Raw genomic sequence first — 229,779 nt, 5'->3', positions numbered from 1 at the left:
TTCAATGTTCTATGTTTATAACTTATAGTCCTTTTATTTTAATGATGAAGATTTTTATATAGAGCATCCTAGGATGAGACCCGATTGTGTAGTGAGTTATATTGGCCAAGTAAGGCGCGGACTGCCAGATGGAATAAATTATTTGACACAAAAAAATTTATTTAAGTGAGTCGAAAAAGTACAAGTGAAGTAGTTAGGCGAGCAAAACCCAACCCGAGAGCATCCATTTAGTATTAAGCATCACTACCCGTTGGAACTCAAACTCTACTACGAAACAACCCGCACCAGGACGACACATGACTTGAAGAGGGGAAGTCTGTTTTCTTGTGACCAATAGTCCATATAGTCCTTTGCTTTATGTATTTATTTTATGTATGTTGAGTCTTTGGTTTATGATTTAGTATTCACTTATTATGAAGCACCCTCCAATTCAGTCTTAAGTGTATGTAATGAAATTGTTTGTTTTGGGTGGTCGACAAAAATCTTGTAAGTGGCTTCGACCAACCCTATGTAAACAAATTAAGATTATTCTTCTTTCTTATATTCTTCGTCATATAAAAGTTTTTCAAGAGAAATATATTACGAGTTTTTTTTATTCACACTTTGGTTTTCAAATGATATCTGCGCCCTTTCTATAGTTTGAAGACCGATGACATAAGTTGTTTGCTATCCTGCACGAACTGGAAACATCGCTTGATCAACATTCTTTTCCATGGCCATGTGTGAACCTTTTACAAGGACAAAGAGAGAGAGAGATTTACATATATGGAGTTTAACATTGTCATCCAAATACTCCTTAGAGTTTTACATATATGGAATTTGATTTTTATTTAACTTCAATGCTTAGAGGATTTGGATTTTACCGGAACAATTAAACTGCTAAGATGTCAGCCAATTGCCGAATATTTTATAAGTCATAAATATTCTCCATTTACACATTTAATTAGTTACACTAGGAACATCATTTTAATTTAAAAATATGAATGCTAGTATCAATATACATATTGACTTTAATGTCTTAATATTGAATGTGCACAAAAAACATTTATACCATTGTCGTTAATTTATATTTTTATCGTTATCTCATACGGTGTATGAAAGGTATGAAAAATGACATTCTTTTATGAAATAAGAGGTAGGAGATAACAACATATGTGTAAAACGAAGATAATATATATGAAATAATAGTAAGAGAACAACACGAATAAGACATTGATATGAGCAACAACAAAATGATGAACACATTTTTTTACCCCTCAACTTATTCGATTACTCATAACGATCTTCGTTTACAGACTCACCAACGAGCTCCATCGAATTTCAAAACATTATATTTTTTTTTTGAATTTTTTATTCATGCAAAAAGTGTTTTTTTTTTAATTAACGACAGGCATTTTTCGTCGTCGTGGCACATATATTGCACAGAGTCTGTACGTTGCGGCAACGAAACCAATGGAAAGTCCACAACTCCAAACAACACGAAGGAGACGACGGACAGACGAGGAACCCGGCGGCCAGAATCCGGCGGCCAGAATCCGGCAAGAGCCTGCAATGCTAAGCTGATCAGTAGGGTCAGCGCGTGCCATCAAGGCCTCCGGAGTCGCGCTGCCGGGCTTCTTTAACTACATCAGTCGAGAAGAAAAAACTCAAAAACATTACCATGATGAGCAGGATCCCTCTCTCACTGCGCTAAACCTGGAAAAGAGAAACATATACGGTCGGTACCTGGAGGGGCCGGAGGAGGGTACGCCGCCGCCGCTGCTTGTTCAGGATACTGATACTTCGGATAAGAAGGAGGCGGACAACTGGAGGGACATCCGTGGTGGTTGAAGTTGTAAGTTTGGCCCCACCCGCAGCCGGATCGATGGCAACCCATGGACCAGCCATGGCAAGGTCCGCGCCAATGGCACCCTCCCATATTGATGAATCGCAGAAGGAAGGACCTGATCTCTCTCTCTCTCTCTCTATTGCGATCTTCCCACGTTGAGAATGCTCGTCGGTTCCGTCACTTTATAGAGAGACTTTGGGCCGCAGGTGTAGCGTCGAGATCGTGGTGGTGCTGCGGTAAGCCGTGACGGCAGACGCCGGAAGGACTTGCTCGGTTGCCTTCACGGCGGCAGCTCTAGAATATGGACACTTTTAAAGATGGCCATCTGTCACGATAACGTTGGGTCTCGCCGCTTTCTGAGTGCCACTAATCCGGTATTGTATGGAAACTGCTACCTTAAGGATAGTTTATTGGGATACCAATATTAGATTCTCCATCCCCATGTCTATCCTTGGCCTTGGAGTTTTTCAAAATATTCATCCTTCTCGCTTATACAGTTGTAAACTGTTAAAAGTGAACCAGCTCAGGTTAAAGCTCAAATGTTTGGGTTCCCGTGTACAACCATTAAGAACAGAGGGAGAATATATAATTAGACAGAGGAAGGCTTAATCTAGATAATAGCTTTAACAAGATGAAAGCTATATATTATGAAGATTCCTCAACAAAATCAGCTCTAAACGTCTTACGGATCCCTTTGTGTAAAGAATAAAAACTAAGTTGGCAAGTGAAGACGGAGAAGGAATCAGACTTGGTCGGACAAAGTTACAGCGTCAAGCCCCACCTGACGCCCTTCGTTGCTTCCTCGACAGCTACTCAAAGAGAGGAAGGGGTAAGGGGAAAAAATGATGGAGAACCCTATCAAGCCAACGCCTCTGCGGTAGACGTAGGAAAAAGGGAAAAGTGGGATAAAAAATGAGAGGACATTGGGTTTCTTACTTGTTATTCTTTTGATTTTTACATATTTTTCTTTATTTCTGCTTTCAAAATATGTTACTCAAATTTACTGAATCATTTGTTTGAGGGATTGACATTTTAGATGGGGTTTAGATCACTACAAAGAAAAGAGAAGACAAAAGATAAAAAGGGTGTCACGTCGAAGCAGTAAAAAATGCAATCTCGAACTTGAATTTGAAGGATGGAGACAAGGGCGGAGGTTTTGGACTTATTATTTGTCGAACCGATTGCGAAAGGCCTTGGTGACATTGTTTTGTTGGTTTGCTGCTATGATCAAGTATGTTCTTCTTGTTAAATTTATCAAAAGCAGATTTTGTTGGAAACAAACAAGAGATGTCAGCGAACAAAGAACGGAAGATATGAAGAAAAGAACATTTCATATTTTTATTTTTCAAGTTCAAACTTTGTATTCTCGACTACACTACGAGCGCAAGATCGCGCGGACACACATACATACGCAGAGGCGTACAGGGCAGGAGAGCTGTTCATGTAAGAGTCACGATACGCATGAACACCGGTAGTGCTACGTGTGCCTTGCAGCAAGGCATTCCTAACAAAGAAGAGAAACACAGAAGATGGAGTCGCCAGAATCCGGCAAGAACACCGGCGCCGTCATCGCTATAGTCTGCTACGCCAAGCACGTCAGAGAATCACTTGCCGCCATCGGCTTCGGCAGGCGCGGCAGCGTTTCCCTCCACATCTTCGGCGGCTTCACAAGGAAGGAACGAAAAAAATAAAATAAAAAATTAACCTCTTTCATTTGAATTGGGAAAAAAAAGATGACAAGCAGGAATATGAAGAGAGAAAAAGATGAGCTTCATATTAAGGACGTATGGCTCCAACCTGACGGCAATGCCCGCTGCCGGAAGCGGCGGCGACAGGCATGATTCCAGCCGGGAGGCCACGATGCCGGAACCGCAGCGGCGGTCTGCGCTGCATCCTGCGCTTGTGGTGGTGGCTCCTGGAAAGCCCAGTGTTGCATCGGACGGAAAGCAGGAGACCAGCCGCAGGGGTAGCCGGCATCGCACCGGCGGAACTGCCATGGCGGCGAACACTGGTGCTCCGGCGGCTGTACGCTGGTCTCCCCCTTGTTGGCACCCGAAACTGCAGCGTTGTTTGCAGGTAAAGGCTGGTTGGTGCGGCACTGGCGTCCGAGGCGACGACGGAGACGGAGAGGTTGGCACTTCCCACTAGCCGTGACACAACCCGGGGACTCTTTCTCCACTGCAGGTCCCCAGAATCCACGGCAAGGCCGGAGCCAGACGGTTTGGCACCTCCCCATGGTCGACGACATGCAGATTCCTCTCTCTTTTCCTTTCCTCTGTTCTCACTCTGTGGCTCTTTCTTTGTTATCTGCCTTTCTTGCTCTTTCGTTTTTTATAGATGAAATTTCTTCAGTTAGACTCGACCATGTCCAGGGGATGGCGACACCATGGCGGTCGCCTTTACCAGAGTTCATGGCCGCTGATCTAAGCCGTGACGCCACCATCAAAGCGTGCAGAGGTCGAGGCTCCCAAGCTTGGAAAACTAGGAGCTTCTCTGTAAAACTGTGTCCTTACTGGCTAAGGAGGGACATAAACCGTCTCGGATTCGGGTCGTATTCGTTAAAGTTGAAATAACGCTCTGGTTTGAACTAAAATAGGATTCGTTTCCCAGATTTGCACCAAAACATTTGTAAGAGTTTTCTTTTAGATATTTGGATCTGAATCAGATACATGTCACTCTTTATATGCTGTCTTTGTCGCTGAAAAACAGTGTCGGGTGTAATCCAGATCAGAAAAATATTTGGCTCCGAATCGAATTCCATATGAAAGAAAATGATACCATCACAAACTAAGTCCTACCCATTTGCAATCTAAAATAAAGTTGTTTCCCTTCCAATCAGGAGAGAATAACTTAACAGAGTCACATAAAATTTGTTTTTATATGACATGACTTCAGTTTGGTACATTATGGTAAGTTGCTAACTATGGCTAAAGAAACCCAAGGATAGGTTTATGCCCAAAGTGCTGAATTTGCCAATCATGCATGGTTTGAACCTACTATTGTGAATCATGGATTTGAAGTATTAATTTATCCTTATTGTGTATCATTAGGGCTACACACGAGCTGAGTCGAACCTAAGCTGAGCCAGCCGAAGCTCGGCTCAGCTCAATAAACTCGAGCTTGAGCTCGACTACACAAAATTGAGATCGAACTAGACTAGTTTAACTCATTTAACTTGTTTATGTGTTAACTCATGTAAGCATTAACTCGTTGAACTTGTGTAAGCATTAGTTCGTTTAGCTCATGTAACTCGTTTAACTCGTGTAAGCGTTAACTTGTGAAAATTTGTTTTTACCCTCAAAATTAAAACTGATTACTTGGTGAACTGGTTTTTGGCAATATTATATAAAAGACTGGTGCAAGTCGAGTCGAGTATAAATAAGTCAAGTTCTTGAAACTCGAACTCGACTTGTTCGCATATTTGTAAGCTCAAACTCGTCTAATTTGTAAATGAGTGAAGCAGAAGCCCAGTTTTTTGAAATGAGTTCAAGTATTTTAGTTCTTTTGTTATGTTATGGAGGTGGTAGGATAAAACAAAAAAACAAATATAAAAATAGTTAAACATGAACTTGGTACCGTTGACACTAAGTTTCATATCTGTTTGCACTATCATGCTACACAAATACAAAGGAAAGTAAATCATTTTCAATTTACGTATGTCAATTAAAAAGAAAAAGAGAGGGAAACAAGTGAGAGGGTAGAGTGAAAGCTCTCTCATCAATTTGCGTCAGTGGATGCGATTTTAAGATACGAGTGTTCGCTTTTTTGCAGGTCCCAAAGCAATCTGAGCCTCTTCTCATACGGGTTGCCACTCAAAAGCTCTTAATAATAATAAGAACTGTGTTTTGGGATACGTTAAACCGTTTAAAAAAAAAAAAGAAAAAATGGTGCAACTTTAATAATATACATATGGTAATTTTTTCGGATGATATTTTGAAAGGCCGTTTTTTTATTAAACTAAAAACAAGTATGTATAGTGTAGGCAGCTGGTGGAGAGTGGAGTGGGATGATGATGGTTACAGGCTTTTACTGGAGGACTGAAGCTACCCATTTGAAGATTGTCATTACTGTGAAGGAGGAGGAGGAGGAGGAGGAAGAGAGAGAGAAGGGGAAGAGACAATGGGGACGATGGAATTGGTGGTGCAGGCGGGAGTGGTGGTCTTGGCGCTCTTGTTGGTGGCCTTCATGAACCGTCTGCCGGGGCGGGGACTTGCCTCGATCTTGAGGAGCAGGAGCCGGACGAGGGTGCAGGCCAAGCGCCACTTCGTCCAGGGCGCCCAGCACCTTGCCCGAGCCCGCGCCGCCCCCGCGCACTCGTCGACGGCGCGCTCTCTCGCCCGCGACGCCATCGACGAGGCCGACCGCGCCATCGCCCTCGACCCCCGCGACGCCGCCTCCCACATCCTCAAGGCCCTTGCCCTTGATATCCAGGGTCACCGCTCCGCCGCCCTCCGCTCGCTTGATGCCGCCCTCCTCCCCCCGGCCGTACGGTCCCTTTCCGCACAGGAGAAGGGCGATGCCTTCTACAAGAGGGCAGACCTCCTCCTGAGCTCCTCGTCATCGCCTCCACCATCATCGTCATCATCTTCAACTCAGGGAATTCGCCGGAGGAAGATTGATTCGGCAGTTTCCGATCTGCAGGAGGCCGTAAAGCTTAGCCCGAAGAACGTCAGGGCGTTCTGCCTGTTGGGATCTTGCTATGAAAGGAAAGGAATGGTGGACGAGGCCAGGCAGGCTTTTGAGGACGCGCTACAGGTTGATCCGTTATTTGCCGAGGCAAAAGAAGGCATTGAGCGGCTCTCTGAAAAGGCCGCCTAGATGCTGGTATGTTAATTCCCCCCCTTTTCCCTGAGATTCTTTTCACCCAATCGTTCCAGAAAAACGTGGACAAATTGGAATCCTTTAGGTGCAGTAGTTAATGGGTATTTCTGGATAAATGGGCGCATCCAAGTACCCATTTAAAGGCTCATTCTTAATCAGTTAGGTGATAGTAGTATGCTAGCAATAACTTTTACATGGTAGAAGTGATTGGTGTTCAAAATTTCAGGTTAATTTTCTACTATTTCTTGGTTTGAGTTTGAATCAGCTGCAGGTCTGATACAAGTAACAATGCGCACATGGCCTTCGCATTTTGTAGACGATGTACTAGTTCTTGTGCCATTAGTAATTCACCTGTCCTGGAAAAACTTTATTTAAGGCACTTAAGAATAAATTGGACATTTTGTTTATTGTATCTTGAGAAGTTTGATAGGACTAGAATATCCAGAAGGGTTAACAATTATAAGTTTGAAAAACTCTGTTTCAAGTTATGGATTCAAAGAAGCATGTTTACTGTTGGCTGATAGTATGATGGAAAATATGTGTATAAAGGACGTCAGGTATGGTGGTTGTAGAGGACCAGGATGTAGATGCATATCTGAGAGATGCAGTGCGAGGCGGGATAGGTTTAATAGGTGAACAGTCAGCATGCTTCAAGTAATTAAATGGCATAATTGATGTTATATTGTTAGCTCAGTTGGTGCAACATCATTCACTTTTGATTTGTAGGACTTCAGTTCGATTGTATGGAAGGATGATCTCTGTGGCTGAGGGGAAGAGAAGATTCATGAATTGGATTCAGGTTGCTTGTGATATTTTCAGGAAAGACACTTGAAATGCATAGGTAATAGGCATGCGAGCTAAGAGCACGTTGTTGCTAACGGCTAACGCTCAAACAGAGAGTATACGATGGTGATGATGTACATGCATAAAAATATATGCAAGCATACAGACGCATACGTGCAAACACGACTACAGAATTGTTGAATGCAATGATACTAGTGGTTGGATATGTCCTAGAAATTCTGAATGATTTACTACATTTTTTTCCTCTAAGGCTAGTGAATGGGATTCCTGATTCACATTGCCACTAGCAGAGTGAGTACACATCTCGTTGGGTCTTTTAACTATCTTTGATACTCTTTACTCAAATTTTTCATTTCAGTGGACCACAAAATATTATCTGCAATTTGTGTCATTGTCCTGGCTTTGGCACCACTGGTCTCGCATTAGAAATTGAGAAGCTAATTTATTTGGTCTTTTGCTTCAGGATTGACTGTTGTTATTTATGGAGAGGCACCAATAAAAGTCAGTGAGGAAACTTTTGATTTTTCTGAGAATGGTTTCATGGAACATCGATAACAATATGAATTTAGTTATAGCAATCACTGGGCGCATGGTTCCCAAGCGATCTATCCATTAAACATTCTAAAACACCTTTAATAGTGGGGAAACAAGGCCTTATGTGTGTGTGTGTGTGTTTTTTTTTTAAATCTAGGCCTACACTTATGTCTATCATTGTTTAGTTAACATTTGCCTTTGTTAGGTTTATCTGCAAAATTTGGTCTTCTCTAGTTTAGTATTTGGTGACAGAGCCATCATCTGTCAATGCTTTTGGAAAAGTGTCTCCATCTAAAGCATGTTTTCTACCATGTGAACTATAGAACTCTAGTGTCCTGCACTTGACACTTTTGGAAAAGATGGTTTGACTTTCATGTCCTTGCTGAACCCACACCTATAAATATGTATGAAATTTCTTGCTCATTATCCTGTCTTCGGGGCAAATCAATGGAATGGGGAGGTTACATTTCATCAAGCTTTTCTGTAATTTTGATGAGGGGAGGTATCCTTGAAATTATTCAAGGCCGCTAAACTTTTCTCTCCTTGCCTAGGAGAGACTTGATCTCTTTCTTGCCTTGTATTTGTTTTTCTCTGTCACACTGGTGCACTACTTGTTGCAAGTTTTACTTGTTCCAGGCTTTCAGTTTCTAATTGGATGGCGTTGATTCAATGGCTTTTGCTTTTTTTTGCTTTTCCACTTCGTGAGTTGACAGAAACACAAAGAGCTGTTATCTTCATTCTAATTGTTTTTAGTTGTATATGGCTGCTCTTTGCTCTGGTGTCTGTCAATCTGATATCATTAAGGAACGTCTTTCTCAGAATATTTTTCGCTTCTCACTTTCGCATCTTTCTATGAAAGGCAGGAACTAGACGAGGTAGGCCACCTCATGTGAGGGAAACGGCAAGCTGCATTGCTGAATGGTACCAGTTCAAAGAATGGTTGCTGTTGCCAAGAGTGATGCGGCATGCCGCGAGTCTGCTGGATTATTATAACCCGAGAAAGCATACACTTCAGTGCCGGACGTGCTGAGCATGACACGTTGTTTCCACACTAAGGTTAGTCCTCCCAGTTCCAATTTGATTCTCATGATAGAAGGATTCAGATAATCTGACTTGATGGTGGATCCTGGATGTGCGATCCTGAAAAAGTGAAAACTAATTAATGTTTAAGGTTTACTTGCTGAGTTGTATTATAATTCTCAAACTGATAGGGAACGGGAAATGAGGATAATCATTTGTATCTACACTGTAAACAGTCTGAAAATTGTGTTGTTTGCAAGTTTTCACTGGCATAAATCAACTGATATCTGTCTATCTCCTTCGTTCAACCAAGATGGCTCGTATACCAAGAAGCACTGTATTTTCAGGTTCTGTTGGAACTTGATGTTGATGTTATACTGGAAGCAAATAGAAGACACACGAGTAGTTCTGTCTGCCTTCTGCCATAATTTTAATGTTTTTTCACCAGCCCTATGGACTTTAGCATTTAAGGGTTGCGAGTTTGTTGGGACAATTGGCAGGTGCTGCAGATTCTGCAACTTCTCAAAGTGGAAGGAAACCAAAAGTTCATAGGTTCTGTCAAAATAGTCTTACTATTGGCCTCGCCTTTTCCATCCATAGAATTTGTACCTTCATCTATTTTAGATGAGCACAGTGATATAGCCGGTGTTTGGCGCTTTCCGGATCTCCTGTGATAACAACCGTTGCAAACAGTGAAGAAAACACAATTGAATACTGACAGCAATTAAGCATTTCCTTCAGCACATTGTTGCACTCAGCCTCATATTATCCAAATCGATGCTGTCTGACATTCTTCCTGAAATTGAATATCACGATCTTATCTTCGATTTGATTGTTACCAGAACGCACATGCATGCAATGAAGTAGTGAACCTTTGATGATTAGTAATGGATCTGCTACAGATGTGCCCCTTTCTGAGTCATCAGCGCTAATGAATCTGCTTTTCTTTTAATTTCTGTGTACTTTTCGAATCTTACTTTTTGATTGGCAATCTGGGCCTGAGCAGATGCCCATCAAACAATGCCAGAGATGCATCTCCGACGTTTAACTCTTGACGTTGCTTTGCTTAAAAATTAACATCTTCTGTTTATAAGTGTTCAGCTCTTCGAAACTCTTGATGGTTATTTGGTGCACCCTGTTAAACTGCACTTTCTTTCCTTTATACAAATACCCTCGTTTTCAGGCTTTCCTTTCTGGTGTGCTATCATTTATATATATTGATTGACTGCTTAGCCAATATTATCCATAACTTTTTTCTTTGCTGTTTGATTTGCAAGGCTAAGTTATCCAGAAAAAAGATCAAGTTAGAATGCTACACCAACTTAAACTCAAAATTTTAACTGTTCTTTAACAGCCATGACATGCTACAGCAACTAGGAATGTAAATGGATTGGTATATATCAGATTACTGATACAGTTCGAATCCATTTTATAAATTTAGTAAAGCAATTAAGTTCCAATTACCAATCAGACCCAAAGTTGATATTCAGTTTCATAGACAAGTATGAATCTCAGTCAGATCTATTCAAATGGTATTTGATAAAGATCTGATTGACGTTAAGTTGCATTATAAATATCAAAACTTGTGATGGTAAAGTCAAAATTCAGTTTCTGGAAAAAGTTTTAAGTCTTATTGTAAATCTGAATCTGGTTGTGTAAGGTCCAATTAAGTTGAATTTGGTTATGAGTTAGTTAACCTAAACCCAAACCATTCATTTTAATGTTTACTTAGAGGAAAACCACCTTTAGCATAAAAGTTTCAAGGTCATATTCCTTTATGCGTTCAAACTTCTACCTTGCTTAAAAACTTGTACAGTATGTCCTTCAACTTAGGTATCATGTTTGCCATTGTTTGTAGCCAATAAGATTAACACATTGAAACATGACAACATCATAGGATTTGAACCTTTGGATCTCTTGAGTGTGAGCCACCTTGCTGCCCAGTTACAGTACACCTCTTGATGTAAACCCTGGCCATTTACATCAAGAATGCAACCCTTGCGGTTGTGACCAATTATCTGCCATTTTTAAAATAAGACAGGTTGAATATCTTGAGTTCCAAAATATTATCTAAAAGAAAAGAACAATCTGCGGAATGAAGAAGGACCAAACGTGGAAGAAATATTACTACTAATTGGAAAATCATGGTATGTGTTTGGATCTCATCATTTAAACAGATTTAGTATAATCCGGTTTGGATCAAAACTTTTTCTGGAATTTAGAACTTCGTGTAAAAAGTTGCAAGGAAATGCTCAGTTCTGCATGTCCAAAGTGGACACATCTGAAGCATACACTCTTTCCTGATAAAGCTTATGATTATGTATAAAGCAAAACACTTTGGATCCCAAAGCACCAGGGGCGGAGGCGGGTGGGGTCTTATCCAGCCCACTCTTTGAAACCTTAATTCAATGTTGAAACTTGGATGAACTTGGGTTCAGTTATATAGGTAACTCCATGAGATCCAAGTCACTGCTACATGGTCAATTAAAAATTTGTTAACCATATATTTAGTGCCCAACAAAAAAAAAAATCTGACTACTTGAGCAAAATCCAAAGATGAGTGATATTTTTAGTTTGTTTTAAGAAAGAGCATCATAGAACATGGAAGATCTGGTTCCAATCCGGAAAAGGAAACAAGATCCAAATCATCAGGGTACTAGAGTTTTGACAAACCTTTGTCCAACTTGGATACTATCTGGTTCACCCCATGGTACTGATAAACGCCAACAAACGAGACTTCCTAGCTTTCAGTTTTTCTTTACATTTCACTTTTTTTTTGCCAACTTTTTATTTGTCTATTTGTTAATTCACGAATCCTTTTCTTTTTAACGATTGTTGTCACGAGATTTGTTCATATGCTTTGAGTTTCATGACTATCTTGTCGAGATAATTTGGTCATGATAATTAAAAAATATGCCCTTATAATTATATCGTGCTAATCTTTCTTCGCCCTAAGTTTGGTTCCCTTTGGTATGTCCAGCCAAAACTATATTATTTATTTTCCTCAAACATAATTCCCTATTAAAATATATAGAAAACAATTTTAAATGGTTCTGATATACGCTATATACTTATGTCTGGATCCATCCAGATCGGGTCCAACCTTTCCTAACTCCAGTCAACCCCAGTATGGGTCTATGAGTCGCCTCACCCGATCACGGATACAGTTCAACGTGCCACACGGGACAAGTTTAAATTTCTGACTGCACAATGTAACATTAAAAAATATTCCAGATAACGATTTTCCCAATTCAACATAAAAAATAAGTTTTTTGTTAAAAGTTAACAACACATAATCATTTTTTTAAGATTATAAACAAATAAGTTAGCCCAAGAATGAAATTTTCCTTTTTTATTTAATCACACTAATGGGTGATTGGGTCGTGTTTGGTTTCCATTATTACATTAGCAACAGAGGAATTCTTCAATCAGTGATATAAAATCCTAGGATGTAAGATCTCCCGACTTCTTATCAAACTATGTCACAGTGGTACGCCCATTTGGTGGCGTACCACGTACCGGTACGCCGTACAGCCCGGTACGTTTGGATCTGGTTCGGGTCAGATCCAAATCCAAACTACATTATAACTAAAAAAATGAAAAAAAAATGACTTGTCCTTTACTTTTTGTTTTTTGTTTTTTACTTTAACATGAAAAGTCTCGTTAACAAGATGAAACATTGATAATTTATTCATTAGGAGTTTCTTTTTGTTGGAATTTTTGTTACAACTTGTGGTTTAATTATATATAATAATTATTTTTTTGAATTAATTATATATAATAGTCGCCGTTCCCATACCAAGATTTTAACAAATGTCGTACCCGTACCCGAACCCGTACCATTGTGACATAGGTGGAAAATGGACGGACTTTCTTTATCTGCGTTTGAAATCTCCTGTTTCAAAGCTAGGAAATCTTCTCTGCGGGACCGGCACCGGATCCAAACTCGAAACTCGTGTACCCAAGATCTCATATGCAGCCAATTGCCAAGGTACCGTTTGTCTGTTTCCCATGTAATTTGTATTTTCTGCAGTTTTACTGGTGCGGATGTTTATGGACCCGATACCAGATTCATTTAGTCGAATCCAATAAACAAAAGGGTTACTGATCCTTCGGCTCAGTATGAATTCAAACCTCATTCATTTATGAGCAATTTGACAATGTGAAGGCAGCACGCCAAGCCTGCATCTCATTGAATAGATGTCTTTGTAAACAACTGACATGCAGTACAGACATGCACATGCCAGTGCCCCTTGATCTCATCTTCATCTCTTCTCATATGAATCCACATGATCACTCTGACCAACTGTTCCAACTTCTCAGATGTGGATGTTCGATTGTTCATAGTATGACTAATACAAAGATTGATGATGTCTTCCACGTCTCAGTATGAACATGGAGATCTTAAGACCTTGTGGTGTACTTTACGACTTGGTCTTCCTCATCATTCGTCCATAGGTGCATGCAAGTGCAAACATTAGCAATAGTGATGATATGACCGCCATACTTTTTTTGTCAAACTTTTTTGTCTTTTGAGAACATGGGTACCACCATGTTTACTTCCTTCGCTGGCTCCAGTGAAGAAGCCTCCAGATGCACCTTCCTCATCTGCCGGAAAGTTTCTCCGGTTGCTGCTTCCAGACGGCCATGCCCGCCAGGTGTTAGCTCTCCATAGGTATTAAACTCTAGATCTTGATCAACTTGAAGGCTTTACCTGGTCCACGTAGCTACTTTGATGGAGCTGACATGACTTGAAAGCTTGTTGCACTCCTAAAGTGCGAACAGCAATAAAGTCAGCTACGTAGATGGGAAAAAAGCAACATTATTAGAATGAGAACTTGAATTTCATTTAGTTGGTCGTTTGCATTATCAGAAATGAGAACTTGAATTTCATTTAGTTGGTCGTTTACATTATCAGAAACTCTTTTTCCTTTTCCTGTGACGACCATTATTATAAGAAGGCTCAGATAATAGAATGGCAGGATAAAGGCGTAGATTTATGTTTGATGGCTTCTAATTTGAGATCCAAGACTCTCACAAACTCAAGAGAATATTAAAACTATGGATCTATGGTCCAACCCATCAGGGCCATTTGACAACAGTAACAAACTGTTCATGTTTTATGAGCCTATCTTACAAGCTTAGCAGATTCATAAAACATTCGTACACAGTATTCCATGAACTTGCTCCAATTTTTGGACAGGTTTATAAGTAACAATTTGTTAAGATTGCCAAATGAGTCCATTATGTCACACATCCATGGTTTTTATAACTTAATGCTAATCACAAATCCGCAGTTATGAAATCCCTTGTTCGCTTCAACAATTGATTTCACCTTACTCAAACCTGTTATCAGCCTCAGATTTCATGGAGGAGGCTATCAGTCAGAGGCTTATAGATGTAGGGGCAACAACTTGACATGCTTCATATTTCTTTCTTTTAACAAAGTGGATCCTTTAGATTATTGTTAGCATAAAGAAAATCGAATAACTCTGAACATAGGATAGATGTCAATGATTCAGATGCCAGTTTCTGCATCAGATCTGATTTCCTATAGGAAAAAACAATGAAATCAGAGAAAGGATAGGAAGATAAGGATGACAACATCTGGCGTGCATTTCTAAGGAGTATTCTAGGGGTTCAGATATCAAAGGCCTGAGATGGCATGGAACGGCCCGTGAGGAATTTATGCAGGTCCAGTTCTGAATTTGTTCATATATGAAGTAAAAGGCAATAAAGAAACAGGCTTTATGCGTTTGGATCCTCTGTGTATCTGATCGGATTCTGCTCTGTCTGGATCCTGCCTATTTTTGTCAGTGGTTCAGCTAAAAGCCCAAAAGATATCACCAACTACCCAAATTCAAAATCACTATTTATTATAAATTCATCCCTGTGCCTTGGAAAACGGCATTCATATCTTGTTTCATGAGTTGGATGTGAAGGATCTGGTTCTCAAAGGAATGTAAATCCAAATCTAGTTTAATGCTGGTGGTGTATCGGATATTGTTATGATTCAAATCAGATTTACGGTCCTATACATAGATGGTTGTAGTGTACAATCACATGAACTACCAAGATTATGGTTGTTCATTTGGATCATTCATTTGGACATCCGGGTCCATGAGAAAAGACATGAAAGTTAAACAGAAACTATGATCTGGTCCGTTTTAGTACTTTGGTCATGACGACAAAAGCTTAATTTATATGCTTTAATGGCCATGCCGCATCAACTTTTGTCAAGGTTTTTTTTTTTTATGATATATATCAAACACTATCTGAAGAACTTGATAATTGATTTCCACCTAAAAGTGGTTCATGCTAAAGCTGATTTGGAGCAATAATTAATCCGACATTTGGGTCCATGGAAGAAAAAACGGGCAACTACTTTAACAGATGTCATATGGTCTGGTTTAGCACTTAATCATGGTGACAAGGTTTAATACTTATATTACCTTGGTGCCCACTGGCAATCACACTTGAAAGGCTGCCTGACTGTAGGGGTACTGTACAGAGCCAAGCTGCGATTGAGCTCAGCTCGTGACTTAGAATGTGATAAGTTCGGGCTCAGCTCAAGCTCGAGTCGAGTCAGCTAGGCTAAGCTCAATAACTCTTGGGGTTGAATCAGTTAATAAGCTCAAACAGAACTAAGTACAAAAGTTTCAATAGAATTTCTAAGAAAGAGCATTAAGCCAAAGCGTTTTGTAAGCAACAAGGTGACTTGACTACGAAAGTTAGCTTTTGTGTTGAAATGTTAAAACCCATCTTATATATGTATATATGGAACTTTTGTCATCTAAGCCTGTATCGTTTGAGCTTTACTTGTTTAAATAACGGGTTAAACCTCCGGCTCGAACTCAGGACGGTATCCAGACCACGTCGACAGAAACTAACCTGGTTTTTGCTAAGATATTTATGCTAAAGCTAAGAGCATATCATCTTAAGCTTTTATCAAACTTGCAGCCGGAAATCATGTACTTTTATAAAAGAATCATGTGCTTTTTTAAAAGCTGAATATCACTTATTGTTCCAACATGAAGTTACAAACTGTTGATGTTAAAAACATACTTCCAGCTTACGTTTTGTTAGGGAAAAAAAAACACACTTTAAATTTGCGTCAAAGCAACACTGTATGCTTTCGTTTTGTTCGGCAACTGAAGGGTTCAAGAAATAATAGACTGGATGGATAGTTCTCATGTACTTTTTGTCTAGTCACTTCACGTTTTCACATGATTTGTCTCTCATGCTTCATAAGCATTTCTCTGCTCATTCTTCACATGTTGAACAAGGTAGGCCTTGGCTTGAGGTACAGTACCTACATCGTTTCTCCAGTCCCATATCAAATCATCATAGTGATCAAACTATAAAACTACAAAATCAATCATGTTCAAGAGGGATGCTAGCTAGCTAGGTGCGAATCAAGGAAAACTTCACATTAAGTTTCCTTCGTAGCAATCAGCACGTTTGATCAATATCTCATAATTTTTTTGCACGACGCGACGCCATGTGACTTTCCTTTCTATTCCTCCTTATCTGAAACGCATTAATTGAAGGAAGTTAATCATACGAAGCAAGTACCAGCAGGAACATGCATATGTCCAGCGATCCATGTGATCTTGAGATCTGTGGATTACAATTATTTACAAACTCATGTGCTCCGATTAGTAGTACTTGCGTTAATGAAAACGCTTTGACGAGTTATAACTTACCGTTACCGGCAGATCAGACCGTAGGTCGCCGGCCAGTAACATGCATTGACAGTCATGTGATACGGCAATACTTTATTAAGCTGCCAAGTATTGTACCTTCCAGGGGAGTGAGAGGTTCATCCTTCTCACCTAGAATGAGGTGTGAAGGCCGATTCATTTTCTCCGCCTTGATGAGTTGCATCGGTTTTAGTGATAGCAGTAGTGCAAATCCCACCATTTTAAGATGCCAAGTGTTTTAGCACGTTGATGTAAAACACCACCAAGAATGTTTCGTATGAAACAGAAGGTGGCTGATCTCAACCCCAGGCCCAGGGAAGTGAATGAATCTTTTACTTTTTCCTGCGGTGCATCCATGGGCACGATTAAATGTAGGAGAAGTTCTACTTAAAAAGTTTGAGAAATTTCTCCAGTGAAAATTTCATCGGTGAAATTACTCCAACTCCCTCATGACCGTGAGCCAGGAGCATCTTTTCTAAAACCTCCGGTTTTATTGTATTCGGTTGGCCTTTTTAAAAATTTACCGGGAAAAATTTTGCCAGTGTTTTGCATGTGAGTGTGGGCCCGCACAGTTTCGGGGAGAAAACTTTTCCGAGGAAGATTTCCTTGTGTAATATTATAACGCACTCCGTAGATGCCAACCCACCAGTAGGAGACTGTAAATCATGCAGAAACCTGGGAAAGCGAATGAACCCCAGAAGTTTCTTTCAATTATCACAGAGCTTGTCTGCTTCTTATGAAGAAACTATAAGAAATTTCACCAAATTTGTTCTCTGCAGATTGGACATGAAAGAAGAAAGAATCATAAGCTCTCTCCCTCTCTCTTTCTCTCATCAAGTGCAATCATATTAATGAAGGGTACTGTTCTGATTGGTATTGAGAAGTATTTGATTTAGGTTGAAAATTGATGCGAGCGGCTCTTTCTCTCTCTCTCTCAAATAACTCATATTAGACGCATGAATTCGAGATTGATCGTTGATCTACATAATAAAGTGTCAAATTCATTCATAAACTCATCTCATTTTTTACAAAGTTCCTCAACAGACCTACCAATATACATCGACAAGTAGAAAAAACAAATCTCTCTCTCTCTCTCTCTCTCTCTCTCTCTCTCTCTCTCTCTCTCTCTCAAGTTTGTCACAATTTACGCGCATTTCTGCTACGAGCACCTAACCATGTCCTCAGCTTCTTCCAGGACCAGCGTCCCCTAACGACTCCCTTCCTGCTCTTCCTCGCAGCACATGATCTCCTCTGGCCGTTGGCATCAAATCTTGGGGCTGCATACGTCCTTATCAATGGCCACCTAATCGTGGCAAAGAACCTGTGCTTCTTCACATCGGCTGCACCCCTGATGCTTCCCAACCTCCCCTTTGGATCCTTTACCAGCAGCCTCTTTATCAGATCGTTGGCGGCCGCCAGCTCAGGCCGGTCGCCGGACCCGGCCGGAAACCGAAGCGGCTTGGTCGTGATGTTCCACAAAGTCTCCCCTTTGCTTCCACCTTTGAACGGTGTATACCCGTACAACATCTCATACAACAACACGCCAAAGGCCCACCAGTCTACGGCATTGCCGTGTCCCTTGCCGGAAATTATCTCCGGCGCCAGGTACTCGTGAGTCCCGACGGACGCTTTCGACGACGCCGATGTGGGTTCCGCTACAAACTCCGGCATTCCGCTAGGCTGAGGCCGCCGGTGCCTGAAACATCCGAAACCAACAGCACCACCGTCGTGCCTATCATCCATGACATGGCGTTCGAGCTTGGGGTCGACTTCGGAAAGAAAGCATAAGTCGAAATCCGACAGCATAACGTGTCCGTCCTCCTTTCTCAAGATGTTCTCCGGTTTGATATCTCTGTAAACTATGCCTTTAGAATGGAGGTACTCCAGAGCGACCAGCACTTCGGCAGCGAAGAACCTTACGTCGCAGGGCTCGAACCTGTTGCCCGGTTGCCTCCTCAGGAGGGCATGGAGGTCGCCGCCTGAGCAGTAATCAATGAGGAAGCAAGTGTAGCGGCCAAAGTCGAATTTGGAGTAGAGAGTAGGAAGGAAAGGATGGTCGAAGGTGGAAAGAAGATGAGATTCGATCTGAACATGGGGAACCTTGTGTTTGTTTCGTACCGATAACGCCTCCCGATCGATCACCTTCAGCGCATATTTGGCACGCTCGAACCCCTTGAGATTACAGAGGAATACCCTTCCGACGTCGCCGCTGCCAAGCTCCCGTATTAAATTCAGGTGGCGTATGTCCACGCCGCCGTCTTGGAAGCGAATAGACTGAATGGGAGACCACAGGGGGTCGTCGCAGCGGTGGCGTTGCCGGGGTCCAGCGGCCGAATGGCGGATTTCTGATTGACTGATGCTGCTCCGGGCACTCGAAATGCCGGTCCGGTCGGTATCAGAAGTTGATGTGCAGCTAGTGAAGCTCAAATCAAGGTCTGACTCCGATCGAAATGCAAAATCCATGGCGACCAAGAGAAAAACTTAGAACCGAATGAAAGACAAGGGATGCAAGAGGTCATTGCCATCCTTTTAAAGGAGGAAGCTGAGGGCAGGGCGTGCACGAAGGTGTGGTGGTGCATTGAAATGTGGGCCTCCCGGAGAATTTAAAAAAAAGGAAGAAGAAAAGGAATGGTGGTGAAAAATCATGGGGAGCTCATGTGATGCTGGCAGTGTGAAAGTGGGGTTACTGAACAAGTCATTGATTATGACATATAAGTACATAAATGTTAGTTTAAAGAATTAATTATTTACTTTGATGATTGTGCTGAGCATGTTCAGATGGTATCCAAACAAGGAACATTGGATGCCATTCTGTCTTAATCTTGTATACCATTAAGTTGCTTGAGGATAAATGCATGTTGGTGGTTGTGGAACTACTAAGCCCCTCTTGGCTCCTGCATTGAAAATGCAAATACAGATGCATGGCAATGTGGTTGATCCTTGACAATTACTGCTATTCACACAGGTTGAGAAAGAAGGGAGCACAAATTAGATGAAGGTTTGACCGGATAGAATGCAGGTTTAGCGATCAAGAAACATGCAATTACATCGTCACCAACCATTTTGCCTCTCTCTTTGATCGCTTATCTTATGAAAGGATACATATAAATTTGCTGTTGTCCAAATTCAAAGCTTTGGGACTTGTGGATCCTTCAGTCATACATCTTCATTTCAGTTAACGTTGCATGAAATTTTAGACATCAAGGCGGTAAGTGGATGGAAATGGTTCAAATCCAGGTACCCTTGACAACAGACCCAGTCTGAATCTTCTTAATGAGGTTTTTGTAGCCAAAGTGGTACACTGAACTAAATGTAATTGCACTTAAATGCATGCTGCAGAAGTAATGGGTTCACATTTCCTTTCAATTTACCATGGTTTGGGAGAGAGCCAATTAGCGCAGATTCTGTAATGCTTAAGCTCCACCCATGTCCATTATGTTACATGAATCCATGGAGGTACCCATGTCTGCTTCTTTATATTTTGGAACTTGGTTAGAACTTGCTGTTGCCTTTGACAACTGAATTTCTCAAACCACTGGTTTTGTAAGAAGTTATTATTCATTAACTATTCATTTTAGTAGAGTCAACTTATATATAACTAATATGTTTTCCCCAAGGACCCAGTTGCTAACTACCCTGGATTCCTATATATATATATAGTTAGTTAGTTGTACAAAACAAACTCCCAGCTAATATCCTTCATAGGGATACTAGAGTATGGCATCTATATATGTGGGACATCTTTAGCTCCATTCAACTACTCGGTCTTCAACAAGTTGTGCAGTTGGTCAGTGACGAGGTGCCGATGGTCATCAATTCCATGACTTTGGCTTCGTGGTAGGCACAAACATTGATTGAATTTTTGGTCCTTTGACGCTGTCAAATTTCATGCACTCGACCGGGGAATACTGTGTATTGACTTGACTGTTGAAGGGGGGTTTAGCTTTTTATACAGTGAACCATTTATGGAGAAAATACTGTTCACCAATCATCTACCACAAATTGAATGGGCGTCGTGGTGTGGCTGAAACTGTTGGTCATTTACACATGAAATGACCTCTTGAAAAGAGACAAATAAACAAATACTTAAATAAGGTGTTGGAGAAGAGAAAAATGATTGAGGAAGAGAGACGCAGAGATTCTGATCGCAGCAGAAGTGGACAAGGTAAATCTTGCAGAACATCATCTTTGACCATGGGGGCCGTTGGTCCAAACTCCTTAGAGTTCACACGGAAAGTGTTAGATCTGTGGATTTTTTTACCAATAAAATGATTGTAGTTTTATCTTGTTCCATGATTAATCAGCTTAGCTTGATTAAAATATGTTCAGGGCCGGCCATGGTTGAGCAGAGCGAACCATACTCTTACGGTTCTTCAATCGAGACATTGAAGATCGAAAATGGGTTGATTAAACAAAGTGAACCTCAAGAAATTTATCAGCCAGAGGCATACCAATCTGTTCATCGACGACCCTTTTCCTAAAATTAACCAAAGAAAAGTTGCTTGTTTGTTATTATCAATGTAATCAACCAGAATCTCTTGAGTTCCATCATGGCTGAACCTGGACAGTTTTACCATGTCTAAGGGTATATTTTAAAGTCCCAGTTACTTTGCTTATATTAAATTTTCTTTAATCTCACATGGGTATGGCATAGTTAAGAGGAATCTTATTCCTCAATCCTCTAAGTATTATTCTAATAACTTTTCTAATGTGTTCCTTCTGCTGCTTCCATAATTACCTTCTTCGAATAAGTCAAATGTGACAGAACCAATACAGCCAATGCCCAAGATCTTTCTTGTAACTAGAGATTTTCCATACAGGGTATCCAACCTTCAAAGAGAACCCCCAATGATCACAAACAGTAAATACAGGAAAACCTTTGAAGAGAACAAGGCAAAACTTTTTTCATCAACAAGTGCACAAATCATTTTTCTCCGAACAGACAAAAAAATTGTTGGCTGCATAACTGTATCATGAAACGACAACAAGAGAAAATAAAAGAATACATCTACCTGATAGTCAATGGACATTATATTAGGTAAGGTTCTGCAAACATTATTTGCAGTAATTGGCCCGAAGCGAGGAGGTCACCAAACTCCATTCTCTTCTCTCATTTGCTTCTGCAAAATTTCACTAGAACAGCAATAGAATAATGTCAATAATCAATAGAAAAGAAATGGGGGATAAATGATGCCAAATAAACATGCATGATTGAAGAGAAGTTAGACGTTGGAAGGGGAAGGACCCCCATGTGATGGGGCCTGATGAGGTGGGGCCCTTCTGACGAGAGGGTGGGCCCTGCTGGTGGATGCTGTCTGCCACGTGGTATACATCTTCCCTTTTTTGTCGCTTGCTAAGGGATCATTTATTTAATGAAATTAGTATAGGAAAAAATTGCAGAGCAGATCGTGAAATATTCTAGATGAGGGTGAAATTCTCGTTGCTTAAAGAATACCACAGATATTGAACAATGGCTGCTCTGCTTCTAGCAGTTCTCACTTCCCACCGACTAAAACAGCAAAATGCATCAGCACAGTTTCTAGAGCCCTACCCTTTTCAATGGAAAGTGAAGACCTTCAATGGAAATCATCAAAAGAAAAAGAGAAACAATCTGTGTTTCGTTCTATCTTTTTTCTTTCTGTGGAAAATTGTTCATCTTTGAGAGGGATAACACATGTTAGATCAAGAACATATGTGCATAGCTGACAGAGATAATGTTTTCCAACCATCTAATTAAAACGATGAATTTATCAAAAACTAAAAAAGATTTTTGGGTTATGTAAAGGATTAGTCTCACCATCCAAGGGAGAGCCGATGTCTCTACCTCCCCCTTCCCCTCATTTCCGCAATTGTTCTTAGAATCTAGAGCTGTGTCGGTACCATGGGGTGAAATTTTCACGTGCCTCAACTTTTACATAAGAACTCACCCCTTGTAACATAGCCCGTCAAGGGTGGAACTAGAATAGTGTCTCATGATTTTGAAATGTAATATGTCCAATAAGGCAAGGACTATAAACTCTTCTATTGGATCTGAAAAGCAAAGCATTGCGGGAACATTTACATACGCCAAAAGAAAAAGGAGGGCATTTTGAAGTATTTGAAAAACAATGTTTTTTCACTTTTTTATTTCTTTTTTGTCTTCACAAAAAACTGTGAAAACTTTTCCTTTTCCATTAACTAAGGATATTTTTATGATTAACTATATTGATGCACCAAAAATTCGTACACCAGCATGGAGTGCAGAACCAGCTTCGGGAGCATTTTACACTTTTAAAACATTGTGAACCTTCTTCTGAGTTCGTACATATCCACATTTATGTCCATGTGACATTTTTCTTGTCTTGCTTTCCTTTTTCCTATTTGTTTTTTGTTTCTTTGTTACTTAGTGTGCCGTGTTTTAAAGGGTCGCCTGCCTGGTTAATGTGAAGGTGCCGTATTCCACTGGTAGAACCAGGAATTTTTTAGTTGGAGGTTATATATATATATAACAATCAAATATTTCAAACAACAATAAAAAATAAACACACTTTGTGAAACTGGGCAGGTGTGGCTCCGCCACTGCTGCATTCTGAACCACAGGTTTTTTTACTTTAAAAAATGAGCATTTTCATCATTTTGTAAAAAAAAAAGTAGACTTTTTCTTTGCAGCATAGCATTCTATCGGAGGCTCTAACCAGGGGTGGAGGTCGGTGTATGCCTCACGAAGCTCAATTTAAAAACCTTTTTTTAATGATTGGATCCTGGTAGATTTGAGTCCAATTATGTAGATCAGTCCCTTAGACCCGAGTCATTGTCATAAAGCCAATTGAAAATTTGTTAATTATATATTTAGTGTCTCATAAACATCAATTTTTCTCTTGGCCCCTATCTCTAACATGCTACTAGGTAATTGCAGAACGTATGACCTCCTCCGGATCCTATATATGTTCCTCGGCCATCCCGACCAGTGATAACTTATCTCAGTTCAAGCTGCAGGCACATAAATGAAGGGAGACTAGGCATCAGTTTTAGCCCTAACTCTAACTGTAACCCATTTGTTCTTTTGACCCCAAACTGTTCATTTTCTATGCAGCATTAGATGGTATAAAGTTGTCCCTGCTTAACAAACACGTATGCTTCTGCCAAATCCCACGAAGGGGAAGGAGTGGAGAGGGACGGAGAACATAAACTTGATGGTTCAGAAGGTCTTGAAGCTCAATCTGTGTGGAAATGTTACTGTGGTAGCCTGACTTCAAAGTCAGGTCGGAAAAACAAAAGGTTGGTATTGCATGTTATAGCTTTAGCAAGAACCGTCCCATTTTGCCGACAACTGCTCCTTCCACCTGGTGAGAGGTTGGGGTTAGGCCCTTCAAATTAAATTCATCCAAGTCAACTTCAATGCATACACACCAAAGGGCGGAGCTACTTCGTGGGGCATAGTATAGTTGGCCGCACTGTTAATGTACATGTGGGGATTACTTATCTGCATTATAAACAATGGCATGTGCGACACTCGAGTTAAGGGTGTATAATATGACCACTCAGATCCTAAAGCAACTCTTCGCATTCTCTCAGCCAAGAGGCTTGCCAGATCACTTCATTTTTCTGCATGAGAAATCAATAACTATGGTGCTTCAGTAAAAGAAGGACATTCACCTTCCGCTGATGTTATATTTTCATGAGGAATTGAAGATGATGGCCCGTCGGTTGCTCCGAATCAGCTTTTCTTTGGCGTGGTTTTATAATTGAAGTTGTGCAATTTTCCTCTCGGTCCACTATTTTCCATATGCAGTGCATTTGTGTCTTCTTCCTCTTCATCTAGACATTCTCAAACTCTTCATTATTGAATCCCATCCTTCATTGCACCCATAATAGATTACACAAACACGTGTACCCCTGATTATCTCCAACGAATATATTATATATATATATATATATATATATATATATATATATATATATATATATATATATATATATATATATATATTAAATTTTTATATATAATGACCCACATGCATGATGTGCATGTTGCAGCCATATGATCGTGTTCCTAGTTGTTTTACTAAATGTGAGAGTTCTGGAACATCTTTAAGACCTATCTAACTATATTCCTGGTGGGTTCGGCTGGACTCATCCTGTAACAATAATGCACGTCTCTCTCTCTCTTTCTCTCTTTTGAAACTTGAAGTTCATAGAGTGTCAGCTTGCCCACAAATTTGAGTTTGAATAAAAAACTTCAGTTGATAGGTGCAAGTCAAGCACCAAGTTTAGAAAACAAGTCAATCCCACCGTTTACGGATATAGGAGTTCTTCAAACAATATTCAAATTATTACACATGAATAGAATAAATGGTTCGATTAATCATGATTAGTCAAAGATTTGTTTATTTAGAAATAACAAGTCAGAAGGGAATTACGTGAAGGGCGTGAAGTTAAGGACTCTCGCTAGATGAAGACACAACCTGATCATTGATCTGTTGTTTGAGTTTTTCCATGGTGCCCATAGCTTGTGTTCCAAAAGTAAAAACTGGACTTATCTAAAACCATGTATTTAAAACTAATTAATTTAGTGAGAGGCTTTCATGTCTGTTTATCATCAAGCATCTGCTAAGGGGATTGGCGCATCGGGCAGGATGGAGGTTCATAGGGGGCTAGTCCCTTTTTCGAATCTCCGATGTGCCAACTCGTTGTGCTGCAAAAAAGGGACACCGATATGCTGAAGCATAGTGGAGGCAACTTTCCGTGACATCAAAAGCAGGCCTACACCCTACATGGACGGAGAAGGGTGAAGGCTTCGGCCCTCTCTTGAATGATAAGATGAATTACTCCTGCTATCTCAACCCTATAACAATAAGAACAATTGATTTCTCAATTGCTTAATTTAAACACAAAATATATGTATAGTCATATAAGCACACTATTCAAAACGAATCAATTTATTGGGAGTTTTTCAAGTTTGTGAAATCTCAACCTTTTGGTACAATAAAAGCAAGTGATTAAGTTCTCAATTGCTTTGCACATGAAATATACACATATATGTGTATATAATACTTATAGGACGGGTTCGTTCAAGACATAACAACATTTTAATTAGAAGTGCTTTGATATATATATATATATATATATATATATAGAGAGAGAGAGAGAGAATATGCGTGGTGCCCCCAATTAATTAGCCTCTTGGAGACAAAGCACATGCAACGGAACCCTACAAATTTGTGGGGCATAAACTCCTCACCTCAAGTATCTTTTTAAGGAAAAACGGAAAACGAATGGCAATAATGGAGCAACTACTAAAGGTTCGATTTTGTAATTTTTTAACTTGTGTTTACTCTTTGTCATGGACGCGTCTCTTTCCATTAAAGTTTCCTCCTCTGCAAGGAAGGAAGCGTCTAAGAACATGGAGCCCATGCCATGCGAGGGCCCGACGCCTGCACAATGTTGTCCCGCAGTTGCTTCGTGCAGCATTCAATAGATCGGTAACTGTATATATTACAACCACTGAGATGTGACTGACCAAATATGAGAACCAAATTTTTGTAGAATTATTCATCTTTTTTGGCAAATCTAAAAGTAGAGAGTAGAATCACATTTAAAGGTTAATCAATGTTCCATTCTAGAATGCACACTCTCGATCGTGATTCATGAGCAATTTAATTTGCCTCAGACATACATATTCACCTTATTTGACTATATATATATATATGAGAGAGAGAGAGAGAGAGAGAGAGAGAGTAAGGTAAGGGAAGGGAGGGAATTTTGAAATGTATATATATATATATATATATATATATATATATATATATATATATATATATATATGAGAGAGAGAGAATGAGAGAGAGGGAGAGTAAGGGAAGGGAAGGGGGGAAATTTTGAAATGTACCATCTGCCGGATGTGGCTGGATATCTAAATATTTTAAAGACATGTCTAAATGCGCCATAAACCATCCTTATGCCATAAATTGTTGCCAGTGTTTGGTGTTTTAAAAGATGGTTTTTATATATTTTATCATCCAGCAGCTGGCTGATTACAATTTCTCCACGTAGATGTACACACCAATTAAACCTAATGCACACCAAAACTAATTAAATAAATTTGTTCAACTCTGAAATTATTCAAACGTATATATGTACACGCATCTTAATTGAGCAGAATGGGATTTTTACAAAATAAATATTCAAGTAGATGAGACCCAGTATAAGCTAATTTGACAAAAATAAAAAAATAAAAATAAAAAGATGTAATTAGTTTGGAGGTATGTTTATGAGACACTCACAAAGTGTCTCTACTACCAAATGACCCCTATGGACTAATCCCTAATCACCAGTAGGCATTCGCTTTAACCTTATGTTCATAAATTAAAACCCTTGAATCCCCCTTCTTTACTGAATAAATTTGTATGATGTAAATGGGTTAATAAGATCCAAACGCTGACACAAAGCAGGATCCATTTAAGTCAGATCTGGTAACCTTTTTGTGGTAAACGATGAAGCCATTGATGCAACTGAGCAAAACACACAAGGCCACAGCTGGTTGGAAAAGAGTTTGCAGATAGTGTCAAGGTTAATGAGCTTGTTTTCCTGTGAAAACTGAGCGCAGATCAAGTATGTTTTCCTGCCAAATCATAATGAATAGATGTTTTATTGTCTGGAATTATAAGGTTGCAGATGTATTGGATATGTGCACAATCAGATCCACAAAAATAGAAGCACAAAATCCTCAAACTCAATCCTTCTTATTTGCAACCCTTATATGGATTGTATATCTGCCTCAACATGGAATAAAGGAGGCCAATGGATCGTATTCGAGTACGATATACCCTTAATCTTATCTGCTTCTTTGGGTGTTCACATATTCAGATTCAAATACAAACAAAGAAAAATCTTATTTGAATCTAATTGTTACATTTGTATCTGAATCCAAATTTGAATCTTTGAATCCGAATAATCAGATAGTTGGGTATATCGGAATTTGAATATGATCAGATATCATTTATAATTCCAATTCCAATCCTAATCCGATTTCTTAATTGTTATTAAAAATTTTCCATATCTGATTTTTCTTTTTTTTTAATGATTCTGTCAGATACCAGATCCTCGATCCCTACCATGGAAATTAACAAGACAGAAAGTGCAAATGAAATCATAGTTAGAGGTTTAGGCTGCCACCAGCTTCACTTTCTTGTATCACTTAATTAGGAGCTCTTCATTTGAGTTGGCAGTGTACTCTCATCAGTATATCACAACTTTAAAATGGCAGTTGTATATTCCAAGTTGTTTTGACAACAAACGCGTTCAAGTCCCTTTGGATGATTGGCAGTATGGAGTCAAGGAGCTCTTTTCCTGTGCTCCAGAACAGTTCATATAGCTTGAGATATTACACACACAGGCTTCAGCCTTAGAGGTCGTTTGATTGCGCAAGAATGCACTACAACGGGCAGATTGTGTTCCGTTTTTGAGAAGTTGATGCAAAGGTCGGACACAAAACAATTGGAACAGCCCGGACAGCGAACAGACTTCCTTTAATCTTGAGGCTTCAACTTACCTACCTCTTTGCTCACCAGCAGGTATAGAAAAGTTAGCATTGGATAAGCTCTCAAGAACCATCTTCGCTTTGTAGTCGATTAATGAAATCACTTTTCTTCTTCTCAAACCTTTTCTCAAGGAAGTTCCAACCGGCGACGAAGAGAATGATTATACATGTGAAAAAGGAAGCTATCTTGTTAGAATCATCTTGAACATGGCCTACGGTTTCCCTCTGAAAGCAGAGAGTCCAGTAGCGGAGCTATGAGCTATCATCTGACTGGTGCCGGCCACTGCCCATGCAGCCCTTGTGATGGAGCTGGAATTGGGTCCAGCTATATGGTGCCCACACCAGACCCAGGTCGGTGCCTGCAGGCACCCACTGCTGCCCATCAGCCAAAATTTTCTGGCTCCACCTTTAAAACAGTCTAGATCCAGCCAGATAAGTGTGGATGCAGAAACCTCTTCTTAGATGATACCTTCTTGATCTTCCGCCTTTTCTTCACTAACACTGCTTAGTTGTTACAGTTGGCATTTCTGCTTCCTCTATTGCTTTCCACATGACAATGGCGACGAAATCTGTAACAGCTGTTGCTGTTGATCGTCTAGATGGAAGGTGATTATGTGAAATACATGAAGTACAACCAACCACTTCTGGCATGTTACTTCATCTGCTCCTTGTGCACCGACCTTGTAGCTTTACAGGCAGGGGCGGAGGCAAGGGGGGCCGGCGGAGGCAAGAGGAGCCGGCAGGGGCAGGGGCCATGGCCCCTACCCTTCCCCCAGACTGTTAGAAATAAAAACTTTACTTGTAAATTTTAAAACTTTTAGTTTAACCTATATAAACATTTTGAAAAAATATATTTTAACTCTTATTAAACTTTTGAATATATAACTTAGCCTCTGCAACAACAAAAAATCCCTAATCCTTTCTTATTTACAGGAATATATATTATATTTTGGCCCGTGTATATCAAACGTTTCCCATATCAAGTGGAAACCAATAAATTTATTGGATGAGAACCACCAAGTTTACTGGATGCGTAGGTCAACAGAATCAGGAGGTGCAAGTTCGCCATGAACTTTACACTACTATATATATAAGGGCAGCTCATATATACCATAATCGATCGGCCATTTAATACATTTCTCGAATTGGTTGCATAGAGTGCACCATGAACTGCTTCTGCTAAGTTCTTTTGGCATGCCCAACACACAATCACCAGTAAATGAAAAGGGTTCAAGATTTTTTAAACTTATTACTTTAGCATAGCCGATGAGAGGCAGGGAAGTAGCACTGTGAGAAGGGATGGGAATTAACGTTGCGTCGACTGATGTGATTTGAGATCCTAGAGTCATGGATTTAAGATTTACAATCTGACCAGCATCCTCCCCCGACCTTAAATCCATGGTTTTTAATAATGCTACAATCCATGCCACCTTTTTATGCAGCCTCACATCTATCAAATGCAACCTAAGGGAAAGAGATGCTGGTTTTCCCATCGCTTATCTCCACTTATAAGTGAAAGAGATTAGTTTGAGACTTGGCTCTTCCTGTTTGAAACTAAGTTACACTAGTAGTTCAGTAAGGTCCACATACCTATGTCGCCGTATCAGTATATAAAGTGGGTATTTGGACACAATTAGCTAGAAGCTGATCTACTTAATTTTACTTCATTGATTTTTTTCTAACTCAGTTTTCATTCTCTTTTTCAGAGTTATTGTTCATTAACTTATAATATTGTTCATTAACTTATAACATACATTTATATATATACATACACAAGGTCGACATTAAACTTTTCTTGTTTGAGTATATTCTTAGAATGGGGGTTTACATAAGCTCGTTGAATATATGCATGGCTGACATGATTTATATATATATATATATATATATATATATATCATCGTTAGAAAGAAGAGATTCACTTTTCTATGTTCGTGCATAAAAATACAGAAAGACTTTCTCAAAAAGCTAATGTTTGCCATGGGATTCCAAATTCCAAAGCGAATAAGGTCTTGGATAATGGCATGGAACATGAATCCAAGAAAATCACCGTGTAAGTTGTTCTGCTAATCGAAAGATCTTCCTCTGCCTGGTCGGAGACTGTTGGATTTTCAAGCTGCAGGTTCGTCATTTGGCCTCGCAAGAGTTTTTCCCAACCGGAGCTTGCCAATCTAGAACTCTACAACTATACGCCAAGTATACATTTCCTTTGCTAACTCAACAAGTCCCCAGATGCCATTTTCTTAGAAGTTCTACGTTGTGATATTAGATTCCAATAGTATTTTCTTTGTAACTTTTGATCGAAAGTTAGAGATAAGAAGAAGACATTAGATTGTAATACAAATGCCTTCTACAAATTTTCTCATACAGTCAACTTAGTCCTTAAACATGTTCTATGAATATCATTAAATTGATCTCAAATTGTTTGTTTCTCAATGCTACATGCAGTTCTCTTTGATGAGTCAGATCAAAGAAGATTCCTGTTTTTTTTTTTTTGACCTTTTCCTTGTTCGAGCAAAGTGGAAAACAAGCGGACACCATAAGAACATTACATCCTCATGAATCCACACTTAATATAGTGTTAAAATCATGCAGCCTTGTCTGGTTCATAATTACTCTAAAAAGCAAAAACTATACCATCATGTTCGAATATTGGCGGCCCAGAGTTTGGGTCGGCCTCATTAGATCCACATCCATAGCCAATCCAAACCCTCTTTAGATCCACGTCCATAGCCAATCCAAACCCTCTTTAGATCCACATCCATAGCCAATCCAAACCCTCTTTAGATCCACATCCATAGCCATCCCAAGCTTAGATCCAAATCCATATCTAGAAATAGCTGGATTCAGATCGACATATTATGTGAAAAAACCGGACTTCTGCATTGTCCGGTTAAGGGAGAGATGGAAGAAGCAGAGAAACGGAAGGAGAGGCTGCAGGCCATGAGGGCGGAGGCTGCCTCCGCCTCAATGCCCGGCCCGGACGCCGCCGGCCACCACCTCCTCCCCTCCCCCTTTTCCTCCACTGATCCTTCCTCCTCAGCTGCCTCTCCTTCATTCTCCCTCCCTCCGCGCTTCGATTACTACACCGATCCGCTGGGCTCCTTCTCCTCCGCCACCAACAAGAGAAAGCCCCCCAGAGGAGACTCCGTCCTCCAATCTCCGCACGGCTTCTCTTACGATGCAACCCCGCCGGCAGCAGGCAAGCATCAAGCCACGCGATTTTACCTTCCTTCAAGGCTTTTTTGATGCTTCCATCGACTGTGTTGATCATTTTTCTCTTTTTTCTTCTTTCTCGAATTGTGCAGGTCATGGAGTTTTGGGAAACTCTCCTCGGATGCAAGCACATGGGCAGTGGAGAAGCCCTATGAGAATGAATCCCCCATTCGAAACAAACCCTAATCATGCTTCTCCCTCCTTCCGTTCCCCCAACTATACTGATGGTTTTCACCACCAACCGAGAGGGATTAGCTTTATCCCTAGTCCTAACCCTAACTCTACGCCTAATTTTGTTTCGGGAATGGGAAGTGGAATGGCTGGTTTTAGCCCCAACTCCAATTCTAGCCCTAGAGGAATGGGAAGCGGATATGGTAGTTTTAGTCCTAACCATAACTCTAATCTTAATTTGGGGAGAGGGAGAGGTGGTTTCAGCCCCATCCATAACCCTAGTTTCGGCTCCGGGAAAGAAAGCGGTAGAGGTGGATTTAGCCCTAATCAGACCCCCAATTTTAGTTCGGGAAGGGGCGGCGGACGATATCATGGCGGCAGTCCTAGGTCTGTTTCTGGTCGAAATGGCGGAAGGGGGCGAGGGTTTGTTTCCGCCCAGGAATGCCCATGGAGGTTTTACCATAAGTCCATGGTGGAAGACCCTTGGAAGGGATTGGTACCGATTGTCGGAAGGCTGCTGGAAGCTGAACCTCATTTGGGTAGGGAGACTCCAGATTCATTGAGATCATGGCTTCCCAAATCGATCGCTTCGAAGAAGGCGAAGGTTGCAACCGACACTGTTCAGCTAAATCCTCAGTCAAGCATTGCTGAATGCTTGGCTCTGTCGTTTGAGGACGCTGTGACCGACCTGCCTGATCACTGATCAGTTAAAGGCTGGGGTTAATGGGAGCGACTCCGAGGTCGTCGGCTAGGCATTGGAGGCTTGGCCACGTGAACGTTCGTTCTGGGCAGTGGGAAGTGATTTGATTCCTCATTGCATGTTAACTGATTCGCTTTAGTTGCATTCAGCCATTTCATGATGCCTATGTGGTATCCTGTGTAGTATACTGTAGATTACGTTGAGGCTACTGATTGTAATCATGGGAAGCATTTTATTAAGTTTATTTACGATAAGAAATTTAGATTAGTGTTCAAGTTTTGGGACTTATTCTGAGGCTTGTTCCACATAAGTTATTGTTTGTTCACAGAGGGCCATCAATTAACAGTAAGAAAGCCTAGTTAGCTTTTCACAAGCTTGTTTTCTTAACTTTACAAGCCTCCGATCGAACATAACTCATGTCGCTTTCTATCTATTTGCCAGAAGAAATTGCATTGTGCTTGCTGTTATGTCTGTTCGCAGCCTGGTCAGCTATGCATTATTTGTTAAAAATTTTGGGATCGTTATATCTTTTCCATGATACGTTTTAATGTCGTGAATGTTTGCGTTCATAAATGTGTGTGTACTTTATTTTGATTGCGCTTAACTTGCTTACCGTTGGAGCTCTATGAGGTAGTGTTCCTCTAAGCTTGTCATAGAACACGTCGGAAGGTAAAATGTGCTTCCGCTCTCATGTTGATGCCAGTGAATTGTAATCCTGGCCTTTGTGATTCTTAAGTCTCTTTTCAGCATCTTCGTTGTTCCCGAAGTGATCTCATTGAACAGCGCCACCATGTGAATTATGTTCTGCCATTGGCTGGCCGTCTTGATTGCTGTGAGATAGGCAGCTGTGTGATAAAAATGTAAAAGATGGGTATCTTGGTCCCATATATATTTGTGTGCGTGTATCTGGCTGTGGATGTGGATGTGCAACGACGTTGTTAGCTTCCATTTTCTCTTGAGGTTTTGTAGTTCACAATTGGTGATATTCATTGGGGGATTCTTTCTGTTGTTGCTACGTATGAAACTCATAGTTATTAAAATTAGTCGTGTTTCAACAAAGTATGTGTGATAAGTTAGTAGCAGTAAATGAACAGTTCCCTTTGTTGTTATTGAGAAGCTGTTGACTCCAACTCATAGCTCAGGTGACCATAAGTATGGTTTGTTATTTCCTGTTGATCACAGAAGGTGTTGAATCACGAAAAACATCTAGATTGTGATGGGCAAGCATCTAGATTGTGATGTGCTGATGAATCTTTCAGTGAATGTTAGACTACCTGGAAATATTTGGCAACTGTTAATCTATTGCAAGCTTCATGCTGGCTGAAAGATATCTCACTGAAATGGCTGGTTAAAGATGTTTCTGAACAGCATCTCTCTCTCTCTCTCTCTCTCTCTCTCTCTCTCTCTCTCTCTCTCTCTCTCCCCTTGAACTTAGACGTTGAGTCTGCCCTTTTGGGGATGCTTTGTAGGACCATTTGCTGTTAGAGATTTCATTGTTGTTGCAGTGGAAGAAGCACAAGTCCAATACGTTAAAAGGGATACCGATGTTTTGGTCCCTTGTGATTGACTATGCACTATTTATCAACATCCTTTTCGCCAACAATAAACATTAAAGAGTCTAAGCCGAAGCTTTTTGACTGGCTCTTTATGAAGAGATTGAGATGCTCTGGCGACTGTCATCGGTTTTAAACACTAAATGTCACGCTCTTTGTAGACCTGCGAAGTCATTTAACTATTCACAGCAAAGTCGATCTGATCAGAAATTGGGAATCATGATAAGGCTAAAGAAAGCTGCGCATCGGTTGTTTTTCCTCCCAACAACAGGAATATTGTCCTCTGTGCAAGAGAGCAAAATTTCTGCTTGCTTTTCATTCCAAAAAAGAAAAAGAGAAATAATCTATTTAGATTGAAGGATTGGGTTTTAAGACCTTCCAGTGGAATGAGACACGAAAGTAATAGTCAAAGTTTGGCATGGTTTCAGGAGGATCGAACAACGCCCGTGTCTGCAAACTTACGCCGTAACAGTGGTCATTAGCAGCATGGACGGGTCGCCAATTTCTACCTTAAAAGTGCATATACACAGTCGGATTTAACCCGAAGAAACCAGACATCAATCATAAGCGGGACACCTTTGTTTTATATTGACCTCGACGACACAATTGGAGTCGTGAAATTTTGGTAGATGTATCTATCGATTTTTCCAAGCTGCTTGACAAAACAAATTCTTTCCCCTGAAAATGAGCCCACTCGTGGTTCCCTCACAAAAACTGAGTCACAACTGTATCCCGGCTTTAGAATAATCCATGACGAATTTTTACCGGTCACAAATGGCTGCTCCTGTTCTGAACAATGTTATCAATATGAGTACACATCAGGCCCGCGACGGCAGGTTGCTGATGTGATGTGAGGGCTGACATTGGCCAATTGTGCCACATTTGTTAAAAAAATAGTAAAAAAGAATTTAAAATTTTAAGCTAATCTTTTAATTTTTATAATCCATACGCACCGATAAATGTCGCAATCAGTGAGACAGAAACCGAAATTACAACGTTGGTTCTATCATTCGGCTAGTTTACCAGGCCTAGGCAGGCACGCTAAAAGTAACCAGTATAAAGGTGTTCACAATGTAGCCTGTCGGTCGGCCTCAATATCATTTGACAGATGTATCCTTCTTTGGGCATCCGGAGGCTACAGTAGAAACAGTGGTAACAGAATTATCATAAATATAAGAAACAGTTTTACATCGAAATATGTGGCCTTCTATTACTGTTTGTTTGCTTTATCTGCAAACCATAGAGGGATAAAACGAATTACATTTAGGACTGAATAATAATGACATAATTGAGAGAGAGAGATGGCACAATTTTTTCCAGATCACGAGGGCAGTTGAACTTCAGCTTAATGCCAGAGTCTGGTGCAGAAGCCATTCATAATGGGTGGTAGCTTTTTGCTGCAAATCCTATCTAAAAATGCATCAATCAGCTGCCCGGCTAAACTTGCTGGATCATCAATCAATGTATCTACAAAAACACTCACTACCCTTCTCTCCTGCATTGTGGCCTTCAAGCTGAACCAAGTTAGGAACTTGACCCGGAACTCCTTGTCCACATGCCCTTCGCATTCTAGCCACCTGATCACCTTGACACAATGCTCATATTGCCCTTCTGTGTCCTGTTTGTCAGATTTTGGCAGCTCTTTAGCCATGTCTGGTTTGCATGGAGTATCAGGCAGTGCCGAATTTGAGCATGTCAAAGGTACAATCTCCATTGCCATCAGCATATCGCACTCATTGTTGTTACTGATTTCATCCAATGGTCGAACCTTGGAATGGTTTTCATGGCCAATTTTAGGTCGTTTTGGAGCTCGATTGTGATCACTGGAATTGGTAGAGTCCCTCTGAGATTCTGCCTGGATGACAGAAGCATGTTCACCAGTCACATTTTCCTCTTCCAGAGTAGAGCCGGAGTCCACTTTATCGACCCTCTCGGCACTCTGACTGGTTGACATGTTATTATCTCCCATGGGCATTTCTCCGGTTTTCCACCTGGCTTCAGATTCCCCAAGCTCTCTACTACCAATAAACGGGACAACCTTGAAAACGTATTCTGTTGAAGGGTCCAAACCAGATACCATGAATTTTGTCTCCTTGTCCAGGAAAATATACATGGGTTCTTCTGGATATTCACCAACAGAGATACTTCGGTGCCACAATCTGCAGCCCGTAATATCATCTGATGACTTCTTGTCTTCAAGTTGTAGGATCACCATAACTGTTGTTGATGAGACATCTTCAAAATGGACAGAAAAAGAAGGGATCGCTGTTTTTGCTGGGAAAAACACCAGAAAACAGGATGTGGTTTCACAGACCAAAAGAGAGCAACCATCAAATAAATAAATATTCTCAAAAGAGATGCAAAACCCCACGTACTTGATAGGCTTGGTTCGGTAGATGGTTTCTCTGGATCTGCTTGCAGCATGGAATCAACAGCCTCTATTGCAAAAGAACAAAGTTTCTGAACCTCAGCACCACAAGAAAGCCTGTTGACTATTCCTCGGGCCATCTTCAAAGACACTTGACGAAGCGGTCCAACCTCTTCCTTCAATTTCTTTGCAGCCACGTTGACGATTTCATTAAGACCCTTATATCTCTCTGTCCCCCTCAGAATCCTCTGGCATAGAGATATTCGATAACATAGGATATCAACCCTTCGAGCATCTTTTGCAATTGACAGTTGTTTACGCCAACATCTGCAGAAAATGTGGTCAAATGAAGATCATTACGTATTGAATGATCCTTCTACATTATCCAAAAAGAAAACCGACATGCTTAATAACCTTTCCACAAAATTGCAATTTCATTGTTTCCCTTTGTTTATCCTTACTTAATGTAATTATTAGAAAGAACTGAAGGAAAAAATGTCTTCCTATTGTAAGAAAATCCAGCATAGCTTTTACCTTCAAGGGGAAACAAACTTTCTTAGACTTAACATCTTGAAAGCATGAAAATAGCATCTGGCTCTTTTCCACCTTTCGATCATAGGTAATGCAGATGAAGAACAAGCTTTTAATATGTATAAATATATAATTACACTTCTCCACTTTAATATGCTTTCGTATAAATCTAGCAGTTTTCCAAGCAAGTGATTGACCTACCATCCTGACATGATATCTATAACACTACAAGGTTGATTCATAGATCCACTACATTCAGACGATTCTACAGGAAGAAAATAAAAGAATCAAGTACAGTTCATAACTGGGAGCAAGTTCTGCAACATCTTGACCTCTATGGATAATGAAAAAGAAAGAATCAAGAAATAGAAAGATGCATCTTTCTATACAAATACTTGGATGTTTGGACGGAGTGGATATAGGTTATGGTGCATCAGTCGAGCATTTATGATGATGAAGCTCCTTGGCTTAATGGACATAAATATAGTAGTAACCAGATCTTATTTTGCAAGGCAACTGTCGAGTTTGTAAATATAATTAATCAAAAGTACAGAGTCTACAGACTGCCTAAAGGAAGGCCCCTAAAGCTCAGGAAGAAACAGTACGGCCTTAACCTATTTAAGGTAATTTGCGTTCAAAGTTGTTTCAAAATCAAAACTAGCAATTGATTGATCATTGAATCACGAAGCAGAGTGTAGTAGATAACTAGACATCATCCAAAAAGAGCAATCAAAGGAGCAGGCGCCATTTCAAAGGGGAAGTAACAAACAGTAGCTTCCATTTCTGATCAAGTGAATATTGAAACTTGCAGAAATATGCTATAGCAACAAGTGTTCCAACAGAAAGCTAGAGCTTTGCATGAGTATCATAGTTTAACAACGTTGGCCAGAAAATTTCTCGGTAAGGCTTTTGCTGGATACTGAAATATGGCTCCTCTGGAGGAAATCACAGGAAAAAGTTGAAATTTCTAAAGGTTAAAGAAGAAAGGGCAGAGAATAGTAGCAAAATTACAAAACAATAGTAGTTTTTGTTTCTTACAAAGTATAAAGAAATACACGTCCTTTTTAAAAATAAAAATACATCTAAAATCTCAAGGAACTTGCAATAGAAAACATATTGCCAATACCAATAGCTTGAAAAATTTTGCTGAAATAATTCCAATGTTTTCAAAATAGTGTCGATCAGTGACCATGGAATAAGCAACTCCCTCCATTTTCTTTTAGAGGAAATAAAGGGAAAAGAGATCAGTAATATTACCCAAGGAGGCCATTCACTTTTCCACATGATACACAATAGAAGCTTCCATCCAGTCTTGGGTACCGCCCATTTTTAGAGATGCCAGCCTTCTCATGTTTGAATGCACATTCAAGATGATAAGACATTCCACAAGAATCATCCGCGTTTGGAGAATCAGAACCACAAACCAGCCAAAGACTAGGATCCTTGTTATCATCATAACGATAACAAATAGAACAAGAACATCTCTTGCAGAAAGCATCCTCTGGCTTCATAGTCGCCCTGCACACTAAGTTCTGGCATAGGATAACGTCTCTGTTCTCTGGTTCATTATTACTTACCGTCACATTACTTGAATCAACAGAGAGTCGCAGTGGATTATCCTTTTTCCTCTGCCTTTTAGAGCTACTGGGATTGGAATCTGGTGTGGCTGGGGTGGTGGACAATTGATCAGCAGTGCCCTTTCCTGCCTTCTTCTCAGACACGAGTCTGAGAAGATGTTCAATCATTTTAGTCTTTGTTATGCCTGTGTACTTTCTCTCCTTGCCCATTTCTGCACAGATGAGCTGCAGAAGATCTCGGCGACTCCAAGACTGAAGAAGGTCGGGTGCACTGTCTGACCATTGTGAGATCTCATACACTAGCTGCCGCTTCTCCTCCAAACTCATCTCACTGCATTTTGCAGGATCAAGTGTGTAACCTGGATAATCAAACAGAGTTACAAGTCTTCGAAGGAATAAACAAGCAAATGAGGATTTATTAGATCTCTTGACTTCCTTAGCAAATCATCAATTTGACTTTACAGATGATGAACTGAAATTCTTATTGCACTTCACAAGCAAACAGATAGAAACTCCAAGTAACAAGATCATCATCTGCCATTGTCTTCTCATATCAGTACCTAAGAAAAGAAGCACCAATACGAAGCCCAAAGAAGGCAAACGATTAATGAGAGCCACACGTTCACATTTTTAAATGGCAATTAGTAAACGGATCGCACGCTGGCCAAGGAAGATGGCCATATTCGGGAGCAGCGGGAGCGTCATCCACGACATGATACTGCACAGGTTAAACCTTACCTCTAGGGTCTAACCAATGATGGAAGGATGACGCGATCGGAAACCTTGTGACGACACAAAAAAAAATCCAGGACTCGCTCAAGTAAAAGTATATGAGAGAAGTGTGGGAAACTTCTCCCGGTATTGAAAGCAACGAATAATTCTTCGCAATTTCAGACAACAGGAAAAAGGAATCCATACCTTGGTGCTGAAGTTCATGACCAAGGGCATGAAAAAAGCGTCAAAGCAAGTGAAGATAACTATCCTTTTAGATCTCCAAATATCAGAAAGAAGGACAGCTGATTTTGACCAAGATGTATGGCTCAGAAATGAAGATTTTGGAGATTAATTTTCTCAGGCTATGCAAATAAAGCCCAAGTATTCAACTTCCAGCAAAAAGGAAAAAAGGAAAAGCATCCTTTATCGGTCTAGCAAAAGCAGATCTTAGTTATGCTGAAGCCCATGAATGCTCCAACGTAGATAAAGGAGAAATCACAGTCTGCAAACGTGTACAAACTCAAAAACGAGAACCGTCTCTACTAAATTAACAGGTGAATCTACCAACCTCAGCATACCACAATGGCCAACGATTTCAACCATTTCATTCAGAAGAGTCATCACCACAACCCCAAATCATTCAAAAGCAAAATGTCAAACCGTTTTCCAGCAACACACACGCCTCAAACTTCCAGCCCATGCACAAGCAATCCACCCCCATTAAAAGGAAAAAGGAGAACATATAATTTCTCATCCACCATGAGACCAAGAACATCGTCTAACCTGTGACGCCCGGTTCCATGCTTCTCAATGTCAACGCCCCCTTCTTCCTCATCAACCAACACTGCAAACTCAAACAACAAATAGAAGAACAACCCTTTCTGGGTAACTTAAAAATGGCCTGGAAGCACCCATGGTGAAAACTACAGGATGAACTATGAGAACAGGCAGGAGCCAAATCCGTAAGAAAAAGGACTCTCAGCCTTGCCCGTTCAACTTTTTCTGTAGCTGGGTTTTTCTCCTTTTTTAACCATTATACAACAGCAAGGATCAAGCGATGAAGTTTTAGGTAGGTGTAGGGAGACAACTTTTTCTATTATTCTATTTGCAACAAATTGCATTATTTAGAATGACAAAAGCGAGATAAGATCATAAGAAGCAAATAGATCGGCCCAGTGGTCCATGAAGCTCCATGAGCCTGCTGATTGTGAAGGGCGGAGAGAGAAAGACGGGGAATTGATGTGAATTCACACGAAGGAAAAGTTTTCCCTCCACAGTTTTAATCGAGAAGAGAGGACAAATGGTGAAAAGGAGATCTTACGTGGTTGTCTCTTTTTATATACTGCGAATATGAGCATCCTGCCAAGCTCGTCCAGCTTTTAGCATCATGACCAGAATACCCTTGTTTTCTTCCTATTTAATTTGACCCATCAGTATTTAGTTTTGAGAAACAGATCGACCATAGGTCAGTGAAAATTTGAATGTTACTTCTTCGAGTCATTGTAAACAATGAATGTGTGACATTTTAGTAACTGAAACATATTTCAATTTGAATTGGACTTCTGGATTCGATAAGAAAATTCACATCTTGAAATCGGATAAATACGTGTACTGGGTCTTGCTTGTTGGAGATATATAAATTATTATTAATATTATTATACTATATGTATAGATATATACAAACAATAATAGTAGTATTAATATTAGTTGCCATTATTATTGCATTTGAATCATCTATGGCACACCATTGATATTTTCAAAAACTTTGCCAACATTAGAAATCTATATACTCAAAACAGTGGGCACAGAAACCAGCTGAATACAGCAAAAGTTGGGCCAGAAATTGATTTTTCATAAAACCCAAAGCCTTACTAACAGTTGCAACCTAACTTCCCAACAATTTTTATTCAGCACCACAAATGCAGTGATGTCACGCTGCTTTAACAAGATTATTCAAATTTAAAAGATCTTCTTTGTTTCGTATTTTAGATGAGTGAGCGGAATGAGTGAGCGGAAGCTACCTGAAAAAGAGCCGAAACCTTCTTCCTTCCCTTGCCCTCAAGGTATTTTCTTTTGTTCTTTATAAGTTCCAAAAGAAACTTGGCCATGAACCTTCCTCAAATCACTGTGGCTTGGCCACATTGTGATTGGTGTTGGCAGTTGCTCACACCAGTCTCTTAAAAGTTTTTTACTTTTAAATGTGAATCTTAAATATTTATCCTTATATATATATATATTTAAACAAGTGCTCTTCCACTAATTTTTTCTGTCAAATTTATTTTAATGTAAAAAATATGGATTTGAAATCGTATTGGGGGAACGGAAGGTCAAACTTGAAAACTGTGGATCTCAAATTCGGGATGATCTCATATCAAATCCAAAGTAATCAAACGCAACATAAAGGTGCTTTGATTTTGATAACATACAATGCTAAAAAAAATAATCACATTTAACATAGTTCATTTAACTGTTCATAATAAATTCTAGCTCGAGCATTTTTTTTTTTTTTTGCTGTACAACAAAAGTTGAGTATGTAGAAAGATTCTTTTGAAAATATTGTCTTCTTTAAGGACCATACATTTTCTTATTATCTTTTCTGCTTATTATATCAATCGCGTTAAATGCGCAGCACAAACTGTTGCGTGTAACATTAAAGATAGAGTCGCTTCGGTCACGGGTGTCTATTGCAAGACCCATATTTCACTCCCATCAATAGATTTGGATCTGTACTAATTGGATATAATCGGGTTCGACTTAACTCAGTTCCAAATTAGATGTGATTTTTCTAAACTGAATCTAGGCCTTCTAAATTTAAGATCCCTGGATTTCAGATCCTATGTAATTGGGTTTGGACTTGGGCTCCGGATCTTATTTTCTTTGTCAAAGGCTTCTAGAAGGGTTTGAAATTGGATGAACATATCCAACCCGCCGAAATTGCCAGTCCAACATGCTGAATGGGTACGGCATGTGGTTTTAATTGGACTTTCAATCCAAACTTGTCAACTTTGGATTTTCTATCATTTTTGAAGATGGTTTTAAGTTAAGTTTTTTTTTTTTGGTTTTCCAAACGTTTTGGGGTCGCGCTTCACAAACGAAATCAGAAACTCTCATCTCTTTTTTTTCTCAAAGTTAAGGACTACATCAATGTCTGGTGTTGAGTCTTTTATTATACTTCAACTAGTATATTCAAGGATGAAGCCAAGTGGGAGCCGCCAGGGCCCTGCGCGGCTGCAACCCCACCAAACACTCCTCCTAAAAAAAAAATTACATGTAAAATTTAAAAAAATGATATTTTGATCCTTATTAAAATTTTGAAACTATAATTCGGCTCCTCTCATAAAAAATTTCTAGCTTTCAATATATTGATTGTACTACACGACATAATCCTCATTGATTGTACTACACGACATAATCCTCAAATGCTTTCGCAAGCATTTAGTACATAGAAAACAACATTTCTGCCAGCAATAGGGAAATGATAATGGGTTTCTTTCATTTCTTTGATTGTATCTGGACGCCTATCATATCATTAATTGAATTGAAGTGAAGCGATGTTGAATATGCATATGAACCAAATTTTTCTCTTAAATGCCTGATTGCATTCGATCTTATCCCGGACATAATGTCACATCATCGTTCAACGCGACTACAGCTAAGCTATGTAAGGAAATGACATCTATATTACCCATAAAGATACTATTTCAGGCTAATTGCTAGAAAAATGCAAATCATATCAAATGATTCCGTTGTTGTATTGTCGTGTTTGCGACCGTGAGTCCATGTTCGATCGCTTATGTTCAAAATTCAAGGCCTTGGAAACTTAGAACCATTTTTAAACTCACGATTTTCCATGGACCCTTTTGAACGGTTTACAAAATATATTATTAGATTCTCCGTTCCAAAAACAAGCAAGGTATGATATGAATCCGTAGTTCATGCATATTTAATTCGTAAATTTCAATTAAAACTATATTTCTCTCTCTACAACTGGAAATCTAAATAAGTTGAGTGGAGATCAATAACTGTTTAACATAAAATCAACTTATAATTTTTAGCTATCCAACAACATCTAACATCAAATAAATCTGAAAGTTTTTTTCTTTTTTTTTCCAATGCCTCTCACCATGTTGGTGATGATGTGTAAAAATGATTTTCAGATAGTCCGCAAAAAATACTTGAAATACCACTTTCAAAAAAATGAACGAAAAGAATATTTTTAAATTATAAAATATTTAAAAATAAAACAAAAATGTAGATAAAAAGTTCAACTGCACAAGCAGAAATGGGCGTTGCTGCAAAACTTGATTTTACTTTCAAAACTACGTTTTATAAGAGAAATTGAAAAACCTGATTTTCTTGGGTCATTTGGGAACAATATTCAATGAATCTACTTAAGAAATTGCGGCAGTTTTGTAAAATTGTATTAAGGTGCACGTAAGAGAAATAATGTGCTGTTGTTGACATACATAAAAAAAATGGGGCAAATACATAAACCGCTTTTTTAAAGCATCAAATAAGATACCTAATCGGTTATGAATTGGATCCGCACTCGGCTACTGAGTCGGGATAAGCGGATTCTGGTCGGTCGGGTGATCGAATCCACTAAGAATCCGGTTGGTTGGCTTCTTCCCCAAGAATCTGTTTCTTCTTATTCCGTAGAGGGCACCTTCGGTTTGGGCAAATCCATTTAGCTGTGAGTCGCTTCTCTTCTTAAGGCTTGCATCTTTGTTTCTCCTCCTCTCTCTTTCTCTGTATACTGTTATCATTTGCCTTCTTTGTAGTGCAGCGGGCAACCCTAAAATTCAAGCAAGAAGTTTCAGGATAAGGAGGTAAGCGTCGAATTTGGTTTTTCTTTTTCTTCTTTCATCCTCTTAGGAATGTAGTGGTGTATGCGTGGGAGTTCTTTCAATTGTTTCTGTAACAGTTGGAACATGGGTTCAGTATAATTTACATGTCGAGTTGTGAAATCCCTCTCTGTCTCTCATCATCGCTGTTATTGGATTGGCGTAATTTTGTTTGATGTGGAGCGACTTGTGGAGAACTTCGGCTACAAACAAGTGGAAGAAAACATGCTCGCATGTCGATCTATTTGTCATCATCGAATTGTAGACCTGCCATAATATCGTTAGGCTGGGTTTCAATTGCTTCTTCCGATGAAGAACTATCCGTTGTGAATTTATAATTGTTCTTCATCCGTTTATTCACTTGTTATTAATTTTTTAACAGATTGGTTTGATTTATGTGTAACAGTATGAAATTCATTTCGAGACTGGTGAATCAAAAAATGCATATTTGGTTGTACCAACCCAAGCTGCCATACAAAATTTATTTGCAGAGTACTGGTATTGGCTGAACGCTTGATTTGAGGGGTTACCAGCTTCCTTATTTGTCGTGTTCCCAAGCAGCCTGTGAAAAAGCAAGACAGAAGAGAAGTGTAGAATATCCGTTGACAAACACGCAATTCAGCTGTAGTGTTATACATTCTATTTGCTGTTGAAGCTAATCGTTATGCTGGTTAATTCACTGTCTTCAGGAATTAAATATTAGTTTCATAATAAGCAACACATACATTTGTAGCTCTTCGAGTTGAATTCAACTGTTCTGTCATAAGAATTGCCAACTTTACCAGTTCCAGATTTCTTAATATAATGATGCAATTGATATTCAGCACATGACCATTATGCCATTGTGAACTTCTTTTATTTTGAATCATTACTCTTTGCAAAGAAAGAAGCAGTTTGTCAACTGCACTGTGGAAATATCTACCAAAAGCGTTGTGGAGGAAGACTGACGGTGCTGCGCTGAAGACCCTGGATCAAATGGCAAGCCCACTATGTACCCTAAGGCCTAAGCTTTTCCATGGCATCGTTTTCATAGTCTTAGGAGTCAGGCTTTTGCGTTGTAGGAGTAAGCCCAATGGACAGGTTGGTTGAGGAATCATCGTGATCCATCCCAACAAAGTCAGAAGTTGCCATGAGGGTGTCAGTAGTGGACCTAGTGGTTGGAGTGGATTATAAAATTTCCTATTAAAAATGCCATTTTCCAATAAGTCGTATAGACTACCAGAATGTCACGAGGTGCCGAGCAATGTTTAAATATTTCTCTACTTCTAAAGCATTGTGGCCTCTTAGGCTTCTTTTCGTATGGTAGAGAGCTGCAAAGTCAGTGCAATAGGGATAGTAGTCCAGAGGTTTGTCACATAAATCATTTCCTGAGTCATGGGAAATAAAGGTTAGAGAGGCCTGGTAATCAAATTTCTCTTCTGTAGTATCTCTTGAGTATTCAGCTTCCCATAATCTGTCAACCAAGTAAATGGATGGCCCAACGGGAAGGATCTGCTCCCTATAAGTTATCTCTAGGGAATGGTTTTATTGAAGCTTTACAAGATTATCCTGTAAAAAATTGCTATGGACCACTAGCCTCACACAATTCAACATGAGAGAACTCAGGATTATCTGTATACCAAGGATCACTGATGTGAGGGAGATCGACAACAAGTTATTGACTTATTTCTGTGATGGGATTCTGTCTTTAATGCAATTTCTTCTAAGTTCTGATATCCAATTGATATCTTACACTAATCTTAGGTTCTGTGGGAACTTTAGTAAGAATAGTCAAGTATGGGAAGCTTTCCTAGCTTAGCCTCCCCCAGCATGCACTTGTGACTCTACTCAATTTTATTAGAAAATCTGCTAGTAAAATCATAAAAATTGATGTGGTAGACAATCTTCTAGTGAGATCGTACCGTATTTCTTCTTTGTCTTCCTTTCTCTTATTAGTGCATTTCCATGGAGGATGCTGATGTTATGTTTGGATGGAAGAAGGTTTACTCAAAGCATTTTTTTTTTACCCCAAATCAATGTTGTAAAAAGCATATCGTAAGTCGTATCGGTCTGGTTTTAAGATACGTTGTATCATAAGCCGTATCGTACGTATCGTACAACACTGCCCCAAATACCTCTACCACCCTGGTAGACTGTATTTTACAGATCTGAACTTTTTATGGCAAGGCTGATGAAATATAGTCACTGTAACTAACTCCAGGTGTCAACTAAGTAGCTGCAAATTTATGTGTCCCTTCCTTAGTTTGATAGCCAACATGACTGCAGCCATCATATATGTGAGGCTAGATGCAAAGGCAAGCTTTACAAGGTAGCTTGCCATTGAGAGAAAGGTACATCGTTATCCATGATCTTTAGTAGCGCACATTCTTCAATGATATTCATGGTAGATGCCTCCTTTGGTGTAGCATTGCCATGCTTAAATACTTGGAACAGTATGCTCCTTGTTGGCAGTCAAAATGAGCTCAGTTGCATGATTGATCCTGTGTAGTGCTGAGGATTGCCAGTTCCTTTTGTTAATCTCCAGTTCTGATAAAGAGGGGGAACATTTCATAGCTAAGTCCTTACTGAGTGGTAGCCAGACCTAAATCCAAGAAAGCATCTATAACCTGCAGCAGATTAGTAAACGAGGATAGTTCTTTTGTACCCATCTTTTGATATGCAACCAAAACTTGTTTTCTGATATCAATGGCAGATATTGATGATAATACATGTATTTTATTTGGTTATATTTGCTTCTATCGAATATTTTGTTTGCCTTTTCTCTTTTGGTGGTTCCGCAACCTGGCTAATGACTGCTGTTTTTGTATTGCAAACATTCTCAGTATAAGTGCTTCTGATGGCAACGGAACAAGCTCAGTCACCTGCCAGCACTTCCACTTCTTGTAGGAGGAAGAAGTCAGAGAATGCCACTTTTCTATCGGATCTAAGGGACCATATAGATGAATTCGTTCATGCTTCTATGGATGAGCACAAGACATGTTTCCAGAAGACAATTCAAAAGGTTGGCAAAAACTTTATTCAAGATGCAGATAACCACGATATCGTGCACTTTCAATCGGTTCTCCTATGTGTCCGTTTTCATGCTTAATGGTGCTTATTATTATCCTATTTCAGATGTTTCGATTGTCCAAAGCTGTATCAGGGAATAATTCTGAACCCAGTGGAGTTGAAAGTGTGCTGCCTCTCCAGACCACTGTGTCAAAATAAGAAGGGTGAATCGGTTTTCCATTTTGATATCAACAGATTTTGCTACATGTTGCAGGAAACCTTCTCCATATTTCTCTACTTATTTCTATTGTGGCCCTGTGAATATGCCAACGGTTTGGATAAAAAAGTGAAGATTACTTGTAACTATGTTAATGCTGTCAATTATATTAATACTTGCTTTTAATTTAAGGCTGCTCATGCTTTCCTATTTTTTTCTGCCTAGCTCGCTGCTATGTGCTGTCCTGCATTCAGCTGGGCAAGTGTGTATGTTCAGGTGCAGGCATCATCATGTTGAAATGGAGTCCATTTCTACTGAAACTGTTTAGTCATAGGGTTGAACAGAGGTATCATCCTGTCGCTGTTAGTTCAGATTTACAAATTTATTGAAGTCGTATACATGTGTATCTTCTCTAGAAACCTAGCTTGGAAATTCAAGTTCAGCTAGTAGATTTATGATGCCAATTATTGAAAATCAAACCTAATTTGGCAAGATCCCATTAAAGTGCAAATGGTTATAGTTAAATGAAAAATAAGGAACATAATAACGTGTTGGCCATTTCTAATGGGTAGCTCATGAACTTGGTGAAAGTGTACGTTAGGTTGATGTAATAATTCATTTTATTAGAAAAAGTTAATTTTGTGTCTGACAATACCAATAACTTGGATGCAATTTCTTTTGTGATCGTCCAATCACTGTGGATCATTATAATGCCAAGCTCATATCCTCAAAAAATATTTTGCTTCAGATACATGTTTCTATAACAGCCGCAGGAATTTCTTTTTTCATTTTTATCTTTTATTTGTTATCTAATTCCGATATGTGTTATATAAAGCAAAAATTTGCGCTGATGAGTGATGACTCGGGTTGGGTCGATACCAAATTGGACTCAATTGATTTGGTTTAAATGGACTAGAAAATCTGGATCTGATGAACGCCCCCACGTCTACAGACTACATTGAACTGTTCAGTCTCCTCGATGATATTCGATAAAATTGAAACGATACATAAAACTGATTCAGAGTTATTTGGATTTCAACTTGGTCGGTCCCACTAGGATCAGTAGTGTGATCTACGCCTCTGTTTTTTTTTTAATATATATATATATATATATGGAGAAAAGAGGGTAATGAAGCTTAGACTTGGCTTGTCTCAAGGCCGGACCAATATCACAAGCCGAGCTCGAGCTGAAGCTTAAAGTTTCCAAGGTTAGGTTTAGGCTGGATTGAGACACAGATGTGGTGTAAAACAGAGTCGGGTCCTTTTTTGCTTACTAAAGTCAAACGATTGGATAATTGGATAAATCAGAGCAATTTCTTGTAAATTTCTTCTGTAAATTGATTTTCCACTCACAATTGATAACTGATTACATCCTTGATTAGGCTGCAGTAAATTTACTACAAGTTCTGTCAGTGAGATTTTCCAAGTTGCCCAGTTTCTTTCGCTAGATCTATTTCTCCAACTATATCCAATAAATCTGAAATGAACTGCTTCTATCAAACACTTCGGTGAAGTATCGTGTCAAAGGATTGAGGTCTGACTTAGCTTGCCTCAATGATGAATGTTATGACATGTATCATCATGACGAGAAGTGGAACTATTTTTCCTTGAAAAAGGAAAGAAACGAAAAAGATTCACCAAGCTCATTACATGAAGACTGGACTCTTGTCAGACGACTCAGACCATTCTCGGAAACAGGGTAACATTTTTCTGAAATGCGCACTCCCTCCACGATTCTCACGAAGAAGTGCGTAACTCTTATAAGCCAAAAAAGATTCTATGCAGCGACTTATCTGAGAAGAAGCTCATCAATTAGCAGTAGCACAACTAATAAACATGAAACAAGAAAACTGTCAATCCGAAAGTGATTTGTAAAGTGGATGACATACAGTACAAAGTACTTGTTCATGACTTTCCATCACCCTTTTGTTACCTACACTGCATCTTATGGTTCATTTCAAACTGGTTTTGTCCATTCATGATCAACAGGAGAATGTAGCAGACGCTCAAAGGGCCAAGCTTTTTGGTTAAGCAAAAGAGGATTAAGTACATGACCAACAAATAGCAAAACCCCCGTTAGTTCTTCTCGTACTTATTTTAATCATCAAAAAATTCAGACTGCTACGTGTACTGTATAGTGCATGTCATTCAAAGCTGTGTTAGTCCAAGATCAACTATCTAAATGCACGCAAAATTGATGGTTAAAATCATCGTTTTAATTTACAAAATAACTGCAATCACGATTTAACGAAGAAAGCTAGTAAACACAATTTTCTTTTCAAAACAATGAATTCACCTTGAACGTCAAATCTGTGAGACAGACAAAGAGGGGGAACGTCATTGAGCAATAGAAGGGAAAGGCACCTGTGATAGATGGGTCCCTGCAGAGGCTGTTCACCAAGGTGGTCTTGATTCTCTTGAACCCACCATCCCACAAACGCCAACCACCTGATGCATCTTCAATATCTCTTTCAGCTCATTCAGAGGATTCTCTATCCCAAAGACCTTACCAGGGAGAGGAGGCAGAGCAGCAACAGAACCTCCTGACCTAATTCCAGTCACCTCGTCTCCTCCCAGCAACTTATCCAACTTGGAATTTATTTCCCCCATCCTCGAGCTCAGTGTCTTTACAGTCGCAGTCCGTGCGCTTTCCTGGATGGCTTTTGCTAGCTCTTCTAGCCGCCGGGTGTAGTCGAATTGCTTGCGGACGTTCCAGCAGGAAACGTGGGCACACTTGCTTATGATCTCTCCGCCTTTTGTCATCTCGCAGCGCAGAGCCTCCACCTCCCGATTGGCCGAAAGTTGGTCCAGTACTGGACTTAACCTTTCCAACGCGCTCTGAAGCTCCTTGTACTGCTCTTCAAACATGCTACGTTGCCCAGCCACTCGTTGGATTATATTCCACAACTCTTGTACTGCAACGCCAGCAATTGCACCAGCAAAAATTTCCGCCATCTTCCCTGGTTTTCGAGTTGCATACAGCCCTGCCGGCCGTATAGATTTTTCGGCGACACCTGCAGCGTCCTTCTCCTTTACTTCCGCTGCAAATACTATAGAGCAAAAGAATGGACATTTACAGATGGGAAAAAACAAAAATAGGAGAAACAACGTGGGCGGACGGCTTTTAGCCAGGCGATTCCTCTAGCAGCAGGAAAATTAACTTCGCTTTTAAGTTTTTCTTGAGGCATCTACAAAGATGCCACCAACCAAGAATGGGTTCTTTTTAAAGCACAAAAAGCCGTCAATCACCCTCAATTCTTCTTAATACATGTACCTTCTTATAAAGATTCAAATTAAAGTGCCCGTGACAATAGCGGCTTGGACAACATTAATAGTGTATTCCACCTGAATATATAGGGATGCCAATAGATTTGATCCCCATTGGATGTATGCTTGAATGTGCTTGTTTTATTGGATGTTCATATATGTAGATTTGGAAACAAATGAAGAAAACCCTATATCATATCCAAGTCCAACTGTTTAGGACAAATGAGGTGGGGTATCGAGTCGAGTATCTCCTCGACCCCGATTGTGCATTAGAGGGCATCATAGAATGATAATTGCATAGGACAACTACGAGCCATCACAGATCGAGACTACTCTCCGGAGTTTGGCCAAGTTTTGAAAGATCTGATTGATGTGTTTGATAAGATGTGAATGTTGTGTTTTGTTGCATATGTATTGTCATGGGCAATAATGTAATTGATTGAAATTGAAGAGTAGTTGTACTCGTATTGCTATGACGGCTAGCTAAGAAAGTAAATTATATGTGTAGCCCTCGGGTGGAGGCATTTGGAGGTATGGGTGCACTCGAGGAGTGAACCAACCTCATGAGCTAGCTGGTTATTTTGTGATTGTGTTTCCCTAATGTTAACTAAGAATGAATAAGAGATGAGAGGCTAGTGGGATGTGGCTATGTGTTTGGGAGACGTCCCGCTTTTACCACTGGTCTCGTCTGTAAGGAGCGCAGGCGATGCAAGGCCCCAGGGTACTGTTGTGTTGTGCTTGGAGCGTTGGGCTCCCGCCTTCCCAACTTGGGTGTCCTAGGGAAAGCTGAGTATCTCTTTATGGAATTCACACACCCATGGATGAGTGCTCTACCGCTGCAGCGGATGAATGAATCCATACCATTATGGGCCAGCACGGGGGGTTGTCTCTCGACTATGGGCCGCCCATGGTGTGCACGTGTCTGTGTTTACACCCACAGAAACTGTCAATTCACTAAAGTAATGAAAATGAAAGTATGTGATTGAATTGTGTGTGAACGAATATATGTGTTTGATGGGCATGTGAATGATATGAATGAAATGAAATGTTTAAGCATGTCTTGCATGTAATTGAGATTGTGATACTGTGGCCCTTGAGTGACCTTTACATGTCATGATCTATGTTAGGGGTTTTTTTTAGAAAATGATGTGCCTATGCCCTGACACGACATGACGATAGATTATTTTTTTGATATTGAGCCATACCTAAGAGGGTTTGGAATTTTCCTGACTTGTTGCCATACTGCGAAGGCCAAGCCTTTTGTTGTTTCATTTTTTTCAGGTTTTGGTGAACCAGGGATAGCAGGTTGAGCAGATGGTTTTACTCACGTCCTATTGGGGAGGTTTTGGGTCTTTTGTAGCGCCGGCACGTCTTATTTTGATTGTATTGATGTCTTGTTTTTAGACATCAATTCTATGTTTTGGAGTATTTTTGTAGTACACTTAGATGTGATTTTGTATGAAAGCAAAATTGTTATATGAATGAAAGTTCACCTCATTGTTTTGAATGACATAGCTCCCTCTTTTGAATCGTTGTGTCGTCACACTTCAATACTTTATGTTAGAAAAAAGATATGTTTAAGTGTCAAAAAGGAGGTTTAGAGAAGAAAAAGAGAACAAGGGTCTGACCATGACAGTCTCCATTTGGTTAAGGTTCCTGAGGATTTTGGAAGTGAGGTAGCGGAAAGGAGGAAGGAGGCGAGAGTGGTTCGGATATAACCTTACAGAAACAACCGTCGTGTTCGTCGCTAGCGTGAGCAATAAGATGTTGGATAAAATGCAGTGGAACATCACCTATGTTTAGTCCTTCGTTTTTGCACAACAGCTTCTCATCTGGCATCTTGCTCAAGAAGATGGCACCTGAAATAGATAGAGAAGAGGAAGAAGAGAGATATTATGGGTTTGCTTCTATGAGGCGCCGTCTAGAGAAATCGATCGATTCAATTAGATCAAAGAATAGCTGGGCATATATAGTGCCACCTCATAGGTTTTCCCTTAGCCCAGCGGGTGGTTACGGCAAGTGAGAGATTTTAGGAGAGAATTAAAGCTCGTAACTGCAAGTGAGCCCCCTTGCAGTTACGAAATGAATGGGTAGGGTTCTTGGCCACTATCCAACATCTTCCACTTGGCCATGAGACCGTAGTTTGCTTCCACTATATGTGGGTTTTCTTGATCTTTAGTTACGAGGTTTTCTATAATTGGTTTGTTCATCGTAACTTGAATTTTGTTCAAGGTTTGTAGTGAGGTTTCCTTTCAATAGTTTTTCATCGCAACATTTAAAGTATTCAATATATTTCACATTAGTTACGAAGTTTTCTTCATGCACAAATATTTTCATTGTAACATGTTAAAACTTAGTGGCATGTGGACCAACCTTTACATGAAAAACATCAAGAATTCTTTTGATAATAATGCTAGCAATCATGTACACATTTAATATGTATATATATATTCTCTTCTTGTTCAACAATGAAATCAACGTGGATACTTTTCAACCTCCTCACAAAAAGGCAAACCAGGATGTTCTTAGCCTCATACATGCTATATGCTTGATAAATAAATCATTAGGAATTCCTTTTGTTAAAAATACTAGCAATCATATAAATATGTCTTTTGTTTCATTCGTATATCTGAAAACATTTAACCACCTTGAAACAAGGCCAACCTAGACTTTCTTAATTTATACTGACAAGCCAAATTAAAATGCTTGTATCAAGTTCAGCATACAATTTAATATACATCAAAAGCAAATGATATATAGTTCCAAAGCATTCATGCAATACATAATCATATAACAAAACACATATTAGCTTTCCAACATAGCAAAAGACATATTCAAGTGTGCTCCCACTTATCAAATATTTACATAGTCAACAACTTGATTAACAACGTTTAATCTTTATTATGACTATTTAACAGAATGAGCAATTAACTCATAGTCTATCATACAAGCACTTTTCATCTTGTATAGTTTTTATTAATATACTCTCTCAGAGAAAGAATTTTATTTAACTTATCAAGGTCAATACAAAGCTCCGCCAACAAATGCATGCATCAATAATTCAAATACCTCCATTCAAGTATTTCATAAGATGATCATTGAGATCACTAATAAGCTTCAGTCGGTTCAATGCCAAACTGATTCTTAGTCGGTTCATTACCTGACCGCTTATTAGCATATTCAATCGATCAAACTTGATCATCAAATGAATAGTCGGTTCTTGTGAATGCAACAATGATTCAAGTATAACGATGAAACTCTTGACTTTCGTGACTATTATCAATGTCTGAAGAATAGAAGAATTTCGACTCAGTTGATTATTTCTCAAACTGATCTATAAATCAATCCACAAGGTGATCAATGAACTCATTACCCAGTCGGTTCATTATCAGACTGATCCTCAGATGAATCTTGCTTAGTTGGTTCATTATCAAATTGTTCCCCAGTCAGTTCATTACCAGACTGATCCTATGAACAAATCAGATCATTCAGTATATCGTTATGATTTCCTATTGGATTATTATCTTTGTTATTATAAATCAAACACCTCAATCTCATGCATAAAAATATCACATACCATATTTTCATTTGGGTATTCAATACATATGCATTTAAAAACATGTTATTTAACTTATAGATATACACTATTCAAAGATATCAATATTGATCTAGTTAGTGTGGATCTCATTATATTCATGAGTGTTATCTTACACCTCATGACAAATATTGAAATCAAATTCATTCTCAAACAAGAACTTGCTTAATAGCATGCTAACATAGTTCGATCCACAAATGAACAAATAACATAATATGCTTGGATCTAATATAAACAAGATATGGATGTTTAACAGTATATCTAAATATATATATTCAAATCTGAATCAAAGTTGTATGTAAGGTGGATCTCAAGTAATAAATAGATTCAGTTCCAAAAGTCAGATGAATTCAGATTATATTAGAATAGATCTAAACTAGTAATATCAACAATACCACTGATATGAATTTAAAACACATGATCCTCATTGAAATATTATACAATATGATACAACAACCATATTTGAATCAAAGCTAACCCATCTCTTTTTTGAGAAAAAAAACAAGTTATAATGTACTAGCACTTTTAGTGCTATAAAGCTTTAAATAAATACATTCTTGCCAATATGAATTTTGGTCCAAGAGTGTTACATTACATCTCTTGAACATGCATTAAAAGACAAATTCATTTTCCTAAGAAAGAGAAGCAAATGAAGCTTCATTCAATAATTCTCTAAGATAACTTTTGAATCTATAATGACAACCCATACTACAATATGATCATATCCAAAGGCAAACATGGTAACATATATTGAAACCAAAGCAAACATGATATAAATTTTTTTCACATACCCAAACAAGTCAGTTTAGATCTGAAGCTAAACTTTGTATAATGTGGATCAGTTCAAATACAGAAATTCGGATCAAACCAGTAATATCCACAATACAACTAATCTGAATTTAAAAAACACAAATGATGCAAATGAAATATTGTACAACATGATTTCAACCATCATGTTTGGATCTTAACAATAGCTCAATTCTTGAACAAGGTGAAACAAGAAAAAATTCTTTACCTTGAGATGATGCATGTCTTTATCCATGCTAATCCATTACCCTAAGATCAATTAAAACAAGTCTCCAAATAAAGACATTCAAACTCATATGGGTTTCAATTCAAGAGTGTTACTTTACACCTCTTGAATGTACATTTAAAACTAGTTCACCTCAACAATGGAGTAAATAAAGCCTTGTTCAATAGCACTCCAGAATTATTTGAAATTATATATGATAGTCATTTTTTATAAGGGCAAATAAAATTTCATGTACTAGAATAAATCTTCAAATAAAATATTTTATTAATATGACTTTCATCATGCTTAAGAGTGTTACCTTTCAAAAGACAAACATGATGATATATTGTATTCAGTGCCAATACAAGTATTTGGAGCCAATGATCCAACCATGTTAATCTGGATCTAAATTCATCACGAAACCAACACAATGCTATATGGATCTCACCATGTCTAAGAGTGTTGATTTACACCTCTTAGCATACCAATATACAGTAATATAATTATTCTTTTGAACTAGGATAAACACAAAGTAATATAATCTTTATTTCGAGAATATTCTTTCATAAGGAGCAAAATAAATTCATCTTATAGCATTATAGTGCTACTCTAAAACCATTAGATCTAAAAATCAATGCTCATTATAATATGTTTAGATCTAATATAAACAAGATATAGATCTTGAACAAGTCAAATCAGATCATGCTCCAAAAGTGTGCAATGTTTAGTATGAGATCCAATTTCAACAACTAAATGGATATATAAAATAAAGTTTTGGTCATTTCTAATATCTGCATGGACCCAAAATGACGATGAATATTCGTAAAGCAAGTATAATAACATATACTTGAATTAACATAAATAGTATATGGATTTTTAACCAATATCCAAACAAATTTAGATCTGAATGTATCATGATTCAAACTGAATACACATATGGATCTAGAGCAACAATCAAATCCAAAGTAAAAAGCCAAATGATTGTTTAGATTCAGATCTTACCAATGTGGACTCACATACAATAATATCAACACTATAATTGATATGTATTTAAACAAATAAAGAGGATCCAAATTCAAATCCAATATGAATGTGTTTTAACATAATATCCATATCCAAATACGACACAAGATTTATACCGCCATTGGGTCATGCACACGCAAAATAACAAAATTGCATAAGCATACATATATGTTGCTAACCATTTTTCAGTTTTTGCCAGTTTTGGGGCTCCCACTCATGAAGTAATTTCTAAATTAATTCTATGGCAAGTATAGAACAATAATATATGGAAAGCAACAAGGAGAATAATACATCAGAAGATCTCCAACGACATTATAAGTTTTCACTTTAAATAAGGAAAACTCAATACTAAATTTTAGACCACGAGCTTCCCTTCTCATTTTCAAAGTTATTTTCAGAACCCTTTTTCTGTAATTTTCAATAAGCTTGAGGTCTATATGCAATTGTACATAAAATCTCTGTTTTCTGTCGAAATTGCAAAATAATTTTCTAGAAACCTCTTTCAGAAATTTATAATAACTCTAAGGTTACCTAAAAGTAATTTCTGATAAAGTTCCCAGTTTCATATTAAAATAACTTTCACGAGCCTTTTTTTGGAAAACTTTTTAGCAAAAAATATGCGGGTTTAATTTTTGATAAATTTAACAGCGCTTTTGAGAATAACACATAAATGGTGGACTTTTGTTGTAATTTTCAAACTTAGACTATTAAAGCCATTTTCGCTCGATTTTTCCTCATTTTTCCGCTTGATACTCTCTCTTCTCTCGAGAGCTCCTCTCTCCTCTCACGAAACCCTTTCTTCTTGGGTTTCTTCCCCCGTGCCCTTTTCGCTGTCGTTGTGCGAACCACTGCCGCCGCAACTACGAGGAAGGTGATCTCCTTTGCTCCCACCGCGAGAAAGCAGCAGATTTGCGTCTCTATCGTCGTCGGGAAAGAGGCAGTGGGGAATCTCCGGTTGCGACAGAAGAGAGAAAAAAAGATCGAGAGGGCTCCTCCTCTGATTTTTCTGCGAGAGGCTGGATTAACGCACATGCTGCAATGGCATGCACCACCGGCAGGAATACAAGGCCAAAGCCTGAACTATCATGCTTATGCTCTAGATTAGGATAGTCTAGCATGCTTGCACATTCACGAAACATATACATACTCAGGCATTCATCATAGCATCAGAGACGGAACATCACCTATGTTCAGCCCTTCGTTTTTGCACAACAGCTTCTCATCTGGCTTTTCGCTCAAGAAGATGGCACCTGAAACAGATAGAGAAGAGGAAGAAGAGAGATATTACGGGTTTGCTTCTATGAGGTGCCGTCTAGAGAAATCGATCATTCAATTAGATCAAAGAATAGCTGGGCATATATAGTGCCACCTCATAGGTTTTCCCTTAGCCCAGCGCAGTTACGATGAGTGAGAGATTTTAAGAGAGAATTAAAGCTAATAACTGCAAGTGGACCCCTTGCAGTTACGAGAACATAGGAAGCATGAGAAAAACAGACAGACAAAGAGAGACTTGCTCGCTTCCTATATTGATACAAAGCATTCTCCGCCCTTTTACTTCTTCCTTCTTTGACCTTGGTTGCCTTCTTCTGTGCAGCTGAAGAAGACACTGGAGCAAGTCCCGTGAAGCGAGAAAGCACGAGTAAATCACAAGCAACTCTAACGGGCAAAGAATTATTCTCGGGATTTTGAACGCACCCTTCAAAAGTGAATTAAAATCCATGAAATGAACTCTCGGTTTTACATTTGAAATCCGGGATTACATTTCCACCTTTCCACTGAATTTTTTCGAAAACAAGGATTAGGAATCCACGTCCAACAAACACGCCCTAAGTTTAGGGTTAGGATTGGTGGTTATTGAAAGGGAAAAGGAAAAGAAAACTCACATGAACTTGAAAAATGATGAGCTCCTTTCAAAGAGAAGCCAAACGAGGGAACCAGCTGACCTTGCCTTCGGACTTGGGCAACTCTCTCTGCTTGGTGGAGCAGTGACCGTTGGTTGATAATTGCCATGGGCCTGAATTAGTCTTCGGAAGAGGAGTCGGCAGATCCTCGAGCACATGCACATTTAGCAGCTACAAAGTGGCTGGCTGCTAACAGGGGCAGAACGATTTCACCATGGCCTGCTCTGCAGCAGCCTTCGTGATGGTCGACGCCTCTTCCTACCATGTTAAAAACTAAGGTCTGAATACCTTTGGTTTTTAACATCATAACACTCAAAGCAGTGGGTTCTATTTCCTCCACACTTGCCCATAAAATTAGGCTCCCCCGAGAAATATGAAGACTTGAAGCTTGATGCCTGAGATTATAAGATCTTTTTCATGGAGGCCGGCTGGCCACGACAAATTAAATAACTAAATAAATTTTACGAAAATTTTTTATGCCTACTAGAGGAATCATTCTCACCTTGCAGAGGTGAAAGCTAATTGAAGCGAAGCACATTATTGATCACTTGATTCAAGAATGCCACATACATGTCTATTTTTTAAAAAATTATGTTATACTGATCTTAACTTTTTTGTTTTAATTAAAAAAAATAACCAAATCAAATACTCCATAGTATCCACCTAAAAAAATCATGACATGGGTTCTTTGCAATACTTATTTTTAAGCATTGTTTCAAATTAGAAAGAAAAAAATAACTTTTAGTGCTTGATGGCTTTGAATAAAGAAAAAAAATTGTTTCAATTTTTTTATCATCATGCACAACCTTATTGTACAATAATAGTTAAGTTAAAAGTTATGAGCTTTCCATTGTATATATATATTTGTATATATATCCATTATAAAGCAATCATTATCATGTAGTGGTTTTAACCATCATAATGGTCATGTAGCTTCCCATTTTACACACACACACACATATATATATATATATATATATGAGGACGTAAGATGCTAACATATGTTCTAGCGTCTTTTGTGAAGCTAGAATATGAGGACGTACGACACTCTGAACATATTTCTCCTTTAAAAAGGCAGTTAGCGTCCGTGTTTGCTGGTTTTGTGTTTAATCAAGGACCAGGAAAGCAAAGACAGTTTCCAGCATTGACCGGGACATATATATATCAGTTTCCAGCTTTAAAAAGGTTTGTTTCAATGGTATCAAAACATGGTTCAACACTCAAACCTATAGCTCCACAAAAGTATAAGGTGTGCTTTAAGGAAGATTGATTGTAACATTCCACTTTAAAAAGTTTGATATGGTATCTAACATTGCGAGAAATCTCAAGAAACTCATAAAAGAGGTTGTTAAAGTAGTCAGTCATCGTGATGTCTAACCTTTTCCGAGCTGAAAGCAAAACTATTAAGATCCAAGTTGAGATTCATCAAACCATGGGGCCATATCAAAAAGGATTGATATGAGAGTGGACTACGTCATTATACAATGAGGTGCCAGTGCATCCCAATACAAACTTGAACTTGCTAAACAAGCTTCAATGGAAATAACATCAAAAGGCAAGGTTGAAATTCGACAAAACAATGTAGCACACAATTCCTAAAGGCAGCATTCTTCGGCTTTCATCAATCCCCTTTACTTGAAAGACATCTTTTCCAGCCCAACCGCCGTGAAAAGTTAACGTTCAAATATTCTTTACACCCTCTAGCAGCCAGAGAATTTAAACTTGCTGTTAAGTTATTCTTGAGGCATTTATAAAGAAGCCACCAACCAAGAATGGATTCTTCTTAAAGTACAAAAGGCCACCAATCACCCTCAATATTTGGTTTCAATTGTAAGAAAAATAAAGAAAAAGTGAGATCCTTTTTTACATTCATGGTTTGGTAGATTGGTTTTGAAGGTGTGCCCTTGTAAATTTATGAAGGCATCAAACATTACCTAGGTTAGACAAATGGTGCCCGGTCTTAATTTATTAGTGATATTTTACAAGGCACCCATGCTATATCCAATTGTTAGATGAATAGAAAGAGTATTTTATTTTACCACCTAACAAGAGGGGTGAATTGCCTCCCCCCACATGATTGCTGTCAATCTCTAAGTATGCAGATTTACACAAAGAATGTTTTTGGGTGTGTATCATATGTGTAAATATATGTGTAAATGCTTCTAACAAAAAAAAATTAATACATGGTAACTTCTTATAAAGATGAAAATGAAAATATCAAAAAAATGAAAGTGCCTATGACAGTGATGTAGTGGCTTTAACAATGTAAATAGTGTGTTTTCGACCCCGAATGATGGGGATGCCAATAGATTCAATCCTAATTGGATGTATGATCAATTATACTTATTTTGTCGAATGTTCATATATATTTGGATCATATCCAAATCTGATTTTTAATCTCACGTCTGAACTTGAATCTGACTTATAAACAAAATCTATCATGTAAGTTCAAGCAAGGGTGGCTGAGGGTGTGTTCAAAAAATAACATTCCATATGGTTATCTGTGCTTTTGGAGTGTTTGAAAAGCAGATGCATGTTTGAAGGCCAGAAGCTGAAGTCTTTTGCAGAAAGCAAACAAGGTGTGGGGTAAGTGCTGAACATATCTCTCACGGTTTCACCATAAGCATAAGGAGTTGATGACATGGCTGTTAGTGACCTTTTTGATAGAATTCTTCTGTTGTCTAACTGTAATTGTTGGACTTGCTTGGTATAGGATGTATCACAAGTCAGACAGATGCTGCCTAGAGAATTCTGTAGGATCTTTAGGTTTTGGGGTTTGCTTTCAGTGAGTAGGTGGAGCTCATACATATCATTCATGTGTATAAAAAAGGGAGACACCGTCTCGCGTCGTTCATATGCATTGGCTCGCATAATCATTTCAAATGTGCTTAAGTTTGACATTAATGTTAAATTGTTATGTATTATGATTTATGGAATTTATTGCTTTTGGGATATAAAAGATCTCTTACAAAAGATGAATTAGAAAAAGTGTGCTGATTTGTCACACCTGCTTTTAACATTCTATATCATTTTCGTGCAAAATGTAGATGTAAATCTTGGTCCTCAAAACAATAGAACTCTACCTAAAATGGCGTTACAATGCATAAATAAGATCTTAATAGTCCATGTCATCCTTTTAAGCTTATACAACTCATTTTTGTGTTGATTTCCACAGTGTAAAACATGAAGATGAATAAAGTTTGAGGAAAAATAATGATGGGTCCTTATATATATATATATATATATATATATATATATATATATATATATATATATATATATATATATATATATATATATATATATATATATATATATATATATATATATATATATATATGTGTTAACTTTATTTCTTTTTCATATTGATACTGACCAAGACCCATTTTTTGCAGGAGGATCTGTAAGTTTACTGAAATAGTTTTTGGTTCAAGTTACCAAATAAGAGCATCATTCACACTAAGTCAAACAGTTCTAGTTATAGTAACGTTGAGATTGGAAGCAAGCCAATGTAATTAAACACACTACACAGACTGTGTGCATACATGTGTGTGTGTGTGTGAGAGAGAGAGAGACAGAGAACTAAATTTAATGTATTATTGTGTCCAATTTATTATATGATGATACATAGCATCATAAGTAGGATTCGGTTAATGGGCACCAACATGATTGATAAAGTGGGAAACAGCGACTGGTGGTTTGCTTAGGCAGTTTGGATGAGCTGGACAATAAGAGAGTAGACTCGGTCCATGGACTCATGCTCCAAGACACCGACCTCATCTTCATAGTCGTACATGCATTAGGAGACCCTCGCAATGTTGAGAGTCACGTTCATGAAGGAACGAGAAAAGGCGGTTTGTTGTTGTTGCTCCTGAGCCGAGAGCAGTTCCGTGTTCAGCCCCCTCCATGCATCCCTTAGCAAGTTCACTATGTGTTTTCATGCTTGCTCCTCCGCTACCCTTGCCTCATTCTGTTAAGAATAAGGTTGAAAGGCAACCGTGTGAGAGAGATTCAAGGAAAGAATCCCAAGAAGATCAATTAAAATTAATGATAAAGGAAAAAGAAAAACTTTCCATAAAAATCGGATTTAGTTTCCTATGTTTATCATTGTCAAGATTATAGTGTTAACGATAAGGTTGAAAGGCAACTGTTCTAGAGAAATTCAAGGAAAGAATCTCAGCAAGATCAATCAAAATTAATGATAAAAGAAAAAGAAAATCTTTTCACAAAACTCAGATTTAGTTTTCTATGTTTATCGTTGCCGAGATTACAGAAACTTCAACTATTTAAGCTCGTTCAATGCATTGTGTAACCAAGGCTCATGGTAGCCTTTCATGATGAAAAACCATGCAAATTTAATTAAAAGAATTTTTTCATTGCTGTTTTTTTTTGTTTTGCTTCTTTTTTATTTTTTAACTTGGTATCAAAGCAAGATGCTTGACGAAAAAAAATGAAGCCCATAGGTGGCCTGCAGATGACGAAATACATTGCTGCCTTCTCCATCAAAGAGAAGACTCGATCCTGTGAAAAAAGTCTTGAGGAATCAAACTTAGGTTTTCTGGATCGCTGCCAAAGCACGATCTGGCTTCACAAAAAAATTCATGAAGCAAATTTGGGCTCACCGAATCACTGTCAAAGAGATGACATGATCACCTTTTATAAAGTTCTACAATAAACTTGGAGTTTTAGATCTATCGTCTAATTTGAGGGAGGATGTTAACGATAAAGTTAAAAGGTAAACGTTCTAAAGAAATTCAAGGAAAGAATCTCAGTATGATCAATCAAAATTAATGATAAAGGAAAAAGAAAATCTTTCCACAAAAATCAGATTTAATTTTCCATGTTTATTATTGCCAAAATTATAGGAACTTCAGCTATTTAAACTCGTTCTATGTATTTTGTAACCAAGGCTCATGGTGGCGGTGAAAAACCATGCATGTTTAATGAAAAGACATTAAACTCACCTGTACAACCCACGATTTGAGACATCAATAGTTCACAATCCATTGAAACTTGGAGGGTTACAAATTTACCATTGTATTTTTTAAATATTATTCAAAGCATAATGTTTCGTAAAAACAATTGCCCTAAATCTATTTATGCTTGAGATTGTAAAAAAAAAAAGTATTTTAAACATCTTATACAAATGCATGCGAGTACTTAAGGGGGTATTTAATAAGAAAAACTTGCGTTTTGAAAACACATGTTTTAAAAATTCATGTTGTTGTTAAAAATATATATATATGCAATATGAATATAATTTATAAGTCAAACAATCAAATGGTGGACCAAGTCAAGTTATATTTCTTCAAGTAAGATCATGGTATTACTAAAACACGTGTTTCAAGAATAAAGTGTTGTTTTTTTTATCAAACACTACTTAAAGAGCACAATTAATTTTTTGTTATAAATAAAGTGACAAATTAAAGAAGAAAGAACTTATTTATATAGGAAAAATGAATCATTTACTTTTAAAAAAGTGCCATTTTGTAAAATTAATGTCCACTGTATGGTTTCTGACACTGTTTCTTTTTTAATATGTAAAACAATTGGATGTCTGGCTAGATGTCTTTTTTTTTTAATATAGATGCATAAAAGAAAAATAATTCACTTATAATTTGTGCGAGCCCAAGGCATATGAATGATACGAGTTGGTGTTTCCATTTTGATACACATAAATGATATGTATGATCTTCACCGACTCAGTGTAAATCAGTTATATGGTCAGCAAGATCCGAGGGGTGGAGCTAGTCCGATTGGTAGTGTTGCCCTGCCTCCTGCTCTCCCTCTGTTCACTCAACAATCATCAGCAACCCGAACCAGCGACGGTCAACTGCAGTGCCGATGACCGGTGATGTCTCCCTCTCGCCTTCTCTCGTTTCTCTCCTTGAGTCACTCACTCTTGATCTCTCATTTTCTCAACTGTTTTCTCCTTGTCAGCCACCTATAGTCCGAATGCACCAGTTGCTGCCAATTCCAATTATTTTTAGGAATACACCAGCTGCTGCCAATTCCGATTATTTTTTCCTAATTAAGCATCATCTCAAACTGAAGGGACCCATGTAAAGAAAAAGAAAAACAGAGAAACGGTAGTTATGAGTAGCAGCATTATGCTGCAATACTTTCAAAAACATGACATGTGAAACTTCTGTTTGCCATAATTGCTTTTCAACCCATTGAGTAGACCTAGGAGGAGCACAAGAAATTGAGTAGGAAACACGCGTTTTCATTTCCCTTCGGTGTGTTGTATCGTATGCAACCAATTTTTTTTATCGGATCAAGTCAATTTTCATGTTCCCCAATGGTTTTTGCCTTTTGTGCTTATGATTTTCTAGCTATCTATTCTGTTGCTTATTCCAAATACACAGCCTAGCCTGCTTTCTAGTTGACTGAGAATTGGGTAGTCCTAGTTTTCCTTTATAAAGTTTCATAAATATTTTGTCTATGGGTAGCGAAGTTGATAGCGTAGAGGGAATTGGGTGTGTATGACAAGTTCAGAAAAGGAGGGTGTGATGCTTTACGGCTCCCCCACTTGAGAGGAGAACAAAGCTTCATATGTTTTAATTTATTAAATGACCAGAAATGGGATCTCAAATACTTGAAACAATGGAACTGTTGCTAAGCAAGCGGATGGTTTTCTAAAGAAAAAATGAAAATCACCATAGAACCTTATAATGAACAAACAGTTTTGCATTTCATCTCTGCTTTATCGACTTATTGACTCATGAACCTAGGGGAAACAACAAATGTATGTATCATGGTCCTCAAGAACATGGCATCAGATTCTCAACCATGGTCCTGAAGAACAGAGCATCAAATTCTCGACCATGGTCTTGAAAAACTAGGCATCAGCTTTCGGACCATGGTAGTGTGTGTGTGTATATATATATATATATATATATATATATATATATATATATATATATATATATATATATATATATATATATATATATATAGAGAGAGAGAGAGAGAGAGAGAGAGAGAGAGAGAGAGCAGCCTAGTCCTAGTCCAAGTGTAAAGTGGTAATATCACGAAAATGACACAAAATTACAAGATGAAGACAAATAAAGAACCGTAGGAAAGCCGCAAAATGATAAAAATTGAGGAAAACTTAGGATGACCAACGAGTTTGAGCATGAAGTCAAGCACAGAAGGCAAAATAGTTTAAGAAGAAAGAAACTCAAAACAACCTCAAACCAAAGAAATTGAATAGGTACTCAAACCCATCACCATGAACACAAAATTAACAAAACAAAAGAGTGAGGAGGAAGGAAGAAGTATACACGTTTGCCCATCTTAACAATAACGTAAGGGTCGCTGGATCTCAGATCCCTGACAGCCAGATCCACACCTCTAATCACCACCCTCACCCTCAAGAAGAAATGCATAGTGTGTATGAGAAGTTCAGAAAAGGGCATCATGTTATTTAATGTATCGTCGTGTAAACATCACAAGAAGAAATTTACATACCATAGAGTATATTATTTAATATGTTAAAACAGAGCACGTTCAAAGTAGCTAGGATCATCGTGGCCGGCCCATAACTAAAACCCGCTGCCGACGAGCAAGCATAGTGTGGATACTGAAGTAGACCTGACTGTGGATTATTATGAGCCAGGTGAGTTGGATGTACAAAAAATAAGAGATGGTGCCTGCAATGTCGAAGAGTATCTAATCAAGCACCGGACCTATTAGCTAGCATACAAGTCTTCAGATCCATTTACTTTTGCTACATTAACTTTAGCTTTTGTTTACACAAGAGACATGGTTATGTTGCGTTGGCTGACTTAGGAGAGCCCTGTTTCTTTCTTGAGAACCTTTGCTTTTTTTCCCTCTTTCCCTTTTTAATTCCCCTTTCATTACTCTTCTCTACAACTTCATTTTTTGGCTATTCTAGGCTTGTATCACTGCATATAAAATTTAGTTAAACTGGTAATGTGATTGGAAAAATATTGTTTTAATTGCACGAAAGTACCACCATGCACAAAATGTCGTTCATCATTTCCGTAAGAGGGTAATCTCAATAGTCTCACTTGATGGCTGCCCATGATGGTCGCTCGCACGGCTTAGCCCACTTGCTTTTCGCCTTGCTCTCTTGCATAGGCCGCTAGCCTCACTTGACTGCTGCCCATGCAGCCTCTGTACAACACTTGTGTGGGTAGTCTCCCTTGTACGCGGAGAGGCCTTCGAGAGCGAGCGGGTGGCAATATAACTTCCCTAGTGTGCTGAGGAGGCGCCCTCTACTTTGCTTGGGTGCTAGATAGCCTCCCTTGCACGTTGGCTAGCTTCTCAAAATGATAAGGAGGCGCCCCCCATCTGGTCCCAAACGGCGAGGGTACTGCCAACTCTCGGCCACCTTCGCCAAGCGAGGGTTGGGTTGTATCAAATTCACCCCCTAAGAAAGAGCCTGCCCTCACGCTTTGCGCGATCTAGCTCATCACTGAAGCGACCAGCGTTCTTCAAGTGAGGCTCTTTTCCTTGGTTGAGGGCCACCAGGATCCCAAGGAAAGTGACCCAACTCCTCGTCCTGGTATCTTTCTCATCTCCGCTTCTACCCAGCAGCGTAATTCCCCTCCTTGCCGTTGTGGGGTTGACCTGTTTGGGTGAGATGAAGGTGGCCCTTTTGACTGCCACGAATATGGGTGAAGCTGCTATAGAACATGAATGATTGCCTCCCTGTGATAGCGTTACCCGCTGCAAACCCTCTAGGATGATAGTGGAGGTCTGCTGTCCCAGCTTGGACAGCAACTCTACCTCTTGCAGTCCTTTACGCTCGAAGTCCCAGCCGGTTAGGAAGAGCGTAGGTTTATGAGGGGCCTTTAGAAAGGACAGGGATCCCACCTCTGCTTCTTGCAATCTTATTCCCCCGGGCTCGAGATTTTTGGGTTAGGGGTGTTGGTGTTCAGCTGGCCGAAGTCATAACGCGATCTTTGCTAGTGATCGTGGCTTGTAACTTCCTGCAGCAGGAGCACAGTCTATACCGCACGCCCATAAGCCCTCGGTCGCCTTTGTTTTATTGGTATTCTCAGATCCTCCTACCTTGGCCACCGAGAACACGACCATCTGAGAACGCGTGGGGATTGAGCTAGTGTCAAGCTGAGGATTACGCTGCAGTTTCTCAGCCACTTCAACCGATTTCAAGCGTTGGAACGGGTGAATTCCTTGTTGTAAACCTGCTGTAGCATGGCACAAGGCCATTGCTTCTTTCTCATCTACTGTCACCATACCCTTGCCCGTAAGCCACACCGGATAGTTCAATCTTATGCCCTGCTCCTCCTTTGTTTCAGTTGGGGCCTGTTTTCTCCCCTCGGCAGACATGACAGTAGACTGTCCATCATTCCGTTCAAAGACACTCTTCAGAGTCGTTTTAGGAGAACGAGGGCACTGAGAAAATTTGCTCAGGGGGGATATGCTCTCGGTGTGGGAGTCCTGCAGAGTCTGAACCTCCCTTTCAGTCCCACCTTTTTTTGCAGCTAGATGCTAGATTTTCCTCACTAGCTGAAATATCCAGGCGTTTTGTTCCCCTGTTTCACCCTCAACCAGTCGTAGTAGGCTCTCGTAGAAAGAGGAATTCTCTTCTCTCCGGTCACACGGGGGGACACTTTGCTCTCGGTACGACCGGAAACGAGGTCAGAATCATCTTCACAAGCTTGCCGGACATTTCTCTGTGTTTTCCGGCGCGGATGTTTAACTTTTGGTGAGTTCTGTAACTAAGAAATTTGGGTTGATAATAACAGTTTACTTATTTACCATTATATGTTGAGGAACTTGCTGTATGCACCTTTTTCCTTTTGTTCCTATTCAAAGTTGCCTAACTTTCTTCACATCAATTAGCTATACCTAAATTTGATACTTTGACTTCTTGATTCTATAATCTCCACGATAAAAATAACTGTCTCAGTGTGAAAGCGTCCCATGGAAGGGGTTGAAAGCAGACCGAGCTCTATGCCCTTTCTTTCTGGGTAGGGCAAAATGTGAAGGGGCTTCTAATTAATTTAGTTCTGTGTCTAGAAGTAACAGCAAACCACATAACCACTTCATGTGATATGTTAACCACTTAGAAGTAACCACTTGCTGTATGTCATACCTGATTCGCAGCCAGCAGTCCTCCTGTAACATAAACTTCGAGTGATCCAAGAGCATTCTTTAAATTTGCAAAAGAATTGGTTAATCATTTTAACCACTTAGAAGTAACCACTAGTGATCACCATACGTATCATTTATGTGTATCAAAATGGAAACACCAACTCGTATCGTTCATGGTCTAAAGGGCGCCTCCTTATCATTTTGAGAAGCTAGCCAACGTGCAAGGGAGGCTATCTAGCACCCAAGCAAAGTAGAGGGCGCCTCCTCAGCACACTAGGGAAGTTATATTGCCACCCGCTCGCTCTCGAAGGCCTCTCCGCGTACAAGGGAGACTACCCACACAAGTGTTGTACAGAGGCTGCATGGGCGGCAGTCAAGTGAGGCTAGCGGCCTATGCAAGAGAGCAAGGCGAAAAGCAAGTGGGCTAAGCCGTGCGAGCGACCATCATGGGCAGCCATCAAGTGAGACTATTGAGATTACCCTCTTACGGAAATGATGAACGACATTTTGTGCATGGTGGTACTTTCGTGCAATTAAAACAATATTTTTCCAATCACATTACCAGTTTAACTAAATTTTATATGCAGTGATACAAGCCTAGAATAGCCAAAAAATGAAGTTGTAGAGAAGAGTAATGAAAGGGGAATTAAAAAGGGAAAGAGGGAAAAAAAGCAAAGGTTCTCAAGAAAGAAACAGGGCTCTCCTAAGTCAGCCAACGCAACATAACCATGTCTCTTGTGTAAACAAAAGCTAAAGTTAATGTAGCAAAAGTAAATGGATCTGAAGACTTGTATGCTAGCTAATAGGTCCGGTGCTTGATTAGATACTCTTCGACATTGCAGGCACCATCTCTTATTTTTTGTACATCCAACTCACCTGGCTCATAATAATCCACAGTCAGGTCTACTTCAGTATCCACACTATGCTTGCTCGTCGGCAGCGGGTTTTAGTTATGGGCCGGCCACGATGATCCTAGCTACTTTGAACGTGCTCTGTTTTAACATATTAAATAATATACTCTATGGTATGTAAATTTCTTCTTGTGATGTTTACACGACGATACATTAAATAACATGATGCCCTTTTCTGAACTTCTCATACACACTATGCATTTCTTCTTGAGGGTGAGGGTGGTGATTAGAGGTGTGGATCTGGCTGTCAGGGATCTGAGATCCAGCGACCCTTACGTTATTGTTAAGATGGGCAAACGTGTATACTTCTTCCTTCCTCCTCACTCTTTTGTTTTGTTAATTTTGTGTTCATGGTGATGGGTTTGAGTACCTATTCAATTTCTTTGGTTTGAGGTTGTTTTGAGTTTCTTTCTTCTTAAACTATTTTGCCTTCTGTGCTTGACTTCATGCTCAAACTCGTTGGTCATCCTAAGTTTTCCTCAATTTTTATCATTTTGCGGCTTTCCTACGGTTCTTTATTTGTCTTCATCTTGTAATTTTGTGTCATTTTCGTGATATTACCACTTTACACTTGGACTAGGACTAGGCTGCTCTCTCTCTCTCTCTCTCTCTCTCTCTCTCTCTCTCTCTCTATATATATATATATATATATATATATATATATATATATATATATTATATATATATATATATATATATATATATATATATATATATATATATATTATATATATATATATATATATATATATATATATATATATACACACACACTACCATGGTCCGAAAGCTGATGCCTAGTTTTTCAAGACCATGGTCGAGAATTTGATGCTCTGTTCTTCAGGACCATGGTTGAGAATCTGATGCCATGTTCTTGAGGACCATGATACATACATTTGTTGTTTCCCCTAGGTTCATGAGTCAATAAGTCGATAAAGCAGAGATGAAATGCAAAACTGTTTGTTCATTATAAGGTTCTATGGTGATTTTCATTTTTTCTTTAGAAAACCATCCGCTTGCTTAGCAACAGTTCCATTGTTTCAAGTATTTGAGATCCCATTTCTGGTCATTTAATAAATTAAAACATATGAAGCATTGTTCTCCTCTCAAGTGGGGGAGCAGTAAAGCATCACACCCTCCTTTTCTGAACTTGTCATACACACCCAATTCCCTCTACGCTATCAACTTCGCTACCCATAGACAAAATATTTATGAAACTTTATAAAGGAAAACTAGGACTACCCAATTCTCAGTCAACTAGAAAGCAGGCTAGGCTGTGTATTTGGAATAAGCAACAGAATAGATAGCTAGAAAATCATAAGCACAAAAGGCAAAAACCATTGGGGAACATGAAAATTGACTTGATCCGATAAAAAAAATTGGTTGCATACGATACAACACACCGAAGGGAAATGAAAACGCGTGTTTCCTACTCAATTTCTTGTGCTCCTCCTAGGTCTACTCAATGGGTTGAAAAGCAATTATGGCAAACAGATGTTTCACATGTCATGTTGAGGGCGCCTCCTTATCATTTTGAGAAGCTAGCCAACGTGCAGTTTTTGTGTTGGCAGTTTCTGTGAATTGAGACAGATCAAACACATGTGATGGTCTAATCTGATGATTCAAATGCACACATGAGTAACATGAAAAGACAACCACTGGTGGATATAAAGAGAGAGAGTATTGAATTTATGTATTAACCCTTAATGGGCATCAACATGGTTGAAAGTGGGAGACGAGACGAACTATGACAAGTTGATGATGTGGGACTGAGACTGCAGCTGCTGGATTGCTTGTTCCTCGTTTTGTGGGAGGAAGTAGTCAGGGAGGAGAATAGGGCCGGTCATGGCAGCCCGGTTGTTGCTCAGATATTCCTCAAGCATTGGTTTCTGTTCAGCATGGCACCACCTTGCTCTGCACACACTCGCCCACTGCCCAAGAGTAGAAGAGAGCAAATCCATTACAGAATTGAAGCTAATATATTGAATAGTAGAAGAGAGATTAGATAGAGAAAGTGCTGTACCGCTCTCCTCATGTGTGAAGTGATATCACGGCCAAAGTGTTGGACCGCTCTCTTCATGTGTGAAGTGATATCACGAACAGTGTAGCTAATCTGGTTGGTTGTGTTGTAGACAAAGCGTTGGAGGATGTTCTCAGTGGTGGCCATCAAGTAGGAGACCCTGTCTGCAAGTCTGGTTCTTTGTCTCTCAATCTGCCATTTTCGTGTCCATCACATTATCATACCAAAATGAACAAAATAATACAAATGACAAGCATGAAAAATTACCGTTGAGGCGCTGAAAATGGACTGGATGAAGCCATAGCTTGGCTGGTATCTGGAAGGCCTCCTTTGAGCAGAGAAAACACGGGAGGCAAGATGAGAAGCCATTAGAATCAATCTGCCGTTCTGTGTCCACCAAAGCGTGCTACGCTGCCACGGGCACAACACGAAGGAAGAAATTTGACACAAACAATTGACCAATACACAGAATAAACCAATGCCCGCAGCAAAGACGAAGATGTTAAGGGATACTCTCACTTTTTATGCGTTCATGCGTGGGAGGGAGTTTCCTTCTTCCGAAAAAAGTCTGAGAAAGAAGAAGATACATAAAAGCATTAAATTTCCACTTTAAGTTATTTAAACTTCTAGACGTGGTTTACATTATTAATTTTGGCAAACCTTTAAATCAATATTTTTATTAGGCACTCTATCTCCAAGTTTTTGGTATTTTCATGGCTATTGATCTTGAAGTACCATAGAACTCTAGATATACATAGCCCATTCCCCAATCTCATCAACAAACTTCGTAGAGCAGACGTATATGGTATCCCATCTCGGTTCAAACTTCTTTAGATTTTTTTCAACGTAAGCCCATGGATAAGGCTTGTACTTAATCCATAATCTCTTACCTCACGTAATCTGATGGGGATCATCTAGACCACCCATGAAAGGAGACAAGCGGTTTCTTTTAAGAAAGCTCATTTCCTTCTTTCTCTTTATCTCCCCTCCCATTAAAAGGGGATTTTAGACATTTGAAGAAACAGCTTATACTTAATGTCTACCCAAATAAGAATGAAACCATATGAACCGCACCATCTGATTTGATTAGATGACTCAGGTTAATGGAGGCCTTATCTCTTTTTTTCTGTTCCACCTTCTCTCTTTTTCTGTTCCTGCTTTATCATCCTGAAAAGAGGGGCATATAAGGGGTCGAGTCTCGACCAGTGAAGACTGAAGATGCCATTTAAATGAGGTCACAAGTTAGACCATGTTATGTTGGAGCACCCGAAAAATTATAATTGCCAACACAAAAACTGCTTGTCACTTTTACGTTAAAAGAAGGTCATCACTGCCCTTGACTTTATTCTATGTGATACTTTATCCAATGTCAAAAACCAGTGACAAAAATAAGAGTTGAATCAGAAATATTTAAGAAATATTTTTGAAACGTATCCAATATTATGAATATAAGGTGGCCCTCCCTTTTCCTATTTGCAGCAAGGGGCCCTTCAAATATATGCACCTACCAGGCTACCACCCTTAAAAACTTTTAAGACTCTAAACATAGTAGTTTGTGTGAACTTTGTTCTTCCACTGCAATAAAATGCAAACAAACCCAACTAAGACTTGGTAAACTAATTATTTATGTACTCTTCACATAAAAAATATATGAATGGTAAGTGAATCTTTGGTTTAACTAGTGTTTGGCATGAGATTTTCTAAACCATGTCTTATACTTAGGGATCCAAATCCATAGGTCCAATCCAAGTACCTAATGCGATGTTGGATATGACACTTTAGTATCATCTGACTCAAAGCCTGTCGAATTTGTTGATGGAAGTATCGCCATGCCCGACCCGTTGGAACCGGACATAGAGAAAGAGGAGCATGATGGTGTTTGACACGTGTGATGACCCAACGGTTACCTTTGAATGATAGTTGAGGGGAAGGGAGAGAGGAGAGGCAAAGGCCAAAGGGGAGGGAATATTTCTGCATTCATTCGGTCGTGCACGAGAAAGATAAGAGACAAGGAAGAGAGAGAGAGAGGTTATAGATATGTGTTATAGAAATAATTTGCAAAGGCCAAGCTCATATCCTAAAAAATAATTTGCATCAGATACATGTTTCTATAACAAGCGCAGGAATTTCTTTTTTTCGTTTTTATCTTTCATTTTGTTATCTAATTCCGATATGTGTTGTAGAAAGCCAAAATTTGCGCTGATGACTCGGGTTGGGCCGATACCAAATTGGACTCAATTGATTTGGTTTAAATGGACTACAATATCTGGATCTGATGGACGCCTCTACGTCTACGGACTACGTAGAACTGTTCGGTCTCCTCGATGACATTCGATAAATTTGAAACGATACATAAAACTGATTCAGATTTATTTGGATTTCAACTCGGTTGGTCCCACTAGGAACTGTAAGTCTGGAGCCAAGTGGATTCGGATTCTGCGGGATATCCAACTTGGACGCAAAGAAGGTTTCATCTCCACCGACGTGCCAAAATTGTTTCGTGATCTTTTCGCTCGGAGATTTCCGCGAACCGGATTTTCTCGCATTAGTTTGTGAACTTGGTAGATTAAACCCTGATTCAGGCAAATCTCCGTATATCAAGATTTTCTGAGTCCTGTCTGGCTCAATGAAACCCCTCCCAAGGGTTTAGGGTTTTTGTTGCAGACGCGGGAGAGGGAAGGGAGAGAGAGAGAGAGATGATGGAGGTGAAGAAGAAAGGGCTCATAAGCGAGGAAGATGTTTCCTTGATTCTGAGAAGGTACAAACTCGATTTTTTCCTATTTCTTCTTCTATTTTGTCCAAGCGTTTGATAGAGGTTCATGGTTCGACATGATCTTCATTCTCGCGTTCGCGAGAGAACCCGAATGCGTTTGGACGAGCAACACGAGCTTCTACCCAGTTTGGCGGAGATCGCGTAGATTTGTTAGATTGCTAGGTTTGACGAAAGATGGAGAACGGGAACGACCATCGCAGGTGGTAAGAGGACAATGTGAAGGGTGTCAAGTTGACGACAATGTGAAGGGTGTCAAGTTGAAGATCCTTATCAACTCACGTCTCTGCCATTCTGTTGCCCGAGCTTTCTCTTGGCCTTGTCCTCCTAAGGCGGGCTTACCGTCAATTCAAAAGGAAAAATAAAGCATGGTAATGCATAGATGTTCGGGTGAGGAGATGCGAATAGATGAGGAACGTTTGGGATTCCGTAGGAAGTTACTACATTTCTGGACGTCCTCGGCCCATCAGGTTTCTGGTATTTGTACCTGAAGGCGTTCTCAGGAGACCAATATGAAACGAATTAATACGTGAATTCTATATGAACGGGATAGTATAACAATTTCGTTGGTGCTTGTGCCAATTGAAATTGAATAGAGATAGCCAGATGGGCAGTCTGAATGTTCCTTATTTGAGTTTGTTGTGCGGATCCACTGTTGCACCAAGTTCGCGACTTGCCTGAATTTTTTTTATCTCATGCGAGAAGGAGACGATCAGTTATTGTGAAGTCGTATTACGCAATTTGTAAGGGAATTAAACGCTCTGTTTTGAATTTAGCAGTAGGTCATGGAAAAATCTATTTTTAATGTAAACATCTCTGCAAAATAGTGTGCATTTGTTATGGTTATCAATACAGGTACATGTCATGATGAGCAGAATAGAATCCCATTCTCTGTTGATTTTTCTTCGCTTTCTGTTTGTTTTCTCTTGTAAGATACTGCAAAATTTGGGGAAGATATCGTCTATGTGTTGGAGGACTCACTTAAATATCATTTTCTTCTTATGGGATGCATGATGACGATGGTAATTGTTATCTTGCTTGTTTTCACTCTTATGTATGTTTTTCTCTTAATGTATAGGTATACAGCGACAACAATACTTGCTCTTCTGCAGGAAGTTGCTCAGTTTCCTGGGGTAAAAATTGATTGGAATGCACTGGTTAAGAAGACCTCTACTGGAATTTCAAGTGCAAGGGAATATCAGATGCTATGGCGCCATTTGGCTTATCGTCACTCTTTGGTACAGAAGTTAGAAGAGGGCGCTGAGCCTCTGGTGAGCATTCCAAAACAATCATCCATTCTTAATTCTATGGTAGTTTGGTTCAGATTGCTTTTAATTTATACTGTATTTTGCTTTTAGCATTTGCTGATCGAGTTGATATTTATGAGTTAAATATGATTTTTTCTGAACTTAGGATTTTCTGATTTCATTAACACCATCTAGAACCTGTATACATTGTATTTTGACATTTATATTGGACATACATGAATCATGAATGTGTAAGATGGACCTTCTCACTTAAATTGTTCTGTTGCTGGTTATGGAAAGCGTATGCCACATGTTGGTTGTTGTTCTCAAAGTATGCTTTATGGTTGCTGGTCCGTTTCTTCTTTCATTAAAGCAAAAATATCGATTTTTGATGTTTTGTTGCATGGATTCATTGTGGATGAGCTGCTAACAATGGTGGTTTTACAAATGCGTGTGCTGTATAGGATGACGATAGTGACTTGGAATTCGAAGTAGAAACTTCTCCTGCTGTTAATAATGAAGCTTCTACAGAAGCTGCAGCATGTGTTAAGGTAAGTCACAACCGATACACGCTAGATGGTTTCCCTTAGCTATTAGTTATTATGTTCAAGTATGCTGGTGATAAGGATTCCATGCTGCCATCAGTTTCATGTGCCTGGCATTCCTGTTAGCCTTCAATTTATTTCTTTAGCTGCCTGTTGTAAAGTTCTATGAATCCTAGTAGTTATGTACACTTAGATTAACTGTTCAGGAATCCTGGGAGTAGTACTCTGTTTTATACCTTCAACTTACTCTGCATGTTTATCTGCTGAGTTGCAGCATGAGAATGATTTGGCACATGCTTAATGCCTCTGCTATTTGTTACCTTCTCCAGTTTTCTTGAGTTCTTACATTCTAATAATTGTGGTGTTCATGTGTTGCATAACAAAGGCAAAATTCTTCTTCATGGTAGGTGGAGAACGTTATCATACAAAAAAAAAGGAAGAAAAAGGAAAACCAGTTACAGAAGACAAAAAGAAGAAACTGGGAACAAAATTGCAACTTGCCACAATATTTGCATTGTTCATACCGGTGTTATAAAAATCAGCTGGAAATTGGCCAATTCTAATCTAATTGGTGGCAAACCAATTTAATTTGGCGTCCATAAAGGGATACTGCATGTCATTTTTTAATTATGTTTAAAGATTTTAATGTTTTTCTTATTGTTGGATGGTTTTAATATATTTTCCATTTATTTTTTAAAAAATAAATATTATATATATATATATATATTATATATTGCTGATTCACAATTGATTCAGCTGAATTCACTAATTCACTCAATCAACTACCTGGCTGGTTTGATTCAGATTCAGATTCTCATGAGAGTAATGAGACTACTTCATGCCATTCAGATGAACAATTACGTTAAAATATAAATGGTTTTCTAATATCTGCAAGTTAAAATAACTTCCCATGAGTTCATTTTCCAAATTGAAAGATGACACTAAAGCAAAAGAAATGTACATAAAAGGCATCACATCCTATGTGTGAACGATGAGCTAACGAATTAATTGCAAGGCTCTTAAACCATTTAAATCCTCATCCGCTAATCTAGAAACCTAAAGTTTGATGGTAAAGCTGGTTTCCTTCTCAGGTCTTGATTGCATCTGGCATGCCTGGTGACTCGGTTGCTCCGAATTCAACCTTGGAAGCGCCTTTGACAATAAATATACCTAATACTGGTCAAACATTAGGTAACCAGTCAAGCAGTAAGAATCCTTCTCGCCCTATCCAAGGCATGAACATCACCATTCCAGTTTCTGTTCAGAAGCAACCATTGCCAGCTGCATCATGTGGGGAATCACTGGAAGGCAATGGGTCAACAGCATCGGGTCAGACAGCAAGGAGAAAGAGGAAATTGTGGACAGAAGATGAGGACAAAGAACTTATTGCAGCTGTGCAGAAATGTGGTGAAGGAAATTGGGCAAACATACTGAAAGGAGATTTTAAGCATGACAGAACTGCATCGCAGCTCTCTCAGGTTGTTTTTGTGCCTTACTTCTGAAAGTTTCTCTTGATTGATATATACTTTTCAGGGCATTAAGTTATGTCCTAGTGCATGTTTGGCATTTCTAATTGGCGCTGGAACTGGAATAGATGCTAATTGGTCTGTAATACTTTCACAGAGGTGGGCTATCATCAGGAAACGCCAAGCTAACTCAAATTTAACAGCTGTTGGCAACTCCACCAGTTCAGGTCTCTCTGATGCACAGTTGGCTACACGGCAAGCAGTTTCAATGGCTCTCAACATGTCAATGTCTAACAGTATCTCGTCCATGTCTTCATTTGGTACTCTTCTTTTGACTATTGTTGAGAGAAAAACACTTAAAATTCATTAATATTCCGCTTAGTTGTCTATTGACCATGTAAATGAATCCTTGGTCCTGTTGGCACATTGGAACAGAAACTGCACAAACTAAACGTGAAGGTATTTGATACTAGCTTGGGAAAGTTCAGTTAGGACTTATGGACTTATCATGGATCAGTTGGTGGATAGGGTTTTTTTAGTTGAAAGAGACTTCTTCCAGCAGGGTTCTGCAAGCCTGTTTTAACATTGCAGCTGTTCATGAAGATGCAAGATGAATGTCGTTGTAGGTTTGGTCTTTTTCCATGAAAGATGAAAGAAGTCCATATGACAATGAGGGCCTTGAATGTAGTGCACGCGAACTCCAGACCTCCATTTTGAGTCTGCTGTCTGAGCGGCCCATGGTTTTGGCCACATGCTACTTAGTTGCATGTTTGCTCAGACGTGAAATGGAAAGACATAATTATGCTAGGATGTATCCCCACTTACTTCTTATAAGGTGTCTTTTCCCTTGACAGTGGCTTGCTCAGTCATTTTCTATTTCTGAGGATGAATAATGCAGACAGCAGGACGAAGCTTAGGAGGATGACTTGGTTGATGCGAAATTATTTTGCATTTTCTCCCATTGTTGAGGGCACTTTTTGAGTAGATTTTGTTTATGTTAGGAAAAGCTTTTTTTTTTTTTTTTTCATTCGCTGGTAAGTAAGACCTTTCCTGGATCCCCATTTGTCAGGTTCCTAGTGCTTGAGTGTCTGGAACATGTACATCTTTTCTACATGGATGCTGTGTAATTTGTCACAACATGCTGTCTAATTTGAAATCTTTATGCAACCTATGGAAATGGGAAAGTTGTGTCATGTAATCTTGAATGACAAACAGGTTGAGACAGGTATAATGACTTATTATCTCTTAACAGGCACCCCTTTGAATTCTTCTGCTCAACCAGCAACTCCTGCTGGAGTGGCCTCGGTGTCAGCCCAACAATCGGAACAAGGAGTCAAATTAGAAGCTACGCAACAGGCAGTGCAGCCATCTCCACAAGCTGGTGTTCAAAGGTCAGTACCATCACAGACTGCCAAGGTTAAGCCGGTCCCCAAAAAATCCTCAGCTCAACCAAAAACTTCTAGTGGGCCTACGCCCAATCCTCTAGTTCAGGCAGCTGCAGTAGCCGCAGGAGCTCGAATAGGTACAGCCTCAGATGCTGCATCTTTATACACTGCGGGTCAGTGTAGGAACACTGTTCATGTAAGGCCTGGAGGAGTCCCTCTTGCCAAACCAATTCCCCCGGGTCCAAAAGCGTCAGGCTTGAGTGCAACTGCTCCCAGACCAACAAATGTACACTACATACGGACTGGCCTAGCTTCAACATCACCTGTTTATTCTGGCGCTCTCACTAGTGTGCAGAGGTCTGCTAGTGGTTCAGGAAGAGTGGCACCAGTGAGTCCAAGTTCTACAGCAGGCGCACCTTCAGCTTTGAGCACTCCTAACCAAACCATATCGCAGATACCCAAGTCCTCTAGCACACCAAATAACACCTCATCTGGAACTTCTGGTGGGGAATCTATGTCTCAGGATGTTGGGGACAGAAGTGCAGGGGGAGTGAAGTCAGAGAGCTCGTCTGAAGAACTCAGGATGCTTGAGCAGCCGTGTCTTCCGACCCCTGACTCTATTGAGAACCAACCTGTCTCGGAGGATTCAAATGAATTGAAGATCTCAGAGGAAAAAGCGGTTGCTGACATTGTCGACCATGAAGTGGAAAATGGGGAGACACAGCTTCAGAATGCCGATCCATGAACTTGCAGCCTTACAGTGGAATTTTGCAATATCAAATTCCCTTGCTGTGGTTAAGTACTGGGATAATTTCATGGAGTTAAGTGAAGTGAACAGGTGTTCATGTTGATTCCTAAGAACCAGTAATCGGTTTCTTCGTGACTGGTTTTTATAAGATTCAAGGGGGAAAAAAGCCGGAAATTTTGTTGACATCAAGCTCTAAAATATTGTACTGTTGCCGAAAAGAGCAGCTTAAATGATCGTTCTTGTCAAATGAAGTTAATGATAATGTAAAGTTTGTGAAAAGAATGGCCCTGCCATTTCCACGGCTCCACCTGCTAGAAGCAAGCTAAGTCGTCTAGCTTTCTCCATCTTTTTCTGTTTTCGCAAATCTGATATGTAAAGTAAAATTTATGTTATGAAGTTGATTATAAATGGTGTTGTGCAAAACATGCGCTTAGTTTTGTATTCTTGCAATTCTATAATTGTGAATAAAGAAATAAAGTCTAAACAAGTAGTCATTCAACTTTTGATCTATCATAGCAAAGTGCTTGACAGTCACGCTTCTGTTAATGTAAAAAAATTACTTTGCCCATCTTTCAGGGTCTGACCGTACAAATGAAAGCCAATGGAAGAGCGTCTGCGAGAGATGAATAGCAGTTGAAAAATCGTCTGTAATTTTTTAAGAAATTATCTTTTTTCTCAACTAAAAGCAAAACATATTTGGTGTATTTTAACGATTTTCTTATTTTTCAGTTAATTTGAAATTATTTAAAACAGAAACTAATAAAATAATATATAACATGTATTGGTCGAGACGCGAAAGTTCGAAGTGGGCTATTTCCCTCCATTCGTCTGGAATTCGCTCGAAATCTCCCTCCCTCTTTCTTACCAGAGGAACGGGAGTGAGAATGGCCGGAAAGGCAATTTCCGACGAGAATCCGCTCCTTTGTGCGTCGGAAAGGCCGAGGCTTCCCGAAGACACCGTATTCTACGCCATCTTTCCCGACCAGGCGTCTCAGCATCCTGCCGACCAGGAGGCGATCTCCGTCTCGTTGAAAGAGCTCCATGTGGGCATCCTGGACTCTGTCGCCTCCTATTCGATGGATTATATTTGGCAACACGAGCCTTTCAACCTCGCCGTCTCCTCCCAAAGCCCGAACAAAGCCTGCATCTGCGTCTCACTAAACCCTAAAAATGGTGATTCAGAAGATGGAAATGCCCGGAGCTACGACGGTCTTGCCCCACCGCACCTCCACGGGAAGGTCAGATATGGCGATAACGTAGAGGACGAGTGGTTCGTTGTCTTTTTGATGTATGAGATCAGTAGGCGGTACTCGAGTGTCTCTATCCGAGTCTGGGACACCGATGGCGAGTTCCTCCTGATCGAAGCTGCTTTTTCGCTTCCTCGATGGGTCAAGCCAGAAAATAGCTCGAATCGGGTGTTCATCCGACAAGGCAAGCTCCATTTGATCCCCGAACAATGGCTACCGAGCCCGACGATAAGTGATTCACTGAGACTTCTCTCTTCATCGTCGTCTGGTTCTGAAATTAGAGCTCCCAATGCTGTCGAGGCAGCTCTTGAGCGCCGGATTGGCGTGTATCCAGAGAGGGCGCGGGAGAACATGCATAGGACGCGGTGTAGGTTACCTGTGGCCGTGGCCCAAGTTCTGAAGCACGAACCTCAGATAATCTCCTTGGCCGTTGAGGGTTTCTACGATCGGGACATTGATTCGATGAAGTTCGCGTCTCGGATGGAAAAATTCTTATCTGGAGGTGAGATGGTGAATGTCTCGCTGAGGATGTCACGTGCAATGTATGCGCAGCTAGTGCAACAGGTGTTCCAGGCACCTAAGTGTTATCCCATGCCTCCGTTGTCGGACATCGAAGCTTTCCGGGAGGCGGAACTAGGTATGAAGATAGCTTGTGGTTTCGAGATGGTGTATCAGCAAAGGAGGCGGTATGAATTAGGGTCTGGTGATAGCCAGAGACTGGAGCAAGGTGTTTCTGGGCATTCTTTCAGTGGAGTTGAAGGGTTGGTGGGAGTAAATGCGTGGGAAGCTTTTGTAAGTAGCTTGAATAGTAAAGGTTACTTTAGGGGTCTTCTTCCTGGATCGAAAGAGTATCAAAGGCTTATGGATGAAGCCCTCGATTATTATCGAAAGACCAGCTTATTTTCTAAGACAAGGTACACTTAAAACTTATAGTCTTCCCTTCAGTTGTTTATTCTTGGAGGAGCGCTTTATGCCATAAATAATACGCCAATGTTACATCATGATCAATCATCAGTTGTATTCTTTGCTCTACGACTTCTTAACATTTCAACAGCCATACTTACATCTAGGGGTATAAAGGATATAATCATTAGTATATGGTTTCGGATCTTGTCCTTTTTTCTGGCACTACAGAATTGGATTAAATCTGTTTTCTGATGTGCTTGGATTAGTCAAATCCAAACCATTGAAAGCCTATTTTCATCCTTTTGAGATGATATTGGGCATGTGCCATGTGTCCCTTCTCTTCAACTTACAGTAAATGGCTAGATAGTAGATATCCAACGAACTCACTTGATGTTTTAATCACGGGTGAGCATTTAATAGTTGCAATACTGAATGGAATCTCTTTTATCTACCAGCTACTAAATGTGCAAAAAAAATTGTAAAGAACAACATTTGAGATCATCGTGTTCATTTTCATGTTCCGTGGAAGTTCTTAATGGGGATCATGGTAGTACATCAAGTTTCATTTTCTAATATGGTCAGGAAACCTATTGTTCTGTCTTGGATTGCAGGCTTCCAGATGTTCAAGTCACATGTTGTGGCTGAACCTCTGAAGCTAGAGGATTTATGTCTGGCTGTCTGTGTTGTGGCCATCAGATACACATATCGTGGCTGAAAATAGAAAGGCCGTTGACCTTTTCAGGATTAGTATGAAGTTATGAACTAAACATACATGCCATCTATTATAAAGGATTCCATTAGGAAGGGTTAGTTGGTGTTGTAGTTTTGCTGCTTGTACAAATCAAAATGACTCAATCTGCTGTGGCTTTGGATATCTAATAATGTGCTGTAGTCCCGTTGACTTTGTTAACTGCCCCCTGGAGGAGATTCAAGATCTCAAAATTTTGTCACTATTAATGTCTTATATGTGTAGGACTGTGCCAAGTTTGCCACAGCCATACAGGCATCATATCAGGTTATAGGACTCCTTCTTTCTGAAATATAAACAATTAATTGACACGTTTTAGGCTTTTAGCAATTATTTTCTTTACCAAGTCTGTAGGACAGATTGTTTTGTCAGATAGTAGATTCTATTTACCCAAGTTCAGGGTCAACTAAAATTTATATTGAAAGCATCATGTTCTTTGCCTAAAGTCATGTAAATTAGTCATGTCATCGGTGCTCTTACCTTATGAACATCTTACACATAATAAGTACTAAATTAAATATGTCTGAAATATTCTTTTTCTTCATGTCCATTGGTTGCAATTCAGTGCGGTGTTTCAAGCTCCTATCAAACGAATAGATGAGATACTCTCATGGCCACATTCTGCCAATGACTTTGCTGGCTCTGATCTTCCCCCTTCCGATGATGATTCTTGGATGTACAATGGAGAGGAAGAGCTGCAGTCTGCGATGCTAGAGAGACAGAAGGAGATGGATATGTATGAGTTAGAGCGTCAGAAGCGCCAAAAATCAAGAAAACAGAAGGGAAAACATGTTGACTCGCCCATGCGGTCAGAAAATACTGATCCTACTGATCTCAGTGACATAGCAAAAACAATGAAAGCATTTGTAGACAAAGTTTCAAGCTATAAGGGAGCTGAGATTCCTGAAAACAGGTTTTGTGGACTAGTCTATCTCTCTCTTGATGTGTTAGATTTGTTGTTTATCTGGCATATGCTCTACTGAGACTTAGTGTAACAGCGATTGGACATGGATTTCTGTTATTTTTGTTTCAGATTGATCTATTAGTATTTATATTGGACTTTTATGACTATTACAATCTATTTTTGATTTTTTTAGTGATTTATTTGTACTCATTACCACTTCTTGTCTAGTTCACTCTATAACTTCGGGTTGCTACATTTCATCCGGCAGACTCAAGTATCATCATATATGTGTGTGTGTGTGTGTGTAAGACAGAGAGAGAGAGAGAGAGAGAGAGAGAGAGAGAGAGAGAGAGAGATGAGTAGGTGTCAGATTTTTCAGGATTGAGCTCTATCCACATTGATGGTTGGGAGAATAAGATAATACGTCAACACCAAATGGCTGAAATGCTCTGCCATCTTTTTCTCCCAACTATCAATGTGTATATTTTGAATGATTGAGATCATTTCTGACAAGTTTGGCACCTATTCATCTCTTTTTCTCATGGTATTTCAGGTTTTCCTACTCCCTGAGTCATGATCTAGTGGTTTGTGATGTAAAGTAAATACAAATGCACCATTTCCATGTAAACATACACGAGAGAAGGTTGACTTACCATAATAGCTTTATCCAGTTATTAGTGCTTGCACGAAAGGGAAGCATGATCTTGTCTTTTAAATTTGCTTGCAAAAATGTGTTTTGAATTTTATCACAACCATCGGATCTCAAAGAGTCTAAGAATTGTGATTAAGGAGTACTCCATTCTACCCTTATGGTAATGTTGGCCTTGTTCTTAAAATATAGGTTTCTATTGCTGTGATGCTTTGGCTATCTTACTAGCTGATGTGATATTGTTGGTCATGTTCTAGGATATGAGGTTAATTTTTGGCAATTCATTAAATACTTTAGTTGACTCTGTTCTATGTTTAATTCATTTTCAAGGAATCACAGATACTATTGTTCTCTTGGTTAATATCTTCTAGTTGTTTGGTTGTTAAGCATGTATAAGTGGTCTCAATTTCCTAAATAGATAGGGAAAAGATAGAGAACTCAGCCAAAAAGATGAACCTTCTGTCAAATCGTGATCCATTTTAGATCCCCATTTGTAGTAATCATATTGAGTTTGATTACTCCAATTTCTTCTGTTGGTTATGTGATTTTTCCTCCATCACCAAGGATCTGCGTTGTTTAGTTAATTAGTTCCTTGTCATCTAATTGGCAACATTTCTCAGCCTATCCAGTGTAGGTTCATGCATGTGCTTCAAATGGTAGGCCTAGCTCTTTGAGGATGTTTTTGACTTTTTCCCTTTTTTTTTGTGTGTCTCAAACTGTAACTGAAGGGATTCTGATGATGTGCAACTCAATGTGGACCGCCTTATTAAAGAAATGGAAACTGTCATAAGAAATGATTCCCCAGAAGGAACTTCATCTGCCGCAGGATTAGAAGAAGCAACTTCATCATCTTCAGATATGGACTTTGGTACAGGGACCTTACATTCTCTTTAGTTGTTTTATTCTGCTTCTCTGTCATATATATTGTTATGGTAGTGGTTGCTGTTGCTTTCTGTTCAGTTTCTTCTTAAACTCCATCTTTTGTATCTGTTATTAGGCCTTGTCTAATACATAGTACAGGATGTGCTGATGCTCGGGGTTTATATGCAAAAGGTTTTGAGTTAAGGATGAAGAGAGAAAGCTCTATTTCATGGCTAAAATGTGCATAATAGAACATACATCAAATCTGTCTGTTGAAAAGGTCAGCTCAACAAGGTTGGATTACTCAGGCTATGGTATCAAGGTCGTGTGGCTCAATGAAAGACCTAGTCACGCTCATTCAATTGGACACCTCAAGTTACCCACTCTCCAGCTGGCACATATATTGCATTTGACCCAACATAACCCCAATCATGTGGTTGTAAAATATAGGTTAGGCTAACAAGTGAAACAGCTGGACTTTCATATAAGTTCCTTAACCTATATGATGCTTCCTTTGAGATTTTTTTTTTTTTTTAATCAGACCCTTTTAAAGGTCTTAACACATCATTGCTAGAACAGATTTATTGGTAATTTCATTTAGTGTTTGTCAACCTGTTTCAACTTGCATGATATTGATTCCTTCTTAACGAGTTTTTACTTTTCATTATAATCCTTTATCTCCATGTCATTAGCCAAAATATTTTTTTGTTCATTTCAGTTTTAATGCATGCCCGTTGTGCTTAGTAGTTAAAAACTTAAAAGTGCTAGGTGGGCCTAAACAGGCCAAAAACAGTAGATGAAAGGACCAGAAAGAAGAGAGAGGAGGAGAAAGAGAATGAGAACAGAAGCAAGAAAACAAAAAGAACAAAGGAAAAAAGCAGAAGAAAAAGAATGAGGAAAAGGTAAACTAGAAGAAGAAGAACATAGGAGAAAGATGGACAGAAGTACAACAGTAGCGACTCCATCTTTTGGAGCAACTGCGTAAGCAGCTTATTGAGTTTCTCACAGTTACAATTGCATAGGGGTAGCACAAACGGGTTTCAACTTTCAACATCATCAGTTTTCTACATGGGACCTTATGAAGACTTGAATACGTTGCATGAATATATTGATGGATATAGTTAGCTGTTCTTCTTTGATCACCGTTGGCTTCATTGTCACTTCTCTTTATTTCATTTTTAGCAATTCACAATTTTGATCACCGATTCAACATCTGGAATGTGTCAGCTTGATGCGTCCACCTTGCATTTGTGCCCCTGACAGAATTAAGAGTGTTAAATTGCAAAGTTCCAACATTTCCCTTATCTTTATCCTTCCATTTTCTATGCAAATTATTTTTCCATTTGAAGTTTAGCTTGCATCTTCCATTTTGAATATGATAATTGCTATGTTTGCCATTTTCTTAAATATTTTGATTAAATGATGGACTCTTTCGATGTAGATGTGTCCGATGATGACTTGAGTGACTCAGAGCCATCCGAAAGCATGGAGCCTGGTGATTCTTTTATGCAGTCTTATTCAGATGCATTAAGTGACCAACTGAAAGATTCTACTCTTAGAAAGAGTTTTCTCCGTGCAAATGGTCAACCTTCTTCAACAAACATTTCCGAGGTTGCAACATTTCCCTAACAACCATTTTTTTATCATCCGTTGTGTATTTTGTGTTCATTTGGAAACATATATAAGACATTGGTCACTGAGTTTCTGTGTGCAGATTTTATTAAATTTACAAAGGCGTCAAACTATTCAGAAATTTCTAGGCATATGTCACTAAATGTATATGGGATGAATGTTCTGCACTCTTCTCTTCTCATAACTTTCCATGACATCAGATATTGTGTGTGTGAGTGTGGGCCTATTTCCTTGTTATTTTGACATTACTTGTGGCTGCATTTTCTGTTTTTCTCTTATTTTGCATGTAGTAGTTTTGGGTCATCAGGCTTTCTATCTTTAAGAAATGTCTTTCTGGTGAACATTTTGCCGATAATTGGTTGAGTCCTGATGCCTGCTTGCTCAACCAGCAGTTTCTCAATTTTGAATCTAACAGTATCAACGAGCCATACTACTGCTCTGAGTGGTTCCACTATGTTGAGTATGTGCCCACACAAATTTTCACAGCGGAAGTTTCAATTCTACCTGTGTGCGCTTTAACTGCAGTTCTTATGTGATAAGCAGTATAGTATTCAGTTCGTCCAATGCCTCGTGGTTATCAATGGTCTCCCTGATGAAGTTTTTGCCTATGGGTGCTTGCACAAAGTATACCAAGTTGGCAAACATTTCGTCCACTGCCTCCTAGTAGTTTACAATTAATGATGATCCCCAATCATGCTTAGAACAGCTAGGGTGTGCATTACGTGTCTCTCGTCCTCCATATCTGTGGCTTGATATTTAGGTTGTTTGGTTTGTTTATATTTAATGTGTTTCTTCCGCATGACTTGTATATACTGCACTAAGTATTTGTTATTTTGTTTGACTACAGGGGTTGCCAACCTCTTCTGCGGAAGTAGATGCCGATTTCACACCAGTTGACATGGATGTGAACCTTGTACAGAGCCTTATTGATTCCTTCACATCACAGCAAGGACTCCCGGGGCCCGCTTCTAATTTACTTGGATTGCTGGGTCTGCAACTCCCTCGTGATTCAAATGAAAAGAAATAATCTCTCTCCTACTCTAATGAGGTTTCTATTGCCACCTTGATCAATGCAAAATAACCTCACAAAAATAGTGTTGTACAGCTGAAGTAGGTTAATGTTTTCGATCTTCCCAAAATTTTGGTTGATGCAGTGTTGTGTTGATCTCCTTGGCTAAGCAGTCTAAGGGTACTGTATATACAGGCTGAATCTCTAGAAGATACTTTATGCTATGAGCTCCTCTGAAGTTCTCAATTGCCTGTAGAAATTGGTTATTCATGACTTTCTGCCCATGGAGCATCAAAATTAAAATTATTATTATTATTATTTTTTGTATCTGAATCGGTAGGCCGAAGTTGTTTTAAGTTTGTGTAACCATGAAATTCAGTACAAGTTCTTGGGGCCTCTCACTCTCTTTATATATATATATATATAAGATTCCTTTTTATCAGATTTGAATGCCCAACCTCTCACAGCATGCGCTCTAATGCATGCATCAGACATTGGTGCATGTGTGTAAAAGAAGGCTGCCTAATGAAATGTATCGGACGAGAGTAAATCCCTGATCGGAGAAAGGGAGAAGGAAATTGATGGGTATGGGTGTTTTAGACCTATGAGGAACGCAAAAAAAGAAAAAGCTGTAAATTAATGCTGGATGATTAAAATATTTCCATTTTTCCTTTCATTGATTTTCTCTCAAACGTTTAAACTTTTTTACAGGTTTTACATGATCCAAAGTCACATACGTACCATTTCTTATATATATATATATATATATATATAGTCCTGATTCATCCCTAAAACGATATTCCGTGACATCATAAGACCATGCGGGGAAAATGCTGCCACTGGGGCCCACGGCTGAGGGGCGTGTATGCTCTCGGACTGTCGCGATGGTGCACGCACGCGCAAACCTAACGGACCATGTGGCTTGCGGCACTGTGCCTGGAATGCCGGGGAGTGTCTCGTGTTCTGGGAAAGACAACCAGAAACTCTGTGGGACCGTGCTGGGCCTGTGGTGTGGCTTGTTTAGCGTCTTCAGCGGGGGCAGCTTGCACGTTAGATGTCCCACAGCAGACAAACTTAAAAATGCTATGCACCATCTTCCTTGTATACAAGTTGTTGAACAATTTCACATGGAAACCCACTTCCTAGGCATGAACTTGAAAGGACTGGTGGAGAACTTAGTTACATGCATCCAACATGGCCACTTAGTAATATATATTCTTTGTTTACAAGACAGAAATTGAATTTGCACCTGCCTCTCCTTCTACGGGCTTGAGCTTTGGTAGGATCCTAACCTTTCGGGGGCAGTCTCTGTTCTGAGCCCGTCGTCCTTGTCCCGGCAACGCTTACTTCCTACTTCTGCAGATCAACAAGCATCCTTGTGTAACAGATACTCTCTTTTTGTCTAGCTAGATACTATCAAGATTTTCGACTAGAGTTGAATGACTCTTAAACAACAACTTGCCCTTAAAAAATTGCATATTCGCTGGTTCTGCATGGGATGAGGTTAACTCATCAAATAGTTCTTATCATGATAATAAAGAACAGAGAAATTGCTGCGAAACCAAAGCCACTAACCTCTCCACACATTGATGAAAATCTATCCGCAGAAGGTTTGCTGCCGCAGCTGACATCCATCTTCCTTCACTTCCCTTTCACTGTTCACAAACATAAATAATGAAGTAACCAAATAAGTGTAAAATATTTTTCAAACCAACTTTGAAAGTTAACTATGTATCATAGGTATGAACCAGGTGGGTAGGGAAATTTCGATTTTGGAGTAATGTATCGTCAACTTGTTGTAGTGTTTAGAAACAGCCGTGCTGGGGAAGGTCCCCTACCTTTATTAAGGAGCCAAAGCCAACCTGTATCAGATTTGCCGAGCTTATTTTGTAGAGTTCAAACAGACCAAAATGCCAAGGCGCTCTTTGGGGCCAGCCTGAAAGTGAGTCTCTATGAAAGTCCCCCTCTCTGTGCTCACGGGGACACATTATAAGGCCTTCGTCTTCCTCAGCTAAGACCCTGAAACTCTCGGCGTCCTGCCATTTTTTCCAGCAGCGTAATGGTTAACACCTCCTCAGAGACCAAGAAACACTTTCTTTGCTCATGGATTTCCTTATTATATATATATATATATAATTGGCATGTGAAAAGTTTCTAAAGGAGCCATTGACAATGCACTATATATATATATATATATATATATATATATATATATATATATATATATATATTCTCTTAAAAAACAAAACAAAATAAAAAAATATGGAGAAATTATTTTTAAATACATATATAAAGGTGAGTCGGTCCCAATCTCGGCTCAGGCCAGTCCTGCCTGGGCGGGGCGTACTACTACCACTACGTACCACACAGCCGGGCGGCTCGCTGGCATGCCGAGCCTTCACTCCACTTGCCATGCCTCCCAAGGGTTCGGTTGTTCGCCGATTCAAGTGGTACGTTCCCGGTCCTAGTGATCCGTGGACGTACCCCTTCGTGAGCCAGAACAAATATGACATGAGTAACGAGAAATCCTGTGAAAAACACGAGCCTGCTAGTTCCAGGGTTTCTCAAGTTTTTTATGTCAAATAGTCAGCCCAAGCTAGGCCCCTTGCCCACCCTTACCAGAAAGGGTTTTCAGACATTTTTTTTTTGTGGTAGATTGATATTCTCTCGCTTACCCAAAAGAACCACTCAAATAACCAACAAACTATTCGAACTAACAAACTATTCCTGTAGATGCAGGATTTGAGACAAATTATGCTTGGATATTCGAACTAACAAACTAGCTTTATGTTTGCAATAGCCTCTCGAACTACACAACACAAGTACCCAGGCCATGCAAGTAAATGTTAGGTACACAAACGGGTCCGATCCAGTATACCAGCTTCGCCTTTTTTTTACCTTGAGGTAAAAAACTCTCCATATCAGAGCCTATATCTCTGATACCAAAGCTCACATCTCTTATATTTTTCTTTTTAAAAATAATTAAAACACCTTAGATTCTTTTAAATTAGAAAAAAAAAAAACATGGAGCGATGCAGGCCAATACGTAGCAATACATATCGGCCAAACTTTATTTGCAACTTCATTTTTTTCCGTTGAAATATATTTGATGATAGTTAACTTTGATTGGGATCTAAACGCTTGTTAACGCGATGGCTGTTAAACCAAAGGGGTACCATGAATAGGTCATGGAAAAATGTAAGGGTGTTTGGTAGTGCACATACTTAGTGCAAGGCTTTATTCTGTTCATAAGCAATAGCACAGGTTGTATATTTGAAAAATTCTTCAGACTTGATGAAGAAGCTATTCGCATTTCTCACTCACTCAACACTTTTGAATGTCTTAGAAGGAAAACCACAACAATTCCTTTTAGTGAAGGACTATGATATAATTTGGGTGTTTCTTCATTTTTCCATTCAAGCACTTTTCAACATCATACAAGGAAAACCACAATAATCCGTTTTAGTAAGTGATCATGACATGATTTGGGCAGAGTTTCGGCTCTTTTTGGGCAGCTTCCGCTCACTCGAAATGACTGTGACATGATTTGGATGTTTTAGTGTGTGTTTTTCTTTCTTTTGGCAGCATTAAATCCGATTTCTTATTTATTCAGCCATTCCAAATTAAACCGAACCACTCATATTCCAAAGTTTTGTGTGTTCAATCAATTTGTCTTCTGGATGTTCTTGTTCTCTTTCTTTTGTATTTCTCGAACGAACAAATGTGCGGTGGATTAGCACACGCCGAGAAAAAAAGCGGCGTTTGATGAACAGCGTCCACCAAGATCTGTGAGGCCCATTGAGTTCTAAAGTATCGTAAATAGTTCATATAATCCAATGGAGATTATCGTGCTCCACTTATTTGTTTTACACATCGGAAATCGAAACACATGTAAGGCTTGAAAAGCATATCCAAAGTTTCTTTCTGTTGCAAGTGACAAAGATCGATCAGAAAAGTGTCCCCCCCTTGTTTGTCGCAGAAAATTTAGCTCTCTGGTGGTGGTCATGGCGGTCTCAGTCTGGTCCACTCACTGTGCCAAACTGCACATGGCATTGGCACCTTATAGCCTTTAAAAATGAAAAGCAAAAAAGCAAAACAGAAAAAAGCATCGCCCTGTAGTATTTATGGTGGGAGGCTTTCAACCGAGAACCTCATTAATGGAAGTTAAACACTTCATCAAGGCCCACTGATTCATACTGTCTCTTCTTCATAGTTGCGCAGAAATCTCCCTGACCTTTTCTGCAGTTCCATTCTCACCTTGTAGTTTCTTCTTGTCTGGTTTCCCAAATTTCTTCCAAGGCATTCGTTTTCTCTATTCTGGTTCGTGTAGGAGAAAGTAAGAAGAATGGGTACCTCGAAGAGGCCGACCCCCTTTTCTTTTTCTTCTTGTTTTCAAGTCTGATTGGAGAACAGAGTTTGTAAATCATGTTTGCAGTTCGAAGGAATAACACTAATGAACGTGAATTGTTGAAGTTTTGTTTTGAAAGGATTCTTTTTCCAACGTGATTGAGCGTTGAAAAGCCCCAAACATTTTTTTTTCTCAAAAATCAAATCTATTATGTCAGAAAGCATCCTCACGATTTTTTTTTTTTTTTAAAAAAGAGGAAACAAAAATCTCTACTTAATCTTAAGATAAATTAATTTGGAATTGCTTTCTAGTTAGAGACAAAGAAGGGGAAGGAATTGAAGATAAGAATGATGAAATGATGACACCTACTATATGCTTCCACATTGCAAAGCATTTGCTTCCAGATCATTAAAAAAAACAAATGTGCTACAGTTGAATTTACTGTTAATTAATTATTTTAGTAAAATTTTCAACTAAACCCATTTATTGTCTGCTGGTGATGTCACTAGTTTAGGTTATAAATATTCCGGGCCAAATCCAAAACAATCGGGCTTCATCTAATCAAAATCTATGCTAGATTTGGAGTGGGAAAGTGCAGTTAGAATCAAACTTTGGTCCATCTTATTCTTGTTAGTTTTGACTTCTACCTGCAGCCAAAATCGAGTTTTAATTGAATTGGGATTCGCTTGAAGTTGTATGTTCCAAATTAGATGCATTATTTCATATCATATTTGGATCCAATAAAAACTTTATTTTGTTTACTGAACCTACATAATATTGTGGGAATGGTTGATTACTGGAACAAATTCATCAACGGCAACGGGATTATTATCTGTTCGTTTTAAGACCGTGGACTAGCTCAGGTAATGCTGGTTCCATGCCGAGAGAAAAAGATAAAACCCATCCCGAATACATTTATTTAAGACAAAAATAACCGAATTTTCCCCCATTTTTTGGCTACCCAAAATGCCACCTTGTGTATTTGTGGCTGTTAAGTTGTAAATGGGTCGGATCTGGGGCAAGAAATATATTTGTAGTCAGATTTGGATCGGATCCAGAACAGCCAAAATTGCCCAAACCCTTGCACCCGATACGGGTCATTTTGCAAAACTAGTCGCAATGCAGAACCTATTTAGCAATAGCATCAATTGCTGTTTTTATTGTTTCATTAATTTTGGGGCAGATTCGTAAAACATTGTATTACATTGGTTTACCAATTTATGTGAATTTTTTAGGGTATATTCATGGAACAGTGACAACTTATACTGTTGCAAAACATGCTCATAGAGGTTGTTTGGAAGTAGTAAGTTATTATTTCATGCATCTGCATCTGTTTCAAACAGTAGGACAAATTCACAAAATACTTTTTTAAAAATGTCTAATGAATCTAACTAATTTTTTGAGTTAGATGCTTAGGAAAAGTGATGTAATAATATTGCTCCTAAACAGCTCTTGAGGTGCCATTTAGGAATAGTAACATTATGTCGATGTCTCATGCATTTAATCTAAAAATTGGCTAAACTCATTGGACACTTTATTTTTTAAGGCAGATGAATAAGATAGTAACATACTATTACTATTACTATTTACTGTTCCTAAGCAACCCTACAGTTTCAAAAACGATGGTCTATCTAGAATTTGCAGTTTAAACAAAGATAGATTCGAACCATCATGCTACTTCGATCAGAATGATAGAAGGGCAATACATGGGGTGCGTCATCTTTCAGTTGCCAGTTAATTACCTTCTTAACTATTAATACTTTTGAACAATCTAAACTAATTATTACTTCATTTTCGCACGGGTCTGACAAATGTTTCTTATATTTGCATCTTTTGGTTGCTTGTAGAAAACTCGAACTTTCAAAATTTTCAACCGTTCAATTTAGCCAGTTGCCTTCGCTTCTTGGAAAAAGAATCATTCAAAAATTGGTAATTTTAGATATTATTGATCCTAATTAGTACGCGAACAAGAGATCCATTTGTCTCTTGTCAGTTCAATCTCAGGCAGCATTTCAGCAAAGAGTCAAGCATGTACAAATCTCATTGGAGTACCCATTTACGTGTTTGATCTTTCCTCTCTGTCGGCTACCCGTCTCTTTTTCTCTCAAGAATTGCAATCTCATGCACAAGTTAAGCTCTCTCTCCAAGGCCCCAACAATCGTTACCCTAAGTTTGTCATATATATATATATATATATATATCAAGTGGGGAATCACTGTAGAGTGCTGATGATCGCCTTCCCAACAATGTAAAATTTTTAGGAAGGAAGCAAGGATCTCTCTCTCTCGTTCTCTCTCTTGTACACAATAACGGCCCTTATGAACCCCCAAAAAAAGTTCTGGAACACAAAAATGGCTTCAATCTTCAATCCATTTACAAAGAGACCTTTCGGGCTTCAACCTCACTCACCAATTCCCCACATCGGTATGTTGACTGAAACCCTTGAACCATTCTCCACAGTTTAGTGGCAGTGGCTCCAAATTTAAGTCTGTCGTCATCAGCCAACAAAATGGACAAGTTAAAAACACATGGGCTTGGCCGATCGTCTGCATCTAAAGAGGCGGCTTTTGGGGCTTACTATGCCGACAGGATGTCACCAGTTTGAAGTTCCACGGTCAAAGTTGGGCGTACTCTCCAGCGGAAGGAAGCTGGGCTGATTGGCTAATTAAGATCTGGGTAGCTTCCATTTACGCAGCTTCATCGCAATTTCGTTGGTTTATTGTTGGTTTGAAGGGGGACGGTGAATCATTCTTTGGATGGAAAATTTGGCTGCATTGTTGCAAGCTTTGATACAGCTAGTTTCCAAGCAATCTTGTCGAAATGCAGATGGTGGTACTTGAAAAGATAAGCACCTTTTATTTTATTAGTATTCAAAAATATTTATCAACTTTTAATGAAAAAATTATAACACCCAATATGGGACTAACATTGGTGCGTCTAAAGGCCGCAGCATTAAATTAGATTTCATGAATAGCTTCTTAACTTTCAAGGGCTGTGCTGATTACGAAATTGGTGTTGGAGGAACTGCAACTCACCGATCTTGGCACCAGCTGAGGGGATGGTTAAAGTGAGCGCTCGTACAAATCCAGTTCAAGACTCCCCAACATGAAACTTGGGACTGAGAAACTTGTAGAGGCCAGGCAGCTAATACCGCTATTTCTGCATACACGTTTCTCTGTAAGGAAAATATAAAAGGTCGTGATGCTACACTGATGCAAATATGTGAGTACCATTGCTGCTTTGAATTATTGCAACTTGCAACGCTGTTGCGCTTGAATAATTGCTGTAAATCATCATGATGTTACGGCAACATGCTTTTTGCGACCAATCATCTGTGGACATAATAACATAATGGTAGAATAATCTAATCATTAGAGGACAAGATCAGGAAGTGGTTTAATCTTTAGAATATTCGGTTGAAGGGAGCGAGGACGTTTTTGAAAGGCGTAACATTCACTGCATTCTGCAAATTTGAAATAGGGATAGCAAAGAAACTCTGTAGTTCACACTGGAAAAAGAAAAGGGGAGTTGCAATTTTAAGCTACAATCATGCTAGGTGCTTCACACTGTACATATTTCCTAACATTAGGATGCTCCACATATTCCAAAACAAGTAGGACAAGCATCGAAGACAGTAGGAGATGTCCACATATTCTAAGTCCTTTAATGCTAAATTAATGCAGCTCATTATGAACTAACCATAAAAATAATGAAACAAAGACGCAAAATTTTCTGTCACTTTGTATTGATAAGAACAGAAAGTGGTATTTACAATAGGAATCGAGCTGGTGCTTCATACTGTACATTTCTTGACATTTATTTACATAAAGAATCATCTCACCTAGTATTTACATATAACTGTGAGCAGTCACTCGACGCCCATAATCACATCCTGTGCATCACACAACAACTTCAAACACCGCTAGAAGAAGTATATTATAGAGAAAGCTGGCTCATTCCCTCATGAGAGTGAGGGCTCTGAGCCAGACTATTTAGGTTTTTTTCTTTTTTTGGGGAATGTTCATTGAAATTGATGGTTCTTTCCTTCTCCGCATATTGTGCATGTCTCTGATGCATTTGAGATTTTTTGAGGACATAACGAACTTAATGCAGCCCAATCAATCTCCAATAGGCGTAAGTCTTTCTCCAATTTAGTCACCCGCCAACCTGAAAGCCCTGCTGCTCTTGCAGAGAAGACAGCCATTTCTCCATGTACTTCTTGCTCTCTGCACATGACAAAGATGCAATGTCGACTTAGAAATGATATCAATAAGCACACAACACTGTGCCGTTTGAACAAAAGAAAAAAAGTTACTACGAATGCTTAAAATGAAAATGGTTATCTTGGGAATTAGCTGGGAGATTTGGGCAACTCATGTTGAGCCTTGCATAGTTGAAACTAAGGTTCCCACGTAAGGTCGGTAACGCCATTACTTCAAACTCCTTTCCTAGAGTTCTTTCTATTTTAATCGTCCAAAATCATGCAAATGCCTCACAATTCTGATGGGTTTCTCCAAGAAGACATGGTTCTCCAGCTGGTTTCAGCAAACCATGAGTATTTGCAGCACTACTTGGACGGGACTCGATAGGCAGAAGGCAGCATGCGGGTCCAAACGAAGTCCAGGTGGTTCCAATGCCATCGCCACCTTAGTGGTCCCAAATCCTTTTGCTCAGTATTTTTTCTGTTGAATCAGCAGTACAATCACAGGATTTTGCAAGCTTCTGCATCGGATCAAGTGGAAACTGGAGAAGACATTCTCCTCCGCTTCGTTCCGATTCCAGCATCATATAAACCCACGCAATGATGACCGAAATGAATTTTCGGAACACTACTTCCTCCTCTATTACCCAAGACATGATATTGACAAGGGCATAACGATGGAAAGCAGAAAAGCACCGTTCACTCATATGAAATGCGCGAGATAATCATTTTATCTCTCCTCTCCCTTCACATGCATGTTCTCAAACAGGAGATTAGGAAAAGGTCACGGAAAAGAGCAGAGGAAGAAAAGGTCACCTGCAGAATACCCAGTGTGGAAGTTGGAAATAAAAGCACCCAAAAGCTTATTCTCCGACCTTTCCGCCATGGAGTCCCCAAAAGGCCTTCCGTAACAAGGCACCAGCACCGCGAAACTGTTATCAGACTCATCTTCGTCCTGGAATTCAGGGGCGAGGGGCTCCAACCAACCAATCGACCAATCCGAGTCGTCGGATTCAGACCCCGACATGCAACCACCGTCCGACGGCACCAGAACCATATCATACTCCCTGTCAATCCCCTTCCTCTCCTCCCGGCTGTGCCATTTGCGCTTCACCTTCCTAGAAGTAGATGGGAATTTCGCGCCGTTGACCGGCCGGAAATTCAGAGAATCTGGCTCCCTTAAATTGGACTCCGATGATGAAGAAGACCCTGGAGAAGGGCCTGAGTGAACCGAGGGTTCGTGCTCTTTTCCTCTCCACAGCCACCAAGAGAGACGAGGGAAGGCGACGGCCATTCTTTTTTTCTTTTCTTTTTCACTTTTCCTAGAGAAAATCAGTTGGTTTTTCCAAAAGAAAGCGCTATGCCTAGAAGAAGAAAACTGAACGGAAAAAGAAAATCAGAAAAACTGATATCCAGCCAAATAGAAGAGGAATTTCGTTTTTCTTTCTAAAAATTGATTTTATTAATACAAAATAACAATAACAAATTGTTTAAATTCAAAGCTCAATTCATGCGATAGTTATCGTCATAACCACAAACAGCGGTTCGATTTTACATCTCACGACGAAGGCTTTTTTTCCATAATTCTGAAAAAATCAAAACTGCGCACCGAATAAATGCCCACCAATTCGCTCAACCAGATTCAACAATCTCAAAAAACGTTAAATGAGGAGCATGCAAACAGAGAAAACCTTCCAAAAGGAAATTCGAGACCACCTCTTTCTTCCCTTTCACTTAGAAGATTCAGAAAGTATTCGCAAAAGAAGATAAGAGAGAGAGAGAAAACAGAAGTAGTCGAGTTCCAACAGTCTCGGTCTCAAAATTCGAAAATAGCAAGGAAGAAGAGTCCGTAGAGGTGCTATATAAAGAACAAAAAAGGCCGAAAGAAACCAAAATATCAACCGAAAACAGTACAAAACCGCGAGAAAACAGAAAAAGTCGCACGAAAGCCAAACTTCATTTCAAAAGACGAGGGAGATCACGAGAGAAAGGCGAAGACGGAGGTCATAAAACTTGCCTTCCTTTCCCCTTCTCAGAAAAATCGACCGGCCACCGGATTCCGTCCCGAGTTCCCCGTCGACGATTAACCAATCGATCTCATAGAAGAAGGAGGAGGAGGAGGAGGAGGAGGAATCAGGGGAAGGGACAAACAGGGATTATAAAATTCCCCAGCAATACAGAAGGCCCTTCTCCCTACGCCTCGCCATTTTATAGACCACACGTCTGCTTTCTTTTCCTCTCTCTGTCCCTCCTTAGATTCTCCCCCCTGGATCCATCGGACGGCTGAAATTTTCCTTATCTCTTTCGCGAACCGTCCGATCTCGCTGCCCCTTGAATCATTGCGGCGAAGGAGAATCTTAAAATATTTTATTTTTCCAGTTGTCTTATTTGCACATTTCAATGAAACCCCTATTCTTTTCCAAAATTGACACGAACGGGCTTCACTTTTATTTGTCATTAGCTGCGAAGCTAAACAACATACTGAAAGATTCCAACTTATCTCTATGCCAAGTAACATGGTTAAGGATTAAACCAGGGTTCCAAATGAATCAGATCCAGATTTGGGATCGGATCCATAGTTTGATCACATCAAGAAAAAGGATTTCAAATCCAGAGTAATCAAACTCCTCCAAAAATTCAATGGACTTGTTTGATATACATAAATGAGAAAGAGGAAGAGGGGTTTCCATTGACGTGCATTTCTACACTAGATAAAGTTACTTGGAGAGGACGTGCATTTGATAAAAAGGAAGATAAGGCAGCTCGAAGATGAGGTAAGAGATTGTTGATGATATATGTCTAAAAACCACTTTAAAAAAACTGTGATTTTGACGATCAAATAAAAGAAATTCCAAAATTCATCTTACTTTATGTTCAACTTATTCCTTTATCACTTACTTTCAAACTTAAATGATTAATCATAATTTGTTCGGAGACGAGGAGAGGGGCAGAGCCATGATTTTTTTTTTGGCAGACCAAATAATTTAACTTCTGGATTTCGGTGAAGTCAAACCCAATCTGAATTCAAACAACTAAAAATTTTTAATTTTTTCAATGTATTTTTTTTTTTCAATTCACTGGGGTGGGGCCAGAATTAATATAATTTGTAATAATCAAATAAAAAAATTGAATATCTAACTTAAGTGTATGTCTATGAAATTATTTATTTATTCTCTTAATTAATATTTCTTATTAACTACAAATTTGCGATTCTCTCTCTTTCACATATGTTAAACTCATGATTAATCACAATTTTTTCATACTGCCTGAAAAATTCGGGAGGAGCCATAATGTCATGTCATTTGTATTTTTTTAAGAAAAATGTCTATATTCATTCTAAATGGTTGTATTTTCTTTTTCCAACAAAAATGACCAGCTAACCTCAATGGATCATTGGCCAAACTTTCTATAATCAATGGTCAAATTAAAATGACTCAGATTTAGAAAAAAAATTGTCAAGATAAAAATAAAAGTCAATTAAAGTGATTTCCCATTGTCAAGATTCATATTCATGAATCTCTTAGCACCAATAATAACTTAATTGAAGTCCAATGATGTTAATGAACATGGTTTTTGCCAATGAGAAAAATTTGTAATGAGGACCAACGTGAACACCGTATGATCTAAACTACAACGAAAAGTTAATACAAGACTTTTATTGGACAGTTTAAAGGCAATGGACCTGCAATGAGAATTTCAAAACAAGTTCAGGGATGCTTGTGAAATTTAAAAGGAAGCCTCATCACTGCCCCATTTTCAAAGGAATGATAATTTGCCGATTTTATTTGACATTTTTTTTTTCAAATAAAAAAAAAGTAACCATTTAATCTTGCACGTGAGGTCCAGATGGGAGGAAAGAAGAAGGACGTTGACGGGGATTGTCAGAGCTGTTCGTCCAATCATTGATCGTGTAAGAGATCCAGCAACGCCACGTGTCATGCAGTCAACCGTCGATCCTATTTTCTTTAGTTTTTTTTTTTTAAGTTTTCTTAAACGGCAACAACAAGATTTTTAAGTTGTTTGGCATGAAAAATATTATGTGAATGTTTTATGAATTTTTTTATAATAAAAAACATCATTGCTCTTTACCTTTATTTTAAACAAAATATGCTACTGCATTTTTAATTTTATGTTGTTGACACACCATAGTTTCGATCGGCGCTAGGCCCAGTCATGAGCCAAACTAGACCGATCTTTTGTCTGGTGCCAACTATGGTTTACCAAACAAGAGAGGAAAAAATGGATGGAAGAAAAAAAAAACGGCCCAGATCACCGGACTTGTCTGGCTGAAAAAAAAAAATCCGGCCCCGATCACCGGACTTGTCTGGCTGGGGAAAAAAAAATCCAGCCCAAATCACCAGACTGGTCTGGCTAGATGGTCGTTGAAAGCACCATTTAAGGTTTGATTAGTCATAAATTGCGCCGGTAAGACCATACGCGGGACGTCATTTAAGGTGTTTGCAGATTCCAGGAAAACAGGTCCATGCTTAAATATGGCTCTTTATGGTACACAACCAAGTCCACCTTATGTCAGCCCATAAACTGCCCAATTCCGGCATGGCTCTGACCTGTCGGGTGAACCGGTCAAGAACTCAGGCGTCCCTGTGCTATTGAACAAAAAATAATAAAACCACAAGACTTTGCGAAGTTGCTAAGAAACAACTTATTTGTAAACCAACGGCGGTGTGTGATGCGTAAGCCTCACTCATCATCTCTTTCTACTCTTCTTTTTCTTCACCACTATGACACAAGCATGATTTCCCAACTTGCAAGAGAAAACTGTAGTATTTGAATTTAAGGTCTTTAAATTGTGTGTGTGTATATATATATATATATATATATATATATATGTGTGTGTGTGTGTGTGTGAGAGAGAGAGAGAGAGAGAAGAGGCATCGCTGGCTGGAATCGTGAACTTGGTCACGGTTTTAGCAAAGGTGACTGCATTCACGTGATAACCAAACAAGCCACGAGCTCGAGATCCGCAAGCTGCAACTTGATTTACTCTTTGTGTCTTTTACCCCGTGACAAGTTGTTTTCATGTTTGGAGCAAGAAGGGTCGGGAAAGAACTGTCCTAAGTTTGCGTTTGTGTATGTGCGGCGCCATCTGGTTTGGTTTTCTTTTATAGATTGGACCTGCAAATGTGATCTTCAGTTAGGTTTAGAGTTCGCTTAGCTAAAGTTTTTTTCTTGTTGAACACCATGCCAATTACACTAAGATAACGTGTATGATGTCAACCAGATTATAAAGAAAAATCATATTCAGCATCTATGGGGGTTCCGTTCCAGGTGGTTGGTCAGGACGTGGAGATTACAGTAGCAAAGCGTGCAACTTGACCGCCATTGAAGAAGACATCTGATGATGATGTTGATGATCAAGTTGCATGGTTTGCCTAAGTAATCTAACCAGCTACCTGCAACCGAACCATGATGGAGTGGTCATAGCAGCATCTTACCAAAAGCAGGTATGACTTAGAAACTTCGAGGCATCACGCTAGTTGATGCCTTATGATATTATCCTTGTGACAATAAATGAAATAACAAAAAGTTAAAGCATGGGTAAGACAGTTTCTTCATTTGCTTAAGAACACAAAACTCTGTAGTCATCTACATTTTTATTCTTTGATGTCATGATGCTTTTTAAAATTAGCATGGTTGTCCTTATCCATCCTTTAACCTGCAGCTCACGTAAAGGTAATCAGCATGATCCATTCATTAGCAAACTCCAAATTACCCCAATTCTCAAGGATGACATCGTTTCTTCTTTAACTAAAATGCTCAATACAATATTTAAACTACAAGCAGAACCATGAAAAATTTGACACATCATTGGCTTTTAGGTTGTGGTATATAAGTTGGCCGATGGGTCCTCCTAATAATCTCTCTCTCTCTCTCTGAACATGAAAAGAACAAAACTGAGTTAGCGGTCCATGTGCGTAGAGGGCCCACGTCTAGCTGCGTTAGAAAGATGCTGCATTTGGAAGCTGGCCTCTTGTATGCTTGTTGATAAAGAGGAAGTCACAGTAGGGCCCCCACCGTAAAAGATGGCCTTGTCACCTCCAGATTGAAGGGTCTTTCAGCGTGGGGACAAAAGCCCTGACATTTATTGGACTTGGCCTTGCCTCATCAAACCCACCGGAGATGCTTAGTCTGGGAGTAATGATACGGCAACTAGCAGAAATTGTCGAGCAAGAAACGTGAATAACAGAGAGACTTTCTCCCGTTCTTTCTGCAACAAAACACGATAGGAGACCAAAGGAAAAAGTTTCCGCTGGAACCATGATAATCTTTTGTCATGTCAATATGGAAGGCCTGATTCGATGTATACAACTGCTAATGCTGCTGCTTGTTTTAGCAGCCGAAAGATATAGATGGAACAACAAGATCAGAAGGAAAAATAATAGATGCATACTGCAATCTAGAAATTCATTAAAAAATAAGAGCAAAATTACAACAAGGGAGCCTACAATCTTTGCTTTCTCATATGCAGGGGGAAGCTATGTACAATATAGCCTGCGGCAAAACTTCTGAAAAAGTTGATGCTAGAAGAAACCCTTGGCGCAATGAGATGCATTTTGGTGATCCTTGACTCATCAGTGCGAAGTCCACCTTCAATGTACAGTTAGCAGGCAAGGAAGTAATCAACACTAACATCAAGGGTGAAGGAACTGCTGATGCTTCTGTAAATAGATCAAAAACAAATTAGATATTATGTCAAACCACGCAAGCACACCTAAATCAACTGTGTAACTATAAACACAACCATAACACAAGATGGTGCTCCTCCTCCTTCCTCCCTTTGCATTGTCTTTATTTTCCACAAATTTTATGCACGGAGCACTCTTCGGCTGAGAGAAGAATCACACGCACCTTGAAATAAACAGTTCAGCCTTCATCCATGTAAACGAGCAAGATAATGAAATTCAGTCTTCAAGCCTCAGCCGGTTGAAGAACACCAGGAAATGGTATTCTGGGGCCCAATACACGAAACCCACCACAGGACCAGCCTTTATGTACTACACCCACCGAAAACAAGCAGCAGTAAGGACCGAAGGGGAGTTGATAAAATCATCAAAAGCCAAAAATTGAAATAAGAATATCTGCAGGGAAAGATGAACCCAAGTACCTTTCCATCGAGAATGACAAGCTCACCATCAACCCACCTGGGATTCCTGAAACCAGGTTCTGCAAGCCGACCTTGACCTTTGTAACGAGCAACCTAGGCAAACGTTTTGAGTTACACGCTTAAAATTGCAACCGTTTAGATAGAAAATTTGAAAGTTGGACCATGATGTATGTGCACGTCTGGCTATAATAACAAGTTTAGCATACCACTCCAAATTCTTCTGGAATAATCCCCTTATGTGGTAACTGATTGTGTTTGCCAACTTTTGCACGAAATGCAACCTGCAAAAGGCAGACAAGAATAAAATGAACATTTTGCTCTTCCACAACCCCGTCTTCCAAAATTTTATGACTTCATAAGTAGCAAATTAAAAACATGAAACCAGATTATCTCAGGATTTAGCACCATCTTGATGGTCAGAGGGTACGCTTGTTTCTAGGGTGATATTACCTATAAGGTAACTATGCCCAGAGCTCTCTCTCTCTCCGCATAATGATATCATTTCCATCACAGATTCATGTCCCACACACATATGCATGTAGGTTCTACACATCCATGATCCATAGAAATAGGTCTCAGCAAGATCTTGAAAATTTTGCTATTTTACTGCAAGTTATTGGAAAAACAACATAAAAGAGAAACTGATAAAATAACCCAATGTTCAATCTTTTGTCAGAACATCCCAAAATACCATGATTCCATCATGAAAATTTCATTTATTTGTTTGACAAATAGCTTCTTCTCCCTTTACTTTTTTTTTTAATTGTAAAACTTTCACAAGAATCACGAGAAGACCATTAATATGGCAAGATATGCCTTGTGAATCTGTGATAGTCAACGGGAGGCTGTTATTTGTGACAAGATGTCTATATCCTATCTGGAAACACCACGACCAACTAGTCTTACTGATCCTGAGCTCGTTGTGTTATGAATGCTGATAATCATATAACCATCAGAAATTATTAATGACCCAATCTAGATTAATCAAGCTTAAAGGGACACAAAGAGGTAGCTGATGCGGGATCGACAGGCTAATGTATAGCTACAAAGGGGATCAAATGGTGAATGAGTCACTTGGATATACCAATGCACTTTCTGACAATGACTTATTGCAAGTTCCCAATTTTTTAGGATCTTATAATCAATCACCAGAGCTTATGATAATGCAACATAACCATCCAACTACCTCTTTCAGCCACCCACAACCTGTAGCTTCAATTAGAAATTAATAGCTTCAACAATAGGGAGACCAATGGCTGTGGAACTAGCTAAGACGAACACTAAAGCTTCCAACTGCTTCAAGGAAAGACATAAGAAAATTACTGTCAAAGAAGATGCTTAACTTCAGATGACCATAAGCAACATCAATAGAAAAAGGAACCTGCACACTAAAGTAAAATCATTTGGATATATCTGTACTCAGTGGCCCTTAAATACCTGACCAGCTGGAACATAAGGATCTCCAGTTATTTTCAAAGCCTCAACATATTCATAGAATTCAAGATTTTGAGACTTCGGATCTTCGCCATCTTCTCTCCATTGACCAAATCTGCGTCTCAGATGAATAACTTCCGAACTGTAAGGACCATGTGCACCAACATATAGACCTGCACCCAAAAATCCGTCATAAAAAATAAAGCAATTAAAGGGACAAGATGAAAACAATGAGAAAAGCTGAAAATACATCTCAGTCCAGGATAAATAAAAGGATAGTTACCATTCAGTGGATCTCGCGTTGTTGGTATTTCTATGCGATGAAAAACTGTGCTACCAGATAGAGCTTGCCGATTGTGGAATTGGCTCAAGGCAAAGTTTATAAAATCCCCAACGTCCTTAAGAACCTGAACGAGTTTCACCACTGTAAACATCAAGCTGTTACATGTTACTAACGGATCTTAGACTGATACCTAATTCATCTGGATCAAACTTTAGATAACACCTTCAAACGAAATCCAGAATACAATGTCTGGAACTAGAATTAATGGTTCATACGAATATAAACTATAGACTCATGATAAATATCACACGGGTGCACAACTATTAGCCATGTAAGTGGTTGCATGCTTACAAAATGAGCCCAGGGATATATAGCTTCAGTCTCTACCATGTCCTAGAAAATGAAACTGTCAAGCAGGCTAGGGCTTCAACTGTGACAGACCAGTGTTACTGATGATCATCCCAATTGCCATGGAGCCCTGACACCAATGAACTGATATGCTCTAGGCATACATTCCAAATGCCAAGCAGGGTTTTTTTTTTAGAAAAATACACAAATGAGAAACAATAGGGTGAGAACATGGTAGAAGCACTATCTGTCAACCTATAGAAAGAAAATGAAGAAACCAACCTTCCCAGGAACCTTGTCCCCTCTTGCAAGGACCTTTGCAAAGTCTGATGTAACCAGCCCAATACGTCGACGTGCAGGACGTTTTACACTTTTCCCTACAGATGCACCAATTTCTTGTTCACTTTCATCCTTCTCTATGTGAAACAGAAAAGATAATCGGTTTCTTCTTTCAAGCTTGGCTGGCATTCGAGTTGGGGCACTAGGCTTGCTAGTTGACAGTTTCCGAACAAGTCCACCAATCACTAGTTTCACTGCAATCTGGTTTTCATCTTCAGCACTATCGTTGCTTCCTGCACTTTGAGACTCATCTTGTCCACTCTCCATATTTACCTCATCAGATGACCCAGCAGGTGTCAATTCCATGTCCTTTTCTTCTTCATCCTCCTCTTCTATTATCTGTTCAAACACCTTGGAGATCAAATCCTTATCAACTTTTCCAGGCGCAACAACTTTCAAAACCTTGATCTTTGCACCAGGTATCATGTCTCGTAGGATATTGAGCACACCCGTTAATCCTTCAGTTACATCAATGTCATTGTCATCCTTATTTTCGACATCATCACCTTCCTCTTGAGATTCTGCACTTTTTATTTCTTTTTCTTCAGCCGAATTAATCGTCAAGTCTATGTCACCATCATCCATTGACTTAGAAGGCATGGCTGGGAAATCCAAGCCATTGTCTCTATTCTTCTTCAAGTAGACTGCCTGGGAAAGCAGACTGAGTTTATCACCAAATTATATATGACTGGAAGACGTAATAAATGCAGACACAATGATTCCTAGAGGATACCAGGGGGAAACAAATAAAATGGAAGTGTAGGGCCTTAGTGCACAATATGCCATAAGACTGTCCCACACTTGTGTTTGGTGAAGTCAGAACCCAAAATCCACATTCCACAATTGCTGATATACTGCACTTTGCAGTAGCATGCAAAGAAATTACTATAGAACAAGGACACTTGATCAAAAGTAAGATAAACCTATGAAGCAGCATGACCAACCAAGGACTTTCATACACGGTATTTTATAAAAAGTTGTGAAAAATCAAACGTTTTACGAGCTCTTTAAAGAAAAGTTTGAGATAAAAAACATAAATAAAAGATAAAATGTTTTATAAGAAAACTAACATAAAGTTAGGACTTTGTCCTTAAAAAAATTGAAGCTATCACTAAACTTGAAGCATACACTTTTTGAATATATAAAATCTAGCCAATTAGAGATCTTTTCTTCAGCAATTTTTAACATCTATTCACTGCCCTGCCAATTGATTCTTTCTGTCTTGAAAACTTATACCAGATTCCCATGGGCAGTCTTGAAAATTTATACCAGATTCCCATGGGCAGCAACTTTTCCTGATGTTGGGCTGGTGTTAACCACAAGGGCAACACAAACCTGGCAACTGGCAAGAAGGGTTAGCCTGAAAGGTTCCAACTTCCAAGTCAAAATCTATGCTGGTTTGAGGCCTATGCATCGCTTACCACAAAAGAGTCTTTTAGCATAAAAACAACATAAGCTGCTTTGAAAGGGAAAATTTCATTACATTTTCAAAATGCCACCAAAAAATACTTATCATGATAATATTGTAATATTTTCATTCTCAAAATTCTTTTCCAATGTATTTGTATACATTTCATTTCTTGCTTATGTTAAATTTTTAAAAACTATATTGAAACTTTATCAGTATTTTTGTAAAAAATAGTATAAAAATCTTCATTTCATAAGTTTCTCCACTACTGGTATTAGTATTATTATAACATCTATCTTTTTATATTTACCTAGATCTTCTTAAAGAACAACTTTGCCGAAGAAGCTTTGAAAACCTCACCAAGAAAGACCCGATAACCTATGTCATGCGGGGCACTGCAGCCATGTGGACTCAGTCTAAAGTCTGGACACTGCAGGTCCAGGAGACAGTCTGGATACAACAAAATAATAGTTGGTAATTTCTTTTTGTCTATTTTGGTATTTTTCATTTGTTAATTTATATTTCATGAATATGATAACATGTGAATTTAATCACACAAGAAAACCATAGGAGTTTGTACTATGGAGCAGCCTCCACAAATAAGTGAAAGCCTGTGCATTGAGAACACTTAACCTGGAAAAAAAAATAAGTAGTATATATTCATACTAAAGATAAGGGGCTTAATATAGCAAGTTAGTAATTGTTAAATATTTTCAACAGTTGCATACGCTCACCAAAAAATAAGCTGATGACAACTACCTCAAGCAACAAGTGTTTACCTGCTGCAAGTATTCTCCTTTGGTATTAACAGTAACATATATTTCAAATAACGGAATGCCCGGTGAAGCAGTAGCCAATTGCCTGTCAAAGTGAAACATAAACAGAACTTAAATTCCAGAAATCCCAATGGGAAACTACCATAAAAGTAACAGGTAAATTTTCTGAATCTAAATACAGGCCTTTTCTGATTGACTGGTCAAATCATTACTATAGTATATTATCTATTAACAAAGAGAACAGGGAATAAGCAAATTTGGAGCATTCCACAATGCATACTTTGCAAGAAGGCAACACAAAGTCACATTCACCAATAATCAAAGAAGATACTATACAATAAAATCATAAAGTGTGCCTGTGTAGTGAATGTACACGCACTTTATGTAAGTACATGTGCCAACTTTGCTGTTTGTTTCAGATCTAAGTAACAAGGCACGTGGGAAAGATCCGCTTGCCCATGCCAATATGCCTGCATGGAAAAAGGGTACTGAGACAAACTTGGGTATGTTTTGTGTTGGTTCTGTGTTATGCCCAATCCAAGCGACTTACCCTTTATTTTTAAGACAGACCACATGTCAGCAAATACCCCTCTTCTCTCCCCTTCAACACATCCAGAGTTTACCTGCAGCTTCACTAGGATGTGTGACACGTGATGAAGAAGCTTGCCACAGCTAGCAACAACTGGTAATGAACAGAAGTGTCTGCAGCAAGAAGAAAGTCGGGGTTTTCACACATTTTTCCATTTTTGAATCTAGGATTTTTTGGTTAACTTTCTTGTTGCACCCCCCCCCCCCCCACCCCCAACACACAAAAACCTTTTTTTAGTTGATTTTCATTATTATTCTCATTCGCAGTTTTCTGTTTTGATCTGGATTTATTTATGCTTTTGACGTTCAATTTTGAGGTTTGTAAGAATAGAAAAATTAAATGCCAGGCGTTTCAATCTGTGCCATTATCTTTTTTTTCAATGTTTCATAAAATTTCTGATTTGAATTGTTGTAGCCATAGCAGCATTCACACCCCTACCCACACCCATGTGTCTTAGTTTCAGACAGAACCTTGCAACCTTTATTTAGTGTTCTCTTTTTCTCCAAGTCAATATAAGAAGAAGAGGCTCAAATCTGGATGAAAAGATCCAGAGAAAAGTGGCAGAAAGATGGCAAATTACCAACATTTTATTATGCTATCATCTCCTTAGGCAGACTGGAGTACAGAATGAAGGATTAAGTGCTATAAAGCGGCAGAAAGATGGCAAATTACAAAAACTTTAGTATGCTATCATCTCTTTAGGCAGACTGGAGTACAGAATGAAGGATTAAGTGCTATAAGCCTATAACAATACAGTGGCTATACACACAAGGATAATTCGAGTAAAGGTAGCAATTTCTTAAATACATGTCTCTATCATTCCTTTACCATGGAAGAAGAGAAAAATTAGCAAGAATTGCAAATTGCCTATAATATAATTTGCATGGTTATTTTCTTTCTGCAGTCTGAATACTTGAGCGTTATCTTTTCGTCCTCCAATTTCTTCGATCAGACAAATTTTACAGATAAGCAACAAGTAGCAGCCACATCTTTTTGATGTATCATATAACAAACAAAAAATTTCATCTAGCATTAACTTCTTCCTATTTGCCTACTTACATGTGTTAGTTACTACATTACCGTGAACTGTAGCTTTTGGCAAGGTATCGACCATGTGCAGCAGTTATATGGATAATTCGACCATAGGGATCAGATGAATTTTCTGATATGCCAAACCACCAACCTAACTGCAAGAATAACAAAGTCTAAAAGCATAAGACAAGCAACTAAAACATAAAGGGGACCACTCAAATGTGATTGTCAACTATGAAATAAGTGAACAAAAATCAGTTAGAAGTACAGTAGTACTCTATGAGCTTCTAGTTGAAATATTTAAGTTTCAGAAGATAAGGCTCCAGCATGAGAACTACCAGAAGCACAGTAGCCTATACTCTATTTAGCTTCTAATTGAAATATTTAAGTTTCAGCAGAGAAGGCTCTGGCATGAGAACTACCACGCGGTGAGAGGTTATCATCAATTGCAAAGTAATATAAAATACATGAACTGGATACAAGTTGTCACTTATTCAGCCTGAAGAAATGATGGCACTTCTATGGTAGCATTCAGTGTCTTCAAGTGGCAAAGAGAAAAAGCAAATGCTAAGATGCATATCTTACAGTAGCCACCAGGAATGAGGAAACCTAAAAGATTGATCTTTGCACAGCTTAATCATTAACAAATAAAGAACTATGCAATGAGAGGCAAGAGTTTCTGCAAGGATGCCCAAGAAAAAAAAATGGTTGAAAGGAAGACTGGAGTAAACAGGAAAAGAATAAACCAGTAAAAAACTTCAGTCTTATTCCGAAGGCAAACACACAGGGGTTTGGAAAGAGGTCATAGCAGTTTTTTATTTTTCCAATGCCTTTTTTCTGTACTCACCAATCCAGCACCAGCTTCGTCTCGAATAAAAGCTGCATCCTCATAACGTTCTTCCTTTACCGCTCTCTGCAAGGAAGGTACGACATGAAAAATTATTTCACTTATTCAAGCCCATAAGAGGAGGGGGGGGGGGGGGGTGTGGGGTGTGTGTGTGGAGGGAGGGGGAAAAACTCACATTGAAATGAGATACCACTTTTCCAACAGTATCATTAGTTGCCGCTGCGGCAATTGCCACCTTCAGCTTAGCTGCCTCGTCATAATCCTCTCTCTGAACTGCATCTCTGAGCTGTGCCTGTTAGAGATTGCCACAATTTTACCGAGAACAACAAACCTCAAGCAAATGGATGATCGACTTTCAGTAGTGAGTATTAGACTAGAAAATATATGTGACTGGACACTATAACCATGACGAATCGCAATTTACATGTCTGCTATATGGGGGAGGGCTTTAACAAAAACAACCGAAGGAAAAGGAGTGCAAGGGAGAAGACAATATGCAACAGAGGTACATAATTCTACCAAGCGAATAAGTGATAAGCAATGCAGAACGCCGAAGTCACGTAACCAAGAGTTGCTCCTTGCCTGTAACAACTTATATCAAAGTGAGAATAGTTTACGTGTCACTGTAAGCAATTGGGAGTTACTGTTTTCTTTATGCGCAAGTTTCATTTCGTTTCAAGTAAAGGACAGCCCCAGAGACCAGACCGACACGGGCTCTCCCATGAACTGCGAAATTCAATTGCTCACATAGGATTAAACTAGAAAATTTATCCCAAAATTTTATCCAAAATGTGGAGACCTCCAATTACCTTCAGCACAGAAACCATCCGCTCTTGCTCTTCCACCTCCGCGAAATGCCGCTTCCACCTATCCCAATCCCATTGCACTTCCTCCTCCAACTCCGGCACAGCTACCTCCTCCGCCTTCTCGGTCCCGCCCCTGTACGAATTCAAGTAATCCTGGAACCGCTTCCCCGCGCTCCTCGCCGCCTGTACGAACGGGTCGGCCACCTTCCCCGCGATGTCCCGCAGCTGCTTATCCGACAAATGCCATCCGAACTCCCCGCCAGAAGACGAGGAATCCAATGGCTGATCGTTCGTTCGGCCGGCGCACCGGCAGGACGGGAAACCGGAGAGCCTAGAGGCAGCGCAGAGGCGCTTCTGGTGAGGCGGACTTAGAAAATTTCTGGGGCTTGGGGATGGTGGGGCGACTCTGAGGAGGAGATGGCTAGGGTTATGGCTGGCGTGGTCGATGGGGGCGTAGGAAAGGTGAGGCAGAGAGACGGAAGCCATGAATCTGATGATAAGAGGGGTTCTGGCGGAGAGCGAGGGAGCGCGTCCTCCTTCACCTTTTATAGTCTCTGTTGCAGCGAGAGTTGTGAAGGGTACGAGCGTGTGGTAGAAATCGGGCCGCTCGCGCCAGAAAGGGAAGGGGAGAGGAAGAAAAGAAAACAACAATGTGATGATTATCCGCCAGATCGTTTTCATTTATCTGGACAAAATTTTCATCTAATGGACGGGTCGTTTTAACTTAAATCCCATATGGGGTCCTCTTTGTCGCCGCCTTCAAGTCGAAGCTTCCCTTCTCTTCTTTATCCATAGGATTCACAACTACGTCGATATCTTCAGGTTCTTCAACTTGAAGGTCCATCGTTCAACTCTTTCCCGTTCAATGGAGTTCTTGTTGGCAGCATGGTTAGTCAAGTTTGATTAGGCTCAAACTGGTTGATGTCATTTCATGATTCGCTTTGGTCGTGGTCTGCTCCAGGTAAAGCCAAACCCATCCTAAGAAACGCGAACTTTTATGATTTTGCACTTTATGTTTTGAAGTTGGAAAGGTATGTTTAACTTGATTTGAAACAGAAAGGCATTCTTACGATTATTTGACATTCATCTACAAAGATGGGGTTTAGGTTTAAGATTGCCAGGTTGAAGCAAGCCAAATTTTCAAGGCTTAGATGTATCCCTTGGTATAAAGTGGTAGAAGTCCGTCTGATCCCAAACTGCGCATTGAAACGAAAGGAATTGGGATTTGTTTAGCTTAAGTTGAATAGTTGACGATTAAACTCCATATTTTGTTCTCCAGCTTCTGGAAACTAATGAACTTTTCCAAAATTGAACAAATAGGAGGCCCTCAACGTCAAATGTAAAAGATGTGGCCCTCCAATGGAGTTTCCATGTTCAAGCAGACACATCTGAGCATTTGCTCAGTTGCCACATACAACTGAATTTTTTATACCTTTTGGTATCAGGCTACCACAACAACAGAGAGATTATTTCCTAAATCCGGAAGCCATGCAACAGTTGGTTCAAGCTATAAAACAGAAAGCTGCCCATGAAGTTTAACTTTGTTCTTTTCCAGACAAAGGCAGCATGAGTGAATTTATTCTGAAGTTTTGCCTTGATTCTTCAACAAAATTTGGATGAAGAAACAAATAGTGTTTGAACTTCTAAGCAAGTCATAAAAGGAGAATTTAAATTTAGGGGATGAGAATCCCACAACATGGATTGGAAAATATCAATAAGAGGCTATAGTTGACATAGATAGGTCCCAGCCTTTGTGGAGAGCTTATTTCTCAGCAGAATGCCAACATGTGTTCGTTCCCCATGAAGCTACAACAATTCATCGGAAAATCCACTTATCTAACTGTGTTATTCACCATAAAGTTTCATCTGCAGCAATATACAAGTTCCATGAAAATGGAAAATACGAGCAACCTGAAACATGACCGAGTTTATTGAAAGTGAAGAGCACTCCTTGACTGAAAAAGTTGCATCAAGATCTTTTATGCAGCAAAGGGTCAGTAACAACTTGAGGCTCAAAATCCGGTCTCATGTAACTGGACAATAATGCTGAATACATCTCATAGCGGGCAGTCATGCGAAATCCCCACTTGTCTTTCAGCTGTCTACAAAGGTTGAGATCCATTTCAGCAATGATCAATCCATCTCGACAGCGTGAAAGGCATGGAGTGCAAGAAGCATCAGGGGCTGAAAAATAGCTGGAACCATAAAAATGGCCAAAATCATTGTGCTGAGGCTTGCCATCTCCTGAGGTAAAGGGGTTTGGGAAGATCTCAGTGCCAACCCTGTTAATTGATCCAACAAAGTAACTGTTTGCTATGGCTGCATTACGTGCCTACACATAATTCAAAGGAAAAGTCAGTCATGTGTTCACTGATTTCCAAGAAACAGGTAAACACAAAAATCCTACATAACCTAAGCATTTTCCTTCATCCAATCAAAATAATCCTAGTGAATAGCCATCAGCAAACCTTGAACTATTGCATATATTGAAACTAATCATAAGCAATTTATATGTTTCTGAAATTAATAAAGGCTGAAGTAGATGAATTTCCGACAGCAAAAAGCACACACTGGTTGTGCAGCTGTACTTATGAAATGAAGCTTGAGACTCTCCAGTGGTTGTTTTGTCAACAGCATCCACTATTTTGAAGAGAATGGTTGTTAACAATATTCAACTAATTGATGGGTGTAATTGATGTACCTTCTCTGGCTTCTATTCAGTTTGGAAGTCCCAGTGCCAGTTTTGCCCAAAAAAGAAAACAGAGAGAAAAAGAAAACGGTCTTTCCTGATATTTTGAAATGATTATATTCAAAATCTGCATCTGGTCGCTGTGACCTCAGTAGTGATGAAAGTCATAGCAAACCGACATTCCTAAAGCAATAAAAGCATCAAATGGATTCAGTCAACTATCTGAATGAAAGACAAATAACTACAGAATGCAAGTCAAGGAAGCACCATAACCTCAATAGGCCACATTGGTTCACTGAGCTCCCCAACTGTAGCGGATGGATTGAACACAATTTCTGCACCATTCAGGCCAAAAGCTAACCAATTTAAAGGATGATGCCTTCCATAGCAAATGTTCACTGCAATTTTTCCAAAAACAGTTTCAAACACAGGATGCCCAGTATCTCCTTCCATGTAGTAGTTGCTTTCATTGAAATCCCCAACCCTTGGAATATGATTCTGCAGTAATTACTTGTAAGCTTCAACAGAATTTACAAGGATGCAGTGACAATGAAATGGCTACGAAACCGATCTGCATGCATAGAATTGCTTACCTTGCGATGTTTCCCTATTATGTTCCCATGATTTCCAATCACAACAGCTGTATTCCAAATTGTTTCTCCATGGTTTATATCCCGTTCAAGAATTGGGCTTATTATGACGATGTTATGCTTTTGTGCAAGCTTCTGCAGTAACTGGGTTGAGTCCCCATTGATGGGTTCAGCAAAGTCACACCATTTCTTCTCTCGAGTACAAAATGCAAATGGCATCATCCAGGCTTCCTGAAATTGATATATAAAATGTCAAAGAAGTGAACCATGATATACAGATAATTTATATTTTGTACCTCATATCAGTAGGACAACTCACTTGTAGACACAAGATATTGACACCAGATTCAGCAGCTGCATCAACCATTTGGTTTATTTTATTCATTATGGCTGACTTCTGCTCTGAAATAGGTGCTGTTGTTGGAAGCACTATAGAGTTTTGGATAAGACCAACTCGAACAATTCTGGGTTCTCGCAGCAGCTCTTTGTCTGCACTGAAGCTAAATGCCTACAATGCTTTAAATCACCGTGAGAAAAAAAACAGGCACCTCGAATATCAAAGTAGCCAATACCGTGCAAAACACAACATGAAAACCAAAAGGTACCAATAGATCCATGGATAGAACTCCTGATACTGATTATCACAAAAAAAAAAACAGCTTCACAATTAAATGCCACCATGGACTGTTTAGTGTTTGCCAACAGATACTTCTCATCTGTGGCACAAAGACTGATACTAATTAGTAGATATTACGAAGTTACCATTAAAAGCTCGATCCCTTACTCTAGATAACAAATCCGATAAATTTCCTAATAATTATGCTCATGGGCCTCACAATCTCCAAATAAAAAAGACCTGACTTTCTTGACTCAAATAGACACAGAAATTCGAAACTAGTTCAATGTAGATTTGATCGTTTCTCATACCGAATAAAAGAGCGGGGAAGACATTAGAAGCCAATGCAGAGCTTCTGAAACTCGATTGCAGAAGCCACGAAGCAAACTCAATCATTCACACTAACGACCAAGAAGAAAGCACATCAACCAACATAATAATTCTATCTGACCTTCAAATCGAAATCAAAACGCATGGAAGCTTGAGTTGCAGATTCAGGTAAACCGAGTGGCTCCACTGCTTTGCCACAGTTAAACCCCAGAAGTAAACGGCTGACTTCCTGTCAAGAATTCAACGAAAAAATAAATAAATAAATAACAATCATGTAAGTCACCACGCATCACATAAGTGCTATACTTAGAAGACCTGATATACGAAGATGCGGTTGTACGCCAACCACGCATAAGACGAACAAAGTAACTGATATCATTTCAGCCAAATGTATAAAAGTCGTGATTTATGGATAGATTATGATGCTTTGTAATGAAGAAAAACCATCAAAATAAGGACAAGCATGACTGAGAACTACAGAAGTTGAATAAGAAACAGATCTAATACCAGCAGGTAAGCACAAAAAATGTAATGATATATCAAATGACCTTAACAAACCCCCAAAAATCGCAATTCCCTTTCCTAATCATACTGGAACAATCACAACGAAAATTAAATGACTCGAGTTATACAAACAAAACCCGTCTAAAGAAAGCTACGACTTCCGCTTTAGAAACGAAACCAGTTTAGCGGCATAAGGAAACCTCTCTATCTCTCTCTCTCTCCCTCTCTCTTGCTAACCTGGAATATCTCTGGCTTGAGATTGGCCTGAAGGAGCTGCTGGAGGGACTCGTAGCCCTGGATGGTGCCTTCTCCGGCAGTTGGCTTCTCCCCGTTAGCTTGCTCCCCTCTGCACTTCCTTTCATCCTCTGAAACTTCTTCTCTTACGCAACCGCCATCCATCGTCCTTCTCTCTTCGTAGATCGGCGCCTTCGCCTCTGATAACTTTCGGGAGCAGTTGGGGCTCAGATAGCGAGACCAAGATGCTGCTCACCCGACATCACAGAAGAAGACGGCTGAATCTCGAGTCTTTTATAGGAGAATCAAACGAGTAATTTACAAAATGCGTTATTTATATCACGTAGTTGGTCGTTTAATTATTTCCTCTCGACCTCTCTGTTTCTCTCCTCCATTTGTTCCACGGTTGGACAACTTTTTCTCGTCTCCACTCCACTTGGAGTCCATTGAGTCTTTATGGCGACAACTTTCTCTTCACTCTCCCATTGAAATCCATTAAAACTTCGTGCTTTAAGTTATTTAAACTTCTGGATGTGGTTTACATTATTAATTTTGGCAGACCTTTAGATCAATATTTTTATTAGGCACTTTATCTCCAAATTTTTGGTATTTTCGTGGCTATTGATCTTGAAGTATCATAGAACTCTAGATATACATATCCCATTCCCCAATCTCATCAACAAACTGCGTGGAGCAGATGTATATGGTATCCCATCTTAACATTTGACGACATGTAAGTACCAACAACGGATTCTCACAAAGCTCTATAATTTGAACATGCACACACACATACACATACATATATGTAATCTGATGGGGATCATCTAGACTATCGATGAGATTAGAAGGTGAATATTAAGTTACAAATAATGTAATTCAAATAGTCATTTGAAGAGCCTGAAATACCCATGAAAGGAGACAAGTGGTTTCATTTAAGAAAAGCTCATTTCCTTCTTTCTCTTTATCTCTCTTCTCATTTAGAGGGGTTTTTAGACATTTGAAAAAACAGCTTACATTTTATACTTAATCTCTACCCAAATAAGAATGAAACCATATGAACCGCACCATTTGATTTGATCATCTAGAGGCCTTATCTCTTTTTCTGTTCCTGCTTTATCCTCCTGAAAAGAGGGGCATATAAGGGGTCGAGTCTCGACCAGTGAAGATGCCATTTAAATGAGGTCACAAGTTAGACCATGTTATGTTGGAGCACCCGAAAATTTATAATTGCCAACACAAAAACTGCTTGTCACTTTTACGTTAAAAGAAGGTCATCACTGCCCTTGACTTTATTCTATGTGATACTTTATCCAATGTTAAAAACCAGTGATAAAAATAAGAGTTGAATCAGAAATATTTAAGAAATAATTTTGAAACGTATCCAATATTATGAATATAAGGTGGCCCTCCCTTTTCCTATTGCAGCAAGGGGCCCTTCAAATATATGCACCTACCAGGCTACCACCCTTAAAAACTTTTAAGACTCTAAACATAGTAATTTGTGTGAACTTTGATCTTCCACTGCAATAAAATGCAAACAAACCCAACTAAGACTTGGTAAACTAATTATTTATGTACTCTTCACATTAAAAATATATGAATGATAAGTGAAACTTTGGTTTAACTAGTGTTTGGCATGAGATTTTCTAAACCATGTCTTATACTTAGGGATCCAAATCCATAGGTCCAATCCAAGTACCTAATGCGATGTTGGATATGACACTTTAGTATCATCTGACTCAAAGACTGTCGAATTTGTTGATGGAAGTATCGCCATGTCCGACCCGTTGGAACCGGACATAGAGAAAGGGGAGCATGATGGTGTTTGACACGTGTGATTACCCAACGGTTACCTTTGAATGATAGTTGAGAGGAAGGGAGAGAGGAGAGGCAAAGGGGAGGGCGCGAGGGAATATTTCTGCATTCATTCGGTCGTGGGAGCTCGGAGATGCTTTTCCCAACAAGTAAGCAAGTGAAGCAGAGGGAACGAGAAAGATAAGAGACAAGGAAGAGAGAGAGAGAGGCGCTTTCTGAAATTTAAGAAGCTGAAGACACTGAGATCAACTGGGTCGTGTCGGATAACCAGAGATCACACTTCACTCGGAATCGTCGATGGCGAGGGAAGAGGAAGAGGAGGATGCTCGGCCCTTGACAACCATCAGGGTCAGGGCGAGGCCAGACCCCTTCTTGGTCGTCTGTCGATGCTTCAGCGTCTTGACCATCGCCGCGGCGCTCATCTGCGTGGCCGTCAACGGCGTCTCCGCCTACAAATCTTTCGAGAACGCTTCTGATGTTAGCATCCTGTGGATCTTTTCTCTTTCACCCCGTATTATTGCCCTTTCTCCCTTTTTGCTTTTATCATCTCCCTCTCTCTCTCTCTCGCTCTCTCTGGTTTTGATTCATAATTTCGAGTGTTGCTTATTAGGGTGGGAATTTGAGCTTCTGGACTACCCATGTGGAGAATCGGGAGGATTTTGTTTGCAGAGATCAACTGACCGTTTATTGGTTCTTCTCACAAATTGTTTTTCTCCCTTGTCAGATTTTTGGCGGGATCTTTCGGTGCTACGCTATTCTCATAGCTATTTTGGTTGCGGTTGCTGAGACAGAATGGGGTTTCATTTTCAAGTTTTGGAGGGTGGGTTTCGTGCTTGTGCAAAGTGTTTCGATATTGATCATGTTCTGTCGCCTTTATAATTGAGATAGTCATTTTTTCTTCCATCTTACAATTCAGTGATTCAAGCAGAAGTCCTTAGATATTGCCATCTTTTGAAGCGTGACCATGGATCCCTTTTTGGGGAATTGCAAATAGTCCTTGGATTTCTCACAGATAATACGAGCATAGGTGGATTTCAAAGCTTATGTGAACTGAAGCAGTGAAGGCTTGTGGCTACGACATTTTTCTTAGTTTGTGGTGGTCGGTTTTCAGAGTCGTACTTTTCTTTTTATCCTGGTTCTACCCGCCAAATTTGTTCTTATGGTATTCCTTTAGTATGAGAGAGTGTGGATGTTTTAATGAAAATATTACTCCCTAAATCTCTTCTAGAATTGAAATAAGGAGTATGACAATACCAGTAGAAAAATTCTTGTTGTCAGATAGGTTATTGTGTTCGAACTTAATTACACTTACGCCACTTGACACGTAGCTTTTTTCCTTTTGCTGAAATGGAGCTAATGAGCTCCCAAATGGCGTTTTTAGTTATGAAGAACGGTAAGAAAGTTCACAAATCTCTATGAGTTGTAAGGAAACAAAGTTGGTGGAGATGTCATTTCCATAAGTGAATCGGGTTTCTTTGTCCTAAATCAAAGATAATGGCGTCTCGTGTGTTTGAAATTTTGCAGCAGAATATAAAATGTCGTTTCCCTAAGCTCTATATAGTACCAAGGACAATGCAAGTTTGGGCTTTCATGCCATCTCTATTAGAGGTTTTCTCTCATGTTTTTTTTTTTCACCATTAATTTGCACTTGAGTTTGAAGTTACATCTTGTGGAGGAGAAAAAAAGGAAGCTAGAGCAGGAGCAGCCTCCAGTTTAGTGAGAAAGTAAATACTTAAGTGACAAATGCTGGTAAATTTTGCTTTTTAAAATGCATCCTGATGCATCCTGAAGATCATGATAATTCCTGATGGTACTTGAACAGGTTCTAAATTTCTAATGAACTAAGCTCTCTCTCTCTCTCTCTCTCTTAGTGGTTTATGCTTCTAATTTGATATGTCCCTTCTCCCAGAGTCTCAGATTATTCTTCTCTTTTAGGGGCTTATGTTTCTAATTTTATATGTATCTTCTTCTAGAACCTCGATGGCTCGGACTATTCCTGTATCACATGGTCACAGCTAAAGGACACAGGAAATGCTAGTATTCTGTAGTTTTCCGTCATGAACTGTTCAAATTTTGTGTGAAAAAGAAGCAACTGGTGCATCCCTTTAGTATAAGTTGGTCAGGTTGTTGAAGATTCTAATTGGGCTTTCTAATTTTTCTGCAGATACTTGAATACTGGGCTGGTAGGGGAATGCTTCAGATTTTGTAAGATTCATCCATTTTCTTTGAAGATTCCAAATTTGATATCCTTTTGTAGGACACAAAAAAAAGTGGAAACATTTAATTTGTTATTTCTAATTTTGAAAACATTAATTTTGGAACAAGTACCTGCTTTCTGCAGTGTGGCTGTGATGACAAGAGCTTATTCAGAAAGCACTGGGGAGAAGCAAGTTCTGGTAATACTTCAAGAAATCGGGAGCTACATGCTTCTTGCTTGTGGTGTGATTTATGTACTCTCGGTGAGATATGGCGTCAGGATTAACATTCATTGAACTATTCTTAGGTGACCAGTGTTAACCTGATAGTTATTGGTTGAATTCATTTTTTCCAGGGAATACTCTGCATTGGTTGTGTCAAGCGTTCTCGTCTCCGTAAGGAACTCACAAGGGAGCAGGCAGCCAAGCACTTGGAAGTAATTCATCCTCTCCCGATCCTCTTGAATGTTCAATAAATTTTCCAACCAAGTTTGATGCCCCTGTGAATATTCTTTTCTTGATTATGTCCTGTCATAGTGGTCCACATGCACACACAGCCTGATGTAGCTCATTGAGCGTTTGACCTCTCCTTAGTGACTTATTCCTTCACATCCCTTTTTCCTGCATGTTAAGTTGAATTACTGAATGGCATTGAAGAATTATCCTCATGGAAAAATGATGGGCTTAGAGTAAAAGCCTTTTGCACTAACCAGTGTGATCACAATCGATGAGAATGAGCCTGAATTTGTTTATTCAAATCGAGTCGGTGCAACACTTATTTGATGCACCATCGCATCCAATGGTGCCACTTGCCAAATTTTGCATCCTTATTGAGTTATGATCATTATTATTTTCATTATATTCTGTTTTATTTTTGAGCTTTTTGCATTTTGATTCTCGAAAAATATAATGTTTAACTTTTTACTGATTAAAAATTTACTTTGATTCCAATTGCATTCAGCTGGTTCACTGAATGGTCCTGTTTCCCAATTTGATTCAAAAGCTTACTTAGTTAACCTTGGTACCAAGTACCAACTCCTGGGAACATTTTATATAACTGTAGAGTTCAGCAAATTGGATGTGGGGTGCTAGAAAAAGCAAACACAAACCTTTCATGCTGATTTATAAGTATGTAGTATGTACTCCACATAACTGCAGTTAAGGCTGTGAACAATTTAAAACGTGCAGGAACTTGAGAGACGAAGGGAGCAGCTCAGAGCATTCTTAGTAGAAAGAGTTTGATGATCAAAAACTTCGTGGCAGTTTGTACGTATCGTGTGAAGGAGAAGGGACAAAATTGCATGTCCACTGGGACTGTTTGTTTTTGTAATCTCTCTCTCTCTCTCTCTCTCTCTCTCGCCAAGTGTCATTTTGGCAGAAGTGATATTCTTTTATCTGACGAAGAAACCAAGGTTCTTGTTCGGGAGCACCCGGGGCTGTTGTGGATTTGTTTGTATTTTTCACTATGAATGGATCAAGGTAGACACCTGTTTCTTCTCTCTCTCTCTCTCTTTTACCTGTCCATGTTCAAATTTTGATTGTTGAATCTTATGCCTGAAAACTGATTCCTGGATGTCTCTCTGACTAGTGCTGTAAATGATTAGGATATGACTTCGAGATTTTAGCTTCACCTGCTGTACAAAGTTCGACTGGATTCAATTTCTAACATATAATTAGAACTCAATTTCTAACGTATAATTACACCATTTAAATTTTCTCTTTATATTATGCCTATCTCGAATCCTCAAGGTAAATATTGATTGTTTCTTCGCTTCACTATGCAATTTACAACTATAGCTTTAAGTATAAATATCGGTGTTTCTTCCTTTCCACAGGCAATTTTATAAGTATAGAGCAGCAATAGCTATAAAATAAAAAACAGGCCACACCTACGCTGATTGACTAACGCTGCCCCCGCTTGGGTAATAAAAAAGAGTTAGCAGCGTTCTATATTTATTCGTTCGTCATATTTAGTTCAGTCTTAAAGGTTTGAAATTGGTCATTTCAATCTGCTATAAAAAGTAATAAAAATGAAGCACATTAATTTTCAATAAAAGTATGCGTTTGGTGTTCCGTGTTAACGACACATCCTGTGATAATTCCGACAAGCATTTTAGTTCAGTACTGGTTCATTCCACGAACATATAAAACCAATTTCTTTGGGGGGTCACAATTGGAGCAACGGCACACAAATGTTCTAATATGTTTTCCAAAATTTCTAATGGGTCAAATGATTTTTTTTTTTTTAAAAAAAAAACTTTACTAAGTAAAATGTGTTTTACTTAAAATGGAAGACCATGGCCCCTCCCGGGACCCCCTTGGTATTTTGGGTGTATCTTCTATTCTTAAGGTAGAATTCAAACATTCATAGAGCTACAAATAACCTCATCTTACATAAAATGGAAGACCCTTCAGATTCTAGTAATGGCACTCAAGAAATTTTTAAAGTTTATTATTTTGCCAACAAAAAGCAATATATCTAACCAGTGCAACCAAGTCTCCCACCCAAAGAGACTCTTTCTGTCACTGGAAAAAATATACAATGGGCTTGGTTGTATCGCTCGTTCTTTTAGGACACGCTTGATAGCTACGGACGTTACATCTGACCTCAGATCTACTGAGAAATCCGTGGCATTAACAAATGACGATTCTGAAATCTGTAGATTTCGTATCCACAGAAGGCCTAAAATCCAGAGGTTTCAGGTTGGAAGGGAGAGAGGGGGGATCCAACTTCTCCCACTGATCTCAGTTCCATGGGAGACGTCACGGCAGGAAGAGCCGCACCATGGCCCCTGCCCACCGCCCATTGCCAGACCATGCCTGCTGGTGCGATCTCTCTCGCTCTTGTGACCTTTCAACGAAGGTCTTGCATCCAAGCCCGCATGTCCGGCTGGAAAAGAGGGCTTGAAACCCCTCTTTTCACAGCTCGAAGAGAGAGAGAGAGAGAGAGAGCAGATGCTTTCAAAAACGTGTCAAACGACACCCATTTACTGGCATGATTTTAAAAGATCCGAGGATTTGAAATCAACCCTCAAATCCAAGATTCGAGGCCATCAAACGTAACCTTAGAAGTTTCTCTGTCATGCCCACTTAACTCATCTGTGGATAGTTATTCCCATGTAATCCTTGCATAAGTTACCAACTGTATTTATATACCAGAATGTGCCAACATAACCGACCAAGTTAACCTTGTCACATGCCGAATAGTTACTGGATGGCTAAAAGTAAAAAATACGTTGCTAAAAAGGACCATAAATCATTGTTAAAGCCGCCATAGACAATCACTGCACCATAAACCGTGGCTATTGCCAATTTAGTGACTGTCTTTTAGTATCACATTTTTAAATTTTAGCCATTCAAATGCATCCAACATCCAGCAGAACTGTCCAACAAAACCACCCCAACCCAAATAACTCCACAGTATGTTGGAAAGCAGAGGATGTTAGAGCTGGTTTAATTGTGGGGAACACTGTGTTCCAGGGAATACAACTTTCCTGCAGTCATAAGCGCTGCACTTCCAATAGGTTTACAGATTTCACTACAAACAGTGGAACGCAGTGTCTCAAACACATCACGTTTGTTCTCAACCACATAAACACAGGCCATTCCCAGCATGTTGTGTGGTGTTCCAGAACAGTAGAACAGGACGTCCTGTTACAACACAATTCAGGAACAGGAAACAAATAATTTCTTAGGGAAACTGTAAGGCTTCTAAACAGTAGAGCACGTAAAGAAAAAATGCACCTGCAACTAAATGCTCCCAAACACAGCCTAAGGCTATTATCTCTTGCTTGATTAACTACTAATTAGTCTCTGAAATCATAAAATTTCTGCACCAATACAGTCATCACTAAAAGACATCAACCAACTCTGAATAACCGTGCAGAACATGGGAACATAGATAGTGTCATGGTATCAACTGTAATCAAGTAACAGGGATGCAACTTATTAGTTGTGAAGACAAATGCAAGAATAAGTCACTGTAGGGAAATTTCTGTTGTAGTAGACATGCTACAAGGTCTTTTGAATTTAAAGATATCTATACTTCTATGTTCACATGATGACTATGGAATCTGCCATTGTCGATTTCCCTATGGTAAGTAAACCACTTCCACTAGATTATTCATTGCAAACATGCTGCTTCAAGGTGCAAACGAGATGCATGTGTCAGTGTTCCAAGGTCACAATAGTTAACACAACATATGCTTCAAAGACTCATTTAACATGTCGTGTCAGATCACTCAGAAAACTTGCAGTTGACAAAAGGTCAACAAACTGCTATAATTTAGTTGACCTTCAAGTAAGGAGGGATAATGAAACTGTAATGCAGAAACAAGAATGGGGGGATTGTTTTGCTATTTTGAACACCTAATCTGTTGATCTCCTCTTCCTCCCAAGAATGGATGCTTTCTCCAGCCTTGCCCCCTCTACCCGCCATTTTTTGAATGAAGCCATAGAGTTTTCTGCTGCATTAAATACTTCAAAAGGAAAGAAGAAAAGTTAGATAGGCATATGAACAAGTAGAAACATGAACCATACTAGGTACACACACTTAATCTTAGCCAAAAGGCCAAGAAAGGTATAAACCACACTAGGTAATGCCAGCATAATACAAAATGGTTGCCTTACATTCGCACTCCTCTTTTGACAAGATAGACTTGGACGCTGCCACAGATGCAGTGCTGTGTGCCTTGCTAAGCACTTCTCTATACCGACCTCTAAATGCATCAAGGAGGAAGGAACCAATGCTCCTATCACCAACCCTGAATATTCACAAAGACAAGCCATAAACTTAATTAGTTACATAAAATGGTCAGTAATATGAAGGAACTCACAAATTGGTAATCAATTAAATAACTTCCAAAGTTAATTTCTTGTTGTACCCATCCAAAGGTTCCAAACCAATGCCCATTGTTCCAGTACTGGAAACAGATGCAATATTTTCTTCAGAATAAATGTAGTCAAGACAACATAACCATTCTCATTTGTCAAGCTTTAACCAAACAAGTTACAGATACCATTCAAGCACATGAATGCTTATACATACATACATACATACATATATATATATATATATGAGAAACCATCACCACACCATAAACCATGGTGCTAATTTAGCGACTGTTTTTCAGCAATAAGCAAAGTCACAAATAACGGCGAGCTTGAAAACAACAGGAAAAATATGGTAAATTTTTAAAAATTTTAAAAACTAAAAATAGGGGAAAAAATAAAATGAGTGAGAAACTAATAACACAAACATCAAAAGATAAGTAGATTTGCAACTAAATGCTAGAAAATAGAAAATGAAAAAAAACTGTTTGGCATTAAAATGCTGTTTCTTAAAGTTTTAAACGGCAATTCAATTTATCGTGTTTTTTTTCGAAAAAAACGTGGCAACATTAGGGACATTGCAGCATTGAACCCCCATATACATACATACATACATACATACATACATATATATATATATATATATCAAACATATTCTATACATTATGCCTCGTAATGCATGGATCCCAGTGTTTCAAGTTTTTTTCATAAATCTAATTGTATAGATGGATACAGAAGTTATGGAAAAAATAACACTAAAAAATCATGAAATAATGTTTAAATTGAATTTATGAGCTAAAAAAGTTTAATTGTTAAATAAACTCTAATTTATACATCTGAATTTATGATTTTTTTATTCCACAAACTTGAAAATTTTGCATCTATCTATATCGTTGAAGTTGTCAAAACAGCACATACAGTACTTTGAGAGCCAGAAGGCAAAGATAAAAAGTGGAAGGCATGATCATTGTTTCTATATATACATATAAGAGGAGAGTTTAATTTCATGTTGGGGTGAAGGTGGGGCAGAATTTACCTGATTGGATCCATACCACTACAAAGAAATGATCCATTCAAGGTGCTGATTCCATGTTGCCGAAACAAGCCCCAAAAAACACATTCTAGTAATTGAAGGAACACAAGAGGATAAAGATTTCCTTATGCAACATATGAACTTACAAGGGAGCAATTTTGCAACCCACTTCATAGAAGTACGGACATCGACTTCTTAAATCCACACACGCAGGATCAGCTTGAATTTCCTTTCTTGTCCTGCCAGTTTTACAAAACGTATACAGCTTGAGACAGCATCATAAAAAAAGCAACATTTGATACAAGCAGTATGAAAGATATGACAACCCGCATAACTTCTTTTTTCTTGAGATACATATATGATGCTGTTTTCTGGCCACAAAAGGCTAAAGAAAACCACAATACATCTTACTTTTGATTGAAAGCAGGAGGCACATTGAGGGTAACTGCTTGTCTCAAATACAGTTCATATGCAAGCCAAAATGGCAGATCAACCTTTGCACCTTGTTCCACCTAATTTATGCAAATGAAACAATGGCAGGTAAACTAACTTATAAATGGAATCCCTTCATGATGCTTTGAGATTGCATCCATAGTATCCAGAGTGTACATTGGACATACAGTATTACTATCTGAACCAGGATCTAATACTCCAACGCCATTAGCTCCTACCCTGAAGACAACTGAAACAAGCTGAAAAACACAAGAAGGGGGGTAAAGAAAGGATTTAGGAAAGTGTTGTCCTGTAAAAGAAAAGCACCACTACCACAGAAACAGATATTACCTCTTCCCCCATTATTATGTTATCTATTTCATAGTATTGGGCCATAGACAAACAAAAGTTCTAGCTTTACAATTTATTGCTTTTCTTTCTATCCACAAATGTCTGCTTAGCCTCAGCTTACTCTCCCTCAGACCTGCACTTCAAAAATTGACTCAAATAACATTAAAATGTTTACTTTCCTAAAACCATCGTCAGTGAACTACCTGCTATATGAAATTGAGAGAAAAGATCCAAGCCTTAACAAAGAAAAATTCAATAAAATAGTGATTTAACATGTCAAATCACATTACAGAAAACAAATGCGACTTCTGGAAGACATGCTCTGATGGCAACACAGGATATGCAGTTATCGTGAACTAGTTTATAGTTGGTGGATTGAAGTATGGCAGCATATCCATTGGGGAAAGTAATTGCACCTATCTCCTCTTGGAAAAAAATAATAATATAATGCAGTAATGATTAATGAACCACAAACTTTAAAGTTTAACCAATTAAAAGATGTCATCCATGATTGATCAGAAGAGCAAATTGTGAATGATGATAGTGATGCTATAGGAAACCATCAACCCAGCATGAAAGGATAGTTGCATATTAAGCAAAGGAGGACACAGTCAAACTCGGTTGTTCATCACTTACATCATTCATGTTCTTATGTATTATCAGATATGGACAAATAGGTCAGTGGATCCAGTAAGACTATTATTTTTTGTATACTTATGGCACAACATATCATGGAATTGTGGCTTTCCTTTTTCCTCTTTATGGATTGTGGCCATTGTGGATCAATTGCAGAGAATGAAGAGTGAACATCTCTATGATCTAAAAACCAATTTTCCACCATCCCGACTGACGCCCCATCTGGTTGCACTTTCCAGTAAAGGAATTCTTTTCTTGCATCACATGTATACACAAAAAACATCCTTTTCCCACATTGTTTTTTCTCCTTGTGCAAAAAAATGAATAGCTTCTTTCTATTTCATGTTTGATAGTATGCAACAATGACAGAAGTGGGAAAATGAAAACATAAATGTCACTCTCTCTCTCTCTCTCTCTCTCTCTCTCTCCCTCTTTCTCTCACGCATACTTGCATGTAGGCGCACACACATACTACTAATGAATTGATCATTTTGTATCTGCAAACAAGTTTGACATTTTCATTATTTTTTTCTTCAATGGACTCACTGCAGCACTTCAGAGCCACTAACTATCTAAAGTTCATAAGAATGAGGTGCAGTTCAACCACAGGAGAGTTTTAAAAGATGAAGCGTATTCTCTGGCATGAGTGTCTTGTCATACCAGCAGGCATCTTTTACCATACCACCAATAACTAAATAAAAAATAATAAATTAACGGCAGGTATTGCCACATCTATTTTTTCTTATTTTTGCACGAATCAATTAGAATCGACGTGCCAAACCTAGAGATCAGACTCTTTTCGCTTATGATTCTTCATCCTTTTTTATGGCGAGTATGGCAACGCTGAAAGGATACATTCGCGCTGCCACCAAAGGCATAGACTCCCGATGCAGGCAGCACACAACCAAATTCTTCGACCACGGGTCTCTTCCGACAACTTTACAAATCCATAAGTCGACCCCTATCTTCGAACCGAATAACCCATGGACTCCAACTTCGAGAAAACTTCCAGGATCACCGGATTCTACTAAATTACAATGAACATGAGAGGAAATTAGGAGAACTCAGTCTCAAATTGCCAGCTCAAGGCACGATTACAGCTCCAGCCTCCAAGTGGATTGCTTCAGCTCCTCTGTGTTGCTGTCCCCCGCATAGATCGAGCACACTGTCCTATGAGAAGTGAAGTAAAACCGGAGAACAATGCAAACGAAATCATCTTCATCCCCCCATAGGCTCATGACTTCTCCCTCTCCAAGTGGCGAACAGTCCACATACACACACGTACGTGAAAGAGAGAGAGAATTCAAGCATTTCAACCTTCAATCTTTTTTTATCACATTAAAATCAGATTATACGCAAAACTATTCCCTAGGAATCGGTAGATTGTGGCCAGTGGCGGAGCCAGAAATTTTTGGCTATGGGGCACTAGAACATAGTATGTGAAAAAAAAAATCAAATTAAAATATATGTATTGTGAAAAGGGCCTGAATGTATTGTGAAATGTGAAGCATGGGCATTCAGCCAATACCGCAACTTCCAGCAATGTACTCGTCCAAAAGAACCTGGAGGTATCTTAATGAATGTTCTCTCTGCATTTCATGCTATGACAGAAGTGCTTCTTTCAGAGAAATCTATCAGATAGAAAACACAGATATACACGAAGAAGCGAAACATATTGGCGGTAATATGTTCTTTCATATATCAGTACTTGTATAACATACGCTTGCTACGCAATATGTAAGCTAGCATTCAGACCAGTGGCTCGTTTTTGCAATTATTTTCTGAATACCTTCAATATTTCATGTTCTCTTACTGCGGCAAGGAAATAAAACAAGAGTTGAAAAAGGGCAAAAAAAAACGAAAAACCCGACAAGCGACACCAATCTTTTTGACGCAGGCGCAGCCATGAGGCATGAGCCAACATCGAATAAAAGCAATCAAATCGAAATCCAGTTGCGAAACATTCAAGTATCTATGACTCTATCAAGTATCAAGAAGCAGTCATTTGGGGCATGGAGGCAAACATTCACTCACCCGACTCGGCGCCGGCGGCGTAGCTATGCGAGAGACAAGTAGACAACGCCGGAGTCGGACTGGCGGGTCTCTGAATCTCTGATGAATGATGGAGTGACGCTGCAACGGGCGACCGCCGACCTGGCCACCGCGGCAGATTCGCAGAGGGAAAGGATATGGCACTTCCGCTTCCCCCTTTCTGATTTGGCGAGGGTTGGGCGCCGGGCGGGGAAACAAAATGCTTCGAGAGTTTTTTAGAGGGAAAGTAAAAACTCTGCTTTACTTTCAATTTCGGAGTCTCGGACTCTCAACTTGAGTCACTTGAGCCGCTGCTCGTTACTGATTGTGGCCTTCGTTTTAACGTGACCTGAACGCAAAACAGAATAGAGAAGAAAGAAGAAAAACCAGAATCACAGAGAGGTAGAGGAATTGTGTTTGTGCATTCGATTACCTTTGGACCATCTGAGAGACAAAACTTCTTGATCGTGAAATCAAGAGGATCTTCCTGCTCCTTTTGCCCCTCCGGCCACTCGAGAACTTGAGAGAGAGAGAGAGGCGAGGGAATCTGTTACCCTTAAAAAATTGGCGGGCTAAACTCAACTCGGATTATGCAGGGACGGTTCGGTGACACATGAAAACATCCAGACGTCGAGGTCCGAAATTGTTGAAACTCTGGATGCTGAAAATTAGATCCTACTGAAGAACCCAAATCCATAGAATTGGGTTTCGTTAGAATTCTGATCATTTCATTTTGATCTGATAGCAGATAATAAAACAACTAAGAGTGCGTTTGGCGCTTTCGAGTTATGTTTCTAGAATTTCCACAAACACAATTCCGATTAAAATAGAAGACGTTTTCTTTTTTTCTTACTATCTACACAAAGGAAAAAAAAAAGTTAAGTGGGTGTTTAAAATTAAGTTTTACCTCCAAAACCATTTTTTGAAAGTGTAACTTTGTTGATTACTCAATTAAAATTTTCATACTATTTGGCATGTCTTTGCTTCAATGAACAAATCATGTCTCATGCAGCTTGCAAATATTTGTTTAATTGATGAATAAAGTGCATATATGCACTTAATATATGCTGGCTTCAAAAGTGATAAACATCACCATGGCACTCTTCAGCTCATTTTCATGTTTTTCTTATAACAATAATAATGATAATAAGTACTTATAGATAATACTAATGATAGTCTCCTGTAGTTTTCAAAAGCACTATGTGAAGCTAGGTTTTTTAGTCATCTAAACAAGAACCAAGTTTCAAAACCAGGTTTTTGTCAAATCATCGAAACATAAAAACCCGTTTTGCAAAAGCCATTAAAAAATAAATTTTCACAAAAACCAAAAAACCCCTTTTTACCAAGGCTTCATCCAAATGCAAACTAAGAGGCATTTAAGAGTTGTTTGATAGTAGAAACATTTTGTGAATGTTTCGTGAATCTGTCATAAAAATTGAGGTAAGTTCATGGAACAATAGTCATAGTTTTCCATGAACTTGTCTTAGCCAAATTCATAGGATACTCACAAAGCGTCTCAACTGCCAAATGACTTCTTCTTATGAGATTTTTGGATCATTGAACAGTTTGCAAGTTTCCAATGAATTTGTTCCTAAAATTAAGATAGATTCATAAAATAATGGGTTGTAATGCTCCACAAATCTTTTTAGAGTAGATTCATCAAACACTTACAAATTGTTCTTTTGTTCAAATGCCCAAGCATCACTTATGGATTAAATTATATAAGGGAAAAGCTTCTGTTGTGTCTAATTGTATACGCACTTTAAGAGTCTTCACATGAACAAAGAGGGAACTGTTTGAGACAATAATACATATAATAGATGCATATGTAGTGATATTCAAGCCAATCTTGTTGCTTGCGCTTGCCCTTATGAATCATGAAGTGGATTTATATCTATAGGCCAACAAGAACCAGCCATTAAGCAAAAAAATGCTTCAACATAGCGATGAGTCCTACCTGAAATACCAAACCACTTGCACAATCATGTGAAGCAACTAATACAAGAAACTCCCTTGCAATGCTTTTGAGTTAAGGAAGTAAAATTGTTTGCTGTTTATATAAAAAGATTATATTCCTTGAAGAGTATAACATCATTTATTTGCAAAAAAATGGATTACACGTGCCTTCATGCTACTCGGGTCAGAGCGCATAAGCCATAGATGTTTTTTTTCTATTGAACTCTCCCCATTTAGGGTGTAGTATTATATCCCTTCGCCTAACAGCACGACACTTGTATTGATCTTCTTCCACAACTAAGGGCAAAGCTAAGGGAGGGGCCCGCATGGGCCCTGGCCCCACCTAAAAAAAATATATATATGTAAAATTTAAAAAAATTTACTTATCCTGCATTAAAATTTTGAAAAATGATATTGGTCCGTGTCAAAATTTAGAAACTTTAATTCAGCCTTTCTCATGAAAATTTTTTGGCTCCGCCCCTGCCCACAACCCTGTTTTCATGGTTTAGGTTGCTCCCATTTCTGTGCTACTACTGGAGTCGCTTTTGCTTCCTTTTCCTCTAGCTCCTAGCTAGTAAGATGTTTTAGTTCGCCGGTTTGTCCATAGATTTAGCAACAGTTTTAAAGATTGACCGATTTGGAAATCTTCGGATCTATGCTTATTTTCAACTCCTCGAAGCATTTCATCATTTGCTACACTCTTCCTTAATCAAGACATGCCAAGGGAATGACCTTGGAGGTTTTATGCTAATGTGATATTCTCACTCAAGTAAAATTGCAAAAAAGAAAATATTGGTATGTACTTCACAGTTTGATAACAAAATCACACGATTGCGTATAGTGGGCGGGTTCATAATCCCCGTTACGACCCGAACCGATCTAAAGCCCAAAAAGTCGTCCGAGTTGCCTTATTTGTTTCTTTTTCCTTTTTAAAATGCCTTGCCGTCGAACGTTCAAAAAATTTCAAAAACGTTCCATATCCCGCTCCCTCTGTCCGTCTCTCTCGCCCGAAAGAGCAAGCGCATCGATCTCCTCTTCTCAGAGAGAATCTCGCTCTCTGGGAGCAAGAAAACCCATCTCTCTCTTTCTTTCTCTCTTTCTCTGTGGGTGAAGGCCAAGGCTGATCTGCTTGTTCAGTGAAGAGTCGTTCAAAAGGTACTGTACAAAAATTATCTTGCTTCAGTTCTTGCGTTTATGCTTTCCCATGTTCGTCAAGTTTATGGCATTAAGAAATAACTCACAGAAATGCTTGCGGAAGTCCTAGAGTGGCCGTTTTTGGGGTGTTGGATCCCACAGTAAGAAGCTTCATCTACATACATTATGACTCTCTCTCCTTCCCTCCTTTCCTTCTTTCTCTTCTTTTATTCAGCTTTGAACAATTAGTACTAGCAGCATTCATTAAAGAACTTCTGGTGCTTCAATTAGGAGGAAAGTAGATTTGGGCGCTTTTCCCTCTTCAGTGGAATTCTTTTAAGCGACATTTCTTGATTTTTTTTTTAAAAAACTTTACTTGATTCGTTGTTCAATATTTTTCAAGTAATTTAACTTCTCATTCGCTACTTTTAGAGGAAAATCTTGCGGGGGAAGCATCTCATTTTTTTAATTCTTATTTAAAGTTCTAATTACTGTTTTATGTTCATGTAATACGTATGGGGGGTCTAAATGTGCACCTTTATCCACAAAAGTGAAAGAAGTCTGTACATGTTGTATTTTCTGTATAATAGTCCGACGTCCCTTAGCATAGATCGTCCTTTTTTCACGGGTGTTCTCGATAGGTTCTTGTTTAATTTTAGTTCTGTTCTCCTCGTGTCCCATTTATTGCAGCTGATTCTTATGAAGGCCTTGCGCGAGTCCAGTTAGATTTTCGATAGACAAATTCTTGGTGAGTCTTGATGCTGAAGAATTCGGCTAGTTTTCCAATGGCTCCGTTCACGTTACTAGTCATGCAAAGTACACGTAATACTATTGTTGCTCTTGTTATTTGGACCAGCCATATCACGAGAACACGTCTTAAAAGCGGATACCTTTGTTCTCCTGATTAAGGTCTGGTAGTAACAGCATTGGATATTCATTTTGTTTTATCTCAACCCAAGCAGGTACTGATGTTATTCAAGTTGCACTGGTAACGATCCTTGAGAAATGGAAGCCGTTTGTAAAGAGCTGGATGAAACCAAGGCCGCAATGGCAAAGCTTATGGAAGAATATAAAGCCAAATCGAGCTTGGCTGAGAGTCTAAGGACAGCTCACGATGGTCAACTTGCAAAGATCCGTGAAATGAAGCAGCAAATAGAAAATCAGGCCGAAGAACTAAGGGTGAAGAGTATGGAAATCAACGATTCCAGAAAATTATATGAAGAACTGAACTCTAGTTTCCATGAGAAAGAGGTCTCTCTGAGACAATTAAACTCCACATATGAACATCTCCGGGAAAGTTACTCTGAAAAATTGCGAAAATGTGAAGAGGAAAAGAAAGAGCTAATCTCTGCTTTGGATGGTGCAACTGCAAAATCTGATGATCAAGAGCAGAAGATTCTATTATTCAAAAAGGAGATTGAGGACCTCAAGCGGGCTTTGTCCATTTCACAGACGAAGTGTTCTGATGCAGTTGGAAAGGCCGAAACCATGATCACTGCAATGAAGCAAATGGAACTTGATATAGAGTCCAAGAATGCCTGTCTCCTGGAATGGTCTGAGAACAAGACAAAATGTGATATTTTGAAGATAAAGCTTGCCGGGATGGAAGCAGATCTTGCAAAGGAAAGCTCTCAAAGGATAGCAGCACAAAACACTTTGAACGAGTTAAAACAAAGAGATGGTGTTCTCCACAAGTATGAGGAAGAAAACAGTAATTTGAAGGAGCAGCTTAAGTGGAAGAAAGAGCAGTTTCTGCATCTTGAAGAAGCTCACAAAAAACTTCAGGATGAGTTTCAGGATAAAACATGTGAATGGCAGGTAGAGAAAAATGAACTTCTGGACGAGGTTGGGAAGCTGCAAAATGATATGGACTCCCAAACAAGAATGTTGGATGATACAAAGTCAAGATTGCAGATGTGTCATCAAGCACTTGCTCATGAAGAAAGCCGGAGAAAATTGCTGGAAATTAAGGTGAATGAATCACAGGTTGGCTATGAAAACATTGCAGCAGAGTTCCAGGAGGCTAGATCCATGATTGAGAGCTTGACAATGAACAGGGACGAAGAAATAGCTGGCTTAAGAGGCTCACTGACAGAAAAGGAAACTCTTTTAAAGGAGATGGAACATAAACTAGTTCACCTTGAACAAGAAAATCAGGAACTTCAGGTGATGGTAAATGATCTCCAAAAGTCCCAAATAGCTGAAGCTAGGATGTCTGGTTCAGTATCAAAACTGCAACAGAAATTTAAAGCATTGGAGCAGATACACAAGGAGTGTTCAAAAATCCTCGAAAAAAAAGAAGCAGAATGGTCTTTAAAAGTAGACAAGCTGGTTGCACATTTGGATGAATGTCAAGCTGATTTACAGGGCAGGAACAATCAGGTACGTGATTTGCAGTTGGAACTGGAAAATTGCCATAGCTTGTTGTCTGGACTTCTTTCCCAAAATGAGGAATTTTCTGTGATTCTGCTGGTGGTGAGATCAGGAGTTCTGCAAACACAGTCAGAACTTGATGCTTCAAGACTTCAGATTGAACATTATGTCAGGAAGAAAGAACAGGAGATCTCCAATCTCAAGGAACTAGTGGCAGAGAAGGAAAGAGAGTTGGACAATATCCTATCTGAGATGGAAAACGCCAGAGCAAATACAGACACCTTATTGATGAGAATTGAGTCACTAGATGCTCTTGAACAGCACTCCTCTACCTTGAAAAAGGAGCTTCAACAGCATAAAGAAATGCTTGATGAATCACTGAACCACCAGAGTCACCTAAAAGAACAAGCCATGCAAAAAGAAAATTCTCTGAAGCAAGACCTAAACAATGCTGCAGATGAACTAGAAAAAGCTCACATTGAATTAGCTGACAAAGCACGTAGAGAATTGGAGATGGCTTATGAGTTACAGAGATGGAAATCTGTTGCTGAGCGATTAACAGTTGCACAAGCAGAAACTGAAGATCACAGACAAACATATCAGGCGCTATTTCAAAGGCAAGAGAGAGAGACTGAAGTTCTCGTTCACAACATAGAAGCAAGGTTTAAACAGGAAAAGGAAAACTACCTTCAAATTATTGATTCCAAAAATTTAGAATTGGAGCAGTTCAAAGAAAAAGTGCCTCTCCTGGAACAGAGGTACGAGGATGCAATTAATGTCTCCCTTAGAGAAAAGCAATTCAAAGTTGAAAAACTTACTACTGAGCTGTTGAATAGCCAGGTTATCATTGACAAGTTGTCTGCAATTCATATTCTGGATCAAGTTGATGTTGAAATGAAAGATAGTTGGATTATGGAGCTAGAGGAACAAACTGGAAATCTGAGAGAAGACCTTGAATCTCAAAAAAGGTTGCACGCTGTCCTTCACAAACAGTGTGAGCTTCTAAAGGAAAAGTTGGAGTCTGTGGAGTCTTCTGAATATAAGTGGAAAGGAATACTTAAGCAAATGGAAGAAAGAAATAAAAGCCTGAAGCAAAAACTAGAATCAGAACAAAGAAGTTCGTTTGAATTAAAGGAACAAGTCGAGGCACTTGAATTGGAGAAACTGCATGCTGGAGAGTTGCTGTCTGTACCAAAAGAACGAGTAGACCAATTAAACTCTAGGTTGAGGTCCATGGAATTTACTATGAATGAGAATAGTAACATAATTTCCAAACAAAGGGAAGAAATTGATGGTTTGTTGGTTAAGTTGCAATCGGAAGGGAGTTCATCATCTGAATTGAAGAAACAAATTCAGCTTCTTGAAGATGAACTAAACCAGAAATTGAATGCTGAGGAAGTGATGATAGCTTCGCACCAAGAACAGTTACTGCAGTTTGATGCGAAACTAAGGTCAATGGAATCAAATAAAAGCATGGATAAGGACTTAATATGTAAGCTGGAAAAACAAACTGAAGATTTGCAACAGAAACTGGTACAGGAAGAGAGTCTTTCAATAAAGCTGAGGGAAAGAATCCAGGTGCTAGAAGATGAGTTGGACCAGAAGTTACATGCTGAAGACGAACTGCTTAGCCTGCAGCAGCAACAAATAGAGCAAGCTAATGCTAAATTAAGATCAATGGAGGCTAGTAAAAGTGAATTAAGCCATACAGTTGACAATTTAGAGGAAGAAATTAAAGGCCTGAAGCAGGAACTTGTATCGAAAGAAGCACTGGCATCTGAATTAAAGGAAAGGGTGGAGCTGCTTGAAGGAGAATCAGATACGAAGTTGCATGCTGAGGAAGAGCGGCAAGCTTTTCTGCAAGAAGAGAATAATCTGCTTAATTCTAAAGTACAATCCATGGAAACTGCTAATAATGAGTTGAACAATGTCATACTCAAATTGAAAGCTGACCTTAGGCTCGCCACTGAGACAAATCAGACGCAAGCTATCCGGTTGAGGAATTTTCAGGAGGAACTGACAAATTTGAATGATACCATTAGAACTTTGTCTGATGAGAGAGACGAGATGAAAAGAAGAATGGCGTTCTTCACCAAATTGCCAAATCAAATAGATGAGGTTTTATGCCAGGATTTAAACCTCTTGAGCAGTTTCCAGTGCATAATGGAGGGTCTTGCAATCAACGGAGATGAGAAAGACGAAATCGAACCACTTGCTTCTGTTTGTGCGCCGTTCTCAGATATCCAGGAGCAAACCGTCGCAGTCTTAATAAGGTGATTGAATATATCTGGTCATTTCAACTATCAAAATTTCCTGATTTTCCTTGGATTTATTTGTCCTTTCAGTTAGATAAACATGCCCCGTTTGTTACATCACTATTAGTGTCCTTCTACATAATGCTCTGTTTAGACTTGTTGCATGTTAAATCTGGTGGAGATTAAAACAGGTTGGCTTTAGTTTATTTTCATACAACATTGGAATTTTAAGCACCACTAAAATTTATAAAGAATATGATTAGTTCCGCAAATCCCACTCATCTAGTTGATCAGTATTGTCTTTAAATAATTTGACAAATTTGAGAAAATTGGGGCACGTCGAGTATTGAATTCATTCAATCCAAGAATCTGAGATTTTCCCATTTGCGGCTTATGCACAACCCGCAGATACACGCGCCCGCGCACACACACACACACACACACATGAACTGGTGTTTTTGCTTAACCTGCCATTAGATTACAATAACAGATGAACATATGCAGGCAAAACCAAAAACTTCTGGAGGATTTGGACAAATCAACTCCCAGGAAAGGGGCATACAGGACGACAACTGAAGAATCTCAGAGGCTAATTTCTGCTTCTCAAAAATATGGAACTGACAGAAGTCTTGAGAGATTACCACTGAAAGAATTAAATGGTTAGTTGCAGTATGACGAAGTGGGCAATTGTTTTGAGTTTCTGCTCTATGAGCAAGCACGAATCACCACTGGTGGATGCCCTAGCAACTGGGGCATTTTGCCGTCACTGAACTTGTTTCTAAGAAGCAATAGAGCAATGTAAATTGCCAATTCTTTCTGAGAAATGCATTTTGGCTTTATTGTTGGTAATTTGATTTTGATTTCTTTGATATGGAAGGCTTCCACTGACGAATACTGTACGGCTAGGCATTTACATGAACCGGTGACACTGGGAATTTGATTTTGATATTTTGAGCAGGCATCGGTCACGGATGATATTTAGTTTTAATGAAGCTGCTTCTAACGAGGGCTTCGTCCAATTGGTCAGGGGTTTGGGTTTCAAAGAACATAATCTTGAACGAATTACATACGCAGCCAATTCATAAAGCCAGAAGAAGAATGAGTTTTAATGGACAAGGGACTCATGTACTGAACTGGTAGTTGTGAACTAAGACTTTGAAGATGAAGAAGGTCCAGCATTGTGTACTCAAGATGCAAGTCTTGGCATCAGAGTTCCAAGACTTTGCCTGTTCAAGTTTGCCTACCAAGTAGAAAAGGTGATAGGAGAGTGGACCCTATGGATAGCTTCGTCCCAAGTATTGTCACAAACATGAATTGTCACAAACATGAATTGTCACAAACATGCAATTTCGGTTTCTTAGGCTCTTACTATTGAAGACATTCTCGGATATTAAATAGGATATTTTGAATCTTGAAAAGTCTCGGAAATTCAAAAACCAATAAATCACAAAAACAATAAGAAATAATATAATTTCGACTTTTCCATGAATTTTCTTACAAAAAACATTGATCAAAATCCCAAATAGCCGTTAAACTATTAGAAGAAGCATAAAAAATTTAACACATACTAAGAAACCTTTTTTTTCCGCAGAAGGGAAAAAACCTAGAAAGAATGACATTTTATTTTTGCATATTCATTTCCAAAATACAGATTTTTGTTTCAAAATTTCAATTTTCCTTTATTTATTTATTTTTTGTTTCATTGGATAAAAATGGCGATATTTTTTACGACGGTCGAGATCGAATGGAACATGCAGCTTATGCCGAAGACCCCTCCCGACCAAGATGGCTTATCCAGCTAGGGACTTCCACATCTGTGCTCGTCTGCGAGTTTGATTATGCGTGAACATTGTCGACTTCGTAATAGAGTTCTCAAAAGAAAGTACTTTCTTTGCGGTTTAACTATAGTCCTGTTTGTTAAGACAACGATTAATTCTTCAAGTTGTAAATGAAACACGGAAATTTAGAGTGACACTGTTCTTCAAGTTGGTTTGAGATGGACTTTTCTGTTGCAAATTTTTCTAAAAGAGGTTTTTTAAGCAAAACTTTTCAATTGCCTTTCTTGCAATTTCCTGCAAAAGCTAAATAGAGAGGAAAATTTGATATTGCTGCAGCTTAAACAAGAGACATACAATACAGTTCAATCATCAAGCAAAGAGCAAAGGGGAAAATAAAGGCGTAAAGGAGAGAGCAACACAAAGCTGGCAAGTGCTTCACACAATCAACATAAAAATGATCTTCAGCAATTGTTGAAGTTCTTTTAAATTTGAATTGCAACATTGAAGCGGAATACTATTTGAAAATATGGATTTTGAATTTGAGCAGATAAGGATTAATTCTTCGGGCTTCAAATGAGTCATGGATTTTTTTTAGAGAAACTGACTGTTCAAGTTTCCAAGTTAGACATGGAATTTTCATTCTCAATTTTCTTAGAAGTTCTATGAGGAAAAATCTTCAACGGATTTGTCCCGCCAATTCTCCTGTAAAAGCTCTCTTAAATAGAGAGGAGGATTTAATACACTGTAGCTTAAACAAGAAATAGATGACAAAGTTCCAATCATCAAGCGAAGGCCAAAAGGCAGAATGAAGGTGTAAAGAAGCAAAGATGAAGCTGGCTAAGTGCTTCACACAATCACCACAAAAAAGACCTTTGATCCATCATTCAAGTTCTTCTAAACTCAAACTGCAGCATTAGGTTCTTTAGATCTAAGTTTGTGTTATATCCAATGCAGCTTGCAGCTCCTGTGGTTGAATTAGGTCACGTTCTCTTGCCACCAGCAGCGTTTGATGCAAACTTTGTAAGACCGGTTCTCAAAGCTCCAAGGTTCACTCCATTGTCAACATAAATGCTTGTGACCCCCATGTTTGAAACCTGTACAATTGTTGGAAAATAAGAATGAATATCAGGTTTTCAAGTGCCATGTGCATGTCCCCCAGGTGTTCAGAAGGTTTATCGATCCTGTATTAGTTTATTCTGCAACATAGCCATCTGATTAATCAAAGTTGCAATATTTAACCAGCATAACTCCATTCGACTTTGTAGACCAAGACAGATACCAAGGAACAACAAGAAACAATTAGCATAAATGTTGACTTACAGCTTCAATGTTGCGATACTCGTCATCAAAGAAAAGCATTGAATTGTAAAGGATTCCTGTTCTCCGCTTAATTCTCTCAAAATGCTCAGTTTTATGGGTCCAACTTGAAAAAATCTCCTACAAGTGCAGGATAACATAAAAAATCAACAACTAAATGGAGAATGCTTACCATCTGTTCGAAGAAAATAATTCAGCTATAAAGATCTTTTATCAAAATGAACAGATATGTTACTTTTGCTACGAATATGTCCTCAAGCCCTAGCTTCTTCAAGAATGCTTTTGCTATGTCTGGTGTAGGTGACCGAGAAGCAATTGCTACATCAACTCCTTTATCCTTTAAAGCATGTATTATACCCTTGGCATGTGGGTACAGGGATGGCATTTCACGTTTGGAACGACATTCACTGCCAATGGGATGAGCATAAGAAAGTTAGATACTTTCTGGTGAAGAAATATATAATGCAAACAAATGGTTCCCATTTTCTTTTGTTAATAACTAAAGCTATTAATAGAGGGACGGCTCTAGAGAAACAAAAGGCATGCTAGTCAGAAAATCTCACAGCAAAATATCAACTGAAGATAAGACATTCTTTAGTTTAGTATGTGCATTGGAAATGGATTAGCAAAACCAAGAAAATAGAAAACACCAAAAGCACATTACCCAGTATAAGAGAATATAATATATATTTACGTGGATATTCATGTTTAGGCAACTCAGTTTCTGGAATCTGCCAAGCTTGATGATTAACTGGGTCATTGAGCAACCAAATTTTTAAGTTGAACAAGAATATACTGGGTGGAGCCTGAACTTTTTAATTATCTGAACAAGGAAAAAAGAAATGCACCATTTCTAATGTGGCAAAGCATGAAATCAGTTCATCATCTGTTGGTTCAACAAATTTTCCAAATATACCTAGTGGGCATCAGCTTTAGATAGATCTGTTTGTAGTAAAAGTTTCATTAGTGGTGCAGGTGCTGTTGCAAGCAGTATGTCAGAGGTCATCCTCAGACAGCATTCACCAATGAACTCCAGAGTCCAGCTAATTCTTGCAACAGTAATTCCAGTAGGTTGAAGAAACACAGGGAAAGAATACATAAGATGTTGACCAGTTACATTTGATTTTGGCATTCAACAACATTACAAAAGAGTCATTCAGGAATTCTCCGCCTTCCATGAAGAGGGCTCTCGATGCCCATAAATCACTCTAGATCAGGAAAGATTGTAGGAAGAGTTTAGTCAACACATGCTAAGTAACCTCACTGTTTTTCTAACACAACTTATCAATACTTATCAAAGATGGGAAATTTACTGCAGAAATTTTATGAGAGTCACCATGAAAGATATCTCCCTGAAATGTGAGAATAAGTTTGATTGTGCTTCTCAAAATTAATATATGGAGGTCGATATAGGTGTTTGTCTTCACATAAATTTCCAGGGAGAATTCATAGCCATAAATGACAGAAATTATCCTGATTCTAAGATCATCCACGTAACTTTTTCCTGAACTATATAAAAATTTCATTTGAAATGGATAACTCAGAGGCATTATTGATGCTCTAATGTTGCAGGATGTTCCAGCATCTTTGAGGATGTTCCACCTGCCCCTTATCTTTTTATGTAAACATCATATTGGAAGTTTACAAAAATTACTCTATCCCTGTATCTGCAGCTGCATCCAAATATAACATAGTTTGCATTGAAAAATGTGACATAGCATGGAAGCAGTTGAGTAACAGCTTATGAGTCATGAACATATTTTGTCCACTCATTTACCGGCTATATCAGTCAATTTCACTTTACTATCTTATGATTGCTCAATGCCTCAATCTCTAGTAAGTGAAACAGGTAGAGTCCATTGTGAAGCCACCTGGACAAACCGGAGCAAGGAAATCATGAATTCAACTACCTAATTCCAAGCCAGTTAAAGGACTGCAGCGTTTAACTTTTTCCCTAGAAACTGACAGAAAAGCACAGCTTGTCAGTCAACAATCTATTTTTCTTGTATCCAAGAATCCACATCGAGCTTTAAGAATCAGAACAAAATTTTGAACTCCTTTCAGCTTTCCGCTTTTGTATTTTCTGAATAAAATTTCTAACCTGAATTCAGTCAAAAAGAGGACAATTTTAGGAGTCTACCTTTTAGAAGAAAAGGGGAACATGTTTAAACCTCTACAACGAAGATATATCCGATTGGTGTTATTTTTCAATCCTGCGACATTTAGACTTAAGCTGTTTACGAAATTTTTCGTCTTTCCTTGAACAATCGTAGTGCATTCACTCATCAACAACAATGAAGTATATGCGGAAAACACTTTTTTGCATTATTTTGGGTGTCCATTAATTTGGTCACCACGTACAAACTCTAAGATAGTCTCTGTTTCTTTCTTCGTTCCCTGTTTCCCCTCTTGGGTATTCCTAATGGAGCAAGAAAAGCTGACTCCATGAAGAAGGCCATGTGGAATTGATGCGATATCGTTTCCGACGAATTACTTCGCCTTCTCTGTTATGCAAATACACGGTTTAGCGAGAAACATATGCAACTTGGACATAAGAACACTCCGCACTTTCTATCACAACATCAAGAAACGAACTCACATGAAAGGACGAAAGATACGAGAAGAAAACAAGAAGAAATGATTGAAGAGAAGAAAGATACGTTACCAATAGAAGGGCCAGATGGTGTAGTCAAGATCAAAGACGACGAGGCGAGGAAGGACCTGGAAGAGACCAAGCACCTGCGACGCTTCCGCCTTCACCCGATCGTCTCCCATCCTTATTCCCCAACCTTCTCTCTCTCTCTATCCCCTCGCTAAGGAGCGTCTACCACTCTCTTGGTGCCTCGTTTCGTTGCTCGCAACGTGAGAAAATTGGATCTTCCCGATGTCCTAATCTCTTGTTTGGACACAGTCCAAGGGTTTCGTGGGAAATACACGAGGATTCAAATTCCTACCTCCTTAGTTTCCATTGTTTGGTAGTCGACTACCGGACGGTGGCTTCCCCTTGGGGCAAATTTTAAAGCATAAATAAGAACAACAGATTGCCCCATTAAATTGTTAAAAATAGTTTTTTGTTTTGGGTATAACATAAAAAAATCAAATAGAAAAAGGAACATTTAGAGTAGGTTTGAAAATAGACTTACATGGGAGGATGGAAATTTTTCTAGGAAAGCTTCTCATGACAAAAATCTTTGTTTGTGTGTGGGAACAATGAATAGGAAATAGATACCCAAGAGAGCTAGATAGAAACAGCTTCTGCAGATAAATCAAAACTCCCAAGGAAAAGGTCCTCCATCTTGTAGAACCTTCCTTATAGCAGAATCTTCTTTTGCTTCCAAATGAAGAAAAAACCTTTTATTTCTAAACCTAAAACACGTGTTCCTTCTTTCTTTCCCAAAATCAGTCTTACTTTTCCCATTAATTTTCCAGCTTCGTGCATAACGAAGCATGGACGTTAAGAAATTGCCATCGAGACTCTCACGTTGGCAAACAATTACATGACGTATCATCAGGTCTAGGAGGCATTTGATTGCTTCGGGAGAAAGTTTTCCCGATCATTAGATTGAATGAAAATTCCCACCTTGTAAAACAAACAAGAAAAATATATATATTTACAACCCGAGACGAAAGTCTTGACTTTTCTTTTTATATATTTTAAAGACAGCTCGCTTCAAATATATTTCAGTCTCTCGAACATTTTAATAATTGACACGCGGTCTCGTGAACCGTCAGCTCCAACCATTTTTCCCATATTTTTCAGGCACTACATACAGTCCACAGCCTCAGATATTATTCACGCCTCCACACATTTCCGGTTATGAAACACCTCTTAACAACAGATAAAAGAAACACCAAAGTGGAAGATTCAAGGCAAGAGTTGTTCAAGTAAAGTTGTTTGATTTCTATAGATTCACAATCGGTTCAGTTGAATCCCTGAATCGTCTGATTCCATTAAATTTCCAATCAAAATTGAGATACAATTGAACTCAATTGTAACATTTTTTAGTGGGGCATCCAGAACAGACTACTTGTAAATCTTGATATAATTTTATGTTTCATGCTTGAATAAGGATCCTACTTCAAGTTAGATTAAGCAAAATCGAGAGTCGTTGGGGATACTCCAAGCAAATTTTGTGGAGTGCGGAAACTCCAACGTTCAATTGAAAACGTGGAGGAAAATGACTGCTAAAAGGATAACGCGACCTATGGAAAAAAGAGAAAAATTACAGATAAGAGTCATATATTTTGGTCGTAATTACAAAATAAACCTCATATTTTTTTTGTTTTTTTAAGAGTACATATGTTTGCTAAGAATAGCCAAACAAGGGCCTCGTGTTTGAAACTATTACTTGGAAATGTGAATTTTCTGCTTTTTCCATAATGTCATTTTATATTGGAAAATGCATGTTCACACACAGATACCCAGAAACCATATTATAATGATTTCATTGATATAACCAAGTCTTTGATTTCATTTGAAGGGCAAAGGCAAAAATTGGCCATGCTGACTTGGGCATTAATGGCGTTGGTTATGACATTTCATAGAATGTTCTAATAAAAACAATCTGCTTTAACAAAAAGTGAGTGAATTCGAAAAATTCAAAAGCTTGAGTCACATTTCATAAATGGTAGCTAAAACTGTGCCCAATACAATTTATTTCTTGCTTTATAACAAAGTCAAGATGCTTTTCTAGTGGCCCAAAAAATTGCACGTGTTTGGAATACTTGCCAAAAGAAGCTATCAATGTCGAGAAAGGGAACTTTGTCTGCTTTTACCGACAAAACTAGATTTGATCTAAAACAAACCTTTAGCAGCTCTGCTTGAAGCTGGGTTGAACTAAAGACATTCAAATTGAAGATATTCAAAAGTTGTTTGAAAATAAAAACATACAAAGAAAAATCGCAATGGGGACGAGAGATTTTGGCACTTGCCCATCATTCTATTACTTCTACATTTTAAGAATTATATACTTGTTTTGGCTTATGCAAGAGGTTGATGTCTACATGAATCAAATCGATTGAGTAGCGAGCTTAATTTTCCAAGCCAAACCTCTTGGAGAGTTTATTTGGCGTCACTCAATAAAGATTTTGTCAAATAAGGAGGTCGGTGACAGAAAAGAAATAGTATTAAACAACCATAATAAATGATTCACAGAAGGAATTAGTCAAGCTGTTAAATAGGATGTAACTAGGCTATAGATGAGTCAAATCTTTTACAAACATGTGATTCAATAATCCCCATGCAATAATTCAACTCATATTCCATCTATCTGCAGCCTTGGGCATATCTTTTCTACAGTTCCTTTCTCAGCTAAAAAAGTATATGAAATTTAATGAGAGAACAAGGGTATCTTTTATTTGTATAAGAAAACATTAATAATTGAAGAAGAGTCGGAAAATTTCATTTTCTTGAAGATGACTAGCAGGTCGAGCAATGCACTGTAGATGAAAAATCCAGAAAAGGAAGCATGTTTTGATTATTATGATAAAAAGTTGGATCTGAAATGAAAAATAATGAGGATCTTGTCGGGCCATGAAAGAGAACGGCCTCCCCGAAACTTGCAACGACCAAACTCGACGACGCCAAAGTCCCAGTTTTCTTCCCGTTTCTTCTTCCTTCCTTCCCTCACAGGAATTACTTCTTAAGCAGTTGGGACGACCCAATTTTGTGGAGTTGCCCATTTCAGGAAATTCAACTCTTACCATCCGATCCTTTATCCACTTTGTCTCCCGCGCGTGGATGGAGAAGATGGACGGCTTCTAGGTAGTGACCTGCGCTTCTTACTTCTGTAGCTTTCTGGGTATGTTTATCCTCTTTTTGTCCTTAATTTTCCTGATATTTGCTTGCCAAGGTCACGAGGAGCCGAGTTCTTAGTCGGAAGACTCAGGTGAGAAACTGTTTTATTCATTTTTCTTTTTCCTTTTCTGTTTCGTGGCTTTTTACGAGACCATTTGACGATCAGGAAGCCTCAAGGTCTTGCATTTTTTCTGAATTTTTGGTTCTTCCAAGAGTTTTCGGTCTAATCCTGCTCTGACCATTTTTTGTCCTATTTGGGGTAGATGTAGATTTTTGAGTGCAAGGATTTTGGTATTTTCGTTGCTATATTCTTGCTCCGCCTGGCGTTTGAATTCCTAGGCAGAGATGAAGTCGAAGTTTCGCCTCAATATCAGTCTATGTTTTCATGTTTCTTTGTTTCTGATATGTGATTTTCGTTTGTTCTTTATGCAAAGAGCAAATGTTGATGGATTCATCTATCTGGTTTGGATTGGTTCCCTGAGAATGCAGGATGTCTATTTGTAGGTAATGGTGGTTCGCCATTTCGTGACAGATTTTAAGCTGTTGGCTGATTTGGTTGCCCAATTCTGGGTTCTTTGTTTGACAGTCGGCCCTTTAATAAAATGAACTTGATACAATCCTATTGAAGATTACAGCTGATTCTTGGGCATCTTATTTTTACAATTGTATTGAAGACTACAGCTGAATCTTGAGCAGTTTTCTGCTTACTTTGTTCTTCCAATAATGGCCACCAATTGCTTGCTGCAATTGTCTTATTATAACATTTGCAACAACCACGGATGTCCAGCTAAATTTAGGGTACGTCTCATGGTTGTTCAAGTATTTTATGTGTTCCATGACAATCGTGTTGGATGAATCTGATTAAGCTATTGCTATCTCCAGGGATTGGTTGGAAATCAACGCAGGAGTTCATTAAGTTTTCCTTCTTCACTATCCTCAATATCTTCGGTATTACATCCTCGTTCTGAACAATTGTGTGTTTTTCTGTTCTGTATGTTTGTAAATATCATTTTTCCATGGTTTGAATTGCCATCAATGCCTTTGGTTTCTAATGTTCTCTCCTATAAATTAGAATAGTCGATATTTGCAGTTAGTCAGGTTCTCAGGTTTTTTTTTCACATTATTATACTTGGTGGACGCCTTATTAACTGCCTAAAACATTCTTTATGGTAAAAGATGCATGCTTTTTTGTGAAACTATTATGTGTGTAAGCTTTTGAGTATGAAATGTAAGCCTTTGAGTCATATTGGCTTCATGTGTCACACAAATGACCATGTTGCTCCTTAAGACAGGCCAAAGCTCGCAACTTCTTTTGTGCCACTATCATGTCTTGATTTTCTCTGCTACACATGCTCATGCTTTGAAGAGTCCTGATTACTGTGATCATCTGTCGTCAGGAACAAGTTGGCTTTCTTTTGCTTCCTGACATCCTGCTCATGGGGGAAATTTGCCTGTGATCAGCTATTTGATTGGTTGGATCCACTAATACTCAACCACATAAAAATTGATTACTGAGGATATTTCCAAGAAGCCTGTTTTGATTAGGATCCAACAGATAGACTGAATTTTGGTTCCGATGGAGTCATCCCCACTTTATTTTTTATATTCAATGCCAGAGTTGCATAATTTCTTATCTGCAGTATTTGGAAACGAACTTGATGGTAATAGTGAGAGTGGTTCTTTGGCAGATAACAGGGGCTTGGTGCTTGCATCTTTCGCATCAGATTCACCATCCTGTTCGTGTGGTATCATCCACTTATAGTCCATTTACCTGTCGATCATTTTTCTTTCACTGTCGGGGACTTGAAACTCCTATTTGTAAAGCTACTGGTTTGGCTTTCTCTTGGTAATAATTTCCTCCAGTGCATTTTAAATTTGCTTTTATACTCCAGAAAGGTATCCAAGTGCATGATAGTTGCTATCTTGCTGGTGCTCTGCTGAAGATGCTGTTCTGCTTCACACACTGTTTGTGGATTTTATGGTTCATTTAGAAAAGGTGATCTTGTTATTTTGGACATAGTTGTCTTGCACTGACTTTTGGTATCTGAAGCAGTGCATCTTGTAGAAGTATTTTCACAAATTGGGACATTCTTAATGCTTTTCAATTGTTGCTCTCTCTTGATCATGAGACTTTTGTCTACTATTGTTCGTCTGCAATATATCTGCAGTTTGAATTCCTGAGCAACTTTTATTTTCAGTACCTCTGTTTAGGCTTTTATATTTTATTTTGCAGGTCATGCAACACTTCAAGTGGAAGGCCGATATTATTTCAGTTGGTGCCAGCAGTTGGAGTTATTGTTTTTGCTTTATGGGGTCTAAAACCAGTTGTGCGTTTTGTCCATTTCTTCTTTTTTCGTGTAAGATATTCTTGCCTGGCGTTTAAATATATGTTCTGAATGCATGCTTTTATTTTGAATTTGATGGGTTCACTCTCTACAAGAATCTGCAGTGTGATGTTGATGATTGGAGGAAGAGTAGGACTAATTACATTGTAACCTCATATCTTCAGCCTTTGATGTTATGGACTGGAGCGGTGCTATCGTGCAGGTAGGATTGCTCAAGTTTTTAATGCACAAAAGAGGACTGGAAAGTTACTATTATTGTTTTTGTTTGTCCCAGGTTTCCCAGACTTGGCTAATGTATTAGATACTTATGCTTTACAGGATTCTAGACCTAATCACCCTTCCTACTGAAGCTGGCCAATCTATGAAACAGCGGATTCTGATTTTCATTCAGTCATTGTCAACTGTGCTAGCATTCTCATATTGTCTCTCAAGGTGAGTTTTTGGTTCTTGCAAGTATACGAAGATATGCTTATGTTATTTTCATCTCATATTCCTCAACTACTTGTGCTTTCTTGAATCTACGAAGGGGCTCCTAATGTTGTTAGGTTATAGCAGTCTATTTGCAACAAGTTTTTTCATCTGTCATGGCATGCAGTCTACTCGTGTGTGCTTAAATATCTGGTTTTCTATCCACTTCATTAGACATTGAATCACCGGTTCCATGGGAAGAGATGGGGATCTGTTCATAGACTTTTCCAGCCAATATGCTGAATATGGAATTGTATCAACCCTTTTAGTGTTTCCACTGGAATACTGATTTGGTCAGACATCCTAATTTTCTTTCTCACTTATATATTTCCTTGATTGTATTTTATTTGTCATATTTTAAAAATAATGAGTTATACGATGTCAACTTGTTGCTAACAGATCCTTTATGCATGCAGCTTGATTCATCAGACACAGAAGTTTTTCATGGAAAGAAATGACTCAGACATTGCTCAAAATGTATGTACATATTATGGTCCTCTGAAAATTGGAGAACTGAAACTATTCTTGTCTCTACTTCATGATATTACATCTATTGATGCTTTTAATCTTTGTCTAGAGTCTGATTTCTCTGTATCACAGAACCTTTTTGATTTGTAATACAAGTATAATAGAGTCTTATGCTGTGGATATATGGCCTTTTAGACTTTTAATATTCCAGCACCAAAAGGAGACAACCTTAACAGATCCCGACATTGGGCTGTCATGCACTCACAAACACACACACACACACACACACATGTGCTTATATGTGGGAGAGAGATTGAGGAAAGAGACAATGATTGCATTTCAGTGTTTGACTCTTGCATCTTAGTGTTCGAATTCTGCATCGGACTAAAGATATAAGACTATAATTCCAATTTCAAATAACAGTATGTTTCACTTTCTTGATACACAAACTGTGCTGGGATGTGTAAACTTGTGGTTCCTGTGATACTTTTATCTGTGAAATTATGTTGTTATTAACCCAATTTTTTTCACAGATGGGGTTTCAATTTGCTGGGAAAGCAGTTGGAACTGCAGTTTGGATTGCAGCGGCTTCCTTATTCATGGAGTTGTTGGGATTTTCAACTCAGAAATGGTTAACTGCCGGAGGCCTTGGAACTGTATTGCTGACTCTTGCTGGTCGGGAGGTATGTGCTAAACATTCATTTTCTTGGTTGATTATTTGTTTCAGATTTTTTTAAGGCTTTTTTTGTTTTCTACAACGTATGCTTTTGTTTTCTTCTTTTACAGATATTGACAAATTTTCTGTCAAGTGTCATGATTCATGCAACCAGACCTTTTCTAGTGAATGAATGGATTCAAACAAAGATTCAAGGCTATGAAGTTTCTGGTTTTGTTGAGGTCAGTAAAACGTTGATAGAGACTGCATGCTGGAGAAGTTGCAAACTTTTATTTCAAAATCTACTACCTTTTTGGGTCATTGTTTACGGTTTCTGTTTGTCTTTCCAACACTTCCATTTTTCAGTTTTTCATTTATCTTCTGTCCTTGGCTTTTCAGCATGTTGGTTGGTGGTCACCAACCATTATAAGGGGTGAGGATGGTGAGGCAATTCACATTCCAAATCATAAGTTTACAGTAAGTGTGGTGAGAAATCTCAGCCAGAAAACACATTGGCGGATTAAAACGCACCTTGCAATCAGCCACTTGGATGTGAATAAAATTAATGTGGGTGAAGAAATGCGTTCTTATTTTATTGCAGTATAAATGCTGCTTGGTTCTATAACCAGCTTTTCAATTCATATGACTATATGGGCTTTGCATGGCAGAATATTGTGGCACATATGCGGAAAGTTTTGGCAAAAAATCCTCATGTAGAGCAGCAGAGATTGCATAGAAGAGTTTTCTTGGAGAGCATCAATCCAGAAAATCAGGCTCTTTTGGTATGCACTAGTGTGCTATTTTATTTTCTCTCTGAAGATTTTTGTCAATTTTGTTTTGGACATCTTGATACGTCACTAATAGAAAGTGTAGATAATAGAATAAAATTCTAAATTTTATTGCTTGGGAGGCTTAGTGATAAATACTTTGAGGATGTTTTTCAGATGCATCTGGGAACTTTATTTTACTGCTCTATTGTGCTTGAATTGCATTCTCATCAGTGGTGGAACTGTTCTTAGAACAGAAAAAGGCCAAATTTTGCAATTATATGACAGTTTTCTTAGACAAAGAAATTCTCTTGTGCAAAGTTACTGTTGGTTCTGTGGTTCAGGCAGTAACCAATTCCAACGTTCTCTTTAGATTCTTTTGCCAAAGACCCCACCACCGCTAAAAGAGTACCTTCTTCCCTTACTAATTAGAAATTGGTGCTGTAATATGTAATATGGTAACTAAATCATGTTAAACACATCAATGTGACAACTAAGTGGGATTATTTACACCCAGATTTGTGCAAGCATCGGCCAGAATCACCGTGCATTCCCTGATTTCTTATGGAAATCAGTTCTGGTTTTCGCAGCATTATACTATTCCCAGTTTCTTAATGATCATCAAACTCTATATTTTGATTGAACATCTTTGTTGTGACTGTTATTTCTTGCAAATTCATGGATTTTTAAAATTTTCCTCTGGCAGTATCAATGTTCTTTTCTTCAAACGAATCATCATAAGAAATAAAGGGCCTCCATTTTTTGTGCAGATTCTTGTGTCTTGCTTTGTGAAGACCTCTCATTTTGATGAGTACCTTTGTGTTAAGGTAGATATTTAAATTTTCCCATGTAAAAAGCTACTTGTCTGCTTGCCTTTATTTATGGTTTTCTAAGAGCATCTGATGCACTGACAGGAAGCGATACTGCTTGATCTCCTTCGAGTCATAAGTCATCATCGTGCCCGGCTTGCCACTCCCATACGGACAGTGCAGAAATTTTATGGAGACACCGACATTGAAAATGTTCCATTTTCTGAGACCATCATGAACTGGGCTGGAGTGAACAGAAATCGTCATTTACTATTGATTGATTCAACATCTAAATTTGGTGTTGATGACAAGGCAAGGGCACGAACTGCTCGCTCAAATGAAGAAATAGATGTTAAACCGCTGAGCTCTGAATCCAAGGCCACATCTTCTGAATGTGGTTCGCAGGCCATACAAGGCAGCAGGAATCGAAAGGACAGTGATAAAATTGACGGACCTCCTGTAACAAATTCATCATCAGTATCAATTTCCGAGCAAGCTAAAACAACAGCTGGAGGCTTAGATTCAACAGTCTCAAATCCCATTGACGGCGAACATCTTGGTCCTGCTTCTGATATGTCAACAATGCCAGATTCGAAAAGTGCAGCTGAGAAGGTTGGTGGTAATACGACCTCGTCTTTACATGGCAAACTTGAAGGTGAGAAAACGTCTGGCCCACCTGGGCCAACTGCAAGGTCAGCCTTGGAAGAAAACATTGTCCTGGGCGTTGCCCTGGATGGGTCTAAAAGGATACTTCCAATTGAAGAAGAAGATATCGAACAAAGAAAGTTAACAGCTTCCCGTAGCGGAGATGTTTCTCCAGTAAAAAAGGACGAAAGACAGATGCCAGCAACTCCAGGTGCTGCAGCTGCTGACCTAAAAGAACAGGACAGGTAGCACAAGAGTGTGAGATGCTGCGGTGCTTATAATTCAATCGTTTGCTGGACAACGCAGTGAGCTGTATTTTTTTTGGCTGGCTGGTTGTCTATAGGAATAGTAACTACGTGGTAAATTTATCGATCATTGCCTCACCTCACTATAGCTGATTCTCTTGCTGGGTGGGGAGAAATATTTCATCCTACCGCTATGGTGAAAGAGGCCTTGTCACAATATGGATCGATGTCATCTCTGCGGTCCACTGTTATCAAATACAAATATCCTATAGAGTTGTCTCTCTCGTCTCTCTCTCCCTCCTGCGATCAAGGATCTATAATTATTACCAACTTTCGTTGTGCACCTTTCTGATAATTAATACCAACTTTCATGTTGCACGTTCTTGACCGTCAAGCACAGATTGGAAGCAGTCCAACCCAGCCTTTTTGGGTGACCGGAGAAACTACAACCCACGGCCTGAGAAAACCGCTTGAAAAGGGAGCTAATCACCATTCAGAAAATGGTGAAATATAAGAACAAGGATAAACCACGCAGAACGTTATCACCCAGTTTTAACAAATTTTCTCCAAAACGACAGCAGAAAACTCTTCAAGGCAAAAAGTTGCACCTGCTCATCCCATGAGAGTGCAAGCTACCGTCAAGGCACGCGATATAAATGAAAGCCACAAGGAATTTATGAATGTTCGCCGCTATGAAGCTGCAATGCCAAATTTCCACGAAGTAAACCGGTCTCCTGGGTATATTACAATGTGGACCTTCCGAACATAAGATGCAACGGAGTGTTTACGGAATTAATCAGCTCGGTAAGAATAAGAAGCATGGTTGCAGGTAACGTCGAGGGTCATTTTGCCCCATCATATGGCGACCTGTCCCTGCATGTACCGAGCACCTTTCTGTCTGATGAGGGACAAACTTTTCCTAATTACCGGAGTGAATGGGTGTTCTGTGTGCTTCCGTTGATAGATGAGAAAATTAATGGTTGGCATAATTTCGAGCATCTTGAACGTGTCATCTGGTGGAGGATATTAACGACTTGGTCGTACTCTTCTAGCATAAGGCTGCTGCTGTATGTTGTGTGTATGTGAGCTTTGTATGTGTGTGTGTGTGTGGAGGTAGACGGAGGGTGTACCAGAGAGCGCGAGACAGAGTGAGAGAGATCTTAAACACACGTCAAAAACTCGGGGATATACATATGCCACAAACTCACAATCTAATGTTTATTAGCCGCAAAAGGCAATCACATAAGGATAAATTATCTGCAAAAGGTCATCAGAGAAGGATACTATTTTAAGGGCCATACAAATCAAAGACGTTACATATTGCACATACACTCTGGAAGTGGGTATGCGTAAATTGACTGAGTTGGCTTCCTCAACTTGATTTCTCCTAGTCTGTCCTTGTGCCCATCAATGACAGCCGTCTGAAACTCCGACCACCCCATGCTCTTATTCAGGAACAGCTGACCCATCAATGCCATGTTCGGCCTTATAGTCTTCAAATTCTCGTATGAACGATGTCCCAACTGTAAAGACAAGCAAAGTTCATTGATCATAGAAGTCCTTCTGCACAAAGCTTCATAGAAAATACCAGAAATTCTCATCTTATTGCTTCACAAGAAACACCAGACCATTATTTAATATTTACAAGAGGCCGCTCTTATCACGAGAGGAGATCTCTCAGTGTAGGTGGGTCGTTCTCTATTTCTTAAAGACCGGCCAACGATCATCACATTCTGGACGATCTTGATGATACATTGATACATCACTAATCATGCATACAATGTTGGGGTGTGCGTAACTGTTCAACGGACAAGTAGGCTAATGTTTTTGACAGCACATCGGTGACACAAGAAGGTCAATATAACAGAAAAATATTTGCAAGTCCCAAAGATCATCGAAGATTATGACAGCAGGGGAAGAAGGATTTACCAGAGCATTGTGCATATTTCCTGCAGAAGCTGAAATAAATACATCGCTGCGCATGCTAACATAATAATCCACTGCAGCCAGAAGCGAAGCTTTGCCATCAACTTGTGCCAGCTCTTCTTTGGATGCTAAGCTCTTCTTGTCTTCCATCAGAGGGAAAAGCTTTCGCAGTGCAGAGATCCTTGCTTCCCCACCATACACCTGTTGAAGAAGCTCCATGAGTTTGTTGTTCAGAAAGACTGCTATATATCTTGAGAAGAATGGGCCTAACCTTGTAGGAGGCAAGATAGAGCCTCGTGCTGTTGTCAAAGCCTAAAGCTGCTAGTAGCAAGCCTATTTCTTCCGGTGTCAAAGGACAGCGCCCTTGGCTCCTTAACTCCTCATCTGTAAACTGAGAATTCAAGACTCTGCCTTGCCAAATCAATTGACGGTATCTTGCAAGGGCCAGTTTTTCAGCTTTTCCCCCTCCAAAATCACAAGCAGAATGAGCTGCCATATCCTGCACAGAGAAATGGCAAATAAATGACGTAATCTAGATGATATCAAATTACTCTTTTTTTTCCCCGTGAAGTAACAAGCCTGAAATTTTCCGAACATGATTGATTTTAGTTAAATCAAGAACATTTAATTGAAAGAGATTGCTGAAGGCAGCAAGAATCTTTATTAAGCATGTCTGCTATAATAGCACCGCCACCAAGTCTAGTATTGGAGGCTCTAGCATCTTCTGTTGCGGAGACACATCATCTTTTAGAGGATAAAAAGTTTTGTACAGATCCCTGGTAAGAATTGATAGTGTCTTCAGGAAAGATGAGCAACTGTCCTTGAAATTTCCTTTCTTTAGAAGTTTTATCTTGTTGGACTTCTGCAGGGATGCATTGTGATTAAACCCATGTACAACAATTCTTTCAAGTTTCAAGATGTCCCAAAAGTCAAAGTCAACTAAACCTGCATACTAGCTTTAGTCCGCTGTATCGCAAAAATGAAGATAGTGGTCCGATGTTTGGTCTTTCAATGGGTTTAGCAACAAAGGGTTCTGTACACTGGCTAGATGGGCTTTCCTGGTGCCCACGGATTGGAGAAGGCCCAATGTTTCAATCCGAAGGAACAAATCCTTTCCCACAAGGCTGAACCATAGAAGACTTTCATGGTGCATAGAGGACTGCCCGGAAGTTTATGTAACAGATAACCATAACAGAGCATGGTAAGATAGACGCCGAGCTGCCTGGAATGACGTAAAAGGAACTGCTGTTTTCCTCATCATCAAGACAGTGTTACTATAATGTCTTTGCAGTATTGGATATGGATCCAGAATGATTGAGACTACTTATATCACCCATTCTAGTTGGGATAACACCATTGACTGTTTAACTTTGGTCTACACGCACAAAAGTTCATACTAAAGATTATGTTGCATGTCTCAGAGAGCGTTTCACCAATTTAGTTTTCACTTTTCAGTACAAAAATGTTATTCCTTTTCTCTTCCTTCGTCCTTTTAAATGTGAAATCCTTCACTGATTCCCAACACATAACTTCAGATCATTGTGATGTTCGAAGAGATAACAAGAAAACCAGACCCAAACAGAAGAAACACAAAATACCTTGTCAAAACGAAGATGCAGTGCAGCAAACTTCGCAGGTGCTTTGTCAACTGCATTGTTGGTTATCTCTGTCAGGTACTTGTCTTCATGTTCTAGAGTGCGATACTTGAGGCGCTGAACAAGGGTCTCTCCCAAAGCATTGATATGGGGGACAAAAGTCAAAGCTTGGAAGTTGACCTTACAACGCAAGCGTTGAATGTCAAGTGGCATGTTATCAAATGCCAATCTATGGGAGAAAGGAGAAATAGCAGCAATACCATGGCTGAAAGGGAAAAAGATGAAGATTAATGAAAAAAATATCATAAAAAGTGCATCCAATAGAACTAGAAAACAAAGGCATACGAAACATTTAGTTGCATGCACATGCATAGTTTGCAATCACAAAAGAACATCGTATAATCATCACACGGCAACACAGGCATAGAAGCATATCTACACACACAAATCACCATCACTTCAGTAGCATGCATCCATCAGCATGTAGAAAGGATTGTGGTTCAGTATTACTAATTGGAGCGCTAAACCTCTAAAAATTTTTACAATTGCTGACCTCTGCAATATGGGTAAGACATTGTCCAGATACCAATTTGCAGACGCATGAACTGGAGCTGACTTAACCCGTGTCTCCCGAATTCCCGCTGCATAGTACTCTCTTGTGCTCCATAAAAATTCACTGGGTAAATCCCGAACTATGTTAATGTCGTGTTTGAGCACCTCAATGAAGTGATCCACATCATATATATCGGCAAACGAGCTGCAGGAATTACATAAAAAACATTAGTAAAAAACTAAAATATAAGACGAACGAGGACAGCGTTGGAAATCTGCCATGGCATAAAGAGGTGTTACCTCAGATCCTTCCAAACGGCATTGAATTCAAAGTGTGGGATCACAAGAGTTGCGTTCAATATTTTGGCGACAGCAACTGCATCACAGATCTTTCGAACAATGGTCACTTAATGACTATCTATATGTAAATTAGCAATGTCACTAATACTAGGAACTTACCCCCATTCTCTGCTGGTTCAATCCTCCATCAAGGAAAACCTGGATATATCCCTGTGATCTCGTTGGAAAGGCTATATAGAAGAAGAAAGCAGATATATCAGCTATTATCTGAGTTTAACAATTCCTACAAACCAAGACTTATTCAAGATCATCACACAGTAGGTGTTGAAATCCAGTTCTTACGTTGTGTAGCTAAGGGCTTATCACAATGTCTTGGCTCCAAGCTAGGCAGGGCAGACCACAAATCGGAGCGTTCCTCATCCAGCTGAACAATAAGCAAAGCAGGGTGCAAAAGAGAAAATTAGCGCAAGCAGGGTTAAAGGCTTAAAGCAAACCGAATGTGAAAACTTCAGATTTAGGTAAATGCATGTCATAACAAGTCAGTTGGAGGCTTGTTTCTAAGAAAAAACAAGCACTCGGTGCAGTATTCTAGCAGGCATTCCTGCAGGAATGCCTCATACTGTTCTGTAAGAGAGAGATCATTTACATACTGGTGGACGGTCTAAAGCACTCGTTAGCAGATGCAAGTGTCTCGGTTTAGCCACTTTCTGTTCCTGCAAGTTCAAGTGGCACCCCGTCAGAAGAACAAATGATGCGGCTCAACTGAATTATCAATAATTTCTTTTTTTGAGTTTTAAAATCACATAGGATGAGGAATCCTCAACAAAGTATAGCCGTTTTTTCATAACTGAGATTATCTTCATGTCGACTACCAAGGAATACTATTCAATAGCCGAGCTTGAGATGCTTATAGCAATATTGTAAAGATCACATTGAAACCCCAAAACCAGATGGGTCGAGTCATGGTAGTGGCCATTACCATATCGTACCATGAAATGACAAATTAAATGACTATTTAAGACCTGTTAAACTTTGAAAAAGAGGAAGAAACAAGAAACAAAAAAGTCAGAAAACAGAGGAAAAACCATAAGATGCAAGCCAGAAGAACAGCGGACAAATTTAAGCATAATAAACAGCTGAACAAACAACAAATAGATGAAACTGAAGTTTCTGTTAGTTTGCGACCTAGAGGAGGCCTCTCCAGAAAGAGGGGAGAAAAAAGTACAATTTTGCAGAAGACGGAAATAGTTAATCGGAACCATTGATTTATAACTACATGGTTTGGGAAAATGTACATTGTTCTGAAGATGAAATGAATAACGTTTTACCACTAAATCTACTGCTTCCAAACCGATCTTTGAACAATTTATCTAATACTTAAAATGCAAAAATATTTCCGAATTATTATTTCATGAGCTTGTAAAGCCAACCCAACTGAACACCTGATTCACGTTTGGCATGTTGGGGGCTATTTATCAGGTTTCTTCATAAGCTCAACGCAGGCAAGTATAGGATCCCGTCATTTCCACCATTCACTGAACATTAGATTGATTCACAAAATCAGATTTGCATGCCGATCAACCATTCCCTTAATAAATTAGCCGATCTTCCTTACTTTGTCACGAGTTTCACAATTGCGAAAGAAGATTGAATGTCTGCTTCCAATCCTTAAACGATGTGGAAAAATATGAATTTCAGCTCAAGCCCAGTTCAGATTGAAATAAAGAGAAAACAAATGGTCCAACAAGAAAAAACAATAAGAAGAAGTAAAAAACTCGTCATCCTACATCAATAAATTCTTCACATCAAACGCAAAAGACTGCATTCAAAGAATACCCAAGAAACCACCATTGCCATTTGTTTCCTACCAAAAAAAGGACTAAAAAGCAAACCGAAAGAAGGAAAAGGGCCAAAGCAAAAGACTGGAGAAAAACTGGAAGCAACCTCATTAAAGGTAACACCTAAAATGAGAAACAGATGAAAAACTGAAACTAAAAGATCACAAGAAACAGCGCAGACCAGAACATACCGAAATGATAGAAGGCAATGCTTGGCCCAGTAATGAGAAGAGCTGAGGGAAAAAAACAGGGAGCAAGAGAACCAGGAAACCAGAAAAAGCTCCTTTCTGACTGCGATACCGCGAGTGCAACATCATGGTGCTCCTTCTCCTCCTTCCCTCTCACCGCCTAAGCACCTACCCTTGATTTCATGGACTACCCACCACACCAATTAAAGTTCCAGACCGTGGGTGGCGATCCGATTCGCGCCAGAATGATCGAGGGTAGCTGGCACATAAATAACACGCATGGACCTCTCTGGAGTCTCGATGTAAAAAGGGTACATCAGCCACGAGTCAAAAGACAGAACTGATGCTCGCAATTATTAAAAGGTATAAAATATGTACAGATGGAGAGGAAGAGAGAGAGAGACAGAGAGAGGGGGAATGAAGTGTGATGAGATCCCACGGAAATAACAGCCCACCGACGAAAGCAGATCTAAGGACCAACAGCTCGCGAAAGGTACTCTGTCGGCTTGACGACGGTGGAAGCTGCCACGCGGTCTGACGACAACCTGATGTTTTTCGCGTCTAAACAATTTGATTGGTTTTGATGCTATTGACTACATTGTTTACAGTGCAGACTTACGCAGTAACAGTGTCAAGAGGGTGGAAAAACAAAAGGGAATTATGCCAATCCAGGTTGCTGACCGGAAAACCAAAAAGACATTAAAATATCGATCTGTAAACACTCTTTCACATAAGTCTGTAAGAACTCAGATTTTGCTTACACTCTTGATTAAGAGCCTTGTCAATATTGGAACCGAAGGTGAATCATTTATAAAAACAAACCGAGAATTATCCTCTATTGATCGTTTTAAATCAGCCCAGTCACCCCTACTGAAATGCTTTCTCTCAATTAAAGATACGCCAAAAAGTTACTAGTCATGCATAGCAAAGGATACATATTGATATGTTTCAATAAGCTTTTTCAGCTTGAAAATTTTAATAGGGCAAAGTATAAAATATTGTTTCTAAGTAATGACATTAATATAATGCCTTCGTTAACAGCTGTTCTAGAAGAGGTGCCCGAGACTAACAAAAAAATATAAAGCTCTTCTCCAGATCATGTCCAAACTTAATAAACCACTTGTTTATTTCCATAAGAAAAGGTCTCATCGCTATAAATGTGACTGTAAATTTCAGCTACCCACGCGTCCACAATAAATGCAGCATATGCTCCTCCGCCCTACGTCCATTCTAAATAAACGGGGAAAAATATAATAGATAAATGTGGCCTGTGGTGGCCTATGGTTGCCATGCGATCCATCTGAACATGCATCTTATCATCTCATGCATGTCTGGCCGTCCACCATTACAAGATGAACGGGTGAGCGCATGTCCAGCGCGACGCTCTTTTCATTCACATGCATGTCCTCGGTGCATGCGCCGACATGAACATATTCCCACAGTCCAGGACAGCAAATTAGAACGCGGGAAACCCATTCCCCATTTTGATTCTTGTCAATTTTTTTACGATTTTAGTTTTTCAATCTTGTGTTTCATCGAGAAGAAATGGTAAACAATCTGCACTTGTTCATTAAAGCTCATGACAAAGCGATTCTCTATGGTCATTGACATAATGATTCAACTCGCCAAACTGATATAATAACATAATCTCTGGCGTCTTGATCGCGATCATCTTGGTTTCCGTGTTATATATATATATATATATGTGTGTGTGCGCAGGACACACAATTAAGGCAGCTGACAAGCACTTAATTGATTAGTAAAATCGTTCTTAATAACATCTACTTGATATCAAGATGTTTGGCGCTCTCTACTATTTATTTCTATTGGTGCTAAAAGATAAGAAACATTGAACATAAAACTGGAAAACACAACTTAGAGAGAGAGAGAAAGATAAGAAACATTGAACATAAAACTGGAAAACACAACTTAGAGAGAGAGAGAGAGAGAGTTTTGATTTGCATCAATTATCGTGGAGTACACTGATATTGTTGTATTTCTCCAACCAGCGAACTGCTGCGAATACCTGTGCTCGGTGCCGTATTTCTCCATGTGCGTCGGCACTTGGCAGTCCTCCCTTCACCGGCAACCAAACACCTTTTCGAATATTGTCATCTTGTGCCCATCAAGCCCCAACTCACGATTACAATGAATGAAGTTTTAAATGAATAATTTCGGGGACTTGCATGTGGGCAATTGCTTATGTAAAACTTAATTTTTTAAATTTTTTTGTATTAATATTTTTAATAACTTTTTAAATTTATATGTTAGTGTTTTTTAAAATTTAAAATTTTATATTTAGGAGACTCTTTAACTAAAATATTCTAGCTTCGCTCCTGCTGTGATTCTTATTCACATTTTTAAGAGAAAAAGCGGCGGAGGACCACCGAATCTGGCAGCTGCCCTTTCCCACACGGCACCTTGAGAAAAAGGCAAACTGATGGTAAGGGAGATAAAGAGACAACCAAAGCCAGATTGCTCCTTTCCTTCCCATGCTCGTTCCCCGCTGCTTCACGGTCATCACCTAACTATTATTTGCTTTAAAAGTGTTTAAACCTTTTGAAAAAGTTGTTAAACACTATTTTGTGCAAAGCATTTGTCCGTCATCTTTCTAAAATCTAAAATCAATGACAACACTCTTCCTTCCTTGGTGCAACTGACTGAGCAGAAGCTGATAGGCAGCCATTATTTAGCTTGGGGTGGCGTTCGAAAGCACCTAAAGTAAGTTGGCATCACTCTGAGACGCCTAAAGTAAAGTATGCGAGAATAGGTCGAGATTTCAGCGTTCAGTTGAGTGGCCGAATAACATACTCCTCTATTTACTTACAATTGTAATACTCTTATTTACAGTTAATATCGATATGATATCTACCTTATGTGACTTCTTGTTCTATCTACAAGAAAGAGAAAGAGAAGAGGAAAGTCCTGTTTATATATATATATATGTGTGTGAAAATTAACTTTTTGAAAATCTATGGGGGACTTCTGCTCTATTGGTTCGGGCATTGTTGGTCGCCGTCGTCATTCACGGAGGTTTTAGGTTGCCAACTATTATAGGTTGTAATAGCGGCGGCACCAGCTTTCTTGACCATGCAGCGCTCCACTGCTGCCACTTTCCATATGCAGCCTGCGTTTCTGGTGAACAGTTGTCGTTTGGACAGCTTGGTTGTTGGGAATGCTTTTTCGACGGGACGGCTCTCCTTCTCGAGTCTGATTGTGACTACTGTGTCTCGTATGTGTCTCATTAAATAAAAATTGAAAAAAGCTTTTGGATTTGTTTGCTTTCATTAAAATAAGCTATTTCATTATTATAAAATATATTAAAATATTATTATATTATATTATATATATGTATATAGTTTTCTGTCTGCGGTAAAAGACCTCTTTCCTTTTTCTTTTTCTTTGGTATGGAAAAAGCAGTCAAATATATATATATATATATATATATATATATATATATATATATATATATATATATATATATATATATATATATAATTTGAAAGAAAAAAAAGAAATAAAAAAGAAATTGATAAATACCAGTTATTGATACAAACTAGACCTTTTAATTTTTTTTGCAAAAAAATTATTTAAGATGTTTAAAAAACAATTTTCATATAAAACATGCTTTAAATTAAGTTGCTTTTATGAAAAATGTGGATTTTTCTATTATCGAAAATTGATGCTATCATAGTTATTTATTTTTTCTCATTATAAAAACACTATTAATACAAAAAAAATGAAGAACTTTATGTATATTTTACATCAACTTATCCTTAAGATCATATTGATAAGGTTAGATTTTTTTTTTTAAAATATAATGCTTAAAGGGCCTGATTTTTGTTTTTAACCAATTGGTTAGGTTCATACCAATATATATATATATATATATATATATATATATATATATATATATGCTTTCACTTTATTACAAAATTTGCATATACTTTTTCTTGTACTCATTATCTTTGTGTTTCTAAAATTCTTCTGTCACGATGGCACAGACAATGCCTAAGGAAGTACTTCAAAAATAATTTTATATGTAAACTGAAACAATAATAATAATTCCACCTACAAACCCTTAAGGAAGAAAATGTAAATTTATATGATAAGTTGGCAACTTTATTTTGTATATACCGAACACCTAATATGTGATCGGATGCATTAATTTGCACCTTTTCCCTTTCTATGTTCCAACAAGAAACGCTTGAACATCATTCTTCTTAAATACTTAGTTTGGTCAAGCAAGGTTGCTAAACTGCCAGCTATCTTATTCTTGACTCGTTTGCTGGAGGATGTAAGATGTCCCTAAAATAATAACGGCGAATGTATAAAATTGATACTTTCTAACCCTGGTCATCGATATATTTCAGAAAAAAATTAAACTCTTAAAAGGTCGGCAACTGAATGTGCTCTAGCATATGATAAAACAAGTGAGCTGGACTTTTATGAAGTGCACGGAAACGATACATCTGTTGCATGAAACCATGCGCACGGAAGTTGATTCTTATCAACTCAACCGTGTGGATCTCGTCTATATGGCTTCTTTCTTTTCCCAAGTTAACGAAACCAGCTACTCGTAGATAAGCTTGTACATTAACTTTTATTGGATCAGTCATTTTGTTGTACCATTCAATTAATCTGAATAGGGATGGAACCAGTATTTTTTTCAAGGGTAGACCAAACGGTTCCCAAGTCGGGTCAAGAGGAGAGACGGGTCGGGCCAAACTAAAAAAATTTTGATTTTTTCAATATATATATTTTTTCCTGTGTTCACCCAGACCATGGCACAGGCGGGCCCCCCTCCCTCCGCTCCTGAGCTTGAATGAAATTGTCCAAATTGAAAAGTAAAAGGATTTTTTTTTTTACATAGTTAAATAAGTCCGCAATAGGAAAATCTTTGAGGGGGTTAGCATAACAGATGGAGCGTGAGCTAGTAGGTGGCCAGTCTTCATTTCGAGTCTTTAAGGTATCTGCAAGTTGAAACATAATGGAAGTGCCATCTTGAGACACCTAAGCCTGGTACCTTGAAGATGATGGAGAGAAGTGTAGGAGCTTCCGCCCTCTTGTTTAGTTGTAAGATTGAAATATTCCTCATGCTCACCAACAACTCACAAAAGACTAAAATCCTAAGAGTTCTATGTGGAGAGAACCGTATGAAAAATTTCACTTGGGTTGTTGAACTTGTTAGGTTTCATTTACCCACTTACCCACCCAATGGGGAAAGAGTGGGGGGCCTTCTTACTTTGGCAGTAGGTGTTTCTCCTACTCACCTCAAATTAGTAGGACAACATCTAGGCATCCGGGTTAAGTAAACATCTCAATTGTCATAGTTTTTTTTTTCTTCATCACTTGCTAAAAACATAAAATTTCCAAGGTTGTACTTTTTACGCCCATGGTCCTACCTTGCTTTGGCGAAAGGCCGGTGCCATTGATATTTGAACTAGCAACTAACCGCCTACTGGCTACCAACTGCTAGCTTTTCAACCAGGTGTGCCAAACCCTGACATAAATGTCGATTCATAGCAGTATAAGTTGTTTCGATCAAACAATGTTACACATAATCCAACACGTATATAGGATTATCCATGGCCAGGAATTTGTCCAAAATGTTGTTACTTTGCCAAAACATATTTGGGCATGAACAATCCGTGGAGGCAGTCCATGTCCGGTACAGTTATGTTCTAGGCGTTTGAAAAAACTAAAAATCTCCCAAACGAGCCTCCATCAGATGCAGAGTTAATGGTTAAGAAAGGCCCCCTAATAAATAAAACACATAGGAAGAACCTAAAGTGATGTAGCATAGCTGGTTGAATGAGGGTCATGTAGATCGTGCGTCTTTGTTTGATATCCATGGATGCTACTCACCTACCCCATTAAGGGTCGGATGCACTATGCCGAGTGAAGACAACCCGCTACCCACCCAAGCTCTATTGCAGCCTAAATCTCTGAAGGCAAAGAATGAGAGGCCTTCAAGCAGCCGGGTGAGCGCAGGGAAAAAAAATTATATTGAAAAAATCAATTTTTTTTGGTTTGGCTTGACCTGTCACTCCTCTTGGCCCGACCCACAAACCGTTTGACCCGCCCTTGAAAAAAATCCTGGCTCCTCCCCTGCCTTCAAGGCTCACTCATGCCAGGTCCAAAGGAAACAAAGAAAAGATCAAGAGCTTATACGAGATTCTTTTGAATGGGTTCCAACACATGAACAATGTACTCGTGAACTGCATTGTGAAGTTGATTATACGTTCAGCCAAGAACAGTTGGATTGCCTGAAAGACCCTCAAATTAGCCCTTAACAAAACGCAAAACATAATGGCAGAGAAGGAAAAAGAAAAAGGCTCCCTTAAGGACAAAAATGGAAAGAAAACCTTTTTCATGGGCCTACCAACCTGACTAAGCTTCTTGTAAAGGGGAGAGCAAAGGAAACTTTTATAGTGGTAAAGGGGACCAAACAAATGATACATCCAAAAAGAGGGCATGAAATGATAAGCAGGCATCCTAGGCTGGCAAAGGCTCACATATTTGAAAAACAAGTGGATGGTTGTCTTTGTAACCAGAAAAATAAAGAAGAGAAACAGTGGTCAGATTCCAAAGTACTAAAAAGGTTTTATTCATTACATCCATAGTGTTGGTAAATAGAAGACAGAGAATGGTAAATAGTTCTCATTTTTTTGTTTCTAATCAGTCAAAATAATTGGTTTTTGATCATTTATTTCCCATGCATTTATAATAGCTTCAGGCAGTAGATGCAATCAAGCGAAATGTAAAGCAATAGGCACTTACAAATAAATCGCTCTATGATTTTAGTGCAATTTGCAATTTATTAGAGGTAAAAAGAACCTAGTTTCAGCGCTCAGTTTGGTAAAACCGTACCCTTGCACTCATATGATTGCCTGGAAGCAGGATAAAGCAGACAATAAAGATAATATTCTAGCTTGAAAAGGTTGTAGTAATCAAGCATCAACCTTTTTTGCTTTGTTTTCTTCCGCCTTTGCTAGATTATGCCAGGAGATGCACCTTGTGCTTTATTTTGACCTCCTTTGATGTGACAGTCTAAAGAACAAAACGTAGTCTGGTGACAGATCATTGTTTTACTATAAGTAGACAAAAGAAAGAACATTTGCAATAATAGTTGGTAGATTAGCAAGAGGCAGCCGCCAAGGCAAGTGTTCAGAAATGCAATCACCTATTTTATTGAGAGGACATGATCATGAAGATACAGAAATATGATTGAAAACAAACATGTTTACAGTTCTTTCAGATGATCCTTTCGAAAGTGGGGTGAGGAATGGTGTGACCACTAGAAAGAGAGAAGCTAATTTGAAGCCAGAGTGCCAATTCGAAGTATGTAATGTAAGTTTGGAGTAGAGGTAGAATTTAGAGCCTCAAGGTACATATATTCTGCTAGTGACAAGTCAAAAAAAAAAAAAAAGAAGGTAGGTCATTATTCATCAGCACTAGCAGCAGTCAGATACACGATTCGATCAAGAACCTGCAACCATATAACAATTTCAGTAAATGTTCTTTTCATAATATGCTTCTCATGATAGTTTAAACTTTTTAAATATGATCCAGTGAGGTAGTTTTTTTTCGGGGTGTCTTCTCACAGATATGACCTGAAAAGACTCCAATGCGAAGAGAATGCAGGGCATACGTTCTCTAAAGGCTATCAAGGATTCAAGATACCTTTCCAGTGATCTGCGTGTACATCTTGACCAGATCCTGCACTGTGACTCAAAGTGCATTGGTGGATCATAGCTCTGCAACAAGCAGCTCCATAACCAATTCTACTTCCCCATGAACAATACTTGAATTTGAACAGATCATTCTTGGTAGATTTGGAGCAACGGAAGAAGCATAACCGACTGTCACGCTTGTTTGATTTTTCCAATTAGAGAAGTCTCATCTCAATCAATGAAGAAAAGAGTTCACTTACAGTGGACATGAAGCATTGTTCACTAGCATAATTATTAGTAGGTTCATATCTTGTAGACGTCAAAAAATGAATCCTGAACTGGTCAAGAATATCGATTCCAGGCTTTAGTTCTCTATCTGAATGATCGCTCTTGGCGTCTGTAGAAAAAAAGGCAACACATTTCCCTTGGCACTGTATTATGGGAGCAAGAGCAAGAGCAAGAGCAAGAGAAGAGATACATGGACTAATAATATAGGTTGGAGTGGACAGGCGTACCTAAACACAATTTACAGTTCTTAAAAAGGGCAACAAGGAACTAGAGAAGTTGGCTTCCTTTTCCCACAGCTTTGCTTTTTGTTTGATAAATCAGTTCCTGGACTTAGCATCTATTGGCACAGATACTGAAATTCTGTTATGCTGGTTAGCCTCCCACAGTGTTGTCCAATTGATAATATGTTTTGATGGACTTCTGCCAATTTTTCTAGCCATTGCATCATAACATAATTGACCCAGAATACAGCAGAAAATTATGATGTAATGACTAAACAAGTACAGGAAAGAGTGAATAGATTCTTGTTGCCCTATCAAATTCAATTCATACCAAAATAGATGAGAATTTACAACCCATGCATCTGATTTGGCCTGATTTGCTTCTGAGATAGAATAACCTGTAAAGTACTTGATTCATTCTTATATGGGATTGGATGAGCAACATTCACAACCTTTCTTATCAGCTGAAACCCATGCAATGGCAGTTGAAAGTCCATACTCTCCAACAGCTCAGATGCTTGATAATTAATTGTTGCTCTGTGCGGCAAGTATGAATGATCACATACAATTTCAGTGCACTCGACGGTTTCACCTTCAGATGTCGCTTCAGCGATTTCAGCTTTGATTTCACCTTTAGCTTATCTTAATGTTTCTACTTTTCCATAGGAATACAAGAAGAAATCAGAATAAATCCTTCCGGTGCTTCTAAATATCAGTGGAAAGTCGAGAACAACTGGGAGACTCTAAAAGGGAGACATATTTTTTTCATGAAAGTGAAAATGAAGAGAATGCCTGAATGCAAAATAAATCAGCATGAAGTTTCACGCAAAAAAATTGCAAGCCAATAAGAATTTTCGAAATTTTCAATGTCACGAAAGTACTGGTGAACTTCGATTTTATCAAACAAGTCAAATAATCTGAATTCATCTTTTTGCTTTCGAAAAACTTGCTTCAAGCCGAAATCTCATTTCCAGCTATAGCACTGGATAAAGGAAGATAACGTTTCACCATATACAGCAATTAGACAAGCAAATGCCAGCAGAGTTGGAGTATCCTGATCATCTCTATGACATGCCAAAGCATGTGGAATTATGTCTACTGTCTTCTCATCTAGTTCAAATTTTCTGCTGTAAGATAGAAACAAAATAGTGATCTAAAATCTCTCCGCATGAAGCAATTTGAAGGAGCCTCCTATGCGTACTCTTCAACACAACATTTTCTTCAGTGTCAGGGGATGCTTGTTTATGTCTGGTTAATCTGGACATATAATTGCCATTAACTGCTTAAATATCATTATAAAAAATGGCAGCTTAAAAAACCAAAGGGGCGGTAGGCACATTAATTATAAGTTCAAAGCTCCACTATGGTCTCTTGTGGGGCTGAGACCCACCGAGAGTGATCTCCCACCTCAATTCCTGTCAGATCTCCGTCTTCAAGGGTGGCTTAATTCTATCCTCTCGGGAAGAAAAAGGAAAATAGTGGCATCTTCCACTGAACAATCTATGTAATGAACATTGCACTTTATGGAACACAAGAAAAGAATAAACCAAGCAAACTTCAACATCATGATGGGTACATGAAGAGATTGACGAATTTGAACAAATGCTCAGTGAGCTCTTCTGTTACCACTTTAGTAAAGTTTGTTCCTGATCATGTGTTTGTGGGCCATTCTCACCATAATCTTCAACATAAACGAAAGTTTCCTCAGGACGATGCTTCTCAAGGGCTCCAAGGATTGGAGATTTCAGTGCTCCTGAATCTGTATTCGTAAAGGACCACAACTTAATTGAATTGCAGACCTTGCAAAATTTTATGCACGCAAGGTTAAATAAATAATTGAAAACTTAAGTTAAATGATACATTTGCGAACTAAGATGTACTTTTAGTCATTTAGCGACACGATAACGAAGATATCTATGCATTAAAGTGTCTATATCTTTCCAAGACTATAACAAGTACGAAATTGTACCATTGAGAGTCATAACTTTAAGATGGACAAGAACGAGCAAGCGTCTGAAGAATTAAACTTTAGTGGAAATGAACATTGAAATCTTGAATCAGTCACCCAAATAAACTTCTGCACTGCCAGAGTTGCTATCGTTTTCTACATTAAGCAGATTTTTGATATGAAAAGCCCAGTTATTACAACGTGTAGCTTGCGATCGCAACTAGGCATCAGGCTTCAGAACTATTCGGAGCTGCAAATAGCAAAGAAAATGGATAACCTAAAAGTTGCAGAACTGACACAAAACAGGACCGATACCCGCACGAGATTCAGTAAGGTTGATTCTCCTCCAAGGCAGTGGTTTCTGTTCATATGCGATGCCTCCAATAAATGGTGAAAGATGTATAAAGGAATACTCAAGTAGAAAGCAATGTTTGAAAAATCCTAAGCTGCTTAAGTTACTAACATAATTCGCAACAACATGATTGATAAATTATCAAAGTTAGAATACTCTCCACACGCCATGGTGGAGAGGATCGAAACTCAATTTCCTTACTGATAGAGCTCTAATACCATGAAAGGGAAACTGGTTTTTAATGTGGTTCGGAACTTGTGTCCTACATCCAGGACAGCTTACACACCAAAAAATATAGGTGTGCTTATTTTCATTATGATATCATTTTATACATGACATCTTCTAAAACAATTTTGCATGAGAGACAATGACTTTTCCTTCACACGCGGAGAGAGGTGGCATTGGATAACTGTCTTGGAGACATTACTTTGATTTTCAAATAAATTTTCAAGTTGGTGCTCATGTCCTTGAATCACGTTATCTTGACCAGTTGGTCATAGAAAACTGATTGCCATTGTTATATATATATATATATCATCATTATCAGCTGCCATACCCAACATGATTTTTCTCCCACCATTATCACTAATGGTTCATTCATACATGTGCTTAATTATTTCATAAGCTCTGCAGTCTTTTTTTTTTTGATGAATCGTAAACTCATGCATGTTATTTATAATAGACGACTTGTGTGTTAAGTCATTCCACCGTTGAGAATGCACCAACCAACACCAAACATTAGAGAGGTTAATGGAGAGGAATGCCCCAACCACCTGATGCATGGCTTTAGAGATCGACACGTAGCACCAGCGGTTCGAGCATTCCACTTGATCGCATGGATTGGCTTAATATTTTATTTACCTGTTCTCGTTATTTATAATCTATTTAGTGTTAAGGGATTATTTATGAATATGTCAAAAACATAAATTGTTATTTGTAAATCTCACATAAATGGTACTTATCAAATGAGAACCATAGAGAAAGAAGAAGAGGAACTGGTTGTATCACAAGGGCATGACAACCAAATAGCATTCAACCTTTTCCAAAAATAATTTTATGGATGGATGTGTATGTTGATGGGTTGTGAGTGAGGTGAAAAGACTTTTGTATGCTATGCTTGTAAAGCCTTAAACCCCTTATCTTGTAGTAGGTTGAGACCTCACTTGGGAAAACCTATCGTGTATCACTCACCTTGGGACTGATTTGGTTGGGGTGACTGTCCAACCGAGTAGAAAAAATGTATAAATTGTTGATATAGCCGACTTTGCGCTCCAGCCAAGAGATCTTGGGAAGGAGTTGCTTTCAGCACCGAGCATTCTTTGACTGACATCTAGGCAGCCCTACCAGTTAGCTTTAAAGACACAAGTTGCAAGCATGAGTGATGGGGGTGGATAGTCATTTTGAGGAGGAATCCGCCTGCGGTTACAGCTCATATGAGGAACAAAGCTCCTATAGTGATTTAGATGAGTATGAGCCATCTTACACTAGTGAGGCCTGCGATCCTATTGAGGAGAGGGGTGATGAGAGTGAGTATGGTTCCAACCGTAATACCTCTGATCAGTTCGAGGAAGAAGGCTGTGACAATGAGGATGAGCAGTCAAGTGATGAGTCTTGCGAAGAATGAGATAACGACTATGGGGAACCATCTTCAAATGAGCATTTCGGTTATTCATCTCAATGGAATCACGGGTTCACTTTGGCTACACCAACATTGTACCACAGCCAACCAAAATCAAGTGGGAATTTGAAAACTAACATGCGGATAAATCAGCCCAAAATGGGACAAATGATGGCCAATGGAACGCAGCCTAACCAAGTCATGAACTCACCAAGCACTTCCCATGAGACGTCTAAAGAAGCTGCCCCATTAAACATACCCGACCTCCTGAAGAGAATACAACAGCTCATAACACGAACCATGGGGGCAACTAGTGAGGAAGGATACAACCATAAGAAAGAGCAGCCAAACCAATCGTTAGGCTCTACTCCTACCAGTTTTGATGAACTAAAGGGTCAGGAAAAAGGAGGTAAAACTGAACGCGAGAGGCATAATTTCAGATATGATAAGAGAGACAATGGTGCAACACTTCCGATGATAGATCTAGTTCCCACGTGTGTTTACATGGGAAATGTCTGAAAGACATGATGTTGCTTAGCGCATCAGAAATGGAAGAGGATCCTAAGACTGAGATCCTCGAGGGTGGGTGAAGTCCGAATGGTGACTTGATCTTTTTCCATCGCAGCATCCATGATTACCACTTGGAGCTGAAGATTAATAAAGTGAGCAGAAAAATATATGTGACTAACGTGACTATTACGGGAAAGCTGAGCGTTTCCGAGTATGAAGTTAGGCCCAAGCACTACATGCGTATCTACTTGGGTGACACGCTTAAAATAGGAGACTCACCTAGACAATATGTAGTGGAAATGATACCTCGCAAAGGAGGAGAATGATGCAACTCTAAGCAAATTCAGCCTGACGTAAACCTTGGCTACCAAACCCAGCAACACTCGGACAGAAATGCTACGAGTCGACACCATGTTAACTAGAAAAGGGGGGAAAACCTGAAAGATATTTCTGCAGTCTCAGATCTAGAAAGGAGACCAGATTCACAAAAACAGGGCAACCTTGGAAATGGTTCTCCACTGAAAACAGAGAACCAAAATCTGCAACCTCCAAAGAAACCATTGAAGGATTCCCTGTCAGCAACGTATAGGTTGCGAGAGGAAATAAGGAAGATTCAGGCCGATATCAAACCCAAACTTCAGCAGCAACAAAAAGTTGCTAACCGTTGCGGTTCTGTTGGGAACAAACCACCGATACCATCAAGAGTGAAACCCACTAAACCTGCTTCAAAAAGCGGTTTCACAGCTGGGGTAAGATCTGAGCAATGCCAAACGATTGAGAAACTAGACCCCACATGCTTAAAGTCCTCAAGCTCACGGTTAGAAAGAAAAGGGGAATATCAAAGAAGCCAAGGGGAACAACAGCCCGAGAGGCAAACAAAGAAACCCAATGACCAGCGGAACGATCCTCCCGACTTCGATGGAAAAGAGGCACAAAAGTGGGCAATTAAAGTGGAACAGTACTTCAGACGCCTAGGCCTAAATCAGGAAGCTTGGATCCTATTCTCCACTCTTTACTTCAAATACGAGGTGTGGCAATGGTACCACAGGTTCAAGCAGACCCAAACGAATCCCACTTGGGAAGTCTTCAAAGAAGCACTGTCTCCTGACGTTGTCGGAACACACCTGCGAAGGGGATCTTCACCTGCCTCCCAAAACTGCTTGTCAATTTCGGTGACTCTGATAATCCGTTGATGATCCGTGACTCGTGCCTTTCATTTCTGTATATCCTTCTTGAATTGATATTGTTCTTGCCTTGGTGATATCCTATCCCGAGGTGCTACTACGGAGGAGAAGCTGGAGTGTAAACTGCCTAGAGCAGTGCACGTGCTTCGACGTGAATCGAAGCTTATTCTACCCCACTTTCGTTCACTCCTGGGGTCCTATTACTATTCGGTGACGCTTCTTCACCTTGGATTTATTCCTGTAATTTTGTGAGGAGTTGATCAATCGTATACTTTTTGTTTTGAGGACTCTCGGCGAGATAGTAGTTGTCTTCACCTAGACCGACCGGAGAGCTGTCTGATCGGGAGCTGGAAGGAGCTGATTTCTGTGGTATTCGCGTGGAGACGCTTGAGGTTGCAAACTGCTTCCTCTTCAAACAGTGCTGTTTTGTACTCAGGTTTTGCAAGGGCATCGACTCATTGAATACTATTACAAGTAGTATTCAATAGATTTGTTCTATTTTTTGAAAATGATTCATGAAGCAATAACGATATGTTATTGTTGCCAAATGGCCTCGTAGATCATAGCAAACATTGTTAGGCAATAGAAAAACTAGGTTCTGTTTTTTGGCTTTTTGTGATGGGTCAGAGTGCCAGAAGTGGACACATTTGGTGGTTTGGGCTTTGATAGATTTCACATCATAAAATATAACAGAAATGAGCTCAATGTTGTTTGTAAGCTACTTCAGGGGTTAGGGGTTGCTAATTGGCAGTGATGAGTGTTTTATGAATCTACCTCAAAGATTGGAGTAGAACCATAAAAAGTTTGGGCTGCTGAAAGTTTGGCTCGACTTTGGAAAAGCTTGTATTAAACAATGAATTGAGATCAATTGGCACCACGTTTTTCACATTCCATTGTACTTAACATACACATAAAAGGTGTTTGATAAGAATATTGTGTTTTGAAACATAAGTTTCTAAAGTATATGTTTTGGAACAAACTCTAAATCGAGAAGCCAAAAAAAGTGAGCGTGTTTCTAAAATCTCAACAAAAAATAGCACTCAAATGAAAAGGCTATCGTAAATAAGTCTGGGCCAGGCCCGGTAAAGGGTTTTTCTCGGCCCAGCTAGTCGGGCCGGGCCGACCCGACCCGACACCGAGGCCTACCCATCTGGTAGTAGTGAGATATTCAGCCCGAGCTAGGCCCGGGCTACAACACAATTTTGGATTTCAGATTAGGTCCGTCAAAATATTGGTGGCCTAATAATAATAAATATAAACTCCTATTATATATATATATATATATATATATATATATATAATATTACAACAGGGCTGGTTGAGTAATCTGTATTTTCTTTTAATTTTATTATAGACAAGACAAGTCTGGGTCTTGGATGGTCGGGCCGGGGCGACCCGAAGCCTTGTGGAAGAAGCCGCTCCAACGGTCAAAGGCTAGAGTGACGACACTGACCAAGTTGCGATGAACATCCCGGTAATTTAGCCTTATCCTAAGCCAACCAATTGGAAGCAAAATAAAAGCTTAAAAAAATGGCAACAAAATCTTCTCCGTCCTACTCGGCCCTCACTCCTCACCCGGGGCCGCAGAGCGAGACACAGAGAGAGATGTAGACGAATGGCGGAAACGCTTGGTCTCTGCAACTCCATAGCAGCTACTCGTACCGCCATTCCCAAACACCAACACCTCCTCTCCGCCCCTCCCCTACCCACCTCTATCCCCGCCTCCGTACGCCCTCCCCACAATCCTCCCTCCACCTCTTCCCCATCTTCCTCCTCCTCCTCCTCCTCCATCTCGCTCAAGAAGCCTTTCCGAATCCCTAACCCCATCATCACCTCCCCCTCTCCTTCTTCCCGCCCAATTCTCCAGGAGAAGCTGCTCTTCCTCGAATCCATCGGCGTCGACGTCCTCCACCTCGCCGACGCCCGCCCCTCTGCCATCGACGCCCCTCTCGACCGCATCCTCTCCGTCGTCGACTTCCTCCGCTCCAACGGCTTCCCCGACTCCGAGCTCGGCCGCATCTTCAATCTGTGCCCGGAGGTTCTCGAGTCCAGCGTCCGCGACGACGTCCTCCCCGTCTTCACCTTCCTCCTGCGCGAGGTCGGCGTCTCCGGCGACGACCTGCGCGGGGTCATCAACCGACGGCCGAGACTGCTCGCCTGCAGCGTCCCCGACCGCCTCCGGCCCACCCTCTACTTCCTGCAGTCTCTGGGGATCGCCGACGTGAGGAAGCACACGGCACTCCTCTCCTGCGACGCCGAGGAGAAGTTCGTCCCCCGCCTCGAGTTCTTCCAGCGTGTCGGATTCTCCCGCAGGGACGCCGTCTCGATGGTGAGGCGGTTCCCGCCGCTCTTCTGCTACGGGGTGGAGACCAATCTACGCCCTAAATTCGAGTTCCTTGTCAACGACATGCAGAGGGGAATGGACGAGCTGAGGGATTTCCCTCAGTACTTCTCCTTCAGTCTCGAGAACCGGATAAAGCCGAGACACATGGTATCGGTCGAGAACCGTGTCAGGCTGCCGCTGGCCGTCATGCTCAGGCTGACCGATGAGCGGTTCAGAGAGAAGATAGAGGTGTGCGTGGGATCATCTCAGCCGTTGAGCAGCTCACCTCTATGGTACGAGACCGTCGTCGGGTCTCCCTGTAGAGACGGCTCGGGGCAGGCTGTTTATTGCGCTTAAGGTGCTCGAACCATTACTTCTTCTATTGTTGATTGATCATGTAATTTAAAGGTACTATTTTGAAGAAAATAGATATTCATTTCCTCATTTGTAGCCTCATCAAATCGCATACTTTTTAGGTTTCTTATATATTCATTTATATACATTTTAAAATTTATGCAATAAGCATGCTCACACTTGTAGGACACTAGTCAATAAACTTGCCTAGAATTTTTATATACTACGACAGTTTTCCTCACATATACTTATGTTGGCAACAAAGATCTTGTGACTATGGATGCTTGGGCATGGGGATACAAGTGGGAGAATGCACTTAATTTAGGTGCCATCAGCTCTGCATGATCAAGTGCTTATTTTGTGTCTTACCAATGTGATCTTCATGAGTTCGTTCATGAAGAACAAGCATTAGCCTAGCTACTTTTGTTGCAACTAAGAAATCTTGTATTTTCACGAAGACAAATGGACAAACACCCAAAAAGTTGAGGTCCTAGAGGTGATTGGTGGATTCATTCATTGCAGCTCGTGGTGCCAGTTACCAACATCAAGATTCCTTGATAACTTTTATCCATGGTTCCTTGTACCTATCATTAATTTTTTTTTTTGTCTATGAGAGTACTGGTTTTGTCCAGGAAGCTCATTTCATTGACATTGAAATCTGAAACAGATAAGGAGTCTTCATCGTTGGACCAGCTGCAGACACATTAACCAGTCGATTATGCACTTTTATCTTGTAATTGTGATTCTTTTTCAGTCTTCAAAGGACTTGTTGCACAACTGCAAACATTTTTCTCTTTGACACAATAATTGTTAGCGGAACAGAACTGTGTTGCCTGATGCTTGACAAGAGGTGGCAACAGAAAGAAAAGCATGGCATTTCATGCCAACTCTGACCAAACCCACCTGTTTTGGGCTTGAGCTCGCAATGCTCGGTTTCTTGAGCATGGACAAGCTCTAGCTGGCTCATTTACCGCCACTCTCTGTAACTAGAAGGAGGGAGGGAGGGAGAGATCGATCTATCATGTAATGATTTGGATAGCGGAGTCTCCAATACAGAATTATTTCCCAATAATTGTTCCCGCAGAAGGAGACGATTAAGGTGAAGAACTGGTCCGAATGAGGAAAGCAGCCAAGTAACCCTCCAGATTGGCAACCAGTTCCTCCATCGAACGAGTCATGAGGTCATCGATGTTTTCACCGCGGAGCCTCCAGAAAGCCTCTACAAGCTGCAGTTTCAGCCACTGTGAAAGGAGCTGCCCTGCGGCTGCAACGCATTCACTGTACACTGAATAGTATGCAATTCCGACCTGCAATATTCTTATTACATCAGAGACCAATCTGTGGGGAATCATGCAGTTTCGAGTTGCATTCCATAATCTGATATGCACATGGCTCCGTAAAGGTAAAAGTCGAGAAGCCTACATGATGTGGATGGTTTAGCTTCATTTCCCTTGACTAGAAGCTGTTTGAAGGCCCTGGATGAGAGGGGAAATGTGAATTCAAGTTTGATGAGTTATGTAATGCACCCCCACACACCCAGAGTTACTTCTAATAGCTGTTCGGGGCATTGCTTTGGGAGTTAGAAATGTAAATGGGAGTGGGGATGGGACGATATCAGTACAAATCTACTCAAGTCCCTGCTTTTCTTTTGCTCCATTGTCCTCTCCATTTCAACTCCGGCTCCCAAACGTAGCCTTGAGTCATCAGGCAGAACAACCAAATGAAAGTGTCATATTGATGATGCAGCAGATTGGGGAACTTGTCATGCATATTGTTGAACAATGAGCTCAAATTACCTGGATGTGCACTGGCAAATCAGTAAGACGAATGGGTGACGCGCCCTTCTTCATAACTCTGGCCAAATTCAGGTAGTGACTTCAGCGAATTTCCTGCCCTGAAGAAATGCATTTTTAGTCCACATCTTGGACATAAATGCTCTTAGCTCTGGACTGGCACCTTTCTCTCCTGATCTTACAATGTGCTCAACAATTCATACGTAGATTCCATCAGGTAGCCCACCCTGTTAACAAGTTGGGGCTTCGTTTCCCAGCTGCCTTAACAATGTCTATGCCAAATGCTGAGAGAATGTCGCCTTCAACGTTCTCTAACAGATATTTGGCTACGTCAACTTGGCAGCTTGAGATTGCAGCTGTGAGGGCAAGACAGAGCTCCATATCTGTGCAACCTTTTCCAAGAAGCCAACTAACGACTTGCATGCACCCTCTGTCTGCAGCTCGAATGAGAGGTCTCAAGTATTCGGTAGCATTTCCTTCCCTTACTAGATATTCCTTCGTGCTTATCTTGCAGAATTGGCACGCAAATTCCAGAGCATCTATATCCAGGTTATTCAGACGAGCGATCTGAAAAACAAGAACAGTTTTATTATAACGCTGCATAAGCTAAGACTTCATGCTGGAAAAACTTGTTTGGAGTATTTTCTAGTGTTCTATGTGAATAGAGAGAGAGAGCGAGATGAAAACTAAAGCCAATGTTCAAAGATATTACCATCTCCCAACAAGTGTTTGAGAGGGGAACAACAAGCTTCAAAACGAAAGCTAAGTGGAAACAGAGGAAGGTAGTAACAAATTCATCAAATCATGATCGTGGTTAGCTCTTATTATCAGAAACTTCAGTCCCAGCCCCGGATGCAGGGGCTGAATATGGGAGAGAGAGATCCAAAACCAACGTTGCTAACATCAACAATCTATATTGATCATGATCAGGAAAAATTTTAAAACCATGACAGCATGATCTAGGTGGAACATGAAAATCATTCTATTCTAGTCATTACTGTTCCATTATGATTCCCGGAAGCTGCTAAACTATGGACTTAATAAAGACTCTTAACTATCTACTCCCTCAATGTGGGGATCCTACAAGTCATGGAGTCCAGGTTTTCAGCAAAAAAATCTTTCAAGCGGAGGCATAAAGAGAACAATTAAAAAAAAAAAGTTCTCCATAAACCATTCAATTCAAATGCATCACCATTATAGATTTGGTCTGACGTCATAGCAAAAATAAAGCTGCTAAAGTGCGTCGGGATGTCTCTGCCATGTCACAAACGCAGGGTACGCAACGTGAACAAGAACTGGCAACCTAAAGTTGCAGATGAAACATTTAAGAATTTTGTGAAGGATTTTGTCACAAGCTCCGCTCGTAGAGGAGATATACATGGAATCCAACAACAGAATATTAGAAGAGGAACAAAAAAACGCTTCTTACTTTTATGAAATTGTAAAACTTTGTTTCGATGGTAAATATTAATAACATTATTGTGTCAAAATTCAGCAATAAATTGGAAAAGACAATGAAAGACAAGGTACAAAGTCTCCAAGGTGAACGTCCCAAAAGATAACCCTTTTCTTCGACAACGCCCATTAAACGTCCTTATTCTCCAATGGCAGAGCTTTCTCATTATAATAGGATCAATGACATCCTTGCTGCTAAAAGTCGATGAGAAAATCTGGACAAAATAATGCAACTTAAAGTTGGGTTCTGCTAGCCTCAAAATGCCAAAGGCAACAATTTGACCTATTATCCAGATAAGTTACACCAATCATCATTTCAAGTGACTGACCTTCTCAACAGTTGCAATGTTGCAGCAAAATATGCACTTTAACATTCTGCAATATGAATGATATTCGCAGAAAAGAAAAATGTGAAAACCAAATAAATGACTCCCAACAGGAACCTGAGGCATTGATGAGAAATGAATCCTAGAAAAGGGAACTTTTAAGTTTGAGGGACATTTGAATCTCAACCATCTGTCATATTTTCATTCCTTTCTTTTGACATGTATTCAAAGTTCAGTGCAATCTGAAGGAGAAAATTTGTTGAAAGTATTAGAGGGCTTCCAAATAGTTTCAACATGAGTGAAAATTATAGCAGTTAGAGATGGGAGGCCAAAAGGATTATAAGACGAGAACGATATATATATATGTATGTATATGTATTAGGAATATACAGAAGAACTACATTTTTTTCACTGTACAGTAAGATTTATAGGGTTGTAGGGACCAATTATCTATGTTGTGCACACTGCCTTTTTTAGAATACCATTGCCTATGTGCATTGAGAAACAATGTCATAGCAACAATTGTCTTTTGCTAATCAATAAATGCAAACACAATTAATCAAAATCAAATCCAAACATCAACACGATAGACAAAGAAAGCAACTTATACAACTAATAAACATGGAAGAATCAATTGACTGGAAAAGCCAAACAGCAAAAAACCATATCACTGAAGTTTCGACGTTAAATGCAAAAGAAAATTAGAAAAATGTACAGAAAAATCACCACATTAAGATTGTTTACAAGCATTGGTTAATGAATCCAAGTATGTGATATAAAAGCACACATACAAAAATTTGGCTGCGTCAATCTTGAGTCAAACATGAGCCTGATGCCCTAAGGTGAATGGGTTCATATGTATGCAGATAGGTAGTAGGTAGCTACCTAACCTTTATATATCAGACTTATGTCACATGGGTGCAAGGTGCGGGTGCTGATGCGATAAATAAAAAAATTGGGCGTGGGTGCAGGTACTGATGCGACAAGTTTAAAAAAAAATTGGGTGTGGGTGAGGGTACTGATGCGACAAGTTTAAAAAAAAATTGGGTGTGGGTGAGGGTACTGATGCGACAAGTTTAAAAAAAATTGGGTGCAAGTGCGGTGAGAACATCAGACCTATGTCACATGGGTGCGGGTGCTGATGCAACAAGTTTCAAAAAAAAAAAAAAAAGGTGCGGGTGCAATGAGAATATATATATATCATAGTCACAGAGAACACATTTTTTTGAAAAGACATTATTTTTCCTTGTTCTTTCTTAAAATGAAACAAAGAAAGGCCTTACATGGCCGTTTATTGGCAAAAAAAATAGACCTGAGTTGCTATGTAAAACCATGGTGCGTGGATCCGATCCCATTAGGTTTAAGAGTTCAATCCATTAAATATGAATCCAAATCTGCAGAAGTACGTATCCTCAACTTTTATCCGGATTATATTTGGAATGAGTGGAAGTCCAATCTATGGCATGGACATCTCTATCCATCAAAATCTCGATACTAGAACCATATAACTCTGAGCATTTTTTAATGCATTGATAGCCACACTATATTTCTGATAACAAGAATGTTATATTTTCCGAAACATGTGTAATTGATGTAGTTGAATATGTGTTCCAAAATTAGACATAATATTCTTCATATCAAACAAGCTTGTTGAGTTCTTGTACAGATGGGCCATTTTATTGGACTTAGACTTGGTCTAATATCAATTCCAATTCCAATCCAGGTGGAATTTAGAATAGACAGTTTGCAAAATCTTGACAGTTCCTGGTTCATCCTACTCATTGTTTGAGTCATTTGGATAAGCTAGAAGGAATCTACTTTTCCTTACAACTGTTGCCAACCATCACTCTTTTTTAGGGGCAGTGGCTATTTTTCCACTAACTTGAAGAGAGGTCATAACCCGCTCTCCCTTCCTTCTGTCCCATTCATTCACAAAGTTTACATAACATGTTTCGAGACCTTTTATGATAAAGAACAACAATGCACTTAGTTGTAACAACGACCATAAATTTCACAATAAAGACCCCTTTGGAATAAACCGTCTCACTACACCCCTCAAGGCTGTACCACCAACCACAATTTGCCGTTAAGCTTGTTAAATAGGACATATGTGGTAAAGCCAAACATTTTTTTAATTAAAAAATTTATTATATTTATTTTCACCAAAATGAGAATATATAAAAACTTTATAAAATATTTAAAATAATAAAAATCAATTGCACGTGACACACAATACTCTTGTACTCACCAATAAATGAATTATCACTAACTCCCATTGGCATGGAATTAGGTAGAGTATGGAAATGAGTACTAACTTTGTGGAAGGATCGCTTAAAGAGGCCATGGAAGGTAGATACACATGCCTAGGAAGTTAGTTTATATTAAATCACATAAGGCAAGTATGGTCACCTGGCTTGAACTCACTTGAGCCAAAATCGGTTTGCTCCTGCTCAACCAAAACAATACAGATGTAATTGGTTAAGGTTTATTTATTTTAATGTTTACTCAAGAGAAACCTTTTGGGCATAAAACCTTAAAGGACAATAATCTTTAAATTCTAGCTTGTTTTGGGGTTTGAATAGACCTACGTTACATCCTTCAACTTGAGTGTGGTGTTTACCACTATTTACTACCCATAATAATATATGCTTTTTTGGCTTGGTTTGTCGGGGCATTGTGCTATGGTCCTGGTTCTTTGGTTTTGATCCTTGTGATGCATTGCATCTTTTTTCTTCCTGGTTCTTTGGTTTTGATCCTAATGATGCATTGCATCTTTTTTCTTTCCTAGTTATACATATTTACTTTTTTGTTAATAATGGAGAAGTGGGTACATATTACTTTTTTGTTAATAATGAAGACCAATGCTTTCTTAGTAAAAAAAATAAAAATAAAGCAAACTAGACTTATTGCCAAAGGACTTGAAAATTTGCCAAGGACTTGAAAGTGAGAAGTCACTTTAAACCCCCAACAAAGCTTGCAGCATAAAGGACCCTTTCAATCTTGAAACTTTTAAGGAGGGGTTTGAATGACGATCCCATTTATCTAAATTTTGTGAAAAAAAAATAAAATTTAGTTTTGTGAAAATTAAGTTTTTTAATGAGTTCTGAGAAATTGGTTTGTGAGTTTAAGTAAATTCCTTTCACAGGAACAGGGTTCTAAGAACAATAACACTCTCTGTAAATAATTTGTTCCAATAAAACCCATACTTTACTCAAGAATCCAATACCAAAGTTAGAACCTTATTTAACAAATTGTTAGAAAAACTAAATACATATTTGAGTGAGTGAATAGTGATACTAGCTATAACAATTGTTTGTTCCATCTTATTGAGCAAAAACAAGGAGGAAAAGTGCCAAGTATGTCAAGTAATAAACATGTCCATTACATTTTTTCTCGTTATTTTTCTTGCAGTTCAACAATTTGCTAAGCAACTCTAGAGAGCTTGAATTGCCGTCCAATTCGGTAGTACTGTCAAAATAGAAAACAAAAGATTTGGCTCAAAAACATGTGTTTCAAAAAACAAAAAAAAGGATGCCAACTAAATATTTTCATAATTACAAACAAGGGATCTGTCATCTATCGCCACCAAGGAGTACAGCATCTAACGTGGGCTGGCAGCAGCAGATGGCAGGAGCCAGGAGATTCGAACTCGTGACATGTCGATGACATAATCAAAGGAGGGCGTTGAGCTCAGAGGCCGAAAAGTAAAAGACAGACAGAACCGGAGCCATTGGATCCTGTCGCTTGCTGCCCTCCTTCAAAACATTTCTGGTTACACGCTCTCCTCTTGATGCTGCCACGATGCAGAATGGTGAGAAAGAGGGTAGAAAAATATGAGAAAAGGAAAAGAGGAGGAATAAGCCTGATTAGTCACCTTTCTCCTCATCACGTCAACTCTGCAACATAAGGACATTCCTCTCATGGCGGTTAGCCTGCGCCTGTCTGTCATATGAATGAATACCTCCTCTTTCTGCATTATAAGATTCCCTGGTTTGACCCCCCTCTCTCTCTCTCTCTCTCTCTCTCTCCCTCTCTAGATAAAATAATACTTCATCCCTTGTCATGATCCCGACTACCATCATCAAACCCTTCAGCTGACACTTCTCTCAGACTAAACCCCTCTCTCTCTCTCTCTCTCTCTCTCTCTCTCTCTCTCTCCCTCTTTCTCTATACAGTGTAGAGTCCGTGGATCTCTCTTAGGGTTTTAACGACCGGCCCTATCACTTCAAACCAGGAGGCCGTCTTTCGCTTGACTACCGACTCGAAAGTTGGGATCCCAACTCGAATCAATAGAAGTGTCGTCCATCCTGAATCCTCCCTGTTTCTGTGGCGGCTCGTCGCCGGACTGACTTTTTTTGTTCAACCTTTTTACCATCATTTTCCTCCTTTTGCCGGTACCGGAAAGCCGGCAGGCATCCGTTCGTCGGTCCCCACTTCCACAGAAAGGCTTACTTTTTACCTTTTCTGGGGTTTTCAGCGGTGCCCATCACCCGATTTCACAGCGGCGAGATGCTGGAGGAGAGAGAAAGCTGAACCGGGGATTTGGCTTTTTTAAGTTTTAACCGCCAGTGATTTACCGGAGGGGTTAAAAAGGCGGTTAGCGGCATGTCGATGCCAGTAGTAGGGGGGCAGGTGGCGGAAATTCAGCAGCCGGGGTACTCATCTCACCCCGGCAACGCGTCGGTGGGTCCGGTGATCGCGGTGCTCGTCGTGATCGCATTCCTGGGGGCGGTGGCCGGCGTTATCGGGTGGGTGTGCAGCGGCCGGAGGTTCGTCGGAGGGAGGAGGTTCGACGTCGAGGGGTGGATGGAGCAACGGTTCGCGTCGTGCATCGATGGTAGGATGGACAATTCCGCTGCCGGCAACGGCGGCGGTCCGGTCACCGTGACAGTGGAGACGCCTGAGGCCAAGCGAGCTCGCGGCCAGGCCCCGCTGAACTCTGGTTCCAGGGTTTGAGTCTCTCCTCTCTCTCTCTCTAGAAATTTTGTCCTTCTTTTCTCTTCGCATTCACCTGTTTATCTTTAGCGCTCTTGTCAATGTGCATCTTAGTTGCTCTGTCTCTCTTGTTTCTCTCTGAACCACAGTTATCTAATCGGTAAATTTCAACAGAAGTTTTCTGCTACAAATCGTGCAATGTGCTAACTTTCTGTCTGCAAAATCTCAAGAATATCTCGGCATCCTTGTAGCTTTACAGTATGAGAAAGAAAATCATAAAACCACAGAAAATTTGTATTTGTAAAGTTAACATCATATCATGATAAGATAGATCATGGTGGAGAAGAAAAAGAAAAGACACTTGTGTTCTTCCATTAAACAACTCCATTCACCTTGCTACGAGTAAGCGAAGCCAGCTTGAAGAGGTCGGGAGTTGGACGCCGGTGCAATTTTCGTATAATGTGAAGAATCTTTCCTGTAATAATTCTCACCTTGTCCGTTTCTCGAATTCATTTTCTTTTCCTTCTTCATTATTCTTCCTTATCTTCTTTCCTCAAGCGTTCTTCAAATTAACTTTAATTGGTTTCTTATTTGCCTTTTCCCTTTTGAAAATATGATCCAATAGTAACTTCTTCCCATTTCTCAAAAGATTTCGATTCTGACTTGATTTAGCCGGTTAATTCACCGAGCCAATTTAGGTAACATTGTTTAAATAAAAAAATTAAATTACGATACTGAACCTCAAGGAATATTTGTATGTTTGTATAAACTTTGCTACGTTGCTCCAGACCCGATCCAGAGATCCATCGGGTTTGGATTTTGGATATTCTCAGCAATGGGGTCTTTGTTTGTCGCTTGGCTTTGGAGTCCGGTCTTTATGGTCAACCCCAAGTGTTGGCTGCCTCGAGCTCCTAAAACTAAGCACTTCACGATGTTAAAAATTGTATTTTTTTTTATTATTTTTCATTTAAAAAGTATAAAGCCATTGTTGCAATTCAAGGACTTGTGATTGAAATAAATATATGATTTTGGTTGTTTGGTAATGGAAATTTAGTTTATTGTTTAGTTATAAAGATTGAAGCAGATTCTTCAGTTTTTGCTCTTTCTTTCTTCATTGCTCAATCATCTCAACTTCCGTGAGTCACAAATAAAGATCGAACCAAACATTTAGTTGTTCGAGGGCTTCGTCAAGTCAAAAAGAAATAAAATAAAGAGCAAGTGGTATTGGGCTCTCATGATTGATTGCAAAACTATCTATCGCGACGCTCTTCTCCTCCGCTTCGATCTTATCAATGCAATGTCAACGTCTCCGCATCTGATTGTGTGTCGCAGATTACTTTAAATAAATTCTTCTGGCGGTCCACCGTTTTGGCTTCAATTCTTTAGTCCGTCTCACGGTATCCATATTCAATAAAAAGTGTCTTGATTTTATATTTTTATAATTTGGAGCAATTTATTTTTTTGTTTATATATTCGTGTTACTTAAAAATTAAAACTAGTACCCTTTTCGCACTTTTTGTTGTCGTCTGAAGGTCTGGGATCATAATTTGTTCTACGCCTTCTGAATTTCTTACTGTCTTAATTAAAAAGTCGAACGCGTCCGCAGAAGCCATAAAATGCATTTCGGCTGTTCCTATTTCCGTTTTTTCGGTTCGACCGCTTTCATTTTCCGTTTTCTCAGTTCACGGCCGACGAAGGAGTGAAAAGGGAGGTCCGTGGGTGTTTGCGCTCAAAAGGAATCTCTTCTTTTCTTTCCCCCCTTTTTATTTTCACCTCTCTCGAGACCTGCAGGTTGTCCGTACGCTATCACTTTCTATCTCACTCAAGTTTTTTCCAGGTGCGGCCAACTGAACCTCAGACTCAACTGGGGATCCCCTTCCCTAGTGCAGCGTGCCCCTCAAAAAATGAGCCACAATGACCAAAACCAGGATTTTGTAAACTGGTTACACCCTCTCCTAAGTTTTTTTGTTGGAAATAATAGAAAATTAGCTGAATTAGATTAAACAAAAAATATTAATATTGCTTGTTTCTTGTTCCTTCCAACTACCCAAAAAAAAAAGAAGGAAAAATTCTTTCACTACTGACAACTCTAAGAGTTGTACACATATAGTTCATGTTCTCATTTTGAATGATTTAATAAAAAAGTTGTTGCTATTAATCAGTAGGGTTTTCACGGTTAAATTTTGTTGGGTTGGTCTCACTTCTCCAGCAAGATGTTGCTTTTCAAAGCAAATCAGAATAGCATTACCGTATGTTATGAACCAACTTTCAAAATGTTTGACATTTGGTGCATGATATCCATTTAAATTCCAAATCTGATCTGAACCCAATATGATGTTTATTCAAATTTGAATCCGAATATAATGTTTGAATCTGATTTGGATATTAAATATCTTTCATGTCTCATTTTTTTTGAAGCAGTTTGGTAGGATATCGTATCCAAATCAAATTTTTATTGACGTCCCCAAATGGGGCTCACCTTAAAATCATTCCTTTAGCAAAACGTCAATTTGAAAATTATTGGCCAATCTTATACCTCAAATTGATGAATCTCAACTCAAAAGGCGCTTGACTTGAGATGCATATATTTTATAAATCTATGGTGTATTTTTCGCTTCTTTAAACAAAAAAATTATATCCTTGTTAGAACCAGGGGCTTAAAATGCTAAGATCTAGCATCACTTCAAAATTAGAATCTAAGCTACCTCCTTATGAACATTATGTGATACGTCTTCAATTATGTGACAAAAAAATTCATGCCGAAAACCAAACAACCTAAGACCTACAATTGAGACTTCATTATTATTTTTTTAACCTTGATTAAAGGAAGGAGAGCCTTCGGTCTTAAATCAAAGTGTTTGATTAGCCATGTGAAATCTATTTCTACGAGTTATCGTGTGTTTCTCGATAAAGTTTAGTTCGAGTCATCGAACGTCCCTCCAAACTCTAATTATAAAAATAATTGTCAAGATGGGGATATTTGGCCATCTTCAGTCTGATAACTGTTGGTGTTTCCTGCATGAGAAAGTTCTTGTGGTGGCAGTGGTTCACCTCCTTTTTTGCTGCTGAAATAAGGGTTGAGTAAGAATTTGTAGTGTATCTGGAATAATTTATCCCTAAGATGAGGAGAACAGATTAAGATCACCATGCGTTCCTGCACTTTTGATATATGAAGATAGTTTAGTTGAGCATTCCCTTAGATAGTACTGGGAGATAAAAGAGACCAAAGGACTAGAGCAGCTGTGGCTCCTTGTGGCACTATGGCCGGTTACAGACTCAAACCTCAATGGGGCTTCTTGTGGGTATAGGCTCATCTGATGAAAGGCTTCAGATTTTAGGGGACCCTCGTCTCAAAATTTTACACTGTTGGGAGACAACTGCAAGGCGAAGTAGCACGGTTATCTCTGGCATCATAACAGTCGTTTCTTCATGATGGAATAAAAAAGAGATAGCAGAAACTGACCGCACTGCAAGAAATGAGCATCTTTTATAAGTGTGCAAGTCCAAAAGTTTGGGTGAGGTCTCCTATTTTGTTTATCGCGTCCGCGTGGCTTTTGCAATAAGATATTGACCAAACGGCTGATAAGAAAACAACCTCTAAGAGCAGCGTATGGGATCATACTGTGTTGTACTATGGGCAGTAAAAAGAAGTTTTGATGTTAGAGTCGGTTATATGTGACCTGCCTGGCAGCTTCGAAGAATTTCTTGTATAAATTAAGTAGCCGCAGCTGGGAAGTTGTACATGTGTCCTTTATGGCGTACAAGCCACCGCCACCACCTACCCTCATATTTGTTAAGCATAAATTGGTTCCACAATTTACATTGGAATCATCAATTACTTTCAAATTGATTAACTAACTTTGCTGCACATAAAAATGGAAAGAAATATCCGCTGGTTTTCTAGTTGACTTGCTAGCCAGCATAGGCAGCAACAGAAAGGGGGCTTGAGTTGCTAAGTACTTGGCTGTGCATCACTCGATCTCTTCTCCTCGAGGAATACAAGTAGATAAGGTTTGCTTTCTAGTACATGGATTGCAGTTCAGATATGTGAGATACCACCTGATAGCGACTGAACAGCTATTCATCCGGACAAACAGAGCTAGATGTTCTGTTGTGAAATGTAACGTAATTTCCCGCATTATCTTCTTGAACAGGATAGTAGCAAATCAAAACATCAGTTTGCGTTCATCTATGGATCTCCCTCACTCATTCTGCTTATAAGTCTCCTGTCCTAGCACATTTGAATCCATAAATAATGGACAGGACATAAATAGAACTGCATGTCTGCTCCCTCTCTTTCTCTCTATCGGGAAACACAATTCTTTTGCTGAAAACAGCTTTCCATTTTCAACTGCTCAACCAGCAGATCCACCATCCCATAAATATGGGAGGATAGAGGATGAGATATATCACCAACAAGAAACTCATGCATGTGGCCTTCTACCTCTATCCAACTACATCCAGGATTCTTTTGCCGGGCATGTTCCCTAAGAGCTGTTCTGATTCTCTCAGCATCTTCCCATCTCCCTGCAGCAGCATATATATTTGACAAAACCACGTAATTTCCATCATTTCTTGGTTCCAGTTGCACAAGATGCTGCATTGCCCATTCAGCAATGTCAACATTTTTGTTGATCAAGCAGGCGTTTAATAAAGATCCCCACACACTAGCTCCTGGTTCAAACGGCATTTTATTGATAATCTCTTTAGCTAGGTCAAGAAGCCTGGCTCGGGCGAAAAGATCAACCATGCAAGCATAATGCTCCATTCTGGGCTCTATAAAGTAATCCCTGCGCATTGATGCAAAATATTCTTGTCCCTCACGGATCAGCCCAGCATGAGAACAAGCACTCAATACAGCCAAAAACGTGATGCTGTTGGGCACCACCCCTTCATCTAACATCTTGGTAAACATAAGAAGTGCTTCTTGAGAATATCCAAGTATTGCATAGCCATTGATCAATGCACTCCATGAGACAACATCCTTCTGAGGCATGGCATCAAAAACATGCTGCATTTTCCCCATGCATCCACACTTTGCATACATATCTAAAAGTGCTGTTGCCACCATCAAATCCAACCCCAGTCCCATCTTTCTCACCAATTCATGAATTGCCATGCCCTCACTTACAGCACCAAGCTGCGCGCACGACGAAAGAGCAGCAACGAGAGTAACAGCATTAGGCAAAACCGATGAATCCTTCATCTTCCTGAAGAGGCCAAGGGCCTTAGTAGCATGGCCATTCTTAGACAAACCACTGATCAAAGCATTCCATGCGACCACATCTTTGCGAGGAATTCTTTCAAATAACTCAATGGCTTCATCTAGAAGGCCACCCTTAATATACATATCCATCAAACAGGTGCTAATAACAACATTGATCTCCATACGACTCTCTACCATGAACTCATGCATACGTCTTCCTTCCTCAATATTTCCAGCCTGTGCACATGCAGAAACTACACTTACCATTGTAACAAAATTGGGCTTTACGCGCCTAGACCTCATCCTGTCAAACAAAGCCAAAGCTTCACCCAGCTTCCCATTTTGAACGTACCCTCCTATCATGGCACTCCACAGAACAACATCCTTTACTTCCGAAACATCTTCAAAGATTGATCTTGCTTCCTCTGTAAGGCCACACATACAATAAGCCGTAATCATAGCAGTATCCGCTACCAAATCTCTGTAAGGCATTTCATCAAACGCTTGGCGAGCAGCTTCGATTGACTTGCACCTCCCATACATATCAATCAAAGTGTTTCCTACGTACAAGTCCGACGAAAACCCAAATTTAAAAATGTTGGTATGAATCTGCTGGCCTTCATGGACTGCCAACATCCTACTGCAACCTTTCAATACAAAGGGGAAGGTCAGATGATTGGGTGGTACAAGCTTACGGCGCATTCGAATGAAGAGGAGGATGGATTGGTCATAGGGACCATTTTCAGTGTAACTCCTGATCATGGTGGTCCAGAGAAAAGCGCTCGGACGAGGAATTTGATTGAACAACGTCGAGGCAACGTCCATTCTCCGAATCGAACTACAGTAACTGACAAGCTTGACGGGAAGGGAGTCAGAGTTGTGGAGTCCATTGGTGAAGAAGAAGGCAAGGATTTGATTGAGTTGAGTGATGCCGGTGATGCGTTGGAGGAAGAAAGAGCAAACCTGATGTGGGTCTCTGTAGGGTTGATGCCCCAGCGTCGCAATCATAGCGCCATGGTCGCCAGATGACGGAAAAGAGCCTAGTAATGTGGTAGCGGAGAGCAGAATTTAAGCACATCACAGAGCGGAAGCAAATGCCATTCAACAATGGCCTATTAGCTCAGTTGGTTAGAGCGTCGTGCTAATAACGCGAAGGTCGCAGGTTCGAGACCTGCATGGGCCAAGTTACGTCTCACGTGGGACAGCTTTTTTTTCTCATATAATCTTCTGGCACATCTTTTTCTCTCATGCAATCTTTCGGCAAGGCAAGTAAGACGAATGGGTATCATTTAGTTTTTAATGGTTTACACATTGTATTGTATCCTAGCAATTTCTGTGTGCCTTTGTTAAAATTACTTGTCCAACATTAGTGGGTAAATTTATGCCCTACGTCACATGGGCACTTTTAAGTGGGTATTTGGACTTTGTAATTCGAAGCTAATGCAAATTACTTAATTTTATTTGATTTAATTTTGTAAATCATTTTTTAGAGTTATTGTTTATTAACATATAATGTTTTTCTTTATATCATTTGTTTATTTAAATGTTCTTTTCATTTTTTTTTTTGCTATTTTGCATATATACATGTATCCTGCCATATCTTAATAACCATATTTCGTAAAGTTACTCTATCTATACCCATATCTCATTATTCTTATCCCTGTTACTCTATCTATACCCTTATCTCTTATGATAATGATAATTTTTGCTCATAGACAAAAATCTTGGTACGTCTGGTTCAAGTGTTCAATTGCACATTAAAAGTTATAACTGCAAAGAATGTTTATCCATTAACCTTGTTATAGACCAAACCTTGTTACAAAAAAACCTTGTTATAGACCAGGCCTTGTGACAAAAAAACTTGTTATAGACCAAACCTTGTGACAAGAATCTACCATCTAATTTGAGACCTTCAAATTATTGGGATCAAGAATTTGATGCCGACTTCCCTTCATCTTCTTTTCATAACCCCACCTCGCCAATCATAACAAAAGTTATAAAAATCATGTCACCTTCTCCCGGATTGTGTGCAACTCGGAATTGTAGAGAAGGCTTGTCCGGTACCGAGTATGGGACGTCCGAACAGATACAGATGGAAGTAGATCTGGTGAAGACTGACACTCAAAAATCCCGTCTGCAATACATCCTTTCCTTTTTCTTCGTACTTTTGCTCAACAGAGTGAGTGGGTAAAGCCAGAGGCGAAAAGCGTCTCGCTAATGGCACTGATGCATTTATTTTAGTCCCTCGTACAGAATTACATAGAATATAGAAGTTCAGAAAAGAGAAATCCTATATGAAATAAAGTGACAGTTTGCTGCTCAACGTGATAACTAAGCTACAAGTTGAAATCCTAAAAAATTCTTGGAGACACTGGTTTGCCTCGGCCAAGAGTAAATCCGCGGGTGCCGTCCGGCATTCTCGGTCCTGGAGGCTTGTTCGCTTGGTTCATATGGCTTGAACTGTTTGGCTGCGCCGACATGGCACCAGTTGGCTTCTGAGATTGTCCATGTCCTTGGCATTTCACCCAACCCCGTCCACAGCCTCTCTTAGCATTTTCATCACCCTGCAGACAAGTAAACAGAAAAATTTGAAGCATGGCAGCGCCACTATGTTGCTGCAGCTATTCACAATTTTTAGCTGTTTCTGCTGAATGAAAACAGAAGTCTAAAGAATAACCAAGCATTTCCTGCACTGCCAGATGAACAAGGCAGGAGTTTTGAAAACAATTGTTTGGGTAACACCAAAATCATGTTAGAAACCCGGTTTCTGCATTAAAAAGCATTTCTAAGCTAGTTAGAGTACTAGAGCCAGTTTCTCGACATGGTTTTTGCATCATCAATAAGATTATAAGCGCAGAATATAGCAATTCTAGTGCCTATTTTACCAACTACAAAGCAGTCGCACAGCCATTGTTCCTTAACTGATTGATTGATAACTTGGACCACTGTTAAACTCCTTAAACTAATCCCAGCAAATACACCGTAGCATTCATCATTAATATAAGAGCACCAATAAGAAACCAAGATAATCAATATACTGTGTTCTCAGCTGCATGCTCAAGGTGTTGACAACATCCTTCCAGCAGTTCACATATTGTGTGATGCATATTCTCACTTTCGTGGTTAGCGTCCGGTAAGCCAAACTCTTGTTTCTTGCATTTGGAAGATCTTGGCTGAATAAGCAAGAAGTACCAGTGAGCAACTGAAAAGTCATCTTCTATTCAAAATCACGTTTCTGTTTCAAGTCAGTGATAGATACCGATCGTCTGAGAAGCAGTCGCACTCTTAGGCCCTTTCTCCAGTTCTCATCGTTTAGCTCTGCGATCTACAATGCAGATATTGCTTTGTGTCTAATACAGTTGGATGACAAAAAAGCTTTCAGATCTTCAAATGGGAGAAAAACTTACTGCTTTCTCTGCCTGGGTTACGCTCTCGTACTCCACAAGTGCATGCAACTTCAGAGGAAAATGAAACATGAAGAAACATAATTAGAAAATGGAAGCACATTATGAATGTATCTAGGCATTGTTCATCCATGTCAAGAGAACTAAAAGCTAAAAGGGTGGAAAAATATGTACAAGCCAATATTGGCATGTAAATTAGAACAGAGGGGCTACCCTTCCATCCCATAAGGAAATAAACGTATTCCAAAAATTAGGATCTACTACTAAGTGGAATAGAGGGCTAATTTCCTTCACTTCATGTTATTGTCTTATGGGAGGAAGATGTGATCTGGTTTGTACCTGTCACCAACACAGAAAAGTCACCATTAGCTTCCAGCATGTAAATTAAGGGTTCTGACAAAAAAATGTAAAGACAAACAAATACCTTGTTGCTGACCAGAACATCGGGTTTAACAGATCTAGAAGCGACAGAATTGGTAGAATTAGCCTCTGGTGGGTGACAAATCCGTACATTCTTCACACTGCCAGAAGAAAAGTGCCGTTAAATAAACTGACCCTGTGATGAAACTCATATACGAAAAGAATGGATGAAGAAAAAATCACCTTCCAACAACATTAAATATTTTCTCCAGGTTTTGATGAGAATAATTCTCAGGCAAGTTTTCTACAATAACTGTACGTGACTGCATGACGTAAAGCAGATGTAAGCCCTTATCTAAATTGACACGTGTGTTGCATATGTCGACAATACCTGAAAATCTTCTATTTCTGCATCAGTAAGCGGATGCTTGCGCTTGACTTTCTTACCATCTGCACTTACAACCTTGGGGAAGGGAGGAAGACAGGGAGGGGAGGTAAAAAAAAGATGAATATTGTTAGCGAAGGAAAAAAAAAAATCAGAATTGAAGAGCAACACCAACTAGTAACATTCTAATGTCTTACAAGTTTTGTAGATGTCCGAATTGCCGCAGCAAGCAGATCATTGCTATTGTTGATGAGGGGTTTTATTTTCTTGAAAGAAGAAATAACTGATATTGGAACTGTTACAGAGGAGTAAAGTATGCTCTTTTCAGTTCCGAGACTTCATAACTTACTCATTTGTGATGTGGTTGCATGAAAACAAAGAACTTAATCAAGTTGGCCAAAAATATGATTTTGCTGTTTCTTTCTATTTATGGTGTATTTTTCTGTTCATTAGAATGACTCTTATGATCACATCTCTCTGCTCTTGTTGATCCAACTCCATTAGTTCATGCAAATTATTTTCGTATTCTAGGTGCATTTACAGAAACATGAGATAAATAGTTCCCATTTAGACGAGAAAATGGAGTTAGCACAAGGAGTAGCTCAAGGAACTGTTCCTATGCTTTCAAATTTTCGTTTGGGCATATAACTGCCATTCACCCTAAAAGTGACTGTCTTCTAGAGGTCCACATAATAATGCTTTGTTTGTCAAAAGATAATTCAGCATTCTGCTATCAGAGACCCTTTAGATTCTATCTCAAAACAACCATGTCTTCTGCCGAGCAAAATGGAATTTCCTTACCATATCCTTCAGGATCTTTATTTATGAACTTCATTAGGTAGTCAGTGCAAGCCAAGTTTGCAGTGCTGAACTGGTATTCCACCTGACAGCAACATCATGAGTTGAAGAGATTAGCCTCTTTCTTTATTTCCCAATGAAAAGGACAAGAAATAGCAACGATTAAGTCAGACATGTCAACTGGGTTTCGTGTATTATTGCCTACTTTAAGTGTTATTGTGCAGAGATTTGCTTTTTAAGTTTATGGAACACCAACGGCTCAGTCAATCATGAAATATAGACATTTGTGTCATCCCTCCAACATGTAGTAAGAAGATCAAAATACGTGAGATCACATTGAAGGATCATAGCAGGTAGAATTTCCTTTCCAATAAGCAAACAAGTAGCTAACTAAGTGCATTGCAGTAGCTACCCGTTCTTAGTAGGCTATGGCCATAAAAGAACACATCGAACCGCTAATCCAGACTATCTACAGATCCACACAAATGATTGCTGAAATATCAGTTACAATTCTCACATAAATGAAGAAAGAGTGCATCTAACGGTTGAAACTAATACCGGATCTTCCTGAACTTCATGAGAAATAGCAACCGTTAGGAATATCAGTGATGAGTTCTTGAAGCGTAACCAGTTTAACAAGAAATAACAAATGCTATCACTTATTTCCACTATCAAAAGAGCACGAGATGATACTTTTTTCCCTGATTCATCAGAATATATCAGGAATCCAGCCTTTTGTTTTTGCAGCATCAGCGTATGTGGGCCTATGCAAAAAAGCACTATAAAAAGCCCAGTCGATACAGATAAATTTTCTTGCATTTTTCATAATTGAGACAGTTAAACGTCAAGAGCCAAAATAACAAGAAGAAAATTTGACGTCCATTTTAATTATTGACAACTTAAGTCAAACAGAAAATAAAGAAACATCACGATTCTTTTCTTGTATCCTGTCTTGATCATGTACTACTAGAAGAAGCCATCTCTCGCGCGCGCAGATGACAGCATAGTGCCGTGAATGACAAATTGAAGAACATCAAACATAAAAAGAAAACCACAAGAAGATTGGTGATGAGATCCAACAACCTGTTTGACAATCTTCTGTCTCAAATCTTCAGTGAGAACATCCCTTGAACAGGAGGAAGGAACAAATGCCAAGCCAGAGCATAGATTCTGTGCCGACAACAGATCATGCTCAGGAAAGTAACAGATCTGCGAGCCATCACCGCCAACAACATGAAAGCAAGGGTAGACGATGCCAGGAACGGTTGTCTGAGATTGTGATCTGGGGACGAACTCTGGAGCCTGAGCGTTGAGTTTGCTCATGGTGGTGGTCTTCTCGATGGACGACGTTTCTGACGATTCCTCCATTTTCGTTGGACGGTGCATCTGAAGTTGAGCCATCTCTGCGAGGAAATACGACTACAAGGATCCGAGTGTCGAGTTTGAGGAGGTTACGTGAAGAAACAAGAGGATGGTGGTGCAGATATGGGAACTTTACGTTCTGTTTCCTTCTTGGCAGGTACTGGGGACGGATGAACGGGACGGGTGGAAGAAGTTTAGTGGGGGAAAGGAGGGAAGGAGGATTTTGCAGGGAACCTGCTCCGTTGTGGAGGAAGAAAAAGTAAAAACGTGAAACCGGCTTGGAGCGTATGTATAGGCGCTCTTCTCTCAGGGAGACCACATCAGCTTTATGTTGCAAGCAGTTGCTAACAATGCATGAGAGAGAGAGAGAGAGATCTGAAAAGAACCATACAGAGATACATCTGAGACTCCAAAACTGCCACCAAAAAGAAAGGAGATAGAGAAAGACAAAGAAATCGTTTAAGAGCTTACAATGACAAAGATTTCATGGATCTAATCTAAGAAGGGCAAAACTTCACCATGAATTATTATCTTGAATTCTTGTTCTCCAAACTACTGCCGGATTAATCCTTGTTAGATAATAACAGTTGCATTGTCCTCAATTAGATGGAACGGGAGCACCAGCATATTTCTAGTCATAAACAGTTTAATAAAATGCCAATGATGAATAGGTCGACGAGAAAACAAAAACAAGGAGGATGTTTAAAGAGAGACATAACTTTGCCAAGTTTATATGTCCCAGAGATGACTGCTGAAACGAGAAAACCTGCTGACTTATTTATTATGCATGCCAAAGTGTCATGAAGGTTATCTTAGCCTAAAAAGTATTTAACAATTTTGGCATCTAACCCATTTTACGTGAAATCATATATATCGGGGGTAATTTACCAGGCAAAGCCAGGATTTTTTGATCCAGGGGCACTCGAGTTGACGACACAAGTTTGGTGTGAACAGTGCATGTAATTTTTGATGGAACCATAATTCCTCTTCAAACTAAAATGGAATCATAATTCCTCAAACTAAAATGGAATCAGAATTCCAAGTTTAGGTTTCCTAATGTTGAAAACGAAATACATTGTTTGTTTAATAATTCTAATTTCTTAAAAACTGAGCATTTTGATTTTAAAATAAAAAGATTTTCGGTATATCAAACGGCTCCTAAAGGGCAGAAAGGAAAAAAGGGACAACGTTAGCTCCTCATAATACTACCCTCAATTAAATATAAAACTGATAATGTAGATGCATGGATTTATCAATGCACCTTGGGTTGCGTTCAATATTTATATAATTTTGATTTTGGAGGTTGATTCATATAAGAAAGCGACTACACATTCATATAAGAAAGTGACTACACATTCTAATTTTGATTTTGTGTTCTTATATATGTGTTTTGTGTTCTCAATTTGGTTCGAGATTTTGAATCGAACCGGGTTCACAAATCCATGAAAATTGGTCTTGGATCTCCTGGTTAAAAGAATCATGGATACAACAAGAACATGCATCAACTCATCTTTGATTGGTAGACCTAAAGATGGATCACTCACTACAACAATTCTCTAACTGGAGAATATGAACCTGATGCATGAAATGGATTTTTATTTATATTTTTGCTCATATGGGTACTATATTAGATACGTATTTTAGATCTGACATGAGTTCCATCTTAAATCTATAACTTAACAAACTAAAGATTTGAGATCCACAAATTATGATCTTGGGCGTTGCATCTGTGGAATAAAGAATAAAGGAACCTTGTAAAAGATCATGGATGAGAAATCTTGGGACACAAGGCCAAAAATTTGTCTTATAAAATATTATAACAGTTAAGAATTCAAAAATGAGTGGCTTATGAATTTTTTATTTATATATTGGGAAAGCATGAAAGCCACCCGCAAGCTTGTCTGCTTATATATAGATCTTATTCATGCGATCAGTAAAAAAAAGAAAAATAGAAATTTTACACACGATATGGAAAGAAATAAATACTGCTTTAGGATGTTGGATAACTTCAGATCTGATCCGATCTAAAGTTCTTAGATTTTGGGATCCGTGGATTTTAAACGTCCACCTCCACCATTATCTTATCGTGTATGGATTTGCTTAATTTGCATATTAACTGGTCTTTTTGGAAGCGTTTGGCAACAATAATAATATGTTATTTTTTTTTCATATAAACGAGGCAAATACATAGAACAAGAACATTAATATGCTCTTGCTGCTGGCCAACAACCCCTTCATATATTTAAAAACAAAATCAGATCGATGCAATACTTTATCAACGTGAACATGGATTGAAACAAGTCTCCGAGTATTAGAGATCTGTTGAGCTCAAAGTCTCACCCGCTTCTCTGTTACTCGTCTTCCTCCCTCTCTCACTCTCCTCTTCCTTCTGCTCATTGGGAGTCCCCACTTCTGTTCTTCCTGAAAGCTGAGCTCTAGGATTGATCCATGGCGAACGCCTGGAGGAAGAATCCGGGCCTCCATTGGACGTGGAAGCTCCTCCTCCTCACCTTCCCACTCACCCTTCTCCTCCTTTTCGTCCTCCTCCTCCGCCGCCCAGTTCCCTCCTTCGTCCAGACGCAAACCCTGGTCCTGAAATCTCTTCCTCAATTCGGCCCTATCCGTCCTTTGGACTGCCTCCGCTACCCGACTGCCACGCCCATCTTTGCCAACGTCGTCGAGGGCCTCCGCTTCCCCTTCATTTACTCCCTTGCGGATCTTGGCATTCCTGACAAGCCTCACAGGAACATTCTCAGGATGATGAAGGGGAAACCCTTCAGGAAGCCTGATATCTCCAGTAAGGTTCAGGAAATTCTGGGGAAGGTCGACAGGAAAGATGGGATCTTCGTCGACGTTGGGGCGAACGTCGGCATGGCGACATTTGCCGCCGCTGCGATGGGGTTTAAGGTCTTCGCCTTCGAGCCGGTGGTGGAGAACCTTCAGAGGTTGTGCGACGGCGTGTTCCTGAACAGGGTTGGAGATGCGGTTACGTTGTTCGCGGCGGCCGCGTCTGATCAGATCGGGAACATTACCTTCCATAAGGCATGTAAGAAATGGTTAGATTTGTGTTGATTTTTCTTCATCCTGTCCAACTGTTAATTCCCATTTCAGCCGCGAGAGATCGGTGAGCTCTACCAGTTTAATTACTTGGTTGGAGAAATTAGGGACTGGAGCAATCCATTTGGTTCTTGTTTCTGTAATTTGTGGACTATATTGTTGTTATTTAGGACGCTTTTATTGAATTTCTTGAGTTAGCATGAACTGCTCAGTTTTCTGCTACATAGCTGAGGGTTCCGATTTGTAAATCCACGTAAAAATGCAGTAGCGCAAAATGTAGATTATGTAGCATAGAGCTCCCTTGAGAGCTGGGTCTGTTACTACTGCCACGTCAAATGTTTTAGCATATTCCTAATGTCAATTATGGTCGTCATGCAAGAGTGCGGATGTAGGTTTGGTAAGAGAGAGTTCCCATTTAGGATAGATTACCCAAATAAGGCATGATATTGATTGTCTAATTCTAGTAACGTGACAAGTTTGGCAGCCAGTTTATGAAGCTGAGAGATGAAATTGTTTTCAGCATAACCACCTGAGATGAGTTCTTTCTGGTTAGAGAATTTTCTTTCCAGTTACTTGGGAAAGATTAGAAGGAAAAATTTTGGTGCCGATTAGTTTTAATTTTGTTGGGGGAAGCGGCAGGTTGGTTCAAACGTCCATCTAGCCAAAGCTGTGGAATGTGGCTGACCTTTGGTCATATTGGAACTTTCTTTCATTATGGGATGGCTATTTGGTTGGTCTTGGCATCATGGATTTGCGCATGAGGTGTTTCCACCTAGATCTGTAAAGAGCGAGCTTAGATGTTAACTTTTGGTGAGTTCTGTAACTAAGAAATTAGGATTGATAATAACAGTTTACTTCTTTACCATTATGTGTTGAGGAACTTGCTATATGCACCTTTTTCCTTTTGTTCCTATTCAAAGTTGCCTAACTTTCTTCACATCAATTAGTTATACCTAAATTTGATACTTTGACTTCTTGATTCTATAATCTCCACTATAAAATAGCTCTCTCAGTGTGAAAGCGTCCCATGGAAGTGGTTGAAAGCAGACCGAGCACTACACCTTTTTCTGGGCAGGGCAAAATGTGAGGCGGCTTCTAATTAATTTAGTTCTGGGTCTAGAAGTAACAGCAGACCACATAACCACTTCATGTGATATGTAAACTTTGAAGAAAAGACCTGTGAGGTGTTTTATTACCTCAATTTACAGATTCCATTTTGTTGTATACCAGCATTGCTCTTGGGCTGTGATGCTGACACTTTTGTTCCTCTTTTGCAGTCATTAAGTAGAAGGAGGTTCAACCACATCATGCCTGTGAAACAGATCTATTGTTTAATCAAAATGAATAAGTTTTCCCTGCCTTCGGTTCATCGCAAGTAATAAATTTATTGGCAATTAGACTGATCTACATTGTAAGCTTGTGGCTTCAGGCGTTGTGTTAAGAGTTGCCTTGGGTTCTTCATGTACTTGGTAGTTTTAGTATGGAGAATTTATTCATTTATTTGGTATTTTAGTATGGAGAATTTATTCTTAGAATCGATGACATGCAGTTGCAGTCACATCCTATTATTGATGCTTGTGATCTTATTTGACAATTGCAAAGGATGTGGAGATACGATGGTACTTTCAATTACTTCTCAAAATGAAAGATGGCTTTGTAGTTTGTACATCCAGGCCTTGTTATCTGTGCCTACGATATCAGATTCACACCATAAAGCTACATAAGAACTGTGTGCTTGTGTTTTTTAATTTCTGGTCTTTCTGATGATTTCATACTTTTCTGCAGTTGGTTGGAAGACTTGATAACAGTGCGATCTCTGCAAGTGGTGCAAAGTTGACGTTTAAGTCAAACCAGGAGATTGCTGTTGAGGTGATGTCTGTTCCATTGGATTCGGTCATACCTGATTCGCAGCCAGTAGTCCTCCTGAAGATTGATGTTCAAGGGTGGGAATATCATGTATTAAGAGGGGCGGTTAAGCTGTTGTCCAGAAAAGGAAATGAAGCTCCATATCTCATTTATGAGGAGGATGAACGATTGCTTGCTGCAAGTAATAGCAGTTCAAAGGAGATCAGGGAGTTCTTAGCAAGTGTCGGTTATAATCAGTGCACACAGCACGGAAATGATGCCCACTGTCAGAAGGGCTAAATCGTGCTCTTTGTCATAAGGAGTCACCATTTGTGTTAGGCATTTCATTTGGGCATACAAACGTAGAAGGGAAGCTAGTTCTTCAATGTACAACAGGAAAACGGCAGGTTCTCCACTGCGTCCACTTCCACCAGCTTGGAGAGCGATCCAGTAGTCATCTGCCAAGGTCCCTGCATTTGTAATTCTTGGCCTTATTTTTAGAGTACGGAGCTCAAGAAGTTGTCGAGTGCGAGAACTCCTTTTGTAATTTTGTTATGGGAAAGCATGAAATTTGTGCAAACTATGATCAGTATACACCAATTCAATTCTCTTCGCATTGGAGTCTCTTCTGGCCATATCTGGGAGAAAACACCCCAAAAGAAAACTACCTCACTGGATCATATTTAAAAAGTTCAAATTCTCATGAGAAGAATATTATGAAAAAGAACATTCACTGAAATCGTTATATGGTTGCAAGTTCTTGATCGAATCGTGTATCTGACTGCTGCTAGTGCCGCTGAATAATAACCTACCTTTTTTTTTTTTTTTGACTTGTTATTAGCAGAATATATATGTACCTTGAGTCTCTAAATTCTACCTCTACTCTAAACTTACATTCCATACCTCGAATTGGCACTCTGGCTTGAAATTAGCTTGTCTCTTTCTAGTGGTCACACCATTCCTCATCCCACTTTCGAAGGGAATCATATTTCTGTATCTTCATGATCATGTCCTCTCATAAAATAGGTGATTGCATTTCTGAACACTTGCCTTGGAGGCCGCCTCTTCCTAATTTACCAACTATTATAGCAAATGTTCTTTCTTTTGTCTACTTACAGTAAAAACAATGATCTATCACCAGGCTAGGTTCTGTGCTTTAGACTGTCACATGAAAGGAGGTCAAAATAAAGCGCAAGGTGCATGTCCTGGCATAATCTAGCAAAGGCGGAAAAAAACAAAGCAAAAAAGGTTGATGATTGATTACTACAACCTTTTCAAGCTAGAATATTGTCTTTACCTGCTTTATCCTGCTTCCAGGCAATCGTATGAGTGCAAGGGTCTTTAAAGAAAGCAAGGATGGTTTTACCTAACTGAGCCCTGAAACTAGGTTTCTTTTTACCTCTAATAAATTACAGATAGCACTAAAACCATAGGGCCAATTATTTGCAAGTGCCTATTGTTTTACATATCGCTTGATTGCATCTACTGCCAGAAGCTATATAAAATGCATGAGAAATAAATGATCAAAAACCAATTATTTTGACTGATCAGAAAAAAAAAAAGTGAACTATTTACCATTCTCTGCCTTCTATTTACCAACTCTATGGATGTAATGAATAAAAACCTTTTTAGTACTTTGGAATCTGACCACTGTTTCTCTTTATTTTTCTGGTTACAAAGCCAACCATCCACTTGTTTTTTTAAATATGTGAGTCTTTCCCAGCCTAGGATGCCGGCTTATCATTTCATGCCCTCTTTTTGGATGTATCATCTGTTTGGTCCCCTTTGCCACTATAAAAGTTGCCTTTGCTCTCCCCTTTACAAGAAGCTTAGTCAGGTTGGTAAGCCCATGAAAAAGGCTTTTCTTTCCCCTTAAGGGCTAATTTGAGGGTAAGAAAGCGCAGGTCACTGCCTAGAAGCCGTCCATCTTCTCCATCCACGCGCGGGAGACAAAGTGGATAAAGGATCGGATGGTAAGAGTTGAATTTCCTGAAATGGGCAACTCCACAAAATTAGGTCGTCCCAACTTCTGAAGAAGTAATTCCCGTGAAGGAAGGAAGGAAGGAAGGAACAGGAAACGGGAAGAAAACTGGGACTTCGGCGTCGTCGAGTTTGGTCGTTGCAAGTTTCGGGGAGGCCGTTCTCTTTCATGGCGTCCGACAAGATCCTCATTATTTTTCATTTCAGGTCCAAATTCTTATCATAATAATCAAAACAGGCTTTCTTTTCTGGATTTTCATCTACAGTGCTTTGCTCGACCTGCTAGTTATCTTCAAAAAAATGAAATTTTCCAAGTCTTCTTCAATTATTATGTTTTCTTATACAAATAAAAGATACCACTGTTCTCTCATTAAATTTAATATACCTTTTTAGCTGAGTTAGGAACTGTAGAAAAGATATGGCCAAGGCTGCAGATAGATGGAATATGAGCTTTGCATGGGGATTATTGAATCACGTGTTTGTAAAAGATTTGACTCATCTATAGCCTAGTTTCATCCTATTTAACAGCTTGTCTAATTCCTTCTGTGTTGTTTAATACTATTTCTTTTCTGTCACCGACCTCCTTATTTGACAAAATCTTTATTGAGTGACGCCAAATAAAAGCTCCAAGAGGTTTGGCTTGGAAAATTAAGCTAGCTACTCAATTCGATTTGATTCATGTGGACATCAACCTCTTGCATAAGCCAAAACAAGTATATAATTCTTAAAATGTAGAAGTAATAGAATGATGGGCAAGTGCCAAAATCTCTCATCCCCATTGCGATTTTTCTTTGTATGTTTTTTGTTTTCAAACAACTTTTGAATATATTTCAATTTAAATGTCTTTAGTTCAACCCCGCTTCAAGCAGAATTGCTAAAGGTTTGTTTAGATCAAATCTAGCTTATGTATTCTTTCCCTGTGTTTCTTCAACCTACTGGAATTACTGTTGCAAGAGTTAGCTGGACTCTGGAGTTCATTGGTGAATGCTGTCTGAGGATGACCTCTGACATACTGCTTGCAACAGCACCTGCACCACTAATAAAACGTTTACTACAAACAGTTCTATCTAATGCTGATGCCTACTGCGTATATTTGGAAAATCTTTTGAACCAACAGATGATGAACTCCTTTCATGCTTTGCAACATTAGAAATGGCGCATTTTTTTTTTCCTTGTTCAGATAATTAAAAAGTTCAGGCTCCACCCAGTATATTCTTGTTCAACTTAAAAATATGGTTGCTCAATGACCCAGTTAATCCTCAAGCTTGGCAGATTCCAGAAACTGAGTTGCCTACACATGAATAACCACGTAAATATAATCTTATGTTCTCTTATACTGGGTAATGTGCTTTTGGTGTTTTCTATTTTCTTGGTTTTGCTAATGCATTTCCAATGCACATACTAAACTAAAGAATGTCTTATTTTCAGTTGATATTTTGCTGTGCAATTTTCTGACTAGCATGCCTTTTGTTTCTCTAGAGCCATCCCTCTGTTAGTAGCTTTAGTTATTAACAAAAGAAAATGGGAACCATTTGTTTGCATTATATATTTCTTCATCAAAAGGTATCTAACTTTCTTATGCTCATCATTGTCAGTGAATGTCGTTCCAAACGTGAAATGCCATCCCTGTACCCACATGCCAAGGGCATAATACATGCTTTAAAGGATAAAGGAGTTGATATAGCTATTGCTTCTCGGTCACCTACACCAGACATAGCAAAAGCATTCTTGAAGAAGCTAGGGCTTGAGGACATATTTGTAGCAAAAGTAAAATATCTGTTCACTAATTATTTTCTTTGAACAGACAGTAAGCATTCTCCATTTAGTTGTTAATTTTGTATGTTATCCTGCACTTGTCGGAGTTTTTTTCAAGTTGGACCCATAAAACTGAGCATTTTGAGAGAACTAATCGGAAAACAGGAATCCTTTACAACTCAATGCTTTTCTTTGACGACGAGTATCACAACATTGAAGCTGTAAGTCAAAAATTATGCTAATTGTTTCTTGTTGTTCCTTGGTATCTGTCTTGGTCTACAAAGTCGAATGGAGTTATGCTGGTTAAATATTGCAGTTTTGTTACATTAGATGGCTATGTTGCAGAATAAACTAATACAGGATCGACATACCTTCTGAACACCTGGGGGACATGTACCTGGCACTTGAAAACCTGATTATTCATTCTTCTTTTCCAACAATTGTACAGGTTTCAAACATGGGCGTCACAAGCATTTATGTTGACAATGGAGTGAATCTTGGAGCTTTAATCTTGGAGCTTTAAGAACCGGTCTTACAAAGTTTGCATCAAACGCTGCTGGTGGCAAGAGAAAGTGACCTACTTACTGTGTTTAAGTGTCTGAATTAATTTTTTTATACCCCATTCTTAGACTGTGAAAAAACCCTGTGCAGCCATGGACATAGAAGAAGTTTATCTCCGAACCACCTAAAAATCCTTGTTGTCTTCTTCTTCTTTTTTCTCTTCTTCGTTTCTTCTTTTGGTGTCGTGAAAGTGTGTGTGTGTATCAGATAGAGAGAGAGAGAGAGAGATAGAGAGAGAGAGCGAGAGAGAGAGAGAGAGAGGGCCTGGTTCCTAACAATGGGCAACTCTATATTTGCTAGAGAAGGCCCAATATTATCAGCTCCACTAATATCAGTATTATAGATCCCATAGGATCGGCCACAGCCAACTCAAGATCTGTCGAAGAAGGAATTTCTGATCAGAAAAGTTAGCCTCAGGATCAGCTTCAACCTGCAGCTGAACAACAGGATAAGGTTTATGAGAATAAACATGTAAGGAATTCAAGCGATACTCATGGCAGAGTTGGTGGATGTCAAACTGTAAATCCACCTACTTGTAACATCATTAAAAGATAAGGAAAACAAATCATCTCTTGTGGATGTAGGCAAGATTGCTGAACCATGTACCACATTCATCTCTTTCTTACTGCTTTCCCTTTAAGTTTTGACTAAAACCAAAATTTGAACACTCGTTCTGTGCTTTTGCTGAATGACTGATTCAAGTGCCCTTGTGTATGCTTGCTTTGTCTATGTATCAACATTTGTTAGTTTGTTACTCTGCACCACTAGATTGATACCCCCAAATAGAATTTGGTTGCAGTCTTAAGGATTGCACAAGTTACATAATGAGGATTTAGTTAGTCTAATGTGGTCATAAGTATGCTTGTAATTTAAGCATTCATGTAAGTCTATAAGATTTGGTAAATAGGCTTGGTTAAAGTATATCTTGACATAAACTGATGAGATTCTGATAAAGGAATGGCCAAAGTAGGCCACAGAAGATACTGGTAGTTTTTTGAAATGGGCCAACCTTTGTCACATGGGTACTGCTGTAAAGGCAGCATACCTGTACCGGTCAGGTACGACACTGGTGCTGGTACTGTCTCGGGTACCTCTTAGGTACTGGTCAAACAGTACCGAACACGGTCAACGTACCCAGGACCATATCCGTCCAATTTCAGACTTAATCAAAGTTGACTGATTCCTTCCCTATCCAAAATTTAGGATTTCAGTATTGTTTTTTACACCATTTACACTTAGGAAACACATACTGAGCTGCGTTTTCATATTTTTGTTCAATAGTTTCTTCTTTAGAAACTATAAATTTTGAATCATGAATGTGTTATGTTGGTTGAATTCTTATTTTATATTATATATATATATATATATAACCGTATTCTCGTACCCAAGTTTTTCGAAAATAGTCCGAACCGGCACCCGTACCCCTACCTATGTGACATAGGCCAACTCATTGATATGTTGTCATTGAAAAATGGATTGTCTTCTGATTTTCATAGTGAATTGGTTCACCTACTGCCTTCTGTATTAATATAATATCTTCATATGACCAAGATTGCATTTATAATGCAAGAAATTATAATTGCTAGGAGTCGTTGGATCTTTTGAACATCCAGAACTATATAGCATGCCTTAGTTTTCTTTTTTGAAGAAACTTTTTTCTAGAAAAATAATAGTGATTGGTGGCTAAACCATATATAGAGTATTAATTGTCTGAGATAGTGCACCATATTTCTCCAAATTTATCAATACGCAAATCAATCGTTGGTTATTTACTCATACTTTGCAGTCATTTGACTTGCCTCCGTTGTAGTTCCATTTGCACTGAAGAAACAACAATTTTCCATGTACTGAACTTTGGTGATAAAACCAATTCAATTGGTGGGAAACTTATCATGTAATTTTATGCTGGTATACATGCAGGCAACTGAAGTGAAAAATGTAGTGAACTCATGGGCTGAAAGCCAGACTAATGGACTTATTAAAGAACTTCTTCCATCTAGCTCAGTTGACAATTTGACTAGGCTTATCCTTGCCAATGCACTTTACTTTAAGGGCGCCTGGAAAGACAAGTTTGATGCATCTGTTACCAAAGAAGGCTCTTTCTATCCTCTAAGCGGGGAATCTGTACAAGTCATGTTTATGACTAACTCGAAGCAGCAGTACGTTGCTGCTTTTCCTGGTTTCAAAGTACTCAAGTTGCCTTGTGGACAAGGCGAGGATAAGAGGCTTTTCTCTATGTATATTTTCCTTCCTGATGTGAGAAATGGGCTGCATAATCTGGTAGAAAAGGTTGGTTCAGATCTGGATTTCATAAATAGGCATCTTCCTTCAAACAAAGTGAGTGTCGGTCAGTTCATGATTCCTAAGTTCAAAATTTCTTATGGTTTTGAAGCTTCTGGGGTTCTCAAACAGATGGGGCTGTTTTGGCCCTTCTCTGGTGAAGCTGAACTTTCTGAGATGGTTGATTCACCTTTAAGCAATAAATTGTTTGTATCCGGCATATTCCATAAATCCTTATTGAGGTTAACGAAGAAGGAACTGAAGCTGCTTCTGCAACTTCTGGTGTGACAATGGTGGGTTGTGCCGTGATGCCACAACCACCTATAGACTTCGTAGCTGATCATCCATTTCTGTTTCTGATACGAGAAGAACTTAACAGGGGTTCTGCTATTTTGTGGTCATGTCCTCAATCCTCTTGTGACTGCTTAACCTAAAAGTTTGGCCCTTTGACCTCTTTGCGTCAGCTCAGCTTGGATGTTTCGAACTTTTGTCTGTTGTTAGTGGAGGAAACCAGTTTGGCATGCGCCATAAGATGCTGTATAGGTAACAAAGTAGTGATGGAAAGGCATGAACAACTTTGAACTTGTGGAATAAGACAGTTTTGCTGCTACATATTAATTAGTTTTGCTACTGCAATTTGATGAGCTTATTCTCAGATAAGTTTCTCCATGGATTTTTTTTTAGCTTAAAAATGAGAGTATTATGCACTCTTCCTGAAAATTGTGGAGGGAGTGCACATTAAAGAAAAATGTTGCAAATAATATCATCCGATCGAAATAATCCACCAGAGAAATGATCAAACAAGAAGTGAATTAAACCACAGGAAACAAAAGCAACACACCAACACAAAATATATGCATGGTTCGACAATATGCCTAATCCACGAGGAAAGGAAGAGCACAACTTCATTATTAATCAAGTTAAAGAAAGGCCACAAAGAGACAATACAATAAATCCCTCGAAACCCAAATTGGACCAAGCCCTAAAGGGAACAATAAGGAAACATAGAACCCAAAGAGAATATGATACTTTTCTCTCTTTTAAAAAGGGAAAATATGTGAAAATACCTCAAAAAATAACCTCTAGATCTAAGGTGATGAAGCCTTCTCTGTAAGTGGAAAGTTAAAGCTTTTATTTATCTTTTTCTTTCTCTCACTTCTTTCCCAAGAAAGAAACTCCCACACACGAATGCATAAAAAGAGAGATTCTCCTTTAAATGTTTACAATTTTTTTTTTCATAATTCCACAAATTATGGTTTATTCTGTAAAGCCTCAAATGTGTACAATAGTGTTTTTTTCATGTCAGGTTCAAGACACAATCAACAAATCTTTACTAAATCTAAAGCTCCCAATTGGTATCTAAATGAAGATCCAAAATATAAATAGTGTTCAAATTTGAGTTGAAAGAACTATATCATTTAAAGTTGGATTTGTAACGATTTAATTTGGATCTACTCTAGGTTCACAAAACTTATCTAGGTTCAAGCTATAACTTGGATAAACCTAGCTATGGCTGTGATTTTAACTTGGTAGTTCGAGCATGGGTCAAGTTTAGGCTTGTGATAATGGACTCGATGTTGGGTCTGAGATGAGACATCGTATGAACCTAATGTTTTGGAAAAATAAGTTTGAAAACAGGTTCAATTTTGAAAATATGCAATTTAAACTATGTTTTTGAAAACGTGTATCCTTATCAAAGTCAGTTCAGGTCAAATATAGCAAGGATTATTGTTGCATGCATGTAATTGTTGAACCCAACCTGATTCTCATATGAACCTAATTCTAAGTGCATGGTTTGAAATTGAATGCATGATGCAAAGTGAAGGTAAAATACATGAATGCATGTAACAAAATATCTAACTATAATATGCATAGTTGTGAAGACAGTACATGGATAAATTGTTATTGCCCTCCAGAGGTAGTTTAAAATTCTAACAATTAAAGTAAACTGTTGCAACATAATTTCACGTATCTAAAGTTTGTAAGAACAGACTTAATACCTAATGTTTAGATGATTAGATCCGACTTGCCATATAAGTTAACAAAAGGGGTCGACTTTGACCACGTCTTTAGCTCGAGCCCAAAAGACCCTCTTTGGCAATTATGGGAAAAACCTTCGGTGTATCAAAAATTGAAAAGAAGCTCTGCCTGAAGTTACATTTTGATAAAAAGCCAGGGCTCAATTGAGAATTTATGTCTCCGTTAACTTGGCCCCGAAGCGAAACGGAATACGGTAAACGCCGCGTCGCGTCGGATGAACGCAGGCTTTACAAATCTAACCGAGTCTGGATCCATCACCTTCGATTATGATCTAATCCATTTAACTTCCTTTGATAAAACCTCCATGAAAGTACCCCTTGTCTTTTTATAAATCTAACAATATAAATAAATGCAAAAACATGTGATGTATTAATAAACAAAATCGTGAGAAAATTTGAAAACATTATAACATCATACTTATACACCCAATTTTTACGATTTTTTATTATTATGAAACTTGTACATTTTACATATATTTATACGACTGGATTGATAAAGAAGAAGTAATAAGCATATATATTTAATATCTCCTTAATTTTTTTTTTTTTAAATTCCGTCTCAAGTCTTCGTTCATCGGTCTCTCTCAAGTTTCGTTTACCCGAGTCGCCGCTGGCAGGACGTCAGTCCTTATTAAAGACGAAGCACTCCATTTCTCGACTTCCCTCCTCAAGCTGTTCCCATCTGTTGGAAGTTCCTCTTCCAGCTCCTCTCATCCTTTTGGTTTTCTGCGATTCTTCCTCACTGCAGAGAAGAAGAAGAGACGGCAGGAAGAGGGGCCGATGGATGTCCGCGACTCAATCCAAAGCCAGACAGAGTCAAGCTTGCTCCTGGCGAGCCGCATCGCCCTGAGCGAAGCAAGGGAAGTCAACCTCGTCTTCTCCCCCCTCACCCTCCACATCGCCCTTTCCATGGTGGCCGCTGGATCGAAAGGACGGACTGGTGATCAGATACTGTCGTTCCTGAGGGCAAGAACCAACGAGGAGCTCAACTCGCTCTCTGCCCAGATCGTTTCCCTGATTCTCGCCGACGGGAGCACTCTTGGAGGTCCGACGCTGTCCTCTGCAAACGGCGTCTGGGTCGACGAATCCATGCCGTTGAAACCGGCCTTCGCGGAGATCGTGAAGGGCGTCTATGGAGCAGAAGCCAAGGCCGTCGATTTTCAGACGAAGGTGAGCCACTTTGGGAGCATGAACTTCAGGTCCTCTTATTTCTCCATAAGCTAGTGAAAGGACCCTGTCATTCGTGGAAATATCCTCTGAAACATAACCTTCTAGTGAGCCAAGAGCATTCTTCAAATTTGCAAAAGAATTGGTTTTCCGAGGATTAATGAATTCAATTCTGTTTAGCTCCATTAGAGTAATTTTTTGGGAGATTTTGTTTGAAGGTTTACCATTGGGAAGGGCTTGCCTGAGTTAATAAAACCATAGTATCAGACTATCGGTGGAAACCCATCTGATGATATTGAGTCCGTCTGATTGCCGAGTTAAGTGTCTGGATTAATTTTTTATATCCCATTCTTTCTCTTTTAGAAAGACGAGCAGTTATACCTTCATTTTTTCGTTCGCAGAGAAGCCCGCATGCAGATGCTGTGGAACTATTGCTTTCCCATATCCCTCTTTCCAAGTCATTCAATTTGCACTTTCTTTGTAATCGATAATATAACATTTTATATATGAGAATGACTTGGGAATTGTCTTATATCTATTTAACTCAATTATGAGTTCTAGTCTTAGTTCATAGCTTTCATGGGTGATTAACCAGAGCTGGAAATGGGCAGCTCTAAATTTGCTATAGAAGGCCCAATATTATCAGCTCCAATTATATCAGTATTGTACATTCCATAGGATCTGCCACAGCTAACTCGGGATCTGTTAAAAGAAGGAAATACTGATCATACAGGTTAGCCTGAGGATCAGCTTCAACCCGCAGAGGAACAACATGAGGAGGTTCATGGAAACAAAAAACTGTTGACGATAAACATGTAACAAATGCAAGCAATACTCGCGGCAGAATTGGTGAATCTCAAACTGTAAATCCACCTACTTGTAACATCAAAAAAGTATGGAAAACAAATAATCTCTTGTGGATGTAGGCAAGCTTGCTGAACCATGTAACCTTTATCTATCCCTTTACTGCTTTTCCTTCAACTAAAACCAAAATTTGAACACTACACTCGTCCCTGTGCTTTTGCGTAATGACTGATAGAATGCGGGAAAGGATGAGTGGTTGGATCTTTTGAATATCCAGAACTGTATAGCATGCCTTAGTTTTCTTATTGAAGACACTTTTTCTAGAACCTGAATAATAGTGATTGGTGGCTAAACCATTTATAAACTGTTGATTCTCTGAGGAAATAGCGCACCATATTTCTCCAAAATTATCACTGTGCAAATCAATCGTTGGTTATTTACTCATGATCTACAGTCATTTGACTTGCGTCTGTTATAGTTCCATTCGCACTGTGAAGAAATGAAAATTTACTTGTCCTGAAGTTTGGTGATAAAGCCAATTCAGTTGATGGAATTCTTATAATGTAACTTTATGATTGTATACATGCAGGCAATTGAAGTAGAAAATGAAGTGAACTCATGGGCGGAAGGGCAGACTAATGGACTTATTAAAGAACTTCTTCCATCTGGCTCCGTTAACAATTTAACTAGGCTTATCCTTGCCAATGCACTTTACTTTAAGGGCGCCTGGAAAGACAAGTTTGATGCATCTGTTACCAAAGAAGGCTCTTTCTATCCTCTGAGCGGGGAATCTGTACAAGTCATGTTTATGACTAGCTCGAAGAAGCAGTTCGTTGCTGCTTTTCCTGGTTTCAAAGTACTCAAGTTGCCTTATGGGCAAGGCGAGGATAAAAGGCTTTTCTCCATGTATCTTTTCCTTCCTGATGAGAGAAATGGGCTGCATAATCTGGTAGAAAAAGTTGGTTCAGATCTGGATTTCATAAATAGGCATCTTCCTTCAAACAAAGTGAGTGTCGGTCAGTTCATGATTCCTAAGTTCAAAATTTCTTATGGTTTTGAAGCATCTGGGGTTCTCAAACAGATGGGGTTGTTTTTGCCCTTCTCTGGTGAAGCTGAACTTACTGAGATGGTTGATTCGCCTTTGGGAAATAAATTGTCTGTATCCAGCATATTCCACAAATCTTTTATTGAGGTTAATGAAGAAGGAACTGAAGCTGCTTCTGCAACTGCTGCTGTGGTAATGTTGCGGTCTGCCATGATGCCACAACCACCTATAGACTTCGTAGCTGATCATCCATTTCTGTTTCTAATACGAGAAGAACTAACGGGGGTTTTGCTATTTGTTGGTCATGTGCTCAATCCTCTTCTCGCTGCTTAACCTAAAAGCTTGGCCCTTTGATCTCTTTGCCTCAACCCGGCTTGGATGTTTTAAGCTTCTGCTACATTCTCCGGTCGGTCATTAGTGGACAAAACCAGTTTGAAATGAACCATAAGATGCAGTGTAGGTAACGAAAGGGTGATGGAAAGTCATGAACAACTACTTTGTATTGTATGTTATCCGCTTTACAAATCACTTTCGGATTGAGACAGTTTTCTTGTTTCATGTTTATTAGTTGTGCTACTGCTAATTGATGAGCTTATTGTCAGATAAGTTGCTGCATAGATCTTTTTTGGTTTATAAGAGTTACACACTTCTTCGTGAGAATAGTGGAGGGAGTGTGCATTAAAGAAAAATGTTACCCTGTTTCCGAGAATGGTCTGACAAGAGTCCAGTCTTCATATAAGGAGCTTGGTGAATCTTTTTCGTTTCTTTCCTTTTTCAAGGAAAAATAGTTCCACTTCTGGTCATGATGATACATATTGCTAACATTCATGATTGAGGCAAGCTAAATCAGACCTCAATCCTTTGACACGATACTTGACCGAAGTGTTTGATAGAAGCAGTTCAATTCAGATTTTATTGGATATAGTTGGAGAAATAGATCTAGTGAGCAACTTGGAAGATCTCACCGACAGGACTTGTAGTAAATTTACTGCAGCCTAATCAAGGATGTAATCAGTTATCAAATGTGAGTGGAAAATCAATTTACAAAAGAAATTTCTTGGGTAATACAAGAGTAATTTACAAGAAATTGCTCTGATTTATCCAATTATCCAGCCGTTTGACTTTAGTAAGGAAAAAAAGGACCCAACTCTGTTTTACACATCTGTGTCTCAATCCACCCTAAACATAACTTCCACCAATATGTAACACCATTTACATGCAAAATTTGTGCCCTGTTGCAGCCAAAATAGTACTTATTTGATTACCACCTGTCTGTCATCGGGTGCCCCATTTCAACGTGGGTCTTGAGAGGGGTGTCTTTGACGCCCTCTCCTGCGACACAGTTCAGTCGATTCCGCGCGCCTTTGTACTAGATGTTGCTGAAAAATACACAGCACAAGACAAAAGTGTGTGATCAAAAGTTGAGATGTGTTCGAGTTGCACTGTGAGTCTAGAACTGCACACAAGCCAAGTCGGAGCTTGTCTCGAGCTCGGCTTAACCTTGGAAACTTTAAGCTTCAGCTCGAGCTGGGCTTGTGATACTGGTCTGGGCTTGAGACAAGTCAAGTCTAAGCTTCAATACCCTATTTTCTCAAAAAAAATAAAAAAAAAATAAGAAAGGAAAAAAAAACAGAGTCGTAAAGCATCACAACATAGTCACAGGCTCGAGCAGCTCAATTAGCTTGTTATACCTTTCTTGGCCTTTTGGCTAAGATCAAGTGTAGCTTAATTAGCTTCCTTTAGGCTATGAATTTAGCACAAGTTGTCATCTTTTTTGATCGGCAATTAAGCCTCCAAAGATCTGACTGTGTAATCTGCGTACCTGTGACAAATTAAACTTCATTAGCATGTAGTAACAATTTGAAAGAACCAGTGCCTGAAGTTACATTTTGATAAGAAGCAGAACCTAATTGAAATCTAACCACTTTTCTCATTGCCCAAATTGGGTCAGCACGTAAAGCTCCCCCAAGATCTACTCAAAAGAACTAATAAGTTGAATGGAAAGGGTTTTAGTCAATTAGAAACTAGTGATGTTCATTTAATTTGGCCCAGTTTTGAATAAAACTTCGATTGGGTTTTCCATAAACTAATGTTTTTAATGGTTATGGAAAACTAGGTCTAAAACTTGGACTTGGGTGTCAATACGAACATGGCTTTAGGCTTGCCAATGGAATTGGTTGTCCAAAACTTAGTTTTCTATCATCTGAAACAGAGTTCAACCTGATTTTCCATTCATAATCGGATTAAGACCTGGTTCCTACAAACACAGGTGAGGTGATCAGTAATTCATGCGATCTTTTATATTCAAATGAGAGGAGGAAAAGTCTTAACCTGAAGATTTTGATTATTTTTTCCTTCACTGCGTAACCTGAATGAATCTACAAAGTGCAGCTTAGTTGATTTGTACATTGAAGGCATCAAAGGCATCATACGCCTCCATAATATATAAGCAAAAGAAATCTTAAAATAATCAAGGGTCGGTTACTTAGACTTCAGTTATAATTAAGGGCAGAGTGAAAGCTTCAGCACCAATTTTGTTGATCCACATGCAACCAAGTGTGTGTATTACAAATTTAGACGACAGTTTGAAGGCTATCAGACTTCAAAGTTCAGATGAACCAGTAAATCTCCTCTAAGGAAAAAAGAAGGAAAATAAGAAAAACATGTTTACATTGAATTTTTTCATTTTTTGTTTTCTTCTACATACTTTGACAGAAAAGAATTAGAACAAAAAAGAAAAACTAAAAACTAGCTAGACGGAAAAATGAAATCAGGATATCACTGTTTAACTTTTCTGGGACAGTTGAAAAGAGAAAATTTCATCCTTGAAGTATTCATGCATGGGTAAAGGTCAGGTGTTTTACAATTAAAACCAATTAAGTTAACCTCTTCAGATCTACAGTCTAAAGAATTTGCCTGTATTTTATGCTACTTCCTGCACCAGTACTGTACTTAACAAGTCAAAATTACTATGTACATGGGGTTGTTTGGGGATTCACGAACAAAGGGCATCAATTGATTCTTGAGGTTGGCGACATCAATGCATCTTCTTTCACGCTCATTTGTCATGGAATCCGAGCCACCGTCCCATCTCATCTGATCACATGCAGAGAGAGAGAGAGAGAGAGAGAGAGAGAGAGAGATAGAGAAGTCGCAAGCGTTGGCTTCTTGAGCTGCACTTTCCTCTCCATTGACGTTCAGATCTCCCTCTCCCTCTCTCTGTTGGTAGGAAAGTTAGAAAACGATGGTGGAAGTGAACGTTGAACATGCATCAGGAGCTCCACCAGCATCAGTAGCGGCGGCAGCTGCGGCAGCCGCTGCAGGGGTAACAGGCGGCGTCGTGTTCAACCCATCTGACCAGCTCCATGACATTCAATTCTGCGTTCACTCTACTCCATCATGGCGTGAGTCTTCTTCTCTCCTTGTCTTCATCTTCCAGAGTTTTGACTTAAGAGCATTCATGTGAATTAGACTTTTCGTTCTAATACATAGAAAGCTGACACTTGATCGTTCTTATGAATGGGTGATGTTCATGAGAATCGAATCATGTTCGATTCTAGCACTCATGGTTGGTCCACATGCACCATGACCAACTAAGGTTTAAAAGAGAAGAACTTGCCTTCTCTTAAAAAATATGAAGAGACCAGAGGAAAGTCTCTCGGGTATGCTTCCAAGTTCTTCTTGAACTCGCAGATAATCTGTAACTCGATTTGAACGCGAGTCCGTGACTGCTTTCCCGGTGTCACTTTGTGAAAACCTTTAAATTTCTTCTATTAAATGATGAATGTGCATAAAAAGGTTGCTGTTAAGTGATCGCATATCCCACTGAAGTGACAACATAGATTCCATGCATGTGATTTGATTAAATATCAGTTCTAAGTTAAAGTGGTACTGATGACCCCCACATCGTCTCCAACTAAACTGAAGGGCAGATTTGTCTTCTCCGGATGAGTGAGCTCAATCGAGATAACCGGATCTAAACAGATGCATACAGTTTCGAACACCGAGTTGCGTTTGGAAAGATTCAATGCCATGTTCAAATCCAATCTGATAACAGGATGCATTTTACATGAGACTCGATCTTATCATTCGTACCAACAGCGTAGTGTAACCCTTTCTCCATTTGACACGCACCTAGGCAAAAGTCCAGTGTATGCGAGTTTGAGACTGGATATTTTCATGGAATGGACTGGACATCTATATATATATATATATATATATATATATATATATATCTATATAATTAATCAGTGAGAAAATAACTGGAAGATAAAGAGTATAATGCGCTTTCGTCGCAGAAGTGGGATGTTATATAGCCAGGGTAGGTAATATCGTGTGTTCATGGGTTATATCATGTGATTTCACTATATATATCCAGTGAACTGTACGTGGGTTCATTTCTGCATTATGCTTTCAGCTTTTTATTCAAAATCAATTTCCAAAAAGGTACGCAGCTGGCTGGATGGAATTGAAGAAGCGATTTTGGATCTGGAAAAATCAAAGGTTTGAATTGTTTTAACTTGGAACAATAACATAAAAATAATAGCACACTTAAGAACATTCATAAGATTTATCAAGGTTAATGAATTGCAGTAACGAATTTTTAAGGCCCAATTAACTAGAAAAAAAAACTTGATCACTATGAGAAAATAACAAGAAATATATGTAATAATCGAAAATAATTAATCGGTGAGAAAATAACTGGAATATGGAATAACAGAAAAATACTTAAACAATGTACCTTGATCGGCAAATTCACTTGGGGACCGGCTTCTTTACCAATTCAATTTGAATCATCCTATCCTTGCCGAGCCTAAAGTATTTTCATAATACTGGTGTTTACGTTTTCGCGTTTCACATGCCTTATATTTACAGAAAGTCCTTCCGAAGAAAAGGAGTCGTTTGATATGAGATTTTATCTTTCAATTTTTCCTGAGACTTGAGTAACTTTTCAAAAAGGACGCTCTGATCTGTCTTTGACGCAGTTTCTTCGTAACTTCTGCATTGTTAGACCAAAGGCACATTCATGCTTCATACATCTAATTCTGTTTACTATAAATTTACAGCTGAAGCGATCATACTGGCTTTTCAACATTATATTGTAATGCTAGGAACCACAGTGATGATCTCCACTCTCACAGTTCCTCTAATGGGGGGAGACCACGTAAGTTTTCATCACTACCCTGTCTTCTTAATAGAAAACTCCAGTACTTGCAAAATCTTTGAACCATTTTCTTCATCTTCCAATGGAAATGCAGGGGGACAATGCTAGAGTTATTCAGACATTGGTCTTCATGAGTGGCATCAACACATTCCTCCAGACTCTGTTCGGATCACGTCTCCCTACTGTCATGGGTGGATCATTTGCGTTTGTGATTCCAGTCGTGTCTATCATCCATGACTTCTCCTTACGTTCATTCACATCTGAACACCAGGTAGCGTTTAACCAGAAAGGCAACCAGGCTGCTCTTTGTATTGATTTTTTTGGATCATGGGGCCTTTTGCCACCTGAGAGAGTTTTCCTTTTCATGATACTAAGAAAAGAGACATTGCAGAGGTTTCTTCACACCATAAGAGCCATACAAGGATCACTAATCGTTACTTCCTTCTTGAACATCATACTTGGTTATAGTCGAGCATGGGGCGCTTACACAAGGTAAAGAACTGCTCTTTTCACAGTAAAACCTGCAACTCTGTAAATATGTACTTTATCATGTTTGTGATTTTCAGGCACTTCAGCCCTGTTGTGATAATTCCTGTTGTTTGCGTGGTTGGTCTTGGATTGTTTGAAAGAGGATTTCCTCAGGTAACTGGATTAGATTTTCTGCACAATGTCTATTTTTATCTGCACATTGCCTTGGACTCCAAATTTTGTCGAGGTAACCATTAGCTATTGCTAGAGACTGCCCAACCAAGTTTGTCTTTTCCAAATATTTACAATGCTAGTAGTCTTTTCAATGAAGGAAACCATTGAATTTTTCTGTCCATCAGATTTCCAACCTAGAAGGTGCATTTTTTCCTTGAGTCAGACGTAATGAACCTTTCTGAGCAGCTGATTGCTCTTAGTTGAGTTGACCTAACTACTTAGCCATGAATTTTCATATCAGGCCAGGTCCAATTCTAACTAGATTCTGTTGTCCTTTTCTAATTAGATTCAATAGTTCACTTAATCAAGACGTGTTAGGAATAGAACCTTATTTATAATGTACGAATAACCATTTTGGATTTGCTTTTTTCTTATTCAGGTTGGCAAGTGTGTGGAAATTGGTTTGCCCACGCTAATTGTACTAGTTGGAGTTCAACAGGTAATCACATGGGCTGTACCCATGGGTTTCTTTCAGCTGTACTGCATTTCTTACTCTTTATCTGAAGTATTTAAAGTGATCTGCACGTTTATTAATTCATTACAGCACCTAAAGCACGTCCATCCGAGAGCTTATCCAGTGCTTGACAAGTTTGCTCTGCTTTTCTGCGTTGTACTGGTTTGGTCATTTGCTGCCCTACTGACAGTTAGTGGTGCATATAACAAAGCCCCTGCAAAGACCAAACAACATTGTCGTGTGGATAGAAGTTATCTTGTATCCTCTGCTCCATGGTACATTGACTAGTTACTAATTCACATGAATGCTGATTTTCAACTATTGGGCTGTCATTATTTTTACCATGGGCTGTTAAAATTGCAGGATCAGATTTCCCTACCCTTTTCAATGGGGACCTCCAATTTTCAATGCAGGACATGTGTTTGGGATGATTGGTGCTGCACTTGTTTCAAATGTGGAAGTAAGATACACCCGACAAGAATGTTGTGAACCATAGAAAAGATCATATGTTCATTAGATAATTTTTTTTGATCAGTTCCTCTTTGATGCAGTCATCTGGTGCATTTTATGCAGCTTCTAGGCTTTCCGGCGCTACACCTCCTCCTGCAAATGTCCTTAGTCGAAGCATTGGTTTACAGGTTCAATAGCAAACCCACAAATTCTGACGAATTTTCTCCTTCATACTATCCAATATTGTTTCTAGCAAAATTTGGTCATCAGCACAACTGATGCACTCATAAGCTGAAATCCTTGCATTATTAAATTTTTAGACATCTGGTGCACCATTCCCTCAAAAAAGTGCTTCCTCAAAGAAACATTGATTCTGGTTCCCTTAAATAACAACCTTTACATTGTTTTCTTTGGAATATATAGTCTCATATTCATCAGCAGTTGTTATGCAAGTTCAACCACTTTCTTTTCCTTCATTGTTTGTTTGATTTTTTATTTTCTCACTAATGGCATATAGTTGCCACAGAAAATGAGCTTGAATGAGATTATGAAAAAGCCATTACATTGTTTCTCTCTAGGTAATACAGCGTCAGATACTGGTCCTCAGATATCCCTCAACTTCAACCGTTCTTTTTCCTTTCATTATTTTATTTAGTTTTATAGTTGTTCTTGGTTTGATTATAACAATTCTCAATACTAGAAAATGTTTCGGATTGGCTATTATATTGATTTGACTGCATTCTGATAGCTGGTCAGATTCCTTCCTTTCTTGTGACGATGTGAACTTGATCCAATTCGTTAAATTGAGCATCAAATGAGAGAATTGGAGGTTATTGAGACGCTTTTTTTCTTGTATACAGGGCATTAATACGCTACTTGATGGAATATTTGGGTCACCAGTAGGCTCGACTGTGTCAGTGTAAGAACTCTATCATGGCCGAAACCTGTTACTCCGTTGGATTTGAAACTCTAAATCTCTAATACTTGTTCTTTCTGCAATCTGTTAAACCCTTCGACGAACATGCAGAGAAAATGTTGGTCTTCTTGGACTGACTAAGGTGGGAAGTAGAAGAGTAGTGCAGATATCAACTGCGTTTATGGTGTTCTTCTCAATTTTCGGTAGTTCAAATCCTTTTCTATTTCGCACTCATGAACTCTGGTCTACCGGGATATAAATTCTACTTTTGAAGTCTAAATTGATACATTTAGCATTTAACAGGAAAGTTTGGTGCGCTTTTTGCTTCAATTCCACTGCCAATATTTGCTGCCATTTACTGTGTGCTGTTTGGCTTTGTCGGTAAGCTAGGACACTGTGGTAGAAACTTCGTTCAAACTCGTTCATATACAGCTTCAGATCGAAACTGACAAAATTTTGGTTTTGTTCTCCAGCTGCTGTTGGTGTCTCGTACATGCAGTTCACAAACAACAACTCCATGAGAAACCTTTACATTATTGGTCTTTCTATGTTCTTGGCCATTTCAATACCTCAATATTTCAATGAGTTCTATGTTTCTGCTGGCCATGGCCCTGTAAAAACAGGGGCAGGATGGGTGAGGCTTTCTTGACAATTAAACATGAAATTTGCATGTTAATTAAGGGTTGAACTTGGCTTGACAAGCAAAATTTTGTTGGGTTCTTATGTTCTGCAGTTTGATGACATCCTTAATTCAGTATTTGCTTCTTCACCAACTGTGGCTCTCATAGTCGGAACACTTCTTGACAATACTTTGGAAGCAGTTTCTTCCGTCAGAGATAGAGGGCTCTCATGGTGGCTCCCATTCCAAAGAGAGAAAGGAGATGTCAGAAACGAAGAATTCTACAGATTCCCCGTCAACTTCCATGACTTCATTCCAGCAAGATATCTTTATTAACTAGAACAGGTGTATGAGATCCACTTATGACTAAAAAGAAACTACATTTCTTGAAGCTTTGCGATTATCCGCTTTTCAACTTTTTCTGCAAGGAACAAAGGAGCCATGAAGTCCATTCTGAACTGCAAGTCCTGAAACCTTGTCTTCAATGAAATCGTCGGTTGGGAAAAGTTTACCAGCAGTAGAAGTATAGAGCACATAGTGCTAGAAGCTCAAAATCACCTTTTAAAAGCACACAATATTCTCAATCTTGGTAATTGGAACTGTATTTAATAATTTGTTCGCCGAAACAGTGTATATATATGGCAAATCAGGCGTTATCGCTCCAAGTACATCATCCCCAATTAATATTTTTTTAACAAAAAAAATGTTTACACAAAAACTCTTTGTACTTGTCATTCAAACTATGAACTCCGTAACTTCGAGCGGCGGTGGGTTGATCCTATCTTCCGACGTGATTCTATCCGATGGATTGATCTTTACCGTCATGGTGATTTTGTTTCTCTGTTCCGTTTCATTACATATCGACCGGTACAAGTTCAGAAAATATTATAGGCTCGTGATGAGCGATCGGATTGGGCTAATTAAATCAGCCTTCAATGAAGCGAATAGTTATGCTTCGCAGGCTGAGAATTTTGTTTGGATTTGCTTTTCTCGACAACTTGGTTTAATCGCACGTTGATCGCTAGTAGATATCTAGATTGTGCGTGTATAATGACAAAAGAAATGCATTAGTTTATCATTCCTGTTTATTTTTTCGATCGTTTCTGTCCGGTCACTTGCAGATTGTTAGACGTTCAAATCTCGCATGTGCAATGATTAAACGAGAGGAAAAAAATTAGTTCATCTAACAAAGGTAACATGCAGAGTTCAACAATTGAGGGAAAAAAAAAATAGTTCCTTGTTTGTTTTGTTTCTGTTCCTTTTCCTCGTTTGTCTTTATTTGATCTTTTGCATGCACATTGCTCGTAAGCATCTTGGTTCTGGATGCGTGGGAATATAGAAACAGAAGGAACTTTTTTCCTTAGTTATCACAGCAAGTGTTAGGCAAGTTAAATTAAATATGTTGTGGAATCAATTATGTTCATATATTGTGTATGGGTATAAACAAGGAATTTCTTAGGTATAATACTTAAAGTTGTATATATCGTGAAAATCTCGATAAATTTGTAAAAAAATTAAAACATTAATAAATCCTGAAAATTATAAAAAATAAAAAATGAAAAAATGAAAAAAACACGTATATTGCTTGTTTTTTCACGTTTTTATTTTCTGGTGTTTTTTTAAAAAAAGACACATTTAATTATCATTTTATACGGCTGACTTATTTCTTGCATATTATACACATTTTTTTTCAAATAATACGAGTGTTCTGTGATGCAGAAACCAATTTTAGTTATTACAAATTTATTGAGGGCTCCGCATTTTTGGGCGATGAATTTAATAATTTCAGCAATAAATCATGCCACCTGACTAGTTATCTTCTTGTGTCGTGAGGGCAGTAAAAATTAATTTCTGATTTTATGTTCAATGATTCTCACATTTTTTACAAGCACATGCACTTATTTTCATGTTTTTTTCCTAGTTAAGTAACTACCCTTGGTGATTTGATTCTCAATCGTCTATGATCATCTTGAAAGGTGTGCATGCAACGGTCTGTTCATTGGTTCACAATTCTTATAAATTCAAAAGTATGTTGGCGGTTTGTTCTTCTTCCATGTCTGACTTTGTTGTTCATTTTGAGCTTGCATTATTTCCAAAAGTATTCCAGCCCTCATTTTGAATTTGATCTTTGTTTCTATTGAAGTCAAAATCTTACTTTTTGTTTTTTATTTTCAAATTTTCAAGATTTCAATTGCAGGGAAGTTGTTATCCTTTGTTATTCAATTTTTGGTTATTATTTCAATTATTTAAGTGGCTTTAGTTTTTGTGTTTGATATAACATTTGATATTTCTTTTTGATCTTAAGAGGATACTTTGGCAATTTATTTTCTTTAAATTTTTGTGTTTGATACATTGTCATATAAAACACATACACTTGAAAAAAGTGCGTATATAAAACGGCAATTAGACGTGTCTTTTTTTTTTAAATACCAAAAAATAAAAAACATGAGAAAACTCTTCTTGTATGTGTTTTTTGAATTTTTTATTTTTTTATTTTAACTTTTTATAATTTTTAGAATTTATTAAATGTTTTAAAATTTTTTAAAAATTACGAAGATATTTTCGAGATATACAACTTTGTCGTATCACACTGGACAAATTCTTCATCGTATAATACTCGTACAAATTATATGTGAAAATGGTTTGATATAAGTTTTGATATTTCCTTTTGATCTTAAGAGGATACTTTTGCCACAGACATTATTCACTTTCCTATATAATCATTTTAAAATTTAATTTCAAGAAAATATGTTTGATTGGATATTATTTGAGTTGGAAAGAGAGCTTTTGTTTTGTTTAATTTAAAATCATGGTAGAGAAAAACACACTCAAGTTTCTAACAGACTTAGCCAAATTTTGATTTTTTTTTTTTTTTGGTTTTGTGTTTTGTTACATTAAAAAGATAAGCTTTGAGTTTTTATGCAGTTAAAATGTTTGCTTGAACATAAGTTCTTCTATATCATTTTGTGTTGAAATTGTTTTTAGTTGTTCTTAGTCCTTTGAACTCAAAACATATTTGTATTTTTGTTGCTAACCTTTTTTAGATTTTTTTTTATGTTTTATAAACAAAGATTTTTTTTTTGTTTGTTAAAGTAAATTTGAAATTTCTTTTTTGAATTAAAGGATGTTTACTTACAATACTGCATGAACTCTTTGAAAGTTTTTTTTTAAAAGCATTATTATGATTTTGGTAGTAAAAATTATAAGGTAAGTTTTATATATTTCATTCAATTTAACTTTTTCAATTATTATTTTAATATTATATGTATTTTTTTCGCTTTTATTTTGGCACCATGGATTTTTAATGAATGTTTTTGATACTTTTTACATCTTTTAGAACTTTATTACAAATTTTGGTTTTACCCTCCTTTTTTTTTTGAGCATTTTGAACTAAATGAGACACACTTGAAGTTTTATATCATTTGAACTTAAGGATGTATTTTATTTTATTTTCCTTTTGTTATTTTCCTCTGGATTTATTATTTTATGAGCATGTTTGCTTGAATAGAAGTTGTTTTTCTTATTTTCTCATAGAAATTGTTCTTTATTTTTTCAACCTTTTGAACTCAAAAGCATAATTTCATTTTTTACTACCAAACATTTTCAAATTTTAATATATATCTTTTGCAATCCGATTGTTTCTGCCTTTTTTTTAGTCCCTCAAATTTGAATTTTTTTTAATTGATTTTCTTTTGATCATATTCTGTGTTCATTTATAATAATTCCTTGTTCATTTATAATTCTATCATGAATTTTTTTTATTTTTAAAAATATTATTAGTTTTTTCTTATGATAAACATCTATTTGTGAGTTTTCAATACTGATTTCATTTAATTTTTATTTGTTTTTAATGCTAAATATTTTTTTTAAACCACATGAACCTTGAACAAAAATTGCTCAAATCTTTACATGTTTATAACTTGAGAATGTGGTCTTTTTTTTTTATTTAATGTCTCTTTTTTTTTTCAAACATTTCAAATTGGAGAGCATGTTACGCTTGAAGATTTATTCCCTTTGAACCTAAAAACGTGCTCCTCATGTTATTAAGTATTTTGTTTAATTTGTGGGCGTGTTTTCTTTAGGAGTACAATGTTTTTCTATTTTTTTGTTGAAAATTGTTATTAGTTTTTTTTTTTTGAACTCAAAAACATGCTTTGGCTTTGTAATGTTAAAACTTTTAAATGTTTATAAGTTTTATACCACATGGTTGATTTTTTTTTTCAGCGTCCAAAATAGACTTAGATTTTCTTTAATGAGTTCATGATATTCACTTACAATGATGTCATGAACTCTTTGAAAGTTTTTTGGTTTTAAAAGTGTTGTTTGGATATTTGTTGATAATATGAGTTTTTTATAATAATTTCATTTATTACTTTTTAATGTTATATGGATTTTTTTTTTTGCTTTTCTTTAGACCACAATGGACCTTTAATAAAAAGTTGTTCAATCTTTTATATTATTTACAACTTGAGAACATTTTTTTTTATCATTTATTTTTGAGCATTTTTAATTGAAGAGCACGTTATGCTTGAAGTTTTCCCTTTGAGCGTAAGAACATGCATGTTTTTTTTCCGTATTTTCTTAATTTTTCAGAGTATGTTTTAACATATGAGTATGTTTGCTTAAATAAAAGTTGTTCTTTGCTATTTTTTTTGTTGAAAATTATTCTTACTTTATTAAAAAAATTGAAAAACATACTTTAACTTTTTGTTATCAACCAGTTTTAGATTTTTATGTCTTATAATCCGTATTTGTTTACGTGTTTTTTGAATGCCTCAAATAAATTGGAAATTTTCTTTTGAATCAGTCTTTGGATTTATGCCATGAACTCTTTGAAAGTTTTTTTTTTAAAGGATTAATGAGTTTTTTTTTTTTTGTGATAAACCTATGTGACTCTTTGAAAGTTTTTTTTTAAAGGATTAATGAGTTTTTTTTTTTTTGTGATAAACCTATGTGACACGCCAGTTTTGCCCAAGTACCGGTGTCAGGGTACGATTACATTTTAAAACTTTTAAAATTATATTTTTAAACTTAACTTTTTCTTTAATTTTAATTTTTTTTATTTTTTTTAATATTTCCCTTTAAATAAGATTTTATGTTTTTTTTATTTTTTCTTTAATTTTGAGGTTTTTGTAGATTATAATACTAATAATGTTTTTTTTATTTTATCATTTTTAAGAATATAAAATTTGTATGCCATACCATTGTACTCAAAATCAGCCTGATTGAAATGACTCATAAAACTGAAAATGGTGGTGGATCGATTTGATTCACCAGCCGGTTCGATGTTGCTGTCATTCGCCGTTCAATATTATTATTTTTGAATGCTTGTGACTGTGTTATATGTATCATACGACTTTAAAGTGTTTTTTTTTTTTTATAATATAACCTTAAGTAGCGTTGATAGTCTCATATCATAGATCGTTTTTGCATTTTTTAAAAAATGTCTTTTTTTTTTAGTTTTAAACGGCTCACGTATTTACCGCCTATGTGCCTCTTTTGAAAAAAAAAATGCATTTTTTTTGTGACTTATTATTTTAACGGGGAATTGGAATATCCTCCAATCATATATAGTATCCAGAGTGCTAAACAAAGGTTATTTATTAGACCTTCTAAATATAATTGTTTGAACCTTTTAAATATCCAGAAATTATATAGTATGCCTCTTTCCCCAGAAGCTGAACTACTGAAGATGGTCGATTCGCCCTTGGGCAATGAACCTTACGTGTCCAAAATTGTTCATAAATCCTTTATTGAGGTCAACAATGAAGGAACTGCAGCTGCTGCTATGGTAATGACCAGTTGTTCCATGGTCATGTCAGAATCTCCTTGTAGGCTTTGTAGCTGATCATCCATATCTCTGTTTCTCATACTTGGAGGCTTTTTGTTGGTCATGTACGCAGTCCTCTTCTGGTTGCTTAAGCTTCGTCCCTCTCGTCTCTTAGTCATGCCTGCTGTTAATGGAGAAAACCAGTTTGTAATGAACAATAAGATGCCCTGCAGGTAACAAAGCAGTGAAATGAAGGATTAGATGCAGGTCTTCAGCTCTAGGCAATAAGCCCTTCTTCAGCAATTGTTAGAAAAGCCTTTGGCGTGTGAAAAATTCGAAAGAAGCTGTGCCAGAAAATACATTTTGACAAGAAAAGGAGAGCTTGATTGAGATACAGTATCAGCATTAACTTGGCAACCAAGCAAAACGGGTTAGTGCAAACGCGTCGCGACGATTAATAAATCTAACTGAGTTTGCATCTCCTTCTCGCAGAATCATAACGCGTCACGTTGGATGGACCGCCGGGCACTATAAGATGGAAGTCCCGCGTTCTGTGCAATTCTTCGTAGCTGCTGATAAGGAGAAGAAGAGGAAGAGGAGCCCAACTCGATCCAGAAACAGGACGAGTGGAGCTTGCTTCTGGCAAGTCGCATCGCCCTGAGCCAGGCGAGGCAAGTCAACCTCGTCTTCTCCCCTCTCACCCTCCACCTCTTCCTTTCCATGGTGGCCGCTGGATCAAAAGGACGGAGCTCAACTCGTTCTCCGCCCGCATCGTTTCCTTGATTCTCGACGACGGAAGCAGGGTTGGAGGTCCGGCGCTCTCGTCGGCAAGCGGCGTCTAGGTCGACGATTCCATGCGGTTGAAGCCGGCCTTTGCGGAGATCGTGAAGGGCGTCTATGGAGCAGAGGCCAAGACCATCGATTTTCGGATGAAGGTAAGCCACGTTGGGAGCCTGAGGTTCAAGTCCTCTTATTTCTCTATAAGCTACAGAAACGACCCTGGCATGCATGGAAATGTCGTCTGAAACTTAAAGCGAACCGAGCGCTATTTTCTATATTTGCAGAAGAATTTGTTTGCCGAACACTAATGAATTCAGACTTATGTTTGGCGGCATTAGAGTATTTTTTGGGAGATTTTGTCTCAAGGCTTGTCATTTGGAAGGGCTTGCTTGAGTTAAACAAAAGTTCAGAAACGTAATGTCATGTTGAACGAACACCCTCTCCGGATGGACTCCTTCTTGATACAAGTAGACATTATTCTGAGCTGCTTGAACAGACAAACATGTTGCATTCTATACTGCTTCCTACTCCTACTGCTTTTCCTTTAACTAAAACCAAAATTTGAATAATCATTACTGCTCTTTTGCTGAATGGCTGAATTCAAGTGTTGTTGTGTATGCTTGCTTTGTCTATCTCGACATTTGTAGTTTTTTCCACCACACCATCATTGGTTTGATCTACTCTAGGTTCACACAACTTATCTTGGTTCAAGCTATAACTTGAATAAATAAACCTGGCTATGGCTGTGATTTTAAGTTGGTTCGAGCATGGGTCAAGTTAGGCTTGCGATAATGGACTCGATGTCAGGTCTGAGACGAGGCATCGTATGAGCCTAACAAGATTTTGATACGTCAAATCCAAGGTTTAGACATCAATCATGTTTGGACCTAATGTTTTGGAAAAATAAATTTGAGAACAGGTTCAATTTTGAAAATGTGCAATTTAAACTATGTTTTTGGAAACGTGTATCCTTATCAAAGTCGGGTCAAATATAGCAAGGGCTATTGTTGCATGCATGCAATTGTTTAACCAAACGTGGTTCTCAGATGGACCTAATTTTAAGTGCATGGTTCGAAATTGAATGCATGATGCAAAGTGAAGGCAAACTATATGAATGCATGTCAAACATAACAAAATATCTAAATGCATAATTTTGAAGACAATACACGGATAAATTGTTACTGCCTTCCAAAGGTAGCTTAAAATTTTAAGAATTAAAGTAAACAGTTGCAACATAGTTTCATGTCTCTAAAATTTGTAAGAACAGATCTAATACCTAATGTTTAGATCTGAGTTGCCATTCAAGTCAAGAAAAGGGATCGACTTTGGCCACACGTCCTTGGCTCGGTGTATCAAAGATTGAAAAGAAGCGGTGCCTGAAAATAATGCAACGCGGATCCCAAATCTGCAGTTGTGAAATTTGCCGTTTGCTTCAGCAGTGGATTTCACCTGGCAGCCTGAGGATCCGATTGAGGCTATGGTCTTACTGGAAATAATTGGACAGAGCTCAAGATGACCGAGGATTTCAACAACTCCACTAAAACAATCTTCTTTTTCTTTTGGCGTAAACTCATAAATTCATAGAAACTCGTCCACATGATGATCTCTTGGATGTATGCCAATTCAAATCTATACTGAGTGACTCTGAGAACATGAAAACCTCAACCATTTACGACAATCCTTATCCAACACGTGATGCATATGGATCAATAAACTTTCCATGGTGGCCGCTGAAGTTGAGATAAGGTGGGAGGGAACCCTGAAGTTGACATCTTTGGCTTCCTCAGTTTGGTATCTTGCATATATACCGGAAATGAGAGTTTAAATCCACACCACATTCAATGATTTTGTAAGCAGCCTCAAGCTGTTCCCATCTGTTGGAAGTTCCTCTTCCAGCTCCTCTCATCCTCTTGGTTTTCTGCGATTCTTCCTCACTGCAGAGAAGAAGAAGAGACGGCAGGAAGAGGGGCCGATGGATCTCCGCGACTCAATCCAAAGGCAGACAGAGTCAAGCTTGCTCCTGGCGAGCCACATTGCCATCAGCGAAGCGAGGGAAGTCAACTTCGTCTTCTCCCCCCTCACCGTCCACATCGCCCTTTCCATGGTGGCCGCTGGATCGACAGGACGGACTAATGATCAGATACTGTCGTTCCTGAGGGCGACAACCAACGAGGAGCTCAACTCGCTCTCTGCCAAGATCGTTTCCCTGATTCTCGCCGACGGGAGCACTCTTGGAGGTCCGACGCTATACTCTGCAAACGGCATCTGGGTCGACGAATCCATGCCGTTGAAGCCGGCCTTCGCGGAGATCGTGAAGGACGTCTATGAAGCAGAAGCCAAGGCCGTCGATTTTCAGACGAAGGTGAGCCACTTTCTAAGCGTGAACTTCAGGTCTTCGTATTTCTCCATAAGCTAGAGTATGGACCCTGTCATTCGTGGAAGTATCCGCTGGAACATAACCTTGAGTGAGCCAAGAGCATTTTGGGGAATGACTAATAGAATGCTGGAAAGGATGAGTGACTGGATCTTTTGAATATCCAGTACTGCATGCATGCCTTAGTTTTAGTTTTCTTATTGAAGACACTTTCTAGAACCTGAATAATAGTGATTAGTGGCTAAACCATTTATCGCACCATAGTGAAAAATAGTAATAAACTGTTGATTGTCTGAGGAAATAGCGCACCATATTTCTCCAAATTTATCACTGTGAAAATCAATCGTTGGTTATTTACTCATGATGTTCTATTGGCACTCTGTAGAAATGAAAATTTCCTTGTCCTGAAGTTTGGTGACAAAGCCAATTTAGTTGATGGAATTCTTATCATGTAACTTTATGCTTGTATACATGCAGCCAACTGAAGTAAAAAATGAAGTGAACTTATGGGCGGAAGGCCAGACTAATGGACTTATTAAAGAACTTCTTCCGTCTGGCTCGGTTGACAATTCTACTAGGCTTATCCTTGCCAGTGCACTTTACTTTAAGGGCGCTTGGAAAGACGAGTTTGATGCATCTGTTACCGAAGAAGGCTCTTTCTATCCTCTGAGCGGGGAATCTGTACAAGTCATGTTTATGACTAGCTCGAAGGAGCAGTTTATTGCTGCTTTTCCTGGTTTCAAAGTACTCAAGTTGCCTTATGGACAAGGCGAGGATAAGAGGCTTTTCTCCATGTATTTTTTCCTTCCTGATGAGAGAAATGGGCTGCATAATCTGGTAGAAAAAATTGGTTCAGAGCTGGATTTCATAAATAGGCATCTTCCTTCAAACCAAGTTAGTGTTGGTCAGTTCATGATTCCTAAGTTCAAAATTTCTCATGATTTTGAAGCTTCTGAGGTTCTCAAGCAGATGGGGCTGTTTTTGCCCTTCTCTGAGCAAGCTGAACTTACTGAGATGGTTGATTTGCCTTTGGGAAATAAATTGTTTGTATCCGGCGTATTCCACAAATCCTTTATTGAGGTTAATGAAGAAGGAACTGAAGCTGCTTCGGCAACTGGTGCTGTGGTAAGCACTCGGTCTGCCCCACGACCACCTGTAGACTTCGTTGCTGATCATCCATTTTTGTTTCTAATACGAGAAGAACTAACAGGGGTTCTGCTATTTGTTGGTCATGTACTTAATCCTC

General features: G+C 38.9%; 26 protein-coding genes, 1 long non-coding RNA gene, 1 other non-coding gene and 1 pseudogene across 39 annotated transcripts in view; 15 read left to right on the top strand and 14 right to left on the bottom strand.

Moving 5' to 3' along the window:
- Positions 1–3,191: 3,191 nt before the first annotated feature.
- Positions 3,192–4,132, bottom strand: LOC116253445 (uncharacterized). The gene is made up of 2 exons (XM_031628267.2): positions 3,626–4,132; positions 3,192–3,491 (listed from the first exon to the last, which is right to left on the bottom strand). The coding sequence occupies exons 1-2, from the start codon at positions 4,074–4,076 to the stop codon at positions 3,433–3,435; spliced, it is 510 nt and encodes a 169-aa protein (XP_031484127.1). The 5' UTR covers positions 4,077–4,132; the 3' UTR covers positions 3,192–3,432.
- A 1,693-nt stretch (positions 4,133–5,825) lies between these two features.
- Positions 5,826–9,273, top strand: LOC116252163 (uncharacterized). Of its 2 annotated transcripts, none has more exons than XM_031626264.2 (2): positions 5,826–6,652; positions 8,847–9,273. In XM_031626264.2, the coding sequence occupies exon 1, from the start codon at positions 5,948–5,950 to the stop codon at positions 6,644–6,646; it is 699 nt and encodes a 232-aa protein (XP_031482124.1). In that variant the 5' UTR covers positions 5,826–5,947; the 3' UTR covers positions 6,647–6,652; positions 8,847–9,273. The 2 variants fall into 2 exon arrangements, with proteins under 2 accessions (XP_031482124.1, XP_031482123.1); XM_031626263.2 differs by having other exon boundaries at positions 5,827–6,652; positions 8,851–9,273.
- An 8,435-nt stretch (positions 9,274–17,708) lies between these two features.
- Positions 17,709–19,352, bottom strand: LOC116253027 (serine/threonine-protein kinase WAG2-like). Its single transcript, XM_031627737.2, has one exon. The coding sequence runs from the start codon at positions 19,171–19,173 to the stop codon at positions 17,848–17,850; it is 1,326 nt and encodes a 441-aa protein (XP_031483597.1). The 5' UTR covers positions 19,174–19,352; the 3' UTR covers positions 17,709–17,847.
- An 11,745-nt stretch (positions 19,353–31,097) lies between these two features.
- LOC116252273 (protein SICKLE) lies at positions 31,098–32,587 on the top strand. Its single transcript, XM_031626430.2, has 2 exons — positions 31,098–31,427; positions 31,534–32,587. The coding sequence occupies exons 1-2, from the start codon at positions 31,130–31,132 to the stop codon at positions 32,313–32,315; spliced, it is 1,080 nt and encodes a 359-aa protein (XP_031482290.1). The 5' UTR covers positions 31,098–31,129; the 3' UTR covers positions 32,316–32,587.
- A 2,414-nt stretch (positions 32,588–35,001) lies between these two features.
- LOC116252849 (VIN3-like protein 2) lies at positions 35,002–40,203 on the bottom strand. 2 transcript variants are annotated; one of them, XM_031627436.2, is made up of 4 exons: positions 39,839–40,203; positions 38,022–38,700; positions 36,241–36,560; positions 35,002–36,139 (listed from the first exon to the last, which is right to left on the bottom strand). In XM_031627436.2, the coding sequence occupies exons 1-4, from the start codon at positions 39,888–39,890 to the stop codon at positions 35,211–35,213; spliced, it is 1,980 nt and encodes a 659-aa protein (XP_031483296.1). In that variant the 5' UTR covers positions 39,891–40,203; the 3' UTR covers positions 35,002–35,210. The 2 variants fall into 2 exon arrangements, with proteins under 2 accessions (XP_031483296.1, XP_031483298.1); XM_031627438.2 differs by lacking the exon at positions 39,839–40,203 and adding an exon at positions 39,624–39,781.
- Positions 40,204–43,588: 3,385 nt separating this feature from the next.
- LOC116252088 (uncharacterized) lies at positions 43,589–47,295 on the top strand. Of its 2 annotated transcripts, none has more exons than XM_031626143.2 (4): positions 43,589–43,748; positions 43,837–43,884; positions 46,722–46,900; positions 47,014–47,295. In XM_031626143.2, the coding sequence occupies exons 3-4, from the start codon at positions 46,736–46,738 to the stop codon at positions 47,104–47,106; spliced, it is 258 nt and encodes an 85-aa protein (XP_031482003.1). In that variant the 5' UTR covers positions 43,589–43,748; positions 43,837–43,884; positions 46,722–46,735; the 3' UTR covers positions 47,107–47,295. The 2 variants fall into 2 exon arrangements, with proteins under 2 accessions (XP_031482003.1, XP_031482002.1); XM_031626142.2 differs by having other exon boundaries at positions 43,590–43,748; positions 43,842–43,884.
- Positions 47,296–48,806: 1,511 nt separating this feature from the next.
- LOC116253548 (probable disease resistance protein At5g66910) lies at positions 48,807–50,226 on the bottom strand. Its single transcript, XM_031628407.2, has 2 exons — positions 49,469–50,226; positions 48,807–48,897 (listed from the first exon to the last, which is right to left on the bottom strand). The coding sequence occupies exon 1, from the start codon at positions 50,057–50,059 to the stop codon at positions 49,499–49,501; it is 561 nt and encodes a 186-aa protein (XP_031484267.1). The 5' UTR covers positions 50,060–50,226; the 3' UTR covers positions 48,807–48,897; positions 49,469–49,498.
- Positions 50,227–70,617: 20,391 nt separating this feature from the next.
- Positions 70,618–71,344, bottom strand: LOC116253704 ((-)-alpha-terpineol synthase-like). The gene is made up of 3 exons (XM_031628667.1): positions 71,190–71,344; positions 70,926–71,114; positions 70,618–70,833 (listed from the first exon to the last, which is right to left on the bottom strand). Exons 1-3 carry the CDS (start codon positions 71,289–71,291, stop codon positions 70,648–70,650), a joined length of 477 nt encoding a protein of 158 aa, XP_031484527.1. The 5' UTR covers positions 71,292–71,344; the 3' UTR covers positions 70,618–70,647.
- Positions 71,345–73,409: 2,065 nt separating this feature from the next.
- LOC116252520 (flocculation protein FLO11-like) lies at positions 73,410–79,533 on the top strand. Its single transcript, XM_031626835.2, has 6 exons — positions 73,410–73,680; positions 74,771–74,963; positions 75,404–75,490; positions 76,576–76,962; positions 77,108–77,270; positions 78,203–79,533. The coding sequence occupies exons 1-6, from the start codon at positions 73,619–73,621 to the stop codon at positions 79,078–79,080; spliced, it is 1,770 nt and encodes a 589-aa protein (XP_031482695.1). The 5' UTR covers positions 73,410–73,618; the 3' UTR covers positions 79,081–79,533.
- Positions 79,534–79,660: 127 nt separating this feature from the next.
- LOC116252519 (protein ecdysoneless homolog) lies at positions 79,661–87,366 on the top strand. Its single transcript, XM_031626834.2, has 5 exons — positions 79,661–81,244; positions 82,550–82,897; positions 84,266–84,405; positions 85,840–86,009; positions 86,878–87,366. Exons 1-5 carry the CDS (start codon positions 79,860–79,862, stop codon positions 87,055–87,057), a joined length of 2,223 nt encoding a protein of 740 aa, XP_031482694.1. The 5' UTR covers positions 79,661–79,859; the 3' UTR covers positions 87,058–87,366.
- A 625-nt stretch (positions 87,367–87,991) lies between these two features.
- Positions 87,992–89,080, bottom strand: LOC116253649 (uncharacterized). The gene is made up of 3 exons (XR_004172508.1): positions 88,878–89,080; positions 88,615–88,694; positions 87,992–88,528 (listed from the first exon to the last, which is right to left on the bottom strand). It is a non-coding gene; the product is annotated as an uncharacterized LOC116253649 (long non-coding RNA).
- Positions 89,081–95,097: 6,017 nt separating this feature from the next.
- LOC116253629 (uncharacterized) lies at positions 95,098–97,781 on the bottom strand. Its single transcript, XM_031628556.2, has 2 exons — positions 96,405–97,781; positions 95,098–95,613 (listed from the first exon to the last, which is right to left on the bottom strand). Exons 1-2 carry the CDS (start codon positions 96,880–96,882, stop codon positions 95,543–95,545), a joined length of 549 nt encoding a protein of 182 aa, XP_031484416.1. The 5' UTR covers positions 96,883–97,781; the 3' UTR covers positions 95,098–95,542.
- A 4,199-nt stretch (positions 97,782–101,980) lies between these two features.
- Positions 101,981–111,225, bottom strand: LOC116252588 (protein EXECUTER 1, chloroplastic). Its single transcript, XM_031626953.2, has 12 exons — positions 110,580–111,225; positions 109,946–110,062; positions 109,771–109,836; positions 108,972–109,078; positions 107,306–107,387; positions 105,062–105,766; positions 104,432–104,555; positions 104,152–104,321; positions 102,921–102,995; positions 102,715–102,807; positions 102,459–102,604; positions 101,981–102,268 (listed from the first exon to the last, which is right to left on the bottom strand). Exons 1-11 carry the CDS (start codon positions 111,060–111,062, stop codon positions 102,512–102,514), a joined length of 2,115 nt encoding a protein of 704 aa, XP_031482813.1. The 5' UTR covers positions 111,063–111,225; the 3' UTR covers positions 101,981–102,268; positions 102,459–102,511.
- Positions 111,226–112,304: 1,079 nt separating this feature from the next.
- LOC116253687 (beta-ureidopropionase) lies at positions 112,305–115,920 on the bottom strand. The gene is made up of 6 exons (XM_031628625.2): positions 115,543–115,920; positions 114,923–115,030; positions 114,175–114,363; positions 113,859–114,086; positions 113,539–113,763; positions 112,305–112,908 (listed from the first exon to the last, which is right to left on the bottom strand). Exons 1-6 carry the CDS (start codon positions 115,702–115,704, stop codon positions 112,546–112,548), a joined length of 1,275 nt encoding a protein of 424 aa, XP_031484485.1. The 5' UTR covers positions 115,705–115,920; the 3' UTR covers positions 112,305–112,545.
- Positions 115,921–117,428: 1,508 nt separating this feature from the next.
- Positions 117,429–121,050, top strand: LOC116252208 (uncharacterized). Its single transcript, XM_031626328.2, has 6 exons — positions 117,429–117,831; positions 118,079–118,174; positions 119,519–119,559; positions 119,696–119,813; positions 119,906–119,986; positions 120,738–121,050. The coding sequence occupies exons 1-6, from the start codon at positions 117,652–117,654 to the stop codon at positions 120,789–120,791; spliced, it is 570 nt and encodes a 189-aa protein (XP_031482188.1). The 5' UTR covers positions 117,429–117,651; the 3' UTR covers positions 120,792–121,050.
- A 1,798-nt stretch (positions 121,051–122,848) lies between these two features.
- LOC116253700 (DNA replication complex GINS protein PSF3-like) lies at positions 122,849–129,587 on the bottom strand. Of its 3 annotated transcripts, XM_031628656.2 has the most exons (9): positions 129,296–129,587; positions 128,866–129,211; positions 126,196–126,328; positions 126,033–126,104; positions 125,824–125,924; positions 125,559–125,651; positions 124,179–124,312; positions 123,918–124,027; positions 122,849–123,200 (listed from the first exon to the last, which is right to left on the bottom strand). In XM_031628656.2, exons 3-8 carry the CDS (start codon positions 126,238–126,240, stop codon positions 123,918–123,920), a joined length of 555 nt encoding a protein of 184 aa, XP_031484516.1. In that variant the 5' UTR covers positions 126,241–126,328; positions 128,866–129,211; positions 129,296–129,587; the 3' UTR covers positions 122,849–123,200. The 3 variants fall into 3 exon arrangements, with proteins under 3 accessions (XP_031484516.1, XP_031484514.1, XP_031484515.1); XM_031628654.2 differs by lacking the exon at positions 122,849–123,200 and having other exon boundaries at positions 123,636–124,027; positions 129,296–129,585; XM_031628655.2 differs by lacking the exon at positions 122,849–123,200 and having other exon boundaries at positions 123,636–124,027; positions 128,866–129,585.
- Positions 129,588–131,779: 2,192 nt separating this feature from the next.
- Positions 131,780–137,449, top strand: LOC116252218 (uncharacterized protein At4g38062). Of its 2 annotated transcripts, XM_031626339.2 has the most exons (4): positions 131,780–131,973; positions 132,643–132,700; positions 132,915–136,598; positions 137,085–137,449. In XM_031626339.2, exons 3-4 carry the CDS (start codon positions 132,958–132,960, stop codon positions 137,242–137,244), a joined length of 3,801 nt encoding a protein of 1,266 aa, XP_031482199.1. In that variant the 5' UTR covers positions 131,780–131,973; positions 132,643–132,700; positions 132,915–132,957; the 3' UTR covers positions 137,245–137,449. The 2 variants fall into 2 exon arrangements, with proteins under 2 accessions (XP_031482199.1, XP_031482198.1); XM_031626338.2 differs by lacking the exon at positions 132,643–132,700.
- Positions 137,450–138,965: 1,516 nt separating this feature from the next.
- LOC116252203 (uncharacterized) lies at positions 138,966–142,709 on the bottom strand. The gene is made up of 4 exons (XM_031626323.2): positions 142,341–142,709; positions 139,911–140,082; positions 139,679–139,795; positions 138,966–139,452 (listed from the first exon to the last, which is right to left on the bottom strand). The coding sequence occupies exons 1-4, from the start codon at positions 142,448–142,450 to the stop codon at positions 139,339–139,341; spliced, it is 513 nt and encodes a 170-aa protein (XP_031482183.1). The 5' UTR covers positions 142,451–142,709; the 3' UTR covers positions 138,966–139,338.
- Positions 142,710–145,249: 2,540 nt separating this feature from the next.
- On the top strand, positions 145,250–152,153 carry LOC116253035 (mechanosensitive ion channel protein 2, chloroplastic-like). 4 transcript variants are annotated; one of them, XM_031627755.2, is made up of 15 exons: positions 145,250–145,439; positions 145,528–145,563; positions 146,059–146,270; positions 146,355–146,420; positions 147,161–147,318; positions 147,706–147,829; positions 147,922–148,019; positions 148,136–148,249; positions 148,702–148,762; positions 149,287–149,436; positions 149,540–149,650; positions 149,808–149,975; positions 150,077–150,190; positions 150,946–151,002; positions 151,090–152,153. In XM_031627755.2, the coding sequence occupies exons 3-15, from the start codon at positions 146,196–146,198 to the stop codon at positions 151,876–151,878; spliced, it is 2,085 nt and encodes a 694-aa protein (XP_031483615.1). In that variant the 5' UTR covers positions 145,250–145,439; positions 145,528–145,563; positions 146,059–146,195; the 3' UTR covers positions 151,879–152,153. The 4 variants fall into 4 exon arrangements, with proteins under 4 accessions (XP_031483615.1, XP_031483613.1, XP_031483610.1 ...); XM_031627753.2 differs by having other exon boundaries at positions 146,005–146,270; XM_031627750.2 differs by having other exon boundaries at positions 145,977–146,270.
- An 881-nt stretch (positions 152,154–153,034) lies between these two features.
- LOC116253419 (O-fucosyltransferase 31-like) lies at positions 153,035–158,642 on the bottom strand. Its single transcript, XM_031628222.2, has 10 exons — positions 158,277–158,642; positions 156,898–156,960; positions 156,590–156,671; positions 156,407–156,477; positions 156,248–156,336; positions 155,949–156,152; positions 155,399–155,660; positions 154,072–154,299; positions 153,804–154,001; positions 153,035–153,397 (listed from the first exon to the last, which is right to left on the bottom strand). The coding sequence occupies exons 1-10, from the start codon at positions 158,400–158,402 to the stop codon at positions 153,188–153,190; spliced, it is 1,533 nt and encodes a 510-aa protein (XP_031484082.1). The 5' UTR covers positions 158,403–158,642; the 3' UTR covers positions 153,035–153,187.
- A 14,987-nt stretch (positions 158,643–173,629) lies between these two features.
- On the top strand, positions 173,630–176,401 carry LOC116253453 (transcription termination factor MTEF1, chloroplastic). 3 transcript variants are annotated; one of them, XR_004172438.2, is made up of 2 exons: positions 173,630–174,801; positions 175,415–176,401. XR_004172438.2 is itself a non-coding variant. In XM_031628274.2 (2 exons), the coding sequence occupies exon 1, from the start codon at positions 173,686–173,688 to the stop codon at positions 174,748–174,750; it is 1,065 nt and encodes a 354-aa protein (XP_031484134.1). In that variant the 5' UTR covers positions 173,630–173,685; the 3' UTR covers position 174,751; positions 175,415–176,401. The 3 variants fall into 3 exon arrangements, 2 of the variants coding, with proteins under 2 accessions (XP_031484134.1, XP_049933619.1); XM_031628274.2 differs by having other exon boundaries at positions 173,630–174,751; XM_050077662.1 differs by lacking the exon at positions 175,415–176,401 and adding an exon at positions 175,013–175,399 and having other exon boundaries at positions 173,630–174,751.
- Positions 176,402–187,102: 10,701 nt separating this feature from the next.
- Positions 187,103–189,527, bottom strand: LOC116252305 (pentatricopeptide repeat-containing protein At1g08070, chloroplastic-like). Its single transcript, XM_031626470.2, has one exon. The coding sequence runs from the start codon at positions 189,468–189,470 to the stop codon at positions 187,560–187,562; it is 1,911 nt and encodes a 636-aa protein (XP_031482330.1). The 5' UTR covers positions 189,471–189,527; the 3' UTR covers positions 187,103–187,559.
- A 44-nt stretch (positions 189,528–189,571) lies between these two features.
- TRNAI-AAU (transfer RNA isoleucine (anticodon AAU)) lies at positions 189,572–189,645 on the top strand. Its single transcript has one exon. It is a non-coding gene; the product is annotated as a tRNA-Ile (tRNA).
- Positions 189,646–190,423: 778 nt separating this feature from the next.
- Positions 190,424–195,102, bottom strand: LOC116253140 (la-related protein 6C-like). Its single transcript, XM_031627918.2, has 10 exons — positions 194,493–195,102; positions 193,413–193,494; positions 192,809–192,906; positions 192,618–192,689; positions 192,470–192,549; positions 192,291–192,387; positions 191,870–191,917; positions 191,722–191,787; positions 191,501–191,635; positions 190,424–191,026 (listed from the first exon to the last, which is right to left on the bottom strand). The coding sequence occupies exons 1-10, from the start codon at positions 194,808–194,810 to the stop codon at positions 190,814–190,816; spliced, it is 1,209 nt and encodes a 402-aa protein (XP_031483778.1). The 5' UTR covers positions 194,811–195,102; the 3' UTR covers positions 190,424–190,813.
- A 1,938-nt stretch (positions 195,103–197,040) lies between these two features.
- Positions 197,041–200,273, top strand: LOC116253691 (uncharacterized). The gene is made up of 2 exons (XM_031628630.2): positions 197,041–197,813; positions 199,614–200,273. Exons 1-2 carry the CDS (start codon positions 197,220–197,222, stop codon positions 199,971–199,973), a joined length of 954 nt encoding a protein of 317 aa, XP_031484490.1. The 5' UTR covers positions 197,041–197,219; the 3' UTR covers positions 199,974–200,273.
- Positions 200,274–201,412: 1,139 nt separating this feature from the next.
- Positions 201,413–206,840, top strand: LOC116252098 (serpin-ZXA-like; annotated as a pseudogene).
- Positions 206,841–208,928: 2,088 nt separating this feature from the next.
- On the top strand, positions 208,929–211,921 carry LOC116253719 (serpin-ZXA-like). The gene is made up of 2 exons (XM_031628694.2): positions 208,929–209,458; positions 210,849–211,921. The coding sequence occupies exons 1-2, from the start codon at positions 209,069–209,071 to the stop codon at positions 211,635–211,637; spliced, it is 1,179 nt and encodes a 392-aa protein (XP_031484554.1). The 5' UTR covers positions 208,929–209,068; the 3' UTR covers positions 211,638–211,921.
- A 2,627-nt stretch (positions 211,922–214,548) lies between these two features.
- Positions 214,549–219,945, top strand: LOC116253200 (nucleobase-ascorbate transporter 3). Its single transcript, XM_031627971.1, has 14 exons — positions 214,549–214,708; positions 216,371–216,468; positions 216,563–216,739; positions 216,860–216,960; positions 217,035–217,110; positions 217,550–217,609; positions 217,715–217,899; positions 217,988–218,084; positions 218,176–218,262; positions 218,935–218,993; positions 219,102–219,193; positions 219,294–219,371; positions 219,464–219,624; positions 219,724–219,945. Exons 1-14 carry the CDS (start codon positions 214,549–214,551, stop codon positions 219,943–219,945), a joined length of 1,653 nt encoding a protein of 550 aa, XP_031483831.1.
- Positions 219,946–227,969: 8,024 nt separating this feature from the next.
- Positions 227,970–229,779, top strand: part of LOC116252348 (serpin-ZXA-like) — a 2,062-nt gene continuing 252 nt past the window's right edge. Inside the window, exons 1-2 of the mRNA XM_031626539.2 lie at positions 227,970–228,521; positions 229,011–229,779. The exon at positions 229,011–229,779 is cut by the window's right edge and continues 252 nt beyond it. Of these exons, the coding sequence (XP_031482399.1) occupies positions 228,132–228,521; positions 229,011–229,779 (1,159 nt within the window). The 5' untranslated portion in view covers positions 227,970–228,131. The remainder of the gene's footprint in view (positions 228,522–229,010) is intronic.

This window comes from Nymphaea colorata, chromosome 4 (assembly GCF_008831285.2).
Source record: "Nymphaea colorata isolate Beijing-Zhang1983 chromosome 4, ASM883128v2, whole genome shotgun sequence".
Lineage (NCBI taxonomy): Eukaryota > Viridiplantae > Streptophyta > Magnoliopsida > Nymphaeales > Nymphaeaceae > Nymphaea > Nymphaea colorata.
This window is presented reverse-complemented; position numbering and strand designations above follow the sequence as displayed.

Bases quoted from the DNA above. Each gene is read 5' to 3' on its own strand.
- LOC116253704 (XM_031628667.1), bottom strand. From the start codon at position 71,291: ATGGCTTCTCATCTTGCCTCCCGTGTTTTCTCTGCTCAAAGGAGGCCT. The intron at 71,115-71,189 runs GTAATTTTTCAT...CGAAAATGGCAG, and splicing joins CCATTTTCAGCGCCTCAACG to ATTGAGAGACAAAGAACCAG. The intron at 70,834-70,925 runs GTACAGCACTTT...ACTCTTGGGCAG, and splicing joins CTTCACACATGAGGAGAGCG to TGGGCGAGTGTGTGCAGAGC.
- LOC116253035 (XM_031627755.2), top strand. From the start codon at position 146,196: ATGGCCACCAATTGCTTGCTGCAATTGTCTTATTATAACATTTGCAAC. The intron at 148,763-149,286 runs GTATGTACATAT...TTTTTTTCACAG, and splicing joins ACTCAGACATTGCTCAAAAT to ATGGGGTTTCAATTTGCTGG. The intron at 149,976-150,076 runs GTGGGTGAAGAA...TTTGCATGGCAG, and splicing joins TGGATGTGAATAAAATTAAT to AATATTGTGGCACATATGCG.
- LOC116253419 (XM_031628222.2), bottom strand. From the start codon at position 158,402: ATGATGTTGCACTCGCGGTATCGCAGTCAGAAAGGAGCTTTTTCTGGT. The intron at 155,661-155,948 runs GTCAGCAATTGT...TTTCCCTTTCAG, and splicing joins GTCTTACCCATATTGCAGAG to CCATGGTATTGCTGCTATTT. The intron at 154,300-155,398 runs GTATTTTGTGTT...TTCTCTGTGCAG, and splicing joins TGCATCTTCGTTTTGACAAG to GATATGGCAGCTCATTCTGC.
- LOC116252203 (XM_031626323.2), bottom strand. From the start codon at position 142,450: ATGGGAGACGATCGGGTGAAGGCGGAAGCGTCGCAGGTGCTTGGTCTC. The intron at 139,796-139,910 runs GTAACATATCTG...CTGCACTTGTAG, and splicing joins AGGACATATTCGTAGCAAAA to GAGATTTTTTCAAGTTGGAC. The intron at 139,453-139,678 runs GTAAGTCAACAT...ACAATTGTACAG, and splicing joins AGTATCGCAACATTGAAGCT to GTTTCAAACATGGGGGTCAC.
- LOC116253691 (XM_031628630.2), top strand. From the start codon at position 197,220: ATGGCGAACGCCTGGAGGAAGAATCCGGGCCTCCATTGGACGTGGAAG. The intron at 197,814-199,613 runs GCATGTAAGAAA...ACTTTTCTGCAG, and splicing joins GGAACATTACCTTCCATAAG to TTGGTTGGAAGACTTGATAA.
- LOC116253453 (XM_031628274.2), top strand. From the start codon at position 173,686: ATGGCGGAAACGCTTGGTCTCTGCAACTCCATAGCAGCTACTCGTACC.
- LOC116252273 (XM_031626430.2), top strand. From the start codon at position 31,130: ATGGAAGAAGCAGAGAAACGGAAGGAGAGGCTGCAGGCCATGAGGGCG. The intron at 31,428-31,533 runs GCAAGCATCAAG...CGAATTGTGCAG, and splicing joins TGCAACCCCGCCGGCAGCAG to GTCATGGAGTTTTGGGAAAC.
- LOC116252163 (XM_031626264.2), top strand. From the start codon at position 5,948: ATGGGGACGATGGAATTGGTGGTGCAGGCGGGAGTGGTGGTCTTGGCG.
- LOC116253027 (XM_031627737.2), bottom strand. From the start codon at position 19,173: ATGGATTTTGCATTTCGATCGGAGTCAGACCTTGATTTGAGCTTCACT.
- LOC116253445 (XM_031628267.2), bottom strand. From the start codon at position 4,076: ATGTCGTCGACCATGGGGAGGTGCCAAACCGTCTGGCTCCGGCCTTGC. The intron at 3,492-3,625 runs GTTGGAGCCATA...TTCCTTGTGAAG, and splicing joins GCAGCGGGCATTGCCGTCAG to CCGCCGAAGATGTGGAGGGA.
- LOC116253700 (XM_031628656.2), bottom strand. From the start codon at position 126,240: ATGGCCCAATACTATGAAATAGATAACATAATAATGGGGGAAGAG. The intron at 126,105-126,195 runs GTAATATCTGTT...TGTGTTTTTCAG, and splicing joins ACATAATAATGGGGGAAGAG to CTTGTTTCAGTTGTCTTCAG. The intron at 125,652-125,823 runs GTAAGATGTATT...TAAAACTGGCAG, and splicing joins CCTCCTGCTTTCAATCAAAA to GACAAGAAAGGAAATTCAAG.
- LOC116253548 (XM_031628407.2), bottom strand. From the start codon at position 50,059: ATGGCGGAAATTTTTGCTGGTGCAATTGCTGGCGTTGCAGTACAAGAG.
- LOC116252088 (XM_031626143.2), top strand. From the start codon at position 46,736: ATGGCAACGGAACAAGCTCAGTCACCTGCCAGCACTTCCACTTCTTGT. The intron at 46,901-47,013 runs GTTGGCAAAAAC...ATCCTATTTCAG, and splicing joins TCCAGAAGACAATTCAAAAG to ATGTTTCGATTGTCCAAAGC.
- LOC116253140 (XM_031627918.2), bottom strand. From the start codon at position 194,810: ATGGCTCAACTTCAGATGCACCGTCCAACGAAAATGGAGGAATCGTCA. The intron at 192,550-192,617 runs GTATTGTCGACA...TACGTCATGCAG, and splicing joins CAGAAATAGAAGATTTTCAG to TCACGTACAGTTATTGTAGA. The intron at 191,027-191,500 runs GTATATTGATTA...ACTTGTCTGCAG, and splicing joins AGCATGCAGCTGAGAACACA to GGTGATGAAAATGCTAAGAG.
- LOC116253629 (XM_031628556.2), bottom strand. From the start codon at position 96,882: ATGGCCGTCGCCTTCCCTCGTCTCTCTTGGTGGCTGTGGAGAGGAAAA. The intron at 95,614-96,404 runs GTGACCTTTTCT...TGTCATGTGCAG, and splicing joins CCACACTGGGTATTCTGCAG to AGAGCAAGAAGTACATGGAG.
- LOC116253719 (XM_031628694.2), top strand. From the start codon at position 209,069: ATGGATGTCCGCGACTCAATCCAAAGCCAGACAGAGTCAAGCTTGCTC. The intron at 209,459-210,848 runs GTGAGCCACTTT...GTATACATGCAG, and splicing joins CCGTCGATTTTCAGACGAAG to GCAATTGAAGTAGAAAATGA.
- LOC116252305 (XM_031626470.2), bottom strand. From the start codon at position 189,470: ATGATTGCGACGCTGGGGCATCAACCCTACAGAGACCCACATCAGGTT.
- LOC116252849 (XM_031627436.2), bottom strand. From the start codon at position 39,890: ATGAGGAAGAAGGGGGCGTTGACATTGAGAAGCATGGAACCGGGCGTC. The intron at 36,561-38,021 runs GTAATATTACTG...CATTTTCTGCAG, and splicing joins AAAGTGAATGGCCTCCTTGG to ATGTTGGCGTAAACAACTGT. The intron at 36,140-36,240 runs GTACGTGGGGTT...TGTTTTTCCCAG, and splicing joins TACCGAACCAAGCCTATCAA to CAAAAACAGCGATCCCTTCT.
- LOC116252519 (XM_031626834.2), top strand. From the start codon at position 79,860: ATGTATTGGTCGAGACGCGAAAGTTCGAAGTGGGCTATTTCCCTCCAT. The intron at 84,406-85,839 runs GTACAGGGACCT...CTTTCGATGTAG, and splicing joins ATCTTCAGATATGGACTTTG to ATGTGTCCGATGATGACTTG. The intron at 86,010-86,877 runs GTTGCAACATTT...GTTTGACTACAG, and splicing joins CTTCAACAAACATTTCCGAG to GGGTTGCCAACCTCTTCTGC.
- LOC116252208 (XM_031626328.2), top strand. From the start codon at position 117,652: ATGGCGAGGGAAGAGGAAGAGGAGGATGCTCGGCCCTTGACAACCATC. The intron at 119,814-119,905 runs GTGAGATATGGC...CATTTTTTCCAG, and splicing joins GTGTGATTTATGTACTCTCG to GGAATACTCTGCATTGGTTG. The intron at 119,987-120,737 runs GTAATTCATCCT...TAAAACGTGCAG, and splicing joins AGGCAGCCAAGCACTTGGAA to GAACTTGAGAGACGAAGGGA.
- LOC116252520 (XM_031626835.2), top strand. From the start codon at position 73,619: ATGATGGAGGTGAAGAAGAAAGGGCTCATAAGCGAGGAAGATGTTTCC. The intron at 73,681-74,770 runs GTACAAACTCGA...CTTAATGTATAG, and splicing joins GTTTCCTTGATTCTGAGAAG to GTATACAGCGACAACAATAC. The intron at 74,964-75,403 runs GTGAGCATTCCA...TGTGCTGTATAG, and splicing joins AAGAGGGCGCTGAGCCTCTG to GATGACGATAGTGACTTGGA.
- LOC116252588 (XM_031626953.2), bottom strand. From the start codon at position 111,062: ATGGCTTCCGTCTCTCTGCCTCACCTTTCCTACGCCCCCATCGACCAC. The intron at 109,837-109,945 runs GTGAGTTTTTCC...CCTTCCTTGCAG, and splicing joins AAGTGGTATCTCATTTCAAT to AGAGCGGTAAAGGAAGAACG. The intron at 107,388-108,971 runs GTAATGTAGTAA...TCACTTTGACAG, and splicing joins GCCAAAAGCTACAGTTCACG to GCAATTGGCTACTGCTTCAC.
- LOC116252218 (XM_031626338.2), top strand. From the start codon at position 132,958: ATGGAAGCCGTTTGTAAAGAGCTGGATGAAACCAAGGCCGCAATGGCA. The intron at 136,599-137,084 runs GTGATTGAATAT...GAACATATGCAG, and splicing joins ACCGTCGCAGTCTTAATAAG to GCAAAACCAAAAACTTCTGG.
- LOC116253200 (XM_031627971.1), top strand. From the start codon at position 214,549: ATGGTGGAAGTGAACGTTGAACATGCATCAGGAGCTCCACCAGCATCA. The intron at 216,961-217,034 runs GTAAAGAACTGC...TGTGATTTTCAG, and splicing joins GCATGGGGCGCTTACACAAG to GCACTTCAGCCCTGTTGTGA. The intron at 218,994-219,101 runs GTAAGAACTCTA...ACGAACATGCAG, and splicing joins GTAGGCTCGACTGTGTCAGT to AGAAAATGTTGGTCTTCTTG.
- LOC116253687 (XM_031628625.2), bottom strand. From the start codon at position 115,704: ATGGATGGCGGTTGCGTAAGAGAAGAAGTTTCAGAGGATGAAAGGAAG. The intron at 115,031-115,542 runs GTTAGCAAGAGA...AATTCTTGACAG, and splicing joins TCAAGCCAGAGATATTCCAG to GAAGTCAGCCGTTTACTTCT. The intron at 113,764-113,858 runs GTAAGCAATTCT...TAATTACTGCAG, and splicing joins TAATAGGGAAACATCGCAAG to AATCATATTCCAAGGGTTGG.